This window comes from Esox lucius, chromosome 7 (assembly GCF_011004845.1).
Source record: "Esox lucius isolate fEsoLuc1 chromosome 7, fEsoLuc1.pri, whole genome shotgun sequence".
NCBI lineage: Eukaryota > Metazoa > Chordata > Actinopteri > Esociformes > Esocidae > Esox > Esox lucius.
In genome coordinates, this window is record NC_047575.1 from 10,313,936 (window position 1) to 10,547,945 (window position 234,010).

The window sequence follows — 234,010 nt, forward strand, 5'->3', positions numbered from 1 at the left end:
CTGTTGAGTGTTGGTGTAAACACATTTCAGACAGCTGGATGACATGTAACATGCCGGCCTGCCTCACTCGGGGTGCGCCAGCTATCTAGCATGTCTGTTAGTTCTCCTTCCTGTGTGTACAACGTTTTGTACTTCGCCATGTGATTCTGTCCATTCTTCTGTGTGGATGAATGAGCACTGGGCCCGGAACGTGGCACTCGGGTAGCGTTTGCTAGTGGCGGAAGATAAACTGCAGTGCAGTGCTGGGCGTCTTGTTGCCTCAATAACTAGGTCCGCCCATCCCAGAAAATACCACAGGATGCTGGTTACAGACATACTCAATCTGAAACGGCGTTGCTCATTTTTCAGTTGCTCCGTAATATGGGGGGGGGGGGGGGCGGGTAGGATTGAGGTTAGGTTCATGGGGACCGTTATCCGGGGGATATTCTCAGAGTTTAGGGGGTGCTGTAACAAGAGTATCAAGATAGGGCTCAGAGAATCCAGAGGGGTAGCTATTGAAATCCCACAAGTTACAGCCTTGCCTGTCAAGAGTTGCTTGTTTGCCCACTGTGTGTATGGCCTGGCTGGTATGTTGTGACCTGCCAGGGCTGTTCAGGGCTTGTCGTCGTGGTTCATCCTGGTGGAATGCAGCGCCGTTAACACAGGACAGTCTGGCAGAACCAGTTCCCTAGAAATCCTGTGTGGAGCGGTGCCTCCCCTTGTTTTCAACCCATACCTGCATGAAAAATGTTACTTTCCTTGACGAAGTCATTCATTTAAAGGAAAATACGTAAACAGACGCACACATATTTCAAAACAACAAGAATAGTTAAAGGATATTTTTAAGCAAGTAGGAGCTGTGGGAGTGTTTCTTCTGATATCTGTGGAGCTGTTTCTCACCAAGGAACATTGCTCAGGCTTAAAGGAGAATGTTGCTATTATAAAACACGTTAGATGGTTGCTTAACCTGATAGTAGTCTGTGGCCAAAGGGAAACTGTCATCCATAACTGACATTGACATTTTAATAATTGAATACACACTCATCCAGAGCCACTTACGGGTGTAATTAGGGTTAAGTGCCTTGCTCAAGGGCAGAACAATAGTTATTTCTTTACTGGTTTGCTCTGAGATTAGAACCAGTGACCTATTTGTTTCTGGTCCAACACTCTTGCCACCCCACTTTTCCACTGCTAGCTCAAAATCTAATTAAGTAATGGGGTATTTTTTTGTTGCCAAACCACGTTTATGGAACATCAAACCAAATATGCATTTATTTGTTTTCAGCTTGCGATGGCTAAAGTCAGCTAAGGTTTAATTGCTGTTTAACGAAGATGTAACCGTGGATTACAGTTTTTCTTGGCCCACAGATGACTTTCACAGTTCTAAAACCATGTGAACTAATATAATTGTGAAATTGTCCTTCAACCTAATGTAGTCACGTCATAGTAATTTACGATATAATGGCTTTTTCTCACTTTCTGTTCCACTCCCATCTACGTAAGGAGCCCATCACTGACTGTTGACAAAAACCTAGGTTTCACTGTTTGGAAGGAATGTCTGTCTCTCTGACTTCCAGTAATCAATTGCGCGTGTCCTGTAGGCACCAGTAAGAATGTCAGCTGGCTGCTGGGCAGGGATGGAGACGTGGCGGTCATGGTGATTGGAGAAGTGGACGAGCTGAAGACCTCCAAACTCATTTGCTCCGGGTCTGCGGAGAGGAAATCTCCAACGCTCCACGACAATGCAAGGTGCAGACACGTCCGTAAATACTGCCATTCAGACAGCCGAATGCTGTGGAGCTGTTGAGTTCAAGTCTTCCCTTTCGTTTTCGTTTCCATGTTTTATGTCACCCCTGTTTTGATTCCCCTCCCTGGTCCTTGTAGTCACCAGATAACCCCCCTGAAGAGCAACCTGGTTGATAGAGTTGGCTCAGAACCATTCAGAACTGGAAGAGAAAACCTGCCTACTAAAACACAGCCTTGGATACATCTCAATGTAAAGGTGTGTGTTTGTTTGTGTGTGTGTGTGTTTGGGGGTGGAGAGGTGACCTTCCCATTGTGGTCATTAATCTCGGACCTTGCCCAAGGCCGGTAAGACACACTTTCTCCAGGGAGAGTCATTGCTCAGTGGCCAAATAAATCACCTTTTTCTACTTCTCTCGCTCTCTGACTCTTCCCCTCGTTCCATTCCTCTCCTTCTCTCTTCTCCTTGTGCTCTTTATTAGAACCGTCACCTGGAAAGACTTCTCTCTCTTCATCTTCTCCTTCCAGCCTGTCCACATCCTCCTCTCTGTTCCTCTCTCCTCTTCTGTCCTGTCCGCTCTGTTGGGACTTTTCTTTGCTGCACCTACATCTCACTGGATGTCTGCAGCAGAGTGACAGGAGAGAGCAATCAGTGAAAATTATTTGAATTAAATTGACAAAAGGCAATCCCTATATGCTAACCGTATTGGTATTTGCTGCGTCACTGGGCCTGCCATCACCTCCACCTTCTATTGTCCCGTTCCTGCCACCCCTCTCCACCCAGTCTCGTTTCATGTTCCTCTACCAACCGGTCGTTGTCACTCAGCCTGAATAATCACGGTGACATAAATCTAGGCTTGTGTACTTACACTGTTAGCAGAAGCTCTTTTCAAGCATGAATACTATCCACTTGCTGCTACACACTCATAACAGGTTGCGGTCTGAGAAGGTGAAATCTGTTTTAATTGTGTCACCTGAAATCCACTTTCTCCTGTTCCAGCAGGAGAATGGTGAGGAATTGAGGACATTGCCCCCTCTAGAGGTATGTTTTTGTATTGAACATTTTACTACTTGGTCTGTTCTTGAGTCCCTGGCTACCCAGTAATGTCTGTTCAACCCACAGGTGTCACAGAAAGACAATGACCAACTTGCATTGGAAGAAGTAAGTGTTATGTGAAGGGATTTCAGTTTGGCTACTGTAAAGGCTTTTTCATACATTTATATTATTTATCCTGTAGTACTGTAGGGATGCATCAATGTACTAGTGTGGTTTATCTACACAGGTTTACCTGTTATGTTAACCTTATACCACCCAAAATAGTCCCATCAATTTAACACTGACTTGAGTTCATACCCAACCGCTGAATAAGAGGTTGGGTTATTCCCTGCTGCGAAGTCATTTGAGCATCAATTTGCCGTCCAACAATGATGTCATCTGTGTCATGTAAACAGAGACGGGGAAGCATAACGTTACTGTCTTATTCTTAGTACTCATGTCCAAATATGGGCTCAAGAAAGCAACACATTAGCCATCTTCTTTCTGGTTCTAGTGGAGTCGGGTTTCGGGTCCCACAGCCGTGACACAGCCATTGATGGTTTTTATTTGAAAACAACTCTCTCGAATATCCCGGCTAAGTACGGTTTACGAGTGCGAAACCCCCCCCCCCCCCCCCACGTTCCTCTCTCCGAAATAATGGCTTCAACATGTCTCCAATTCTTCCGGAGAGTGGCAACCACACCCCTTGTCTTTCTGTCTTTCCCTACCCCTTTCTCTCTCTCTCTCAACCCCCCCACCCATCTCTTCCTTGGATCCAGGGCGCGGAGGTTATGGCAGCTGTCCCCTCAATCTCAGCCTCTCTTCAGATCCTCTTTCCCCCAGCTGTTTCTCTCTGTCTCTCCCTCTGTCTGTCTCTCTGTTCCAGCCGTCCTTGGCCTCGCTCCCTTGCCCATCCACACCACCCTGGTCTGTCTCAGGGGGAGCAGCTGAACTATCGCGGCCTGTTCCAGTATGTCCAGCGCTCCACCAAAGGCAGGCCGGTGTGGGGGTGGGGAGTGGTTTCGTCTTGTCTTCCTTTGAGTGTGTGTGCGCGTGCATGAATGTGGCGGTCGGGGCGTGCGCGTGTGTAACACGAGCTGAATCACTTGGGCTCATTGGGTTTCTGGGCTCCCCTGGAGCAGATGGTTGATAAAGTTGATCAGGGAATTAAACCATTGGCCGTGAGTGTGATGCGTCAGTTCGCTGATGGATTGGACTGCGAGACCGTCTCCAGAGGGTTAGGGTACGGTCGCACGCCTTTCCTCTCTCCTCCTCTTTTGTCCCGATGCACGCAACCAAACCAGATAGCGAGAGAAATCGCTCCCCCTAGAACGCCCGAGCGTTCCCACCCGAAACTCCTCCCAAATATGCCGATGCACACCTCCGCCCACCAAATGTGCTGCCCTTTTGAAACTGGGTGGGTGAGAAGAATGAATGGAGCCCGACACCTTTAAAATAGTTAGGGTTAGGTCTTAGTACAATCGTACAATAGCTGTTGGCTGCTCTCATTCAACATTAGTTAGTGCAAGAACGACAGCAGGGAGGGCTCATCTGGTGGACACTAGAAGAGACAGCAACCCCCTCTGGAGGCCAAAAGAAGAATACATCTAGTAAATACATGATTAGATCATAATTAGAAACATGAGTATACAATATATATGACACGTGTGAATGTCCCCCTGCTCGTGACCACTCGATGATTACATCAGATTAGTCAGAGAGACAAAATCGACTTGTTAAAGGTTGGTTTGGTGGAATTCAGATTTTGAACACTAACTGAGCCAATGACTCATCCATCTGGCTGCGATGTTTGGCCGATCGTGGATGAGGAGGGAGGGGGCTGCTGACGTAGTTGTGCTTCAGGGGGGAGTTTGTGGATCAGAGACTGGGGGAGGACGGCAGAGGTCCTTGATTAGGAGGGCAGAGGATTAAAGAAAAGGTTGCCTTAAAGGGGACTGGCTCACAGCGCACATCTCTTCAATACGGAGCTGTAAAACCTTTCAGGTCCCTCCTGCCCCCCTGCCCCCCTCCCCCCTGCCCCCCTCCCCCCACCAAATCAAAGTGTGATGTTGCTTAACTCACTGTATATGGAAGCATTCCATCAACACTTGTGATAACCTAAATGGATTGGTTTAATTAATCACAAGATAAATGTTACTAAATATACAAATAATGAGGTACTACCAGGCAGTGAATCTTCTTTCCTGCTCCCCCAGCAGGTTGGGCTGAATAAGGAGTTGGAGGTAGAAGCTCCGGAGGAAACGCCAGTCCTGCTGTCCTACAGACCTCACCCCAAAGTTGGCCCTTCCACACTTTCCCTTATTCCCAAGACTGTTACGTCGCCCCCCGTCTCCAGCTCCTCACTGAGCCGCATCTCCAGCTCCTCTCCTCCACCCGTCTCCAGCTCCTCACCTCCACCCGTCTCCAGCTCCTCACCTCCACCCATCTCCAGCTCCTCACCTCCACCAGTCTCCAGCTCCTCCCAGACCCCTTTCTCCAGCTCCAAAAACCTCATCAGAGACACTCTAGAGAAGAGCTCTGCCAAAGCTTCAAAAAAGGCTATCACACCGACCCCTGTCGAGCCTCCACCCTCTGTCCCCAAAACAGTCCCAATGACCCCTGTCGACTCTCCACCCTCTGTCCCCAAAACAGTCCCAATGACCCCTGTCGACTCTCCACCCTCTGTCCCCAAAACAGTCCCAATGACCCCTGTCGAGCCTCCACCCTCTGTCCCCAAAACAGTCCCAATGACCCCTGTCGAGCCTCCACCCTCTGTCCCCAAAACAGTCCCAATGACCCCTGTCGAGCCTCCACCCTCTGTCCCCAAAACAGTCCCAATGACCCCTGTCGACTCTCCACCCTCTGTCCCCAAAACAGTCCCAATGACCCCTGTCGACTCTCCACCCTCTGTCCCCAAAACAGTCCCAATGACCCCTGTCGAGCCTCCACCCTCTGTCCCCAAAACAGTCCCAATGACCCCTGTCGAGCCTCCACCCTCTGTCCCTAAAACTTCCAAACCGTCCCCTCTTCCCAGCACCATCGCACTTTCCCCAACTCCAAGAACCACCTCCCCCATACTCAGTCGTGTCCAGACACCTCCGCCCCCGATTGCGACATCGTTCCAAACCCCCAGCTTCTCCCGCTCTCCGGTCCCTAGCATCTACACCCCAGCCCCTTTCCACAGGGCCATCGGGGCCTCATCTGTAGCTAGAGGCACAGCCATAAGGGAATCTCTAAAGAACACCGCCAAAACACACTCTCCAGAGAAGGTCGACGTTACACCGCTGTCCGGAACATCAAGACTCCACCCACAGGAGCCAGCCGAGGCCCAACCGCAGGAGACACCGAGCAGCCGAGGTAAGGGAGTATAGCATTCTGGGAAATTTATTCCATTCACGTTACAACAGGGTGTGTGCTCATACATGTAGTGAATGACAGTGGAGGGAGAAATGGTGTAGGTCACCAGAGTCCTTTTTATTTTACATTGTTACACAACAAAGCTGCACCTTATGGTTTGGCCCCAAACATCCAAAATATAGATATGATTTGTAATTCTGTGTGTACTGGGGCTATGTGAGAATGATTCTTGGATTTGCAAGAATTACTAGCTTGTGTGTTTCTAATGGAGAGTTACACGAGAGTTCCTTCAGACCCATAGCTTAGGTGAAGTTTTCTGGTGCGGTTTTGCGAAGGCGATTTATTTGCCCAGCCGAGTGTCCTAGCCAAACACTGCCTCAGCTCACTGGAATCTTTCTGGACTGGCAGACTGAAAACAGGCCGGCCGTAGTGGGAAAGCCCAGTCGACTGGGACTTTATCAGTCACACAGCCCGTATTTCTCAACTGATCGCTCTCAGGGAGCCGCTCCCCCATTAGTATCTCTCCCTGTTCTCCCTGTTCTCTGTCTCCCCTACCTCTGTCTCCCCTACCTCTGTCTCCCCTACCTCTGTCTCCCATTCCTATGCCTCCACTTCCTGTGTCTTCCATTCCTATGCCTCCACTTCCTGTGTCTTCCATTCCTATGCCTCCACTTCCTGTGTCTTCCATTCCTATATCTCTACTTCCTGTCTCTACCCTTCCTATGTCTCCACTTCCTGTCTCTCCCTCCTGTATCTCTCCTTTCTTGTATCGCCACTTCCTGTATCTCCTTTATTCACAATTGTGGTGCTTCACTCAATTTTTCCAATTGAATCCTCTGTTCAGGTACTTATTTAGACCTGGGGCACCGGGTGGTTGCAAATAATGATGAGGTAGAACAGAAAACCGTTGGGCAAGAGTCCAATGCCTCTGTTCTAAAACATTTAATAAAAAAATTATTTGGCCTTCCCTATTTCATAGAATTTCTCAGGAAATCTGGTTTTCCCTAATTGTGTAATATCTGTCGTGTAAGCAGTAATTGGACCACGTGTTCGTATGGGTGATCAGGACTGAGTGGTGGTTTTGATCAGCAGCACACCTCCCTGCCTGGCAGACAAGTGACCCAGTTCACAAACCAGACACAGAGACTGAGAGGAAGTGAGAACAGCACCACCCAGTGGATGACTCGGCACAGTGCAGTTGGCCTTAAACCAGCATTAGCAGGAACAAAACAGTCTGACTTGTCTAGATTCTCCCCCTGCTGGAAAAATACTTACCTTACAACGAGATCAACAATTGGGTTTCTTTGTTCTGGCTGAGGTTAATTCAATTCAAACAAAGTTAAATTGATCTGGTCTTCAATGGAACGTGTCGTCAAATAAAAATGTGACTCTTTCACACTTCCAACCCAACGCCTCCTAATTGTGTCGCTGTAATAGAACACACAGAAACATTTGAAAAAAACACAGAGAAGCCGTGTGACCACACGAGCAAGCATGTGTTTAATTGTTTTAATTGGAATAGGATCGTTCTCTTTAGCACGTTTTAGTCATGGAAATATAGCTGATCAGAGCTTGGCAGGAAGTGAGAGACAGAGACCGACAGAGATAGAAATGAGGCCTTCTGACAGGTTTTCCGTGGGGATTCAGTGTGTTCCTGTGCAGGTTTCTGTAGAAGATGTGAGTCTCTTGATGTATGTGTAAATTGACCTGCGTCCCTGCACGTCGATGCACGTCGATGTGATGCGTGTTTGAGCACCCCAATGGTGAGGGGGTTGAGGTAGTTAGTAGGGGAACGTGTGTGTGCGTGTATATCTGTCTACGTGTGTATCGGTCTCCTGCAGCTGCTGGCTCGGGTGTGTGTGTGCGTGCGTGTGTGTGTGTGCGTGAGAGTGTGCGTGTGCGCGCGTGCGTGCGTGTGTGTTTGTGCGTGCCTCCCTCCCTCGGCGTTCGTCTCCTCTCTTCACCTTCAGAGGGAAGGACACACATTCCAGCGCTGCTTCCCAACTCTGGCCCTGGGCAACGCTTGGCCGGAGCTGATAAGTGACAGGGCCCCCAGCCCCCCCCCCCCCCCCCACCCCCCTCCCCACCCTGACCCCCCCGCGGCCTGGCTCAGCGCACAGACGTGCCGCTCCAGAATTCTGCCCTCTGCCCCACTTCTGCCCCCCCCCCCCCATTTTGCAGGAGAGGAGGGGGGTACTTAAAGAGATAGGCCTGCTTTATTTCGGTGCCGCAGCCCCGCCTAACGGTGAAGGGCTAGGCTGGCCTAGGCTGGGCTTAGGGCTGGGCTTTGGCCGGGCTAGGTTCAGGCTGGGGTGTGAAGCGTGGTAGCCGCCTCAGAGGTCCGTTTGAAGGCACAGCGATCGTATTGCAGAGACTCGAAGCAGGAGGGTTGTGTTACTGTGCTCAGGTGTTGCTGCCAAGGTTTCATACAAATGGCTGCACAGTTAGTAAACCCGCCGAGCGGACAGCTTCTTTCCGCTCCGTTTGCGTTGACAAAGCTGGGATGTTTGGCTTTGGGTTTCAGGCAGAATGCTTGGCGTGGGTTTGGGTAGTTGTTGGTTTGTTAAGACAGGTTGGTCTGGCGTCTGGTTTCTCCCTCTAGAGAGGGATTAAGTTAACTTTGGTCACTTAGGACCAAATGAAAAAAACATTATTTTTCTTCTTAATAATATCACCTCACTGTATCCACATTCTCACACACACACACACACACACACACATATATATATACACAAATACACACAACACACACGTGCAGACTCCTTGCATTTAGCATTCCTATCGAAACCAACACCAAGACCCAGAGCGCAAAAACCCCCAATGCCTCCGACCACGCGTGTGTGATTCCGTGCTTGTGTGTGTGTGTGTGTGCGTGCATGAACGCGTTTGTGTGTGCGTGTGTGTCCGCCTCAATTGCTGGAGCCTATCCAGGGTTTCCGTGGCGACCACACAACACAGCGAGACAATCAGAGGCTGGCCCACGCAGTGCGGCGAGAGGACATTAACACAGGAACCGCGGGTCAGGGGGCAGAGAGGAAGGGAGGGATGGAGGCTGGGGGGGAGGGGGAGTGAGGAAAGTGGGGGGGGGGGGAGAAAGGTGAGAGAAAAAACAACAACAACAAACGAAAAGTAAAACCTTAAAAGCCAGCTTAGGCCTCCCTTTTATGCCTCACCGCCATCAAGTGTTTGCTTTTATAGCTTCTTTGACCACAAAACAGACTACCTCTCCTGGACCGCTCACAGACCCTCTATGCTCTGTGAGTGCCTCTGAGTTTTATGTGGTAGGGTTAGTCAGAGATAAATAAATATCTCTTTCTGTGGGTCCCCCATTTGTTTCAACACATCTCTCTCTGTCTCTCCCTCCATTTCCCCATCCGTTTCTTCCTCCATAGCTGTATATCAGACTTGGGTCTATCTCGGGCTCTCCTCCATTGCTTCATGTCACTCTTGGTTTCCTCCTGGTCTCCGTCTCCTTCCTCCCCGACACCTCTCCTCTCTCTCAGAGCAGGGGGCCAGAGGAGAGGTGGGAGTAGCCAGCTGTACGTGCTTCTTTCTCGGCTTCATTACTGCAAACGGAACATTTCTGTATGTGTGTTTGCGTACTTGTTTTCAGTGTTAGGGAGTGGTGAAATATTTATTGACAGTAATTGAATTCCAGTATTTTTTGCAGCAGCTTGGTACATATAAATCCAGGTAGTGATTTTGTTGCAACCTGGTCATCCATTGTTTTCTGGTACAGTGTCAGAAGTTGACCTAAATCAATTCTAACCACGCCCCTCCACTGTCTAAAGATCTGCACATCCTTTGCATTATTTAATCATACGTTATTGGTCCTTTCGCAATACAGCGCTCCATTCTAACGTCCCGTGATATTATTATTCCCAGCCATCACTGGACTCGACTCCAGAAGAGTCATTCATTTAAATACCACAACAGATCATCCAGGAATCCGTTTTTTTGTGGCAGAGTGTGGACAGTCCAAATATCACGGACCTGTTCCCAACTGAACATATTTCCACATGATGTGATGTTTGGAACGTATTTTAAAACTCTTCTCAGTTGTGTCGTTGTAAACTGTAAGTACAAATGACAAAATCCCACATTATAGATATGTCTGACAGAAAGCCCAGAGGACAGCTGTACCAAAGGAAGTTCTACGTTTCTGTTATGTAGTCAAAAGGATCGGAGGATTGAGCAGAAAAACATCGAACAAGGATCCAAAGTACAGTGGTGCTCAGAAGTTTGCATCCCCTGTGACATTTTGTCAGTGATTTTGAAAAATGCAAATTTTATTTAAGGATTGTGATCATTCAGTATATGAAGCCATTTATTATCACGTAGTTGTTTGGCTCCTTTTTCAATCATAACGATAACAGAAATCACCCAAACAGCCCTGATCAAAAGTCTACATATACTTGAATGTTTGGCCTTGTTACAGACACACAAGGTGACACACACAGGTGAAAATGGCAATTAAAGGGGAATTTCCCACACCTGTGTCTTTTTAAATTGTACTTAGTGTCTGTTTATAAATTGTCAATGAGTTTGTTAGCTCTCGCGTGGATGCACTGAGCAGGCTAGATACTGAGCCGGAAAGAACTGTCAAAAGACCTGAATGACAAGGTAATGGAACTTTATAAAGATGGAAAAGGATATAAAAAGATATCAAAAGCCTTGCAAATGCCAGACAGTACTGTTCAATCACTTCTTAAGAAGTGGATTATTCGGGGATCTCTTGATACCAACCCAAGGTCAGGTAGACCACAAACGTTTTCAGACAAAACTGCCAGAAGAATTGTTTGGGAAACAAAGAAAAACCAACAGGTAACTCCAGGAGAAGTACATGCAGCTCTGGAAAAGGACAGTGTTGTTTTATTTCAAGGAGCACAATACGATGATACTTGAACAAAAATGAGCTGCATGGTCGAGTTGCCAGAAAGAAGCCTTTACTGCACCAATGCCACAAAAAAGCCTGGTTACAATATGCCTGACAACACCTTGACACTCCTCACAGCTTCTGGCACACTGTCATTTGGAGTGACGAGACCAAAATAGAGCTTTATGGTCACAACCATTAGTGCTATGTTTGGAGAGGGGTCAACAAGGCCTGTAGTGAACAGAATACCATTCCCACTGTGAAGCATGGTGGTGGCGTACTGATGTTTTGGGGGTGTGTGAGCTCTAAAGACACAGGGAATCTTGTGAAAATTGATGGCCAAATGAATGCACCATGTTTTCAGAAAATACTGGCAGACAATTTTAATTCTTCCGCTTGAAAGCTGTGCATGGGACGCTCTTGGACTTTCCAGAATGACAATGACCCTAAGCACAAGGCCAAGTTGACCCTCCAGTGGTTACAGCAGAAAAAGGTGAAGGTTCTGGAGTGGCCATCACAGTCTCCTGACCTTAATATCATCGAGTCACTCTGGGGAGATCCCAAACGTGCGGTTCATGCAAGACGACCAAAGACTTTGCATGACCTGGACTCATTTTGCCAAGGCGAATGGGCAGCTATACCGCCTGCAAGAATGTGTGGCCTCATAGACAACTATTACAAAAGACTGCATGCTGTCATTGATGCTAAAGGGGGCAAACACAGTATTAAGAACTAAGGGTGTGCAGACTTTTGAACAGGGGTGGGTGAGTTAATTTAATTTTTTATTGCCATGTTTTGTTTTATGATTGTGCCATTCTTTTATGACCTACAGTTGAATATGAATCCCATAAGAAATAAAATACATCTTTTGCCTGCTCACTCATGTTTTCTTTACAAATTGTAAATACAGTGGATATAAAAGGTATACTCAACCCTGTGAAAATGTCAGGTTTTTGTGAAGTAAAAGAATGAGACAAAGATAAATCATTTCAGAACTTTTTTCCACTTTTAATGTGACCTATTATGTGAACAATTCAATTGAAAAACAAACCGAAATCTTCGAGGGGGAGACATGAAAAAAAAAACGTACAATAACCCTTAAACTTTGTTGAAGCACCTTTTGATTTTATTACAGCTCTCAGTCTTTTTGGGTAGGAATCTATTACGATGGCACATCTTGACTTGACAAAATTTGTCCACTGTTCTTTGCATAAGCGCATAAGCGCTCCAAATCTGTCAGACAGAAGATTATTTATCTTTGTCTCATTTTTTTACATTTTCACAGGGGTGTGTAGACTTTTTATATCCACTGTATATTATCAAATATCCAAGGGTATGCAAACTTTTGAGCACAACTGTAGGTCATAGCTTAGCCCAATTGTTGTTGCTTGTTTTGTGAACGATGTTACAGTTGATATGATACATCCTGTCAGAGGTTTCAGTGCAGGTGGATGAAAAACAGTGCAGCAATTAACACTGACTCTCTTCTCACCACGCTCACACTTCTCTTAGCAAAATCAAGGCTCCCAATATATCCCTGCCGCAATGAAAAACAAGATGTCCGCCTGAACAGCGTAGCTTTCACCTCTAACAACGGAAACAAGGGTTAAAAAGTGTGGGGGGGGTAGGAAAACAGAGGGAAGCAATCCCATTACTACATTATTGACGGAGTTAACCCTCAATTAGGAGCACCTGGGCCAAAGTATAAACAGCTATTAAAGGCGTTTGTCACATCTGTGACATAAGCAATCCATCATTTTGCCTGGATCTCACTTGAAACCGCTTAGTGTGTAATTGGTGTATCTATACATTCTTTGACATTTCATCCCTAAAGTGATCTTTCAATTTGTAATCAGTGACCCAACAGATTTACCGATGTGCATATGTTCCTTTCCAGTAGTTTGGGTGTACTGTAATAATTTTCTTAGTAACTTTAGTTCAGTTGAATGTCTTTCAGTGTGGAGTAATTGGTAGTTTGGTAAACTACCTCTTCAGAGTAGCTTCCTCAACACTGCGCTTTTGTATATGGGTGCACGCGTGCATTTGTGTGTTAGGGCGAATGTGGTGTGAGAGTCCAAGTGGCTGACAATTTAAATGTGTTGGAAAATGAGCTTGGTGTGGAAAGCGTGTGTGTACACGTGCCTCTGTACGTGTTTTTGGATGCGTGAGAGTGTGTGTGTGTGTGTGTGTGCGCGCTCACACATCTGTGTCCCCCGGGGACGGCACTAAAAATACTCAGCTCCTCAAACCTTCTGGTGTCTGAACAGCGTCTGTCTGCTCCTCATCGCTGTCCCCCTGGTCCTCCTTCCCTCTACTCCTCCACTCCCGTCCTTCAATTACGCCCCCCCTCCCAAACGCAGTGCCTCTCTCTTACACACAGTCGCCAGCACGCGAGTTTGCGCACGCGTCGACTACACCCAGCTGCGTCCCTGCTCCACTTCCTCTGAGGATGACCTCCGGTCCGGCAGACCACAGCCCAGGAAGGGAGTCACAGTGAGACATGGAGGGAGGGGGCGTGGGGGGGAGTGAAGAAATAGGTGAGAAGAGGAGATTGGCTCAGGGAGAATGTACCCTGCTGGCACTAGGCTGGCTCACACACCTCTCATTAGCATTCCCAGTCACAGGGATGCTGGGCAACACACCAAAACGCATGGTAATGTCTCACCCTGGAAGTCAGCTCAGTTACCTGACACAACGCACATTTAACGGATCGTCTCATGTCTTGTCTGTCCGTCTCTTCATATGAATCTCTCTATGTCTACATTAATGTCTATCATCATCGGTCTCCATTTCTTTCTCTTTATCTCTCTCTCTGTCTTTCTCAATTTCTCTCTCTCTGTCTATCTATTTCTATCTCTATCTTCTCACTATGTCTTATTTTACTTCCCTCTCTCCATCTCGGCGTCTCTCTCTGTTTCTCTCCTCCAGATATCCGTGTGACGGCGGCCTCTCGCAGGGCCATGTCGGAGGACGTGTTGTCTGAGGGGGGCGTGGACACCTTGACGGGGCGTGGCCGGGTGGCTCAGCTCATGAAGACCTTCAGCGTGAAGAGCCCCCCGACCCCAGTGCAGTCCCCTCCCCCCCGTGGCAACAAGCCCCCGATCCCTTCCAAGCCCTGCCACCTACGTCTGACTCCCAGCCCCTCACTTAGGTAATCCAAACTCGACCACGCCACCGACCGACCCCAAGCCACACCCCCCTGGCAGACCCCACTGCTGGACATCTAGAAGCAAAGAGGCCCTCGGGAACTCCCCCAAACCGTTGAGTCCAAAACCGATGCAATCGGAAAAAGAGCGTTTAACGTTTTTAACTTGTGCCATGTTCCTTTGTTTTAGTTAGGATTTTGAAATTGTACAGTACTGTAACTTTCACGGGGAAAAGAACCAAACGTGTTGATTGTAAACTTTGTATTCTGCCTTTTCATATTCACAAAGGTATCATTGACCGTATAATGCTATGCCATCTTTTTATATTGTTAATTTTTTTATGATATCATATACCACTTTATTTTCCAATTAACATAAAATAATTTCATAAAGCCTGTCTGTTGCTATCAAGGTTGTGAAACTGCACTTGAGGCGCAACAAATCGTGACAAACATCAACTTGAAGGACACATCTACCAATGTTTATTTGGTTGGTAAGAGCAGAATTGCTGGCAAATATCTATAGAGGAACTTGTTCAGTGTACAAATAATGACAAGGCCAAAGGGTTCCCGCATTGCTGTCGTGACCAAGTAGATGACTAGCATTAGGGTATGGATGGACGAAGAAGTAGTGTGAGATGACTAGCATTAGGGTATGGATGGACGAAGAAGTAGTGTGAGATGACTAGCGTTAGGGTATGGATGGACGAAGAAGTGTGAGATGACTAGCGTTAGGGTATGGATGGACAAAGAGGTAGTGTGAGATGACTAGCGTTAGGGTATGGATGGACGAAGAAGTGTGAGATGACTAGCGTTAGGGTATGGATGGACGAAGAAGTAGTGTGAGCCGGCTCCTCCATAATAAGGAGAAAAGTGTTTAGCTTCTTTACCCACACATCTCCCTGGATGACACCTGGCCAAAGCAGCACCTCCTGATGGACCCATGGTAGCGCCAGATATCTGAGCTGTGCACCGTTAACCCAAACACTGGCAAGCCACTCGGTCCAATTAGTAATTTTCAGACCTGGTTATCTATCTCTTACTGTTTTTCTTATTTCTCCTCGGTGGTGTATCTCACTTATGACCGGTTGCACTTGTTCTTGTTCATTATGTTTATGGTGGGAGCGTGGTGATCTATGTGGTGTCTGTGGTAACACAATGTGTGCGGGTGTGTGCGTGCGTGTGTGTGTGTGTGATGCTAGGCATGTGTGGCACCATCACGGTGGAACAATAAAATCATTTGACCTCTCCAAGTGTCGGTATGTTCATTTTCCAGGAGGCGGGTCAGTTTGGGTACGGCCTTTCCGAATGAAGCCGGGCAGAAACAAGCTTTCCAAGTTCCATGCGCAGTCTTCCAATCAGCATCCGTCGCATATTTCCAAATGGAAAATTGGAGTAAACTGTGGGTTTAAATGCAACTCAGCAGCCCACACAGTGATTTGTGCAGCTTATACCTGATTTGCAGTGGATGGTTCTCACAGGCTCCCAGGCCATCCTCAGGCACTTGCGGTGTCCCAATAATTGTCAAATAATTGTGGAATATATTTGGCATCATTTCGCCCGTTATCGCGCCATATGAACCATTCTCAGAGCAGACACGTACGATGTCACACAGTGTGCCAATCAGCTACTCAGTACTTTTAAAGTTCTCCAGTTCACAAGTTCGTCACGACAATGCCCCCAGAAAAAAAAGACGCCTGCATACTCGTCACGTCAGATTTAAACCTGTTCTCACCAGGGGCTCATGTTGTCCTCGTTTCTGTAGCCTGCTGTATGGAAGCTTAACGTGTAGATGCAACATTTTTATACACATCCGCATCTATTTACATAGCATACATATACATTGCATTTCCTTATTTCTGTTGCATGTGTTAATTGCAATCCATCCATTTTGAGGATTCGAAGGAGTCGCGTCAGCATTTGACCTAACACCTTTTACACAGTTTCATAAGAACAAAAACAAATTACACAAGTGGTATAAACAGGGACCCACTGCTGTCGTTTCAACAGATTTGCCTCATGATTTGTCAGCTCATGCACAATTAATCTGATCAACTGTAGCCTACTGATAATAACCACAGCTGCAGGTAGCCTTGTGAAGTCGCTGCCCCCGTGATCCCTTCTGGCAACGGCAAAGGAAGCACTAACATCATGTATTGACAGCCTAAGCCAGTGGTTCTGGGGTCTTTTGGGGTCTAGGGACTCCCTTCTTGTGATAGAAAATTCATCCGGGACCCCCTCATAATCAGAACTCGAGTGAGATAAAAATAGCATACACAGAGTTTAACTATTCCTTTCGGCAGTGCATGGCTGAATGAACTTTGGGCCCTTGGAAGGAATATTTAAAATGCACAAATCTTGGCAAGCTTATTACAAATATGTACATTCTTTCATGGGGTAGAGATAATTTTGGTCTTAAATGCTGCTATTCTACACATCTTGCCATTTGGCAGAAATACAAGTTACAAGATCCAGGTACTGGGGCTACCAATGTCTTCCAATAGACTACCTATCAATATCTCTTGTTGTATTAATAGTATCACATTGTATAATATTACACACAAAGTTATTAATAAGGTTATACTGTAATATTTCACCACAGAATATATCTGTTGATCTGGCCATGGAACCCTGGAACCCTATTGGAGAAGCACTTGCTGGTATTCTGCCTTCGGAAAGGATTCAGACACCTTAAAGTTTGGTAAATGTTGTCGTGTTATAGACTTGGACATCTAGACTCCACACCTTGATTCGGTCAGTTTCTCCCTTTCCTCCTTATACACCCTCTCAAGCTGTCCAATTGGATGGGCAGTGTCAGTGAAGTATGATATTCAGGTCTCCCCACAGATGTTAATTTGGGTTCAAGGACATTCACAAACTTATCCCGAAGCTAAACCAACATTGTCTTAGCTGTGTGCTTTGCGCTGTTCTCATGCTAAAAGGTCTCTGACACCCTGCTGCTGCAAAGGATCCCCATAGCATGATGCTCCCACCACTATGATTGACTATTGGGATTAGCCATGTGATTAGCAGTACTGTGTTTTGGGCAGACGTTTTGCTTGGCATTCAGGCTTAAAGGTTAGATTTTGGTCATATCAGATATGGGAATCTGTTTCCTCATGCTTTCAGAGTCCTTTAAGTGCGAGCTGGCAAACTCCAGACAGTGTAATATGTTTTTTACTCAGGAGTGGCTTCTGTCTAGCCACAACCATAAAGGCCTGATTGATGGAGTGCTGAAAAGATGGTTGTCATTCTGGCAGATTCTCTGATCTCTGCAGAGAAACCCTGAATCTATGTTAGAGTGGCCATTGGGTTCTTGGTCACCTCCCTGACCAAGGTCCTTCTTGCCCAGTTACTTAGTTTGGCCAGATGGCCAGCTCTAGGAAGAGTCCTAGCGGTTCCAAACTTCTTAAATTTCACAATAACGGAGCCCCCTGTGCCCTTGGGAACTTATAATGCTTTTGCATTTCTTTGTAACCATCCCCACATCTCTGCCTTGACACAATTTCAGGTCTACTGGAGTTCCTTGGACTTCATGGCTTGAGTTTTTTTCTGACATTCAGTGTGAAGTGTGGGACTTTATATACACAGGTGTGTGTCTTTGTAAATTATGTCTAATCAATTCAATTTGCAAGAAATTGACTCTAATTAAGATGATGAGAGACTGGGCCTCACTAGAAGAAATACCTGGATAGGTTATCTCACCAGATCCTAAAACTGGGGCTCACTAGAACAATCACCTGGATAGGTTATCTCACCAGATCCTAAAATTGGTCCTCACTAGAACAAACATCTGGATAGGTTATCCCACCAGATCCTGAAACTGGGCCTCACTAGAACAATCACCTGGATAGGTTATCTCACCAGATCCTAAAATTGGTCCTCACTAGAACAAACATCTGGATAGGTTATCCCACCAGATCCTGAAACTGGGCCTCACTAGAACAATCACCTGGATAGGTTATCTCACCAGATCCTAAAACTGGGGCTCACTAGAACAATTACTTTTCTTTATTAAATGTTGACTTCCAAATTATTGACATTTTCATTTACATATAGTAGATCAACATTTTGACAGGAAATCTATGTTCAAATAGTATTTGAGAATTTTCATGGTCTTAAAGTAAAAACACCTAGTGGCAGGAATAGGTTTCATTGTACACAAACCTGCTATTTAAATAAGGCCTGATTCTGGCCCAAATGATAATTGTCAGTGCTGTAAATGTGCATCAATGTATTCAATATCCAATTTACTAGTTCCCTAGAATGTGGCTTGACCGAGGTGTGAAATATACAAGGTCCTCTAATGTGTGCAGCCTGTATCATTTAGTGCATTTCACCACTATTGTTTTCTGCCTCAGAATATATATGCCCAGTAAAGTTTGCTCCCTTTTGGATTCCATGAGAGAAATTCAGAAGCAGAGGAGAGGAGAAACTCCCAATAGAGTTTCCCTCCCAGCTCCTTATTTGGGTAGTTAATATAAAACATCAATTCCCTCATTTAACCTCTCTTGGCTGCCCCCTGCTTGCCAGTCAATGCAAGGCATTATACCTTGAAGGAGGTGCAGTGCCTGCCAGAGAGGAATAGAGGAGCTTTATAGCAGAGGAGGAGTGGGAGAGAGAGAGAGATACGTAGAGAGAGAGGAATAAGACAGAAGGCAAACAAAAAAAATTGCCATCAATGTCCACACAATAACCTAAAATAACAAAAGGCGAAAGAGAGACAGCGAGAGAAAGAGTGAAGCAGTTTCCGATCTTCCGTAGTGACATGATCGACTATGGATACATTTGAAATTACACAACAGAAGGCCTTTTTATCACCCTGTTGATCACAACAGTACAGGCAATACAATTTCCCAAACCATAGAAACAATATCTGTGTGTTTGTGCGTGTCCGTGTGTGTGTTTATAACAAAGAATCACATCTGTGCATTACTTTTATAATGTACCGTAGTTTTGCCATAACATAAACCAATGATGGCCTATGTCTTCATGGTGGTAAACACTTCCTCTTTTGACACACTCACACGTCACCACTGTTTAATGAAAACCTCTCATCTCCAAGTATCACTGTTGATGACCATACCTCTGACTTTAAAAGTATGTCATCTAGTTTTATTAGCATGAGTGAGCTTAGGTACAGCATTGTAGAAATGGTATCCTTAAGCATTCAAGGGGGAAAACATTGTGTTTGCTATTAGCTTGGGCAACATGTTTAATTGTGCAGACAGTACTTCTTCCTGCAATACCTTATACAGGACTGGAATGTTGCCTGTGAAGAGGGCTGGTTAGCCAAAGACGGGTAAGATGCCACCTTTGAAACCCAGATAACCCAAGATAGGCACAGCCATGCATCTGGCCAATATCATATATGCACACAAAAGTATGCACACACACACACATACAGTGTGATGAAAAAAGAAGTGTGTTACTAGTTACAGTTCCTATAAAGTAACATGTTATGTAACTTAGTTACTTGCAGTAGAAAGTAAGGCGTTAATTTACTTAGTTACTTGAAGATCAGCCCTTTGATTCTATATTCACTTGTTGGTCACTTATGCCCAGAAGGTAGACATTTAATGGGGCATCGTATACTTACAACATTATCAGTCATACTTACAAGGATTATTAGGAACACCTGTTCAATTTCTCATTAATGCAATTATCTAATCAACCAATCACATGGCAGTTGCTTCAATGCATTTAGGGGTGTGGTCCTGGTCAAGACAATCTCCTGACCTCCAAACTGAATGTCAGAATGGGAAAGAAAGGTGATTTAAGCAATTTTGAGCGTGGCATGGTGGTTGGTGCCAGACGGGCCGGTCTGAGTATTTCACAATCTGCTCAGTTACTGGGATTTTCACGCACAACCATTTCTAGGGTTTACAAAGAATGGTGTGAAAAGGGAAAAACATCCAGAATGCGGCAGTCCTGTGGGCGAAAATGCCTTGTTGATGGTAGAGGTCAGAGGAGAATGGGCCGACTGAGTCAAGCTGATAGAAGAGCAACTTTGACTGAAATAACCACTCGTTACAACCGAGATATGCAGCAAAGCATTTGTGAAGCCACAACACGCACAACCTTGAGGCGGATTGGCTACAACAGCAGAAGACCCCACCGGGTACCACTCATTTCCACTATAAATAGGAAAAAGAGGCTACATTTGTACGAGCTCACCAAAATTGGACAGTTGAAGTCTGGAAGAATGTTGCCTGGTCTGATGAGTCTCGATTTCTGTTGAGACAGTCAGATGGTAGAGTCAGAATTAGGCGTAAACAGAATGAGAACATGGATCCATCATGCCTTGTTACCACTGTGCAGGCTGGTGGTGGTGGTGTAATGGTGTGGGGGATGTTTTCTTGGCACACTTTAGGCCCCTTAGTGCCAATTGGGCATCGTTTAAATGCCATGGCCTACCTGAGCATTGTTTCTGACAATGTCCATCCCTTTATGACCACCATGTACCCATCCTCTGATGGCTACTTCCAGCAGGATAATGCACCATATCACAAAGCTCGAATCATTTCAAATTGGTTTCTTGAACATGACAATGAGTTCACTGTACTGAAATGGCCCCCACAGTCACCAGATCTCAACCCAATAGAGCAGCTTCGTGCCCTGGATGTGCATCCCACAAATCTCCATCAACTGCAAGATGCTATCCTATCAATATGGGCCAACATTTCTAAAGAATGCTTTCAGCACCTTGTTGAATCAATGCCACGTAGAATTAAGGCAGTTCTGAAGGCGAAAGGGGGTCAAACACAGTATTAGTATGGTGTTCCTAATAATCCTTTAGGTGAGTGTATGTAGTCAGGTAGTGACAGTGTCATTCAACAGCATATAACATTATCAGTCATTATGCAACAAGAGTGACCAATCCTATTATCTTAAGTAATTATATATTATAATGACAAATAATATTTGCATTTAGTTCTTTAATCAAGAATCTCTTAAATCAATAAATTATTTTGTATTGCAAGTGCCTCCACATTTTCAGGCCGGGCTTATAATACAGCCTGTATGTACAGACTTCAATACTAGGTAGATCCATTGCAGTGAACAATGAAGAACAAAAATAACAGCTGTAGCTGTAACACTGATTAAAATACCTTCTCAAAAAGAAAACTGCAGACTAAAAAAGTAGTCTGACTACTGTAGCAGATTACCTAATAACGCATTACCCCCAACAGTGATAAAGAATAATATAAAATAAACATTTAATTCAGTTGTCTTGATCTTAGAACATTCAGAGTGCATTGTGGGCAATTTGGGAAAAAAATGGGAAAAAGTGATGAACACAGAAGTTTTCTTCATGATGTATTTGATTGACGTCTTACGTACAATGTTGAGGTAGTTCTGTTGTTTGGGAGCAGTTCCGTTCATGGCCTGATGACACGCTGGTGCGGCCCGGCGCCGTCACGCAGGGCTTTATCTCACGCTGTCAGAAGGCTTTCCAACTCCACCACACAACAGCGTTGCGGGGAATTCTCACACATTGCGCCACACACTCGCGAAACACAAATAGCACACGCACACACTCGCGCTAATGCCGACACTCATGAAGTAACACACACACACATCCACACACACAAGCACACGCATTGATGCGCACACACAAGTGAGACGGCGCCTAGCTAGATCCATCTCCCTGTGAGGCCAACAATGGCCGTGGCTGTTCTCTGACGCACAGAGACATCGCCCGGCAGTTTCCAGGGCTAGTGCAGGAGGCCCCTGGTACACCCCCCACCACCCCACACTCCTCCACCAAGAGAGCCCGGCCACCGCCGTCGGGGGCCCCTCCTGATGAGAGATAAAAAGGGTCCGTTGTTGTTGCGGCGCAGACGGACGCTTCTGTTTTTCCTCTCTCTATCCGCGCTGCCTATATCTCCTGACGCCCACAGAAAAGGGAAGTGGAAGAGAGAGAAGCCGAGCAGAGCCGGGGAAGAAAAGCAGCGCGTTCTGAGGCGTTCCGCTGCCCCCCCCCGCCACATATCCACCCACCCAGCGCCCCGCATCCCCTTTCTCCAGCCTGGAGAGAGTGGGGGGGGGGTGGTGGGGGGGGGGGGGGGGGGGGGGGGGGGGGGGGGGTTGGGTGGCGGGGGTGGAGGGGGGGGGGTTGGGTGGCGGGGGGTGGGGGGGGGGGGCGCGTGATACAGGAGAGCATGCGGGCACGGCTTCACCCCGAGGCGGAAGCGAACGGGGGGCCTGCTGTGTCTCTCCTGCATGATTAATCTGGCTGAGGGGCAGGAGGACTGCCACAGCCCTGCCCGCCTGGTTAACTCCCTGCTCGCCACGGCCTCCGACGCACAAACACACACGCACTATCTAGCACAGTATACGGACACACACAGACGCACACAAATACGCACACACACACACACTAGCACAGAGACGTACACCTAAGGCCCCCCCTTTGCGTACGACTGTAATATAGCTGGGAGGCAGAGAGACATGGCATCCAGCATCTCCGTGGCCACAGTATGCAGCTCGACTTCCAGCCTCTCCAAGTCCTCAGTGTGCAGCTCAAGTTTTCTTCGGCCGGAGTTTTAGACGCACAAGTCCACGAAAGACCCTTGCAGGGTGCTGTATGTCCTGACACTGATGTTGTTGTTTCTGCCCACATACAGGGTTCCCAGGCGTGACTTCAGACATGAGTGAAGAGGCTAAAGAAAGCTCCTCTTGTGGGAATGTCCACCGAACGGGACTGTGTACCATTAATAGGGCTGGATGAGGAACATCACAGGGATCATGTGATTGGCCCCCAGGTCCATGGCCATCGTGTCGTGTGACCGCGAGTCATGTGACCATCATCTCCTTTGTCTCCGAGGCAAATTGCGCTTGGTTTGGGAGGTTGGCGTTTCATCTCAACTCATACAGAGAAGGGATGTGTAGTACTTGTTATCTCGCAGAGACAAGGGTCACCAGTTACGTCCACGGTCGAATCCCTCTCACAGTCAGTCAGCACGCAACACACACCGCGTCGGCAAGTTTCGGACGTTCTCGTCGAGTTGTTGTGACATGTACAAGTACAAATAGAAACGTGTTCTCCCATACTTTGCGCTGCGTTTGGCCGGTGGTCGATTGGGTTGCTGTCCTGGCCCAGCGTTAAGGTGTGGAGCTGTGTCCAGGTCGGTGGAGGTGTCTGATGGGGAAGCCAGGCAGGGAGACATAGGGTTAACATCCTGCAGTCCGCTCCGCATTAACTGGAAAGGAATGAAGTGTCAAGCGTGTTCTCACCGCAGCGAGACGGTCGAAGCCCTGCCTCCCCCCTCCAGCCGTCCCTGCACTAACCCCCCCCCCCCACCACCACCACCACACCACCGCCCACCCGCCCCCAGCAACCTCCCACAGCCGTGACCAAATTATTTTCTAGCCTCCCGAGATTCGCCTGGCCAGACAAAAAATCTGCAGCGCAGCCCTGATTCAGTGCACAAACACGCAGCCTCCCTCGTCTCTCAACGCCTCTCTGCCGCCAACTTTGAAGAAAATAGGCCTCTTTTTTTAAACAGGGCCTCCACTAGGATGGCTCTGTCTGTTTACACTCGACAGATTTAAACGCTCCTGAAAAAGAAAACAGTGCCCGGAAAAACAACATGCCTCCCCCTTTCGCAAGGGTCCAGTCTCACTCTCACCTCTCTCTCTCTCTCTTCCTCTCCCTATCTCACTCTCTCAGACAATATTTGCATCGGCTTCTAAGGATACCACAATTTTAGAATTTGTGTCAAAAGAGCTGTAATGACACAACCCGCGTCTCAGTCTACACAAATGCCGCAGAGCGAAGCGCAAAAGGGTGAATGAGAGGACAGGAGTGCGACAGGAAGCAGAGACAGTGTGTCGATGGACAACCCCGTGATTGAGAGTAGAGAGAAGGGGCGAGAGAGTAGACCGAGAGAGAGAGGAGAGAGAAAAATAAGCCCCACCAGCGAGCAGGCCGCACAGCCCTGCCAAACTGCTTTGAAAAAAAAAAAGCCCTCTGTTTTATTTATGTGCGCTGTATCCATGGCAACCGGAGAGGTCAGGCAACTGGCCTGCGCTTCACCCTACTCTGGGGATTAGGATTCACAGAGGTGCTCAGATGTGCGGAAGGTGGGCTAGAGCGGCTCACTGCTCGACGACGCGGCAGCCCCGCTGCCTAGTGGGAAAGCTGGGCCCTCCAAAGGGGTGGGGGGGGGAGCAGCCAGGAGCCCAGGGAATTCTCTGGAATAGCGATTTGGTGGTGTGTGTTCGGGAGGGGGAGGGGAGGTCTGGGGGGGGTGTGGGGTGGCAGCTCACATGCATGGTGAGAGGTGTTTGGAGCCGCCTTTAATGAGCTAGACCCTGTTCCACTGGGTTTCGGCTTTGTTTTTCATTCATTTTCACCCAAATAACGAGGACAACAAAAGGTCATTCAGGGTCAGAGGAAACTTTGTCCTCTCTGAAACTCACCTCATGAATTATGAACACAAAATATAATTTACCCTGGAACAGTATCATATTGGCTCTCGGTCTAAAAATATGACTACACAAACAGCAGAAATTAAACAGAAGACAAAACAGTTTCCTTTTTTTTTTACCTATTTTATCTTTTTCACAAATCAAATCTTGTCTTTTTTTCGAGTTGATGTGATTGGTGAAAATACAGTTATTAAAAAAAAAAGATCAGAATTGATTTACCTGTCTAAACGCAGTCATAGTTTTCTAACTCTGATAAGACAGTTCTAACCTTTTGTTTTCCTATTAGTCTTTTGACCAATCAAATCAGCCCTGACAAAGATGTGAACAGATCTGATGTGATAAAGGTGTGACGACCCATTTGGGCGGGTATAAAAGATTTCGGTTGGACTGCCTGTGTAAAACGCGGACACGTAGCCGGAAACATCAAATGACCAAACTGCTGTGGTGACATTGTGATCCACAGCAGTCATCAGGGTGGGTCACTATTCAGGGATCCTGAGAGATCAACTGCATCGTTGTCGTTACTGCACGTCTGAGCCAGAGAGGGAGATTTTTGTGGCCTTGTTATTTTCATCCTGAGGACTGCGTGAGAGAGCCCATCCAAATCCTAGCGTGGGAGCCAGTTGGAGGACAGGGGGAGAGGGAGAAGCAGAGAGAATAAGAGGGAGGGAGAGAGGAAAAAAGAGAGAGACACTTTAGAGGAAGTGGGTGAGGCAGGGGGGGGGGGTTGAACTGCACCGATTGAGTACTGGTGTACAGACCGCTAGATTCCTCCTGGGGCAGGAGACGCAGTCAGTGTTGCTAGGAGACAGTCCGTAGGGACTGGGGTTGCTGTGTGTCTTGGTCTAACCTGCCACGCTGGAGCCATTGGGCGTTCCGACATAACTGCAGCCGTCAGCCATGGAGGGGAATGCTCCCTGTGAAATCGACGGAAGCTGCTACGTTGTGTCGCGTGTGACCGCCGCAATGACTAAGCCGAGTACGTGTTCACCGAGCACACATTCCCTCGGTACCTTCTGGTCTGCGAAGGTTAAGAAAAGAACGTGGATTTCGGTTGGGTTGAAGCGGGTGGAGCGTTACATTGACAGGACGCCGATGGCGGTGAGACACAAGCAACGCGAACGCGTGCACTGTCGCTGAGCCGGTTCAGGACCGTCAGACACTTTGACGTCAGATCTTTTTTCAGAGCTGACCTGATTGGTCTAAAGACCAATTAGTGATAATGATGAACCCGGGCTGCCCGGAGCCAAATTGACAGGAAAACCACAAGCCCAGGCATTGGGTCATGTCCTAATATCGGCGGGGCGTAATGACTCTCCGTTTCTCCAGGGGGCACTGTTGGCGCCGTCAACACCTGTGTCACATGGCCAGACCTCAGCCAACATGGCCCCGATGACCCCTGACCACTCTGCTAGCTGCAGTTGCCAGGACACTGGAGATGTTGCAAGCACATGATGACTGTTGCTGCCCAGAGGTCGGGAGTGGGGGGGGGGGTTGGCGTTCTGGGAGATGGCCAGAGTTTCACAGGGGGAACGGGAGTTGGGATCCACGTTGCTAGGAAATGGCCTCTTACTTGCTTCATGTTCGGTTGCGTTAGATTGAGCGCGGGCAAAGCTACAACGGTCAATCAGGTTCATTAAGTGCGTCCGCCCGGAACACAGATCTCTGGTCTGGGTCTTTCGACGATATCGGGTCAGATTACTGCGAGATTGAGAGAAAAGCTTGAGACTGAAGTGGGAAATATGTGAGGAACTCAGAGATGTGGGGGCTCTGACACATCCTCAAGCCAGGGGGAGAGATGTGGGGGCTCTTACACATCCCCAGGCCAAGGGGAGAAATGTGGGGGCTCTGATACATCCCCAGGCCAGGGGGAGAGGATGTAGCGCCAGCACAGACCATTCCAGTCTCTTTACGACAGGGGACACAGCAGGAAGACATTAAACTGAGTCCTGGGAACAAAGACCACACGTACCCAGATTACTTTCTCTGACACACACACACACACACACCCACACTGTTACAATACAAACATGCTTACACACATACACACACTCGTCAATCTGTTACAATATTGGGAAGGATATAGACAACTGCAAAAAAAAAAGAGATGCTGAAAATACAGTTGGGTTATTTAACTTTTAACTTCAAGAAACTTTGGGTCATCGTCTATAACATTGCGACCTGTCCCAGAGCTTTGCTTTGGTCTGGGCTTTTGTACATTAATCAGTTGTGTTCACATTATTGTTGTTTCTATTTGGGATTTGTTTCTGCTTGTCAAAGGAAAATTGACAAACCTACTACAAGAGCAAACCAGCTTTTGTATATAATAAATTAAATGGGGATGTAATGTAATTAATTCATAGAAATTTAAAATGGGCCTAATTTCCATTTTCATATTCCAAATATGTCTATTTTGTTTCAGGAATTATTTGATTTGTTTTGTTATAATTTTTGGTAGAAATTTGGTTTTAGAATTCTGAGCCTTTTGATTGTTGCAATTCCATTTACAGTTGTGCTCGAAAGTTTGCACACCCTTGGAGAATTGATAATATATGTACCATTTGTAAAAAGTGAGCAGGCATGTCTTTTATTTCTTATGGGATTCACATTCAACTGTAGGTCATAACAGAATTGCACAATCATAAAAAAAACATGGCAACTAAGAAAAAAATGACCCCTGTTCAAAAGTCTGCATACCCTTAGTTCTTAATACTGTGTATTGCCTCCTTTAGCATCAATGACAGCGTGCAGTATTTTGTAATAGTTGTATATGAGGCCCATTTGTCTTGGCAAAATGCCTCCAGGTCATGCAAAGTCTTTGTTTGTCTTGCATGAACCGCACATTGTAGATCACCCCAGAGTGACTTGATAATATTAAGGTCAGGAGACTGTGATGGACACTACAGGACCTTCACCTTTTTGCAATAAGAACTGGAAAGTCTACTTGGCCTTGTGCTTAGGGCCATTGTCATGCTGGAAAGTCCAAGAGCATCCCATGCGTAGCTTTCAAATGCAAATTGTCTGCCAGTATTTTCTGATAACATGCTGCATTCGTCATGCCATCAATTTTTACAAGATTCCCAGTGCCTTTAGAGCTCATTCACCCCCAAAGCCACCACCATGTGGGGATGGTATTCTATTCACTATAGGGCTTGTTGACCACCCTCCAAACATAGCGCTTATGGTTGTGACCATAAAGCTCTGTTTTGGTCTCGTCACTCCAATTACAGTGTGCCAAAAGCTGTGAGGCGTGTCAAGGTGTTGTCAAGCATATTGTAACCATCCTTTTTTGTGACATTGGTGCAGTAAAGGCTTCTTTCTGGCAACTCAACCATGCAGCTCATTTTTGTTCAAGTATCATCATATGTGCTCCTTGAAACAACACATCTTTTCCAGAGCAGCCTGTATTTCTCCTGAGGCTACATGTGGGTTTCTCTTTGTATCCTGAACAATTCATCTGGCAGTTTTGCCTCAAATCTTTCTTGGTCTACCTGACCTTGGCTTGGTATCTAGAGATCCCCGGATTTTCCACTTCGAATATGTGATTGAACAGTACTGACTGGCATTTGCAAAACATTTTATATCTTTTATATCCTTTTCCATCTTCATAAGGTTCCATAACCTTGTTACGCAGGTCTTTTGACAGTTATTTTCTGCTCCCCATGGCTCAGTATCTAGCCTGCTCAGTGCATCAATGTGAGAGCTAACAAACTCATTGATTATTTATACACAGACACTTAATTTAAAAAGCCACAGGTGTGGGAAATTAACCTTCAATTGCCATTTTAGCCTATGTGTTACCTTGTGTGTCTGTAACAAGCCCAAACATTCAAGGGTATGTAAACTTTTGATCAGGCCCATTTGGGTGATTTCTGTTATCATTCTGATTTTAAAAGGAGCCAAACAACTATGTGATAATAAATGGCTTCATATGATCACTATCCTTAAATAAAATACATTTACTTTGCATGATTAGTCATATTTTCCAAAACAATGCCAACATTTTACCATTTCTGCCAGGGTATGCAAACTTATGAGCACAACTGTATGATCATCATAATTAGTAACTGCCCAAAGAAATATGCTAACAATTAAACTATTGAAAATTCTAACAGACACTGTGTTTCGTCTGCTTGGCCTCGAAGGGGAATTGTATATTTGTTGAATGTTACAGTATCTCACAAAAGTGAATACACCCCCCACAGTTTTGTAAATATTTGATTATATCTTTTCATGTGACAACACTATAGAAATGACCCTTTGTCTAAATGTAAAGTAGGGACATACACTCACTACTTTACATTGTAGCAAAAGTGTCATTTCCTCAGTGTTCACACATGAAAAGATATAATCAAATATTTGCAAAATTGTGAGGGGTGTACTCACTTCTGTGAGATACTGTATATAGTCATTGAATAATGTATTTGTAATATTTTTGGTATATTGGTATAAGTGTTTGGTTATGATGATCAGGATTCTTAGGCAATGTTAGGGGCCTGAAGATATTGAGTCTGCTTGAAAGTGTTGGGTTAAACTGTCTGGCAGTGTTGGGTATCTGTCTGGCAGTGTTGTTGGAGTATCTGTCTGGTAGTGTTGGGGTATCTGTCTGGTACTGTTGGTTATCTTTCTGGTAGTGTTGGGTATCTGTCTGGTAGAGTTGGTTATCTTTCTGGTAGTGTTGGGGTATCTACCTGGTAGTGTTGGGGTCTCTGTCTGATGGTGTTGGGGTCTCTGTCTGATGGTGTTGGAGGGATATCTATATGGTAGTGTTGGGGTATCTACCTGGTAGTGCTGGGGTATCTGTCTGGTAGTGTTGGGGTATCTGTCTGGTAGTGTTAGGGTATCTGCTTGGTACTGTTGGGGAGGTTTCTACCTGGTAGTGTTGGGGTATCTCTCTGGTAGTGTTGGGGTATCTTTCTGGTAGTGTTGGGGTATCTGTCTGGTAGTGTTTGGGGTTTATATTTCTGGTAATGTTGGGTATCTGTCTGGTCGTGTTGGGGTCTCTGTCTAGTAGTGTTGGGGTTTCTGTCTGGTAGTGTTGGGGTATCTGTCTGGTCATGTTGGGGTCTCTGTCTGGTCGTTTTGGGGTCTCTACCTGGTAGTGTTGGTTATGTATTTGATAGAGTGTGTAACTGTCTGGTAGTGTCGGGGGTATATCTGTTTTGTAGTGCTGGGTAACTGTCTGGTAGTGTTGGGTATCTGTCTGGTAGTGTTGGAGGGTTATCTGTCTGGCAGTGTTGGGTAACTGTCTGGTAGTGTTGGGTATCTGTCTGGTAGTGTTGGAGGGGTATTTGTCTGGTAGTGTTGAGGGTTTATATGTCTGGTAGTGTTGGGGATTTATATGTCTGGTAGTGTTGGGGGTTTATAAGTCTGGTAGTGTTGGAGGGGCATTTGTCTGGTAGTGTTGGAGTGGCATTTGTCTGGTAGTGTTGGAGGGGGTATCTGTCTGGTAGTGTTGGAGGGGTATCTGTCTGGTAGTGTTGGGTATCTGTCTGATAGTGTTGGAGGGGGTATCTGTCTGGTCGTGTTGGAGGGGGTATCTGTCTGGTCGTGTTGAATGGGGGTATCTGTCTGGTGGTGTTGGGGCTTTATATGTCTGGTAGTGTTGGAGGGGGTATCTGTCTGGTCGTGTTGGAGGGGGTATCTGTCTGGTCGTGTTGAAGGGGGTATCTGTCTGGTAGTGTTGGGGCTTTATATGTCTGGTCGTGTTGAAGGGGGTATCTGTCTGGTAGTGTTGGGGCTTTATATGTCTGGTCGTGTTGAAGGGGGTATCTGTCCCTGGTATGTTGGGGTTTTATATGTCTGGTAGTGTTGGAGGGGGTATCTGTCTGGTAGTGTTGGGAGTTTATATTTCTGGTAGTGTTGGAGGTTGATCTGTTATGGTAATGTTGGTATAGTGTGGATCTTTTTGTGGTCTGTGTGGACTAAATTATGTGTCCAGCCTTGAGAAGTGGCAGCAGATACAACGCTTGAGGTTCCAGTTATCAGGAGGGACAGACACACAAAGGCCTCAGTGTGTTCCTCAGTAATTGGATCTGTGCCACCCTAGTGCCCCCCAAGACATAACCTCCCTGTACTCCTCCTATTTCATCTCTCCTGCTCCTCTTGCTTCTATTCCTGGTCAACTTCCTCCTCTTTCTCCTCCTTTTCCCACTCTTCCTCTCCATTCCACCTCCTCCTACTCTTACTCCAACCTGCTTCCTCCATACACACAGCACCTTTGTTCTGCCAGAACAGTTATCACACATCCATTAGATTCTGAGAGTCTATCATCATGAAGTCAGTGGAACGTCGTAAAGAGCCCAATGGACTCAACAAAAAACAATGGAACAGCCATGAAAAGATAGATGTGGGGAAATGTGCCAAAGCGATAAAATATCAGAATCTTCTCACTATCCCACAAAAAATGTGTCAACATTTTGGCTATGGTTAATTTGAATTTCATATGTTATAAACCAACTGGTTCCTCCTGGGTTCACTTGGTTAGGGCGAGACTCTTGCATTGGCAGTGTTGTGGCTTGGATTCATTACAGGGGCCAGAATGAAGAACGATGCACCCACTACTGTAAGTTGCTTTGGATAAGAGTCTCTGCTAAATGAATTGAATTTGAACAAAAATTGGGTTATGTCAACCCCGTATACCAAAGATTTGACAATATATTTATTTTACTGGTGTTGACAACCAGGTTTTAACAGCCATTTGGCCCCTCCAGGCTTGGTTTTGTGTGGCTAGTATATCAGGCAAACCCTGATGCTTTGTTTCTTAAGTATAATGCTTGTTTGAATGACAGCCGCAACATATTGAGTGTTCATGTCATTGCCACTGTGTCCCATCATCTGCATCACATTTAACAATGACCTTGATGTACCGCCATTGATTTCATATCCTAACAGCCCGTTTGAATGGGAGTTAGCCTTTAGAAGTCACTTCTAACCCTACAAAGGACAAACTTTAAAATGTTATTCAGTGAAAACAGCCAAATAGATTCTAATCAGACTTTGGAACCACGTTGTGAACCTCATTACAGATTCGATGAATATTCAAGGTGTTGGATCAGGTAGTTCAATGTGTGCCAATCAGCGTCAAAGCGTCCAGCTTTCCATTCATGTCTTACCCAGATGTATATCCATCCCACTAACTAACGCAAGGTGTCAGTGTTTTCCTTAATTGTTGTTGATCTGCATCATGATTTATTTTTTGTTAGAAATGCATTTGTGTCATGGTAATGCTTGACTATTGGTGTACTTTATTCAGGTACATTTCAAATGTTGAAATGCACCTTCATGGTTGAGATAGTATTTATAGGTCCTTATCATCCTACAGGTCGACTTTTAACCAGATTAAAGCTAGCCTTTCGAGTCAGAAAGTTCGCTTCCACAATCTTCACTGCTACAGCCTCCGTTGCCAACCAAAAAATTTCTCAATACTTTCTTGCGCTCCAACTAGTAAACTGAAAGAACACTTCAAGCTAAGATCCGGTTGTAAGCCACAGCCCGAAGCTTATCGACCCAACGTTTGGAAAACTCTTCAACCACAACATTCAACTAAAATCCTTATCATCTACCACTGCAGGGTTTTACAGTAAACAGAGACTAATGCATACCAGACCAGCATTGTTGGGAAAGAAATCTATCTGGTGCAGACCAATGTAGAGACCGGGTATTTTCGGACCAGTTTTGTCACAGGATTGGTCTCTCATCTTATTTCAGTGCACTGCCAGTGTTGTCCTGATACTTTATTTACCTATACATGATATATTTGACCTCTACCTGTCTTCTTTCTGCACTCCATGTTTTTCCAATTTGGACGCACATCATAATTCTGTTTTTGGAAAGCATGTTTTGAGGGGTGAGGCCACGAATAATTAAAGATGAAAGTCACATTTTTTTTACTTCAGAATTAGTTTCATTGCGCCATACTTTACAGCCACACATTAATTACTTCACTTGTTAACTCGAGGCAGAACGCGTCCTTCCAAAACCACGGCAGACATTTTCAACGAAAACGCGGCTTTGAGAACGCAGTGTCCCTTTCTCTGCCATAGCTTGGGCCCAGTCCCTCTCTGTTTTCCTCTCTCTCTCACTCTCTCGTTCGCTATTGTCCCAACGATTCTGTTGACGTCTCTCCTTTCTTTTTTTGCAATCGTTTCTCTTTTCCCCACCCAACACAATGAGCAGCACCAGAGTCCAACAGAATCACAGAGTGAAGTGGGGCGCCAGGCAGGCAGCCTCCGGCTTCGTGGGTCCAGGGAGACAGACTCCAGCCAGCGCTGTGAGAGAGAGTGGGGGCTGAACTTGGGTTCTGCTCCGGGTTCTGGTGGCTGGCCTCACCGGCAGGCCCCCGCAGCACGGGCCTCGCTCCAGGATGGGCGGCAGCAAGCGGACAAAAGAAGCTCAGTCTCTACAGGGGGTGTTTGGGGGGGGGGGGGGGGGGGGGGGGGGCAGCGCGAGGGTCTTATCCTCCCGGCTCAAACACACGCCACCAGCTGCTGCCCCCTTCCTGTGCTTTCATTAAAACAGACTCCCTCCCGCTCTGCAGAGTAATCCAGCGGGTTTACAGAAAATGGATTTGGTAAATATCTCTCCCTCCATTTCCCCATCCGTTTCTTCCTCCATAGCTGTATATCAGACTTGGGTCTATCTCGGGCTCTCCTCCATTGCTTCATGTCACTCTTGGTTTCCTCCTGGTCTCCGTCTCCTTCCTCCCCGACACCTCTCCTCTCTCTCAGAGCACAGGGCCAGAGGAGAGGAGAGGTGGGAGTAGCCAGCTGTATGCGTTTCTTTCTCGGCTTCATTACTGCGCACTGAAAATATCTGCGTGCGTGTGTGTGCTTGCGTGTGTGTGTGCCTCTGTTGCGCTGGTGGACGGCGGTTCATTCCGTTCCGTGGTGTGTGTCCACGGATCCTGTCAGAGCCTCAGTGTTTCCAAAGCCAGGCTGAAGCCAGGGACTCTGCCAGAGGGAGCGCCTGCAATGTAGGGCGCCCGGCAAGCTGGACGCAGGCTGAATATCAACACCGCCCGCACGGCAGCCACTCCTCCTCCCGGCAGCCCACCTGCCGACTCTCGCGCTCCAAACCGTAGGGGGGGGGGGGGGGGGGGGGGGGGGGGATGGCGGGGGGATAGGCTGCAGGAAATTGCCAGGTAGTTTCCAGACCCACTTCCCTGCGTCGCGCCCAATTAATCAGAGCTGCATCCGTGCTTGATGGACCCCTACCTCTAGAGGAGGGGTGTGTGTGTGTGTGTGTGAGGGTGTGAGAGAGGGTGTAAAAGAAGTGTGTAACGGAGTGGGAAAGGGGGTGCGAAGGGAAGAGTATGTTTTAGTGTGTTGTTTGTCCATCTATGTTTGAGATAGGAGGGAGAGAGAAAAGGGAGAAGTCCATCTGTAAAGGAGGTGAAGTTTATTTATCAGTCTTTGAAAGAGGTGGGGTTTATTTATCAGTCTTTGAAGGAGGTGGGGTTTATTTATCAGTCTGTGAAGGAGGTGGGGTTTATTTATCAGTCTTTGAAGGAGGTGGGGTTTATTTATCAGTCTGTGAAGGAGGTGGGGTTTATTTATCAGTCTTTGAAGGAGGTGGGGTTTATTTATCAGTCTGTGAAGGAGGTGGGGTTTATTTATCAGTCTGTGAAGCAGGTGGGGTTTATTTATCAGTCTGTGAAGGAAGTGGGAGTTATTTATCGATGATGGGTTGACTCCAGGCTCACAGTCAGAACTACAATAATGGGCCTCCTTCTTTGGCTCACAACTCTACCCTCTCTTCCAGGTCTCTGTGTTCCAAAATGGATCTCTCTCCCCTCCCTTTCTCTTTTCTCTCTCCCCTCGGTCTCTCTCCTGGGCCTCCCTCCCCAGGCAGAGGATCGGTTTTCAGCAGCACCTGCGTAGCTCAGAGCCCCCATGTTTACTCCCGTGGTTCCTAGCACACCTGGGCTCAGGCTACCCCACCCCTTTGATCTTCTTCTCCTGGCGTCTTCTTCCCTCCTCCTCTGTGGTCCCCTGTGGCTGTATGCTGGTCCTCCTGTTCCTCTGTGGTTCTCCTGTTCATTTCCCTGACCCATAAGGTGTTACCTGTGAGTGTAGATTGTATGTGAGTTGGGGGGGGTGGGGGCATTCAAATGTGTGTTTGTGGCACGCATGTCTGTCTCTCTATATCTGTGTGTGTCCGTGTGTGTTTCGGGCGTGTGCTTCTGGCATGCGTGCGGAATCCGTGTGTGTGTGCATGTGTGTGTGTCTGGCTCGCCCAACTGTATTTGTGTGTACGACGTGTGTGTGTGTGTGTGTGTGTGTGTGTGTGTGTGCGAGCAATGTGTGTGGCACACGGTCCTGCGTGGAGGCGCGGCGCGGCGCGGTGTGGTGTGGGGAGACAGCTGCCCTGACAGATGCCGGGAGGCAGGACCCCACCGGGGAGCAGGGGAGGGAGCTGGCACTCTCTCACCCCAACGGAAACACCACAGGCTGCAGAGGAAGTGGGCAGGGAGACAAACCAGGGGACCGAGAGAGAGAGACCGAGACAGAGAGACCAAGAGAGAGAGAGAGAGAGAGAGAGAGGATGTGTGTGTGTGTGTATGGGCGAGCGTTTGTTGAGAGGATCTGCACATACGTGCCTGAGTGCGTGTTCGCTTGGAGGAGTCGATCCATATCACTGGTATATTAACAATGACGTCTATTTTGATTTGTGGTTATAATGCTATTGCTAGTATCCAACATTATCACAGGTATATCTTGCAGGAACAGTGTAGGTAGTCATAGTACTCGCGGTCATGACAGTCTTAGCCCAGCCCAGGGTCTAAGTTTGTAAACCTCAGAAGAGACGTATACCATCTGCTGTATTGGTCATTATTAAATGCAATAGGACATCTGTAGGTTACAATCCTAAATTACTGGAAAGTATTGCCACCTTCCTATTTCCATCCCTAAGTCATCCAGTCTAAATCCATCAAAAAGCTCTTTATAAATGGCTCACACTTTTATTCATCTAATTTCATCATTTGATATCTGAACTAAAAACAAAGCTACCGATAAGCTGAACCACAAATCATCAGGCTTCTGGAAGCATACAGGATATGTTTTCAGACATACCTTGGTGAATTTAAATGAACTGTCCTCCTACAACTGCATATTTTCATTTTCATTTGGGATCAAAACATGTATACAGAGAGATCCACAGAACAGCTGCTGGCGATTGTGGACAGAGCGGACTTTGCACTTAAAAGGTCCGGAGATGTCCATAAAAAAGATAAAACCTGTTCATACATATGGTTTATGTGTATTCATTTCACAACTTTGTTTAAATTGTTAACATTAAAGGAACATTTCACTATTTTTCACAAATTGATTTTAGACGCTTCATCCAGATAGTTATACGTGTACAGACCAGGAGAATCTGTAATCCAAGCTTTTATAAATTTTACTTCAGAATCAGAAAGAGTTTTATTGCCAAGTTTCACAACAAACAAGGAATTTGTTCTATGACGTTGGTGCAACAATTTATACAAAAGGAATACCCTACTAAAAAAAAACTATTACTGAATGGTAGGGACATGTATGTAAAGTAGACAGTATGAATATAAATCTTAAATGTTATAAATGTAAGTGTTGTAGTGCCTATAAATGGATACATTAAAATGTGTTGATGTAGATTTAATGTACATAGAAAGTGACCAGAGCATAATTGTTCCTGTGATCAACAGATCAGTGTTGCTGGTTGAGGACCCTTATGGTCTTGGGGTAAAAACTGTTAGTGAGTCTATGTGAGATATCGTGTATGCCTCACATAGATGCCTTGCATAATAGGGAGATGGCAGCCGATGATGCGCTCCGTTAACTTCACCACCCTCTGGAGGGACTTGCGGTCAGCAGCGGAGCAGCAGCCGTACCAGGCAGTAATGCAGCCTGAGAGGACGCCCTCAATGGTGCACCTGTAAAAGTTGGTGAGAGTTTTTACAGACATGCCAAACTTCTTGAGTCTCCTCAGGAAGTATAGTTGTTTTTTTGGGCAGTTTTTACTGCTGAGTCTGCTTGTCTGGACCAGGTGAGGTCATCTTTGATGAACACACCAAGAAACCTGAAGTTGGAGACTCTCCACTTCAGCTCCATTGATGTGTAGGGGGCATGACCACCCCTCTGCCACTTCCTGAAGTCTTGCAGTCACCTCCTGAGTCTTGCAGTCATTGAGAGAGAGGTTGTTGTCCTGGAACCATGTTGCCAAGTCAGACCCAGGATGGGGTGTCATCCGCAAACCTGAGTATGATATTCGGGCTGCGTGTGGCCACACAGGTCATGCGTGAACAGAACTGATTCAGGGAGAGGTTGGATATAGAGGTCAAAACTTCTGCTAGCTGGTCGGCACATCCCCTGAGGACACGGCCTGGAATGCCATTTAAGATTCTACTAAGATGACAAACTGAACTGTTTTAAAGGAATATCTAGTTTTTTAGTATGTAAGACCTAATTTGTACTTCTAGCGTAGAACCATCATCTAGACAGTGTTTTGGTCGTACATGTGTGCCATGAACTTCAGACGAAACAGCAAAATAAATTATTCGAAAAGTCCCCACAATTAACTCTACAATCACTTCTTTGCCTTTGAGGTCCATAAAGGTATGTCAAACCTTATGCAAATTCACGTTGCTATTTCTACAATCATGATTAGAAATGGATCTCTGTGTTTACTAACTGGCTTGCCCTGGTCATGGAATTCATTTTTAAATCCATGCACTGCTATCAATCAACTGCATTTATTAAGTCCTTTTTTACATCAGCAGTTGTCACAAAGTGCTTTTACAAAACACCCAGCCTTAACCCCAAGGAGCAAACAACAGTAGTGTTTAATTTCAGTGGCTAGGAAAAACTTGCTAAGAAAGGACTGAAATTTAGGAAGAAAACCTTGAAAGGAAACCAGGCTCAAACAGGTGACCAGTCCTCTTCTGGATGTGCCGGGTGAACATATTAAGAGTACAAATTGTAATAATTAATAAATGCATGTGGGCTAGTCTCAAATAGCCACGTAAACCTCAAAAACTCCACAAAGCCTGGTTCTCAAGGCTGTTGCAGTCACCACTTCCTAGCATTTAATTTGTACTTCAGTATGTGTAGCCACGCAGACTGTTTAGACAAGCAAGAGATGACATGCCTACTCCATTTTAATCAGTGAGGGGGACAACAGTTAACATACCATGGCTGAAGTAGTTAGTTTTCTTGAAATACACAAATATATTTACAAAGAAAAAGATTATATCAAATTCTTCAGAAGTACCCCTGAATATTTTTTCTTCAGAATGTTATGTTTAGATGGATTGGAATACATTTTGAGGTGAACCACTACAGAATAGGGCTTGTGCAACAACACAGCCAAACACAATGGAACTTTGAATCAAACAACGGTCTGGATAATGCTTCAAACTAAAAGGAAGTGCAAAATACGGTTTAAAATGCTAAAAACTGAAATAACCCTTTAAAATTGTCATATATGGGTAATTACCAGTTTGAACTTTAGAAACTGTTTTTACTCTTGGATCATATATACTAATAAAACTGAACTGCTGTGACAGAACTGCTGTGCCACATAAAACAAATTCAAAAAGACAAGCATACATAAAAATATGATTACAAAATTGGTTTAAGTGTGTACAGCCTACAGTATATTTGAAAGAAGCCCAGGATATATTATTATTTAAAATGTTTTTGACAGATATTAGACCTTTTTACCTCAAGTATTTTTCGTACCTCAGTGTGTGTGTCAAAGACTAACTTGGTTTGTATAAGTTAGTAGCTAAAACTTTTCGGTTTCCAATCTTGAAAAGCCTATGAAAGTCACAGCCAAAAGCCTAATCTTTTTCTTAGACTCTGTTCCAACCAAAAATTGAACTTATTCATCTCTAGCATAAATTTGTCATCAAATACACCTAATTTCACTGGCCCTATTTATATGCAATTGACTTGTACCAATGCATTCATGAAAACCTGACGGATATACTGAAAAAATAATATGAGCACATAGAGAATTAATAGAAAACGATGACATGTCTCTCGGGTTAGACATGCGCACAAGAACCTATTCCATTGATGTTTAGCGAGGAGTGGCAATAGTTAGCAGGAGGCTGAAAAGGTAAACTTAACACAAGGTCTAGATGGGTTAAGGAAAGATGTGACAAATGGGTAAAGAGTAAAAAAAATCTCATGCAAAGAATCTTTATCACAGTTCATGCTCCTGCTATATTTGTTTTTATTCTAAACTGAGCGTGTCCTTCAACACACAGTCCTACTTCCCATTTTCTTATGTGCTCCTGTATGAGAATGGATTCACTTAGGAGATTCTTTGGAAAGGCCAGATAGAGTTCTAAACCATCTTACTCAAGCAAAGGTGCTGTTATTTTAATGAGATTTTACTCAAGTTGAAATAAGACTACTAAAAAAAAATCTTAAGTGAAAGTACATTTTAAAACTTCTCACAGTCAAAGTTATTTAGTTTAAAAATAAAAACACTGACTTTTAATAATTACATAATTTTGCTATTTCTATTCTTAGAAAGAAAGGATATTGAAATTGGGAAAGTTTTTACCCAAAAACAAGGTTGCCTATCCCTTACCTAGAATTCTAAATAAGCCTCTTCATTTGAGATTTTGCAAGAAATTGTCAGCAAAATTTATTATTTGATTTTGTAACAAAAATATATTAAACCAATTGAAATTTATCAACAGTTTTTCTTTCAAACTTGGAGAAAATATATTTTTTGACCACTTCCACCAGAAGTTATAGGAGGACATTTTTCACTCGCTCCAATAACCCAGACCGTTACATCTTTACCTCTCTCTGAACTGTTCAGTTTCAACAGGAGCTGACTTTCAAAGTTAATTGAGTCTATCCTGACTTGCCTTGCAGTAAAAAGCAGTCCAGTACAGATAAAAAGATGCTTGTAAGTGGCCAACCTGTGTTAAGTTTGAACGACAGCGTCTTTTTGTATGAAAAGGAGAGAAGCAATTCTATCTTGTCTGATTCATAGGCAAGGCACCCATTCAGCTTGGCTGTACTTCGTGACTTCTTTGACTTCAGTGATGAGAAGAAATCATCTTCATTAGATTCATTTTATGTCTGTGGCTCTCCCACGTTGTCTGTCGTGTCATGATGATGCTTCAGGTAGAATAACCTGGTACGGTGAAAATTCTGCTTTAGCAACATACCGCACAATGTTACTAACATTGCTTTAGACCAAACAGACTTTCCATACATTTTCTTGGATAATGACACTAAATTGACTTGCTTTTCATTTGGTGTAGTGTACACAGATAACACAGGCATTTGTAGGATGCAACAATTTGCCGTGCAGAGTTCTCTGGCTTACATTGATATCCGTTCTAAATATATAATTTGGCTTTTAAAAGTGCTTTATACATCTATCCTTCAGGCGAACACCATTAGCAATAAAGGTTTCCTAACAAACTATACTATACACTTCCAGAGGGTGTGTCCAGGGTGTAGGATAACTGCAACACTTCCAGAGGGTGTGTCCAGGGTGTAGGAAACTGCAACACTTCAGAGGGTGTGTCCAGGGTGTAGGAGACTGCAACACTTCCAGAGGGTGTGTCCAGGTGTAGGAGAGAGTAAAACTTCCAGAGGGTGTGTCCAGGGTGTAGGAGACTGGGTCTAGTTGGACCACCTTCACATCTCTAGTATTCTGCATACTTGCTGTTGGTTAAATAAAACACTGTCATAGCTCCTACCTGAAAAAAGGATTCTCTTGAAAACCACAAACCTCAAGGGTTTTATACAAACGGCCACACCCACTTATTAGCACATACAACTGGCACAGGCCAAGGAGTCAAAACCTGATTTAATAACCAGGAAGTCTGAGGTTGTAGGTCAACCAGTTACTTTTATGGGCAAATTATCTGTCAATGTACAACACTGTTTTAAAGGTTTTATATGTATTTACAATTTTCCATTTTGAAAGTAAAGCTATCTGTGTACAGCTGCAGTCTTCCATGGAGTTTCTGAGGAGCGCTGCAAAATGTTTTGTTTTTATCCAGATGCTATTCACACAGGCGGTTAAAGAAAGTATTCTGGTATAACTTTTTTAATTATTTTAATGTTAGTTTTCATAGGCAATACATATACAGTATCCTAAGGACTGTAAAATTTTGTTAGTCCATTAACCCTATATAGATTCAATGGTTGACCATTAAATAAATAGAAAAACACGTAATTTTCTGATTGCTCTTTCTACAATCTACATTCTTGTCTTTTATTAGGTATTACAAGCAAATATGTGTTGAACACATAGGCTATTGCAAATAGGGAATAAGCATTTAACATTTGAAGCAAAAACATTTGATGATCAGTGAAAAAGGTTTAAAAGTAGAAATATCCCTCCTTTTTCTTTCCAGACGGTCTAGAAACTTTGGCAGAGAGAAAGCAATAGCAGTAGGAACATCTTCCGAAATGCTTCTAGTCTTTATAGTTTACATGTAGCTGGAAGACCACAAGCAGCATCCACATATCATCCACCTAGCATCCACCTACTATCCACCTAGCATTCACCTATATCCACCTAGCATTCACTATTATCCACCTAGCATTCACCTATTATCCACCTAGCATCCACCTATTATCCACCTAGCATCCACCTATTATCCACCTAGCATCCACCTATTATCCACCTAGCATCCACCTACTATCCACCTAGCATCCACCTACTATCCAGCTACTATCCACCTAGCATCCACCTATTATCTACCTAGCATTCACCTATTATCCACCTAGCATTCACCTATTATCCACCTAGCATTCACCTATTATCCACCTAGCATCCACCTACTATCCACCTAGCATCCACCTACTATCCAGCTACTATCCACCTAGCATCCACCTACTATCCAGCTACTATCCACCTAGCATCCACCTACCATCCACTTAGCATCCACCTACCACCCACCTAGCATCCACTTATCAGTCACCTACCACCCACCTAGCATCCACCTACCACCCACCTAGCACCCACCTACCACCCACCTAGCACCCACCTACCACCCACCTAGCACCCACCTACCACCCACCTAGCATCCACCTATCAGTCACCTACCACCCACCTAGCATCCACCTTCCACCCACCTACCACCCACCTAGCACTCACCTACCACCCACCTAGCACCCACCTAGCACCCACCTACCACCCACCTAGCATCCACCTTCCACCCACCTACCACCCACCTAGCACTCACCAAGCATCCACCTACCACCAACCTAGCATCCACCTATCAGCCACTTACCACCCACCTACCACCCACCTATCAGCCACCTAGCACTCACCTACCATCCACCTAGCATCCACCTAGCAGCCACATACCATCCACCAAGCAGCCTGTCCAAGGGCTTCATTGTGGCACAGTAAGCATTTAAGAAGGGAATTTCTGCAGAGCTCGACCCGTAGGATGTAACCACACTTAAATATCTGTTAGAATAGTCATAATTCATGGACAATAAATAGTACTGTAATTGGAGTACCTTCCAAACATTAAGCTACACTCACCTAAAGGATTATTAGGAACACCTGTTCAATTTCTTATTTATGCAATTATCTAATCAACCAATCACATGGCAGTTGCTTCAATGCATTTAGGGGTGTGGTCCTGGTCAAGACAATCTCCTGAACTCCAAACTGAATGTCAGAATGGGAAGGAAAGGTGATTTTAAGCAATTTTGAGCGTTGGCATGGTTGTTGGTTGCCAGACGGGCCGGTCTGAGTATTTCACAATCTGCTCAGTTACTGGGATTTTCACGCACAACCATTCTCTGGGTTTACAAAGATCTGGTCTGAAAAGGAGAAAAACATCCAGTATGCGGCAGTCCCTGTGGGTGAAAATGCCTTGTTGATGCTAGAGGTCAGAGGAGATTCAAGCTGATAGAAGAGCAACTTTGACTGAAATAACCACTTGTTACAACCGAGGTATGCAGCAAAGCATTTGTGAAGCCACAACACGCACAACATTGAGGCAGATGGGCTACAACAGCAGAAGACCCCACCGGGTACCACTCATCTCCACTATAAATAGGAAAAAGAGGCTACAATTTGCACATGCTCACCAAAATTGGACAGTTGAAGACTGGAAGAATGTTGCCTGGTCTGATGAGTCTCGATTTCTGTTGAGACATTCAGATGGTAGAGTCAGAATTAGACGTAAACAGAATGAGAACATGGATCCATCATGCCTTGTTACCACTGTGCAGGCTGGTGGTGGTGGTGTAATGGTGTGGGGGATGTTTTCTTGGCACAATTTAGGCCCCTTAGTGCCAATTGGGCATCGTTTAAATGCCACGGCCCTTTATGACCACCATGTACCCATTCTCTGATGGCTACTTCCAACAGGATAATGCACCATGTCACAAAGCTCGAATCATTTCAAATTGGTTTCTTGAACATGACAATGAGTTCACTGCACTGAAATGGCCCCCACAGTCACCAGATCTCAACCCAAAAGAGCATCTTTGGGATGTGGTGGAACGGGAGCTTCGTGCCCTGGATGTGCATCCCACAAATCTCCATCAACTGCAAGATGCTATCCTATCAATATGGGCCAACATTTCTAAAGAATGCTTTCAGCACCTTGTTGAATCAATGCCACATAGAATTAAGGCAGTTCTGAAGGCGAAAGGGGGTCAAACACAATATTAGTATGGTGTTCCTAATAATCCTTTAGGTGAGTGTATATGCAATGTTATTCACATTTTCACCTGAATTTCTTTCCCACACATTTCTTATGTCATCCCCATATTCCTGTAAGATACATGTGATCCTCTCCACAGCCAGGTAAGTCGAGTTACAATGTGTTAGATTTGGCTGGATCAACTGAAGGTTGCACTCATCCTCTACAACTTCAGCAGCTATGGTTGATCGCCCAGTTTCATTCCACACGGCTTGGCATTTGGCAAAGGCTGAGCGGGACCACCTTTCATAGCTGTCACTGTCCCTTCTGCCACGGCACAATCATTCATCGCAATAAGGTTTAGCAGGTGACACAGAGGCCATTAATGCTGAGGGAGTTGATACTATAGGCCACTGTCTTCTTCCGCTTCCATGATGGAAAATATTTTAGGCCCTTGTACTCTACCTGTTCTCTTGTCACCAGGCTCTTCTAATCTGGGTCTGCTGCTTCCGCTACATTGGCCTTTCTCTGCTCAATGAAAACATTGAATGTTTCGATGTAGTTTGACCCACTATCAGTTGTGGTTCATAATACATTCCCAGTAATCCGATCAAACAATGGAGGTCATCAAGGGCACCTGCAACGATTAACCCAGGACAAGCCATCATATCAGATATCTTTGCTTGCTTAATTGCTGTTGGTTTTGATTGCTGTTTGATTGTTCTTTGGTTCAAATTGTTTTTTGCTTGGCGAGGTGTGGTTATTGTAGACCGTCATTTTTGATGGATGTTTTCTCTGTGAACAAAATTATTCCATCAATATATGCAAAATGAATGTCACCTGACCTCCTGCTGAAACAAACAGAATTTAAACCAAGCCATCTATTGTTCTCTCTAACCACTCGCCAACTCACCACAACCGTACTAGAAACACACAATGAAATGAGAATGATTTAAAGACCTTAATAGTGTCAAAGCAGTCTATTTAATAAAATGTATTGTAAAATTAAAATGTAACACTACTACATCACTGTATGTTCATTAAATATGACTAGAAGTATATGTTTAGTAATTTCATTCCTTGAGTTTACTATGACCTTGTAATGCTCAATCTGATTGTGGGCGATTTGAAGATATTTACATACACTGATCTGATTGGCTTATAGGATGCCCTAGAGAGCACCCTTTTGACCAGATGTATTGTGATAAGCATTTCTTTCCATCCAATCAGCCTTGTGGCATCATCCAGTTGGACAAATGTACCATCCTACCTTAACAGGCAAAAAGTAGTCTAGCTGTAAAATCAGAAAACTCTGTATTAGCGCAACATAGCTGTATACAGTAGAAACTGGAGATTGGGGGCATTGTTGTGGGCATATTTTTCTAGAACACATCCATCCATCTACATAGTCATGACAAAGCAAATATTTTGTTAAAATGAATCTCAAAGTACACACTGATTAAAATGCTGCACTTTCTTCCTCCATCTAACATTAAGCAAAGAAGTATGCTCCACTGTCTCCTTGTTTTCATGTCCAATATACTTCTGCAAAATACGGCTACTTTTTCAGTTATTTGGGGTTAGAACATGGCAACCCAACCTGCTACCAGAATTGGTTGTCCATTGGCACAGCTACCTGATAAGCACAGAAGCGCTGTCTTCCAAACTGCCTCTGGAAGCAACATCGGCACAAGAACTGTGTGTTGGGAGCTTCACAAAATGGGTTTCCATTGCGCATGTTGATGTATGTAAGACTCACATCAACATCCGCAATGCCTAGCATCAGCTGGAGTGGTGTAAAGCATGTCACCACTGGACTCTGGAGCAGTGGAAACGTTCTCTGGAGCGATGAATTACGCTTCACTGTCTGGCAGTCTGATGGACGATTCTGGGTGTGGCGGATGTCAGGAGAACATAACCTACCAGAATGCATAGTGCCTAATGTAAAGTTTTGTGAAGAAGGGATAATGGTCTGGGGCTGTGTTTCAGGGTTTGGGCTAATCCCCTTAGTTCCAGAGAAGGGTAATCTTAATGCTACAGGATACAAAGACATTTTAGACAATTGGGGGCTTCCATTTGTGGCAACAGTTTGGGGAAGGCCCTTTCCTGTTCCAGCATGACTGTGCACAAAGCGGGATCCATAAAGACATGGTTTGACAGGTTGGTGTGGAGGAAACTCGAGTGGCCTCCTCAGAGTCCTGACCTCAACCCCACTGAACACCTTTGGGATGAACTGGAATGGCAATTGCAAGGCCAGGCCTTCTCGTTCAACATCAGTGCCTGACCTCACAAACTTTTTAGAGAGAGTTTAAAAAAATGCAAATGTTGCTTGCTATCTTATTATAAGTAAAAATGAATATTATAATACAATATTATTTAATAATACTTTAAATTATTATTTTTATTGTTCAACAATGTACTGTAAATAATATAAATGTGTTCATTAAGTGGAATACCCCTTCAAGAAGCAACTCACAACTCTAGTATTAAGCAATAAGAAACATGGCTGTGTATGGCCAATATATCTTGGCTATGTGCTGCTGATTGTGGACTGGCTGAATACAGCACTCAGCCATGGTATATATGCAACATACAACAAAAAAATAAATAAAATAAAAAAAATAAAAATAAATACCACAAATGGCCATTATAAACCAGCTAGATTGAATCTTAAAGGCTGATTGGATGAAAGTTGTGTTATTTGTAATCAACAAGGCACAAGGGGGTTTGGTATATGGCTAATATAACACAGCTAAGAGCAATTATTCAGCACAACCCATTACAAAGTGCCTCGACACAGTGCTTAGCCGTGGTTTATGGGAAATATATCATAAACACCCAAGAAGCCTTATTAACTTATTAATTATTATTAACTTATTACTGACACAATTAGAGCAGTTAAAAATGATGTGATGTAATACCCAAGGTATACCAGTGGAGCCATCAGGGCCCTCTACGCCCTCAATAATCTAACTGGGTTCATTAGAAGGCACCAGCCAACGTCATTGATATTGACTTCAATTAGACCAGCATTTTTGAGTGACAGTAGAGTCAACCAATCACAAATTATCTTGTAATGATGGGACAATTATGATGGGATACTGTGGGACAATTATATGATGTCTCAAGGCCTTCTAGAGGGCCTAAGTATAAGTCACTAATTCAGAGCCAATAGTGAGCCTTATCTTGTTCTCTCACGCTTGAGCCTAGCTAGCTGGCTAGCTTCTTGCAGTGAGTGTAGTAACTATGGCGAAGGCCCGGCTGTCAGGCCTGGCTTTGATATTTACCAAAAAAGAACTTATTTCAGATTTTTAAACAAAAGACAAGTCATATGAACATGCCATAAGTTATTTAAAAAAAAAAAAAGGACAGGAGAAATGAGAATAATATTGGTAAGTGGATTTTTCATCTTCATCTACAGCTTGCTTTTTGTTGCTATCTCGTTCATATACTTTTGAATACAATGTTTACAATATTATTTAAACTTTAGATCACTGGTGGTGTGGTCAAAACAAAGGTTATGATGTTGCAATTGGAAGTACTGGGTACATGACATTTCGTGTTGTAGCACATTTTTTTATTGTTGCATGCCAGAGATACAACATTGAATAAAGCACAACTTTTTTCACCTCTGACAGCATATACTGTCCGTGGTCTGGAAATAATATGAGTAGCTGTGTGGTTGAAATTATTCCACCACTATTTGAGTGACTGTTTGTTTAGGCGAATGTTTATTTGAAACAAGCAACCTATTTTCTTCTAACGTGGTTCCTGCTATCGATATTTACAACCATTGTATAGTCTACATTTGTTACATAAGACCTACATAAGTCTGCAAAACAAAGGTCTCAAATCATGCTCTGTATACACAATACAGGCATCCGAATTCTCTATAAGTATAACATCAGATCGCTTTCCGCAACTGAGGGCCTAGCTCCAATATTCATGGTTCACCACTGTGGCATACATCTTATATACCACAGCTATCAGCCAAACAGGACTGAGGATTCAATCTACCCTGGTTTATAAGAGACCAGAAATCATGGTTATGAAGTCACATAACTAGTTACAGTTCTAATATAATTGGGAAGTGATTTAATTTAGAAGGATGAAGTACATAAATATCTATCTAAAAATGTCATGACCAAGCAAGCTAATATTAGCTAACCGGTGTTGGCCGAAAACATACTCCCTCCCCGAGTGAACGCGCACCCTCTTGATTCTCATTGATGCGACTTGTTTGCTTGTTGAGAGGACAGTTTAGCCTACATATTTCAGTTATTTTCGTAACAAAAAGCTTTAATGTAAGGCAGCAATCGATTACCACGTTAGGCTGCGTTTCATTAGATTTTTTAAGGCACATTAATATATAGAGTGAACAATATAGGACCCAAGATTGAACCTTGTGGAACACTTTTATGGAATACAAGAAATGCAGATTTAAGACCATTATCAATTACAATAGACTCTGTTCTGTCAGTAAAGAATTTTTTTAAAGCAGAGGCAAGTGTCCTTGGCTAGGCCCAATAAAGACAGCTTTTTCAATAAGATTGAGTGGTCTATGGTATCGAACACTTTCGACAGGTCAACAAACTGAGCAACACAGTTTAAGTTCTCATCTAAGGTGTGGACAATTTCATTTACAGTGTAGTTACTGTGATAATACTATGCCCAGGTCTAAAATCAGATTGAAATCTGTTCAAAATGCAATTTTCTGATAAAAAGGTAATAAACACGTAACTGTTTATTTACCAATGCCTCCAGGATTTTAGCAAGGATGACAATTTGGAGATAGGGCGATAGTTATCAAGCATACTGGTGTCCCAACCCTGGAAGCACATCAGTGGTTTTCCAGAATTTAGGAATAACATACAAAATGTATGTTATATTAAATATATGGTTTAAGCTCCAGAGATAATTGGAGCAGTACAAACCAATAAGCCTTGATGTAGCATCTCTGCCTGTAACTTAGTGCCTGTAACTAGCCATGAATCAAGGACTTCTTTTTCAGTGAGCAGAAATGACTTGATTTTCATGTGTTCCTCTTTCATTTATTCCTCTTTTTAACACCTGCTGCAGTAAAGTTGCAATTAATGACATCAGCAATTGCATTTTGATCATTAATAGCTACAGATTCCAACACTATCAGTAGCAGGGTGGTGGCAGCATTGTTCTTCAGGGTTTTTACAGTTTTCCAGAATTTGTGAGGACATCCACTACAAGTGAGTACAATATTTACAGAGTACAGTAGTCTGCTTTTGTAATATGTTATGCACACAGGTTTCTCAATATCTTAAGTCTGCCAGTCCAAGCTAGAGGTTGTTTTTTCTAGCATTTGCCCACACCACATTTATTTTATGAACAGCATCAAATATTTCAGAATCAAACCAGGGATTAGATCTGTTCTTGACTCTTATCCTGATATAAGGGGCATGCTTATCTGCTGTTAAGAAAAAACCACTAGGGAAATACTATAGTGCTAGTTCGGCTTGTTCACTAACATTTCAAATGTCTTTTAGTGATAAAACGTGTCTTGGCCTTTGGAATTTAGACATCTCTAATGCATAAAATCGAGCAATGGTTGCTGATGTCTAGCAGAAATACACTGCTTGACATATTTTAATCAATATATTATATAATTAATCATTGTAGACATAGGCGGCTTTAAATTTGGCCAAGTTGACTTGACTAGTTGCTGGGTTAAGGTTAGGCCAACACAGAACTCCTTAATATTATTTGTTTCCTTGTGATTCCCAATCTAGGTTAAAATCACCAATGATACTAACTTTATTTTATATTAATGTGGCCAATTGGTCCATTAGGTGACTTAGCATACCTTTCTTGGCAGATGGTGGGCAATATTACAATTAATTCCTAATTTAGTACTTAAAGCTAGCAATACAAGCATCTAAGAATCTATACATTGCTAAACACACCCATTGTGAAATTGTGGATCATTCAAAGTTAGCTGGTACTGTAGTTATCTTACCTCTACATGTCTCCTTGAGGAAGTGTTTTTTTTGCCTTAAAGTGAGCGTAGCATATTTTTTGCAAAGCCAGAAATGCATATAATAATAATTAAGCGTATTCTAAAGCCTTTTTATAATTATCAACTTAAAGGTTTTTATGATAAAATTAAGAGAACTTTTTCTTTCCTTTTCAACTTTTTCTCTTAATTTTATCATAAAAATCTTTAAGTTGATAATGAGGAACTGTGAGGAACTGAAGCGTCCAATTTGCAGTGGTCTCTCAATTTTTTCCAGAGCTGTATTATTGAAGCAGCCCTGACTTCCTATAAGCCTGTATTTCAAAGACAATTAATATCCAATTTGCCTTCTCACCTTGAGTTGTCCTCACTTCCTTTGTTTAGTTAGGTAGCTAATGTTTTGCTTTATTTGCTTTATTTAAGTATTTGAGGAGTAGACCCAATAACACACAATATTGTGTGTCTGTGTTTCTGGAAGCTAACTCTGGAGCAGCTTACAAGGTTTGCTACAATTCATTACACAACACTAAGACATATTTTTCATGGTATTTTGTTGATTATCTTACTCTCACTGCTAATTCAAGGCATATTTTAGCTGTGGTAGTAATACTATACAAGCCTAGATATAAGAAATGAATGTGCCTTGAGAATACCACTAATTAACTTAGCTAACAATATGTATTGTTAACTCACACTGCCCAGGTCATGCCCAGCTTACTGGCTTTTTAAAAAATAAAATTATGTAAAGCTAACAATTACAATGTTTTTATGTGCTACCATTGTTTTAATTATATCAAGTGTATGTTTCGATTACCATTTTCAACTCGCTAAGTTAAAGAGTTGGCAATAATTTGAGCAGATTTTTATTTTTACTTTTTCACAGTAGTTAAAAAATTAGTCATTTGATCCTAGGATCTGTGATGTCATAGCTGTTTTCCATACTACAAGAACAATCTTTTCGGTAATCTTCATGGTTTTTCTAAGCAGGGAGCATAATTTGTGCAGTTCTAAACAAAATATTTTTCTAGTAAAGTATGCAAGTTTATATATATAGCACAATTCATACGTAGAAGCTATTCTACTTTACAATGTGCTTTACAATGAAAATAAAAATAAAATAGTGCAATAGAATCAGATTGTTACTTTTACACAGAAGTTATTACTCTGAAAGCACCAGAAGTTGCATTACAGAAATGTTTTTGGTAAAACTGAAAAATAGAGTAACAATGAAATAAAAATTAAACATTGAATCAAAGAGAGAGAAATATAAAAATACATCATAATAACAAAACATTGAATAAAAAAATAGAAATATTCCACAAGGAAGCTATAAAAGCTGTAAGGCTAAACAGTGTTGTTAAGTTTAAGCGCTCTGTCATAGGCGCGTGAAAAGAGCAGTGTTTTTAACCAGGATTAAAAAATTTATATGTTTAGGGCATGTCTAAAATCTGGTAGTTTATTCCAGTTTTGAGCAGCATAGCTGCTAAACGCAGCATCGCCATGTTTATTTTGGACTCTGGGCTCTACTAGCTGACCTGAGTTCATAGATCTAAGAGCCCTGCTTGGTTTGTAATCTTCAAAAATATCAGAAATGTATTTGGGCCCTAAAACATTCAGTGATTTATAAAATAAAAACACTACTTTAAAATCTATTCTGTAACTGACTGGTAGCCAGTGCAAAGATTTAAGAACTGGAGTGATGTGCTCTGTTTTCTTGGTCCTGGTTAACATTCTAACAGCAGAATTCTGAATGAGCTGCAGCAGTTTTACAGTCTTTTTGGGGAGTCCATTTCAGAGGCCGTTACAGTAGTCAACCCTACTAGATATAAAAGCGAGGATTAGCTTCTCTTGATCTTTTTGGGACACCTTGCCCTTGATTCTGGCTATGTTTTTAAGATGATAGAATGCTGTTTTGGTGACCACTTTGATATTACTGTTAAATCTGTGGTTTATCAGAACACCAAGATTATGTACTTTGTCCTTGGTTTTAAGGGCCAGAGTATCCAGCTCTTTACTAATAGTAGTTATTTTACCTTGGTTGACAAACACAGTCATCTCTGTTTTATCTTGGTTTAATTGTAGACAATTATGGTTCACCAAGGTATTTATGTGCTCTATATAGTGACACAGTAAGTCTATTGAGCTGTTGTCATACGGTTCGAGAGACATATATATATTTGAGCATCATCTGCATAACTATGGTAGTTAATGTTGTTGTTTTGTAGAATTTTGCCTAGAGGTAACATATAGATTGAACAGAAGCGATCCGAGAACTGATCCCTGGGGAACTCTGCATTTCATAGTCACTCTATCAGATTCATGATTACCAATGGTGACAAAGTAACTCCAGCCATCTAAATAAGACCTGAATTAAGAACTGTCCCAGAGAGTCCTACCTAATTTTCCAGCCTGTCTAGAGGTGTTCTATGATCTGCAGTGTCAAATGCAGCACTGAGATCTAATAAAACAAAAACTGTTATTTTATCCAAATCAGTATTCAGCCATATAACATTTAAAACTTTATTAGATCAGTGCTGTGGTGACGTCAGAAGCCTGACTAAAATTTTTCTAAGAGATCGCTTGAGTTCACAATATTGCTGAGATTGAAAACAACCTTGATCTTGGCAAAAAAAGGGAGATTTGATACAGGCCTTTATATGTTCAATATACACTCACTTAAAGGATTATTAGGAACACCATACTAATACTGTGTTTGACCCCCTTTCGCCTTCAGAACTGCCTTAATTCTACGTGGCATTGATTCAACAAGGTGCTGAAAGCATTCTTTAGAAATGTTGGCCCATATTGATAGGATAGCATCTTGCAGTTGATGGATATTTGTGGGATGCACATCCAGGGCACAAAGTTCCCGCTCCACCACATCCCAAAGATGCTCTATTGGGTTGAGATCTGGTGACTGTGGGGGCCATTTCAGTACAGTGAACTCATTGTCATGTTCAAGAAACCAATTTGAAATGATTCGAGCTTTGTGACATGGTGCATTATCCTGCTGGAAGTAGCCATCAGAGGATGGGTACATGGTGGTCAAACAAGGGATGGACATGGTCAGAAACAATGCTCAGGTAGGCCATGGCATTTAAACGATGCCCAATTGGCACTAAGGGGCCTAAAGTGTGCCAAGAAAACATTCCCCACACCATTACACCACCACCACCAGCATGCACAGTGGTAACAAGGCATGATGGATCCATGTTCTCATTCTGTTTACGCCAAATTCTGACTCTACCATCTGAATGTCTCAACAGAAATCAAGAGTCATCAGAACAGGCAACATTCTTCCAGTCTTCAACTGCAATTCCAGTCTTCAACTGCAATTGATTCCTTCTATTTCTAATTCTGACTCTACCATCTGAATGTCTCAACAGAAATCGAGATTCATCAGACCAGGCAACATTCTTCCAGTCTTCAACTGTCCAATTTTGGTGAGCTTGTGCAAATTGTAGCCTCTTTTTCCTATTTGTAGTGGAGATGAGTGGGACCCGGTGGGGTCTTCTGCTGTTGTAGTTCATCCGCCTCAAGGTTGTGCGCGTTGTGGCTTCACAAATGCTTTGCTGCATACCTCGGTTGTAATGAGTGGTTATTTCAGTCAAAGTTGCTCTTCTATCAGCTTGAATCAGTCGGCCCATTCTCCTCTGACCTCTAGCATCAACAAGGCATTTTCGCCCGCAGGACTGCCGCATACTGGATGTTTTTCCCTTTTCACACCATTCTTTGTAAACCCTAGAAATGCTTGTGCGTGAAAATCCCAGTAACTGAGCAGATTGTGAAATACTCAGACCGGCCCGTCTGGCACCAACAACCATGCCACGCTCAAAATTGCTTAAATCACCTTTCTTTCCCATTCTGACATTCAGTTTGGAGTTTAGGAGATTGTCTTGACCAGGACCACACCCCTAAATGCATTGAAGCAACTGCCAAGTGATTGGTTGATTAGATAATTGCATTAATGAGAAATTGAAAAGGTGTTCCTAATAATCTTTAGGTGAGTGTAGATGCATCCAGTGTTCTCTTTTGTAAAAGAAACTTAATGGCAGCTGTTTTTTTAGAGACATTGGGAAAATGCCTGATTGCAAAGAGCCATTAACTATTTGCTTTAGATCCACTGTTATAGAGTTAAAAATAGTTGTGTGTTGAGACAACATGTTGAAGCTTTATGATGTCAAACTGTTTCTTCTAGAGATTTTTGATCAGTTGTATTAAATTGTGACATAATAAACAAGTTATGTATTGGTGGTCGTAGTGACGGTACAGTGTAATTGTTAGACTGTGTAGTTCTGGTGGTCCATCTAATACTGTAAATTTGTTCACTAAAGAAACCCACAAATTCATTCAATTTCACAGTGGACATGAGTTATGATACTATCTGCTTTAGAGAGTTTGTAAGCTTGTCGACCATGGCAAATAGAGTGTGGGTATTGTTAATATTCTTGTTGATCATTGTTGATATTCTTGTTGATCCATGATATTCAATATTTTGGTGTTAAAATTATCCAGGAGTACATAAACTGACTCAGCACTTATTGTTGGAGAGGTAGCTATGGCCTCCATAAACTGAGCATTGGTACTCTCATTAATGTAACTTTTCTTAAAAGAAACAGAGATTAATTGAACATCTGTGGTGATCAGTGTTAAAAAAAGACAGAAATGATCAGACAGGGCCAAATCTTTAACCATGACAGAGGACATATCGAGACCTTTCGATAATCAGATCTAGTGTTGAGTGAAATCAAGTGTCAAGTAGTGCAAAAGATTATTTGGCATTATTGTCCATATTATTATCTATATGGATGTTAAAATCAACAAGTTATAATCCATGGATATAGCAGAGAGTAGTTTAGCAAAATCATCAATACAATTTACAGAATAGTGTGGAGGTCTGTAAATGGTTAAAAACAACATTTTGGGAGAACCCTTCAATGTAAAACCGAGGTATTCAAAAGAATTACCAAGTGTATTTTTTTTGCACTGGAATGTATCTTTGAATAGGGCAGCCACTCCTCCTCCTTTCCTACCATTTTGACGCATATTCATATAACCACATTTTTCAGGCGCTGTCTCGTTAACAACAGTAGCACTACAATCTTATGTTAGCCACGTTTCAGTGAGAAACATAAAATCTAGAGATAATAGGGGTTACTGCACTAGTAGGTTGATGTGTTACAGATAACAGATTAGACAGGTTAACTTCCATTTGCATGCAATTGATTCCTTCTATTTCTAATCAGCACAGGAATAGAGATACTGGTTCTTGTTCTCAAGACAGTCGGCATTGCTATATTTACAATAGCAGGGATCCGAAACACATCACCAAGTATATTCTGTGCTCTGTGGAGATAAAGTAAAAACATTTATATTAGTTAACATACTGCACTAACTACAAAAATACATGAGAGTCCATTATTTGCTACCTGGACTTTATAGAAGAACTGTTCCCTGAAATCCCCATCACCACCACCAACACACACACACACACAAACCATCAAAACTTTGATTTAAAAAAATACTATTCCACACTTTCACGACAGGTCTCGAACTAAATATATTCTGACCGTCATCATTCAGATTGCGTGCACAGTTTCATTTAGTTGGCCTGTTTTGATTCAGTGTGTTACATTTTATTTGATTGGTCAAGACTAAATGATTAACCGTTTCTTCTATGGTATTTTTTCTATATAATTACAACTTTTATGGATAGTCTACAAAAGTACACTCTGTTTTGGATGTAAAATAAAGTACTAATGCTTGTCCTAATGACGAGAAACACAAAATAAATGCAAGTACTCTGAAAAGCTCTCCAATTAGTAACGCAAGTATTTTGAATCATTATTTCCACCTTTGTTAATGTTAGTTCTGCCTCATTAAAAACTTACAGCACATTCCCGGAGTTTGCAAGTTAAGTGTCTGTTTTTACATTTACACAGGCATTGCGTGTGTGTGTTTGTGTGTGTGTGTGTGTGTGTGTGTAGTTTGCATGCAGTGCGCAGGCGGCTGATACAGCTGCAGGGCCTGCGCAGTGGGAAGTGTTGCCATGGTGAGGCAGCCTTTCAGGACCACAGAGACCGTCCGGCCAGGCCCGCTGAACGGTCACAGCAGCTGTCCCTGCAAAGTGTGTCATCACCACGAGCCTGTGAGTGTCACTGAGTGCCCCATGCGTCAGTGTGTTCTGTAACACGACTCTTTCATGTCGGCTACTTTACCTGCCGTTATATCGGTTGACCGTCATGAGCATGTGTTTATCAAGAGGAAAGAAAGCCCTCCTTACTACATCCTTAAATCCCAGATGCAATATGACCATACTGTAGTTGTGTTTTAATATGAAAGCCGTTGCATACTAGATAACATCATGGCTGAGGTTTTTCAACCCTGACCCTAGCTTTCGGTCTATAACCTCAGAACCTTTCCAGAAATGTTACCAAACATCAGCTACACACAACTGAATCCAATGAATAGCCAATACTAACGGTTTAAATTAAGTTGATGAGGACTCCCACACATTTTTTACTGTAGACGGTAACTGTCTCTATAGTACACAATAATATAGCCCGCCCTCCATGCTCATTAGCCCAGCCTGTGATTCTAGCCCAGCTGTCCTAAGGGATGTGTCACTGTCCTGTCCTTCAACCCACCATACTGCCAATCGATCTCCTGTGGCCAGCCACTTAGGGGACTGGAGGGGGACTTTAGGACAAGCTCGCCCCTGCAACCCCAGACTTCCTGTCCCAGCAGTGGGAGGGGAGGATGGGCCTCTCTGCTCTTAGCAGGAAGAGGTGACTGTGGGTGTCCTTTACTTTGCCTGTGACAAAAGGCCCCTGGCTGCCCAATGACAGAAAGAGAATATATGGTGGAGAGCAAACAGTGTGTGTTTGAAAAGGCCACTACCCGATCCCACAAAAAAAGGAGACATTGCTGTCTACCAACACCATGTCAATGGAGACCACGCCCATAGCGACCATGTCCAAGAACAACGTGTCTATTATGGTCTGCCATGTGTGACGGGCTGTGGATGGTAAAGGGCGTACAGGATACTGTGTACTGAGAAGCTGTAACATAAAGATCTTATTAAATAACACCAGATTAATTCAACTGGGGGGATACCATAGGCCTTACATAGTCTTGGAGATGCGTTTATACATGTATACTTCAGGAGAAATTATAGAATAATCCTATCCTGTATTTTATTGCATTCCATTGACTACAATCTTTCAGCTGTCCAGTCCCCTGTTACCTAACATTCCATACCACCTCCCTTCAGACAAGCCTCGCTTTTACAAACCCGTCGTTTTACACTAGTTTGGGGCGGAGAGCTTGACATGCACGTTTCCCACTTCCAGGCAAATGATAATTCAGCAGCCGATGATCAGTGCCACCTGAAGCCAGCAACGTGACAGAGCCGTTGGCGGCGCGGCACTGGAGGACGGCATTGACAGTGTCGGAGGGACGCAGTGCTCCCCCCCCCACCCCCCTCCTCCTCCTGGGGGAGGATCCTTTCACTGCCAAACACGCTCTACAGCCTGAGGGGCAGAGTGACCGCTCAGGCAGCGCCTGCCACAGGAAATATGCAGACACGCACACGCACACACACAAAACACACACACAGGCTTTTGCGTGTGAACACAGACACACGTCCAGGTAGGATATTCAACAGAACACCTACTCCATTGATTTTAGATTCCGTCCCGTTTTTTGTCTTGTTAATGATTAGCAACAAGCACGGTGAGTCAGACCTTTCGGGTTGAACAAAAGGGAATTTTGTCGAATTGATTTACTGTATTGTGTCAAACCAAATTTAACTCAGCTCAATTGTACCCTATTAGCCACAGGGGGTCGGAGGATTGAAACAATGTCATTGTTCGCACAGTCACCTTCGTTCTTGCATTGTTTTCTCGACAAAACGGAGGTTAGGTGTGCCAAAGAAAGCGGTCCGAAAAAATATAGTGTTATATATTCTGCCGTTCTGTCACATGAATCTACCAAAGGACGGTGTTCGTTGGTTGCAATCGTTGCTGTAACATGCCAAAACGACGTACCGGTTTTACTACCAAGGATTCTAGCGTGTATTTATTTTGATATAAATATCTGTCATACACATTTATTTTGTGTATAACAGCTGCTGTTATTGCTGTGTATTTAGAGACTTTATCCTTTTTTCTCATTCTGACCATTTCAGAATTCAGTCAAAATAGACATTGCATTTGTTTATATTGCGTTGGTGTGTTTGTATGTGAATCTCTTGGTTTGTGCGTTGCAGACTGGCTGGAACCTTGGTAGAGCAGCGGAGGCCCACTTCCCTGCACCTTTAATGAACAGATCTACACCTGGGACGCAACACCTGAGCCTCACTCTGACTAGCACTGCCTCCCCTCACTCACCCCCTCTCCTTTTCGCTCATTGCCTCTGGACACTCCGCCTCCGCCCTCCCCCCTCTCCCTTCAGCCTCTCTCTCTCTCTCTCTCTTTCTCTCTCTCTCTCTATCTCTCTCATGGGGCCTTGTGCCTGACACTGTTGTCACCCTCCCCAAACCCCCCCTCCCCCGACATGCTCCACTTCATTTTACGAGCAGCACACGGCACCTCGCCGTGAAAAAAAAGAAGAAAAACTCCACAGAAAAGAGAGTCAGGCGTCAGGCTAGGCTATTTGGGCGGGGGGGGCGGGGGCGGGGGGGGGGGGGGGGGGTTGTCTGTGGGTGTGTGTGTGTGTGTGTTTGTGGTGGGGAAAAAGCATATAGGAGAAAAAGTGTTTCCCGTGGAGAGAGAGTGGATGGTAAATTAAAGAAAGAGGTAGAGAGTGAGGAAGAGAGAGGACAGGGAGAGAGTTTACGCATTTAGTCAGAGTTTGTTAATAATTAATGTGTCACAGGTTTGCAGGATTGCCTGGCACTCTGCTTCGTCCCTCCCTCACTCTGTCTCTCTCTTTATCTCCCTCCTTCTCCCCATCTCTCCCCCCTCTACAGAATATATAGTCAGCCCAGCTCCCAGGTGTAAAGGAGAGGAGAGCAGAAGCATGGAGGAAAAATGCACTTGGAGAGAGACCTGACGGACAACAAGCTCTCTCTTTTATCACATCCAAGATGGCTGCCCTGACTCTAAAGCCCTACTAGACCAGAGCAACCAGAGGGAGGACAGAACAGTGTTATGGACTTAACAGTACCCAGTCTATAGGAATGCCAGAACAGCTTTCGTTCAGTATGACAAAAGCCACAGGGACCTTTATCAGTTTATGGGTAGATTTTATTTTTAATCGAACTGAAAACAAAAGGGAATGACGTGCCGGTTTAGCAAAGAATTTATTCGACAGCTGGTTGACTGCTAGTCGTGTTCCCCACACTTGACCAACCCCAACCCTGCTCTTGTTTTTTGACCTGTCGCATGTCAAGTGCCTCCTCACTTTACTGAAATACACATGTTTAATACACACCCATGCAGGGATGGTGCTTCTCTGAATAACCAATCAGATTTAGCGTTTAAGTGTCCCGACACGTGCGGTGACCGAGAAGTTTGCAGTCTCATTTTGTTACAGCCTTCTCTCTCTCCCTCTCTCTCTTTATCTCTGTCTCCATCTCTCTGTTTTGCTCCATCTCTGTCTCCATCTCTCTGTTTCGCTCCATCTCTGTCTCCATCTCTCTGTTTTGCTCCATCTCTGTCTCCATCTCTCTGTTTTGCTCCATCTCTGTCTCCATCTCTCTGTTTCGCTCCATCTCTGTCTCCATCTTTCTGTTTTGCTCCATCTCTGTCTCCATCTCTCTGTTTCGCTCCATCTCTGTCTCCATCTCTCTCTTCCTCTCCCGCCGCAGTGCCCGTCACTATGCCAGCCGGTTGGCGCTTCAGGGTGCTGGACTGCGCGGGAGGCAGGTGACACGGATTTCAATAAAAGGGATTAAAGATGTGGGGACTGCAGAGAGGAATAAAATGCACGCACACACACGCACACACGCACACACACACAGACACACACACAGAGACACACACACACACACAGACACACACACAGAGACACACACACACACGCACACACACACACACACACACACAGACACACACACAGAGACACACACACACACACACACAGAGACGCAGACACTTGGTATCACTCACCGATTTAATTTTATTTTAACTTTATATAAATGGTACATTTGTACACAAAGAGCAGCTTTGTAGAGAAAAAGAATTTTGAAGAATCATTACAGACAATTAGTCTCAGTGCCCATAAGGTGGCTTCATCAATATATCAGCTACGGCATCTAATTGCCTCTGAACCAAACCTCAGCTAAGACTCATCCCATTGGTCAGTTCCTGGCCCGTGAACCTCCCCCGTCCACCCACGGGTGTGTTAACAGTGACGTCACGGACGTCCAATCGCCTTTACACAGTTTAAAAGGCTGCGTGTCAGGGTATCAATGAGGCGACGGAGGGGCGCGGCGCGATGGGCGAGGACGGCCAGGCCTCCTCTGACGTGACGAGGACGGTAAACAAGCATCCACGCCATGCTGTCGGACGGTACTTTTCTCGTTGTCATGAGTTTGGAACTTGAATATTTCAAGCATGTTCTAATCGTTCCGAGCCTTCCAAGGTTCCCTTCCTTTCTATCATTGAGCCATTGATATGTACCACACGGCCCACTGACATCAAACGAAGACATCATGAACATGTTGACGCTCCCACTTATGTTAGTGACTGGGTCGAACCAAGGAATGTTATCCTGGAGAAAATGCCTCTGTCCAAGACAATGACAGCAGACACAGGACATGTCGCAGCAGACACAGGACATGTCACAGCAGACAGAGGACATGTCACAGCATCTCACAGGACATGTCACAGCAGACACAGGACATGTCACAGCATCTCACAGGACAAGTCGCAGCAGACACAGGACATGTCAGCAGACACAGGAGGTGTCACAGCATCTCACAGGACATGTCATAGCATCTCACAGCACATGTCACAGCAGACACAGGACATGTCACAGCAGACACAGGAGGTGTCACAGCATCTCACAGGACATGTCATAGCATCTCACAGCACATGTCACAGCAGACACAGGACATGTCACAGCAGACACAGGAGGTGTCACAGCATCTCACAGGACATGTCATAGCATCTCACAGCACATGTCACAGCAGACACAGGACATGTCACAGCAGACACAGGAGGTGTCACAGCATCTCACAGGACATGTCATAGCATCTCACAGGACATGTCACAGCAGACACAGGACATGTCACAGCAGACACAGGACATGTCACAGCAGACACAGGACATGTCACAGCAGACACAGGACATGTCACAGCAGACACAGGACCAAATTTCATAGAACTCTCACTTTGTTTTGTTTTGTGTTTTTTTATGTCTTCCATAGATCAATGGTCTATGGTCTTTTGTCTAGTGGGTTCTGTTGTTTCTTTGTTTATATATGGTGTCTATTTACGTTGTAAGAGGATAGCTGTTATTTTTTCCATTAGTTGGAGGTTGTTGATTATATTCATCCAATACAGTACAGATGGTATTTTTGGTTATTGCCGGGTTATTATGGCTTTGAGATATGTTGTTATAAATGTCCCTTTTAAAAATGAAATTTGAATTCAGCTGTTTTGACTCTCCAGAGCTGTTGTATTTTTTAGCAAATCTTGGCATCTGTCCCCTGTTCCTCCAGCATGTGTTTTAGTGGAATATTTGGTCTCGAGTTTGGGAGTTTCAGAGAGCCCTTTCAATCATGTTCAAAAGAAACCTACGAAGCAAAGCTCAAAATGTCCTCTCTCTCCTTTCCTTCGCTGTCAAAGATTATTGTGGAGGAATAGAAAAGCAGATAGAGGATGGAGGATGGGACAGAGAGAGTGAGAGAGTGAAAGCTGGAGGAGAAAAGCTTGGGGCAGTCTCAGGGGGATTCGTGTCTTCTGCAGAAGGAAGGCGTGTCGACGAAAAACTGTGGCGCCCAGCTTGAGGTCACCTCCCTGTGGCATCTCTGTCAGAGCCAAACACCCCCACCCGCGACCGCCTACACACATTTACACACTCACACAGGCACAGGCACATACCCACACAGACACATAGACAGACTGTGTATTTGGATGCACCAGGAGTAACAGGGGACGATCCTGTGACTAAAAACCTTATTTTCAACCAGTAACGTCCAAGTCACTTGCCCTTGTATCATGCTGGATGGAAAAAACCCCAAACAGAACTGAACCTCAGATCTTCTCAAATACCTGTTCGAAGATTGGTTTCCGCCAGCGTAGCAAGCAGGCGAGGATAATGACACGAGGCAGACGGAAACGGATCGTGTCTCATAAACGCCAATGACAAATTCCAAGCACAGGAAGCCCCTCACACTAGAGGACATCTAGAAGTCATGCCCATGCCTGTGAATGTCCCTTCCAAATCTCACGCCTTGTCCCCAAAGGGACTAAAGGTCAGCCAAACAAGGGGACAAGCAAGGCAGAGACAGAGAGAGGGAGAGTGCTATAGAGGGTGGGGGGGGGGGCACAGGCACTCAGCCAGAACAGCCATGGGGCACCAGCGTTAGGCCGCAGTCACAGCCGCCACCGCAAAGATCAGCCCACGTAAGGGGCTTTTTTCCCCTTCACACAGAAACCAGGGGATTGGCAGAGATGAGATCAGGTTCTCCCGTTGGACAGGAGCCCGGGAGAGTGAGGCAGAGGGAGAGACGAGAAGACGAGAAGACGGGGAAGGAAAAAAAGAGGGCGGCAGAGAAGCCCGGAGAGGGACAGAAAATGGGAAGGAGAGAAAGACAGAGCGAGTGAGAGAATGAGAGTGAGCGGGGGGGGGGGGGAGAGGCGTCTCGGCCGGGCATAATTGGCAGTCTTTGTCGAAAGGGGCCCTTGATTTAATAGGCCCGGCTGGTGACTGAACCACTGGAGTGCGAACAGCGCGGAAATGTGCAGGAGCCAGGAGCCCTCCGGCCGGCCGGCCCCCCACCCACCCCCCCCTCAGTCTCCGAGGACAACTGACTCACCGCCTGACTGCCTGCCCCGGAGCCACACCGCATACCTCACACCGCACCGCCCTGGACACACAGCTAGGAGAACCACACTCTGGCACACAAAGAGCACGCTAGACAGTCTGCCTACGCCCACTGTGGAAGTCAACGCTGCACGAGTCGCGCACGCGCACGCGCATGTACCACGCAACGCCCCGGACACACTGGCGAACCTCGCGACATTTACGCGCAGAGAACACACTCAGACAACCCGACACGCACAGTCAAACCGCATACCTCACTCCTGCCTTGAGGCGCCCGGCACACAGTAATTCAACACACAGAACCATACAGAACTGTGTCGCCATTAACACATAGTACATATAGCCCTATAGCCCGTGTGGTATAGCACGTGTAGTACATATAGCCCTATAACACCTATATAGTACACCTAGCCCTGTAACACTATTCTCCTGTGTACTGTGTGTTAGAGATGTGTAACACACAGTAAACCGTCTTTCACATACTAGGTGAAAAGTGAATGACAATGTGTGTGTTGTCCGTGTGCGTGTGTTTTGTGTGCGTGCACGGGTGTGTATGTGTAAATAAGGTGCAGGGTTGTGACGGGGGCGGCGGGGGGGTTGGGGTGGGGGGGGGGGGGGGGGGGTCGGGTGATGCGGCGGGCGGCTGGGCTGTGTCGTGGCGACGGCCGTGATTAGCACGGGCCGGGCTGCGCTCTTATTGATTGGCACAGTCGAGACACTGGGCTGCCTTCCACCGCACTCTAATGAGAAGCCCTGACCTCCTCCAGTCAGCAAGGTCGCCAAAAGCCTACTGTAATTGCACTCTCTCTAATGGCGTCAGTCACGCACGCACTCCAGCCCCGGTAATGACAATTACCATAATGTCACCGGGCACCACGGGGGTCGCTCAATCACGTGTCACTTTGGGAAAGGGGGGACATTTGTCAGGCGCCGCGCCGGGGGCGCGGAGCTACGCCGCAGCTTTCTGCTCAGGTCTTTGTGAGTTCGGGATTTGGACGAGTGCTGTCATTGGCTACTCGGATGCAACAGCACAGGTATGGAAATGTGAGGTAAACCAAGGCCTTCTCCGCTCACTGAAAGCCTGTCCGTAACAGTGGCCCACAGAGCGGAAAAAATGAAATACACTCCTTTAAAAAAACAATTGGGTCTTTAGTATGGAGCCTCCTCCTTCTCTAGACAATTTTTTTAACCAAGTGTGTCCAAACACCGCAACAAGTCCCGACAACCCCTCCGCTCCCTAACGCCGTTACCTAATCCACTAACACGCTAGTGTGTCTTCAGTCATCCAAACACAGATCGTTCTTCTAACCTGGATCAAACGTGTCCACACACCCCCAATGGCAACAGTCCTGACACCCGACACAAACACCTCTGGCCTCGTTCTCTCACAAAACAGGAGAACAATCAACCGTAACCCTCCGGAAAGCGTTACGAGACTTGGAGGAAATTATAGGAAGAAGTCATTTTGAGACTCTTTGAGTCTCTTTAGTGTGTTCGCAACACGTTCTATGGCCACCCACACACCCTCCCTCTGTCTGTCAGGGAGTGGATGAATATATCTCTATCTATTTTAAATTCATCACATTTGGCTGCAGGATGCAACAGTTGTCTGCAATTCCGCAATGAAAGCTGACAAACAACTAGGAGAATATCTCGCATACGGCTAAGCAGATCTACAGCCTGGACTTTGGCCCTTAACACAGCCCCGCCTACAGGTCATTTTGTCACTGTCTCTGTTATCATAGCAGGAAATTACCAGAACATCACTGGATCCATGTGGCCTGTCATTGATTCATGTACAATTGGGATTGATGGTTTCTTCCAGGTTAAACTGAGATTTTTTTGCCAATACTGATGTTTGAGAAGCATGGCGTAATAATGGACGTCACACTCATTCAGGCATTGCGTTGACGCTGTATGTCAGTGTGCGTCTACTTGCTTTTTGGTTCCTGCTTACGGAGAGGCGTATGTGTGTGTGTGTGTGTGTGTGTGGGGGGGGGGGGGGGTCATATCAGCAGAGACAGCGGAATTATGGCCGTGTTCCTCCTGATGAGGGGCTAGGTTTATGGTGTTGGACGAAAAGTGCGTACACACCCCGCGTCCCAGATTTACTACTGCGTCTCTAATTTCAACGGAGCAACGCATTTAAGTGCACAGGTCATAAAAAAGAGAAGGGGAAGAAAAGCGAAAAAAAGCAGAGCGGGGTTGGAGGTAGCTAAATCAGTGGGAGCACAAAGAGGCAGGCGTCTGAGAGGTATTGACCCCGCATTGATCGTCAGAAGCTGCGTGCTCGTATTGACCAGATAGGGGAGAGATCTGGGGAGGCGGGCAACACACTGCGCCCAGCCACCCCACAGAGAGACAGGGAGAAGAGAAACACCAAGAGAACAACAACATATAGCCAGGCTGTTGCCTACTCTGACCTTGCAGCCAGTCACTGTCCTACAAGCGTTTTCTGTGTGCGTGTGTGTGTGTGTGTGTGTGTGTGTGTGAACGTGAGTCCTAGAGAAAACAAGTAACCGAGGGCACATCCCATCATGCACTAGTGTGATGCTTTTTGCCCTGTCTCTAACAAAAGACATTGTACACACCTCTGATGACATTATTGAAACTATTATTATAGTGCATGTACTTTGACAGTAAAATACACATTTGCATTTAAGTAAAAGGATTTGAAAAATGTAACTGCATAAAAAAGATTATGCTTTAATTTAATGCAAGAATATTTCCCCGGGACTGTCCCGGTTTCAAGCTGGGTATCTCGGGTCCCGACAAATATCTGTAACACTAAAATGTCCCGGTTTCCGACATTCACTACCAAATTGTCCCGGTTTTCACCACAATAATAATAATACTGTAGTGTTTCCACATACAAGTCGGAGCCAAACAAACAACTGCATAGAACTGCGGAGCAAAGCAACAATTCTCATCAAAGCTCAAAGCGCCACAAAATGCTAAGCCCAACATTATTTTTTCTAAAAAAAGAAAAATCACATTTATTGTCACATTAAAAGATGGCAGCTTGTGTAAAACAGGGATAACTGGGCCCATGAAGAACTATACAAACAATTTCCGGATAACGTCAAGCTGAGAAAGCAACAATGTCAACAGAGCCAGGAGCTGCACGGGAACACCAACTTTATTAGCTTACATGAAAAGTGCTGAAACATTGCAACCTGTGACTAAAAAGAGCAGAAAAATAGCAACCTGTGAATAAAAAGAGTCGAAACATAACCTGGGATTATAAACAGCTGAAATATAGCAACCTGTGTTTAAAAAGTGTATATACATAGCAACCTGTGTTTAAAAACATTATTGACAGAGATTATTTTGTACATTTCTAAAAAGAAAATGATCCCAAACGCTAAACCACTATGAGACTAAATTTAAACTGGTTGATTGCTATGAAAATCAATACAGCAACATAGAAGGTTAATATAGTTCTCAAAGAGTGAAGAAAGATAATCTTGGTATGCTGAAAGATGAAGCAAGTAAGGACCGATTGTTAAGATTATGGGCTCATCTGCTTCTATCCAATGAGGCACAGTGTGATTTGCTCCACAGCACATTGAACAACCATACCATAGAAGAAAAATCCTACTGGTCATAACTGACAACAATTCAAATAGTCAAGGGTATCAAGCTATTGCAGAACAGGCAAGAGAATCCTTGTAATAAAAATATATAAACATTGATAGTATTTTAAAAGGCACATCAGAAATGTTTGAATCTCAATCAGACCCTGATGATGAGGAACCAAACTAGAAACTAAAACATCCATTGTCATTTCATAGCCATAACTAGCTAGCTAGCTTGGGATCCTTTTCATATTAGTGGAAAGATGTTTAATGTTAATAAATTAATGTTTAATGACATAATCTACCTAAGCCACGTAAGAGAGCTAGCTACATCTAAATTTTACTTCATCAATCAATCAAATGTATTTATAAAGCCCTTTTTACAAAAGCAGTTGTCACAAAGTGCTTTTACAGAAACACCCGGCCTTAAACCCCAAGGAGCAAACAACAGTAGTGTTGAATTTCAGTGGCTAGGAAAAACTCCCTAAGAAGGCTGAAATTTAGGAAGTAACCTAGAGAGGACCCAGTCCTCTTCTGGCTGTGCCGGGTGAGATATTAAGAGTCCAACAGGACCTCATGTCCTCCTGAAGTTTAAAACGGAAGGAGACTGGGAAAATTCAGAAAATGCATTAATATCTACAACGATTGATAGTGGAGAAGGAGAATTTAGTGGGGAAGGAGAATTGACCCAATCCCTCAGCCCAATAGTATAGCAAACTTCATGAGTTAAAGGCACCATTTGATTGTAAGATTTCTACTGTACTACTACCATAAATACAAGAATAAATTACCAGAAGACATCTGCAATTAATGTTTCAAATTACTTTTTCAAATACATTTTTGATGTAGTGTTTTTGATGTAGAGTGCCTGAGGTATTACCCATTTATATTTTACATACTGACTCCTCATACTGACTTTAAAAACTTGCAGTACAATCTCCCCCACCTAAACCACCCTGGAATTGTTAATACCAATCCAGTCTCATTTGGTAAGGGAAGAGGAGGAGGACATAAGTTGTGTTTTTGTAGATGTTTGAGGCAGGATTTCACACAGTTCCTCCTTAAATGTAATTTTCCCATCAAAGAATTACTCAAAAAAGAGTAATTCATAATGAATTAGTGGGGGGTGTGGCATGAATGACTGTATATTTATTTGTGTGTGTCTTAAAAATATCTGAATTCAATTTTGTTCTGTGTTCTTTATTATTCCAAAAAATGTCTGATTCAAGACTGGGATGTATTAAAATTCCAAATAATGCTGGCCAACGTGGCTATAACCAGGGGGAATATACCCGCTGTCTGGAAATTGTGGCCAAAAGTGTGGCCAAACCCTCAATTGAGGTTGTACCAAACGTTGGAACATATTTGATAAGATTGAGACAAAGCCTCACCCGGAAGAAGTCTTTGAGGAAAAGGACTTGCTAACCAGTGACTTAGCTAAGCTGTAACAGCATGTGAAGTTGCTGGAATGGTTCTTAGTCCATACCAACCAATTTCAAACTGACAGCCAGTCACTTTCTGATGTGGTGCCGTGTCTTCTCAACCTTGAGGCAAGCTCACAGTCAACTACTGTTGCAAAAGAGTTGGCACAGGTTCCCCCAAAGTCCCTGCGCAATGTCCTTTGCATGCATACTGAATCCTTTGGCAGCCATCTTTGATCAAACCCCTACAGCAGCATGCCTGATGGACCCAAGAGTGTCTCTGGCACTTTACTCAACAGAGATGGAGCTACTGACGAGGGAAGCAGAGTCTTCTGTCCTTCTGCGAATCAGAGTGTACAGTCGTGGAGCAGCACGACCCAAAGAAGACGCCAGCATGGCCAGCAAGCGTCTGGGTCAGTGCTAAAATATGACTTCCTTCCAAAGAAAATTGTGTCTGAGAACTGTTCTGTCAGACGGTCAACCTGGCAGGGTATTAAATACCTGGTAAAAAGGTGAAAGGGGCCATGTTTACAGCGTCCCCTCTCCTGTCCTGGCAGGCAGAGATGGCTGTTTATCAAAAACAGTGTCCTGTTGAACTGGATCTGGTTTCTGCCTCTGCGTCCATAGAGAGAATATTCCCTGTCTGTGGACAACTGCCTTAAGACTTGACAAACTGAACAACCACCTCTCTGGAATGCAGTCTTCCTGTCGACAAACCAGAAAATCTTCTTCTGTGTAACAGAAGCACACACATACACTCAATGGCTGTGAGCTGATAGATTTGGGATGATGTTTTGTATTGATTGTTTTTGCTCTTGTATAGCAGCTATTTTCAGTAACCCTATTCGAAGAGGTTAGTCAGTGATACATGTTCACTTCTACTGACTGAACACTTTATGTTTACAATTTTATCATTTACATGCGGCAGTCCAAGGGTTCATTGGAGCCAATAAAATGTTTTTGGTGGACTGTTTACATTCCAATTTTTTTTTAACTGGTATTATACAAAAATAAAAAGTTTTTTGTTACATTTTAGGATTCATAAAAAAATATATTTATATATTGTATTATATTATATTTCACCTAAATGTATTTTATAATATTTTGTGTTTTCAGTTTCAAAACTCAACAATATTACACAAACATAAATGTCAAATATGCCATGATATTATTTTTACTTACTCTGTAAGAGCAATACAGGTATTATTTATTGTGCCACTCATTCTTTTATATTATGTCCCAATAAGTCCCAGTAAGATCAATGTGTAATTTTAACCAAATCCATGACCTGACTCATCACCTGTATTACCCAAGCTACATTTAGGAGATTGGAATTACATAAACTCTCAGTCATACCCTGACTTTGATAAAGGGATTTTGTGACAATTAACTAAGCAACTCATTGAATGTCAAATTAATCTTGTTTCGTCAACAGTCTGCTAGGCTTATACTTTCCACCATTCATTATGAATTCAGTCAACAAATGTTTTAACACATCTGTTAAATCTTTACACCTGAGTCATAAATACAGACAATGCAAGCAGTGGAGTCACACTGAAAAAAATACCAAAGAAAATAAGAAATTATTCATTTAATTGAATAGTTTTTATAGTTTGGGCCCATAGAGAGCGCAGGCCCTGCAAAATTGTGTTGAGTGGAAAACCGGGCCTAGTTTGCTACTTCAGAAAAGCACCTGTAATCAAAGATGAACTGAAATTAATCTTAAGGTGGTACCATTTGCTTAATATGGCCTTGAAAAGGCAAAACTTTCTCTTTCATGGTTTTACCTGGGTAAAATAGCTACTAGCAATCTACAACACAATTATATGCTTACTATATATACACATAAAAACTATAAAAACTATTCAATTAAATTAATAATTTCTTATTTTCTTTGGTATTTTTTTCATATACAGGTATGCAATGATGATTGCTGGGTAATATGCATGTTGCTGTCCAATGTCAAGTCCAGAGGATGGTTGTCAGGGCCAACAAGGCCTTCTCTTCTGGCCTAGTGATGTCACAATCAAAAAAGTATATATTTTCCTATATTTTCATTACTGCTATATGTATTCTACAAAGTTTGTTCCCATCACTCTATTAACCTAATTTCATTGTTATTCTCTCCCTCTGTTGCACTTCTTGCAGTGCTAAGAGCTACAAATCATAGCTTTTATCAGAATTTTCACCTGTGCTGTCTTCAGAATTTTGAGTGAATCCCCTCTGCTGTTGAAGAAAATGGGGCCGATTTTGTTGATTGTCATATTCTTTAATCAATCGGTTTTTGAGTTTGCCATGTTAGGCGTATTCTTTGACACAGCAGAGCCTTCTAGCTCGCCTAGCTTTTTTCGTGTTGTGTACTCGGAGGGCCAGTGAACTAACTGAATGAAAACTAGCTAGCACATAATATAGCAACGTCTGAAGTTTATTTAAACATTCTTTTGTGACATTTAGATATTTAGATGTAGTGCTTTAGATTTTTTCTGTTGTTTTTTTAACAATGGCTGAAGGAGGAGGGTAAATGGATTTGGTGCCAGATTTACTTGCAAATCCTTTTTCGAGAAGGACCTTTCAATAAAATGTGGATATTGTGAGGAAGGGTCGACCAACCACCTAGCTAGAAGCCCTGTCCCAGTCAGGGAAAGGATTTGTGTGGCACTTTCAATCCAGCATCAAAGGAACATTGTTGTTCTGAGTTTGTTGTTGTTTCTTTGGTAATGACATTGATTTGGGCAATGCAATGTCTATTTGTGATGCAGCATTTTGTCATACTGCGTAAAATTGGTACATCCATGATGGTTTCAGTCGCCATGTATTCATGTTTCTCTTTGACCTCTCTACTTTCCCAATAAAATAGCCTAAGTAACTCATTCAACTGTAAAATCCAACAATTTTTTTTGTAAAATATATACAACAAAAAATTAAGACCACTGCACCTTTTTCTTTCCTTTCCAAAAAAGTTGAATGGGAAGTTGAGTCTCTTAATTTTAACCCTTCTGTTCCTCACTCAAAACCTCCCTTTTCAACTTTTTTGGAAAGGAAAGAAAAGGGTGCAGTGGTCTCTTCATTTTTTCCGGACCTGTGTATGCCTAATTGTGTGTGTGTGTGTGTGTTTGTAAGCTTCATAACTAGTAACTAGCATACACTCGGGCCCGTCATAATAGTGTGCACTAGGGCCTGTCATAACTACCTTACGCCAACGCTTTACACACTTTTCCCACCTAATTCTTCTATATCCAATTGTGTCTACGACTCTGTTTCATTGCAACAAGGGTTCAAGATCTCAAACAAGCCTTTCTCGAAGACATCTGTGTGGAGGTGAGGGCATGCTTACTAACTTGACAAATTCAGTTAGCTTGGCAGGCATCCGTGCTGCCTGAAGGAGTCACCAGAGTGTGATGAGACTGGTCAATTCCTGCTGACGATGCCTCCCTGGCCAATTGGCATCACCAATGGGAATTACCAGCCACCCATCAGCACGGCAAGACTTCCGCCTAGACAGAAGTGGTCAGCTTGGTGCAACAAGTGTGCCACCTGGGAGACCTATCTCCTAATTTCAAAGTATTTCTGATATTACTGCCCCCAAGTGGCAGTTTGTGACACCCCAAAAAAATATGACAGCCCTACAAAAGAGAAGTGGATCCTAGCGTCACACACAGAGACTGCTTTCTGTTCCAATAAATAAAATGAAATACGAACAAAATATGTTTTTAGAACGTTAAAACTGGTCAGTTAAATGGGATTTCAAATACATATCTAAAAATAATGACAGATAATCAGAGAAATGCAGACAGCTAGACTTTCAGCACTACTTTCAGAGCGGGCTTGCATGCTGTCTCAACAGGTCCCTGTACCCACCAGGACAAGACACAAAACTAATTACTAAAAGTATCATGACCGCCCATACAGGTCTGAGACTGTGTTCACCAAAGACAGCATATCAAAACATGCCTCATCTTTCCACCTCACTGCTTAGCGTGAACATTAAGGGAGTGCGAGGAGACACCACTGCACTTCCTGTCTGCCTGCTCAGTCTGATCCTGGGTCTGCTAGTGCAGGTGACAGGAGACCTGGCATGGACCAGGCAAACACACAGGCCAGATGGTTCCAGACCCTCACACTGTCAAGGTGGGCCAGCTCAACCCCTCTCTCTCTCTCTCTTTCTATCTCTCCCCTTTGCTATTCATCATTAAACCCCCTGGAAAATGAATGAAGCTGGTAGTCCCTTAGTTATCCTTTCCAGAGGGGAAAAAATTAGGAATAAAAAAGGAACAAACCATTACAGAAGTATTTTTATTAGTTTATATAGTGTTGACAAATACCTCCTGACCCATTTCGGTGCACATGCATCACTGTATGTAATATGTCACTGTAACAGGTTTTAGTTCAGAGATCCTTCAGCAAACCTTGACAACAGGTGCAGCAGAAGCCATGTTCCCCCAGGGAGACGCCAGGTCTACCGCTGATAATTGGCGAGCGGGGCGTTGCATGAAACTGCGGCAGAGAGTCGTAACACCGATGGTTGGGTATGTGTGTGTGTGTGTGTGTGTATGTGTGCGAGGGGGGAGTGGCGGTGGCAGTCCCTGAAGACAATGGACACATGAGCTCCAAGCATAGGAGGTGGAGGGGGGGTGGGGGGGGGTCATTAAACTGGAAACCAGGAACCATATGGGAAAGAGAATTTGAAATGATTCCCCATAGCAAGACTCGCCCAGCAGTACAACTAAACCTATCTCACTTTCTCTCCATCTCTCTCTCTTTCTCTCCATCCATCTCTCTATTTCCCTCTCCCTCGCTCCCTCTCTCCCTCTAGGAGATGCAATTAATTCGGATCGAGTCTGCCAAGAGTGCGGAGATAGAGGGATGTGGGGTGCACCCTCACATTGGGTGGGGAGTACGGTCTCACAGTCACAGAACCAGAACCAGACTCCTCGTCTCCTCCGGTCCGCGACATCACAAAACGCCTCCCTTTCTCTCCTCCCTCCCCCTCTATCTCATTCCAGGCCCTGCATCTCCCCCGGTCTCACAGTGTCTGAGGAGCAGAGCAAAGCAGAGAAGGCTCAATACATCTGATCTACACACAGAAGCCCTGGGAGACATGCAGCTCTGCACAGTAAACACACACTCACACAAAACACACACACACACACACACACAGGAACGTACATCAGCCACACTAGATCAACACCACTTAAATGCATCCAAAGCCATATCAGGGGACAAAACAGTTGTACCAAGAACATCAAAGTATATTCGAAAACATGTACAGAGTAGCTAGAAGCAGCTAAGCTAGGCTAGTCCAAATCTCCCTGAATGTTTACAGTGATGGAAGTGCCCCCTGTCAGCCGGTGAGTCATCCGTGTTCCTCCACATTGTTCTCCCCAGGCCAGAAGGTGCTATAGGGGGATGAACCGCAGGTGAGGAGAGCCGAGGGCTGCCCGGGTGAGGAGGGGATCGGTGGCGCTGCACGGTGTGGGAAACGTGTCATGGTAAACAAAGCACGTACCATGCAAAACGTAGGAGGGAGCGTAGCTGAGGGCCAGCGAGGCCGTCGATACCAGGGAAATTGATTGTAATCAAGCGAGCTGCAGCGAGTGAGCAGAGAGCACAGTCGTCGACTCTCTCCTCCTCTCCTCCACCTTCAACCAGCCTCTCCATATGTGTGCTCCTCTTGATTTTTGTTTTCAAAGGCAGTAAAAACAAGGGAGAAACCTGTGGAAAGCTGTGCATTCTTCAAGCTGTCACTTGTGTGTGTCCATTACAACAAATGATAAATGCCACAGTTTCAACGACAATTACTTTTCACTTTTACCTTTTAAAATTAGTAAAACTGAGCCACGTGTGCCTCGTATCTGTCATCTTTTCAACTAGACCTAAGCCTTTCCCCTTTTGTTGTTTCTACATCTCATGTCGTCAAAAGAATCATCCGGATGTACGCATAACCTATGTAAGTGGACCTAACAAATTACCTAAGAACCGGAAGGAAGGTGAAGGTCCACGGCTTTTTCCTCCCCTCGCTCGCTGCACCATAATTTCTCATTTGAAGACGCTGGCGTACCTGGCTGTTCGGCTGTGCTGTTAAAAGCGCTGGCCCAATTATAGCATAACACCTAGCCTTACGGTTACCATGGCTGCACAATGCATCTGTCCCGCGGGACGCACCGTGGAGGAACGAGCGTCTTATCAACCATCACCCTGGTAATAGCACTCCCCCGAGTCTCAGCCGCTGCGTCAGGCCTTAACGAGAACCCTGGGTGAAATCTCTCTCCCATTCGAGCCACAGCCATTGATTTGGGCTTAATCTGTTTCTGTGTGTCCCCGTATCCCTGCGTGTATGTATGTGTGTGTGTGTGTGTGTGTGTGTGTGTGTGTGTGTGTGTGTGTGTGTGTGTGTGGCTTATGCGCAAGTCAAGCTCGGATGAGCTTGGATTTGTATGTATTTTAGTGGGTGGGTAAATCTTAAATCATCTCTTTCCCTCTGTCTGTCTGTCTGTCAGTCTCTGTCTTTCTCTCTTCCTATATCTTTTTCTCTGTATGTTTGTGTACAGTGGTATAAATTGTTCTTTGTTTTTACAGGTGTGTACATCACACTTCGTTCCCGTTCTGCAGACCAACACTGTTATTTCTGTTTAAGAAATGAAGCTCCCACACTGTGCTCAGTATGTGCTATTCGGAATACAGTCCTTTTGTCTGGTTAGGTTGGTGTTGTTTAATGTTAATGTAGTTGAATTTGCTAAACATTAATATGAATTTTTAGTTTCCGATAGCCTGAATATATGAATGTTTGAATAGTGTCTCTAGCTTGACTGGTTCAAGAGTTGTCACTGCTGCTTAGCTGTTCTATACAAATTGAAAGTGTTTATGATTTATAACTAACCTATAAGTTACTTAAAGACCCATTTACTTGGCTCCTAGATTTTTTCTATGTTAATGATATCTGATCCCTGTCACCACATGCCTTAGCCCAGTTCCCAAGTCACCAACAGCAACATACTGTAAATCCAGCAATTTCCTGCAAACCCCAACCCTGTTATTTGCATATCTTAGTCATATGACCTTTGACCTGTATACACTAATAATGCTTCAGACAAAAGTAGTCTGCTCTAGTCCCATTATCTTTTTTTCTTTCAACGGACGTGTTTCCAGAAAGGATAGGAACAAACAATAGACTTCCATCCTGACCTGTTACCTGCATGAACCTTGGGAATCATTGCAAGCCATCCTCATGGAAAATAGGTTTACCTCAGTGCCCAAGCCTCAACATTCATATAAACCACATCTGTACTTCTGTACATCAGACCTAACATTATGACAGACAGGGTGCACACCTGCATTGCTAAACCAATGCTAGAGAAAATAAAACAGGTCTTCTGCTACATGCTAGCCCCAGTTCACATAAAAATAGGTGTTCTTCTGCATTTGTGCCCCAGTACTACAACAAACCATGTCTACACCTGAACCTAAAATATGTGCCAGAGGCTGAATACACCTGTAAAATATCCACAAGAAAAAGGTTTACATCCGTGGTCATGTCCCAATACTCTGATTAACTAGGTAACCTTGTTACTATTGAGCAAAACTCAAGTAAACCATTGTTTAAGAGACAGTAAGCAAACTTATTGACGTAATATTTGTTAAATTACACATGGGCAGTGCCTCCTTACATAGCCACATATGTTTAACATTTCACCGATTTAAACAAATGCAAAGACTAATGCATAATAGTCAAATGCTATGTGAGATCATCTTATAGCAGTGTTCCTCATACCAGGTCTTCATATTGTGGCCGGTCGGTGGAGGAATGCTTGCCGGTCTATGGAAAATACCTCATGAAAAAGTCCCATTGATTGCACACGTTGCGCACATATAAACTGCGTTGACCATTATTTAGCGGTTGGCACATACAGAGTGCTTTGAATTTTACTCATAAAAATTTTACTCTAGGTTTTCGAACTGTTGGAGTTTCAGCTATTAGTCATAGCTTTAAGACTATGATGAGTCTTCAAGGTTTGATTCCCAGGAATATACGTGTTGTCCGTTTCTCTATGATGAGTCTTCAAGCTTTAAGGGACTGGGGCAAATCCACAATTGAAAGCAATGCATGTCTTCTTTTCTTCAATCAATGATTACTTGATGATCTTTCAAAATGTTCTATTGAACATCCCAAAACCATTTTAATTTTCAATATCATTGACTACAAACTATAAACCAAACAGAATAAAACAATTCTGTTTGGTTTACATATCTTACAAAATATTTTGCGTATTTTGGTGTGTTGAATATAAAACCTAGGTTTCGACCCTACTAAGGAGGTTTTCCTAGGCACTGAGTATCAGTATCTTGTTGCTTGCTTATAGGGATTTCAAGCTGGTAATCTGTACTTTGTGACAACTACTGATGTAAATATTATGGGATTAGCCTAAAGCCCAAATACACTTTTGTTTAATCACGTAATTGTTTCCAATATCCCCAGTATGTCCTAAAATAGCAAATGAAATTATTTGACGGACCATGTTATGACTAAGTTAAAACAATTCTCTGTGTATCATAGATAAATAAAATAATAAAAAACTGTCTTTAATAAAAAAGCGATGGACAATATTTTTCTAAAGCAATCAGTCCGCAGGCCATGCTTAGCTCTGTGGCAGAATTTTTTTTGAGAAACTGCTGTATATTATATTTAACTACATTTAATTGAAAATAGTACATTAACATCAAATGTTGAAACTGAGACACTATATGGTTTATGGAAAAATACATTACCATTTTTTATTCTATGTTGATTCTATGTCTATGTTATTCTATCTTGCTGTAGTTTGGAAAAAAATTTTTTTATTATTCTTACTTCAATTAGGATTTCAGCTTTCAGGGTCTCTTCTGTCGTATTTATCGTTTCATAATGCGCCAAATGTTTTCAATGGGTGACAGGTCTGGACTGCTGGCAGGCCAGTTTAGCATCCCGACTCTTTTACTACAGAGCTGTAATATGTGTAGAATGTGGTTTGGCATTGTCTTGCTGAAATAAGCAAGGCCTTCCCTGAAAAAGACTGCTTGCATTTTCTGGATGGCAGCATATGTTGCTCCAAAACCTGTATATATTGTTCAGCATTAATGGGGCCTTCACAGATGTGCAAGTCACCCATTCCATGTGCACTAATGCACCCCCATACCATCACAGATGCTGGCTTTTGAACTGTGTGCTGATAAGAATCCAGATGGTCCCTCTCATCTTTAGTCCGGAGGACATGGCGTCAAATTTTGATCTGTCAGACCACAGAACAGTTTTCCACTTCACCTAAGTCCATCTTAAATGAGCTTGGGCCCAGATAAGGTGGCAGCGTTTCTGGATCTTGTTTATATATGGTTTCGTCTTTGCATGGTAGAGTTTCAACTTGCATTTGTAGATGCAGCGACATACTGTGTTCACAGAAAATGGTTTTCGGAAGTGTTCTTGAGCCACTACAGAATTGTGTCTGTTTTTAATGCAGTGCTGTCTGAAGGCCTGAAGATCATGGCCATCCAAAATTGGTTTTCGGCCTTGTAACCTGCGTACAGAGATTTTTACGGATTCTCTGTATCTTCTAATGATATTATGTACCATATATGATGAACTCCTCTAACTCTTTGCAATTTTACATTGAGAAGCATTATTCTTAAATTGTTGCACTATTAGCCTGTGCAGTCTTTCACAGAGTGGTGAACCCCTCCTTATCTTTATTTCTGAAAGACTCATCCTCTCTGGGATGCTCTTTTTATACCCAATCATGTTATTGGCCTGTTGCCAATTTACAGAATAAGTTGTGAGATGTTGAACCAGTTATTTTTCATAGCATTACACAACTTTTCCACTCTTTTGTTGCCCCTGTCCCAATTTTTTTGAAACGTGTTGCTGGCATCAAATTCAATGTGGGCATATATTTTTCAAGAAACAATAACATTTCTCAGTTTCAACATTTGATATGTTGTCTTTGTACTATTTTCTATTGAATGTAGGGTTTAACTGATTTGCACATAATTGTATTCTGTTTTTCTTTACATTTTACATAGCGTCCCAACTTTTTGGAAACAGGGTTGTACATTTCAATCAACTGAAGTAATAAGTAATCTGCGGTTATTAAAATACACATAATAAATTACAGCCATAGTGTTATCTCATTGTTCACAAATGTGATTTTAAGATATGTATGTCCATTTACTACAAGCATCAGGGATTCAATGTATTTCTAATGAAGGCACATATGTAAACTAGTCCCTAACATGTCAAAGAACATATTATACTAGCCTGGCCAATACACAAAAGGACATATAGAGCTGGCGTCAGACAAACTAGTTGATTACAGACTTGTGGTACCAAATGTCTCTTTATAAGTATACCTTGGAGATTCAGGCTCATGGTCCTGTGACCATGTTCATGCTGGATATGTTAATGTATTTGTTGATTAGTACAACTGTCACTTCTAAAGACCTTGTAAGTCCTCTTAAAACTGATTGACAAGACCCTGTAACATCCTTCAAAACGATTGACAAGACCCAGTAAGGTCCTCATAAAACCGATTGACAAGATCTTTTAACATCTTTCTAAAACAATTGACAAGATACAGTAAAGTCCTTTTAAACCGACTGAGAGGACCCTGTAAAGTTCTCTTAAAACTGATTGACAAGACCCTGTAAAGTTCTCTTAAAACTGATTGACAAGACCCTGTAAAGTTCTCTTAAAACTGATTGACAAGACCCTGTAGTTTCCTTCTAAACCGATTGACAAGACCCTGTAACGTGTTTCTAAAATGATTGACAAGTCCCTGTTAAGTCTTGGTTACACTTTACTTTGAGAGTCCCAATATCCAACTTTAGATGTTCTATAGATAGTAATACTGTCAACAAATTTTAAACAAACTATTGGTTGATAAACAATTGCTTGCTAAAGTTAAGGTTAGGTTTAGAATAAGGTTTTGGGTAAGGGATACGGTTAGAGTTAGAGATAGAATGACGGTTAGGATATAGATAATGGTTAGGGTTAGTAGATAGTTAAGAATCTGTAGAGCATCTAGAGACTTACTTTTGGAACTCTCAAAATAAACAGTCACCAAAGTATTTTTGACCAGACTGACAAGACCCTGTAAAGGTCTCTTAAAACTGATTGACAAGACTCAGTAGTTTCCTTCTACACCAATTGACAAGACCCTGTAAAGTCCTCTTACAACCGATTGACAACATCCTGTAACATCCTTCTAAACCGATTTAAAAGACCCTGTGATGTCCTCTTAAAACTGATTGCCAATATCCTGAAAGTCCTCTTAAAGCTGATTGTCCCTATTGTGATTGGTGGTATTAAATGGGATGGGTAGGATCAAGATAGTTAAATGGCCAAGCAGTCAACCATTTTACATAGAAACCACTATTTTCATGAGGTTCACGTTTAAACATGTAAAATGCTTTTTATTCAAAAAGCACTTAAGCACCAAAACTAATTTGGCAACAAATCTAAGTTTGGTCAGTTTGAACAGCTCAACTTGTTGTTTTTGAGTTGAAGGGGTTTCCAACCAAACAAGTCCATGTTTTAGTAGCTTGCCAAACAATTCTGGATGTAAATGCTATTTTCACATTTCACCGCAAACTGTCACAGAAAATCTAACAAGTATCAAATACTGCAAGCGCCCAGCAACTATCTAATCAATGCAACACTGACTACACCCCACTTCTGTTAGCCATTATTGGCTTAAAAACACAATATCTGCCAATTAATTTCCAGCAATGTTGCCCCTGTGTGTGTTACACACGTCTGTCACTCTGTGTGTAACCATTTGCTAATGATATTAGTCCTGTGGGTGACACAATACTTGAACCTTTTCCCCCAAACCATTTCAAGACTAACAAAAAACGCTTGCTGACAGAAGTATATAATGGGTAAGTATCTATTTGGTATTATTGGAAACTTTGCCATGAAATGAGCAGCAGCAGCAGAACAGAAATATCAAGACATGCACAATCCTCTTTGCATGAGGCCAGTTAAAGTGCTGGATACGGCAATTACACACAATTATGTAAATGTGTTTGTTTTCTTTTAAAACTGAGGGACGGTTTTGTGAACAAAGATTTAGCCTAGTCCTGGACTATATCAAGCTCAATGGAGATTGATTTTTTTAGTCCAGGATTAGGCTTAATCTGTCATAGACTAATTCAGTCAAATAAAAAACATAACTTGTGGAAAAAAATATTAACTATATTAAGATATTTGGTAGTGTAAGAGCAGTGGCAAATCCAAATCCTTTACATTAAAGCTTTATTGAGTTGTTTAAAAATTCAAAAAGCATAAAATATATATTTCTTTAAAGTCTAACAAGCAAGATGGGGTGTTATACATTGTTCATCAACATTGGTTTGGTGTTGAGAGCTTAACAGTTTAAGTGGAAATGCATACCACTGAGAAAAAAATCCTGATGTGTATATATAAGGCACTTTAACTGCTATTGGAATGCATTGGGAGCTCATTTAGATATAGTTGCCACTCAAAAAGTATAAATGCTATCACAATTATTGGGTAAAGTTGGGTCCGTCTGACAATTAGGTTTTGTGATAAATAATTAAAGCGTTCAAGCGAATGAAATAAATCAAACAATAATCCCCAAGTACATTTGACGTACTTGCTCGTCTGCTTTAAAGTATTTATGAAATGCAGTGAGGTTTTGTAATGGTAGTGACTGACATTGCAAAGGTATTGACCGGTTATAGTTTAAGAAGCAGGTAATGTCATGTGATGTCTGAGGGATTTCTACAGACACCCCGGTTTATTTTCTGTTCATTTACATGGTCCTTGGCCTGTATGCAAGTCATACAACCAGAAAGATGAATGAAGAAACTCTTTGTTTCTTCTCTTACAAAAAGGAAATGATTAAAACCTGCAAATGATGTGACAAAGTATTGTATGATTCCTGGCCCATCGATGTCCTCCTGTTACAGTCGGACGTCGATATGATCTTAGCTGTGGTATGGCTAACAGGAAACAGGAATAGCTTGCCGGTGTCACAAAGGCAATGTCTTTGTAGCACCATCCTAGCAGCCTGCCATAGCTCACACACATAAACACAGGACTGAACCCCTGGGCGGTGGGAAGAAAGGTGTGCATAACATCGCTGCCTGAGATGAGGCAGACCTCCTGGTGCCCAGACCCACACACAGCGTGTATAATTGGGGGACTGCGGTCAGCTGCTGGATGCTAGTCAGCGTAACACATTCTGAGGCTGGAGTTTGACACTTCTTGTCCTCATAGGAGATACTGGCAAGGCCTGTTGGTAAGTAGCATGTACCTGAATTCCCCCCAAAAATTCAGGTACATTGTTTCTCCACTGTCACCTAATGGCAGCGTCGGTCAACTTTCAACGTTTACGCGTATTAGCTAAACAGTCTGCAATATTCATGGTGGTTAGTCGTCTCACCCCACCAAATGGTCATTTTCAATCCCTAAGCACTGTATCAGTGTGTGCTGGAAGAATGCATCTTCCTCTTTGTTTTTACGTGCAACGTTTAAGTCATTTCCTTTACATGGTAATAATAGCATTGCATCAGCTCCAACTATCTTCCCTGTGCAAGGAAGGAGTCGAGTGGAGCGGAGAGAGACGGGGTCTGTCGGCGCAGGGGCATTTGGATGGGGGAGGGTTCGTCTGCCGGCCAAGAGTGTGAGCGAATCAGTGCCGCTCAGTGTCTGCGAAGCGGTGATAAGATTCCGGGATTCTCCCACTGTGACAGGCCTGCTCATCCACCCTAGCACCACCCTTCTGTAGTGTAGAGAAACACCCACCCCACCCCCGCTCCCGACGGACCGGCAACTACACCGACCTCATTCAACTCGCCCCGCCAAGGGATCCTGGACACGGTTTGTATGGGGGGGGCGGAGGTTCATATCACACCAAAAGAATAGATTTGAATGAAGTTGATTCCATGTTGTACACCTGTAGGGCGAGTTGCTCTTGGGCCGCGTGGTCATCGTCCCCACCTAAAATCAGACCTATGGAAAAGTTGTCCTGCGCTCAGCAGCAGGCCGTCAAATGGGAGAACAACAATTAAACGGTGAGTCCACTGTCTTCCGACCTCCTACACACACACATAATCGGGCTCTCTCTGCTGTCTTCCTTTATTCCCCCCCCCCCCCCCCCGATGGCAGGTTGGGCAGTGAGCTGTGCGGCGCGGGCGGCGAGGAGCAGAGGAGGCGAGGACGGCGACTCGGCGCACATTAATAATGCAGCCCCCCCCCCAGCGCCACGGCAATGGCACCAGCCCAGCGCTGTCACCAGGGGGGAGCTGGGAATACGCACTCTCCAACCCTCGCACCGCCAAGCTGCTCACCAGCTCACACAGGCAGGCAGGCACAAACAAACACACACACACGAGCTAGCCCACCAGTCTGGGCCTCCACCATGGATACTCACTAATTAGAAAAACTCAGAAAACCTGTATCTACGTCCACACTGCTAACGGTAGCCAGGCTTCGGAGCTATCGGATATTTTCGTATTTGTAGTAATAGGAAATTCACCTTCATGCTGCCTGGACCTGACAAGGGTGGAGAAGAAAAAGAAGAGAAAAATACACATTTAGCCCACTGATAAATTCTCTGCAAGGCTGCAATGTTTTCCATTATAATGACATTGTCAAGTTGAGAAGCTGACTCCTGACATCCAAAATGTCCTTTTGCTTTTAAGAAGTCCTCTGTTTCGGCTTTGAGGATGAAGCTCCCCATCAGCGTTATTGAGTAAATATTAATTATTCATAGCTTTCTAATTGTGTATTTTTTTTAACCTGTATACTGTATGTCATGTGGTGTCAAGGGACCAGGAGAGGACATCTGAGAGGGGCGGAGAAGGTGACTCATAGGTTTAAAGGACATTCATTCCAGACAGAATCCTCTGTTTTTCATTTAGATTTAAGGTTGGTTTCACCTCAACATTACAACGCTACCTCAGTCTACCTAATGCAACAGTCTACATCGAAGCTTCTGGCATAAAGCTCTTGTCTGACTAATGGGTGCCTTTATAAGGGAATCGGGGGTTCTTTTCTCTCAGGGTGTTTGTCCCAATGTTAATTACTCCCAGTCCAAATACAGCTGTATAGTATTTTTTAAGTTCAAAATGTTGACTGTCTGTGAAACAACCCGGCCTATTCATGTCATAACTCTGAGGTGAAGGGATGACATTTTTTTCATAGCAAAAAAAATCTAGATTTTTTTAAATGTTTCATTATGGGAGTATCCATAAACAATTCTGTTTGTTCAAAGTTCATTGTCTCTATCAACTGTCGCTAACAACTCTTCAAAGAAAACCCTTCCTTGCCTCTCTCTTATGGGCACCTTTTATTCTGTCAAACACGTGCACACACCCAGACACACACAAAGGTTCTCAAAATGTTCTGTGTTATATACACTAGGAACGTCCCAGCCCCTGAGATCTTTCTTTCATAGAGTAGGATTGAACCTTGCCTCCTCCAATTCATGAAAATGTGACAATGTAAGACATCCATCCAGCGGCCGGTTTATTAAGGACAGTGTCACAGAGTATGTTTCGTGCAGATCACTTGAGTGAACCGCGCAGTCCCGAGGCCTCAACCTAAAAGAGCGTATTTGGGATGAGACGGAACGCTCTGTTGGGAGCAGATATGTACAGATACTGAGTGACGCCAGCATGGAAGAACACCCCTGTGGGTGTATTCAAATGTTTTCATGGCGAAATCACTTAACATAAGCTGGTTTACAACAATGTTGACCGCCACAAAGAACCACAAGGTTGTTTCCACTGTTTTCATAAGAACTACACAAATGAACTGCAACTCCCACTCTATGCTCATCTTTGGACAGCTAGCCTGTCAACAAAATAACGTTTTGTTTTGGATTTTCGGAAAGGAATTGCTGAAAATGTTCAGGAAAACTGATTATAACAAAGACGTTTTTCACATCGTTCAAGTGTTTAAACTACAACTGTTGCAGTCTTGATAGCATGCTCAAACGTGCCTGCTCCATTTAAATTAGACTTTCTCAAGTTCTGTTGTTTGTCTTAGACAGTACATATTTTCTTTCATAGAGATAGAATGTATTGTATTGGACTATAACAAGGCAAAAATAGAAGTACAATATATATATTAATCTTAAATTAACTTTTTTGAGAATGTGATTACTTAATCTTCTAGTCTAGTGAAGAGATTGTGGGACGGGATCCAGTAATATTTACCAGGAATTTGTCAGTTTGAAAGGTTATTTTCAGAGTCTAAAATTCTGAAATGTTTATACCATTCAACTAAAGAACCGATTGGATATTTCTCACCCACGCGGGCAATCTTTCTGACTTATCAATCCATGTCAGAATATGAAATTAGGATCCAGGTTTTTGGAATATAAATTCCAATCCAATGTCTTGGGATTTTTCCTAATGTTCAAAAGACTTACAGATAATTGGTGCTGGGAAATCCAGACAAGAGTAAAACCTTTTACAACCCTGTTCTCCCCTACTGTCTGAACTGTCCCTAATTTGGGCCCCATGGGAAAAACAGACCAAACTGACCTTTGGTTCCTTTCCTGTCATGCTATCATTGTGGTTTGTACTAGTTATCTATGAAGACAAAAGGGGCAAACATCTGAATGAAACCAAGGACTCATGGTGAAACACACCACTTCCTGATTCTGCTTTAATGTGTTGTCTCATCCCATCACTTTTTTATTATTATTATTGTTATTATATCCAATGATATGAAAAGGGAACAAATTTGAAAGATTTCCGGACATATTCATACTTTAGAATTTTTTCAAGTCAGCGGTTGTTTTAGAAAAAAAAAACATGCAAAGACAAGTAGACAAACATCAGAACTGTAAATTTTGACACAAATACATGCATTCGTTTTTATTCACAAAACCAGTCCAATTTTTCTAAATGAATACAAACACATCGCTGTTGTTTTTAAAAGATGTAACTATCAGCAACATGGATGGAAAAAAACATTAAAAAAAATCTTGTTTCAGTGCGTTCAAATGGGTAGACTCAGAGCAAGTGGGTTCAAATGGGTAGACTCAGAGCAAGTGGGTTCAAATGGGTAGACTCAGAGCAAGTGCTGTCTCCTAGTGTTGTTGCCCTCTGTGATGTCACACTCATGACACACTTGTTTGGGCCACAGGAACGTAAGGCTGTCAGTTTCACAAAATAAAATGCTCGAAAATACAGGCGTGAAAAACACGGTTATTGGTTGGTTCGGGCAATTGGGGAGATTCCAGTGAATTCTCTGGTAGATAGCGTCATCGGGCAAAAAAAAAAAGTAACTCGGACCTCTGCTGAATGGGATGAGAGTAGTTTTTTCATTTCAATAAGAAATCAGTATTTTTTTTACATTTTGAAACAATTCCATTTTCTTTTAAAAGACAACCAATGATCCGTTTCAAAATGATATTCTTAAAACAATATAAATCATAAAATAGACAAGGGTTTAAGTAAGAACAATGGTGCTAAATTACAATAGTGCTTGCCATTAGCCACTAGTTTTAAAATATAGCCGTAAATTTACATTCTCTACACAAGTACTGTATCTTTCCACACGTGAACAACATTAACACCAAACACAGAAATTAGTTGATTGTCCACACTCAGTCCGTCATTTCTGTTTGGCAATGAACAGTTCCATGTCGAAGCGACAGAAAAAACCTGCTGGAAAAAGGACAAAAGGTACCAAAATGGAAACATAGAAAAGGGAATGAAAGTTGCCATAGATTTTTTTCTTTATGTTTAATTTTTGGTTCAAGGAATAAGTAGGTGCATCCATTAATCGATTGATTATTTTTGCTTAATTTTTCATTTTTTTTCTTTTGCTGTCTGTTTGTTTGTTTGCTTGTCAGCCAGTGTCCGTGCCCGAGACAATCCAAGCGAGAGTTGGCATTGCACTTGATCGCAGAGCTTTGGGTTTGGGTGGGATGGGGTTAGGGTTGGAGGAGGGTCACAGTCCTACTGGAACCATCGGAAAGCCGCTCCTGTAGGAAGCATCACCTTCTTAGAGAAACAGAAGATGAAAGGGACAAGAAAGAAGCACAGCGTTAGTGGACACAGCGCGTAGAAGACAGCACATCCCCAGCCCCGCTCTGAACATTTGCACTCTCTATTTTGTCTCTCAGTGTTTCTCCGTTTATATTTTTCTCCCCCAGACTAATGACTGAAAAGATTCAGACAACAACACACTCGTCAAATCCCCTCATCAAAACACATTCACAGCCACCGTCGCCCTCTACCCGCCCTCGCTGCCCGCTCCTCCTTCACTTGTCTCCGTCTCCCCCCTTCTCTCTCTCCTTGTTCTCTTATCTCTCCCTCCTCCCCTCTCCCTTTCTCTCACCGGAGAGTAAAATCACTGCGTCTCCTGCCCTCCTGTACCCTCCTACACCCCCCCCCCCCACCCCCCCCATCAACCCTGGCTCCACGCGAAACTCGATACAGCACATTTATTATTTAGTCACCACGCAGTCACGTCCCTCTCCTACCACACCATTCTCATGGTGGTTGACACTGCTCTCTCTGTTACTCACTCATACCGGAATCTCCGGTTCTGATGGCATGGAAGTAGGGCAGGCACCAACGCATGCCGCTGTGGGGTGTGAGCGGTCGCTCACGGTCACAACGGAGGAGGACCGAGGGGGCTCAGACCCTGGGGCGTTCTGAAAAAGCCCGACTCTACTGCAGCATCAGAATCTCGCACGTTAGTGAGCAACTGCCACGAGCGGGAGGAGCAGCTCGGCAAACACTCACGCACCCACACACATGCATTCGCGCACGCAAAGAAACACACGCACGTGTTGATATTAGTTCATACACCTACAGCAACACGGGCCCCATAACTGACAATCCCTCCATGCACACTCTCACCCCTAATCATACCGGAGAAGAAAATCATCACCCAGAGACATGAAAGCACAGACAACACAAGACCCAGATTCAAACACAATCTTAATGACATGCCCATTATACAGACAGTGTTGCAATTGCTTGCCTGGCTGTCAAACAAAGACAGCGTAGCGCGCACACACACACAGATACACACACACACACACAGAAACATACAAAATGTGTGACACACCAAGAAACCACAAGGCTACAGCAATAACACCAAAGAAAATAAAAAACATATAACGCAATGAGGGGCATGATCCTCTTCTCGCTTCTATGATTATCATTTTGACGGTAACCTTTAAGGCCTTTTTTTTGACGGACCTCACCTACGACTTAAGAGTAACACAATGTACCCTACTTCTCACAGAAAAACATGCATTCAAGTGAAAAGTTGTGGGAGGCGGGATTTATCCAAAAATATACAATTTGGGAGGGACTCAAAATGGATGCTGCATTCAGTGTTGCCAATTAAATTATACTAGAGCTCAATCTGGCAAAATGTTTTGGTAAAGGAGACTAGAAACAAATTCAGTGACATTTCAAGCCTGCACCATTGGTTTTTTATTCTGTGTTTGTGTGTGATGTCAGGTCTGCTACATTTGCATGCTAACAGGACTGGGCCCCTCCTTTGCCCTCCCTTGCCTGCACAGACCGGACGCGCAACATGACCATTAGCGTCGTTTAGTGCAGACAGCGCTTCACATTCTTTAACAAAAGGGGGACGCGTTCTGGCAGCTGAAATAAGCCTGCATTTTCCCATTCACATTATAAAGTAAATGTGGCTGGTCCTAATCTTGTCATTGTGGCCTTAAAGTAAACAATATTTCATGACCCTCATCACTATCTAGCCAGCAATGGTGGGATATTTGCAAACAGTCCATAGGTGTTTTTGCAATCAGAAAATGCACCAAAGTTCATCAGTGGCTAACGTGAAAAATGTAACTAGAATATAACTAACTTAGCTTAACACAGACCAAGTAACTTGGCAGCCAATGTAACTCTCCAACTACCACACGCAAATGTCTGTGCTGTCACCTGCTTCAGCATCTCTATTGGTTACCACCAAGCACACCTTCAATGGAAATGAGAACACATCCCACAATTAGAATGGAAAATCCTTGCAAGGTGCCTCGGTGTCACAAATTTCATTGCAAGTTGAAAAATAAATAACTATATTTTCCTACTAAAATACCAATATCTTGCAACAAACTTTCAAAAGGAAGAATGCAGTGTGCTGTAACGAAGCCTCAAACACCAAGCTTTCCCTGAATAAAGGGATGTGTTTACTGATAGATACTCCTGAAAAAGGAGCAGAATCTCTGAGCCAACACCTGTGACCTCCACTCTGAACGAACGCACTTGTTTGCCACAATCGGGGGAGGGGGCTCCCAAGGTCACCATCCTCTCCAGGTGTCCATTTCAATGTCCGGCCTCCAAATCTCTGTTTATTGATTTTACTATGAATGTTACTGCTACTTTCCTCAATGGAGACTGCATGTAGCCTACACTTCCCCCACACAGCGGCCTGCTGGCCTTTCCCCAAGCAGTCCTGAAATCCTTCAGTGTTTTACTCTGAAATGGCTACAGTGTTCATTCGTTATCTTATTTGTTCTGATACTGTTTGACTTTGGTAGGGACTATTCAGAATCATATAAAGAGGGTTCAGCCAAACCTTCTGAGCGTTTTGAGAGTGCTGCTTTCTCCCTCGTAGCCTTTGGTAAGGGATCATTCGTGCCCCCAGGTTGAATATTTCTGATTGCCAATTTCTTAACAGGAATGGGGCTAAAAGACTAGAACACATGTCCTCCTGCATGCTAATAAAAAAAGTCTGTTCATTTAGGTGCTCCGTTTTGCTTGCTCACAGCGAGTCATTTCATCTGAAGCACTCTTGTTTCGTTACGTCACCAAAATGTTGAGGCACTAACATGGCGGCCTTTCTAAAACCTGGCCAGACTCTATTAATACATCTCGGACAACTGATCCTAGATCAGTCCATAGAGCTTTAGGCTACAAATTCCCTTAGATCACTTCCCACTAGACAGTCCCAGGTCAACTTGTCACCAGAACCCTTACAACATGAACCCCTGACGCCCCTAGTCCTCAGATGGTTTTAGACGGTGATGTCATCTCCCTCTCCCGGCGCTGGGCTAAGGGAGTTAACACTTCCCTGCTGCATGTGCCATTCGTTGTCGGTCAGCAAGTATGTCAATATGGCCTGTCTGTTTGTCGGCCTGTAAGTATGTCAATATGGCCTGTCTGTCTGTCGGCCTGTAAGTATGTCAATATGGCCTGTCTGTCTGTCGGCCTGTAAGTATGTCAATATGGCCTGTCTGTCTGTCGGCCTGTAAGTATGTCAATATGGCCTGTCTGTCTGTCTGTCTGTAAGTATGTTAATGTGGCCTGTCTGTCTCAACCTGTCTGTCTCTACCCATCTGTCTACATGCCTGCTTGTCTGTCTTTACCTGTCTGTCTGTCGGCCTGTAAGTATGTCAATATGGCCTGTCTGTCTGTTGGCCTGTAAGAATGTCAATATGGCCTGTCTGTCTCAACTGGTCTGTCTCTACCCATCTGTCTACATGCCTGCTTGTCTGTCTTTACCTGTCTGTCTGTCGGCCTGTAAGTATGTCAATATGGCCTGTCTGTCTGTTGGCCTGTAAGAATGTCAATATGGCCTGTCTGTCTCAACTGGTCTGTCTCTACCCATCTGTCTACATGCCTGCCTGTCTGTCTTTACCTGTCTGTCTGTCGGCCTGTAAGTATGTCAATATGGCCTGTCTGTCTGTTGGCCTGTAAGAATGTCAATATGGCCTTTCTGTCTGTCGGCCTGTAAGTATGTCAATATGGCCTGTCTGTCTGTCTCTGTCTGCTGGCCTGTAAGAATGTCAATATGGACTGTCTTTGTATGTCTACTTGTAAGTATGTCAATATGGCCTGTCTGTCTGTCTCTGTCTGCCTGGGTGTCTCTGTAAAAGCACTTTGTGCTGTTGTAAAAAGGGCTATATGAATACATTTGATTGATTGATTGAAGTATGTTAATATGGCCTGTCTGTCTCTACCTGTCTGTTTTGTGTATTTTTTTCCATTCTCACGTCTGTCCGTTTCTGTGCCTGTCTGGCAACATGCCTACTGGTATATGTCAATATCAGTCTGCATGCCTAGTCTGTCTCTGTTTCAGTCTGCCAGTCTCAGTTTCAGTCTGCCAATCTCAGTTTCAGTCTTCCGGTCTCTGTTTCAGTCTGCCGGTCTCTGTTTCAGTCTGCCGGTCTGTCGGACTGTTGTTTGGTTTCCATGGAGGGTGAACACTCTGTGGCTCTGTGTCTGCTGGCCCTTAAACATAACATGCTGTGTCACCATACATCTAATACCTGTGGTAGATCTGCCGGATCGGTAAAACACACCAACACAGACACACACAGTTAGCGGTCAAAGCGCAGACAAAACAGCATTCTCAACAAACTACGAGAAATACACTCAAACAAACAAACGTTCATAAAAACCAAAACCATTCCCCAAGGACCCAGGTTACCCTGACAAACAAACCCCAGACATCAGACCAGAATGCAGAAACACTGGCAATAAAAGACACACGTAACCGAAAATACAGGAACATACATTGTGACATAAAGGCCTCCTTTTGCTCTCTGAAAACGCACACGGCAGACAGGGTGTGTGAGACCGAGGCTGCCGGTGAAAACGTGCAGCAGAAAGGCACCATTTCTCCTGGGCTCCATTTATTTCCGTTCAAGCGTAGCGTTCCCAAAATAAATCCAGACATCTCCAGCCATCGAGGTGTGAGGTGGCAAAAGGCCTCAGCACGTTACCTCTACCTCCCTCGCTCATTTTGTTTCGGCCCCTTCTTCGGCTTGCCATGAGGTTTCAATGGAAACCTTCAAGACGCCTCACAACACAGAGCCATCAGCCTCCACTTCCTACTGTCACGTACGCACACGGCACATCCAACTGAACATAACCCCCTACGAATGAATGCGCTTGCAGGAACAGGCAAACCAACAAATGAACACACACAAACCGACAATTAAAACTTGTAACAAAGTCAATAGGAAATCTGAAATGATCTAACTGCTGAAGTCTCGGAGAAAAATGACACAAAACACGAAAGGTAACCTGTTTTTCTACCCACAAGGTCGAAACAAACCGACGCCAATGTACATTTTTACACAGACCCATGCAACAACATGAGCGCATACACACACGAAGGCGCACGCAGACACACACGCACGCGCGCGCGCACACACACAAACACATTATAAGCACTATGGCTAACGGGTCTATGCCACCTCGCTAAGTGAACCACATCCATTAGCATCCCTGTTAGACCGTGGCCATGTTAGAAGTGACACTCAGGGCCAGTTTCCAGCTAAAGCTAGAACAGCATGTGACTGTCTGCTGAATGCTGCTTACGGAGGCGGACGGGCCGACTGTGACCATCCGTTTTTGCCCCCGATGTCCCTGAAAACGTCCTAACCTCAGTGACCGGGAGCACTGAGGGGCCAGAGAAAAATGCCTAACCATTCCCCGATGCCCCAGTTTAACTGAAAAGCAGAGTCAATCTTTACTACCGTTTCCCAGTGTTACTCGACTGGGAAACGGGGATTAATAGTTTTACCAGTGTGATCTAATGATCTAATGTGAAGCCGCCTTGATCAGCCTCCACTGGCAATATGAACGGCAATCTTCTCTGACAAGCCCTGGCAAATGGTAAACACACAAACCCGGGTGATGTAGGAAGAAATACTGGGGCCAAAAATGTGTGTCTGTATGTGTGTTTTTGTTCCTGGGGTGTTGATACAGAGACTGCAGGATTTTGTAGACACCACACCAGACCAACTGAGCTAACAGATCAGATCAGTGATTGACTAAATTCAACACACCTGGTCTTCCGAGTCAGTTAAACTAAAACCATAAAGCGCCTGCTACCTCGGTTGTAGAAAATATGTCTTGTGTCACTATTCTCTGCCAGGGACTGTTTCATGACAGCACTCTGACAGGCTGACTCATTTTGGTTTGTTATTTTACCGGATAAGTTGACTGTGACACATTTTTATTTACAGGAACAGCCCAGAGAGCTATTGCGGTTAACTGCCTTGCTCAGGGACAGAACAAAAGCTTCTTTTTTTTTCTTCTTTTTTTTACCTTGGAGGCTCCTGGTTTCAATCTGGCAACCTTTCCATTACTGGTCAGATGCAGTAACCACTAAGCTTCCTGCATAGATCCAGGATACGGTCTCATTCATGACCGATAGAGGAACTAACCCAATCTGAAGGAGAGGTCAACAGGTCATTTTAAGCCAAGCTATTCCAAATGTAAATGTTGTTGTCCCGTTCCTATCTTATGGTTGCTGATGCACTGTGTTCAGAATATATTACAATGACAAAACAACCAGATTACATTAGGAGCACAAACTTCGAAACTATTTGACATCAGGGGAAACTGAGGTTCACTTATGTGAATCGATCTTTTGGTTTAGGGGAACCAATGCAAAAACAGAGCTGGTAGTGAATGCTGCAGTCATGAATATTCTATCATTTGCTGTTGATCTGATGCTGTGAATGATTGGTGGTCACCGCTACCATCTGAACACTGATAACTATCAATAAACTGATGGCAACTCCTATTAACATCAAACATTTTCAAGCTTCTGATACAATTAAATTACATATACAGTAAGGTAGGACCAACCCCACCATCAAACTTGGCCTTGGTTAAGCCAATATAGAAAGATTATGAGAAACTCCCAGCGCACAGGCATTGGCTTAATCCCTCTAAACTACCAACCAATTATCTACATTCCCCCTAAACCTCAAATCAAATGTTATTTGTCACATGCATCATAAACAACAGGTGTAGACCAATAGCGAAAGGCTTACTTATATTTTACAACCACACAGAGTTAAAAAGTAAAAGAAAAACAGGAAAATATAAAAAAATATTAATAAATACAAAATAAAACAATAAATTGAAGTGGGAGGGATGTCGTCCGATGAGTGTGGCTTCACAGTCACAAGCTTTGCTCAAATGAAATGACAACAAAAACTTTCCTCAGTAAGGTCACTCCCACAGAATGATATGGTCACTCCCACTACTAACTTGCTAACAAAAGGTACAATAAGCGAACATGCGGGTCAAGACCTTATTAATCTTCCTTGCGTGTCAAGTTGGAGCATGGCTCGGAACAATGGGAAATACCCACGATGACCACCAGAGTTGTCATGTTGCAGTGTCCGTAGTGAAAAGGAGCAGCTCAGATACCGGCGCTCTGCAGATTGCGGGTAATGAAGAAAGAATTTAAAACGCTTGAGAAGAAATCACTTGTGAGGAGGCACTCTGTTTTAATGAACGCACATCTTATGACCAGGGCAGCGTTGTTTACTGACGTGGCTTCTGTGTGTGAGAGATAGTGAGCAGGACGCAAAGACAAGAAGAAGTGTTCTCCAGAAAAGAAGAAACTAAACACATTCTATTAACCTTAAATGAACCCTATGCATTTTAGTGCAACGCTGGCTTTCTTCTGTATATTCGACGGAGGTCAATAGAGGAAATGACATATTGCATAACGTCACTACATTGTTGACAGTTGAGGGGAGGGGTCATATGAATCCACTGTTACAGTCTATTACACCTGTATATGAATATGTAGCCTTTTTATGTCATCTGTCATAGCAACGATGACATCATGAATAATATCGTCAAGTTATGTGCCCTAGAAACAGAATTTTATGTGTCGCATAACTTTCGTAAAGGTCACAAAAGAGCAACGCTGATTTGAGTTTGAGCCCACTGCCACTGAGGTGACCCAGGCGAGTCTGAAAGCAATTTAGCCAAACGGGCGTGCCACAGGAGACAGAAAGAGAGCGGCCGTGAGGGGGGCGTCTGGGCCGTACTAACACCTGGTGCTCCAGATGACAGCCCCGTGGCCAGATGGACCATGTCACTCTCACACACACACACACACACAACAATCATAAAACCACACATATGTTCCGCCACACACATACTAGCGTACATACACACGATCACACAATTTACCACAATAACGCACACATGCTCTCTGACATACACACACACACAAACACGCATCTACTATATGCAAACTGTCACAATAAAAAAAAAGGCCAACCCAATCTCCTCGTTCTTACTCACACGCATGCCTACAAAGCCATAGTCTCAAACACACCCAGCCACACATAGACTACTGTGCCTGCAATGGTCCCCAAATAGCCAAGTACTTTCTACCTGTGCTGTGTAGTGTTGTGTTGGGGGGGGGGGGGCATTCTGGTGGTTGCGGATTGTTCCGTGCGTGCGGAGAACAGATTAGACCCCATGGAGCATGTCTACACCCCCGCACCCCCACCCCCTCCTCGCCACCTGTCATTCCCCTGCCCTGCTCAAAGCCTTCCCCTCCAAAGTCCCCCCCCCCCCTCCACCATGGTACTCCGTCACTTCTGCGTAGAAACCACAACAGACTGTGTACACCCAGCTCAGTTCGGTTGTGTGGTTAGTGTCACTTCCAAACACTCTTCTCGTCCCATCCCGCGTGACCCTGCTGACCTTCGGGGTGACCCTCTGTGAACTTCTATGACCCTTCATGACACCCTATGCCTTTCTATGACCTGCTTTGACCTTCTACGAACCTCTGTGACATCCTTGGACTAACCTATGACCCACCATGTCATCTCGGGCACCGACTCTTACCTCCAGGGCGGCAGACGGCTTCTTTTTCAGCTCCTCGCATTTGCGGAACTTGCAGATCTGGTGGCCCGTTTTGCGATTCCGGCAGCTGCTGCACGTCTCGCAGTTAATCCGCCGGCGGCAGGGCGGACACATGCCGCAACGTTTACGCTTCTTTTTGCCGGAGTTGATGGCGGAGGCCAGCTCGCTCTGCACCGGGTACTCGGCCAGGCCAGCCATGTGCAGCGCGCTGTCCGCTAGGAACACACCGGCCGGCGTCATGATGAACAGTCCCGGGTTGAACGGGAAGCCGCCGCCAACACCGTACGGGAAGTCGGCAACGCCGCCGATGGAGTCCACGGCGGACGCCCCCTCCAGGTCGCTGGCGCCCGAGCCCGAATCGCTACCCCCCATCCCCATTCCCATGCCCGCGGGCAACAGCATGTGTTCCATCCCGGCCCGTTTTAAAAGTGCCGCCGCCTGGGCGAAGTGCAGCAGGCCGTTCTGTCCCTCCAGGACCTGCTCCAGGGTCCGATCCAGCTTTGCCGCCGCCAGCGCCGAGACTGTGGGCTGGGGCTGAGGGGGCGGCGGGGGCTTGGCCGTGTGGCTCTTAGCCTCGCCACTTCCGTGGTGCGTGTGTCCATTGGCGCCGGCGGGGGGGCAGGCGGCCGTGTACTGGGAGAGGGTACGGGACCTCTTAAGGCTCTTGCTCAGGGGCTCGCTGATGATGCCACTGCGGTTCCTGCGCTCCACGACGGGGACGTCCTCCCTGCAGCTGTTCCGCTCTGGCGCCTCGGCTATCCGCTCTCGGCTTCCCTCCGACCGTCCGCTAGACATGGTCCGGTAGGTGAGGTCCCGGGCTGGGGGTCGGGGGCGGGAGGGGGGGGGAGCCGAGAGGTGCTCGCAGTCTGCTCTGAGCCCGGGTGGGGCGGCGCCTCCCCACGGAGGACGAGTCGTCCAGCCAACCGCAGGCAGGCCCTAGAGCCCTGTCGCTCGCTCTAAACCTCAGCCTTCATCCACATCCTGCCAACCTACAAACTGACACAGAGAGGGGGAGCGAGAGAGAGAGAGAGAGAGAGAAAGGTCCTTCAAAAACAGGCTTAGCTATCGTACCTAGACAGCGAACTTAGTAAACAACCCAATGCGCTGATGTGAATATCACGGCTACGCTGTTGTTCCGTAACGTGACCTGTTTATTAGATTACGACACAGCAGAAAGGGCTCCATGGGAGGGCTCCTTGGGACTCGGTGTCATGGCCAGGGAAGATCGGTCCACTTACTCAGCTGAAGGTTCATCACAGGAACATTCACCCACACCCCAAAACATGAAAGTACTAAAGAACAGTGGACTTCCATGCGTCCTCCCGACCCGGCTGATTGAGCTCATTCCCACCGTTTAGGGTTAGGTCGAATCAAGCACTCGTTTTTCCCACGAGAAAACCAAGAGCTGGAGGCTCACTCTTTCCATCAAAGGGATTTGTAAAAATAATTCCCACCCGCAACATGCAGACCAAATTGAAATCCATTTCACATGAATTGAGACTTCAGACCATGAAAAATCCCCCATTTGCCATCACCCGCTCCTACTCATAGAAACTTTGACTTAGTTTCAGTGGTGGTTCCACTGCTGATGAAAGAAGGTTTTGAAGGATATCCTGGCATTTGATAACCTAGAACCTTTGTTTATTTTATTGACTACAGCAATGATGCTAACATAGTTTACATTTGTTGTGTTAATGGCAATGCATTAAGTCTTTGGAGGACTAACTGAAATGTAATGGCCCTTGGGAATAAAAAAAAAGGACCATATACAAACAGCCGTTTAGAAAAAACAAACACAGGTCGACCACTAACGACACCAGCATGTTGCATGCCATACCTCATGACATCAACAACCCTCTAACCAAACAACATGAGCAGAAGATGAAGGTGCTGCTGCTGTAATCTGAACACATCATCAGGATGTGTAAATGCCCCACATTTCTGTCCAATTAGCTGCATTGCCACAGAGTGGTGTCATAGCCTCGGACAGGAGGATTCAGCGCTTACCCTACGAGGTCCGGAGGTATATTTTAAAAAGGAATTGGGGAATGTTCCCAGACAGTGAAGGAGGGTGCCATTGCAGGTATATTACTGGTGGATATTTAATATTTTTGTTGTATCAACTAATATGGAACTATGTTCACACATCCTATATCAGAGTGGTATTCAAATCTAGAACTCAACGCCAGTTCCTCTCCATTTTTTCATTGCAACCCTATAATCAGAGACTTATTTATACCTGAGATACCAGGTGGGTGCAATTAATCATGAGGTAAAACAGAAAAGCAGAAGGCTCCGGACCTTGTAAGGTAAGATTTGAATACTCCTGCAGTATATCATTTAACACTTTACAACGTTCACAACTGCTATATCACATAACAATAAACTATTTCCAGGTCTCCAACATAACACCAGACTATACTGACGTCTACTATATCATATAATACGTGAGACAATGTTCATTACTCCGACAAAGAATATTTATTAAACTATATTCAAATCTTCAATATCATATAACACGGAACAATGTTCACGTCTCCTATATCGTATGTCACTGGACTATGTTCACATCTCTTACATAACACTAAACTATCTTCACGTCTCCTATATCACATAACAATAGACTATGTTCACATCAACTACCGTCTTTGTCACCCTAATCTGTTCTAGACTCTCCACATTATCAAAGCTCCTGAGGGTAGGTTAACCAAACAGAATTGATAATGTCCATCAATTAGCGTTGGTAACATTGTTTTTTTTTTTACATTTTGCCTGACAGTCCGTCCGGAGAAAATATCTAACAATTCACTATTAAATGACATTTCCACAATCCAAGAATTGAAAAATATCAAATATAAGTGTGTTTTTTATTTTGAATTCATTCATTAATCGAAATGGACAGAATAATTTGGACTCCTACACCTTATCCAGAACATGTAGTGGACATCATCCAGACTTTACAATTGACAAATCCCAATCCAATGAGGAGACACTATGCCCCTGACCTGTCCCCACGCACAAACAAGCACAGCACCTCCCAGAGAAAAGCTGAGGAAATGGCCGGGCATGTCCTTATAAGGGAAACAAAGGGAAGGGGAGGGAGAGAGGATGGGGGGGTGTAGTCTGCGCAGTGTGTGGAAATTGGAAGGCCAGAATTAGTGGGAGGTAAAGCTTCAAAGGCAGGACCGCAGCCCCCGCATTCTCACCAGCTCAGGGGTCCGTGGCGCCGGCGGACCGGAGCCAGCCCCTCAACTCCTCTCTTGTGCTCTGAGTCTGACCATGGCTGTGCTCTCTCTCTCACACTGCTGCTGCCTCTACTGCTCACATTTAGGCCTGTGGGTGGGTGTCTCGCTCTTCCCAGTGTCCCGGTCTCACTCCGTTTCTCTGTCTGACCGCATATCATTCACACTCACTCCATCTCTATCAAAACGGAACATGTCAATCTTTCCCAACCTTAAGAGTCCCTCTTCCTAGACCAACCATTCCTCTCCTAGAAGTCACGGCCACAATTCCCTATCGGTCGAGGTCCCTCCTCCATATCTTTTAGGGTCTCTGCCTGCCCCTTGACCTCATCCAGTCATGTTTCCTAATATCACTCAGGCTGTATTCTTCTACCATGTCATTCACACGCTCCCTGACCTGTGCATTGGAATGATATCTCTGCCATAGACTTAACTGAAATGAAAGGCTACTCTCCTCCAAAGTCTATGGTCACCCAGTGTGTTGGAACCAGTGTAAAATCATTGCATCTTTGGCTTCTTCTGACATTATTATCATGGTAATTAGAAGAGCACGGTTGAAAGCATGAGGAACAGGTTCCGATAATGACAGTAGATCTTTGGGTGGGAAATTATGTTTGTTTTTACACATACATATATATACATGCATTCTGTTTTATATTTAATTTTAAAGTGACATTGGTTTTATGTTGGAAAATATAACAAACATTTTAACAGAAATACAGTATGTTGCTTGCATAAGTATCCAACCCCCAAACATTAATATTTGGTAGAAAACCCTTCACAGCGATAACAGCTTGATGTCTTTTTAGGTACATATGTACCAGCTTCGCACACAGTATCAGAGTGATTTTGGACTACTCTTTTTGGCAGATTTTCACCAGGTTCGTTGGCCAACTCTTGTGGACTGTACTTTTCAAATATTGCCACAGATACTAGGATAGTAGAATTGAGATCAGGACCTTAACAGGGCAACTGTAAGACATTCAACATTTTGTACTTGAGCCACTCCAATGTTGATTTGGCTTTGTGCATGGGATAATTCTCATGCTCAAATGTGGATTTCCTCCTACGTTTCAGATTGAAATAGGTTATTTTGCAGTATTTCCCTGTATTTTATTCCCTCCATATTTCCTTCAATTTGAACAAGATGCCATGTTGGTGCAGTTGGAAAGCATCCCCACAGCATGATGCTGCTACCACCATACTTTGTAGGGATGGTGTGTCTTGAGGCATGAGATGTGTGGGGTGTGCACCACACATAGCACTTTGGGTTTTGGCAAAAAAGCTCTATATCTCATCTGACCTGCATCCGCTCCTAAGTGTTCTAGCAAACTCCAGTCCTGCTTTCATATGGTACTTTTTGCCACCCTCCAATTCAGGCTAGTGTTACTTAGACCTGTTGATATGGCTGATCGGAGGCCCATTACTCCACTCCCAGTCACGGAACTCTGCAGCTCTTTCAAAGTGATGGTTGGCCTCTCTGTGGCTTCTCTCACAAGTCGCCTTTTTGTTTGAATGCTGATTTTTCAAAGATAGCCTTTTCTTGGAAGTGCCTGGGCGGAGTGATGCTGCCTCCACTTCCTGATTATTGATCCAACTGCAATCAATGGGATACCCAAATACTCAGATATTAGTTTGTTCCCTTTTTGCAATCAATGCATTTGTATTACTTTATCTCTAACTATTTTTCTTTAAATTCACAGCCTTACCAATTGTTTTTCAACTGTTTTTTTTTTTATCCAGAAAATGATTAAATAGTTACACAAGCAAGATATTACAGATTATTTTCCTACAAATATTTCACAACATAAAACCAATGTCACCTTACAGTAATTGATTTAGAGTTTCAGTATTTTAAAATAAAATATGAAACCGATTGAAATGCCAACGTACCATTTGTAATGACTTTTTATGACAGCATTGGTCAGGGGTTTGAATACTTTGTAGTCAATGTTATTGTTTACGTCGTAATCACTGGCGTCATTAACCATAAAGTCTATGGTAACCAGAAGATCTGTACCGGCTGTATTTTTATAGTAATGACTTCTACCATAGCTTCTTTCACTTGTCCAGCTACTAGTAGTAGTAGCACACTAGGGCAACCACTAGTAGGCTAGAAATCATAATACCTTACTATACTGACTATGCTTTCCTCATATACTGATTAAGTAGGGGGAGCTGCTGGAGACATGGTTCATGCTTCCTCCAAGGAGGTCAGCGCTCGGCTGTAATTGGCCTCTCTGCTGAATAAACCATCCCAAATAGACTGACCATACACACTCCCCAAGGCCAACGAGAAGGGGAACTGAATGGAATCTATAAGCAAAATGAAATAACCCAATATGACAACCAAAACATCTTGGGAATCATCAAGCTGAAAAACTCTACCTAAAGTTTGTATGACAGGCCTGATAACTAATTTCTGATTGCAAATTATTATTATTATTTGTATTAATAAAATGTTGAGGATGGCTATGTAAATACAAAAATAAATACAGTTACAATGTATATATCATAATTCTTACCTAGTAAACTAACATATTAGCAGATAAACTAACACATATTCAGGTCATCTATTTCTATAATTTCAAAAATTGAGCTGAATAATAGGCTATTGTCAAAATAGCATAATGTATTACAAGGTGTTTATAGCAATGGTTTTCGGTCAATACTTGACTATAGTAAATAAAACAGTAACAATGTGATTAAAAAATAAGGCTATTCACAAAGAAGGCTTGTCATCAATCGTAAATCTGACAACCAGCCATGCCAAAAAGTTGCCTGTATCTTAGGGAAGCTGCATGGTAGCTCGGCTACAGGCTACAATGAGTTCAGGTAATGCAGAGCCAAATGCAACACTTTCCTCCAGTCAGACGCGCGGTCACGCAGACACACACCTATCTACACTCTTCTAACCCCCCCCCCCCCGCCCCCCGGCACACACACACACAGACACACACACACACACGAGAACTCACCCACTCACCCGCGCGCGCGCACAAACACAGTCGTCACATTTGTGCACTAGACCCATGGAAGTTAAATATCCCAAAACCTGCTGCGCCTGTCTGTTTCTTTTCCATTCCTGATCCTGAGTTAAAATAGACAACATTCCAACCATGCGATGGTGTGTTAAATCGTGACTAATTATTTGCAAAAACATGCAGCCCTACGAGCGCCACTACCGGTGGTGGATTGCGGCAGTACCAGGGGGTTGCCGTACTTATAAATCCCGGCTTGCAGCGGCGATAGCATGGGGACATCGCGCGCAAGAGATTGGCTGATCGTCGCATGCGGAACAATGAAGATCAAACACGTTGCCTCTACAATAAAATCACTATTCGAACAACTGGCATACTGTTCTTAGGATTTCTATAAGCTACGCAGAAGTTACATCTCAAACAAAAACAATGTTGCTCGTTTTTAATATATTATGCATGTTAACAAAAGCACCCGTTCATGGGAATTCTGCAAAAAATAAAAGTTCATTTTCAACGTATCGATATGTAATGAGATGCCTTATCCCCACCTGTCATAAAAAGCCTTAAAAACAACATCAAGATCCAAGGCAACGTACCACCATTTCAATCGCAAATGTTTACGGAGAGCGTCAAGTTTCTTGGAGCGCATACATATTAACAGATGATTCACACTTTCAAATTTAACCACAAAAAATATTGGAATGAAGGAATAGCTGTCCACAATTTATACAAACCTCTATACTCCATCGACAAAAATGATCCGAGAAAAAACCAAACAAATGAAGACGGAATGTAACAGCAGAATTCTCATTAGGGGTATTCTAAAACAACAAGCAAATAAAGGTGCGTGCAGTATTTCACATGCGTCGGAAAGCCGCGAATCCTAATTTTGTCTAACATTAAAGCAGCACAAAAAATACCTTTTGTCTAGACTCAATGATCTGAAACCACGGTCTCTGCGGTGCCAGCGTATGGTCTGCACCAGCACGATTGAGGCTATAAGAACCATTTTTCCAGTCTCTCAGTTAACTTGATCGTTAGGAAGATGACATCCCAACTTTCAGCAGACTTCAACAAAGTATGATCCCCCCTCCCTCCTATGTATCTGCATATTTGCAAACACGGGCCCTTTTTATTCGCACCTACCAAAGCAGATCCGAAAGGAGGGGAGGGCTCCCACTGTCCAAGCGGTCCGTCTCCAAGCCTACCGTAGAGATTGATGTAAAAAAAGAAAGGAGAAAAACCTCACACTAAACCAACTGAATTAATATAGTCCTCGCCTGCATAGAACAAGAGGGAAATAAAACGTACTTTCTCGGAAGCTGAGCGTGTGGGCTCTCCAACCTTTCGATTCTCGCAATCCCACCTCTACATCCCCGCTCGCGGAGAAGAACATGCAAACACATTTCATAGATTTTTTGAGCTTCGCGGAAAAACCGAACTGGACTTTCGGCAGCGTAAAACAAAAATAATATATCGCCCAAAACCTTGTACTCTATATATATGTAACCTCGCATTTAACTTCTACAGCGCTTTAAGGTCCTGGACTTTTTATAGCTAAGGCTCGTGTGATGAACAATATATTTGTAATAACAGCTTTACATGTCTATGCCTCCGAGATGCATTTTACTGCTCGATGTTGCTCCTATCAGTCTTGGCTGTATGCACGGTATTATCTTTCCCCGTATGAGCGCAAGTTGATATATGTCGTCATACCTCTTTAAGACTGAACTTTCCTTCAACACATCATTGGTTACAAATAACTTTAACAGCGCTATTCAAAAATATGGGAAGATATGAAATGCTTGTCTAATAATTAATACTAACAATTATAATAAAAGAGAAATAAACTTCATTAAAAAAAAATGTCCATGTGGAAGACTTAAAGATTGGTTTAAGACAATTAGAATAAAAACATCCATGATAAAATAAAAATGTAAACATGTAATGGCCTGTGTGGTTAAAAAAAGGTATCTTATTTAAGTAAATTATTAAGCCCAAACTATCTTTTTTAAACTAATTAGTGACACAAAGTACGGCAAGATGTGCTAAGGCAAGGAAACTGATTTGCACAACAACATAAAACACATGCATAGTATCATGAAGGCAGAACTTTATTAGGTCTATTATAAATGTACATATTGTCCTTCATTAACATTTTAAAGTTCTGATTTAGGTTGATAACACGTTCAGTTTGACATGGGACATAGTACTAATGGGTTTCATGATCATTTTACAGTAGCTGATGGTGGGTAATAAGGCGATGAGATGTGTTTGGTCTACTCGCTAATTGTCGCTCCTGACCGGTGCGCTTTGCTCCTCTTCTTTTTCAAACCAAGAGTCCACTCCACCTCTTTCGAATGTCCTGTCTGCTGGCAGGCGGCCAACCGAAGTGTGTGGAAATGACACCGCCAGGGCGGCAGAGATTTTCCTTCATTTCTCTCCTTCCCGATCGCAGACGGGCTGACATTGGCTAGAAAGTGGAGCAGCTCGTCAGGGACAATCAATGCGAATCGATCGAGCTGTGCGGTTGAGGCTCCGAGCTGGAAAATAACGCAGCAGCTCGAGAGAGAGAGAGAGAGAGAGAGAGAGAGAGAGAGAGAGAGAGAGAAGGGGGGTGTTCTACAAACACTGGTAGTAGCCAGCCAACTTCCCTCCTGCACACAAAAACACTATCTAACTTGCACGCACACACACAGACCCACAGTGGGAGAGATACACAAACACACAACGTAGACACTGTGAACAGTAAACCTTTATCTGTCACTCGCGCTCACTATTACGCAAAGTGACTTCATGCGTAATGAGTATTGCATTATTGTGTAATTGTGTTCATACACTCAAAAATAAATAAAGAGTAGATAATGTAATTGGTGAACACTAATTTAAATTGACATGAACTAATCAAACAATAACTTTATCATCAGTGTTGAGGCATTGCATAATGTGAGTTATTAACAGCAGTGCATTGAATCACCAAACACTGACCTAATGAATGTGTTTGAAATCAAAGTTGAATTGAATTGATAGGGATTTGGTATCATGTAACTTGCTCACACCCTAAATGAAGAGCATACGGCAGAGAAACACGTGGGTGAAAACATGCCAGTTGTTGTAACTCAGTCTATGTCTTCTGCTTCTGTTACCTGTAGGACAAACACTTGAAATTATTAATTGATTGATCATAAATGCAGTGCCGAGGTTCAGCATAACATTCAACTGTAAGAGTAATGTTCACTTTTGAGCTGGTGGGACCATTTAATGAATGTGATTATGATTATTATATTGCTTTTTTTCGGATGGTAACGTGCATGTCTTATCATGACTCGTTTGTTTTCAAGAGCATTTTTGGTTTTGTTTAGCATTTTAGGCTTTTGTGTTTACTGAGTGGCTTGTGGGTAAGTGTGTTCAATGTAAGTGCACACTGGTCTCATCCATTCCACAACGACGCACTGCCGTGCATAAATTGGACACGCATTGCTCCATAATCCCCGGGGTGTCTAGCATGGCTCTGGCAATATGCCTGGTCTCACCCTATCTCATATTAAGCAGACGTCAATGCCCTCGTCATCCATTGCTCTTTTGGAAATCACTTTCTTCCCGACCACCACTGGCCATACAGACTCCAAGCTCTGAGGCATGTCCCTCATTTTGATTTGATATCTTATTAACTATAGTGGACAGGCAGGCCTGGGCGTCGTTTTCCTTTTACAATGCCCAGACTGACCACATTCTTCTGGTCCGATCACATTCCTGCTCTTGACCCTCAAGACCCTCTTTCTCACTCACATTCAGGCACTCGAACGCACGCGCGCACACAAACAAAGGGTACAGGTTAGGTAGTGGCGAGTCGAAGAGAGAGCAGGGAATTTAGAGAGTGAACGAGTGAGAGTGTGCGAGAGAGAGTGAGAGACCGTTTGTAGGAGGGAGCAGCAAGCTGTGACACAGGAGACGTTCTGGTGCGCGCGCTGAGCCCCGGGGCTGCAGCCACACTCAGTTCTTTGTTGTTTTCTCTCTGTGCGAAGGGAGGCCGAGTATACTTTCCTGAGCCGGTCGGGGATTAGTGTTACACGGCCTCCTTCTCCAGCTGCACACATGACCAGCGCCACAGGAGAGCCCCAAAAAACAGTCCGAAAAGAGGAGTGAGGGGGTGAGAGGGAGTGACGGAAAGGGGAGACAGAGATGAACGTCCGGTTTCACAGACATAGGAATGTTGCAAGCCACGCAAGCTCTCCAAACAAAAGTGGAGCTCCTTTTTCTCAACCACAACACACACACATAACACAGACACACACACACGCTCGCTCCCTCCCTCTCGCTCGCTCTCTCTCTCACTCTCTCAGGGAGAAGACAGTCTCCCCTCCTTGGCCTTCCTCAACCCACCTTACTCACCTCTCTGTTCTGTTGTCCAGGGGCTCATTCTATTCATCTGGCTGGCCTCCCCCTCTCTGGCTGATTCATGCCTCCCTCCGCTATACTCATCTCCTCCTCCTGGCTCATCAGTAATGCCAAATTCAAGGACACACAGAAAGAAGGGTACTGGGCCCGGCCTGTCGCACCTGTGGTGAATGAATGAACCAGTTTTGTTGCTGATATTGGTTCTCGTGTGGGTACATTTCCTCACCACAAGGTATATAACACGTCGTAACACGTCGTTCCAAGCTGCAGTGGGCTGTTAGCGGTCCACACTGGCGGGACGTCAAAAACGTGCCGTTTAGACAGTAACTGATTGCATGTTGATTCACTCACATGTTCATTCTCTGGATATGCTAGGCCGCAAACTTCTCATTGGATAAATACCAAATCGCCCAAGAGGTTGTATTATATTACTATTTATGTAGGCATATAATGGTATTTAATTAAATAAGACATGTCCTCCACGTATTCATGGGATCCACAAATCCACTATCTGGTGAAATGAGTATCCGATTGTGGCCATTAAATTATTGGCACAAGCTGTTAGGCAGCCTGCATAATTAAGTCAACTGAATGACAAAAGCAGTGAGAGGGCTCCATCTAGTGGAGTAACTAAATAATTAGTACATTCTCACTTCTACCAGGAAATAAGTTAAAACGTAACTTTCTTCAACACAAATTTGATAAATTACGCTTTATTACTATGGACTTTTTAGGCTTGGGGTGCGACAGCTGAATTGGTATGACCACCTCGGCCCATCTGGCGTTGTCATTACATTCAGGACGGTGTGGTGCAGTTGTTTCTAACATATCCAAAGACATGACATCGATGCTATGAACCTGTCGGTTCTGTAAACACACCTAAAACAATGTTACAACTGAGAACAGCAGATTAATATAAATTATGTATGAGTATATTATGTATGTATTTAACCCTCACAACAAAACCAACATTAATAATAAATACATGACTAAGACTGTATGCTATTATATATTTTTTAATGAAAATGCCTTGAGATAAATTGCAAAAGCAATGCTATTTCTGAAACAATTCCAAATAAAGCAGTGATAACACCCAACTTTAATAATCATGTTTATTACACAGTTTAATCAACACACAAGCTCCATGAGCTCTCAGGTAATTAAATATACAGAAGTTTGCCCGTTTGGAACAAGTCCTTGAGTCCAGGGTTCTGAAATCCAGACAATGAGTCATCAGAGCTTAAGTTAACAATGACAGCTCAAATATACAAAGAGTGATTAAAGAATAATGAGAGTTCACATCTATTTTGTTTTTAATGAAAATATACATCAGATTGTTTTCCTTCAACTTGGCCCACTTAAGGAAACATATTTAAATGGATATTTCACTCTCTACCAAGTGTTAACTATGAACAAGCTTAATCTTTAAACAGCCATTATAAACTTTATCCAACTTTAAAACCCCACTAACTAAAAATCGATTGAAGTAATGGTAAATATGTGGTTGATTTCCAGTGATTGAGATTATTTTGTATATGCTCTGACACACACAAGACAATTCTTAGCTAGGGGTGATATTGCTGACTTTTTTTAATGGCAGTTTAAAGACAACCGAAACCTGAATTAGTTTCTCTTGACCCATAGACTTATGGACATAGAAACCAAGTAACAAGTTGGAAAAAAGTAAAACTCCTTTAACGGTCTAATGCTACTGTTGCTTTAAAACATTTTAGAGCTCATCCTATATTGTTGCCTTCAAACATTATTCTCTTTAATTATTAATGACAAATCGGTCCTCTCAGGTTGGACTTGAAACAAAAGAGAAAGCAAGTAGTTAAAATGGGCGTTCAAGCTGGACCATCAGCATTTCAGTCAAATGACAACCCAACAGAACTGCCCAATGTAGATAAAAACGAATATTGTTTCCAATTCCAACACACACCAAAAGACAAACATGTCTCCAAAGAGAGATAACTGTTGCTAGCAACAATACCTTGAAGGCTCAAAGGGCCATTTGTCCCCCTCTTCAGCAAAGACTTCCGTTTGACTACGATGAGGGCCAGCAGTCTTTAGGATGCAATTTTCAGATACTTTATCAATAGACCTCTCATTACTCCATTTTCCCCCATCATAGTGTGGAGGGGTCAGGGGCACTCAACGACCAACTTAATGACAGGGTTTAATATGGAGGTGGGCTGTGAGACAGGACCTGTCTCCTAATGCCAAAACAGAGGAAGTCCTCTAGAGGTTTCCATAACCACAGACAGACTGAAAGCTATATCTTATCATAGCCAAATAGAAAACAAAAAAAAACATCCAGGCCCCATCTCTTCCTGGCCTTGCCGCCCGCTCACAGGACAGCTGGAAGCACAGAGGAAGGAAAGACAACGAGGGAACTGAAACAGATGGAAATTCCCTCAATCTTGGGAAAGCAAACCCCAGGTTGGTCAAAATGAGTAGCAATGCTTCTTGAGTGCCGGTGGAAATGGTGTCAGAAACAGAAGTCAGGGAGCGGGACAGACAACCTTCAGTCTGGAATATGTACAACATGGCAGCCGGACAGGTTCTGACAGGGACGTGGTGGGAGGAATGAAGTGCGTAGGGCTGGGGAGGGTGTGCCTCAAAGACATCACTCCAATGGAAACCGACAATACTTTTTTTTTTCTTCCTCTTTTTGTTCAAAGCTCCCGGTAAGCCTTCGAATGTAAAGGCAGATTCCTCACGGTTATACCTTAAGACTACATGGCATATTTCTGTGTCCATTCCCGGGCTATTCTGTTGTATCTGGAATGAGAAGAGGATAGAAAATCAGTCACATCGCTTGTAGCTGACAGGTTACTCAGAAAAGTGACAAATGTTGAAAACGGGCAAGACCTACTTTTCCCTGTCTGTCTTATAGATGCGTGCGATCTCAGGCACTAGCGGGTCATCTGGGTTCGGGTCGCAGAGCAGTGAGCAGATGGACAAGAGGACTGCGGGATGACCAACAAGATTCAACAGACGACAATCGGTTAAATCAATCAAAAATACTTTTTTCATCAGCAGTTGTCACTAAGCGCTTTTACAGATACCCAGGCTGAAACCCCCAAGAACAAGAAAGCAGAGCAGGAGTACCATTCTGGGCTTACCTTTAGAGATGGTTAGTGCTGGTGACCACTGCGACCTCAAGATGTCCAAGCAGATGCTTCCATTGCTGTTGATGTTCGGGTGGTAGATTCGTGTGGTAAATGCAACCTTTCACAGAGGAAATGTCTTTAACCGTTTTTCCCCCCCACAGAAGCATTGCGTTCACACGGCCCAGACAGAATCGTTTGCCATCTAAATCTTACATTCCAAAATAAACTCTGAATTATGGCACTTCAACGCTCAATGTAGGCGTTATTCACAGTAGAACTTGAAGCCTGTCCAACAGACATTCTAAGTCATGGCCGGATTCCAGGAGACATCCTTACCTTTGGCGGTTTGAAAGGGTAGTCAGTGGGGAAGTGGATGGTCAGGAAGAACACGCCGCCCTGGTAGGGACTGTCATTCTGCAGAAAGGAAAACACAAGGTCACAAGTACGTGACAGAGTACAGGATGTGAACCCCCGCATTTCAAAGACCAACACAGGAGGATATACTTACAGGTCCCATTATTGTAGCCTGCCAGTGAAACACTAGAGAGGAGGAGGAAATAGCTTTAATACACCCGGCAAACCATTACAAGCACATATTGTTTTCATTGACATTTCCGTGTCAGGATCCAAATGAGAACTAGTGGCATTGCTGAACAACTGAAATCATCATCGGTATGCATGTAAAAGCTACATGAGCGGTATTTGTTCATTCACTTGAAGGCAGCGAAATCCTGTATTTAAGTGAATAAACCATACAGAGAAACAACTGGAAGGAGCGACGTCAGAGGTGGACTCTGGCCAGTGAATGTAATCTGTGGATGGTGCGGTGGTGTGATAGAGGCGGAGGTGGCTTACTGTCATCCCCCACCGGTCCCGCGGAGCACTGAGCAGGAGGGTCCCGAGCCAAGTCATTTAACTCCTGGAAACAATGAAATGAATACCTTTACAAACAACTCCCATCACATCCCCTTAGCAGGTAGCTAGACGCCCTCTTCCTGTCACTCCTCTTCTCTACCTAATCCCTCCTCTCCATCTCTTCTCTACCTAATCCCTCCTCTCCATCTCTTCTCTACCTAATCCCTCCTCTCCATCTCTTCTCTACCTAATCCCTCCTCTCCATCTCTTCTCTACCTAATCCCTCCTCTCCATCTCTTCTCTACCTAATCCCTCCTCTACCTAATCCCTCCTCTCCATCTCTTCTCTACCTAATCCCTCCTCTACCTAATCCCTCCTCTCCATCTCTTCTCTACCTAATCCCTCCTCTACCTAATCCCTCCTCGCCATCTCTTCTCTACCTAATCCCTCCTCTACCTAATCCCTCCTCTCCATCTCTTCTCTACCTAATCCCTCCTCTACCTAATCCCTCCTCTCCATCTCTTCTCTACCTAATCCCTCCTCTACCTAATCCCTCCTCTCCATCTCTTCTCTACCTAATCCCTCCTCTACCTAATCCCTCCTCTCCATCTCTTCTCTACCTAATCCCTCCTCTACCTAATCCCTCCTCTCCATCTCTTCTCTACCTAATCCCTCCTCTCCATCTCTTCTCTACCTAATCCCTCCTCTACCTAATCCCTCCTCTCCATCTCTTCTCTACCTAATCCCTCCTCTACCTAATCCCTCCTCTCCATCTCTTCTCTACCTAATCCCTCCTCTACCTAATCCCTCCTCTCCATCTCTTCTCTACCTAATCCCTCCTCTACCTAATCCCTCCTCTCCATCTCTTCTCTACCTAATCCCTCCTCTACCTAATCCCTCCTCTCCATCTCTTCTCTACCTAATCCCTCCTCTACCTAATCCCTCCTCTCCATCTCTTCTCTACCTAATCCCTCCTCTCCATCTCTTCTCTTCCTAATCCCTCCTCCCCATCTATTCTCTTCCTAATCCCTCCTCCCCATCTATTCTCTTCCTAATCCCTCCTCTCCATCTCTTTACTCCCATTTCATCTTTATTCTCCTCTATTCCTCTTCCATTAGCTCCATGTTTTTCCCTCTCATCTTTCTTCTCTGTACCATTCTGCCCAGTAGAGTAACGCATTCACTTCTTATATAAAAAATAATAATAAAAAAGAGCATAATCTTTAAAAGATGGTACTAATCAATAAGGTTATTTAGGTTCAAGTAAACATTTAAATCAGACTTTCATCCGACCAGGTAAAGTTACCAGACACTATAGTCCATGCTCCCCCTTTCTCTTTTGCTGCAACAGATACAAATATTTCAACAAACAACTTAACAAAAATCAATTAACATTGCACATAACTTTGGATGAACAACTAGCTAGCATGGCAAAAAAAGTACCGTTGGCTAGCTTGCTTTGCCTAACGTCTTTGTTTCTCAGTATATTGATCATCTAAACGAGGTGAGAATAATTTGTGCTTTAACTGAAAAGTTAGCTAATTAATGTGGTCAAGCAAACAAACGTCTTGTACCTTCAACATGCGTTTCTCTGCTGATCTCTCTAACACATTTCTTTGAAGGTGGTAAAGATTTCTGCTGTTTGTAGAGCTTGTCTGCATGGAGCGTATATTGGGGGCTCCGATTACTATGACAGCATGATCTGTGTTTCTCAAATTGCACACAGAAAACAGCCCAATGAGCGAATTACCCATCAGGAAAAAATATTTGGACAGACTATGCCATGGCACAACTCCACGGTAAAATGAATGCAACAGAATCACTGCTATGTACTACGCCCTTCACAGCACAAACTGAGTAACCAGAATAGAAAGAGGAGTGGAAGGCCCCGGTGCACAACTGAACAAGCAGACACATTTGAGAAACAGACACCTCACAGGTGAAGGAACCGACAAATGTCAATTCTGTCTATTTACACATTTATTACAGACATGTATACCTATGTACTTAATTTCAATTCTAGTAGGCTGTAATTGGAATGTTGGTGGTTAACAGTTGTTTCTGTAAGGGCCGAATGCAGAGACAAAAGGGTTGCTTTTAACTGCCTAGCTGGCATGATCCTTGCGATAACACCAGTGTCATTAGAAGAGCCCCAGTGATTGATAAGGGGTCTATTCTACAGGACTGTTTTTTGTTTTCCTTAGGTCAGTTAACCAACCCCCACTACTTGAGTTTTAGGATATAACCAGAGCGAGGGCTTGAGGAAGCTCTCTTGAATTTACCTTTCCTGTTGCCTGTATCTTTGCTCTTGCAAACATATTTTGGTATCTCTGGAGAACCTGTATCATGGATACTTGTAATGAAATGTTAAGACTTTATATATTAAATTCATTGGTTACATTTATTCATTTTCTATTTGGAATTAATCTAAAACAGGTCAAATTCCAGTTCCACCACAGGTCCTCAACTGGAAGCTTCATTAAATAGTACCAACAAAACACCCATCTCAACGTCAACAGTGAAGAGGCAACACCGGGATGCCGGCCTTCTTGGTAAAGTTGCAAAGAAAAATCCACATCTCAGACGGGTCCATAAAAAGAAAAGATTAAGATGGGCAAATGAACAGACACTGGACAGAGTAAGACTAGAAAAAAAAGATATGGACAGAAATCAAAGTTTTAGGTGTTCAGATCAAAGACCAAATGAAAAGAAGCTGGAACACTGCTTGACGCCATCTGGAGGAAATGGTGGAGGTAATGTGATGGTCTGGGGGTGCTTTAGCGGTGGTAAAGTGAGAGATTTGTACAGGGTGAAAGAGATCTTAAAGAACGCTATCACCCCATTTTGCAACACCATGCCAAACCCTATGGACAGTGCTTGATTGGAGCCAATTATCCTACTACAACAGGACAAGGACCTAAAGCACATCCAAACTATGCAAGAACTATTTAGGGAAGAACCAGTCAGCTGATATTCTCTCTATAATGGAGTGGCCAGCACAGTCACCGGATCACAACTCTATTGAGCTGTTGTGGAAACAGCTTGACCGTATGGTACATTAGAAGTGCCCATCAAGCCAATTCAACTTCAGGGAGGTGCTTCAGGAAGCATGGGGGAAAATCTCTTCAGATTACCTCAACAAATTTACAACTAGAATGCCAAAGGTCTGCAAGGCTGTAATTGCTGCAAATTGAAGATTTGATAGAAGGACAACTACTATTTGAATTACAAATCATTACTTCTAACCTTGTCAATGACTACATTTTCTATTAATTTTGCTTTGTTTCCTATTCAAACTCATTTCCTCTGTTTTCATGGAAAATAAGTGCATTTCGAAGCGACCCCAAACTTTTGCACAGTAGTGTAATTTCTAGTAACCTGTCAACCGTTTTCACGGACCATTACAATTGTTCAACCGACGACAGAGGATGGGAGCGCAGTATAACTTAATTTAGAAAATTAAGAATGGTTTAGAATTAAGAATTTCACGTTGTTGAACACCATACAGCTGACCTACGCCATGGTACTAGCTAACGATGTTAACTACAATACAATAGCAAGCTAAGCCCATTCACGTTTACGCTCTAGCTAGTTATTTATACCGAATATTTGTTGGCCTAACACTCAAGTAAAGGGTGCCAGTTGACGTTTTACACTTTATTATTATGAAGTCACGTTAATACGATATAGCTTACTAAATAAACTAGCTAGCTGGCAAAGAAAAGCAATGTTTTAAAAAGGAAATAAAAATGACGGATAAGCTAGCTTATTAACATTGCCGGCGGGGAAAATATCTTGTTACCTAGCTATGTAAAGGTAGCGAACAACCTTCATGTTTTGCAACTACCTAGTAAGTTTGCCTATCCAACAACCTAACTACGGTAGCTAGTTAATATTAGAAGAGTAAGCTAAAACGTTAGCTAGATAAGTATATCGCCCTGTTATCGATGTCATCTCATCTGAATGCCGATGGGAAGCGAACGTCAGTTAACTAGCAAGTTAGCTAGCTAACGTTGGTTTTCAATGCAATGTAACAATTTTGTGATCAGACTAGCGAGCTAAAATACAAAACGTATATAGCATTAGCCCGTCAGTAATTAATCAAGCGGTAATGGGAGAAGGTTGTGTTATCACACAGGCTGGTTAGTTAAAACCATTTTGAGCTAACAAATTATTTGACTGTAGCCTAGCTAGTACGCGTGCCTAAAAAGTGAAGGCCAAACGCGGCGTTTGGCTAGCTAGCCTGTTAGCAAGCTAACGTTACTTCCTTTACCTACCTTATGAATTCTTTTCAGGGCCATTGTTGAGTTTGTGCAGCTGTCTATCAACGTCGGCTACCTTATGTGAAATTAGTAGTATTGCCCTTCCACACAGATATAACCCCTGAGTTAAAATTATGTCGCTACGCTAACTAAATTATTAAATTCTTATCCTAGATCCAACGCTACGCTACGCTACGACCGATGAGTCGTCTAGCGCGAAACTGAAATACAGTGCGCTTCACCGGGTTCCTTCCTCGTAACTAGCAGCTGTGGGCACCGCATCACTTCTCGGTAACTGTGACGCAATCGTCCGCTACATCCGCTTGGAACCGTGAGACAGCTGGGAGCTATGCAACAATTTCTAAGGCTAACAATTCGATTTAAACCCTATGCTTAATTAATTGCCTATAACCGCGACATCTACATACGATTCCATTGTCAAAACCTCATATTCAGATACAATAACTGTGAATCCATAATGTGGATTTACAATTATTGTATCCAGATCCACTGTAATATTACATGAATATGTGATAGCGGTCAAAATGTAATATGAAGAATGTTTCAGTCTTTTCAGAACTTTTAATCCTACTCAAAACTCTTTATAACAGACAATTTACCCAACCAGAAACATTAAAAAAATATATAGTAGCCTATTAAGATCACAAATGAAGAGAAGACCCATCAATCAGTGCTGTAATCTGAATTTTTGCAGGGAATGAGGAAGGCATCAAAGTTTTTCATGCTAAGACATTATAATGCTTTGCAATTAATTGATTCTTATAAGTTACAAATGTTATGAAATAGCTAAACAAAAGGAAAATGTAACAGCAGGGCCAGTTATAGGCATAGGTGACATCAGCGGTTGCTTAGGGCCCCCAAACGGTAGGGGCCCCAACCACTAGGGAGCCCACAACCCCTAGGGGAGAAGGGGCCCAAAATCTAATTTTGCTTAGGGCCCCCAGAAAGCTAGAGCGGGCACTGTGTGACAGCCAATGTGACAGTAATTACCAACTATAGCGTGTCACAAGATTGCATCATGGCCATCATAGCTAAAAAGATTGGTAGGAAATTAACCTTCCAATGCATGTGAAGCCACGTTCCGTAGTGTTGTCAAGTTAACAAAAGTCGCTTTTCAGCATGTTGTAGAATTCAAAGTATCCCATGTACATTTTCGTGCGTGTCTTCAATAGTGCTATGACAAAACTGAATGACTGGTGGCTTCAAGGCCGTAGGTTTGTGTTGAATATTCAGTGGGTCAGGATCAATGGATCACAGGATTTTCACTCTTTTCCAGGGGGGGTCACTCTTTCCCCCCCACAAAAAAAACACCTACACCCCTGGGTGGCTTTAAGAACCACGGACACTGAACAGTGTCCTGCTCTGGAAGCTCATACAGAGGCGGTTCTAGTGATTTGGGGGCCCTGCGCAGAGACTGGTTGAGGCCCCTAAATAATGTATTTCTTTACCTTCTGAGCCATACCAACAACAATTTGAACATTCCTAACATGCTGCTTCCTAACACACTTGCATTGCTGCCCCTTTCTGAAGAGAGTAAATCAACTAGTTGAAAAATAATTTAATTAAGGATATATGCTGCAATATCAGCAATGGCTACAGTAGGTCATGTTGTTTAACTACAGTGAAGCACCTAGTCATGTTGTTTAACAACAGTGAAGCACCTAGTCATGTTGTTTAACAACAGTGAAGCACCTAGTCATGTTGTTTAACAACAGTGAAGCACCTAGTCATGTTGTTTAACAACAGTGAAGCACCTAGTCATGTTGTTTAACAAAAGTGAAGCACCTAGACTTTTTCATGCCGTTGTTCTGGTTCTGTTCATTTTCTCTCCCCCTCTTTAATGTTCTGGTTCTGTTATTTTTCTGTCCCCCTCTTTAATGCTCTGGTTCTGATCATTTACTCTCCCCCTCTTTAATGTCCTGGTTCTGTTTTTCTCTCTCCCTCTTTAATGTCTTTTCTCTGGTTGTTTATTTCTCTCTCTCCCCCTTTAATGTCTTGTCTCTGGTTGTTTATTTCTCTCTCTCCCCCTTTAATGTATTATCTCTGGTGATGTCCGTTCGTGTTGATGGTCTATAGTGCTTTCTTCATGGCCTGTCATTGTCAAATCGTCTTCAGGAATAGCTGCAGCCCATAAGCTATTCACATAAGTAGTACTAGCCGCAGCTGCTGAACTAATACTATTGCTAACATTGTTGGCAGAAGAAAGCAAAGTGGTCACCTTTGGGAGGGTGGCAATAAAAGTTTTGTTTTCCTCCTTCTTCTGTCTTTTTGCTGCACCGCTAACATATAATTGTTTCATAAGTTCCCAAGTTTCCTACCAGTCTCTCTTACTGTAGGCTAACTGATTAAGCTACCTAACGTATTTCGCTCTGCTGGGCTGAGAAACAATGTGGGACAAACCATTTGAGTAAGATAGGGGGGGTTCATGTTCGTCTCACACATGAATAATGTAATGGAAGGCAGAATATAATTTGTTTGCATGTTTGGGAGAAACATAAATATGCAAAATAACATACTGTACTATATTTAATATTTTTCTAAATTTTATTTATAATTTTCACCGGACCCCCAGGCATTCTGGGGCCCTAGATGGCTGCCTACTTTGCCTAATGGTAGCGCCGCCTCTGCGCTCATATAATGAGATGATTGATTACTGTTCTGTGAATGTGGCTGCAGTAGTGAAGTGTTCTGTTGGGCTGTCATTTTGGCTATTTTTCCCATTAGCTTTTCCTCTGCTGACAGTTTAATTGTTTTCCAGACAACGTTTGAGAAGCAGAAGAGTTCGCACATCCAAGTACCAATAACGTTTAAACACTCACGGGCAATTTGCGGTTAGTTGACCCCCCAGTTTGCCATCCCAAGCAGACACACACACACATACCCACGTTTGGCTTATCAGCTGGTTTATTCATGCCACGTTTTTACCCGAAAATCTTCACGGATATAACCGATATCAATACAGTATACAACCCGACCCCATCAGCAAGCGCATAGAATACAAAAACATGGCGCGCGCGTGTTATTGGGAAATCCCTACTCTGCCTCCACCTGATGGCAGCATCAGGCAACCCCGTGAAACATTTGCGTGGGAGTTCCCCTCGTCGCCATGTCGGGGTGGTGCAGCGCGCAATGAGGATCTCCTCTCTCTCTTTCTCTCTCCCCACCTCACTCGGTCTTTGCCGCTCCCTCCCACTTCGCTCTCTCCATCCTCCCCCACATGACAGCTAAGCCGCGCAGCAGCCTCCTCAGCAGCATCCACCCTAACTGGGTAGCAGTAGGCTAGTTACCCCCAGCGCAGGAACAGAAACACTGAGGGGCGCATCCAAGTGATGCCACTGCACCAACAGCATCTCGCAACCGCGAAAACACACAGAGAATAAACAGTCACTTCTGCAAAGAGGAATAAAACGCGTTTGCCTCGAGACCGCAACTGCCCATGAAGATGTCTAACGCTGACATGGTCTTAAACGCTACCGATCGAGTAGTAAAAAGTAAGTACATTTTCCTTCGGTGGTGAAATTATTGTATAATTTATTATATTATGAGATAAGATATTCGTTGTGTGCTGTATATCTCGTTTAGGGATGGGTATGGCTATTGTCTGATGTGCTAAATTATATAAATAATTGTATTTTTCTCTGGACCTGTGATGTTGATAAACAGCAAAAGGCAGTGCCTGTAAAGATAACAATCCAAGTCTGCATGGGGGTTGGGAGGCTCTTATCATATTTGGTCCAGGCAAAATATTTTTCGCTGTCCCAACTTGATTGAATTTAGGCACTGACCGGCATGAGAGAAAAGACCAGAGGCAGCGTTGCCGTGGAGGTCTTTGCGGTAGAGGCAGTGATGCAGCAGGATTTCGCTGGCACGGTGATAGAGGGCGCTTGGTGAATACGTGGATCTTCTCACTTGGGGGAGGGGTTGGGTTGCAATCTATATTAGCATTTTATGTGGCAATTTTCGCTGTCGATGAGTGAACCATAGACTATATTGATTGGATGTTGAGTTTGAAACTACGCACTCATTTCGATTAGGCCTATATTCACGATTGTTTGGCACGCGTGCCAATTAAGTCCAAGTCGATAGGCTTTTAATAGGGATTTTTTTTTTAAATCGAATAGTGGGCCTTTCATGATATTGTCTCCGTACGTTATGTAATTTCCTTTAATCAAAAGTGCTGCTGTTGTAGGTAATGAAGTAAAATATTGCCACAAGTAAATGTGTCGCCTGAGCTTTAAGAATAAGTCACTGACTTTGCAGTCTCATTCGTGTTAAATTACCTTTCTTGATAAATGTGTCATCCTGTGGAATTGATGAGTTTTATACATTTTTCGGTTCTTCCTCTTCTGAGTCTCTATCTATCCAGTGCACCCTCTTGGAGTTGCCGCTTTCCTATTTTGGATCTTTCTTAATTTTCTGACGCATTTTATTTACTATAAACCCCTAGTGCATTTAATGTAAATCCAAGTTCAGCGTTACATCTATCCAGACCCGGAGCGTAGCACTGTCTGGCATATGTTAACGGTGCATTGTGGAAGAAAAAAAACGTAACATCTGATTTAATATATATATATGCTACGTTTTTTTTCTTCCACAATATATATAACCGTATACCTAGGCCTATATCTATAGCTAGTCCGGTGGTTAACAACCTTTTTCAGTTACTGTACCAGCAACATAATTTTGCTCAACGTGGACTACCACTGAAGTACCCATCATGCGTTTTACCAGTGTGCCTATGGTCCGTGGAGTCTTGTTAAGTACCCACTGCTGATAGCCCAAGTACACCCAGGGGTCTTAGTGCCCCTTGTTGGGAGCCGCTGGTCTAGTCCATGTGACAGGGTTTATCATAATATGAAACGAACCTTATATTTGGTCCATGATTCCTACCGGACTGATTAGTGATGAAAGTGAAATGTATCAAATCAAGATCACCGCCACAAGCCACTGACAACTGTCACATATAAACTGATAATATATATAAACTGATAATATAAAAAACACAACCCTGAGCACTAACCCTGAAATGCTTTACTGCTACTAAAAACGTGTTACCAATGCAATTAGTGCTGAAATAAGTGTTGTGTTGTCATACCTGTGGTATACGGTCTCACAGCAATCAGCATTCAGATTTCAAAGTTTGTGATATGTCTTAACAAATAGGCTCAAGATTGGGCTGCAGGATTGTTAGGCATATTGAGGGATGGCTGCAGGCATGTGAGATATCAGCAGTTGCTTATGGGCCTTGGCCCTTAGGTGGTATCCTAGCCCCAACATTTTACAATACATTTGTATTGTTTCCATTTTGCTGAATTCTTTGTGAAATTTCTGTTGAAAAATTTGGTTGTGCATAAGTATCTTCTGTTGTTATGTAGGTCACTCCATCAGCTGGCCATTAGCCATGTCAATTTTTGTTATTTGTAGTTTGTCTTGCCAGCTTCTAAACATACTGCAAAGCCAAGCAACCCCCTACCTAAATTGGGGCCCTATTGATTTTGTTATTCATTCTCACACAAGTATCATGCTAACATCATGGCAATTGTGATGCAATTGTGTTAAAAGAAATTGTGAAATTGCATGAAATGTGTTATAAAATGGCAACATGGTAAACTGTGAAAAAATGCAGGAAATAAACTACACTGCAAAACAAAATGCAAATCAAAAGAAATTCTACAAAAGTAGTAGTCTATAATTTCCTGCATTTGTTAAAATAAAATGTGGAAACATTTATATATTTCTAAGGAATGTCTTTTTTAAAACTACAATAATTTATCTAGGCCCCATGGCAAAATGTGTTGAATTGTATGAAACTTTCTTTAAAGCTTCCATTTTCCCCTCAGGCACCAAGGGAGCCATCCATATCGGTAGTAATTTTTTGGGGGCCCCTCCCTTAAAGGATTAGGGCACCCAAAAGACTTGGAGCCGGCCCTGGGTGGATCCCTTGGTGCTCAGTTCTATGTTCTTAGGACACAGCTCCATATTCTTGCAAAGAGATCTGTTTCTAACAGGTAACAGTACAGAGGAAGCTTTACATGTGTGTTTTCTGTGTTGCATCTCAAAGAGCAAGCGTTTGTGCAGAGTGGATGAGGAGTTGACAGGGGAATGGGTTCACTCAAAGTTGACGGCAGTAATCAGTAATACAGAACACGATTCTCTCAAAGGAACATCCCAGTTTCCGTTGGTCAGGGAGGAGGGAGATGATGGATGTGCTTTTGGAATGTGAAGGGATTTCCATGTAGAGAATCTAATTATGGCCTCAGCCGGATCAATGTGTAGAGGCACGTTGGCCATCCCTGTTTGGCCTGGGAAACACATCAATCTCATAGCACTAGAAATGGATTTACAAATCAATCAGATGCACAAACATTCATGCTGTCCACATAAACATCTCTTTAGAGATAACTCAAGATTAATACATGACTTACAACTAGCTTAATGATCTCAATTCCCTAAAACACAGCTGCGGCAGTTCTGTTATGGGGGCCGTCCCGTGTGCTCATCTCTACATATTCCCCTGACGAAGTAGAGTTGCTGTTATTATACTTAATCTCGTTATAATGTAGACAGGACCTTTGAGAGTGATGTGACGGGCCTGTGCTCCCACTTCTCATTGGTTGTGGCTGTGACATCGGTATTGACCAGCATGTGCTCCCACTTCTCATTGGTTGTGGCTGTGGCATCGGTAGTGACACGCATGTGCTCCTGCTTCTCACTGGTTGTGGCTGTGACATCGGGAGTGACCGGCATGTGCTCCCATTTCTCATTGGTTGTGGCTATGACATTGGGAGTGACCGACATGTGCTCCCTCTTCTCATTGGTTGTGGCTGTGACATCAGGATGCCTGGCGCAGCAGTAGGGAACAGCTGGACCAGCAGGGGCGGCAGAGTGGCGTGCTCCATCCAACCAGTTTACCTCAGCTGCCAAACTTCTCTCATTTCTGTGGAGAAATGGCCCACAAATAAGTTAGGACCCCTCCCAGTTGATGTATAATTGAATAATTGAATTGTGTGCAAAGGCACATCAGTGACTAAATAGTTATATATTAAATCCCAGTGATGTCACTGGGGGATGTTGCATTACCACATGGTCACAGTACAGCAATTTAACTGTTTTGCTGAATATAGCTACTAGAGACCGGCCTGTAAATGACCCCTCCCCTCTCCCGTTTAAAGCCTTTGTTTAACCTGTTTGGTGGTTATTTACACATATCCATCAGAGGTTATTAGCGTCAACATGCTCACCTCTTCACAGATGTTGTCACACGATTGTCTGCTAGATATACCTTCTGGTACTCGGTATCCACTTTCAACATCCTCCCACATCACAGGACCGGGTCACATTGACTTGTACCACAATCACAGTGGCATGAGTCATTTTGGATTGGTTTTCCAGCACAGACCTCTTTTCACCAGAGTTTCGGAAATGTAGTACGCATTGACCTCACTCTTCAGCTCACTGATATTTCACATGATTGGGCCGCACAGGAAATGGAGCGATAGGGAAGATGGTTCATTGGAATAGCTGTACCTCCCTGTCAGACAGCTGGGCTACAGTACCAGGGTGATTTGATTTGTATTAGGGTTGTTGGGTTGAGGACTGGTTAGTGGCGGAGAGGAGACTGTGTCTGCCACTCAACCAGGTCTCATGGCCGGATCTCTCTGAATGGGAACAAGCTGGCCTCTGTTAGTGTTAGTTCTGGTGGAGCTAGGTGAATCACTGTGGATCACAGAGGCTCAATGCCTTTTGTCTGAACGAGGGGACCATCACAATACTAGATTTATTTTCAGAACAAAACCGAGACAATCATGGAAAGGGCAGACCAATCAGAGAAGGCACCCCTGGATTTAGACAGCCAGCACAGAGTGAATCTCTCTTTAAAAATATTATTCTGATTATTTGTCCAAAGCTTAGGCTGGAGAGAACTCATTCTGGAATGGTAAACATCCTATTCTATATAATGGGTAGGATAACTTTTTGGCTTAAGGGCGATGTTTTGGGATTTTAAAACGGGCCACACGTTGTCTTTCCCAGCTTAAATTTGTGGGCCAGAAAAGGGTGTTTTTAGGAAATGTGTAGGTCCATTGTATTGCCCACAAACATTTTTATCCAATTTTAACATTCAAAAGTGATCTGGAGTGTTTGCTTTTTTGTGAAACCGAGCAGGATTGAAACAGCTTGCTGGCCTGAGCCATGCGGGGTCGTAGCTTGCCCACACCTGCTCTACACCCATAATTACATTTCTGACATTTCCTGTACAATGCACAGCCACTTGTTGTTTGTACTCCCACTGGGAAAGTAGTGCGATATTAGGATGAGTTCCCATTGCAAGGATGTTGTCTGTGGAATAAGAATGCAGTGATCTTTCAGCATCCTTATCTTCCAGTGGTTAATGCGTTTGACTGTTCAGATGTAGCATTACTTCTAGGACTCTAATAGTTGTCTGTTTCTTTTGTAATGTGTCACTCTTTATTTTAGTTTTCCTGTGGAGTTCTCAGTGTGTTTGTTGACCAACTTGTTTTCGTAAGTGTTGGCGTGTTTGTTATGAAGACGGCCGCTACGTTAGAAAGGTTCACGGATATGTTTGAGTCTGTGTGTGTGTTTGTTGTTCAAAAACTATATCTGCGACACGGCAGATCTGAAGCCCTCTCCTTGGAGTTATGGGGGCGGTGTGGATCTTGATGGGGTGATAGCTTTCAGAGGGGGCGAGCTGGGCGTGGGGTATCTACATGCATGATATGCACTCGCAAGCTTTATTTAGCTGTGTGAGTGAATTATTTAAGCATTGGTTTGCAGCAGTGTTTTACTGCACACAGGCCTCTTACATAATGAATCTTCCCTGATGTCTAGTCATGAGAGGGTGTAAGGGGGGGAGGTGGCGAGAGGAAGCGACTGAGTGACTGGAGGGAGGGAGGGATGGATGGAGGGATGGGAGATGGACGGGAGGAAAAGATTAACAATTTGGATGAGTACTGAAATAGCAAAGGTGGGAGACCGAAGAAAGGAGACAGAATGGAAAGGGAGCGATAATAGGAAAAGAAGGGATGTATTGTGGGTGCATGAAAAGAACCGAGAGAGAGGCAGAAGGGGGAGAAATGAGAGCTAGGTAAGAGTGACAGTTAAAAAGAACAGATAAGGGTGCAGAGAGGGAGGATGCATTAAGAGGAGGAGTGACAGAAAAGAGAGAGAGAGAGCAAAAGAGAGAGAACTCATTGGACATCCATGACAGCTCTTAAAGTTATCAGCCTCAGGTTGAGTCCCTCAACTGGTCAGAACTGGGCTGCACCTTAGACCTTAGGCTGGACCACCCAAGGCCACGGCTACATTGTTTAACAGCAGTCAAAAGGAGGAATGAAAGCCAGGACACAGCGGAAAACACCGTATCTAGAACCATCGCGGGGCGGGGACAGAAAGACACACGTGGAGCAGAAAGACTTCTGTTGTTTGACCATACACTCACCAAAAGGATTATTAGGAATACCTGTTCAATTTCTCATTAATGCAATTATCAAATCAACCAATCACATGGCAGTTGCGTCAATGCATTTAGGGGTGTGGTCCTGGTCAAGACAATCTCCTGAACTCCAAACTAAATGTCAGAATGGGAAAGAAAGGTGATTTAAGCAATTTTGAGCGTGTCATGGTTGTTGGTGCCAGACGGGCCGGTCTGAGTATTTCACAATCTGCTCAGTTACTGAGATTTTCCCACACAACCATTTCTAGGGTTTACAAAGAATGGTGTGAAAAGGGAAAAACATCCAGTATGCGGCAGTCTTGAGGGCGAAAATGCCTTGTTGATGCTAGAGGTCAGAGGAGAATGGGCCGACTGATTCAAGCTGATAGAAGAGCAACTTTGACTGAAATAACCACTCGTTACAACCGAGGTATGCAGCAAAGCATTTGTGAAGCCACAACACACACAACCTTGAGGCGGATGGGCTACAACAGCAGAAGACCCCACCGGGGTCACTCATCTCCACTACAAATAGGAAAAAGGGGCTACAATTTGCACGAGTTCACCAAAATTGGACAGTTGAAGACTGGAAGAATGTTGCCTCGTCTGATGAGTCTCGATTTCTGTTGAGACATTCTGATGGTAGAGTCAGAATTTGGCGTAAACAGAATGGGAACATGGATCCATCATGCCTTGTTACCACTGTGCAGGCTGGTGGTGGTGGTGTAATGGTGTGGGGGATGTTTTCTTGGCACACTTTTGGCCCCTTAGTGCCAACTGGGCATCGTTTAAATGCCACGGCCTACCTGAGCATTGTTTCTGACCATGTCCATCCCTTTATGACCACCATGTACCCATCCTCTGATGGCTACTTCCAGCAGGATAATGCACCATGTCACAAAGCTCGAATCCTTTCAAATTGGTTTCTTGAACATGACAATGAGTTCACTGTACTGAAATGGCCCCCACAGTCACCAGATCTCAACCCAAAAGAGCATCTTTGGGATGTGGTGGAACGGGAGCTTCGTGCCCTGGATGTGCATCCCACAAATCTCCATCAACTGCAAGATGCTATCCTATCAATATGGGCCAACATTTCTAAAGAATGCTTTCAGCACCTTGTTGAATCAATGCCACGTAGAATTAAGGCAGTTCAGAAGGCGAAAGGGGGTCAAACACAGTATTAGTATGGTGTTCCTAATAATCCTTTAGGTGAGTGTATATTTGAATGTAAGCCCTACCCGCGGTTGAAGAGCCACATGAAGCTCTGACGCAACTGGGATTACTAATCGTCGTTGGATGGCATCCTTCAGGACTTCCTACTGTGTGCCCTGGCCGTACTGCTCATATCCCCGCTATCATGGCTTCCTCCTTGGCTCCTTCTCCTCTTAGTCTTTAGCATATTGGGTTTTCACGCATGGGCTGATCCGAGGGCCGCGAGCTGCCATACGGCCGGGCAGACTCCGTGCTAGCAGGCAGGATGCACTCGCTCTGCACATTCAAGGCTTCGCACAGGAAAGAAACAGGGTCAAGCATAGGTCCAATCAGTGAGCGCACTCGTTTAGACATTTAAGACATTCGCTTCTCAGGCTGTTGAGTGCTCTGAACACTTCAGTCTTCCTAACAGCTAAATAATCCTAATTAAATGGTGTCACCTGTTAATATCAACAGTAATAAACCACACTGGTATCAACCAGACTCTTAAAGGTCAGCACACTAGAGAGGGAACCTCAGCAAAACATATTGTCAGCAGAATGATTATGCAACATTGCTTGCCAAGTTCTTTGTAATATCTCTGTGTCTGTAGTCATTTCTGTTCAGTGACATAAAAGCCTGCCAGCTACGATGGCATCTGTAGCAGTAGAAGTAGAACCAGAGCACCATCCATCACTGCTGGCTTGCCTTGGAAGGCAAGCATGGTCTGTCTTGGTCAGTTCCTGGATGGGAGACCAGATGCTGCTGGAAGTGTTTTGGATTGGGACTTGAAATTGTGCCCTGATTCTCTATGGAGACTGAAGAGTCACTGGTACTTTGCACCCCATAGGAGTAGTAAGTCTGGTGTGCTAGCTGCATTTACAGGCCTTATACCGACATAGCTACGTTATCATCCTCGGCTTACAGCTGGTTCATTATAACCCCCCTCCTCCCCCTTATAACAAAAATAAATGAAGTACCCTGTGGGACTAAATACATGCAATCCATAATGTATGGATGTGGCTCCGAATAAGAGCATCGGCTAAATAACTAAAATGTATCATATGAATACAGCAGCTTGTATTATTAGACATATAGCACATTCCCACAATCTCCATTATTAATGTACAGTATTACCACAGTCGTATGCAAAGTGCATTGAGATTTTCAACTCTACTATGGCATTTGTGGGAGGTCTGCAACAAAGCTAGGATCACGAGAGCTGTGCCTCCCTGACACATATTGCTAATGCGAAGGCGGTCACAAGGCCAGACGGGGGAGGGCAGCAGGTTCGCTGGAAGCAGCACTGAGACAAGTGACAGGTGCACCCAGCCCGCACCAGCCTGGGCCAGAGACGTGATAGACAGACGGACAACCGGGAGCACATGGATCCAAAACGACAGCCGCTCCTCAGCTAGAGAGAGGGGGTTGTAATGTGCTGTGTGTGTGTGGACAGATTGACAGGGTGCCAGGGTTGGGCGGAGAGAATATATCACTGTCACTGTCGCTATATGTTGTATTAGTTAGGTTTGGGGGGGGGAATAGAAATCCGCAAGCATTATTCAGCCGACAGTCCCCTCAGTCTCTCTGCTAGATGTCTCTCTGTCAATCAGAAGGATCCAGCCTGGTAAAGTCTCCTGGGGGGGGGGGGGATATTAAATGACTGTGAGGAAGGCAAAAAGCAGTACGACTTTGCCACTCACTTTTTAATGAAGGGGGGAGACCGGGAAACACCTTCCTGCTTTTGCTTATTATGAAAGAATTGTTTGAATTAGATTAGTAATCATTTTACATCGACAACATGCTAGATAGCTACCATAACAGACCTTAACTATTGGCACATTACCACTACATGGTACCGGCTCGACTCTACCTGCTTTGGGAGCTTTTCCGCTGCATGTTACCAGCTTGACTCGACTCGCCTTTTTTGCTTTTCCACTGGCCAAAAGTTGGGAAAGTACCTGGTACCAGATTTCTGATTGGACAAGTGTGACTCAAAGCAAGGCCGTAGCCATGGAGTCAGCATTGGAGGAGACAAAATCAAGGGGTCTGGAGGTCCCCCAAGAAAAACATTCAAAAATGTTTTAAATATTTATAAGACTCTTATCCATCAATATTCACACAATCTGATATCACTGTGTTGGTGTTGTTCCTAAAACATAATTAATATTGCTCCAGGACCATCATTGCAACTGCCCTGTAGTTAGTAGGTTACCCCAGTCCAAAGACAGAACATTCCCCTGCTCCCCAGCCTTTGACCTAACCCTAACCTGAGACACCTGTGCCTAAACCTAACCTTAGTGGTACCTGTGCCTAAACCTAACCTTAGTGGTACCTGTGCCTAAACCTAACCTCAGTGGTACCTGTGGCAACATTAATTATCATTTTGTCGGAACAACACCAACATGGCAATATCAGATCGGTCATCAATATTTGCTCCTTTTCTCACTCACCTCCATGTCACCTGCTCTCCCTGCCCTGTTGGCATCCTCATACCCTCTCTCTCCCTCTCTTTCTTTACTCTGAACGCACCAGAGTGAACATGAAAGAAATATCAGTAAACAAGTTTCTTGCCATGATGTTCAGGAATGGACTACTAACCATTTCTGATCTAAATGGCAATGATTATTACAGTGCCTTACAAAAGTATTCACCCCCCTTGGCTTTTTATCTATTTTGTTACATTATAGTCTTTAGTTCAATGTTTTTTTAATCTGAATTGTATGTGATTTCATGTGACAGAAAGACATTAGTCTAAGTTGGTGAAGTGAAATGAGAAAAATATATAAAGGGAGTGAATACATATGCATGTGCGTATGTATTCACCCCCTTTGTTATGAAGCCCATCAAAAGCTCTGGTGCAACCAATTACCTTCAGAAGTCACATAATTAGTGAAATGATGTCCACCTGTGTGCAATCTAAGTGTCACATGATCTGTCATTACATATACACACCTTTTCTGAAAGGCCCCAGAGGCTGCAACACCTATGCAAGAAGCACCACTAACCAAACACTGCCATGAAGACCAAGTAACTCTCCAAACAAGTAAGGGACATTGTTGTTGAGAAGTGCAAGTTATGGTTAGGTTATAAAAAAATATCCAAATCTTTGATGATCCCCAGGAGCACCATCAAATCTATCATAACCAAATGGAAAGAACATGGCACAAAAGCAAACCTGCCAAGAGACAGCCTCCCACCAAAAGGACGACAATTAGCCATACGCTCCATAGAGTTGGGCTTTATGGCAGAGTGGCCAGAAGAAAGCCAAAATGGCAAACTCAACACATCATATCACCCAAAGAACACCATCCCCACAGTGAAACATGGCGGTGGCAGCATCATGCTGTGGGGATGTTTTTCAGCAGCCGGGACTGGGAAACTGGTCAGAGTTGGATGGTGCTAAATACAGGGATATTCTTGAGCAAAACCTGTACCACTCTGTGCGTGATTTGAGGCTAGGACGGAGGTTCACCTTCCAGCAGGACAATGACCCCAAACACACTGCTAAAGCAACACTTGACTGGTTTAAGGGGAATCATGTAAATGTGTTGGAATGGCCTAGTCATAGCCCAGACCTCAATCCAATAGAAAATCTGTGGTCAGACTTAAAGATTGCTGTTCACAAGCGCAAACCATCCAACTTGAAGGAGCAGTTTTGCAAGGAGGAATGGGCAAAAATCCCAGTGGTAAGATGTGGCAAGCTCATAGAGACTTATCCAAAGCGACTTGGAGCTGTGATTGCCGCAAAAGGTGGCTCTACAAAGTATTGACTTTAGGGGGGTGAATAGGTATGCACATTGACTTTTTCTGTTATTTTATCCTATTTGTTGTTTGCTTCACAATAAAAAATATTTTTTAAAAAGACATCTTCAAAGTTGTGGGCATGTTCTTGTAAATTAGATGATGCAAATCCTCAAACAATCCATGTTAATTCCAGGTTGTGAGGCAACAAAACACAAAAAATGCCAAGGGGGGTGAATACTTGTGCAAGGCACTATATAAATAAACATTGACTCACCTCTTGTCCTACTGCATACTTCTATCATTTAAATCGTTTAAATGTTTGTTTTAAATGTCTGTTGAATGTCTGTTGAATGTCTGTTGAATGTCTGTTGAATGTCTGTTGAATGTCTGAATATAAAACAAACTTTTCCTCGGTCAAGCGCTGTTTTTGTAACCTACAAAAATACCTCGTCTTTTTCCTCCTCTGGGTTTTTCTATAGGCTAACTGGCATACACTGCCCTGGTCAAAATAGTAATTTCAAGCCAAAGAGAAGCAGCCTACCAGGCTTTCAAACCATTTTTGCAGTCTGCAATGTATTAAGACCAAAGTTTCTGCTCATGGGTGTTTCCTCTCTACCAGTATAAACGCTGCCTTGTGTAGCCTACAGCCCAACAAACACGTTACGTAACCACGACCAACCGTGACGTAGTGGATTGGTCATGTCGTGATATTACCTTCTTACAACGTTGTGGCAACGTTGTCCGAAGGTAATTGCATGACCACATCTTCCTCTCCTGCTCAGGACGTAGCAAAAACTTAATTAAATGACGTACTGACAATGTTAAAACATACGTACCGGTTTGGTTACAATCTTACGTAAGTAGAACTGGAAAAGTTAAACTCCTATTTTCGTTGCTACAGCGTACTTTGCTTACAATGTCACAAATTAACTAGTCGGCTCTAAGAGCTGGGAGCCGGCTCGAATATCAGAAGAACCGAATCTATTAACATACATTCGTTCTGTCTGCTCACACTACCGTAATTCCACGTATATAGCCACACCATGTATAAACCGCACCAATGCGCAACGTAAGAGAGAGCCGTGAAAACACCTTTCATCGTATATATTTTGACGCATGTTTTAGCATCACGGACAGAGATCGGAGGTTTAATTCTCATTAGTCATTTGTTTAAATCTCACAGAAAATAAAGAAATGCATCGAATTACATGCTAATATCTAGTAGGTAATTAAGGAATGTTCAAACAGAAAAGTGACATTTGGCACAAAATAAGCAGTTGTTGTAGTTTAAAAGTACTAAGGCCCGACCACATAGGCTGATATTAGTCTTCAATAACGGTTGAATTAATTTGTTACCATAATTAACGCCTATAATCACCGACATCAATTGTACAAGCTGTTGGACACTTATCTAAAGCAACTGGGCAAAATGCTTCCATAACCAATTACACACCATCGAAAATCATGGAATAAAGAGCAAGTTCACTCACCTACACTCATTTTCACTGATGGGTTTGTTATGAATCAGCGGTCTAGTTTATTCTTATAGATAAATAGGCCTGAATGAGTGCATGTTGTGCATACAGTAGAATGTAATAAAATATTCATAAAATGACCATACGGTGCAAAACTTTCAATTTCAATAAGTGCTCCCTAAAGTCCAAGTTCTATGGGTCACCCGGTCACACAATTCTCAGGTCCAAAAGCATTCGAATTATGCTGTTCAGATTTTATTTGTTTTGAAGGGTTAGATTTATATGCACTTGTTTATATACATACAAATATATACTTTAAATGCAAATGTTTAATAGCATTATTTTTCATAACAAACCAATGCATTTTAAATACTTTGTGGTTTAGGTAGTTTATGATTTCATCTAATAATTTAATTAGAATGGTTTTAACACCAATCATAATCAAACTATCGCAAACTGTTTGACTTGAAAAAATGCAAAACATTTTGGCTCTTTTCAGTGAGCAGGCTCGTTTAGCTCAGCTCACCAAAACAGAGCCGTCCCTTTTGGAGATTTGGGAGCCAAAAGGGACGGCCCTGTTTTGGTGAGCTGAGCTAAACGAGCCTGCTCACTGAAAAGAGCCAAAATGCCCATCACTAATATGTACTCCTAAATAGTCGTGAGAAGTTTACCTCAGCAATTACATTATCGTGGTGGCTGTATACGTCTGATGTGTTAAACAATATCTATGTTTTTTACTCCAGTTTAAGATAATTCTGGTTTAGTCGTGTCTGAATTTTTACAAGTACTCTTCTACACTGGTTAGTCCAATAGCTACTATAGTGCTTAAAGAGCAACTTGCAGGTTGGACACCCCTATACAGCATAGTGTGTATTAATGATAAAAAACTAGATTTTCAAAAACTGGAGGAATATATAACCGCCATAAACAATATTTTGAGATAAAATTGTGATAAAATAACTTCCGCATCTATCTATCACTGACGTAACGCGAGGGAGTCCGGTCAAGTTCATGCTCAAATTACAAAGGACGTGGATGAAGAAACCGAGCTCTCCAACTTCGACAAGCATGCCTATGATGGCCCACAGGCCTATAATTATGAGCCTCCTAGGTGAGATAGAGGTCAGGGGGAGGAACAATGGGCAGAGGAGAGAAGTAGTGTTGTGGTGTCAACAAAACCAGTGGCGAATAGGGCAAGTGACTTGGTGAAATGAGCGCCACAAACGACCGAGTGTGTGGTGACAGACGCGGCAGTGAAGTCTGCTCTCTTCACCTGCACAAAACGCACCCAAAAACGAATGCCCTTGCTTTTCCTAGAAGGAAAATTATGTACACGATTTCCAGACAGGTTGGAATTTGTGCAACCAGCACAAACACAATCATTTACCATTATGACTTGACTTCTCTAAAACTTTCTCTATATCTCGCTCTCTGTATTGTAAGAAGCGGAGCGGGAGCACAACCTATTGTTTGCTTCTGCCTACGTCATATGACGCGTTGCTAGCGGGAAAGGCGTATTTCAGAGCCTAGCTTAAAATGGGCACTCTCATCAATATTTCTGCTTTAGGGTTTGTGTAACATAGTAATTTCTACTTATGTGTTTTTAAAAGACCTCTTCAGACAACATTAAGTATTAATTAAATTATGAATTCAACCTGCACGTTGCCCTTTAACATTCATTAGCTCGTTAGGCCGACATAATTTCTGGAGCGCCATGTCATCATTTCTGGACAAGGAATCTCAGGTAAGCTTATTTAACTTCTTTACAAAGCAGATAGCTATCTTATCTGACAAATTAGCTAAAATCACTTTGGTAGTTCATCAAATAACATTAACTCTGTAGAGCAAGCCAACTAGCGTTAGCAAGCTACCGTACTGTAAGTCAACTACTGTAGCTAGCTTGATTGGTTGTTTCTCCCCCAGCCAGGCTGAGCTCAGTGGAAGTAGAGTTTGAGTATTCAAGGTGTGACTAAGCACGCGGTAATCATCATGTTTTCAAAGTATTTCCGTTGAGTACTTTATTGCAGTAACGTGCATTAGTCTACAGAGTGGAACATTAAAATATTAATCTCCAGCGCAAGATAATTTTGACACGGAAAATCGAGGAAGTACACAATTTTGTAGTCATATTTTACGGAGTTCATGAGAACAAGGTCAAGCAACAGACATTGGGGACAACAAATCTACGGACTGGCAGAGGGCGAAAACGACTGTCCACTGACTTAGATGACCGTCAACTCATTCGAATGTCACTCAACAACCGTAGGATGACATCAAGTGACCTACATAAAGAATGGCAAACAGCAGCTGGGGTGAAGTGCATAGCAAAGTCTGTAGATTTGTTGTCCCCAGTGTCTGTTGCTTGACCTTGTTCTTATGAACTACTGTCTTTGAAATGTTCAGGATGGAAACAACCTGAAGCTCATTGTATCCCGCTGCCAGTAAAGCCATATGGAAACCTTTTCCTCACTCAAAGCTTTTCTTTTCAGCTCTTTTGTCATGCTGAATAGTATTTGTTTTTTTTTAATTACCTTTGAGGTACTACTTGCACTGTTTTTGCCATCCAGCTGGTTCTATTGCAAGAGGATAGTGATGACCACAGCAGTGGTTTTTATACTTTTTAGATTAGATTTGGTTTAGGTAATCACCTAATCAGTACCTCATTAAGTAAAATGAGGTGTGCCTGTGTTGGAATTTAACAGACTGGAATGGCTGCCATAAATGTAGAGGTGCTGATTTAAGAAAAGTTAGGAGTGGTCTCTTAATTTTTTCCAGAGCTGTTTAACCATTGAGTCATCTCATAAGTACTCAAATGTAAAGATATTTACTGAGTTCACACAAAGCATGAGTCAACAAGACATTTGATAATAATGTAAAAGTGATATAATAAAATTGTTATGAAATAACTGAATCAGATTGTGGACACTTATACTCTTTTTAAACGTGTTTTTATTGTCCATGATCAGGTGTGGTTCTGGATCCCAACAACAAAGGAAGGTGAAGATAGACGACCACTCAGACTCATTTCTGACAACGAGGAAGAGTAAAGCTTCCATTTTTGCTTGTGTTATTGTATTTTGATGGTTGGATAATATTTCTCCTTGTTTGATTAGTTTATAGTAAAAAAAACTCATGAGAAGAACCCAATGAAAAGTAAGGCACTAATATTGGCTTATGTCCTTATATTTTCATTATTTGTAAAGATGGCCAGTTTGATTATCTCTTATGTGATCAGTTGATAGTTGGACTTCAATTTCAGTGATTCGAGAAGGATATAACTCTATTAGTGGAAAAAATAATTGTTTAGACTGGTTATTGCCATTGAAGACCTGCAATTTAATTGTAGTGAACTAGATGGGATTTCCTACTTTATCCTTCCTGTTTGTTTTGAAGGCCCACACAGTTCTGATTTTAATTTCTGTACTGTTGACCAACTTGGGAGAGTGTGAGGTCGGTGATCAATAAAATTATTTTTTAATTACATACATTTTCTTGATTGGTTGTAAATGTTATATTCTTTTTGACTACATTTCATATGGGGCTGTTCTATATTATGTCATGTACTTTGTTAGGAGAAAATACCTGGACTGATGATTTAACAGCATTGACATACTTATATCTGGAAAGATGTTGACAGAATAAATGTATACATAATACCTCACATGCTCACTGTAAAACTAAAGTCTGTTTAGAGCCCTGCTGAATTGTGTTGTGCACCTTTAAGAGGGCATGGGACAGTTGGAGTGGATAAACACAAAAATAATTCCATTCCAAATACTGCAAACCCGCCAATGGTCAGCAAATGACGAATAGGCAACCTTAATTACATAACATTGTCACGACGTACAGGTGGCGAAATGACCTGTAACAAAAATAGGAACTTCACTTTCCGGTTGCTGCAACGTCAGATAATTACGTAACCGGTACGAAATCGGACTGTTTCTCTACGTCGTGACAACGTAATATTGTTAGCTGGGAGGGTACTATCTTCAGTGGAAAACCAACCGAGGCGAGCCGTGTAGAGCCGAGTCGAGCTGGTACAATGCAATGGAAAAGCTCCCCAAGCGGATAAAGGTGAGGCGAGTTTAGTCGAGTCGGTACCATGCAGTGGAAAAGCGCCATAAGTTTCTAGGACATACCAGTTGTTTACAGTTCAACTGATAGTATTGTTAGTGAAATATGACTATAATTCCCACAGGCAGGTTTTATTGTAGCAATGTTTTTATTGGGAGATGAGGGGTTGTTAAAAACATTTGTGATTGAAAGTGTTATTTAGAAAAAATACGCTAAATGAAAAATAACCATATATTTTTCCATCTTTTAGAATATTGACAGAAAGTGGAGAGTCTCAAATAAAAATTTATTTTATAATATTTATTGTATTATTCTTTTAGCATTTAGCTTACTGTTTAATGATATTAACTTTGTTGTACAGCCAAACCTAATGTAAATAATTTATTTAAAATTATTTGAATATGTCAGAGTAGGAAAGTAGCAACAAAAACACATCAATATTTTTGTAATCACGGGTCAATGACTTTAAAAGAGAGGCAACTAAATTCTTAGCTGTATAAGCTTTCTGAGTAGTTTATAATTAGAGTTGTTTAGTTATTATTCTGTCTTAGATGTTCATCAAGAAGTCCCTACACAGTCATGAGAAGATTTTTGAATAGAAAAATAGATGAAAAGCTTTGCGTTAGCCAAGTTTCGTAAACACCATTTTGGAGGTATGGCAACTCCAGACTCGTCTTTGTTACCCTAAGTCCTTGGGCTCTGTGTCCATATATATTAAGCAGGAAATGGGATTTATAATTCTGTCTGATGTCCCAATATGTCAGCCATCTTACCTGGGACCAGTTGCAAAATGTCTAGCCACTTAACACCATGTTTTGCTGACACTTTATTTGTGCAGAAGAAACTTGCAAACAATACCAAATATACGTGACATACTTTAGATTTTCTCCTCTATTGTTACATTTCTCACATGGGCTACCATATTAAAAACTTAGTTATGCATTTGCTGCAAGCTGTTGTATTTTCTACTTTACCTTTGCCATATTAATACAAATGATCAGAGTACAAATGTGCCTAGTTGGCTTTGTTTCATAACCTTACATGCTCTTACAAAAAGCACTGGTGGCAGTACAAAAATATGCTGCTCATTTAATGAGAATTCGTAGAATATGATTATGCTAAAAAAAACGTGATACCTGCACATAAAGAAATGAGCAAATATCATTGACTGTACATCTGTGAGTTATGTGGAAATATCCCTGTAGAGCTACATCTATGTGATTCTCCAATGCTAATCACGGACACTGGCTGTACTCCAATAGTCAGCTGCTGTTGCCCGGCAACATGCACTACAGTTCAACTAAGCCTGAGCGCTCTCCAAAAGGATCCGGCTGCAAACAGGCACTCTTGGGCACGGGCACTTTGAGGCCTGGGGCACCATGGAGCTTGTGGGCTGGACTTATATCTTCCGTTGACTGTCACACCGCTAGTGATTTCATTGACTAATTCACTGTTTTGCAAGGTTATGAGTTTATTAGCTACCAACACAGAAAAGTTAAAGTCACTACATGGTTGCGATCTCCAAAGAGCTCTTCATTTGTTATAAGTGTTTTGAGTGAAATGATTAATAAAATCACCTCATATCAATCTAAACTCTCCCTTTTCCGTAAGGATTTTGATATGTGTTCCTTTCTTTAAGCTATGTCATTACAGGATTGCGATCTTCAGAGGAAGAATGGACATCCATTTGATTTGTGTTTATTAACCAGTAAACTATCTTAATAAATCTGTTCTTCTGTCTGGGATGGCAGACCTGCAATGACTATTACTTTGATTTATTAATAATATCTAACTCTTCCTCTCTATAATGATTCTCTTAATTAATTTAATGTGTGTTTATCGGAATACGTAACTTCATTACAGGATCACAATTCCTGATGGAGGAAGAATCTATATACATTTAATTTATAGTTAATTTTACTAACCATATATATACACACATTTGATTCATAGATTAACTATAAATAAAATGTTAATGTGTAGGTAATAAAATATTTATTGTAATCGGAGATTATAAAACTATGAAATTGCTAAGTTCAATTAACACGAAACCATTAACCCACTATATTCATATAATGTGATTTTAGTGATTATTCCAACACTTAGTGAATTAAGCCAATGGAGGCAGAACGTATGGGTATTAAGCCAATCCATATTGTGGTTAATAAACACAAACCGTATTTAGGCCTACATCCTTCTGTTTGATATTACAAGCATGTAGATCTCTGTGTTGGCTGCTGATTAACTCATAACGTAACAGTGAAGAAGTCAATGAAATCGCTAGCAAACGGTGTGAGTCAACAGCAATTATAAGTCCCGCCCCCGACCTCCACAGTGCCCATGCCTGAGAGTGCCCGTCTGCAGCAAACTGTTTCCCATCTCCCCCACTTACTCTCTACCTCTCCCTCTCTCTCTCCCCCTCTTATGCCTGGTGTTCACTCCCTCATTACAGCCTTTTATCTTTCTCCCTATAAATCCTACATTTTCTTCTCTTCCAAAGTTTTTTCATCTCTTGCTCTCATCTACTTCTGACCCCTGCGCCTCTCTCTCCCTCTGTCTCTCTCATGTCTACCTGTATCTCCCTGACTTCAGTCATTTTGAGAGTAACAGAGGAGCAGGGTCTGTTGTGTTGATACATTCACAGAGTCCATTAGGCACAACCACAGACATATCTACAAAAAGAGAGACATATGTACAACCAGAGACATATCAACGACAACAGGGAGACATATCTACGACCAGGGACATATCTACTACAGCAGAGCCATATCTATGACCAGAGACATATCTACAACAACAGAGGCATATTTACAAACGGAGACAAATCTTTAAACACAGAGACATATCTAATACTACAGAGACATATCTATAACTATAGATGCATATTTACAACCACAAAGACATATTTACAACCATAGAGGCATATCTACAACCACAGAGAAATAGCTACAACCACAAAAATATATATCTACAAGAACAGAGGCATATTTACAAACACAGACATCTACAACCAAAGAGACATATCTACAACCACAGAGACATAGCTACAACCACAATGACATGTCTACAACCACAGATGCATATCTACAACAAAAGAGACATATCTACAAATACAGAGACATATTTACAACCACAGTGACATATCTACAACAACTGAGTCATATTTACAAACACAGACATCTACAACCACAGAGACATATCTACAACCACAAAGACATATCTACAACCACAAAGACATATCTACAACCACAGAGACATATCTACAACCACAAAGACATATCTACAACCACAGAGACATATCTACAACCACAAAAACATGTCTACAACCACAGATGCATATCTACAAACACAGAGACATCAAATCAATAGATGCTAAATTGGGATGAATGGATGGTTGCCACTCGTGCCTAAGCAAACATAGTTAAGCAGCAATAATAATACAGTAAATAAAACATTCATTTTCCCCTGGTGCTTGCAAAAACATAGCTGCCACAGCAAGAAAAACAGTAAATTCCTGAAATTAACTTTTTATCAGACACATGAATTGCCTTTTCTTGGTATACAGATAATCTATCGCGTTACAACACTGTTCTTACGGTTATTGAGCTCCTGGTGATGTTGTATTTATGTGCGACTTGAGACAGCACAGTGTCGTCGTAGTCTGAGGCAGCCAATGAATCCAGCACACTCAATGCATGTTATGTGTCGTACCATCTCTATGGCCAGGCAATGGTCACTGACTCTGTACATTGTTAGTAACTTCCTTCCTTTTCCTTAATCTATTTTATTTTGGCAATAATTAGTTAATGTGTTTTGGATAGACATGTTGGTTTATTTGAGTTTTGTTACTGATGGTCTACTTGTTGAATGTAGCTGGTGTTTCTATAGGGTCACTGTCTGGCTTACTGTGTTTGCACACTCTGCTCAAGAATATTTTGTATCACAGTGTGTTAAGTGAGTCCAAAATGAAGCGTCTCTCTTCATGACATTGAGTGCTTTGTGGAATCTCACGACTTCTGCTCTACAGACTAGGTTAGAAGCATTTCAGGTGTAATATTTCCTTAGGGCTTTTGTCCCAAGATGTAGATTTTCATATTGTATTCAGGACCCCACATTTCACGGCCCTACAAAAGGATTGGAGAGATGACATCAAATAATGTAAGCCAAATTCTAATTAGGGACTTTATACAGTGCCTTTTGAATTGCAAAATATATCTACAAACACGGAACCATGCCTACAAATACAGACAGAGCATGCTGTGTATCTCTGGTGTCTGTGGTACAGTAACTACCATTGCACTTCCACCATCAGGGTTCGTTATGTGGAATGGAGTTGTTGTTCAGTGACGTCTGTTAGGCTGAATCACAACGGTGACCAGGCTGCCTTCTGAGAGTGTGACATGCTGTCTCCAACACACAGCTCTGCACAGTCCAAGTTTTAGGGAACACTCTTTTCTAGCTTTGAGGGGAACAGCAGGAGCCTCAGAATGCACTACAATGTGCAGTGTGTCCTTTAACATGAAGAAACAGCTCCAAGTAGTTACACAAACACACTTGTATATCTGGAAACACAGTACAGTCTGATATGCCAAGAAAATAAAAATGTTTGTGGATTGTTGAGGCCAGGTCATCTGTTGCAGCACCATCATTCTCCTTTTTGGTCAAATAACCCTTACACAGCCTGGAGGTGTGTTTTGTCCTATTGAAACAAAAATGATATTCCCACTGAGTGCAAACCAGTTGGGATGCTGTGGTAGCCATGCTGGTTGAGTGTGCCTTGAATTCTAAATAATTCACAGTGTGTCACCAGCAAAGCACCCCCACACCACCACACCCCCTCCTCCATGCTTCATGTTGGGAACCACACGTGTAGATGACTCGTTCACCCACTATGCGTCTCACTAAGACACGGCAGTGGGAACCCAGAATCTTAAATCTGGACTCATTAGACCAAAGGACAGATTTCCACTGGTTTAATGTCAATTTATCATATATGTTGGCCCAAGCAAGTCTCTTATGCTTATTGGTGTCCTTCAGTACTGATTTCTGTGAAACAATTCAACCATAAATGCCTGTTTCACCTAGTCTTCTCTGAACAGTTGATTTCGAGATGTGACTGTTACTATTACTATATGAAACATTTATTTGGGTTGCAATCTGAGGTGCAGTTAATGATTTCTGAGGCTGGGAACTATAATGAATGCTTCAGGAAAACAAAACTCTTTTTTTTCTTCCTGTGGTGGTCGTCATGAGAGCCAGTTTCATTATAGCGCTTGATAATTTTTGTGACTGAACTTGAAGAAACTTTAGAAGTTCTTGAAATGTTACATACTGACTGACCTTCTTGTCTTAAAGTAATGTATCATTTCGATTAGCTTATTTGAGCTGTTCTTGACATAATATGGACTACTACAATACAGACATAAAATGGTATCTTCTGTATACCAACCCTTCCTTATCACAACACAACTGATTGGTGCAAATGCGTTAAAATTCCACAAATAAACTTAACAAGACACACCTGATAATTGAAATGCTTTCCAGATGACTACCTGATGAAGCTGGTTGATAGAATGCAACAAGTGTGCATAGAAGTCATCAGTGCAAAGGGTGGCTACTTTGAAGCATCTACAATATGAAATGTATTTTGATTCCAAACTTTTGATGGGTACTTTACTTATTTCCAGTTCAGGCAAACACACACGCCCAAAACACATACAGACATAAGGGAAGGTGGTTATCTCACACAAACACACAGACAAATGCACAGACACCCAAGCATGGAGGTGTACACACTGTTGAATGGAATGTCTTTACCCCAGTTAAAATTCCATGCCAGGCCTGAACTCATTATCCCAGCAGAAGGAACAGGAGATGTATGTCTTTCCCCCTCTAGTCAGGCATCCATTATTTAGCAGCATGTTGATCAGATTGGGCTCCCAGATCTGCTGGTTCTCCTTCAATCCCCCCGCTCTCAGCTCACCAGCGTCACGTGCTCACAGCAACACGAATCTCTAGTGGACAAACTGGGCCATATTGCTGTGTTGGTTTGTGTGCTTGTGTGTGTGTGCTTGTGTGTGTGTGGAGTGATCCTGGTCTATTTGTACATATTGTAACCAAAAGATTGAACATCCTGAAAAATATTTTTGGGAGTTAGATTTAGAGTAAAACTTTAAATTGGGCATAATTTCTTATGCTTATATGTTACACAATTTTGGTGTAACATTGCAGACAGGAGGCAGGACAGAGGACCTTTAGTGAAAGAACTAAGAAGAAACAAAAACTGACATTACACACGAGAACAGAAACAACGTTGCAATGGAACGAGATCCAAATAATGACAAGAAGCCCCAGGAAAGGAGGAACACAAACAGGGACAGTGATCAGGAATGCAGGTGATGGTAATAATAACAAAAAGGGTGTCCATGTTCAAAACGAGGGAGAGAGGGCGTTGGATTAATAATATTAAGATTATGTGGCAAGGATTCCTGTTAGGTTTAGGCATTAAGGGTTAGGTTTAGGCATTAAGGGTTAGGTTTAGGCATTAAGGGTTAGGTTCAGGCATTAAGGGTTTGGTTTAGGCATTAAGGGTTAGGCATTAAGGGTTAGTCATTAAGGGTTAGTAATTAAGGGTTAGTAATTAAGGGTTAGGTTTAGGCATTAAGGGTTAGGCATTAAGGGTTAGGCATTAAGGGTTTGGTTTAGGCATTAAGGGTTAGGTTTAGGCATTAAGGGTTAGGTTTAGGCATTAAGGGTTAGGTTTAGGCATTAAGGGATAGGCATTAAGGGATAGGCATTAAGGTTTAGGTTTAGGCATTAAGGGTTAGACATTAAGGTTTAGGTTTAGGCATTAAGGGTTGGGTCTAGGCATTAAGGGTTGGGTCTAGGCATTAAGGTTTATACATTAAGGGTTATGTTTAGGCATTCAGGGTTAGACATTAAGGGTTAGGTTTAGACATTAAGGTTTAGACATTAAGGGTTAGGTTTAGGCATTCAGGGTTGGACATTAAGGGTTAGGTTTAGACATTAGGGCTTATTTACATTAAGAAATACAGATTTGGTTATTGAGGTCAAGGAACATGGATTTCTGTTTTTCCAGTCCCCACAAGAATAGAAAGCAAATATGTGTGTGTGTGTGTGTGTGTGTGGGAGGGAGGCAAAGCACCCCTCTGCTTCATAAGCATGGAAGGTCATGGTTTCAGCTGGTTGCTGTTATTACCTTTCGGTAATAAAAATATTTTCAGAGCTGAGCCACTTGTAATTGGGAATTGTTATCCAATCATATTCTTTACTAGGTTTATACCATAGTGTTATTGGCTGATAAAAACCATCAGGCTCTCAGGGTTATATAGTGTCTGTGGTTGGAGGTTCAGAGCTACGTTGTGATCTACAGTAGGTTAAAGGACCTGCCTGATGTGTTCTATCAGGGCCCAAACATATAAGAACATGTTCATGTCAGACTCAGTTTAGTTTTCAATCTGAAAATATAATTGTGTTTGATTTAGTTTAGTTTTCAATCTGAATTGAACATAATTATGTCAAATTTAGTTTAATTTAGAATCAAACAATTTTTCATGATCAGTTGAACGGAATACAAATCTCCTTTTATACTAAGTCTGCAGGTCTAGCAAGAACAAAGACTGTGGCTACATTGACAAAGGGTACAGGGACTACAGGGACTAACAGGATTACAGGCACTAAGGGCACAGGGACTAACAGGATTAAAGGGACTAAGGGTACAGGGACTATAGGGACTAACAGGATTACAGGGACTAAGGGTACAGGGACTACAAGGACTAACAGGAATACAGGGACTAACGGGATTACAAGCACTAAGGGTACAGGGACTAACAGGATTAAAGGGACTAAGGGTACAGGGACTATAGGGACTAACAGAATTACAGGGACTAACAGGATTACAGGGACTACAAGGACTAACAGGAATACAGGGACTAACGGGAATACAAGCACTAAGGGTACAGGGACTAACAGGATTACAAGGACTTAGGGTACAGGGACTTCATGGACTACAGGAACAACTCCTTCAAATAAAGCCATGTTTACTATCTGTCTAAAATTCAAACTGTTAACAAACTGCCCGTCAACATATGCATTTCTTTTACACTCACAAAACATACGTTGTTTTATCTGGGAAGATACTGACTGACATTTTACTTCCATCCCTAATGTATACACTGTCATTTAGCAGCAATAAATAATCAGTAGGCAGATTTGTGTGGTTTGTTTCAGACTGACTTCAGCAAGTGCTCGGCATACAGTCATGCACTGACAGAACCGCTCGATTCTGCATAAAGAAACTGAAGTTGTACTGTCCTCTTGGTCTCTTTAAGGGCGGCGTTAGATAGCTAGATGCTTTATGCACTATAATTGTAAAATGGGATGAGCTGCTTTAAACAGTCGGAGGAGACTGTTACAAGGTCATGCTTGTATAGGCATCGTTTGTACGTTGGTTGAACCGGACATTGGTATTATTTGCATGTAAGTAACTCCCCCCAAAACACCCTGGAAGAGTGGGGTCAGTGTTGGTCTTTACCAACAGCGACCCTGGAGCAACAAGTGCTTTGCTCAATGTTGTTGTCCTTGAGGTTTCAACTAGAGACTCATCTGTTAGCTGGTCTGGTGTTCCAACTGATTTTAGCGATCTTGGTCAGAACAAGTCTCACTCTCTTAAAACAACCTGTATACAGTACATAAAAAAGAAAAGTAGTGCTTGGCTACCTGCTGCCAAAATGGAATAGAATGATTGATTAAACCTCTGTAATAGCGACCTACTTGAGAGTTAATGTAGCTAATTTTCCCCCCATGTCTCTGTACAGGTGATTACAATATACAGGTGATTCCAACCTATTTTCCTGTTTCATCTGGGTCTCTTCCTTACCACTAGTCTCTGTTGCTGTCCCACTGGGCATGTTGTCTCACTGGGTTATCTCTGTTGTCTCCACAGCCGTGCCCTTCCCCCTGAGTCATCGCCTCACTTTGAAGGAGGTCTTTGACTGTGAGGGGAAGCCCAGGGTGGACCTGCTCAAAGCCCACCTCACCAAGGAAGGCCGCGTGGAGGAGGCCGTGGCGCTACGCATCATTAACGAGGGCGCCGCCATACTGCGCCAGGAGAAAACCATGCTGGACATTGAAGCACCAGTCACAGGTGAGGAACAGAGTCCTACATTATCTTATGTTAAAATTCACGTTAACTGAGGTACACTGTGATAAAACATGTTGAATTATAGACATTGCCTATTCACTGTGATGAAACATGTTGAATGATTGACATTACCTTTACACTGTGGTGAAACTTGTTGAATGATTGACATCACCTTAAAACTGTGATGAAACATGTTGAATGAAAGTGATCACTTTAACACTGTGATGAAACATGTTGAATGATTGACATCACCTTTATACCTCGATAGAACATGTTGAATAATAAATAACCTTACATTGTGATGAAAAATCTTGACTGACAAGGATCATCTTTACACTGTGATGAAACATGTTGAATGATAGAGATCACATTTACATTGTGATGAAACATTTTGTATAATAGAAATCACCTTTACACTGTGATGAAACATATTGAATGATTGACATCACATTTAAACTGCGATAGAACATGTTGAATAATAGAGATAACTTTACATTGTGATGAAACATCTCGACTGACAGTTACAAGTCCAACAGGCAGCAAAAGAGTAATATGGCCGAGGTTAGGACAGGGCTGTAATAATGGAGATGATTTATATTGGTTATCAACCCTATTGGTGAGTTAGAAAAATAATAAGGTTTCTGTGAGAGTGCGCTTATGGAGCTTAAAGGTCGACTTTGAGCTTGATAAATGGTCAAACATCTTCTATATCCATCCAGTTAGTTAACAGATTGACTAATGTTATTATAAAGTCTATTGGTAGTAGCTAAAAAAAAAAGCACCGTAAGTCATTCCAATGCTCTTGTATCTGGGCGGAGAAAGAAACATGAAACTCTGATCCAGTACTGCCTTTTTGCGTCTGATACTAACTCCAGTATTCGTTTTTTACTGTTTCACATTCGAAGCTGTAGAGATAAGAATAATATATTTGTTTTTAAACATAACATGATGGTGCATTGATCTAATATACACTTTAAGCCATATGTTTATTTTTCTGCCCAAAATCAACTTTAAAGAGCTTCAAAATTAGGGATTTTTAGGAACAGGTTAGTGTGTGAGTGACTCTGAGATCTGGAGTAAACGTCCACTTTAGAGAAATTGGTATTTTGGCTGAGAGGCTGTGCTTTTGTTTTAAATATGAATGTATGTCTGAGTAAATGAAAGTGCACGACCATACTGTTATTATCAACTTGCAGGCAAGCAAAGACGTCTCAGAAAAGACTACCGTAAAGAAACTGTGAGGAAGCTTGCACATTTATGACCTGAAATTCTAAAATAAACTCCAAAGAACCTGACTTGGAGTTGAAATGAAGATGAAAAGTAGAGACAGCATTGCAGGACTCACTACATGCTGGCTCCCGTAGCAGCTAGCTGTCACTTTCAAGGATCATCAGTATTTTTACATTAGCACTTCAAGCTTTCGGTTTCTCTCTTTAGATCTCTTTTCAAGTATCAGAGCATCCACGTTGAGTATTGTTCTGAAGAAACCTCTCAGACAGACAGGGACGGACGGGCACTTACACAATTGGAGGACCACAGTGTATTAAGGCATGTTAAACCAATCACACGGCGGTTTATCCTGTGCCGCTGTGGGTTGCAGTCACCTACATTTACATTTACATTTGAGTCCTTTAGCATACGCTCCCATCCAGAGCCACTTCCAGTTAGCGCATTCATCTTAATACAAATAGGTGGGACCAACACGTAACCCGCTGGTAGTAAGTACACCTTACACAAGGAAGTAGCTGGCCGTGGTAGTCAGTAGTAGAAATACGCTACACCTCATCTCTATTATGGCAAGCAGCTGTCTCACAGCATCTCTATTATGGCTCACAGCTGTCTCTCAGCCTCTCTATTATGGCTCACAGCTGTCTCACAGCCTCACTGTCATGGCTCACAGCTGTCTCACAGCCTCTCTATTATGGCAAGCACTTGTCTCACAGCCTCTCTATTATGGCTCACAGCTGTCTCACAGCCTCTCTGTTATGGCTCACAGCTGTCTCACAGCCTCTCTGTTATGGCTCACAGCTGTCTCACAGCCTCTCTGTTATGGCTCACAGCTGTCTCACAGCCTCTCTATTATGGCAAGCAGATGTATCCAGGATATCAACTGTGCAGGAGCCAGGGTGAGCTGAGCTCCTGCACATACTATGTTTGAAATGAAACCCGGGGGAGCAAAGCTCCCTTACTTCTACTGGCCAGCAGTGTAGCATTTTAGATCCGGTGAGTAGAAAAATCCCAATTTAACCCCTGGCTGTATCCACTTTGGCATTCATATCCCAGTCCAGCACGTTGTCTGTGTTAAACTGTACGGCTGGTCAGGCGTACTGCAGGGTTGTTAGCAAACATTTGTACTTTTATATTTTCAATGAAATATTGCTGGAGATAAATCGTCCTGTCTTTTCCTATACACCCGAAGGAAAAACAGTTTTTTCCATCAGAATGCAAATAGCCTTTGACTTGCCTGTTTCACTCGGTCCACCAGTGGTAGTCAGCACGTTATTACTGACAGGAAAATACTCTGGGGCCCCAACCTCCAGGGGCCCCAAATACAATTATTATTATTTCTGATGGCGGGTGGAGAGTGCCCCAACCAAAACTCCCCAGGGGCTAAAATAGGCTTGAAGATGGCCTAAGCCGTGACAAAATGTGTAGAATAGCAGAATCACCACTGAAAGTAATAGCATCACTCGAAAACTGCCTGCAGCTCTCGGGAAATTAAGTGACAGCTCGCAAAAATTATATATCCATTTGTAGCAGCTCCTTGCATAGCGGCTCATAATATTTAGGGGTCCTTGACACGTTTCCAACCCTCGGTGCCGTTCTCGTGTACACTGACTGGCACAGGAGGGCATCAGCCCCTCGTGAACCTAAACTAACCCCCGTCCCCCACACCCCACCGTTGTGACTCCTCATTCACCGCACCGGGTATGTGCACACCCCAACCATGTCTGGAGCACCCAGATGGTTCAAATAAAGTGAGAAACCCTTTAGGAAACGGCATTCGCCTTTGGGTTGGTTTAAATGGGACAAGCGATTAGAAGCGATTGCGAGAGAGGTAGAGAGTTCATGTGTGTGTAGGTATGTGTGTGGGAATGTGTGTATTTATGTACATGCTTGTGTGGCACAGAGAAAAGTAGTTTTGTTTGAAGTTGTTTTTCTGCTTGTAAGTTAGACAGTAGCAGATCCTTCTCGGTTCAGTGATTCTGAAAGAGAGAGTGTGTCTGTTGTGAAAGATGTGATAAAGCTCCGCTGCATTCTAATGCTACGGGGAAACAATAGCATGACAAAGGGAATTTACAATCATATCCAATCACAGAGCAGGTAAATCTATATACCAGAACATTTACTAAGTATGCACAAAGCTTCCTGCATATTTGATACAGTATTTACATTAATAATAGATGATTTCCGGGAATTAACTTAATTTGCCCTAATTTCGGCTAATCAAGCCATTATGAACAGAGTATCTAGCAACACATGCTCACAAACAGCCTTTACCCAAAGGCCCTCACACTCTACTGTTAAACACACACAAAAAACCCTGACAACATGCAAACTGAGCAGGAAAGGCACGGCCGGCCATTAGACATTGCTGGTATGATACAATACACCTCCTTGTTGGTTTGGTTATTTATCTTTCCTCTGTCCTTCAAGTCCAGTAGTCCAGTAGTCAAAGGGAGAGAGAAGGAGGGAGATAAAGAGGGGGTAGAGAAAGGTAGAGAGGGGAGGAAAGTAGGAAGAGGAAGCAAGAGAGGGAGAGAGATGAAGAATGATACAAGGAGGAGAAGGGAGAGAGAAGTGATGGGGATAGGAAGGGAGAGGGTGGGGAGTGGCCATCTGGGATAACAGGGACTTACCCTCCCCATCAAGGGAAGGTGTTATTCCCCTCTTATTCCAGGGCAATGAGGGAGATATCAGTCCCCTTATAATCCAGGGCTATGGGGGAGGGATCAGTCCCCTCTTATTCCGGGGCTATGGGGGAGATAGCAGTCCCCTCTTATTCTAGGGCAATGAGGGAGATATCAGTCCCCTTCTATTCCAGGGCTATGGGGGAGGTATCAGTCCCCTCTTCTTCCAGGGCAATGAGGGAGATATCAGTCCCCTTCTATTACAGGGCTATGAGGGAGGGATCAGTCCCCTCTTATTCCAGGGCAATAAGGGAGATATCAGTCCCCTTTTATTCCAAGGGTATGGGGGAGATGTCAGTCCCCTTCTATTCCAGGGCTATGGGGGCGGTCTCAGTCCCCTCTCATTCCAGGGCAATGGGGGAGGGAACAGTCCCCTCTTATTCCAGGGGTATGGGGGAGATGTCAGTCCCTTTCTATTCCAGGGCTATGGGGGCGGTATCAGTCCCCTCTCATTCCAGGGCTATGGGGGAGGTATCCGTCCCCTCTCATTCCAGGGCAATGGGGGAGGGAACAGTAGGCCTGGTTGCTGTTCAGCACCAACAACACTGGGCTGCCATGTGAGACCCAACCGATTGGCTTTGTCAGATAACTGCCCATTCAGCCTGTGTTTGAACAGGTGATCCCTTTGAGATTAGAAACCTTTTTGTCCGGGGGGCGTGGCTGGTCTGTGCTTTTCCGGGGGGCGGGCCTCATTCCTTCTACAGTTCGGTTGCAGACAGACACACTGTGTTGCTGACATGCCGGGGGCGCAAAATGTATCTGTTGACGTATTCTGTTTTATTGACTCAGTATCATTACCCGTTCTCATGTTTATTCCGGCAAAAAAAAAAAAGAGCTTCGGTCGCCATTGAGGAGTTGTAAACATACGGCTCCACAATTCATGGGTCGTCAGTGACCCTGACTGATTGGTTTTTGAAAGAGGAGGTGAATGGAGATGGTGGACCTTGTTTACTCTCCGACGGTAGTAGTCTGGTGAAGTGGCGCCACAAAGAAAAGAGGGTGGAGGCCGACATGGTTTATTCATCGACCATGAAATATGGATGCCGACGATATGTGTGTCAGGGCATGGGGCTCTACTTAACAGAAGATGACCCTGTCCTCGCTGGCGCTGCGTAGGAATGCACGTGCGTGAATGGGCCTGGCGCCGTTTTCCGTTCAGCACTAATATCTCGCCAGGCGCATTGATTGCTCCCGCCCCCACATTGCCCTGATCATTGAGGGGGTGTAGGGCCACGGTGGATCTGATGGGGTGGGGTGGGGGGCGAGTGGGGGAGGAACAGAGGGATGATGAAACAGCCGGTGGAGAGAGGGTGAGAGAATGGAAAGCGGGTCAGCGTGGTGAAGTCACGGCGTCAAGCTCCAGAGGTCCATTTGTTATTGGATCTGCCGGTCCCAGAGTCCCAGGGGTCCCCAAGGTGTCCCAAGCCCCACCGCCACCTGCTCCCTACTGGGGCTGGAGAGAGCGAGCCATGGACCCTCTGGGGCCAAACATCCAGGCAGCATCTCCATGACAACACGGCGCGAGGGCGAGAGAAGGGAGATCTCGGACTTATTTAATTATTTACTCTCATAAAATAAAATCGTGTCTCCATGGCAACAGGAGTTTGCAACTTCTGTCGCGCTCTCCGTCTCACGCTTTCTCTCTCCATCCTCTCCCTCCTCTCCCCGTCTCTCTCTCCCTCCTCTCCCCGTCTCTCTCTCCCTCCTCTCCCCGTCTCTCTCTCCCTCCTCTCCCCGTCTCTCTCTCCCTCCTCTCCCTGTCTCTCTCTCCCTCCTCTCTCCATCTCTCTCTCCCATCCTCACCCCAACTTTCCCCTCCTCTCCCGTCTCTCTCTCCCTCCTCTCCCCGTCTCTCTCCCTCCTCTCCCCATATCTCTCTCCCCGTCTCTCTCTCCCTCCTCTCCCCGTCTCTCTCTCCCTCCTCTCCCCATCTCTCTCTCCCCGTCTCTCTCTCCCATCCTCTCCCCAACTTTCCCCTCCTTTCTCCATCTCTCTCTCTCTCTTTCCGAGCGAATCACTGAACTGAGAAGCTGTATGTATCGTCTACTCTCTAACTTGTACCCGGAAAGCAAGTATCACACACACATACACACATACACACACACTCACACACTCACACTTTCACTATTTCTCTGTAGTACACGCACAGACTTACAAGAATGCTGGCACTTACACACGCGTCGTGTTTAAATTGTCTACATAATGTCACCCCCTCAGATACACAGACACACAATCTAACAAACACAGACACACAATCTAACAAACACAGACACAATCTAACAAAAACAGACACAATCTAACAAACACAGACACACAATCTAACAAACACAGACACAATCTGAAACACATTATTGTTGGTTACATTTTACATTTGTGGGGCTGTTCTGGTCTATGAATGTAGCAGAGTTTTGTTATTTGTTATTTTTGTATTTACCATGAACCCCAGGAAGAGTAGATGTTTAGTTTGCCACAGAATAAATGTTATGTTCACGTGGCCCTCCTGGACTGTGGTGTTAACACACTCAGTGAAGACGTGTTGAATGCGATGTGTTCCAGTGTGTGGAGACATCCATGGGCAGTTCTTTGACCTCATGAAGCTGTTCGAGGTGGGTGGCTCGCCAGCCACGACGCGTTACCTCTTCTTGGGAGACTACGTGGACCGGGGATACTTCAGTATCGAGGTGAGAGACACCAACCAAACACTCTACTCCCTTCGCTCTGCTCTCCCAACCATCTGGACCTTTCCCTGTACTTGTAGCCTCATTTAATCCAACAGAGAGAAACAGAGAAACACAGGGAGACAGAGAGAGAGACCAAACACTCCCAGGTCCAACTGGAGAGCTGGGTATGATGACTCCTTCCCTGGGTTACCAATATAATCTCTCAGCTTGAATTGTTTTGACTGGAGGGATTTCCTAATAGCAGCCATTAGGGCCTCATCGTCTTTCACGTCTCTGTCATTAAACTTGCTGCTGTTTCCGCTGGGAATGAGATGGATCTTCGGCCCGCTGTCGCACCACAACATTTTCAGTGCTGCTGCCCTGGCTTTTCCCAAAGCGGAGGAGCTATCGTGGTATGAGGCGCCCGGAGAAACCCCAGCACTCAGATCGCAGTTACGTGGCAGGCGTCCCTCCCTGAATGCGCCGCAAGGCGGAAAGTGGGAACAATCCAATCACATACAGTGCAATCGATTCCGGCACGTCTCATTTGCATAACGAACGGTTCTCCCCAAAGCCCCCACCAATTCTCAGGATTAGATGATCTTTATCACCTGTCAGGAAATCAATGGCCGGGGTCCCTCATCTGAAATCATCCATACTCATCTGTAATGTAAATTAAGTCTTGTTAGAGTTCAAATTCTTTTTTTGGGGGGTTCGAGCCCAAGGCCTTTGTAGCTTATTGTACAGTCCCATGTGACATCTCCCATGTGACATGTCCCCCCCATCATGTTACATGTTGACTTTGTTTTGTTAAGCCTCAGCCGAGTGCAGGTCTTTTTGTCTTGTATCCTGTACTATGTATTGTATAGTTTTGCGTGAGCTGATAACCGTTTATCCTCTCTTCTGACAGTGTGTTTTGTACCTCTGGTCGCTGAAGATCCTCTACCCAAAGACGTTATTTTTACTGCGAGGAAACCATGAATGTAGACATTTGACAGAGTACTTCACCTTCAAACAAGAATGTGAGTAACCCCCCCCCCCAGCCCATGCTGTTAAATTTAGGGAATTAAGAGTTAATAAAAATAACCTACATGGCACACACACAGAGACAAAAACACACACACGCAAAGATGAAACAGCAAACCTCGGGAGCAGTGTGAGAAGATGCGTAACGGTCACCAAAGACCTGCGGGAAACAACTGAGATTGCTGAGAGCCTCTTCCCACATCTCCACGGAGAAGTCCACGACTCTGCTCGGTCGCGTCACTCGAATCAGCACATCAGATGTGTCTGTTAAAAGAGGATGGGTTAGATGTTCTAGGCCGAGACGTGTTTGCACACTAATGGGAGTGTCAGTTCCAGGCTAAAATCTCTCCTACCCGTGAATCTTGAATTAATGTCAACGGACAGCTTCTGTGAATAGTTATTAGCCTGTATATCCCACATCCAGATTCTTCCTTGACTGACGATGATCACGGTCCTTTGTTCTACCCTGGGACAATTGTACTGATCCGGCTGTCTGTCTGTCCCTCATGATTAGGTAAAATCAAGTACTCGGAGCAGGTGTATGATTCATGTATGGATGCATTCGACTGCCTTCCCCTGGCTGCCCTCATGAACCAGCAGTTCCTGTGTGTCCACGGAGGACTGTCCCCGGAAATACACACCTTAGATGACATAAAGAAGGTACTAACGGACCACAGCCCCCTCTTGAAGAGGGGCAGCCCATTGACTTTTCTTTTGATTGTCGTCTGCTAGTCCTCGTATTTGAATCATTGCGTTTTTTCATGGTGTCTGAATTGAGTATCTCCCTGCTGTAGATAGACCGCTTCAAGGAGCCTCCGGCGTTTGGGCCCATGTGCGATCTACTGTGGTCAGATCCTCTGGAGGACTTTGGTAACGAGAAAACCCAGGAGTACTTCAGCCACAACACAGTCCGAGGATGCTCCTACTTCTACAGGTCAGACACATCTCTCTGTCCCTCTTTTTCTCTCTTCTCTGTCTTGCTCTCTCTCTCTCTGTCTCTCACGCTGTCTGTCTCTCATTCTTCTCTGTGTTTCTCTCATGTTCATTCTCTCTCTCTGCCTCAACACTTTCTTTCCTGACTGTTCGTCATGTTTATGTCCACTATCACTATCTGGATCTGTGAACCAAACCTAAATCAAACAGCATGTCTCCTATCTGAAACACACAGGGATGTAAAGCACATACATAGACATCTCACACTCTTATCTGAAGCGACTTACATACATTATAGATTGCATGCATTTAGTACTGTACAAATTCGTTTTGAGCCAGTTGAAAAGCGGTAGTGATGAGGTGGCCGTCATGATTCCAGGAACCGATTAGAAATGTAGCCAGGACACCGGGGTTGACACCCCTACTCACGGCTGCTGGTTCTTCAGTGACCGTAGAGGGTCAACACACTGGTGTGACATCCCCCCGTAAGATGGCACTTGACTCGGGGGAATGTCCCCATCGCAGTCCTGGAGCAAAAGGCTCCTCAGGTGCACAGAGCACAGAGGTTATTCAGTTGTGTTTCTTTCTGGCCTAAACCTTCTAACCCTTAAATATTTCAGTCACCTGATGAAACTTTGATGGGGCTGTGGACGACAGAGGCCATGGGGAGGGGTGTGGTGGGGGTTAGACGGGAGATGTTGCTACAGCATGCGGCTCCCGGATGTTAACTCATCCTAATTGGAGGCATTTGCGCACAGAAACAATTGCACAGCTTACGTCAGATGGGGCTAATCCTTGGTGACAGTGGTTGGTATGGCTAGACCTCAGCTGGCCTGTGTTCATGTTGAGACACAAAGACATGAAAAGGCTTTGTGTCTTTGCGTGGGCAGTATTGTTCTGCCTGACCACAGCATTAAATTAAAGGCCTAGAGCACATAAAACGAATTTCCCCTGTTTTCTTGATGATATTCCCACACTGAAAGGTTGAAATCGCATAATGAAAATGTGACAATTATGCTAATGCATTTTCTGTCCGTGTGAAAAATGCTGTATGCCTAGAATTTCAGGGTGTTCCAGTGGGATGTAACTTTTGTCCTATGTTGTGATATCACAGAGGTTCTGAGTTTAGTTGACCATTGACTCTTCGTCTGAGTAAGGAGGTGGGCTCCAGACCGCCCTATGAGCCAGTCAGGGCTGTATACAGTTCCTAACACCCACACGATCAGACTGAGCATTTCAAAGAGGCTCATGGAAATAAATTATAAAAAAAATTGAGTGGGTTCATATTCGTCTTATCTCTGACCTGACATAGAGAGTATGTTTTTCTATCGCTAAAGGTCCAGAAGCTTCTGCACATGTATTGATTCTCTATATACTTTTGAGCTAGCTGCTTTTACATAACTTTACTTACGTAGGATGTATGCTGCTGAGCCTCCACTTTAACGTTTCTTTCTCTGCTCGTGATTTAATCAAGGTGATGTAGCCCACGTCGCCGCCTCATTCTGAAGAGCAGAAATAGAAACCCTGCGGCTATTTGTAGGCTATAACATTCTCGGTCTGTTTTAACTTGGGACATTGTAGTAGCAGAAGGACTCAGTCTACACACATTTCATTTAGGCAGAACAACAAGTTGCGTAAAAAACGTTGGGAGAAATGAGCTTTCCGCTAGCCTAGTGAATCGAGAATAAACGCAATGCTCAGAACGTCATCTGCGCACGTACGCAGGATCTTTAGTTCGAGAAAGATATTGGCCAGGTTCGAGATGATCAAGATGATGACTTACTTGTCGATCCGTGGGTCAGTCACAGTTTAGTCAGAACAAATCGTGCTCAGGGTTAGCCTTGGTTTTCTGTGGAGGGCGTTGGAATTGGCCAGCACCATCTAGGTGTGTGGTTAGTCACATAAAATATACTGTAAGCTGGCTGTGCTCCTGTAGGCTCAATCACACCTGTTTCAGGCTAATGTGTTCCTCATGCCGCACGTGATTCCCTTGTTCACTTACAGGTCGCACTAGCGGCTGAGGTGTGACAAAAAGCAGAACGACACAGGACATCTTTCGTAGGATACCTCTCAACCTTGACTCTCTGCAGTCCGCAGTCAGTTTCTGCAATAAAGCAGGGCCTTTATCATGAACTCGGCACCCCGAAACTTGGGATGGAAATTGCTTTAAGGGGAGCAATAGGATAGCCACATAACACTGTCTTTAGTCCCACTCTGCTTCCTCGTTTTTAGTCAGTGGATTGAACTTGTTTTGATGTGATGAGGTGAACGGCCTATGGCCTGGATGGTCAATGAAGGGTTACAGTGGTCTCTGGGGAACCAGTAATCGGTCACCCTGTGACCTTAAGGCTTGACTAGCTGAAAGTTTCACCGCTACAGTGGCCCAGTGAAATTCTTCAGCCTGAATATGAGAGAACCCACTTCTAATCAACTTAGCCGCAGATTAAAAAAAAATAAAGCAGTGTAATCAATTTGTGGGTTTGAGTCATTCGAATGCGCATAATAATGTTTAACCGCTGTCAAAGTAATCTCCTGTTATTGAATTTTTTGGGGACCATTTACCACAGCAACTGGCATGTTTTATTCATGGGATCAGTCTTTTTTTATTTTTTTTCATAATATCACTAAATAGATTTTACACACACTAGCACTTTAGAACTGTAGGAATTGAGGCTCATGTATGTGGTAATGTATTGGGTGGGGCCATCAATCAGACATTCAGGAATCCGTCCGAATTCCCTCCCATTGTCTGGATCAGTAGACGGATCACACGTCATATACCTGCTGGTGAGGGTGTTGAGGTTAAAGGAGAGTGATGTAGAGGATCCTGTTGGTGGAGCTTGTCAAGACTAAAGGACGCTGATGTAGCGGAGACAGGAGGGGGTGTTGACAGGCGCACAGGGATCTCCTGCTCTGAACCAGGCGGTCACAATCCACCGCGGGGGAGCCGAGCGTGGTATCAAACGAGGGCCCAGGCAGAGGCCAGTCGGAGCTCAACACCGCCATCTATCTCCCAATCCCCTCATGGGCTCTTGCAACGAGCTGTTGCCATGACAACCTACTCCTCCAGCCCAAACCGGAGCGACTGATAGTGAGACGGAGAGATGCAAGGGAAGGACTGACGCTCGCAGTGGGAAGAGAGCGAGGCGAAGGAAGAGCGCTGTCAGGCAGGCCATCTCGTTACCGGTTTTTGTTAAAAGGAAGGGGAAAACGTACTAGTCTTTACACATCCCCTGTCAAGGGTTACTGAACCTACAGCCAGTTATGAAAGGAGAGCTGAGATGCCGGTCGGGTTGTTTTCCTGAGCCCAGTGATTCGTTAAATGTTGTTTTGTGTGAACTGTGAGCCGTGCGCTGGGACGGGTTGTTCCGTCTACATCATGTCGAGTGCTGCTCCGATAAAAACACTCCCTTTTGCCTGATGCTTGGCATTGTTTTGTTGTGTTGCGGCACAATAGCAACGTGGAGGTCTGTGTCTGGACTGGAGGTGTCCTAACGTCGAGCTCTGTTTGTTCATTGTAGTGTGGTCAAATCATGCTCCCGCACCGTGTATTCAGTTCAACCGAATGGCTCTGCTGGATTACATAACCCTCCTGCGTTAGGTCGGCGACGGCCGTGTTGCTCTGGGATACATGTATCTCAAACGGCGTAAATGTATATTTTACAATCCCTGACCCCCCCCCTCACTCTCTCTCTCTTTTTCTCCCTCTCTTCGGCCTTGCAGTTACCCAGCTGTATGTGAGTTCCTACAGAACAATAACTTATTATCAGTCATACGAGCACATGAAGCTCAAGATGCCGGGTAGGTACCCCGACACACCCCTCACTCACTCAGTCACTCTCTCCCCCTCTCACTCCCTTTCTCCACTATTTTTCTTTCCCTGTCTCTCTCTTCCCTTTCTTTCTCGCCCTCTCTCACCCCCTCTATCTCTAAAACCCTTTTCAGTAGCTTTCACACACTTCATGATTCATCACGATTTTAACCTGACAACACCTCCCACTCTCAATCTGTGGGTGTCCTACAGCTACCGGATGTACCGGAAGAGCCAGACCACCGGCTTCCCCTCCCTCATCACCATCTTCTCAGCGCCAAATTACCTTGATGTTTACAACAACAAAGGTCAGTCTACCAGCTCTGGGTATTTGTGGTGCTAATATTAGCATTAGTATTAAGCAAAGGTCTGTGGGCACCAGTAGGCTTGCGGTGATTGTGTATTGGATCCTGTGTGTTCGGGTGGGCGGTGTTTCATGTGTGCTTGGTGGAGATGGATGGTGGGACATGGGGAGAGCGTGGGAGGGACTGTCGGCATGTGGCTTCATATCTCCTGACGGAACGGTGTCAGCACTTCTGGAGCTCAAGAGGGGCACCTAGTGGTTGATCATCTCCTGTCCGTCTCGAATCTTTGTGTCTCATTTGTCTCATATATCCGCATCATATCTCTCCTTCTCTGTCTTATCGCTCATTGTATCTCTCTCTTTCTCATCTCTTTATTTCAGTCTTTTCCTTTTGGTGTAATATCACTTTCTGTCTCTCTGTCTCATATCTCTTTGTGCCTTATTTCTGTCTCTTCCTCTTTTTATCTATATCTCATATGTCTCATGCTTCTCTATCTTACCTCTTATCTATCTCTCATTTCATCTGTCTCTGTCTAATAAAACATCATCTCTGTCTCTCTTTCCTGTCTCTGTCTGTTTTTATTCTTTTTCTGTCTTTACCTCTGTCTCTTTGTATTTCTCTTGTTCTGCCTCAACCTGTCTTTTTCTCTCTCTGCTTGTTTTCCCTTGTTTTGTCTCCTCTGGTCTCTATGTCTCTTTCACACTCCCACACAAACACATATGAAGATGTGCACCCCCATATCTGAGACAGATTGTTTTGCCTCCTGCCTACTATCTCCTTACCACTCTGAAGACCCAGTGTGTGTGCAGTGCTCTTCTCTTGGCATGATGTCTTTATGCTGTATGATTTTGATAGACGTGTAGATGTGTTTTACACAGTTATTTAAAGACATTGTGTTTTTTTATTTGATTCTGTCACATCTTTGGGTTAAAAGGCTCTTTCCTGTTGCCTATGGCATCCGTTTGTCAGGAGAGGAAACTCATAGATCATGTCTGTACTGTATATACTGGTCTTGCCATATTTATCCTAGAGCTAACTAGAATCAACTTCTGAAGTTTCAAAGACGTGCTTTTTTCCCCCAAATTGGTTTCAAAAGCACTTGCTTTGGTCCTTTCAAACCCTACGAATATGCCTGCAGAAACTGCACATCATGCGCTCCTTCTTCAGTCTGCAACTGGAGACATGAAATGCTGGTGTGAGAGGGAAAAAACAACGATGTCTTGGGAAATGACAGGATTTCAAACTTATTTTCATACATATGCTTGCAGCAAAACAACGCATATTGCACCAGGGATATAGGAGTGGGCCCAAATGTAATATTGAAGAGTTTGATGGAAGACGGAGGCTGCCGGGTGACGAATGCAGGACTAAATGCGCTGCTCATGTTTTTTTACCCTCTTGTCTCTGTTACGTTTCGTTCATCTAAGTAGATGCAGACATTGTTTTTGTTCACCCAAGCTTCTTTGTTGTCCTCCGTCCATAGCTGCTGTGCTGAAGTACGAGAACAACGTGATGAACATCCGGCAGTTCAACTGCTCCCCTCACCCCTACTGGCTGCCCAACTTCATGGACGTATTTACCTGGTCTCTGCCTTTCGTGGGAGAGAAAGGTACCGTCTATTCTGATGCATTAGTGGACAGTATCTTTGTGGAGAGGATAGTCACAGTGTTGCCAGGTGCGGTGGTTTCCAGAACAATTGGGCTATTTTTAATGACACTGTGCAGGCAAAAATGGGCTTGGGTGGGTTGTATAGAAAAGATTGCGTTTGGGTGTTTTTATGTGCGGAGTCCGCATGTGATTGAGCGGTGTACTGTCCATGAGATCTGGCAACCCTGCCCCCTGGCGTAGCCGCCAAAGTCACATTGTTGTCTCTACAGACTGTCTAATGACAACATTGCTACAGTCAGCAGACACTCTTATCCAGAGCAACTTCTTATTTTTTTCAGACTGCCCCTTTAGGAATCAAACCCACAATCCTGGCATTTCAAGGGTCGTGTTCTACTGGGTTCTGAGGGATTAATGTTCTGTTCTGTTGGTGTTTAATACTGAATACACTGGTTTCCCAAAAGCCTTTATGCACGTGATCCCTGTTGAGACTAGAAAATGCAGGGTATCCAATAATAAAAAAAAAGATATTCTGTAGTTAAAAGAGAAATGTGTATGGTTACCCTTCTAGTGTCTGGAGACATGATGCTAAAATAATGTATTTACAATTAGAGAGAGCCAAACTGTTAGCTAGGTAACAACCTACATAGCTAACCTTATGCAACGTGAGGTTCAGAAATATGACCAACAGCTACTTTTTCAGGTCTATATCAGCCTGTGTATTCTTACATTGTTTTAAACATTACCACTGTTAAAAAAATAAATTCATTCTGAAGACACTGAATCTACTGAGCATGAATATGCCAACATTTACTAACATTTACACAATACTCTTTATAATAGTTTACTTTATTTTGTATTGTAGAAATCCTACAATTGGCTCCTTAAAAGCTATCTATCAATTCTACACAACTGTCAGTGTTGCAGGCCATCCCAATGCATGATAGTGATATGAAAGCGCATTGCAATTCCCCGCTGACATTAGGGTTGTGTTCTATGTCCGTGTTCCTGATTTATTTGTTAAGATGTTATTTCCTCAGGGGGGCCCCATTCAGATTTCAGGGCTCTACTGCTGAGAAAACCCTCTTCAGAGACCACTGTACCTTTTTCTTTCTTTTCCAAAAAAGTCAAAAAGGAACGTTTTGAGTGAGGAACAGAAGGGTTAAAATTAAGAGACCACGGCAAATTGCACACTTCTGTTCCTCATTCAAAACTTTCCTATTGGACTTTTTTGGAAAGGAAAGAAAAAGGGTCAGTGGTCTCTTAATTTTTTTCCGGAGCTGTATGTACAAATGTTCAGCATGGCACTTGCAGGTTGTCAGACTGATATGCAAAGCAGTGACTGTGTCCTGTATTTACTCACGTGCATTTTATCACAAACAAACATGTACAGCAGCACTCTCACCCGAGAACCTCTGACCCCTCTCCAGTCACGGAGATGCTGGTGAACGTGTTGAGCATCTGCTCCGACGACGAGCTCATGAATGATGGAGATGACCAGGAGATCTTCGATGGTGAGTCATCCCTATAGAAAACCCAGTTAAGGGTCCTCCGTGAATGTGACTGCTGTTTACAGGTAGCTGTGTGAAGAGCAACCCTGTGTCTTTCATACTACCGTACCCCTGTTGTATTCCGAGTATGATATCAGAGTAGACACTGTGTGATGACACACGGTTCAACAGTTCAAACTTAATTGTAATAATGCTACCGAATTAATGGGAATAAAAAAGAATACATGTTTTTGGCAGCGAGGTAAGGTATTTACACATTGAATAAAATCAATGCATACTTGGGGTTTGTCATCACTAGTACTTTTACAGGCTTTAACAAAAATGCCCAAACTGGCATCGACCCACAGGGTAAAGGCTTAAGGGCATTGCAGACTGCTGGAAACCCCACTGATCGTTCCTGAATACTTGTATTCATTAACTCCTTAAACTCATACTGTAGATAAAATAGGCAGAGGTACCATTGACATAGCTCCCAGGTTTTTGGTGCTCTAAAGCATTCTGTAGGATGGATTTAAAGTACCACTGTAAATATATCAACTTCCCACAATGCATCATGATTCACTGTATGTTGCAGTAAAACATTCAAGTGTTTAACTTTTGTTAATACCCAAACTAACTGTATAAATTAAAAAAATGTGCCACTGTGAATAGCCCACTAATGCTGTAGTGTGTCACATTCCCCTACCAGGCAGAGATCCTGATAAACAAATAAAAACATATATTATAATGGTATTCATAGAACAGAGTCCTCTGGGAGTTTGTTTATTGCAAAGGCCTCCTTGAATTACCTGCATAGAATATCAGTGGATGATAGACTCCAGCTTGACATCTGAAAATGAGTGTCGTCTCTTTCCAGCCAACGCGGCTGCAGCTCGTAAGGAAGTGATCAGGAACAAGATCCGTGCCATTGGGAAAATGGCTACTATGTTCAAAGTGCTTCGGTGAGAACCTTCATCAACACATTTCCCAGGAGCATTATACTGTTGCTGTTTCCAAATACAGAATGTAAATATATACTATTATAGAGTGGATATCCTGGAGCTGGAGTACTCTGACACCGAATATAGATATGTACTATTATAGAGTGGATATCCTGGAGCTGGAGTACTCTGACACCGAATATAGATATGTACTATTATAGAGTGGATATCCTGGAGCTGGAGTACTCTGACACCGACGATAGATATGTACTATAAATGAGTGAATGTAATGTTGTATTCCTACTCTGAATACAGATGTATGCTATTATAGAGGGGATATAATGTAGCTGTTGGAGTCAGACTCTGAATGCAGATATACAATGTTATAGAGAGGCTGTATCTTAGCTTTTGTACTCTGACAGTGACTGCAGACATTTAAGTGAATATACAGCTGAAGCCTACGTGAGTGACCTTGCGGGATGCCATCTGACCTGCGCCTGGCGCTTTGTGTCCTGCAGGGAGGAAAGTGAGAACGTGTTGACGCTGAAGGGCCTGACGCCTACTGGGATGCTTCCCAGCGGGGTTCTCTCCGGAGGCAAACAGACCCTACAGAGCGGTGAGGACCAGGCCCACGACAGGCCAGGGCTTCCCTCCCTCCCTCCCCGCCTGTCCGTTCCTCTTTCCATTACTCAGACTCTCTGTCTCTCTCTCACTCTCTGTCCCAGTGTCCATCGTTCTCCGTGGGTCTCTGTCTCCGGTCTCTTTGTTTCTAAGCCAGGTTTGTGACTCTGGAGGACCAGCTGTACGGCACCATTCCAGACAGAAGGTCACCTCGCCTGTCTTCACTGCCCGCCGAGTTGACCTTTTCGAAAAGCCGATTGACGTGTCTCTTTCTCTGGTGCCGTGGCCCCGCGGGGTCCTCCAGGGTTACCGTAGCCCGACCCCATTCCCCCCCCCCCCCCCCGGTTCGCGGGCCCCGGCGCCCTGTTTTGGGCCGCTGGCCACTCCTCTGATCTGGCCTGCCAGCTTGTGTTGCGTGTGTCTCTCGCTGGTCTTCTCGCTAGCTGCCTACCTCCCGCCGGGGGCTGCCTTTTGCATTTGCATGGCTTTGTCGGAAGTAACCCGCTCCCCTCCTCTCCCCCCCCAGCCACCACCGAGGCCATCGAAGCCATCGACACAGAATCTGAGGACGGAGAAGGTAAAACTGCGTCCCCCCCACCCCTCTCAGCAGGCTGGCCTGCAGGACATGCACCGGGTCAGCTACCCGTCAGTGATGATAGTAGCAGTTCGTGTTCAGCCTGCATCGAACAGTGTCTCCGTGAGGGAGCCGGAGTGAGGAAGGGTAGCACGGAACTTTGCAGTATCTTGATTACAACAGATGTCGACCTGAATATCTAACCCACACACATCGCACATGATGTTAGGGTCACAACATACAATTCACGAGAATGCCCGCGGTGAGCTCACGACAAACCACAGCTTTTGAAATGGTTCAAAGTTGAACACGTCATGTAGAATTAGGAACACACATATTTGAACATATGTACATATAAACACAGGTATTTGAACGTATGTACATATAAACACAATGGTGTGTTATTCTATTGTAAGTAATTTAAGCCATGCAAAGTTAGGTGCTACCAAGAGATGCATGGGTTTTCAGATATCTTTTTATGCTGAGGCATGATTTCTTCTTTTATTTTCCGGGATTTGGTTTATCTTCCGCCCCCTTCTGGTTCAAAGATGCATCGCATGCAGGGAGAACAGGACACAAGCGACAGAGTGCTAAGGTGAAATTCAGTATGCATCATGAAGTCAACCAAATGGTATTATGAGCACGATACGACATTGTTTGAACCATCGAGTCTCTGGACACAGACTGACCTTACATTAACATGACTGTTTCCTGATCGTCCTGACAGGGTGAATGGGCGTCTACAAACACTATCAAGACTGTTTTGACAGACCTGGGCGATCTGTAGATTAACTCTGTTTTGTAGAAAGTAACTTTGGAAGTGAAATAAAATGTCTTCTCTTTCTTTCGAGATGACTACAACTAAAAACAACTATGTGAAAACGCATCTCTGACAGCGACTATGTAAAATGATTTTCCCAAGTCACTACTTTTTATAAAATGATTGGATCATCTGTCTTCAACTAATGACAGTGCTGTATCTGCACTGCATGTTTAACACACAAATATCATTCATAGAACATCAACTATCCATTCTATTTGATAGTTTGATCCACATAATATATTTATATCTTAACTGTGTAATTGTCTATTCTCCTTCATGTTGATTGCCTCAGCTGGTAATAATCAAGTTAAATTAACATAAGCATATATTTTGTACAGATAAGCATACATTTCTTCTTGTGTTACTCCACTAAAATGTGACTCAACATGGTCTTTGAGGACTTTGAAAGCTACAATTAATTGTTTGATACTTTAAAATACTATACAGAAATTAAAAGTTATTTTCAAATCAAATAAAGATGGAAGCCTAGCAAAAACAACGTTGAAACTTATTTTCCATCTGAGGGGAAGTGTTTTGGTTGCAGACACAATACAATACAATATCTTAATGGAGATAGTTTGATATTTTACTGAAAATATCAAAGCAACACAATTTTACAACTTGCTTTAGGTGATTAAGAAGACAGCTTTTTTATATTTTGCCATATTTTGCCAATCTCAGTAACACAACATTAAACTGTGCCTGTGTAATGTTGTGTAATGTTGGGTAATTGCATTTTAATGTCATAGCAATGAGCTGAGAGATTCTGTAACTTCTATAGACAAGAGGGTAATGACTGCCTTGTTACACTCCATTATTATTCAATTATAAAGTAATTCACAGTGTCTTATGTAACAATTCTGCTATTTTAATAAACAAAACATTTAGTATAACTGTAAACTTAAATGTACATCAACCATAATGAAAAAATATTTGTTAGTCATTTGGAAGCTGCCAAGGTGGTCTGCTCTAATGTTGAGGTAATACAGTCCCTCGTGATTCAGTTTTAGTATACTAGGAAATGAATATTACTTCTAATCCGTTTGCTAATGATCCAGCAGTATATTTACATTAAATCAACTAACTGTTGATAGTTGCCTTTTAGTTGAAAACTACATTTGACAACCATGAGTATTCTAAAGGTTGGTATCAAATAAACTATAAAATATAATTATTTCCCTGCTTGGGTCAGATGCGGCATGCAATTATTTTAGCTGATACTGTATTGAAATGTTCACTTCATGATGCATAATTATAACAATATTTAAAAAGGGTGCCATCCTAATAAACAATGATGGCATTTTAGAAACCAAGGGTGTAACTTTAGTATAGGAGGTTGTCATTGTAGGTGATGAGAGTGTGATTCTGGTAAAGGTGTAGATAATGGGTGTGATTCTGGTAAAGGTGTAGATAATGGGTGTGATTCTGGTAAAGGTGTAGATAATGGGTGTGATTCTAGTTGCTACTGTAGAAAACAAGGGGATAATTTTAGTACAAGACCTTAGGGTATTACTCTAGCAGTGGTTGTTGTTTCTCTGTGAGTTGCTGGGTGAGAGTTGTTGACTTAATATATGAGACGTTTCCTTCAGATGGGCCTGTGAATACCCCAAGGCTTCTAATAATCACTTTGTCCACAATCAGATCTATTCTAATAATCTTTTCTAAGCTGTTTTCAGATGTTCTCTTTCTAGACTTGAGTCAAATGATCTCTTTTGAGTTCACAGTGCTAACTCTTACAGTTATAACATAACATTTGTAAAAAATAGAATGTTACATTATAGTGACTGAAATATTTGATTGCATTCAGGGCACTACTTGATGTGTAAAGCATTCTGTATGTTTAACACATTTTGAAATGAAAGCGCAAGGATATAAAATCCACAACCCATACTGATCCCCTGTATGTTCCCTCTGTCCTCCCACTGCCCCTCCCCACAGCCATCCGTGGGTTCTCTCCCCAACATAAGATCGCCAGCTTCGAGGAGGCCAAGGGCCTGGACCGCATCAATGAGCGTATGCCCCCCCGCAGGGTCGGGGTCAACCACGTGGGACAGTCCATGGGCAAGATGAACATGTCCGAGGCCAACGGCACAGACGACAATGACAACAGCAACATCCAGTGATGCTGCGCCACGCCCCAGAGCCCGTGCCACTGCTGCCCCGTGCGGCAAGACATCGCCAAACCGTGATTTAAGGCCTCCGAATATAGGACACAACTAAACACACCCACAGACACAACATGCCATCCGCATCTGCTGCTCCTACATCCAATTAGAGAAACAAATCAAATGTTTAATCTCTTGTACTAATGGGTAAGGTGGTTTATTTTTTGATGCCAGGTGACCACAAAAGGGGTCCGTGACCGAAGGGTCTGTGGATTGGGAGGGGGTGGTGGGGTCAGAGGTCAGGGCAGTGACAGGGAGCAGATAAGGAGAGGCCAGCGGGGCAGGATGCAGGGAAACTTCTTGGGAGGAGGGCCAGAGTGTGATACTGTGGGTGTGTCTGCTGTTCCCTCTCAGTCCAATCACAGACAGAGTGGGCGGGGTTTAGAGTCCAGAGCGCTCTCCGATGTCTGCTGGATCCTCATAAGGTTCTGACACGAGACACTCAAGTACAGAACCCATACCACACACATATTTTACTATTTTGATTAAGAGTTTCACTCATGAACTCATCTCATACAGAAATAATCTCGCTACTTAAAATGTTTTGCTACTAGTATTCATGAATACAAATTTTAAAAAAGAATCTTGTTTGTAAGAAAGGACATTTGAAAAGAAAAAACAATGTAGATTTTACTACTTGCAATGCAATCTTACCTAAGAACTTTTCTTTCTTGATTTATTTCCTGGTAAGACGCCATGAGCCTGCAGGGGAAAGGGGTGTAGGGGTGGCCCATGGGCTTGACTGTGGCCTCTTCACCAACCAAAGCCACGGTCTGTCATGATTAGGTGCTGCAGTCCCAGCTCGTGGTTTACATTCAGTCACCGCCTACCTGATTGTTTCTCACCTGCTTGTTACTAACGAGAGAGAATGCACATAGTATGTTAAATCTGCTTTTGCAGTAAAAAACAAAAAAAACTAATATATATATATATATAATGAATTATAAAGATGGACAATAACAAAGACAATGATTTTTAACAGCATCTACAGTACGGAACGCATCAATGCATGCAATTAAGTTCCATATTGATATGTGAAATTATAATTGTGATGTGTTTCAATATAGTAGACTTGAATTATTTCCCTCTTCAAATTATATTTGTAAAGTTCTATTTAGTTTTTTTATATATTGTTTTTTATTCTTGCTTCCTTGATTTCTTTTTGTCCATTTTCTTCATCAATATTATTTAAAATAAATTATTACTGTTGATTTTTTATTTTTCTATTATTTTGCTGTACAGGCACAAATGCTCTTTTTAAGGTGTGAAGCCTTGTTTTTTTTGTTCTGTTGGTGTACAGACGTTGTTCAATAGTGTGAATGAACATATTACTCAGTGAAAAGCAACATTCGGGCTGCCAAAGCATGATCGCATGGTTTGTTCAAATGTAAACAAATTGGACACAATAAAAATCCTGTGTCTCACTTTTAAAGTAAAAAAATATATTCTCATTATTATTCTTGATGATATTATTATTATTATTATTACAACAATTAAGCTGACCGTTATTTTTCTTTCCGCTGTTTTCTGATCCTTGTTTGGTCTAGACGTTGTTGATTTCAACAAAGAAATTTCATGAATTTTAACTTGTGACATTTTTTTCTTGTACTTTTCTCTGAAACTAAGTTTTGGCATTTGACTTCCTAAACGATACACACATTGTAAGCATGCCCTATGGGACAAATCACTTTTTTTACTCTTGAATAAAATATGCATGAACCAAAAGTGTGGCTTCCTGTTTCTCATCGATAGATAAGAAATATACTCTCAGGTTATGACAGCAAAAGGACTCTGAAAACAAAATGTTCAACAGGATGAATTGAGTGTGTAGGTGGGTGGACCCACACAGTTCCTTGTGGCTCCGCCTACATGCACACAAATATGTCAAGTGGGCAGCTACACTGTTTTTTAAGAGCAAACCTGGATCCCAATGGACACCCGCTCTTCTCTCCTATTTCCATGAGGGCATTCCATCTGCTTCCTCCTATTCTTCCACAGGAAATTCTGGGAACAGGCCATGGCAATCACTCCCACCATACACTGAACCCACAGTACGTGGGCAAGTCAATTCTTAACACCCCTCCGCGAAACAAGACGGCAACTTCTTGTTAACGGGACCTCAACGAAACTCTGTCATTAACACACACAAATACACAGGCTCAAGTTCAGCCAGCCACACAGACATCTTTCATTTACACTTATGACAGTGGGTCATTTTGCCCCTGTGTGATACTCGCACACACATTCATTTCACACACTCATACACACAGACACTCACTCATACAGACACACAGACACTCACTCATACAGACACACAGACACTCACTCATCCAGACACACAGACAGTGGGAATTTGAGAAGCTCCAGTCAGACTGAGGAATGCTGCTGGACATGGATTGCTCTCCATTCACCAGACTCACAGTGTTTCTCCTCCTCCTTCCAGCAGGTAGGTACAGATAAAAGCAACGTGTCCTGATCACAGGTACTTATCTGACAGTAGATACTGCTTCAACAATCTTAATTGTCTGTTTGTTCGCTTAATACACACGTATATATCTCATCAGAGTTACATGTTAAATTAAGCCTGAATGATCTTTGTATATTCATCTTAATCGCTTACATGTACACATTCTGTGCTAACTTTAGAAAGTCAGGGGATAACTAGAGAATGAAGCACGTAAACTGAAATTATATCAGTATTGTTTTATTAGCTGGACTAAAATACAACAGTATTTTAATAAAAATGATACAGTGGAAATCAGACATTACTAAATCTGTTTTTCTTTTTCAGTTCCAGCCATTAATCCGACTAACCAGACAGAGGTTATGGGTGGACCTTTACAAACCACCACGCCTGTAGCCATTTCCGAGGGTGAGTATCGGACTGGCTAGGTGTCAAAGTTTTCACTCACATTCATTGTACAACTGGTCTTATCCTATAACAAATTAAAAGAGCAATAGGGTACCACACCTTGTTTAAGGGCACAATTATGGACTTGGGTTTATTTCCCTTTACAAGTCAGGGATTCAAACGGGCAACATTTCATTCACTGAAACCATTTCTATAAATCCGGAGATTGGAAGTCTAGTTTCACATTTCAGTAGGTCAGACATCTTAAATAGGACCAGTTCTGAAACGTCAGAGTCACACCTGAGAGTGCAAGTGAAACTCTATACAGGTGCCAATTGCAAAAGAAAGACCATATGTATGAGGGACACTGCTGAGAAGCGTTAAGAAATAGGTATTTATTTTATCTAGACTACTTTAAACAAATGACCAAGAAAGTTAGCCGCTATCGCTGGATAAGGGATCTGTCTCCGCTAACATATAGTGAGGGGAAAAATTGTTTATCCCCTGCTGATTTTGTACGTTTGCCCACTGACAAAGAAATGATCAGTCTTTAATTTTAATGGCAGGTTTATTTGAACAGTGAGAAACAGAATAACAACAAAAAAATCCAGAAAAACGCATGTCAAAAAGTTTATAAATTGATTTGCATTTTAATGAGTGAAATATGAAGTATTTGATCCCCTCTCAATCAGAAAGATTTCTGGCTCCCATGTGTATTTTGTTCAGGTAACGAGCTGAGATTAGGAGCACACTCTTAAAGGGAGTGCTCCTAATCTCAGCTTGTTACCTGTATAAAAGACACCTGTCCACAGAAGCAATCAATCAATCAGATTCCAAACTCTCGAACATGGCCAAGACCAAAGAGCTGTCCAAGGATGTCAAGGATGTCAAGGACAAGATTGTAGACCTACACAAGGCTGGAATGGGCTACAAGACCATCGCCAAGCAACTTGGTGAGAAGGTGACAACAGTTGGTGCGATTATTCGCAAATGGAAGAAACACAAAAGAACTGTCAATCTCCCTCGGTCTGGGGCTCCATGCAAGATCTCACCTTGTGGAGTTGCAATGATCATGAGAACGGTGAGGAATCATCCCAGAACTACACAGGAGGATATTTTCAATGATCTCAAGGCAGCTAGGACCATAGTTACCAAGAAAACAATTGGTAACACTACGCCGTGAAGGACTGAAATCCTGCAGCGCCTGCAAGGTCCCCCTGCTCAAGAAAGCACATGTACAGGCCCGTCTGACGTTTGCCAATGAACATCTGAATGATTCAGAGGAGAACTGGGTGAAAGTACTGTGGTCAGTCAAGCTCTTTGGCATCAACTCAACTCGCTGTGTTTGGAGGAGGAGGTATACTACCTATGAATACTACCCCACTGTCAAACATGGAGGTGGAAACATTATGCTTTGGGTATTTTTCTGCTAAGGGGACAGGACAACTTCACCGCATCAAAGGGACGATGGACGGGGCCATGTACCATCAAATCTTGGGTGAGAACCTCCTTCCCTCAGCCAGGGCATTGAAAATGGGTTGTGGATGGGTATTCCAGGATGACAATGACACAAAACTCACGGCCAAGGCAACAAAAGAGTGGATCAAGAAGAAGCACATTAAGGTCCTGGAATGGCCTAACCAGTCTCCAGACCTTAATCCCATAGAAAATCTGAGGAGGGAGCTGAAGGTTTGAGTTGCCAAACATTAGCCTGGAAACCTTAATGACTTGGAGAAGATCTGCAAAGAGGAGTGGGACAAAATGTGTGCTAACCTGATGACCAACTACAAGAAACGTCTGACCTCTGTGATTGCCAATAAGGGTTTTGCCACCAAGTACTAAGTCATGTTTTGCAGAGAGGTCGAATACTTATTTCACTCATTAAAATGCAAATCAATTCATAAACATTTTTATATGCGTTTTTCTGGATTTTTTTGTTGTTATTCTGTCTCTCATAAACCTACCATTAAAATTATTCATAATTTCTTTGTCAGTGGGCAAATGTACAAAATCAGCAGGGGATCAAATATTTTTTTCCCTCACTGTAGCTAGCTAAAAATGTAAGGTGTGCACAATCATGTTTGTGTATGAAATAAAGTTAATGTGCATAATTTCACCTGCCTGACAAGTTATTTGTTAGTGATGCATGCTAGCTAGCTAGTCCTTTAATACCTGCAATGTAAAGGGCAACCTTGTTCAAACCCAAGTGGCTAAATCACCCCAGACTACTTTCTTTTAAATACATTCCATGCATAAAGGCAGTCATCATCAGACAGATGCTCAGCAGAACATCCTATTTTAGTGAGAGCCCAAAGTATTGTGGCTTTATAAAGTTTGACATTTTTACATTAGATGCCTGATCACTTTTTCTAAGTAATCAGAAATGTTATTATTAATAGAAAAGTATTTCAATGGAATATGTGTCTATTTTTTACACATTACAATACACACCTGTATTAATGTAACATAAAGGAAAAAAACATGCTACTTCTGCCATGACATTCGTATTTTTACTGGTTTAGAACAGAGCCCAGCTAAGACGGGTGACACTAGAGATTAACATCCATGGGCTCAGCATTCTAAACACTAGACTGCTGCCTAAGAATTTGTGAATTATTATCATGAAGTTGTTTGACTGTCGAACTGACGGGTCAGCGACGTACATGACATTTAGGAATCACCTGACTTTGATGGAGATGTTCCAACCCACAGTGACCTCAGTACCAACACCACGATCCAACACCACCACTGTGGCGGTTGTTGATACAAGCCCAGAACAAGCCCATCCACAGACTGATGTCACACCATCCCTAGCATACTCAACGCCAGGTAAGCCCTGCCTTACAGGATCCTGCGTCTCGCTGCTCATGTCAGAGTAGAACTGAGAGGAAATAAGGCCTTGATTGTGTTTTTCCAGGGAGCAACACTCTTGTGACAAACCCCAGTGTCGGGCAGTTAAATCGAACAATGAGCTCACCCGGTAATTCTCGGCCTCTTTATCGTTCTATACCAGCATCCAGCAGAGGTCTACAATGACAGAACAAAGGGTTTTGTTGATGTTGTGGACATGTTTCAGGAAACGACAGCAGTGACAATGAGGCGCCCACGTCCTCATCCCAACCATTGTCTCCTACCGCCACAGGCATGACTCAGGCACAAAGATCTGCTACCACCTCACAAGACACTTCCAAAGAACCTGGTAATGTTCTATAAAACTTTATTTCTCAAACAAGACAAATGTCTGTGAATGACACAAGATGAATAGTAGATGTGTCTATTGTCAGAAGGGTGGGTTGGCTACATCCTGTTATTGAATTGGGAATTGGTATTAGGAAATTGTAAGCCAGGAAATTGGAAATGTGTTAGCTATGCTTAACAGACGTGAAATGTTTTGAGGAAATCATGTCTCATTTACCAGTCTAGAAAACCTGACCATCAACAACAGTAACTAGGGTTTGGTTTCAGTGACAAACTTTGGTATTTATCCTGTAATGTTTGTGGTAAATCTACTGGCCTGCGTGCTGTCTGGGTTGGGACTCAGGATCGACAGCTGCCACAACAGCCCCCTCTACGACCCCGTTGACCTCCCCTGAGGGACCTACAGAGACACACACAGACATCTCTCCCACTCAGCCCCCGGGAAAAAGCCTCACCATGCTTGCCTTTGGTATTCATAAAGATATATAATGACGATGATAATTCAACCGTCGTTCAGACGTATCAGAGCAACAACAACATCATTTACGCTGGTAGAGCATAACTAAATCTCCATCCGGGATGTTCTTCTACAGGTGTCATGAGCTTCATCCTCATCCTCATCATTATCATGGTGGTCTTGGTAACCGTGGTCAACCTGAGAGACCGCTGCAGCCACTCAACAGAGGAAGGTGAATGGGAATGATCTGTTTGAAATGACTGGAAATGTGAGAGGAACAGTGTGTACATGTATGTTGTGAATCCTTGTTCACACCTGTAAAGGTCTTCATAATGACAGCTTGAAAACAGAGTAGGAATTAAAGATGTAGGAGCAATAAGGTCCATCACAGAGTACAGTGAAAATTGGTCCAACTGGGCTGAAAAAGGGTAGAATAAAAACTCAAAAAAACAATAACCGTCTAACATACAAAGAGAATCACCAAGGTTTCTGTTTGGCAGGTAAAAAGAGCAGCGATTCTGTGGTATCAGAAAGGTATGTACACCATTTTAGACAATTTACACTAGCATAGCTTTAAATAGATACAACAAACTGCATACAGTTCATAATGAATCTATTTTACTGTCATAGCAATTTCACATACAATGGTGAAAAAGAGAGCATCACTTTGGTCTCCATGAAGACCATTCACTCAGAAACTGGTAAGAACCGTTCCTTCAGTATACAACGGAACCCCAAAACACTAATGAGGGATTGCTTATAATAGCTCATTTCTAATTATTATTAAAATGAAACAGACTTTGTGTTTAGAGTAATGCGAGATATATAAGACCCTAAGTTTGAGCCTAAAACATCTCCCTTTTATTCATAGACACAGATTCGCCCCAGGTCTCCTCCATTCACAGTACAACACTGGACTACGATGAGCATGAACTGAGTAGGGACCTGATGGACACTAAGGTGGGCTAACAAAGAACTCTTTAAACTGTAATCGATACATCCACTAATTGGAAAGAATAATCAAAAGCTAACTGCACCGGATTTAAGCTAATTTTGTACATTCTGTCATTTATTTACAGCTGGTGTGAAAATAAAGACCTTAGATGTGACCAAAACAGAAATGACCAAACTACTCTTACAAAATTGACCGATACATCTGAGTCCACACAGCATATCAAATCACTGCTGTGGCGATAATATGTGCTGGCTACCACTGGGCATAGTAAGTGTCTGTTGTATCTACTGTCCCATCCATAAAAACTGACAGTAAAGTCAAAATTGCTATTTATGCTATACACTCAACGAATATGAAAATAAGATTAAAAGATTATTCGAAAGTACAGAATGTCACCTTTTGTTCCTGCCGGTTCGACACTTATATATGCTTAATCGACTAAGAATAACAGCACTGTAAGAGTTCAATCGCCCATTTTATGTGAGCAGAAGTATTGGGACACAGGACAAATTGATGAGGTGTTTTCTTTGGCATTGAGTGTCAACACATAGAAGAACGATGAATGTGCAGTCCAGGTCCATCGTTTGCTTTTATATTTGTTGTCTGCATTCGGTCAGTAGGAATGACCAGAGCTGTGAAAAACAACCGAAAAATAAGGGTCAGTGAAATCACCAACAAGGCAGCAAAATTACAAAGCTACACTGCAAGATGCAAACCTCTGATCAGCACCAAAAACAGAAAGGCCAGATATTTGCTAAAAAGTAGAGATCAGATCAGTAGAGATACAGTTGTGGAATAGGTTTTTAATGCTGAGATGAGACAAAGGTAAACCTTTATCAAAATGATGGGAAGGCAAAAGTGTGGAGAAAATAATAAAACTATAGATTATCTAAACCACACCATCCCATCTGTGAAGTACAGTGGAGGTAGTGTCATGGCATGGGCATGCATGAACGTTTGCTTCTGGAACAGGCTCACTCATCTTTATTGATGATGTAACAAATGATGTCAGCTGCAGAATGTAATCAGAAGTGTAAAGAAGCATCATGACTACCCATGCACAAGAAAACGCCACCTGACTCATTGGGTGGCGTTTCACAATGCAACGGGACAATTGCCCAAAAACACACGGCTATTGCAACCAAGTTCATGGGGAACCCGTTTTAGACTGGCCACGTCAAGGTCTTGATTTAAATTCGATTGAACATGCATTTCACTTGCTGAGGACGAGACTGAAGTCAGAAACTCCACGAAAAAAGCAACAGCTCATGGCTGCAGTAAAGGCTTGGCAAAACATTTCAAAGGATACTAATTGTTTGGCGATGTCAGTGGGTTGAAGATTCACTGCTGTTATTGCATGCGAGGGATTTGTGGTTATATACTAGCTTTCATACTTCCTACATTTTCTTTAAATTGAATTGTCTCAAAACTTATGCTCGCATTAAATGGGAGGATGTAATTCTGAAAGTGATGTTATTCAGTTGGTAAAACAATGTGTTCAAACAGACTAATTCATATAATCGTATTTCACCATGCCTTGAGTGAACAGCAGAAAAATTTGGATTGGCATTCAGTATTGCATTAGAATTTTTTGTTGTACTCTCAAATTAGCCCATGTCAGCTATTTTTCGCTGAGTCAATTGCTCAAGCTTTAGAAGCCAGCGATCTAAACTTAAATTACTCATGCTCACAGATATCATCTTACAAGCTGGTGGATATCCCTGATCTAAATGGATGAAATGTTTGTATACTCTAATGTAAATAATACATTGAATATGTCTTATTGTTACATCAAAATGGTTTTATGAAAATTGTGTTCTTGCAATTGTACTTTTTACTTTTATAAATGGTTTCCATTTCTGGACCACAGTTGTCAATAAAACAAAATATACCGACACAGTTCACAAAATATTGTCGCATGTTTGCTATATTTTATTACAACGTAGCTACCCGATGTCTATTATAAATGTAAGCCTAACAACAATTACAACACAGATTGTTCAATATCAAATGTTTTTTCAGTTTATGTTACATCAATTGCAGATAAGTTCCCAATTGGTTGACTGCTGACAGGTTTTTGATTCTGCCTGTTTCCGCTTCCTGTTGGCTATGGAAGTGGTTTTCTACTGAACGGGAATGATTTATGTGTCGGTATTACATTTCTCCCCTTCATGCACGGATTTTAACAAATTCATTTTTCTCTATGATTTGATTAGGCGCTCTTGCACATGTGTTTGTGTCTGACTTTTAAAGTGAGAGTCGTCATCGCTATGATACCTGATAGTTACGGCAAATATCGTAGCTAGTTAACCGATTGCTAGCTTAGTGCTAGCTTTTTAAACTGGATGTAAACAAAGTTAGCCAGCTACGGTTGATATCAGTTGACACCTTTACAACGGCCAGGTACTCCAAAACAAAAGATAGCTAGCTTAACTAAAGATTTAAGGTAGTGGACCGTATTTGTTTAGCAAGTGTAACGTTAACTAGATAGTAGGGTTGCAGGCCTTGGTGACATTAACGAACGTTAGCAATCGAAAAGCTGCCAAATGGATAAAGAGGAGGCGGATCGGTTGATAGAGAAGGCGAAGCTGTGCCTGCGGTCAGCACGGAAAGAAAAAGCCCTACAGCTGTTGTACGAAGCCCAGAAAATATACCCCAGTACTCGGGCCAGAGGTAAATGTGCCGTAAATGGCCGTCTTATTTGCCATGCTTGCCAACTTGAATGTTAAAATAGAAATTGCAACGTCTGTAACATCTTGTCAATTGCATAATGCCTGTTCACTCGAATCTACAAATGTGTTAATGCATATCATATGAATGACATTTACAAAATGTTTGGAATTCTACATAATAGCAGTAGTGTGGTTGTCGCTTGTAAACTTGATATTACTATTTTATTAACTTGGCCGTGTAATCGCCCAGCCTGTTTCGGGTGCAGTTGTTAAACAGCCAAACTGGTGATTGTTATCATTTTGTATATAACTTAAAACCCAGGATGTAAGTACATTATTTTACTTACTTTACTTACCAAAACTGTCTGCTACTTCTATCGATATATTGGCCCTTTACTTGGCTTCTCCGTCTTCCCTTAGTGTTGATTGATGCTATAGTGCGGAATGGGAGCTCTGCCGCTCCAGAGGATTCCCCCATACCCGCACCGCGTGGCTTTCGATCCAATGAAGTGGACGGGAATCGAGAGGAATTCCGCAGAGGAGCAGGTGAGGAGAAGAAGACCTACACTGAGGATCAGCGCCAGGGGGTTTTAAGGTACTTGCACCTACCATTAAGTCATTGACTTACCCTTTGATATGCCTACATATTTTTAACTGGGCACTCTGGGCTACAGTGATTCTGTGACTGCAGAATTTGGTAGAAAAACCATTCCCTAATCTTTATGCCAGGGGTGCATGTGACCAATAACTGCACAATTAGGACTGAAAATTATTATCAGACCACACGCCAAGAAACGGTTTCCTTTGTCAGCACATTTAATAAATTAGCAAATTGTTGGTTATTGCCATACGAAATGTAATATTTGCAGCAGCAAGCTGGCAGATATAAAAAAAAACAAAAAAACTAGTAAATTGCACATGCACATTGTTCTTTTGTGCTGTCCAGTGTCATACAATTCCTTCTGTTGTTGGATCCAATGCAGAATAAAGAAATGCAAGGACTTCTACGAGATCCTTGGCGTTCCTAAAGACGCTAGCGATGAAGATCTGAAGAAAGCATACAGGAAGCTGGCGCTGAAGTTCCACCCTGACAAGAATTGTGCCCCCGGAGCCACAGATGCATTTAAAGGTAAAGGAAACGTCCCTCTTACTGCTTCATCCCTGTCCTGATCCAGGACCCTTCCAAATCACATCCTCCACAAGTCAAAGGATCGGACCTGTAGGAACATTCCTCATCTGCCTTGAATAATTAGGTCCACTGTATTTAGCAGAGCTGCCAGTGTGGACTATCAGCTGTAATTGACATGCTATGTAGGCCTGTTCTGAGTCAGACATCACCCCGGCTTATTAGTTATTGGCCCAATTGCTAAGTCTTCTGTATTTGCAGCCATAGGCAACGCATATGCAGTGCTGAGCAACGCCGAGAAGCGGCATCAGTACGACCAGTACGGAGAGCAGGCTCCGTCAGAGAGCGCCGCCCAGCCCTCGGCACACGCTCGGCACTACCGCAACTTTAACAGGGACTTTGAGGCAGACATCTCCCCCGAAGAACTCTTTAATATCTTCTTCGGAGGAAGGTTTCCCACAGGTAATGTGTGTGAAATTGTGTCCCCCCCCCCAAAGAGCGGATGCACCTTTATCACTCATGCTCCTTTAATGTAGGATTAGTGTCATATTTGTTGCTTAGTAATTATTGAAGAGTCTCCTTTTCATTCAGGCAACATCCATGTCTACACCAACCGAGGGGCCACCTACTCCAACTTCTACCAGCCCCGGCGGCGGCGCGCGTACGAGAGGCGTGAGGAGGAGGTGGACGAGAACCGCACTCAGGTCAGTCCCTGCCCACATGAGAACGTTCCTGGCAAACTCCCACCATGTTCTCATCTGTGTTCTGGAGTCGTGTGGTAAATGGACAGCTCAGGCACAATTAACGATGAAGCCTTACATGTGAATAATGTTGAATCGAAATAAGAATAAACAGGCAGCACTTTGGATGTAAATTAATGGGTGGACACCATCATTGACTTCAGCTACTGGCTACCTTCTTCTGAACAAACATTCTCTGTTACCGGGGAAGTTACCGGTTCGCCATACCAGGCAGAGTTCATACCATTAGTTCAGTCCATGGTTATATATATTTTTAATATCCTGTTTGTGTCATTAGGTATTGTTTCCCCTCTATTGAATGTTGCAATTGGCAATTCAAAGGAGAACCCTCTGCTGCCCCTAGACGGTCAGTTATACTGGGGGTTAAAGGTTGACCAATGAAAGACCAGCTGTAAAATTGAGATGACGCTTTCACTAGAATATATGTATATTTTCGTTCGCAATAAGCAAAAGAGTAACAGGAGCAGTGACAGATTAGATTCAGGCCATCTATCCAGGCAGTAGTACATGCTATGTTTTCAACACTATGCTGTAGAGTTCTTCTGGGTTTTGTCCTTCCTCAGCAGAATACGTTCACAGCTTTCCTACAGCTTCTCCCGGTCCTGGTTCTGATCCTCATATCTGTGGTGACCCAGCTGATGGCCACCAACCCCCCCTACAGCCTGTTCTATAAACCGTGAGTCTCTGACCTGCAGACCGCATTCACCCACCCTGATGGAGGGCCGGGTGTGATGTCATTTACCCTCCTCCAGTCTTCCTGTGGTTTGACTGACAGACTGACTGACTGTCCTCCAGGGCCATGGGGTTGGTGGTGTCCCGGGAGACCCAGAACATGGGCGTGCCCTACTATGTGGACAAGGGCTTCCAGAAGGAGTACCGCGGGGAGTCCCTGGACGAGCTGGAGAAGACCATAGAGAGTGACTACATCGAACACCTGCAGAGCAGCTGCTGGAAGGAGAAACAGCAGAGTGAGTGGAGCCGCGGTCAGATTCCTGGCTGCAGGCTCGTTGACCAAGACAACCACAAAGTTCATTCACGTTTCAGAGCATGAATTCCTCCCCATGAGCTGACGGGTTCTTCTCTCGATCCCTCGTCCACAGAGTCGGACCTGGCGAACCTCGCGCAGCTGTACCGCGACGACAGGCTCAAGGCGAAAGCGGAATCACTGAAGCTGGACAACTGCGACAAGCTGTACCGCTTCATGGGCCGTCAGAGAGGAGAGTGACGGGTTTCAGAAAGGAGGAGAGGGAGTTGTCCCGTTTCAGCCGGGAATACTACACTTTTACTAATTTCTGTTGTATTTATTTAATTTATTCAAATCAGGTCACCTATTTGGTAGAGTTGTCTGACTTGTCTCGGAGCAGAGCACAGTGGCAGCCAAAGCCGTCTTCAACTACAAAACATTGTGCCTTCTCTCCTCTGGGGGGGAGGGTAAAGGTGGATGTGCATGTACTGTAAGCTGCCATCCCCTGGCCGGTGTAGATGACAGCATTAAGGTCAGCGGGCTCCGGCCCTGTCATGTCCATGTACAGAAGCCTCGTTTTTAACTTCCTTACATTAAGGAACACGGCCATGTTTACACCATTAGAGACTGTGGTTGTGGGTTCACGCGTACACTCTGTAAGACACCCGTTTAAAAAGAAGTTTAGCGATGATGGCCGGTTACTCCTTTCCATGGTTGTTTCCGTAGTGCGAGTGTGTGGAGGACGTCTTGGGAAAGGGCGTTTAGTTGTAAAGAAAAACGTCACGGACCCAAAAGCCACTGTCGGACTCCTAGAAAAGGTGTGAAGACAGAGGTGAACAATGGGAGAGCTGGTGTTTGGAAAGGCAAAAAGAAATAGATTTGTTGTGCCTGCTCATTAGATAAAGGCAAGAGCTATCTCTCTAGTACATTAGAGACACGTTTTAACCGCTGATCTGTTTTGTGAGGACTGAAAAACATTTGGTCCCCCCCCCCCCCCCATTTGCTGTGCATCAAGCCCTTGCCAAACAGTGTTGCTTTAGTTGTATTTATTGACTTGGTTGTTCTGGTTGGTTCTGAAGCACTTTTCGATGCTGTTCTATTGGGAACCTGCCGTCCTAAGTTCCTGTTCCCTGATGCATGCGGCCCAGTACTAGGTTCTGTGTTGTGGCCTCCTTCTCCACCAGCTCCGTGAAACCTCTGGAGCTCAGCGGTTACAACGCAGCTTTCTGTAAAGGACAATTTAGAGCAATCCGCACATCCTGCCCATTCACGTAATGCACTGTTACTTTGCTGAAGAGCCTACCCACACTACCATTTCTCCAAATTAATTTGTTACATGGTCGTTTCCTCTCCTAATGCTTCCCAATCCCAACTCCGGCAGATGGAGGGTTAAGCGGCCACACTGAATGGGTCTTGGAGCTGGGAATGGCCACGGTGCAGACTGGACACCTCTCGGTTCAAGTCTGGTGTTCGCTTGATTTTTGCTGCCAGAGCAGGTTTAATAAAAAGTTGAACAATCCATTGGTGTCTGTAGGGAGCGTCTTTTTTTGTTCCACAGGATTTTACAGACACCCATGGCATTTCTCCGGTCCATTTCCTCCACCACCGTTACACCCGAGCTAATGCAGGATTTAGTGTGATCGCAGTCTGTTGACAAAGCACCGTTTTGAAGGTCATTTTCTGTTTCGCCGACATGTAGTGTTGACCTTGAGTGTGGTCTACCGGTTAAACGCGTCCGCCAGGGATTTTCTTTTTTCTTCTATCATTGAATAGCCGTACTCTGTGTACACTAAGTTAACATGCTAAAGGGTAGACAATATTTAAGACAACTGCTATCTTCGAGAAGGAGTAGGGAATTCAAACCTTTGGTCTGATTGGAATCTGTGATGTCATGGGCCTCTCCCCTTACTTGGGGAACAACAGGAGTAACTCAGGATAAACCCCCCCCATGTACTGTCATACCTGGACCACTTATTGAGCTCCGCGAGGTGAAATGTAGGTTGAGATGGATGTTAAAATGCTGCATTACCAACAACCCACAGTCCCAGTCAGGATTAATCCAACCCATAATCTGTTTTCTTTGTTTCCTTAAAGCAAAATCACACACTAGTTTGTTTGAGTAGAGGGACATCAATCTTGCAACAACTATTTATTGTTTCTTGAACATTCATTATTGCCTTTAGAAAAGGCACCATATGTACACAAAAGGACATGCCTGTACAAATACTTTACAGAGGAAACACATGACAAAACACACATACAAGTCTATAGTTCTGTGTTGACAGGCACGTGCAGAACACCCTAGTCATCCCATTTAACGACTCCTTACTTAACAATGAGTTTATCTACGTCTCAAAGCTTGTTAAGAAGGGGGACACGATTCAGCCTTTGGAGTATAGGCCCCTCTCCTGTGTTGGCCAATGTTGCTGCGCATGGTGGGATGTTCTCATAGACCGCCAGCAATGAATGGCCTCACCTGCATATCGCTTATGAGTGCATTTCACTCTACTTTTGGATTATAATTAGATTTAAGGCTCGCGTGAATGTCCTGCTTAATATGTTCGTCATCGCAAATTAACAGCATTATATATAAAAGAAAAAACACCTCAACCAGTAAAATTGCTCTTTGGCTAGCTTTGCTCACAGCATATGTAAATGAGCTGTAATATTCTAGCTAACAACTGCTGCTTTGAAAAGTTTTACAGAGATCACTACCAAGTATAATCTTCGCTGTTCAGACAGTAATCGAAACACTTAATATTTTTTATGGTTCATAAGTAATAACTGCACAGTTCTAAGCTATGTTTAACAGACGCATGACATCCATATGGTGGGACGGGGTTTCTGCATCCCAAATGCTCATGCATCCCTGCCTGACATCAGTGTGTCCTGTACTGAAAAAGGGCCTACAAGTGCTTCTCAGTGCTGGGGTTGCGTGTACTCCAAACTGCAATTCAGCAATCACCCCACCTTCTCGGCGAGACCCGCCACATCCAATTGAAGTGACAGGACATGAGGACGTTGGGCTTCGTCGGTGGCGTCCTTCATTACCTTAATCAACTGGGACATGACCATGGAGGTTACCAATCAGACGTTCTCCCTGCGGCTTACTTCTTCATCTTCAGGTCAGCTTCTATTGCACAGCGACGCCCCCTGGTGCCGCCATCCTGTAGTGGCACATTGAGGAGATGAGTTCATTCTGACGCATCGAAAGCTGTAAAAAGTAGACCACCCCAAAACAAAAAAAACAGACTGACTTGCCCTCAATGTTCTTTGGCTCGACATTTACAATCAGTTTCAAACGTGTGGGTCAACTACGTCTGTGCACATGGAATGTGTGTTTCTGTGCAACATGGATGCATGTGTGCAAGAGAGAAAGAGGAAGTGCAAGAGAGAAAGAGCTGTATAGTAGAGATATTCCATGTGACCTGAGGCCAGTGCAGGAATACTCCACTAGTCTGGCAGGTCCTATACTGCAGACTGGGTACTTACAAAGAGAGACAGAAGGAAGGCAGGAGAGGCCATGGGGACACTGTCCTGTGAGAGGACAAAGGACACAGTCAGAGAGAGAGCACACACACCTTCATACACTCCCAAAAGATCCAGAGGACAAGCGCAAAATAGGACGCCCTGAATCTGGACACAATCCATTAGCCAGCTGGTGAGATCACTAAGGCCAGCTACGTCTCTGGTTTGTTTTAGTTGGAAAATGTGTGATAGCATTGCAATAATAGAAGCACTGTGTGTATATCACTTTTTTAATCTGCCCCATTATATGGAATTCTATGGCTAAGCACTGGAGATTCTAGTATCAATGCAACAATTTGCATAATGTTTAAACAAATTTAAAGCTGGTGCTTCCCATGTTTATAATATCTTTACCTTTCAAAAGAGACAAAACTGCCAAACAAAGTTTCCTTTTTAATGTACTGTCTACAGGAATTACATATTTCATGTAGGGATCAAAGGTAAAAAAACCTTGAATGTGTCAGATTAATAGGTGTGAATCTAAGCCTTCCAATTCTATACATGATTAATTGATATACGTGAGCAATACCTTGTTCTGTACTGACAAGGGTAAAATTCCTGTGTGGAAGGATTACTGGATGGAGGAAAGGAAAGTGATGAAACCAATTTTTAATTGCTGGTCGGCTATCACACTTTCCTATTTGAAGGACAAACCTTAAAAACTAAAATCATTTAGACATAATTTGCCCTGAGACTTAGCGTTTGTCTCTGTCATGACCTAACTCCAGCAATCATCTCACAGAACCAACCCCACTCTACCCATGAACTATGTAGAAGCATCTCAAATCAAAACCTGTGATACAAAATCCAATATGTACCATGTTGCCATTAGATCAAAATGATGTGACCTTATGAAGCATTGTGTAAAAAAAAGGGGGAGGAAATATAGATTAGATAACAAATTGTATCCTTCCCACTGAATCTAAAACTGCTCATTCCAAACAAAGTGTCAACAGCTAGGTTTGACCTCAAACCAATTTTAATTTAGCTAATATTCTGTAGCCCCAAATATAAATAACATCACCACTAAAGGACTAAACTATACATTGCTCAATTAAATTGGTTGAAATAAATTAAAGGACAAAGGAAAGCAATATGCTCATAACTTAGAAAAAATATACTTGTTAATGGAATGGAACAAAGTATGGCTGTGTGGCTGCCTACTTCAGGAATACTTTTCAAAGCTAAGCTAACAATTTGCAAAGCTGTTAATCAAAGCCAGCATAGCATACAGCTAAACAGGGCTGGAAACATGAAACAAATTGACTAGTTCAACTTTTGAGCAAGCAGTTAGGTGAGAAGAACCCAAGGAATTGCAGAACCAGGACTATTTTGTATTTTGTTCTTAATGCAAGGGAATAGCTAACTCAAATTATTATCTTTTGAGTTTTACGGCTTGTTCTAAAAGATCTAGTGATATTATCTGTCAACCCGCCATGGTTGGTTCTCTCTTTGCAGTCGATATTCCATGGTTGACATACGTCTGTCATTGGATTGTGTGCCAGGTCCCGTGCTTGTGACTGGCCAGTATTATTTCTAGCTCTGCATATTAACAGAGCAAAAGAGGAGTTGCTATACATTTTATTTAAGCAATAATTGATTGCTTCAAGGGACTGCAATACATGTCTGTTGATATTCAAATGCTCTCACCATTTGGGACCACACTCACTACACAGACATTTAGCCTCCACTGCCTATATTAAATTAGGAATTTATTTCCGTCTTCATGTGTGGGGAAAATAAGTAATACATACATTTTGAACGTCCAAATGATATCAAAACCATTAGCTTGCTAGCGAAAATGTACCTCAACAAATATCAAAATAATTAATTTTCTTTTGAGAAGGATCAGGAAAAAGTACATTTTGTTATGAAGACTGCTTATTTGAGCATTACATGTGGGATGCTTGGGTCAGATATTATTTTTTACCCAGATAGTTGGTCAAACCAAAACAACAAATCGCCTGTGAGCCGGGTCGCCTGTAGCCAAACCCTGTTCTATTCACTGACCCACCTCTACCAAAGCATCTAACAAGATGCGGGAGGGAAACCAACACCTATGATTTTAACACACACAGATACAATGAGGTAGCGCACACACACAGACGGTAACAAAAACACACCCAAGACAGAGGTTTGTGAAGTGTTAAGGATGGGAAAGGTGTATGGTGGTGTATCAGATTACCATTTGAAAGAATATATCTGACTGGATATAGCCTTACCTTAGCAGTAACCAATGCCTCTGACATTGATTGATACATGTTTTTTAGTTTTATCCCACCTTTGCTTATGGGTTTTTCACCAACTCATGCCATCAAACCCATCGACTGTATAAAGTCTGGATCATTGTGAAATGTCAGCGAGAATAAGGATGAATATAGAAGGGAACCTATAGATCCCATACACACGCACTCATATAACACACACAACAATGAGTTAACCTACTCTTGCCAAGGTATCATTCCTCTGTAGCTCAACACCTCCCTAATCGGTCTCCACACGTCCCAAAACCCACCTCTTCATTTCCTCCCCTGGGGACGCTTTCTCAAAAAATTACCTGCCTGTCTTTCACCTATTGGGTAGAATGAAATGGAACAAATAGAACAGGCATCCTCACTTAAGTCAATGACTCGTCTGTTCTAGTCGTTCTATTTCTGTGATGGTTCTATTACCCCCCCCCCACACACACACACACACACACACACACACACACACACACACACACACTCCTGTCTCCAGGCCCTGAGAGCTGCACCTTGTCCAGGGGGTCCTGTTTGCGGGTGCTGTCCCGGCCCCTCAGACTCTTGGCGCTGATGCCAGACTCGGATGTCTGCATGATGAGCTGGGTGGCCAGGAACTGCTGGATCTGCTCCAGAACATCCCTCTGCATCTCCAGGGCCATGTGGAAGACGTCGTGGTCAGAGCTGTTGTACATCACCGCGTTCTGGAACATCAGCATGATGTCCCGCTGGAACTCCGCCGTGGTCCGGATCAGGCCCGTCTCGATGTTCTTCTTGATGGTGGACAGGTCCATGGGCCTGGTGGGGGGGAAGGTTGTTCGACGTGTCATCAGATGGGTCAAGCCGGCGGAGAGGAGCGCGGTTTCCCGCGGTCAGTGCTTACCTGTGCACGATGCCGTGATACCCCGGGGCGATGTCATCTGTCACGGGCTGCAAGAACACATTAGCATACCTGCACCAAGAGAAAAGACATCCCGTCCGTAAAAAAAAAAACGACTAAACGAATGGCATGTGTTATGCAGGCTGCCCATAAAAAACTATAGTAATAAAACACTTATATACCGTGTTATTGACTGCAGTGTGTTTGCATACATAACATTGTTGATTTAAGATCTTTGGGCCACTGTTGAGTTGGTGGGAAAACCCCAATTCGTGTTTGTGAGTAGGACTGTGATATGAATTCTTAAGTTCTGCACTTCTGCTCTTTTCTATGACTTGTAGGTAGCAAATATGGCCTATATTTGGCATGTGTTTTTCAGTGACTCCTGGCAAAATGGGATGCAGGGTAGGGGCATGAGTGGGGCATGTTAAAGGCATTTTATGCAAAATAATACAAGAATGTGGTGAAAGATAGAGGACAGGGTTTTTGCTAAAAGAGCAGGCTGGACTCGAACCCACGCTATAGCAGTGCAGGCACACCGGAGGCAGCGGATCAGACCACTGGACAACCCTACATCACGTAGTATTCTCCAGGATAATACACACTTCCATTTGATATAATACTACTTCAAAGGCAGGTACTACACCTCTAGTCACTCTGATCCTCAAGGGCCCAAACACTTCAATTTATTGCAGAATTCCCCAGTAAGTACTATGCTCGACTGCCCTACAGTAAAAGTCCCATTTCAATCTCTTTACCTGTGATTGGCAGCTGCTCTCCAGACCAGCATGATGGCTTTCTTCCAGATCTTCTGAGCCTGGATGGCCTCCTGGTCCTCACTGGACATGGAACTACAGAGAGAGAGACGTACAAAAACATATTTAGACAAGGTGTAGACATGCTGTGTGTGTGTGTGTGTGTGTGTGTGTGTGTGTGTCTGACTCACAACTGTGATGAGGCAGGGCTGCTGGGGATGGAGTCGGCGGTGGTGTGGAGCTGCAGGGAGGAGGAGGCCGTGTGCAGGCTGTAGCCGTCCTCGCTCTCGCTGGCCGGGGGCTCGGTCTCGCCGTCCACCTCCGACATGTAGGCCTCCGCCCCATCTGCCCCGTCCCCCTCCTCCTCCTCCCCGCCGTCGCCCTCTTTGGTCTCGGAGGCGCTCCCCTCCTCCCCGTCGCTTGGCCCCTCGTCCTCCTCCTCCTTCACATCCTGCGGGGAGGGAGAGAGGGGGAGTTCAGGCCCTGACAATGACATCAGCAGTGGCAGTCGGCCGTCCCCTCATTGGGACGCTTACCTTAGAGTGTCTTCTGGTCACGGGGTCGTCGTCGCAGTCTGAGGGAGAGAGAGGGAAAAGGGAGGGAGAAAAGATAGAAAAGGGAGAGAACGGGGGAGAGACAAAGAAAAGGGTAATGAAACAAAAGAGAGAGACGAGAGAGAGAGTGAGGTTGTCATGCTAAAACTATTTTCCATACTTGTTGAGAGTTGTCGTTGTCTGCAGCTGCCAGTTTGATCTGCTATAAGTGTCTCTTCGTACCTGGGCGTGGTAATTCATTTCTCTGCTGCGTTGTCCACTCTTCCCTCTCACACTTGATGGTGGCCCGAGGAGAGACTGGGCTTCCCTCCTCCCCATGGGCCGCGCCCATCGCCACGGGCTGCAGGCGAGCCCCGGCAGCCTGGCTGTGCTCCAGCATCATGGAGGAGAAAGAGGAGGGAGGGAGGCTGCTGAGGCCCATGGGATGTTGAAACCCAGAGGGCCGGTTGTCCTGGCTGTCGCACGCGGGAGTCCCACCTAGGAGCTTCCCCTCCAGGCCCCTGTGGAGGGAGGAGGAATGGGAGGTCCCGGTCAGGTTGTTCTCAGGGGGCTTGAAGGGCCCGGGCTCCCAGGGGCTGGACAGGGCGTGGCCGGTCTCCTCACAGAGCGACAGGGCGTGGCCGGTCTCCTCACAGAGCGACAGGGCAGCCTCTACTGCAGCCGCATCTAGAGCCTCAGAATTCTCATCAACCTGGATGACAACAGGGCACAGCATAAGACAACTGGAAACGCTTCAGAGTGGCCAGAATACAATCCAGGATTCTGGCCATTCTTCTTTGTGTGTGTTTATATAACAAAATTATAAATGCAACACTTTTGTTTTTGCCCCCATTTACCATGAGCTGAACTCAAATATCTAAGACTTTCTCCATGTACACGAATGGCCTATTTCTCTCAAATATTGTTCACAAATCTGTCTAAATCTGTATTAGTGAGCGCTTCTCCTTTGCCGAGGTAATCCATCCACCTCACAGGTGTGGCACATCAAGATGCTGATTAGACAGCATGATTATTGCACAGGTGTGCCTTAGGCTGGCCACAATAAAAGGCCACTCTATAATGTGTCTTCCTTAGTTAAAACATTAGTATTTTGTTGCCTTAAGAGGCAAACAAAACCACGTCTTTCTGAAACAGGTCGGGAGGCGAACCTTGTCCTCGATGATGGCGATGATGTCCCCCACCGTCTCCAAGTCCAGCTCATCTCCCATGTAGGACACTGTCACAAGGTCGTCTTCGGCGCCGTGCCCTGGGCCAGTCCGGGAGGCCCCCGCCTCGCCCCCCCCTAGGAAAACAAACACATACCAATACTTAAGTTTTACCGTGTTACCAGTCAGACCTCTCCAACACAGACCGCAGGTGGGAGCATGTGACCGTGGCGACGGCCTTCACGGCGAGGGGGAGATGGAGCGGGGCAGCGGTCAACCGGGAACACACTTCTGACACAGAGATGTTGGGGTAGGGGTGACTGTCTAGGATGGGCGACGGACAGGTGAGGGAGGAGACCTTTGTGTAGCGAGGCGGGGGAATCCATAGCGGCGGGCGCAGCGGCAGTGAGCAGGGCGCCGGAGGAGTCGGTGTTACTGGCGAAGGAGCCCAGCGGAGAAGAGAACTGAGGCCCCGCCTCCAGCAAACGAGAAAGTGTAGGGGCACCTAGCGCACACGGACATGCGCACGTGCGCGCGCACACACACACACACACACACACAAACCAAGCATACAGAGAGAGCAGGTGGAGCCTTAATCTAGTCACAAATGCATCGCTGAGCAATACTACATTCCACCCGTTACACGACCCAGGTCTAGAAGACACCGGCGTGGACGGATCTACAAATGGACATTCTAGAAGCAAGCTTTCTGCTCCGGGGCGGGGCCAAAGGAAGGACAAGGGTACCTGTCGCTAGGCAGCCGGGGAGAACGGAGCCAGTGAGCTGTAGGTCATGTGCTACTGTCATATTACCCGGCAGGTCACCGTCGCCAATCTACGAGACAAACACAGCACTCTGGAGCCGCTAAAGGATTCGTCGGACCAATGCGTCTGAAACTTTCAAACGCTAACGGCTAAAGCGCCACAATCATACGGAAGCGAACAATCCCCACCGGGACGTTTCCTCTCAGACGTACCAGCCTGGGGCTCGTGGGTAGGAGGCTGCCTTTTTTCAGCAGCTCGGAGAGCAGAGGGGACAGCGGTGGCGTCGCTTTCTGGCCCAAGAGCTTCTTTTGCGGGGAGTCATCCAGAAGAGTGCCCAGGCCAGCCTCTGGACCGCCCAGCCCACAGGCCTCAGTCAGGGGCATGAACCCTACTGCTCCTGGCGCCTATGGAGAGGAGGGGAGAAAATGAAACATGGACAAGAAAACAGGGGTGGGGTTGCGGGGGGGGGTTTAACATGCAAGGGAGAGAGGCAGGCTGGCTGAGGATAAGGCCATTTTATGAAGCATCTGCCGGCACGTCAAATTGACTATATGGTTGCTGTTTTTTGTGTGTCTTTTTTTTTTGGGTACTGAACTCCAAATCGTCTCTCTACCTGCCCCTGTCCCTGTAAACGACAGGGACTCACGCTCACCGAGGTGCCAGGGTCCTCGGCTGTGCTCGGGGGGGTGTCCCCGTGGCAGAACTCGAGGCTTGGCGAACCGCACCCCGGGGGCGAGCACACGGTCACACTGGGCACCCGTTTAGGGGTGTTCTTCAGCGCCTGTCTGGCTGGAAGGGGAGCGGGGGTGGGGGTGGGGGTGGGGCAGCGGAGTGAGACTGTTCTTAGTTCGACCAATCACACTACAGTCGATCTACTGTTGACTTTGAACCCCCTTCCTCCGTGGCGGCAGCGCACCGATCCAACTCGGCCTCAGACATACTTTCTGATAGAGCTCCTCGTCTGAAACCTCAACGTGTGGGTTCACCGAGTCTCTTGAGAAACACACGGTAATCCCAGCCTTATGAAACCTGGTACACGCGGTGTTTTACACACTACGGAATGAAGCAGATACAACGGGCTGCCGAAGGAGCAATAGCAGAAAATACTGTTGTATTAACAGAGTGCATGAAGAAAGGCTCCAGGCAGAAGCAGCTCGGGGGGCTTGTGAAGCGGGTTATCTTTTACCTAGATAGGCTGTGTCTGTGGCCTTCCTCTTCACGTCTGCCTCTTCCTCTTCCCGTTTCTTCTTTCTGGCCAGCCACAGAAAGAAACAAGTCTCAGAAAACGATCAATATATGGTTGAGAAAGTAACAGTAAGACAGACGTTTAAAAGTCTCTCACTCCACAATCTGTCCCCATAGCTCTTCTAGTTTCGGGTCCAGATGCCCGGCTTGGATCAGCTCTGCCTCTTTCTTCAGTTTCCTGCGAATGCAGAATATCTGCAACTGATACCTAAGTTGGGTCTGTTAAGCGGCTGTGAAGACCTAAAGGCTAGGACAGTCTCAGGTATAGATATAAAGACCCTCCTCTCCCTACCGGTGTTTCTCCTGTGTGTCTTTGATGAGCCTCTTGAGCTCTTCAATCCTTTCCGCTGTCAGCCTTCGGACAATGACATCCTCCACCGTCTCCACCACCTCACCTTTCTCGCCACGCTTCCGCCTGGGGCAAAATACCAGGACGTAAATACAACCCGTGGGGACAGGATGGTGTCATCCCACAAACCAAAGCATAAACCAATGTCATCCCACAAACCAAAGAATAAACCAATGTCATCCCACAAACCAAAGCATAAACCAATGTCATCCCACAAACCAAAGCATAAACCAATGCACCTTTAATGCAGACTAACACTCAATGCAGCTCCCCCCCCACCCCCATGATCACAGGAAATACACCAGGAGGAGAACCACAGACCCTGCTACAGATAGAAAACGACATAACAGAAATCACTCGGCTGTGCTCACTTTGGGGTCTCTGTGGTCTCCAGGAGCTCTGAGTACTGGGAGGCACAGTGCTGTGAGAGAGAGAGAGAGAGAATAAGCCCCAAACATTTGTTTCAGGAGGCTGCAAATATTGACTGTTTTATTTTAGCACACACTATCACCCTCAAACACAAAAAAAAAAAAACACCACACACACAATTTGTTGACAACCTGCCACCCCCCTCCTCAGCCAATATGCTTCACTGCAGTACAAATCCCAGCCACACATATACCGGTGGTAGGTTCAAAGCATTGATTTTCATGCTTTTTTTGTACAGGTCCCTGTGGCATCTACCCTCTGGGCCACACACCGCCATCGGGGCGGTGGGGAGAAAACACTGCTTTAAAACGAACAGGGCTAGGAAACGTTAAAGCACCCATATGCCTAAATCAAACCCTTCGGTCAAAGTCCATAAGCCCAGTGCATCAAGGACGCCAAATACAAATACATTTTTATCATCAAGTTATTGTTCACCTATGTTGTTTAGTTATTGGAACGTATCCTACCTTCTGTGAAAACCAGTCAGGAGGTCGTCCTGGCTCTGCAAACGGTTTGATGGCTCGGCTGACTGACACCCTGTGGTTGTGGAAATCACATTATTGCTTTTAATATTGAACCAACAACTATATTCTAAAATCTTTTCTTACTCGGTTGTGTGACAATTAGCTTAATTGCTTGTTTCCATTACTGGAACTCTTGGTCAGTTAAAGTTGTTGACCGGCTAAGATTGAAGTGGTCTATCCCAAGAAATCATAGGTAACATGATTTAGGACTTATAGTGTGAAGCATTACCAGTTCTGGTCTCCACTTTTCATGACAGAGGTTGCCAAGCACAGCTTCTCCCTCACCGACCAGGGCTCTGTTGGCCCCATCGAGAGCAACTTGTGTTCTGTAAATAGGAGAGCGGGGTACCGCCGTGGCAACGCCCACTTACTAATCAATACAGGGCAGGTAATATCAGAAGACTCAATTTGTGGTAATCACATCATATTTCGTAGGTAATTATGTCCCAAGAACCTGGGAAAAAACATTTCGTGTCAACTAGAACTACTATCCGTAAAACTCTCATGTAAGTAGGTAGTGAGATTAAGCCACATGGAATATCATCGTGCTACCCCATGCACGGAGAAGGGGTGAAAATAATGTTACGCTAGCTAGAGCTACAGTACACTACCTACCATCTTGAGTGGTGTTACGACATGCCCTACGAATGTTTCGAAAGTCGCGAAGGGCTCATCGGAAGACCTTTCTAAGCAGACATTGCTATGAATGCCACACAAGTTCGCAAAAGCAGGTATTAACAGTGTTTTGATGGTAACTTGGTACAGCTAGTGAGCTTCTGCTAACTAACTGGTCAGCTAACGTTGGCTAGCGAGAAGAGTGAGCCATTCATTCCAAGCTCGTGTCTCTAAGCATGGGTTGACTAGTAAGAATTCACCGATTTGTAATGGCGTTTGACATTGTAAACATCAATCACATGAGCCTACAGTGCAAACGGCATATGAACATTTGATTGTCATTCACTAAAAAACATGTTACATTATACCAGGCTCATTTACTTACTTCCAACCCCGCTCGCCATCTTCTTGTCATACAGTAATTACTCCACCCACTCGGTCGGTCTGAGTCAGTCTACTGTACAGTAAGCCAAGTTAGCTAACGTTGCGCAGCTAGGTGGTTCGATCATTTAATTCAAAAAGGCGAGGGCAAGATTAATGCCGTCGCTGTTTAGAGCTAAATATGTACACAATCTGGGGTCTTCTTCAATTAACTGGCAATGCACATTGGTAATGCACATTGTTATAGCTAACCAATGATCGTGTATTAAAAACTGTAGCTAATGGAATTTACGGCGCCATAGAGGACACATTGAAGAATTACATGTTAGAATTCGGAAGTCGCCCCATCGGGGGATTAGCTCAAATGGTAGAGCGCTCGCTTAGCATGCGAGAGGTAGCGGGATCGATGCCCGCATCCTCCAACTATTTTAGCGAATTTACATGCTCACCATGTAATTATAAGTTGTTGTTTTTTTTGCTATTTGAATATACACTCACCTAAAGGATTATTAGGAACACCTGTTCAATTTCTCATTAATGCAATTATCTAATCAACATGGCAGTTGCTTCAATGCATTTAGGGGTGTGGTCCTGGTCAAGACAATCTCCTGAACTCCAAACTGAATGTCAGAATGGGAAAGAAAGGTGATTTAAGCAATTTTGAGCGTGGCATGGATGTTGGTGCCAGATGGGCCAGTCTGAGTATTTCACAATCTGCTCAGTTACTGGGATTTTCACGCACAACCATTTTTAGGGTTTACAAAGAATGGTGTGAAAAGGGAAAAACATCCAGTATGCGGCAGTCCTGTGGGCAAAAATGCCTTGTTGATGCTAGAGGTCAGAGGAGAATGGGCCGACTGATTCAAGCTGATAGAAGAGCAACTTTGACTGAAATAACCACTTGTTACAACCGAGGTATGCAGCAAAGCATTTGTGAAGTCACAACACGCACAACCTTGAGGCGGATGGGCTACAACAGCAGAAGACCCCATCGGGTACCACTCATCTCCACTACAAATAGGAAAAAGAGGCTACAATTTGCACAAGCTCACCAAAATTGGACAGTTGAAGACTGGAAGAATGTTGCCTGGTCTGATGAGTCTTGATTTATGTTGAGACATTCAGATGGTAGAGTCAGAATTTGGCATAAACATAATGAGAACATGGATCCATCATGCCTTGTTACCATTGTGTAGGCTGCTGGTGGTGGTGTAATGGTGTGGGGGATGTTTTCTTAGCACACTTTAGGCCCCTTAGTGCCAATTGGGCATCGTTTAAATGCCACGGCCTACCTGAGCATTGTTTCTGACCATGTCCATCCCTTTATGACCACCATGTACCAATCCTTTGATGGCTACTTCCAGCAGGATAATGCACCATGTCACAAAGCTCGAATCATTTCAAATTGGTTTCTTGAACATGACAATGAGTTCACTGTACTGAAATGGCCCCCACAGTCACCAGATCTCAATCCAATAGAGCAGCTTTGTGCCCTGGATGTGCATCCCACAAATCTCCATCAACTGCAAGATGCTATCCTATCCTATTCTGAAGGCGAAAGGGGGTCAAACACAGTATTAGTATGGTGTTCCTAATAATCCTTTAGGTGAGTGTAAATGGAATGCTTTAAGGGTTCAAGCTATTAGCGCAAAGCTGACTTGCTACTCTGTTGACAGAATTGCAACTACACAATAAATTGGTTAGACTCTGTATGAGCTAATGTTCACGAAATATTTCCTTTTTTGTACGACCCCGCTGGACTACAAATCATATTATTGTGTATTTTTTTGTAATATGACTAGTGTCTATATAATTTAACCTACAACACTGATAAAAACATTCAAATACTATTTTTGTATTCGAATTAATGAGTCATTTCAGTTAACCAATAGAAAACCCTGTCTGTAGGCTGGAGAATTCTATTGGTTAACGTGTGCGAAACCTTTCTCCTGTAATTGGTTGTGTACGTGAAGCGCGTTGTTTGAATTGGTTGAAGGAATTTCAGTGCGGACGTCAGGTCTTCGGTGGTTCAGTGTACTTCCAAGGTGTAATTCCATGGTTAGAGCAGGTTGATTTGGTTTAAATATTTAGCTAGATTTTGGCATTTACGAGGATAATAACAGAAGCCGCTCAAAACATTAGAACATCTTCGACTGACGAGGTAATTTCATTAGTTGTAAAATATGAATATTAAGCATTAACTTGCGATCATGCGAAATGAAATACTAGTTAGGTAGCGTCAGTAATAACTAGCTACCATTAACTAGTACAGTACTTCTAGGCTAGCTTGTTTTTTTGCTGATCTTAGCTAGGTACTGTAGATCAAATATAAATCTAGCTTTCTATGTAGTTCAACTGAATGATGTAATTCATTAAGATACATGCCATACTTCGCTTGCTAGTTTAATTATTATTAAGAACTGTTAGCTAACCAGTTCAAATTTGTAGTAACCGCACTCTCTCTGCTTGCATGGACTTTAAAATCAGCAAGCAAGTAAATGCAATAGATTGCGTTAACTATGTCAGTAATGTCTGTTGACCATGTTTTCAACTCCGCTGCAAGATAAATCGAAACATTAAACGCGACGAGACTGGACACATTCTGACCATACGCTTTCTGTAAACACGCCACCAGGTTTGGTCAGTGTTGTGTAACATGGCTCGAAAGACGTTCCGCACACACGGATTACTCCATATCACTACTAAAGTACTCAAATGTTCCCATACTTAATCAGTACTTTACATTTGTTTTTATTAAACTTACTTTATTTATCGTACTTTTAAGTAACTAGGCCACAGCTGCCATTTTGGGATGCACCACTCCAGTTAAGAAAGATATATTTTTTTAAAGTAATAACGCTATCTCTCTCTTGTTTGTATTAACTTTCCATCATTGTCGAGCAGGGGCCGGCAAGTCAGTATTAGTTTTTTTTGCCTGTGACCAATACAAATCTGAAACTTCATTGTTAGCCCCTACTTGTTCAACGAGATTTTTCCCAAAATGGCTACCTAGACAATTGAAGCTCTTTGTCCGAACAAATGTCAGCCTGTCCTAATCACAATGATGGTACTCTACTAACAGTGAGAAAACTGAGTTTTTATTGTTGCTAGTTAGCAAGTCGGACATTAAGGCACTTTTGAGGTGTGAAAACAGACAATAGCAACCTGCTACAATACATGCCACTCTAATACAAACACAAATTATCTTTTGGCCCTTCATTCATACAAGGTTCAGTTTAAGTCTAAGCCTTGTGTATATGGAAGCTCACCCTTTCCCACACAACTAGCTAAACCTGAAAAGCCTGTTCACTTTTTTTTTTTTCACCTTGACAGCACTGTGATCCCAGAATCATCTAAACTCAGTCACCCAAAAGGTTGTGGCGTTGCCTATAATGGCATCTCCATGTGGTGTCCTGTCTGACGAGGAGGAGGTTATGGCTGTGTTTGAATCCACGGCAGCTGACATTGGTGGCCTGGCGGGACCACGACTCAACGGGGTAACGCTGCCAGAGGTCTCCATGATCTCGCCGGGGCTAGACCCTCGACCGTCCATCCGAGAGGTGAGTGGACTTTGCTCTGGAATTAGAAAATTCTAGAATTCTAATGTTCTTTTATTACAGGCCTGCCTGTACCTGTTTATTTGTTGTTCTTCACAAGGTACTGTAATATGAGACTCAACACTCACAGGGAATGTTCTAGAACAGTTCATTGAGCGGTTGGACATCAGTTTTCCCACGCTTTTCTGTTTTTTGCACTGGGCCTTGGGTAAGACACTAGATGCTTATTAATTCAGTGTGACTTCCCTCTAGCCCTTTTGTAGACAACAAGGAGACAGGCCTTGTTAACAAGGAGAGCTTTATTACAAACACCCTCCGGTCAGACATTACATAGACTGTTTGCTTAGTCACCCCTATCTTGGAAACACTCAAGGCCATACCGACAGCTTCCCTTTGTCCAATGTCTTATTTATTAAAATTATTATTCCTGAAAGTGTTGCGCCTCAAACACATTGACGTGAATCAGGGATATGCCACTTGTCTCAATGTTCAACAATGTATACGAAACCCAGCGGTCATCTCTGACCTATATAACCATGCCTACTCTGTGTGATATTCAGAAAGCCTTGGGGAAGCCTGGAGTGGCCAGACAAGGCAGCAGCGATGAGGGCAGCATGGACAAAGTCAAGGTGTTTTTGCGCATCCGTCCTTTGACCGTGGAAGAACGGGGGAGAGGAGAGGAGCAGGTCAGAGCCTCTCAGTCATGTGACCCTGTTCCGTTATCGTTCTGTCCTCCTTGCCCGCTCTGAAACACTCCACGGTCATTTTCTCTTCTCGGTTCCAGGGCTGTGTGTGCGTGCAGAATGAAGAGAGCCTGATGCTCAAAGCCCCCAAAGACTCACAAAATATGAAGAATGCGGAGAGGGGGGTCACCCAAAGCATTCACAAGTTCAGCTTCTCCAAGGTGACCAGTCCACCTTTGTAACCTGCCGGAGAGATGAAGGACCATAACACTGGCAGTTCTGCATTACAACAGTATTCACACAATTGGCAAAGCTCACAGGAATCTTTTAACCCCACAGATCTTTGGCCCAGACACTACACAGCAGGCCTTTTTCGAAAGCACCATGAAGGACATGGTAAAAGACGTCCTGAGGGGAGAAAGTCGTCTCCTCTACACGTACGGCGTCACCAATTCCGGGAAGACGTACACCGTTCAGGGTGAGGTTACTCCACTGTGAAACGTTAATACTGGCTATGCAGTCATTAACAGTCGGGACGCAACAGAGTTCTAATGTGACCTTTTGCCCTCATAGGAGTGGGCCATGAGGCAGGCCTCCTGCCCAGAGCCCTGGTGTCCGTGTTCCAGAAACTGCAGGGCCGGCTTTACGAGGCGGTCAACCTAAAGCCTGTCCTCTACCAGGAGGTACGCCAGCTGGATGCCGACGAGGTCCGGGCTGAGGAGATCCGCAGAGACTCTCTGCTCAAAGAGGTGAGTTGGGACTGGAGCACGGGCAGCTCTGGCTGGCTAGCGGAGCACTGCGTCAACATGCTCTTCTCATGCTGTAACAGGAGGAAGGCACATCTCGAATGCGAGGGGGCACCAGCACCTGGGACAGTGGTGTCGGAGGCCTCTCTGTCACCAGCCACATCGCCACCCAGCTTGAGGGTAAGTCAATTACAACTGTCCTCAGCTGTCTAATGGCGGAACTCCCAGTGTTAACCTAGCGGTATTATAGGCATTGTGTGTGGGTGATTTTCTGTTGTGTAACATTGGAGGTTGTGGGCCCCCTCTTTCTCTGTGCAGACTCGGACAACGTGTGCCTGGAGCCGGAAAGCCTGTCCCACAGTAGAGGGGAGGAGCTGGAGGAGGGGGTGCAGTTCTCTGTGTGGGTGTCCTTCTTTGAGATCTACAACGAGTTCCTGTATGACCTGCTGGAGGCGCCACCCTCCCTGCAGCCAAGAAAGAGGGCCACTCTGCGCCTCAGTGACGACAAGCAGGGGAACCCCTACGTGAAAGGTGACACGCTTATTCACAAGTGACTTTCTAACTGCGATTCGGTCTCAATCTTCTTATTTTTCTTAGTGTCATTAAATTATGGACATACTCTAAGAGAGCTTTCATTTATGTTTTTTTCAATTGTGACGTAATCCTTAAACCTTGAGTCTCTAGTTTTCCGGTCTTTGTATTCGAGTCACAAATCCCTTGATAAGGCCAAAAGTTGCTGACCATTTTTGAATGCTAATATCATTAGTGTTGCACATTTTCTGAGTCTGAATCGATGATCCAGCCATTTTCTATTGTGGCGCGTACCGCCTTGAATTATGCATGAGGTAAATCTCACAAGTGGTCGAGTCATCAGAATCGTGACTCGAGTCTGTGTCCCGAAATTCCGGTGCCACAAAGCGGTGGGGCACGGCTGACTTTTGCTGCTCTGTGTGTATTGTGTAGATCTCACATGGGTGCAGGTCCGCACTGCGGATGAGGCTTGGCAGGTGCTCAAGGCCGGTCGAAAGAACCAGAGTTTCGCCAACACTCACCTCAACCACAACTCCAGCCGCAGCCACAGCATCTTCTCCATGCGCCTCCTGCACGTCCACCAGGAGACGGGCGGAGGACAGGCCACACACATCAGCGAGTAAGTCCCACCTCTCCCCGGTTAAGCTCTGGCCTCGTCAGTGTGCTGGTGACCTGCGTTAGTGTTGCTAATAGTGATTCTTGGGTTCTAGGTTGTCAGTGTGTGACTTAGCCGGCTCGGAGCGCTGTAAGGACCAGCGCAACGGGGAGCGGATGAAGGAGGCCAACAATATCAACACGTCCCTGCACACTCTGGGCCGCTGTATCTCCGCTCTGAGACACAACCAGAACAACAAGTATGACACTTAACGGATCTAATCAGCCACACTTAACCGCGGGTCAACTAAATGCACCCCCTGACGAGCCTGTTCTCCAATCCCTGAAGGTCGCGACCCCCTCAGGTGGTACCGTTCAGGGACAGTAAACTGACGCGGGTGCTGCAGGGCTTCTTCTGCGGCCGCGGGCGCTCCAGCATGGTGGTGAACATCAACCCCTGCGCCTCGACCTACGACGAGACCCTCCAGGCCCTCAAGTTCTCTGCTATCGCCACTCAGGTACGGCAGCACCTCGTCCCCTGGCCTGCCTCTCTGCATTAACACCGGTCTGGGTTGATGGGTGGCTAGTTGTGACATCTCCGATGTGTCCTTTCAGCTGGTTCACGGGCCGTCCTCCAAGACCAGGGTGGCCTACATCCTGTCCCTGCTACGGGAGCCCCAGCCCCACCCTGACGACAGCATTCTGACGGAGGAAGACAAGGACAGTGAGGACGAAGAGGGCGACGTCACCATGTTTGATTCAGATGTATGTTCTCCACTTGGGGAAACGCTTTAACTGGTTGGCATGTGCTCTCCATTAGCTGAACGGTCTGTTTTGTGGCTGGATTCATGTTTTATGAATGGGTTCTGCTGTACTGCATTTAGGCTTTGCTGCGGGCCATCGAGGTGCTGAAGAGAGAAGTTCAGCGCCAGAGGGAGGAGAAGGAGGCACTGGAGGCCTCCGTCAGGGAGCAGGTGTTCTCCGAGATGATGGAGGTGATCTCTGGCATGCAGGAGGACTTCAGCCAGACCCTGGACACGGAGAGGGCTCTGATTGAGGAGAGGTTTGAAAACAAGATCAACAACTTGCAGAAAAACCTCAAGAAATACTACAACCAGGAAATTGAGGTGAGGGGCACAGGACTGGCTTTAGGCGAACCGCTTTTCCACTCATCTGGACGGTTAAGAGTGTATGAGTTATGTTCTGTAGTAAACAAGCTATACTTAATTCCACCTGTATCGTTCTTAGCATGTTCTGCCTGTGGTCCAAACACACTGGTGTATTTGCTTTTTTACAGCCATGTAGATTATTTGTTTGTAGTTTAGTGGTTTCTTGATGCCTGGTTTTAGTTTTGTTGGAACTGTTGTATCTGATGTCTCTTCTGTCTTTTTATTTTGAGAATGTGAATGTGTATGACTTAAAGCATGGTCCTGTCCCCTTCTTCTATCCTACCAGGAGCGAGATGAAGAGATTGAGGCTCTGACCGCAGCCCTGGAGAAGAAGCAACCAGGATCCCTGGCAGAGCCAGCACCCCTCCCTCTCTTTCCGCCCCTGGAGCTGGGCGTGTCCAATGGGCCTGCGCCTCGCCGCTCCCAGCGGCTGGCCTCCACAAGCGCGGGAGAGTTGAGCAGAGTAAGGGCCGAGCTGGACCAGTGCCGCGCCGAGCTGCAGGAGAAAACGCAAGGTTTGATGCGAAGGAGCCTGGGAACCAGAATGGAGTCCAAAGCCGGAACGACCCGGGTCTAACGATGACTCTTCTTCCTCCCCCAGAGCTGTGGCGTCTCCAGGGGCAGCTGGCAGTACCCGAGCCGTCCGACACCTTGACCAATGCGGCCAACCGCAAACTGGTGGAGGGCCAGAGGGTGGGTTCCATCGCGCCACCCGCATAGAACCGTAGAACCACTGCGTGGTCACTATTTCAATGCACCCCTTTCCCCCGTAGAACCTGCGTCAGCTGCGGCTGGACCTGCAGAGGCTGGGCGTGAACCTGCAGTCGGGAGAGAGGGCGTGCTGCCGCAACACGGGCGGGGAGAGGCTGCGGCATGCACTCGCGGCAGCGGACGAAACGCTGGCCAAACAGGTGCGCGTCCCTCGCTTTCCTACAGCAGCCCAGCGTTTCTGATTCACCAGCGTGTTGAGCTGTTACCTGTCAATGCTGCTCCAGTAGACCAACACCGTTTCTTCATTTCTCCACCCCTTTCCCCTCTCACTGCCTGTTACTGAACCCACGTCAGGTGTAACACTAAAGGGAACTAACGCCACTGAACCAGGTGGCCCCCGCTTTACCTTGGTTCTCCTTCCGCTCTAGCGCTTCCACCCGCTACCTTCACCCCCCCACTCCCCCGTCCCCTCTAACCCTCTCCCTCCCTCAGGACCAGACCCTGGTGGAGCTCCAGAACGGCCTGATGCTGGTCAAGGCTGACCTGAGGAGGAAAGGCGAGAGCCTAGCCCAGATGCAAATGGGTCACATGTCTCCCCGGGGCGGGGCCTCCGTCCCATCTGGCTCCTGTAACAAGAGGGGCTGCGGGGCGGCCAACGGTGAGAACCAGCCGCCAGGGAAACGACCGTTCTTCCGTACCATCTTCACGCCGAAAAACCAAAAGGAATGCCCTCGCAACGACCAAGCCACACCCTACTCACGAATCCTGCGCTCTCGCCAACAGTCTCCTCCGCCAAGCCCCGCCCCAGTCGGCCGGTATCGGGTTACTAAGTGCTGACTTTAAAAAAAGAAAAATCTGGATGCTGTATTTATCCTCTGTAATATGCAAACCAAACTGTAAATTTGTTGTGTTCCACAGTGTTGTCAGGGTTTAAAACTCTCTTTCGAGTGTAGTGTATATATATATACACGGCATGCAAGACATTTCTCCTATCTTTCCAGTATTGAACAATGTGTTTTGTTTCAGATGTGAGAATGTGTCAGAACACAGGCTAACATGATTGTAGGTTGTTGTATGGATGACTGAAACATACTGGTGTCTTGCTTTTTGCACATATTCCCTCCTGCTTTAAGAGTTTGTTATATACATCTGTCCTTTTGTCTATTTGTTCTAATACATCCTTAAATATTATCAAAGAACAGTTCATTTAAATTACAATAAGGCACTGGTATGTGGTCTTCGGATGCCATTAAACAGGAATCCATTCTTTAGTTTTGCCAGGCACGCTTTTCCAAATGCATTTGTAACAAATCCCATTGGTTTCCAGAGACTGGTTAGCATTTCTTTGCACTTTTGGATGACTTGGAATTTAACAGATGCATTGAAAATTGCCTATGAAACCCACAATGACTGCTGCCCTAGTGAGGCCACTGCGTTTAGATTGACACTGTGCCTTCTTTGTAATTTGTCTGAACTAGCCCTTACAGTTCACCTCAGAAAATGTAAGTGGTACAACAGCAATATTGTAACTACATTGTGCCTCATTAAAATCTTGGAAAAATGCATTTATTTTCCTTGAAGAAATTCACTTAACCAGCCTCAACATTGTGTCATACTCAAAGGCACATCATGCACCAGCGACTACATGTAAACATACACAGAAAATATTTACATATTTATAATAGGTTGACATTTACATTCTCTCAGCCGAAAAGTCAGAAACGCTGCAGGCCCATCGTGAAATCGAAGAGGCCTCCTTGACAGCCGGAGAGGTAGAAGGCGTGTTAGGGGGTGAAGGAGGACAAGTCCAGGGGCGACACTCTCCTGACTGGGGTGTTGTTGGAAGAGAGCGGCCCAAACAGGTCTGTGGAGGAGGTCTCCGTCTGGTCTCTGACCTGGGAGATCTGCCTCAGCAGAGCCTTGCCTTCCTCACGGGCCTATTAGAGGGACACCAGTCAGTCAGAAAAAAAGCCCAGATTTTCACCTCACACACCAGACGGACACCACATTCAGAACAGATGCTATGGAAACAGGCTACCTCTACCCATGCAACCTGAATTCAGAATTTTTCTAATTAGATCTTTTAACATGACCACCTTCAGCGGTATCGGAAGAAACTGAAAGCACCCGTTTTTCAGGGAGACAATATATTCAACCTAGCCTCCTCTACCCTATGAAACCTGGCACGGAGACCCTGCTCCGGCTTTAACGCCTGACGCTTTTGGTTACTTCAGGTTGTTTTCAAAGCTGATCTTATTGGTCAGAAGACTAAAGGGTAAAACCACAGTAAACTCGGAGTATGTTGTTGGGGAGTCACGTTGCTTACGTCGTTGTAGTCGCAGCAGCGCTGTGCGCAGAGGGATGCCTCGTCATAGTGCTTGTTCTTGAAGTAGTACTGACCCAGGTACCGAAGGGCCGTGCTCACCTCCGCGTGCTCCAATTGCTCCTGTAAGCAAAGACACCACATGTTTTCACACAGACTCCTGCAGGATGGGTTTTGCTGCTGATACTAGTGGCCTTAAAGTGTGCTGACAGACACCGTGGCCAGTTCAGGACTCACCCCACAAGAGAAGATGTCTTGGATGTAAATGATGTAACACTGGGCCGCATCGTCCGATTCATTAAGCTGTTCGTGAAGTCTGTCAACCGACAACAAGTGTGTTAAAGAATGCAAAGCTACGAACCAAACTCTGGTTTCAAATCAAACTTGAAAGCACACATTCAGGTCTTGTGGACAAAAGGCATTGAGTGCCAGTGATTTAAATCTAAAAACAAAAAATATCTAAAAAAAAGTGCTTTCTAAAAAAACAACATGGTCAACATGACAGAACATTTATTTGTTAAAGTGCCATCTATTAAGGCTCCCTTTATGACCTTGATTTTAACGAGTTCCAATATATTGCAGTGTTACCAGTATATGGTAGCAGTTGACCCTGATGACGAGGTTTAAAAAATAAAATAAATAATTCACTTGACAGTTAAAAGTATGTTTCAATCCAGTCAACATGCAGCATTCACAAAGCATCATCACATGGCTGCCCAGTGAAAACATGCAGTCAAAACAAAGCGAGACACAATCAGGCATTAGGTGGACATTAGGTGGTCCATGTCTTACTTTGCCAGTTTCAGTAGAGCCATCCTCTCCACATCCCCCACAGAGTACGCCCTCCAATAACACTGGACAAAAAAAAGAAGATCATCACTGGCAATTCACAGGAGATTTGTACAGCATCTCCGGAAAAAACATGACAATGACCACATACACGTCAAGGAAAACTGGTCAGCAGAGAAAGTGATGCCGTTTCCTAACCTTCTTGGCCTCGACTTGCTGCGAGAGCTTTTCATAGCTTTCCCCCAGCGCAACCAGCATACGCGAGTCATTGGGTCTGAGGAGGGATAGGAAAACCATTCACACACTCGTATGGAACAAAACAATAATTGGTAATGGGCTTTATAACATAAGAGACCCATCTGGTTATTTTCCCTCCCACACACCTGAGCTGGTGTGCCTTCCGGTAATAGTAGAGGCAATAGAAGGGCATCTTGAGGATCTCGTATGTCTGCCCCAGGCCATACCAGGCTCTGTAGTCCCGCTTGTTCACTTCTATAGCGTGCCTGATCCGTAAAGAAAACACGCAAAGATTCGTCAAACCACGGAGATGACCACCCCCCCAGCGCATCTGGGATCACCCCCCCCAGAGCTGCCGGTCTCACCTGTAGGCCTGGATGGCGGCAGATGTGTTCTTCATCTCCATGTACTCGTGGCCCATCAGAGTCCAGGCGCCCAGGCAGCGAGGGTTCAGCTTCAGAGCCCTCTGGAAGTAAAGCGCCGCCTTTTCATGCTGCGACCGAAGGCTGTAGTAGTTGCCTATACGGAGGACAGACGAGGCACTTGCTAGTGAGACAGCGTTTTTGTTTTTTTGGACTCACCGGTTTCATTGTCCGGTGTCAACTTAGCGGGTGTTGATATGGGCGTGTCTGAAGGCCTCCTCACCGATGACGCAGCAGGTCTCGACCCTGTACTTGTCTATCTCCACCAGGTTGTGGGCTAGGTAGCTCAGCTCTGGCTTCATGCTCTGTGGAGACCGACCACACACACACACACACACACACACACACACACACACACACACACACACACGTTTGTATGGCTATCCTCCTGGGGACCAGAAAATAGAAATTGCATACTCTCTTGCCCTAAACTTAACCCTAAACCTTACCATAATCTAACCCTAACCTCAATAAAGTAACATTTATGCCTAAACTCTACCTAGATGTAATGCCTTACCTTAACCAACAACGCCTGGACCATAAAGAAACCCCAATTCTAACTCTAAAATTAATTGTAAGTTTGAGCCTAAACCGGAAATTGACTTTTGCCTCATGGGGTTTTTCTGGTTTTACTATACTCATGGGGACACTTGGTCCCCATGAGTATAGTTAGACCTAACACACACACACACACACACACACACACACACACACACACACACACACACACACACACACACACACACACACACACACACACACACACACAGTAAGGTCGAATCCCATAAAATAAAAAAAAGCTGCCCTTGGATGAGGCAATTAACCCTAACAGTTCCTTTAAGTCACTCTGGATAAGAGTGTCTGCTAAATGACAAAACTTTCTGTAATTTATATTATTTTTATTCAGCAGGGCAGACTCACCCGAACATAGAGCAGGTTAGAGAATGTGTCCATGTTCTCAATGCGAAAGGGATCCTGCTCTCGTAACTCGTTGAACAGAGCCAGGGCCTGGTCAATATCTAAAACAAAGTACTGGCGTGAACAGGCGATGGGTGGTATAGCAGGGTTTCTGCATACTGCTTATTGGATTAACAGACCATAAACATACCTCGGATGTTGTGGTAGGCTACAGCGATCTGTGAGATTATGTAAGTGCTCTTTGAGAAGCCGGCCTCAATCAAGCTCTGGTATTTCTGCAGGGCCTCTTTGATCATTTGCAGCTCTGTGTACATGTGTGCCATGAAGAAGTCTTTGATCCAGCAGTCTGGCAGAGAAAGGGCCTTCAGCTGACCATAGGGAGAGGAGCCACAGGTGAGTCACTGAAATATTGAATAGAAGCTTCTGGATGCGTTACGCAATCCAGTAGATCAGGGGACTTCAGAAGGGAAAGTGGAGTTAGTCGTGAGTGCGCCCGTGTGTGTATTACCATTTCGATGTTGGTGATGAGGTTACAGAGCTCCAGCCAGGCTCCCCAGTGGAGTGGCAGGGCATGGGTGGCCTCTACAAACACATCTACGGCCTCCTTCAGAAGATCCAGCTTCCGAAGCACAACCCCATACCTGCGTGCACACACCAACGTCAAATGTTTTTTCAGTTCAACATGTGGGTCATGGCCAAGTCTGCTGAGTGACAGGCGCTTACAGGTACAGGGCAAATCCGTCCAACTCTCCAGCACTGTGCTTCTTGCTCAACTCCACCCTCAGCTCCCTTAGAGCCTCATTCCGCACCTGACCTTTCTCCAGTGGCCCTGCCGTCAGCAACAGACCAAAACAACCCATCAAGACATTGAACTCTGTAAAACACCATTTCATTCAGGTGGCCTAGAAAGCTTAGATTCTCACCCAGGCTGTCCACTGTCTCGTCATCCTTCTTCTTTTCTCCAGACTGGAAACAAAGACCAACAAAGAACAGTCAGAATTAAACATCTACCTAAGATGGCCACCATGGAGGAGTTCATAAAGGACTGCTCAGCTCAAAAGTTTGTAGTAAAAACATCATTTTCGGGGCCTGGTTCAGATGGTATATACTGAATAACGGAAAAACCCACATGTTCCTTTAACATTTTAATATCCGTTAATCTAGCGGCAGTAGTCACAAAAATGATGCATTCTGCGATAGCCGTCTTTCAAACTATGGAATGATGTCACAGGAAAAAAGGGTTTTATTTTTCATTTATTCGGTATACACCATGCACGGGTTCTATTCCCTTTCTAGAAACTGTATCTCTAAAAGTGATGACGTTGATATGAATCACCGCCTCACCAGATAGCGGGAGTACATGTATAAGAAGTAAGCTTTTTGGCTGCGGCAGCCCCGTAAGAAGTAAGCAGCACGGTCATATTCTTTCAGGTCGAAGTAGGACTTCGCCAAGCCAAAAGCATCTAAGTCCTGACAATCCTCCTACAAACAGGAAGACAGATTAGACAACATATTTAAATTGCATCCAATACATGTATGTATTTATATAGAATACGTATTATTGTAAACTAGCCAGTTAACTGGAGACAAACCTCAGTAAAAATTGCCGGTGGAGGTAGTTCATTCTTGGGCAAGGGGTCCAGGGCAAATGCCAATTCTGATGCCCTAAAATGTCACCCAAAAATCATGGACGTAGTTAATGCCATGCGTGATCTACTTCAATAGAAACCTTTATTAACTATTAGGAAATAAGGTTTCATATCTGAACAAAACACATTTGTGCCGACATGCACAAATATCGTTAAGCTAGCTAGTTAGCATTTAGCAAGCTACTTAACCAACAAATATGAGAAATTAGCTATTCTTTACTTAAAGGATTTATGGCCATAACATCAAGAAGATACCTTCTTACCATTTCACGCTATGTACAAGTCCTCTTTCCTTACAAAGCGATATAACAGATATCAGCTGTTTTTTTATTTGAACTAAATCACCAAACTCACTACACAAGGCCGCCATTTTTCATACCATCATATGTACGTCATGAAAATAAATAGCTCTGATTGGACAGCATTCAGCCCGTTTTTATTATTCTGACCAATCCACTTTCTTCACCACCCTTGGCTGGAGTGAATGTTATTCTTATTTATTTTTTAAACATGAATAGCTTTTTATTAACAGGATGCGTAAAAATATATAATACATGTTAATTTTATGTATATAGACATAGAAATGTCATGCTTTATTAATAAAGCAAGTGTTGAAAGATGGCCAAGGTTTTGTTGACAGGATTAGAACCAATGTATACTGTACATGTATACCAGTCAGACCACTGGACAACCCAAAGACAAAATATATGTAAGTATGAAATCAAATCAAATCCTAAAACTGCAGTGCAGTTAAGAATGTATCCAGAGGGTGGCAGGGTGGTAGCATGAACAGAACACAGTGACTAGCACTTTCAAGACAGACTGAACCTGTAAAATAAAATTAGAGAAGGAACACTAACAAAACCCCAGTATACTCCCACTAATCCTAATGGCCCAGTCAAGGTTGTTCACAGTGCATCCTGCATCAGACAGGCACTTACCTGCAATCAATGTCCCAGTGTAGTAGCAAGAATCTGGCTCGTTGATTGGCCCCTGCATTGTTGACAGTGTCAAAGCCAATCAAGGCAGACATGGGATATGACATTTTGTACATTGTATGACAATTTATATATTACATATTGTCAGAATCAAGTACACTTTTCCACAAAATATTATACTTTTACTTAAAATGGGTGAGTTGAGTTCATATTGAACGCACCTCAGTTCATCCTCCTCATGGTGTGCACTTTCAGTTTTACTTTTAAATTAGCCCTTTTGTATGTCTCTCTGGTTTTGACACAGATCAAGTAAAGCATTCTAGGTTTTAACATGACACAAAACATCCTTTGGTAATTATTTTCCGAACAGAATGTTGTGCGGCCTGATATAGCGGTTTAACCTTTTGTCTACTGCATATATAGGCGTTGCTCCTCCAGAGTGCCCTTCTACACAGCAATGTTGTAAAGAGGGTTTCTTGGAAGCTTTGTGGCCTTTCTGACGTCTTGAACGAGTCTGGCTATTCTCCGCTGACTGTTCTCATTAACTAGGTGTTTTCATCCACAGAACATCCCCTCACTGTATGGTTTTGTTCATCCCACCATTGTCTGTAAACTCCAAAGTACAGTCCCTGACAAAAGTCTTGTCGCTTATCTATTTTGTAGAAACACCTGCTATTAACCTGACTTTTAATTAATCAATTGGTGTTAGAAATAGCTCATATGAAAAGCTAAAACCCTCCCAAATGATGTTTAATGCACTGAAATAAATTAGTTTCACTGAAAAAATATTTATCATTTAATCAAGACAGAAAGGTCCAATTTTGGCAAGACAAACGTTTTGTCGCCTATACAGAAATTGAACAAATTTATTGCAAATACAAAAATATGTCAGCAAATTAAGTAGTGGTGCTGTGAGATCCAAATTTAATATCTTGTATGACTTCCATGAGCTTGAAGGACTGCATCCATGCGGTTTGGCAAGGATTCATACAATTTATTGATGAAGTCATCAGGAATAGCAAAGAAAGCAGTCTTGCATTCCTCCCAGAGTTCATCAATATTCTTTGGTTTCGTCTTCCATGCTTCCTCTTTCATCCTACCCCACATATGCTCAATGATGTTCATGTCTGGTGACTGGGCTGGCCAATCCTGGAGCATCTTGATCTTCTTCGCCTTGAGGAACTTTGATGTGGAGATGGAAGTATGTGATGGAGCACCATCCTGCTGCAGAATTTGGCCTCTTTTATGGTTGGGAATATAAGAAGTAGCTAAGATTTCTTGGTATTTTAGACTATTGATGTTGCCTTCCACCCTGCAGATCTCTCGCACACCCCCATACTGGATGTAACCCCAGACCATGATTTTTCCGCCACCAAACTTCACTGTTTTCTGGGTGAATCTCGGATCCATGCGGGCTCCAGTAGGTCTCCTGCAATATTTGCGGCGACTGTGGTGTAATTCAACATAAGATTCATCTGAAAAATCCACCTTCTTCCACTTTTTCAGCATCCATCCTTTTAGCAGGCTGTGGGCCTTGGCAAATGCCACACGGTTTTTCAATTGTCTTTTGTTTAGTGCTGGCTTCTGGGCACTGATTCGACCATGGAGGCCATTTCGAGACAGAATCCGACAAACTGTTCTGGTTGACACAGGGACTTCAGGTGACCAGGTCTCGTGGAGCTCTGCTGCAGTGGAAAAAGGGCTGGCCTTGGATTTTCGAGCCAACCAACGGTCCTCTCGAGCAGTTGTCTTGCGGGGTCTGCCTGACCTGGGCTTGTCAAAAAGTCTCCAGTGTCTTCAAATGTTTTTTTTTATCCTCTGTACCTGACGCTGAGACACATTGAAGGTGTCTGCCACATCAGCAGTGGATCTGATCTTCAGCCTCTTGATGATCAAAACTTTGGTATCAGGGTGAATCTTAGGCATGTTTGCAGAGGTCTAGTTGCAGTTGATGTGAAGGTCTAGTGTACTGGGGTTGTTTTTATACACACCTGAGACCTAATTGATCCATTATTAGTCACAGGTGAAGCTCATATGACAAGGCGACAACACTTATGTCTTTGCAAAAATTGACTCAATGGGCTTTACCAAGCTGTGAATATTAGAATACTTTTAGAATTTCATTTTGCACTGAAACATTATTACCAAAGCTGTTGGGATTAAAATTTCTTGTAAAAACATCTTGATTAGAAATATATTTCAGCGGCACTTCAGGTCAATTTGGACACAAGCGACAAGACTTTAGTCAGGGACTGTACATGTGTGAAAATCCCAGCAGGTTTCTGAGATGCTGGAACCACCACGTCTGTCACAAACAAATCACACCATGGTGAAGTCGCACAGATCACGTACCTTCCCAATGTTTGGTCAGACAACAACTAAACAACAACTAAATATCTGCACGCTTTAGGTTATAATAAGTTGCAGTCACATGATTCTCTGTTTAGCTAATTTCATTAATGAGAAGGTAATTAAGTGGCCACTGAGTGTAGATAGATAAAATAATCTGACATTGCCTTGATAATAACGTCAGAGTGGGTTTTACCCACTGTATCTGATGTTGTTAATCTGTAGTTTGCTGAGAGGAGCACAAAACCTGGGATTGTGAAATGCGGCCAAGCATAGTTTTCTCTGGAGCCTCCTCTGGGAGGGCTGTGGAGGACGGACAACAGCTGGGACTGTACAACCCTGGACAGGCATGGTGAAAGAAACGCAGAAAGAAACAAAGAGCCGCAGACTTGTTTGATAAAACTATTTAAATTTGCTTGTGCTGACTTACCTATGTGACCGCATTTTCTGAGCTATCGAAGACATTTTTTATGGGATATTTTATAGACAGACAGATAAAAACATCAGATAGAAGAGCAGCCCATCTATTTCCTCTGTTTGGATTTATTACCAGTCCACAATTTCCACGGTTGCTCTCCTCTCTCTCTCTCCTCCGGTGCAAAAAACCGCTTTAATAGACTGACAAGGTAATCAAGTATTGCCGGAGAGTTTACAAGTGCAACCACATGGCTCACTGAGCGGCTTGAGAGAGACACAATGAGACAGGTTATATGCTCCTCCTCCCCATCCTCCTCCTCTAACTCAACTAGATATCTCACAGTTTCAAACGCGCACACACACAGACACGCACACGTACACACACGCACGCACGCACACACACACACACACACAGCTTGTAGGTATAGCAGTGAACTGCGTTAGGGAGTTTCTAAGAGACTTAGGAACTGCCATGTAATTAGACAGGACAATATGCACTGATGTGCCTGGTTATCCTCTGTGTTCTCCACAGCCCTGCAACAAGCCACCCAAAGCCCTGTTTACACAGAGACAGCCTCCCTTGTCACCTTCACCTCCTTCAGTCACGGCACATCTCTCAGTCTCAACCGCGTTCATTACACCTCCCCAATGTCATTCATTTCAGGTCCAATTCTGTTTGTGTCCTTATTGAATTCAGCTCTGTATGCTCACTTCCTCTCCTCGCCTGGTAGCGCATGTTGCGAAAGGGCATGCAATGTACCTACATTTTATGCGGCCACATCTCTGAGCACTGTGGATGCGTTCGTTTGTGGTAGAGTTCCTACTGTATTGGCACAGCCGGCGTCAGGCAGGCCGGTGAGGCCCGGGTGCAGAACGGTGTGACAAGGCTGGGATGATGTCGTCACGTCAGATTGTGGACAGCAGCCAGCAGCCTGGCCTCATTAGAGCAGGCAGGCTCCACCTGAGCCCCCTGGCTGCACCGCGGCAGAGCCCCCTGAAGGACAGATTGGCTGACTCACTGGCTGATTGGCTGGCTGACCGGCTGGCTGACCGGCTGATTGGCTGGCTGACTGGCTGATTGGCTGGCTGACCGGCTGATTGGCTGGCTGACTGGCTGATTGGCTGGCTGACTGGCTGATTGGCCGGCTGACCTGGTCACTGACTGAGACACCGACTGAATGGCTGATTTATGGACAGAGTGACTGAAAAACTTTGGCTCATATAGATTGTTCTGCCATGCACAGAACTCATGTTTCTACTAGAAAAAAGCAATGTTGTCTCCGCTACTGTATGGTTTTGACTTAGTTAATTAATTAATTAGTTACAGTTTACGTAAGGGGTCATGAAAGTGGTTTTCCCTTAAAAGAAAACTGCTTTAACTAACTCTAACCTATCCCTGATGCCTAATTTAGCCCTGATGCCTAACCCTAATTCTAACCCTAATTTAGCCCTGATGCCTAACCCTAATTCTAACCCTAATTTAGCCCTGATGCCTAACCCTAATTCTAACCCTAATTTAGCCCTTATGCCTAATCTTAATTCTCACCCTAACCTAGCCCTGATGCCTAACCCTAATTCTAACCATAACCTAGCCCTTATGCTTAACCCTAATTCTATCCCTTACCCCAGTTGTAACTTTTGCCAGGAACAATGTCCCTATTGGTCACCTTTTCCTGATATAACCACTGTTTGGGGACATTTTTGTCTCTACTTTATTGTTGTCAGAAACACACACACTATTGGAGTGAGGTGTCTGAACCATCCTGCATGACTAGGTGCTGTGTGATGTCTTCCAGACTGTGGATAACAACTGAGACAGATCAGGCCTAGGCTCCAAACCGGCCTGGGAGGGAAGGGGGGGCATATTTAGGGCATGTCATTAATGTGGTGGGGGTGGGGCTAGGTGAGGTATAGTTAGAGAAGTGTGTTTGAGTAACTTCTCGAGTTAACAGTGGAAAACAGTTTACCATACAAAAATGGATTTGGTTTGGGTGTTAATGGATTGATATTACTCAAATTCCTGTAAAGAAGTAGCAGAACATTTATTAAAATGGCCAAGGAATGCCTCTGATTCCCATCTCATGGAGTAGCTCAGTCAACACCCTGTTTTACCCCGAGGTTATTATTTCCTGTAACATGATCCAGCCCTTGTTTGCATCCCTTTCTGAGGACTGTGGGTCTGGGGTATGTAGCAGGGTCATGCTTCTCCCAGAAGGCCAGGCAGCTTAGAGGTTGTCTGGGGGGGGGGGGGGGGGGGGGGGGGGGGGGTAGAGACTCAAGAAATGTATTCTGGCTATACATTTCACTAAATCAGTCAGCTGGCCACAATTCAAGTAAAAGAAGGTCAACTTTTCCCCTTCAGTTAAATGAAACCCAGTCACTGGTCATCTCATACTGTATGTAACTCACAGCTCTGGTGTGTCAGTCGAACTAACAGATGTCTCCGATCAGGTGCACCGGGGAGCCCAAGGCCACGGATCTGCACAGAGAGAGCAGGAGGAGATAGAGGGAGGAGAGAAAGACAGAGAGAGGAGAGAGGAAATGGAGAGAAAAAAGAGAAAAAGCAGGTAAGTGAAAAAATGAAGCACGAGAGCAGAGAAAGGTGAGTAAAAGGTTGTGAGAGGAGTCTTCATCTTTGAACTTCGGTCCCCTGCCCTGATCCTCTAGTCCTGTGTCAGCTTGGGGGAGGACGGAAATTACTGGAAGGTCGTTTTGGAAGTTCACTTGCAGCTGGGGGGTGGCACATATGTAGTTCTTACATTACTGACGCCCAAAGATGGTTGTCTCATCTAGAAGTGCAAAGATTGTGTACACTTTCATAATGTAAATGAATAGTTATCTGAAGCAGCCTTGGGATTTCTCCTCATTTAATGAACCCTGACCTGGCATTAGTCATCAGCAGGGACACGTTTTCACTGCTCAGCAGAGGTTTTCCTCATTCTGATGGAATTCACCTCTTCCACTAGAGTTAAGCCAGTGCTCTCGCACAACAATACATTTTGCAAGCAGAGTAAATTCAATGTCTCTGAGTAAAATGTAATATATATTTCCACTTTTCCATCTACTGCTCCTTCTCTAAAAATGTGATTTCCCCTTCTATGTTATGCTTCAAACTAACAAAACAACAGCAATTTTTCCTCATCTTCAAGTGGTGTGAACTCATGTGGACATTTCAGTTTTTAATGGAGTAAATCTCAATAACATAAGTAAAAACAGAAATGTAGTTAGAAAAGCATGTGAAAAAACTTTTAGACTGTTCACACAATCGTCTGACAGCTTTGAGGTTTTGTTTAGCAAGTAAACATTCATTATTCATTTCAAATTCCAGCTGTGTTTTAAAAAGAATATTGTCTCCAAAAAGAGAAAAACAAATAATGACACATTTACTGTGGCCTCATACAACATCATTGCTACAGAAACACTTTATATGACTGAGTATAATGGGAGCTGATTGCAAATTCATAAAGAAGCAAATTAATTTTCCAGGTCGTATAACTGCAAACACATTTGCGGAGACAATGGTAAACCCTGGCAGTTGTTGTCAATGAGAGATGCTGGAAGAACTGAGCTCAGTTGATGTGAATTGGTTGACTGAAAGTCAAGAGAAATGCTTTTCAATTTAACATTAGAGTGTTAACACGACACTGGATCCAAACCAAAAGCTCTTCAGTCGTGGGTTTGATTGAGACTAGGATGTTCTGGTGCCAGGTCATGAGACCAGGCCGCGGACGTCTCTATTTAAACTGATCTGAGGAATATCAGCGGAGAGTTGGAGATTGAACCGATGGAATCCCTGCAGACCATCTGACATGACGGATGAAACCACGAGACTCCTGACCTGACAAATGAATCGGGTGAGATATTTCAAAATGCCCCAGTTAACCCGTCCTTTGTATTTAGCTCCCTTCGGCAGCCCTAGCTAAATTAAAGAGTCGGACCTTTAAATAGACCCACGGGGTCATTTCTCATCCTCACAAATATTTCGGAGTTTACCAAATGCATTTTCCTTGTTTAACCACTCTCCATCCAACTGAAATAACTCTCTCCCTCCATGGGATCCCTCCCTCTCCCTCCGCAGAGTGAATTAGTCAAAGGAGCGGCCGAATAACAGTGCGTCCAGGCGGAGCTGGCTGATTAAATTAGCGTAGATAGGACTGTCCCCTGGCTAATCTGGAACGCTATCTATCGGCCAGTGCATTAGGAGCATTAGCTGTAGCCCACTGGAGTGTGGCTTCGGCTGCTACCTGCCTGTCGGTCTGTCCCTTCTTGAAATCTGTCCACCTCCCCCCCAGGACCAGCTGATACGATCCATTACTGTCAGCCTCGTCTCCTCCTAATTGCTGTAGATAGAAGCTTGCTGCTACTCGGGGGGGGGGGAGACAACAAAACCCTGAAGCCTCCAGCCCCCTCCATTTATTTTAGCACGGGCCATAATTGGAAGGCTAAAAACAGATCCTAGCCACAGCCACTCGGCTGCCCCACGCCTGAAACAACATGGCCGCATTACGCTGAACCAGAACGGACCGCACGCGGATCTTTCTTAATAATCTATGCTATCGTGTTCAATTTCAGTGTGGAGATGACAAATGATAAATTGGGATGAAAAGTCTTGTATCCAGGGGAAACAACGCGTGCCTCGTAGTACAGGGTTGACAGGGTTGTGTGTGTGTGTGTGTGTGTAGAAGGGAGATTGAAGCAGTGGGCCAGAGTGAAAGACAGAACTTGTGTCGATTCATCCGGGTCGTAAATGTTGCACGAATCAGTACAATAAGACTTAAATGAGAAGGGAAGCAGAGGTCAAAGAGATGCAGGCTTTAGGTCATTGAACGAGAAGACCTCCGGAACACGTTATCTATTTCTTCTTCCTTCACCCAGACCCACGACCCAGCCTCCCTGTCCTCCTACGTGGGTCAGCGTACCGCGCTTTAGTGGGCGTCTGAAGAGTGCAGAGGATGAAGACAGCAGGGCACGGTATCTTACAGAGCCATAGCAACACAAGACCTGGTCACCGACCCAACCAATCTGCATGACCCAATTCTCACACACACAGACACACGCAAACACACATAGAGTGGATATAAAAAGTCTACACACCCCTGTGAAAATGCCAGGTTTTTGTGATGTAATAGAATGAGACAAAAATAAATCGTGTCAGAACTTTTTCCACTTTTAACCCTTTGGCGCGTACGATCACACCAGTGTGATCAATCTAGAGTGGTCCCTGGAGCGTACGATCACACCGGTGTGATTAGAACGTCATGTTTAGAACGCACCATTAGCATACCTAGCTACAAGTAACGTAACAATGGCTGGTAAAACCGCGCTATTATTTACTCACATTTAGCTCAAACAGTGTTTATAACTATATTTCCTGATTGTAATTGTTTCAAGACCATACTATGATATTAACCAGGTAGAAAGCATTCAAATCGGGACAAGAAGTGTTAGTTACGTACCAACAGACAGCCAACACTAATGCACAAAAACGAATTATATTAGCGACTACTACCGATCAAAACCATTGCAAAAACTTTCTAGAAGTTACGTTCCCCGTTGTATGCATTTTATATAGTTTATTCATTTTCACTGCATTGAATAACTGGTCACGATTTGTTAGCTAGCAGGCAGCTGACGTTTGCTAGCGGTTAGCTGACGTTTTCTAGCTAGCTACAGTAATAAATCAACCAACTTTTGTAGCTCTTAGAATTCGAGTCAACGAGAGAAGCTTGCAATGCAATGCATGTAGTGTTCCTTACCTAGCAAGGTGACTGTTCAAAGGCTGGCGTGAGTTCAAATGCTGCAGAGTACCGAAGTCACGTGCAAAAAAACTCACGCTGGGGGGTCGGTAAGGAATATTTGAAACTCACGCGTGAAAAGGTTAATGTGACCTATAAAAAATAATGAAATCTTTGAGGGGGAAAAATGAAAAATAAAAACCTTACAATAACCTGGTTGCATAAGTGTGCACACATTCTTACAACTGGGGATGAAGCTGTGTTCAGAATTAACCAATCACATTCAAACTCATGTTAAATAGAAGTAATTACAGACCTGCCTTAAGTTAAAGAGACTCTGATTAATCACAAATACATTTCAGCTGTTCTTGTAGGATTTTCCAAAAATGTACTTAGTTGCATCTCAGAGCAAAAGCCATGGTCCGCAGAGCTTCCAAACCATCAGAGGGATCTCATTGTTGAAAGATATCAGTCAGGAGAAGGGTACAAAATAATTTCTAAAGCATTTGATATACCATGGAACACAGTGAAGACAGACATCATCAATTGGAGAAAATATGGCACAACAGAGACATTACCAAGAACTTAACGTCCCTCCAAAATTTATGAAAAGATGAGAAGATAACTGGTCAGGGAGGCTTCCAAGAGGCCTACAGCAACATTAAAGGAACTGCAGGAATTTCTGGCAAGTACTGGCTGTGTGCTACATGTGACAACAATCTCCTGTATTCTTCATATGAATGGGCTGTGGAGTTGGGTTGCAAGAAGGAAGCCATTTCTTACGAAGAAAAACATCCAAGCCTGGCTAAAGTTTGCAAAAACAAACATCCCCCAAAAACACATGGGAAAATGCGTTATGGTCTGATGAAACCAAGTTTGAACTTTTTGGCCATAATTCCAAAAGGTATGTTTGGCGCAGAAACAACACTGCACATCACCCAAAGAACACCATACCCACAGTGAAGCATGGTGGTGGTAGCATCATGCTTTGGGGCTGTTTTTATTCAGCTGGAACCAGGGCCTTAGTCAGGGTGGAGGGAATTATGAACAGTTCCAAATACCAGGCAGTTTTGACACAAAACCTTCAGGCGTCCATTAGAAAGCTGAAGATGAAGTTCACATTTCAGTAGGACAACGACACAAAGAACACATCTAAATCCACAAAAGCATGGCTTCACCAGAAAAAGATTAATGTTTTGGAATGGCCCAGCCAGAGCCCAGACCTGAATCCAATTGAACATCTGTGGGATGATCTCAAGTGGGCTGTGCACAGGAGATGTCGTCGCAGTCTGAAAGATTTGGAGCGCTTTTGCAAAGAAGAGTGGGCGTCAAGATGTGCCATGCTGATAGACTCCTATCCAAAAAGACTGAGTGCTGTAGTAAAATCAAAAGGTGCTTCAACAGTATGTTTATGGGTGTACACACTCATGCAACCAGGTTATTGTGAGTTTTTTATTTTTCCCCCCTCAAAGATTTCAGTTTGTTTTTCAATTTAATTGTTCACGTTATAGGTCACATTAAAGGTGGAAAATGTTCTGACATGATTTATCTTTGTCTCATTCTTTTACATCATAAGAACTTGGCATTTTAACAGTGGTGTGTAGACTTTTTATATCCACTGTTCACACACCCCTTGAACTGTATGACCTGACTTTCACAACCCCCCTAACCACACGGCAAACAACCCCACCCCCCACCGGACAAAAGCCACAATATCCTAATTTCTCGACACAAAGCCATTGTAAACTTACGCCCTGCGGCATGTGTTCTGACGCCATTCCCCTTGCTCTTAGTCTTATTTATGCCCAAGTACCAGGATTTATTTATTCACAGTAGCGGTGTAAGTGAGCAGGGTGTCCGTGGCGGCACGCGGTGACAAGCGGTGCTGCCAGTGATATCCAGCCTATTAACTTGTTGACACTTTGGGGTCAGGCTGACGCTGGGCTAATGTCGAGTGTGACAGAGCGGAACCTCTTCATTATCCCAGTGTAATGTTCTCATCGCTGTGGGGTTGCTGACTGGCTCTCCTCTCTCACCCCTCCATCTCTCTCTCTCGGCATGTCCCCCTCTCTCTTTGTCTGTCTGTCTGTCTGTCAATTCTTGTCTTCTTGCTCCAGAATGTCTGGTAGGGGCCAAGAGTGAGGGTCAGCCAACTCTTTATGCAATTTTTTTCCGAAGTCGCTAACACACCAAATTGGCTCTATGAACAATTTTCGCTTAAATAATTTTGCTCAACTCCAGATGGAAAAACATTTGCCTCAACCTTAAGTACACTTCACCTTTATTCACACAAATCTCTGTTCTATTTATACCTTCTTTCCCCAAAAATCTACACAAAACTTTCTTTATAAAGTACAGTTAGCATAGTGTTTTCATATAGAAAACACTGCCATTCAACAATTAAACCCAAATTATCGCTTTTCTGAAACTCAACAATGATTTGTCATGGTTTAAACATTAATAAGCATAATTAGTCAATAAGCAATCAGAATGTGGGTATGAATAATAAAGGCCACAGGTAAGCTCACCTGTGTTTTGGAACATGGAGGACAGCATCCAAGAGGGAGGTAGTGGAAGAATGAGAGGAGGTGGATGAGGAGGAAGAACAATGATCTCTAATGAGATTTGTGACATTGCACTTGACCATGTTCTTGTGCATGGTGTGACAATGAGGGAAAATGGGGTGAGAGTACAAACAAATCTGAGCCATTTCACTGTTGAAGCATTAATTCTCTGGACTGTCAGCAATGAAATTAAGTTACATACTGTAAACTTAACTGACTGCTACACTGACCACTCTGTTTTCTGGAGTCTGAATCCACATGGATTAGCACATTCAGGACAGTACAGGAAAATTACATGAACCTGAGACTTGTATTCACATTCTATAAATACACTATCTTCTTTATGTAGAACCGAGGTACCAGTTGATTATGGTAGACAATGCATGATTTCTGAGGCCCAAGAACTAGACATTGTGAACATGGTTGTTAAAATGTTTGATGAAATCCAGTCAAGAAACCAAGAGAGTCAGAAAATACAGCCTGAGATGTAAGTTAACATTTCAGGTCCAGGTCAGACAGAGGATACTGAAGCTAATACAGAATAAATATTTATTTTTGGGATTATACCCCTTAACTGTTTAACCACACTTTTTTCCCTCTGTCTATTTGGGGTAAATTTCGAGTTTTGGTGAATTACAGTGCAAAACTCCTTATAAAGTGATAACTGATGGTATTTGTGTATTTTCTGTATACTGTACCCTCTAGACATAATTTACAGTCTATAATATCATGCAAAGTGCAAGATTCATAGGGGGAATTCTGGAAAACATTATGTTAATTGATTAATTAATACCTTTTTAGTATTGTGTTTTTCATTTCTCTCACCAGTTTGCACCAGTTTTTTTTAAGGACAATGTTTCATTTAAATGCTAAATAATATGGTTTTGAGTATAATGTCTTTATGAGAAGTCTGGGGTTCGGGCAATATGGTATGAGTTTTGAGAAGTGTGTTTATAATTTTGCTAAAATCTAGTACAGAGTCAGAAAATGTGTGTTAGGGTTGTGAAAAACTGTATCACAATCTTTTCCTCATTTCCGTCCTCCACATCATTTTCACTCTCTCTATCCCTCCAGGATTCCCTCGATAATTTCAGTCCCTTATTTTCATCATCGCTCACTCGTCTACATGTCCTCGTTTTTCTTCTTCTCATTTTTGTTCTGCTTCGGGTTTGTCCCATCAGTCTGCGATCTGGCACTTCCCCCTTCTGTTGTTCCTACATCTTTTTACCATCTCTCCTCCTGTCCCAAAACTCTCGCTCCCTCTCTCTCTCTGTCCGCAATTTTCTCTCAATTTCTCTTTCTCTCTTTCTCCATCTCTTGGTGTCACCCAGAGGTCTGATAACAAACCCCCTAACCCAAAGCCTCCGTCAAAAGTCTGTCTGAAAGCGTTAATGTAGCAAACTTGGCCTGCTGCTTTTGAAACTGTGGAGAGAGTAAACAACGGCAGAGTCATTATCCATTACAAGCACAATGAGTAATACTGAACAGCCAAGAGAAATCTCTCTTTTTCTCTGTCCCTCCTTCTATCTCCACTCTCCCTCCTCGTTACAGGTTGTCTTCCTATATCCCCTGAGATGCAGGCATGCATAAAATGTACACTTTATGAATTCTCTACTTCTTTGCATGCATAGCATTCATGTGGTTTTTCTTATTAAGTTATAGAAGTTATGGCAATAGAGGGATAGAGATAAAGAGAGAGAGACAAAAAGGGAGATCAAGAGGGAGAGATAAAGACAGGGCGAGAGACAGAAAGAGATTGAGCGAGTGAGAGAGAAAGGGGATAGAGAAACTGAGTAGGGAAGAGGGGGTGTGAGAGAGACTCACTGGAAAAAAGTCAACCACTGACACAGATAATTGGAATACTACTGTAAGAGCCACAATATAATATTGGAAATAGTTACTCTAGACTGCCCCTTGTGGTTACCTGTTACTACCTGAAACAGGACATGGAGCCAGTTTAATGACAGTGGCATAGTTGATGCATCATTTGTAGGCCTAATTAATTGCACACACTCATTAATTCTCACAAAACAACCCGCTGGAACATCATAGCAATCAACTCAAACTATAATGAGAAACCGTTAGTAAAGTTTATGGTGCAAAAATAATTGAAACGCGCAGCAAATGTTTGTGTGACTGGCGTCTCTATGGCTTAAATGCAGTTGGACAAAGAAAGCTATAACCACTACCTTTCTCAAAACAGAGAGTAGAAATTGGCAATTCTGCCCGTGTAACAGACCTGGAATAAGAAAAACCATGTCCTTGTTAATGAAATAGGTTGCCATATTTAGAATTTATATTTAGTATTTTATGTTTAAAGCATATGTGTTATATATTAGTTATGTTTTTGCCAATTTTGGCAATTTAAACAAATGTGATTGAGAGAGAGCAGAGAGACAGATAGGAGAAAGACAGAGAGGGAGTGAGAAAAAAGAAGTGAAAAGGCTGAGATTAATATTTGTGCTACCTCACTTTAGGAAGGGGCCAGCTAGAAGGTTGATGGAAATATTATGTATGAGTTTTATTGTTTTTGAGTCTCATAAATGTTAGTGATTAAATAACTATCTTTGAATGTTATTCTTTATATAAATCATGTATGAGTGTTATTGTTCAAATGTATTCCCTCATTGGAATATGAGTCTGTTCTGATTTCTCTTTAGAAGAAAGGATAACACTGTGGCAACATACCTTTGATGAAAGGGCGGTTTATAGAAACCCAAACATGGACATGAGAAAAGTACAGCTTTGGGTTGTGTGTGTATTCGAACAGCAGCCCTGCTGTATTATGTAATGTATATGTAAGTGCAACTCATTAAATGTTAGAACTCAGTGGCTCAGGGATCATTATTAAGTACTTTGGCCAGTCGTGTGTGTGCGCGCGTGTGTCACCATGCCAGTTTGTGACTGCACTCTCCGTTTTCTGATTGCATTTGCATTGATCCTGGTGCACATCAAAGACTCCTCTTTGCCTGATTAGCTGACACAGAGACACATTCCAAATGTGGCATCCTAATTGGCCCGGAGGTTAAAGAGCATTAGAGTCCACTGGCAGGAATCAGTTAACCGTCAGCCAGTTGGGTCTACACATGGATCTGGGAGTCGTAGACCCAGGGGTTTTCCATCCCAACTGTCTGTTATAGGAAGACCCATCTCCTGTTTGGCTTTTCCCAGCTGTAAACACTCCACACCCAGTCAACCTTGACCTTAGTGCCCTTTGTGTTGACCTCAGCTCCCCCTACGTGGCACTGGTCCCGATATATCCGCCCTTGACACCAGTGTGCCAAAGCCCGACTCCAGCCCGGTCCACTAAGATGCCGCCCTGGCCTCAGTCCCCCACCCGATACTGGCCCGATGTAAGAACGAGGGCACGCGAGCCGTACTCTTAGCTGGTCTGGGTCCGGCGCTGGGGCGGATGGGTTATTCATTAGCGTAATGAATGAGGTGTCAGGGCTGTTCAGCGTCGCCGTCAGCCCGAATGATTTCTCCCCGCCTGCCCCCCCCCTGGCCACACGCCGCTCCTATTGATTACGATGAGGCCTTCATCTCTGCCGTTATTAAAATATCGATCCCAGGCCATGCCTGAAGACATGCTCGGGTGGAGATGGAGGAAGTTCTGGAGGAGGGGGAGGAGGACCCGGACCTACTGTGGGGGGGGGGGGTCTGGGTGGAAATCACAGCCAAAAGACGGTGGGGTATGAAGATAATTAGTCGGCGTGGGGGGCTGGGTTGGTGCTGAATGTGACCGGGGAACAAAACTAAGCGTGGTTGCCGCTCTCTGTTTCCCTCCAGGTCGCCTGTAATCACATTCCGCAGCGTGTGCCCGGCAAGTCCTCCGTCTTCACCCCCTCCATTCATACGAGCTGCCGCTCGCCCTCTGCCGAGCTCAGCGCATCAGAGAGCCCGGCTCCATCCAAACCAAGCCTCCCCTGGAGTGCAACCTCAATTACAGAGGCAGGCAGATTAGGGGCCTGAATTAATACCAATCTTAATCTGTAGACACCCCTTCCCTCACCCCCCTCCCTCTCCCAGCTCCCTGTGTCTCCCCCTCCTCCTTCTCCACGTAATTGCGAGCGTGTCGATCCAACGCGAGTCACACGCAGTAGACGGGAGACAGGATGACCGCGTTGTGCACTCGTCCCCCTCCGCCCCTCCCCTCATCCCTCCCTCATCCTATACCAGGTCTCTTATACCACTCATCTCGTCTGCCGTTTTAGATTTCCCATCCGAAACTGTTTCTCAACTCCTCACCACACCTGAGAAAAACGGTCCTATCTTCCGCACGCTCCGCTCCCTCCCCCCAACCTCGCCCTCTCCCTCTCTCGCTCAGCAAATCTTCCTCATGTTGGGATTCAGTGAACACTCTGAGAAAATGGAGATTAAGTTATACATTTATACACAAACACACACACACACATTCTAAGACATAATACAGTATTCATTTTTTTTCTTTCTTTCATTCTTCTCACACACTCTATGGCTCACAAACCTGTGCAGACGAAGGCCTGTGCTCGGAATACATGAATCCATCTACACACATACCAACACACACTCACATAAACTTTGTCCCTGGCTTTCCCTCTGACACGGACCAGTGTCTTGTGCCTTTGGCAACGATGCAGCGTGAGAATTGAGAGTAGTGGAGAGCTATTAAAAACATGACACCATCCATCAGAGACGTGCACTACAGATGCATTCTGTGTTCCCGACTTATCTCCCTGCTTTCATCTCTCTCAGCAAACCGCGTCATCATAAAACAACAACAGCACTGGCGACCGTGAATAAAGAAGAGAAATGTCACCGCTACGGGGGAATTCATATCAGAAAAAAAAGAAAAAGAAAACACAGTCACGCTCAAGCCCTGAGAACCGAGAGAAAAGGATGGTAACAGAAAGGGGCAAATAGGTGTGGAATATAAAACGACACCGGAAAGCGAAGACGCCAAGGGATGTTCTGAAAGAAACAAAAATGTGGAAATATTTTTATGTGCCTCTGTCTTCACAGGAGAGTAATTGCTTTTGATACCCCCCCCGTCCCCCAGTCCACACACACAAATACACACACACCAGCACTCACCCAAGAACTAGCCACCAGACGGCTGCCCCCCCCATTACCCTGGGCAGTAATAAAAAGGAGGAGCCCAGTGGGAGAGGAGGTTGGGAGGTAGGGGACGATGGAGAGAGGAGCAGTGCTCTTAGTCAAATTGTTATTCCAGATGAATGTGGAATAAATAAACTGTTGCTCCCCGGGCCCCCCTTTCGTCTTCCATTTCTCTCTCCTTCTACCCTGCTCCTTTGCCCCCCCCAGCCCTAACCCCCATCGCCTCTCCCCATCTCATAGCGACTCCCCTTTTTTCTCTTCAAATGAGTAGCATCAATCTGTCCTTTTACTAATTGAATAACCTCTTATCCACTTATCATATGCCGTTCCGAGGCTTTCAGGGCCAACCCAAATAATATTACAGACGGGGACGTTTATGTGCGGAACCACAAACCAGAGGTCAGGGGTGAAGAGACAGTGCTGGGGATGATGTCATCTCCCCCGGAGTAGGGAACGGGCATGCGTGTTCACCCCATGGGCTGACTTATTGCGTGTGTTGGGGGATAACTTGTGTTAATGGGATACAATACACTGGAGTGGACCCCAGCCCCAATGGTTATTAGGCCAATTAGTCTGGATAGAAGCTTGTGGCCTACCGTTGTATTCTGAGGATCAAACAACAGTTCTTCATCAAACCTACCAGTCGTCCTCCAAGTACTTTACATGTAACTGTACAGTTGAAAAATAAAGATGAACAAGTAAAAAACACAAACAAGTCAGTACAAATACTGAGCTTTATTATAAGTTCAGATGAATTCATACCAGTTGCTCAGGGAAAGATATCTTGTAATTTCTCTGAGTACTACAAATGGTCTTTGAATTCTACATTATAATTTAACATGTGTAACACAGATAGAACTCAGAGACACATAGCAGATGTATCTGAAGTGTCAGGTCGTTATTTCCATAACCCAAGGGAATATGATGCCTAGGGGCAAGGTAGCCTCAGGAGCAAGACAGAAATCAGCCAATATTCTGCACATTTCATCATCGAGGAAACATCAGATCTCAGTACATTTTTTTGTTCCCCAAAGTAGAATATATTAAGAACGAAGTGGACCAAGTCTTTCTGACTTTACCCTCAGCCAAAGTTTTGAACGTGGCTTTATTTACAATGAGTGCACGGCAAATTGAGTTACTGCACATGTTCGTTTAACAAAGTAGACATTCCCTACCAGAACATTTTGATCTTGGGTTAACTTCAAACAGGCCCGGTTCTGGGCTTAAGCAACATAAGCGGTCGCTTAGGGCCCCGGACTGCTAGGGGGCCTCCGACTGCTAGGAAGCCACCTACCGATAGGGGAGACGGGGCCCCAAATCAAATTTTTATTAGGGCCCCAAAAAAAACTAGAGCTGGCAATGGATAAAAAAGCTACTGTTTAATCCTAGTATGAGATGTTGGATAAAAAAATGGACAATGACCATGATCTGTATTAACAATGAACTACTATGATTCCCGTCACATTGACTATACATGCTCACCTCCATCAACATCCGTAACTTTAAGACTGTATGACGCAAATAACAGGTGATGTGGTTGCAAACTCTGTTCTCATTGGGTCACCAGGTCATGAACCTATGCCTGGCTAGCCTTTGGCCCCTGGCCCAATCACCAGCAGCTCCCCTGTAGGACCTCCCCCTGGATGTGGTTCAAACCACGCACAGCACGTATGGATAATAATTGGACGTATGGAGATGAATTCAAGTCTCTCCCTCTGCCTTCATTATTTTTCGCCATGCTGTTTATGTCAGAGCTATAGGAGATGAAAGGTAATGAAGAGCGTCTGCTTTTCAGTGTTATCACTGTTTAATGTTGAGTTCATTCACTTCACACAGAATGACATTAGAAGACGTCCTGTGGTGTGTTTTATATTTAATAAAGTTGCATTCGAGAGTGAGAGTCTGTGTTTGCATACGCATGGGTTTGTGTATGCCTGAGTGCGTACGTGCGTGCGTGTGTGTGTGCGCTGTCTGAGTAACGGAGTGACCAAGCAGGCCGAACCGGGGCTGGGATCAAATTATTTCGGTCTGGTATCTGTCATATGGTCCAGCCACACAATGACGAGGACAGGAGAGGATCTCATCTCTGCCTCAGGTGGTCCCATCCCTTTGTCTCAGTTCAGAGATACGAAACACAACTCATCATGTCACTGACGTTGTCAGGTCAACCATCTTCGTCCACAGGAAGTTACAACAGATGTGTGTGTGTGTCGTTTGCTTGTTTTCCTACCTTTCACCCGAATGTCCTGACGCAACATGAAAATACAAAACATAGTGAGCAGTCAGGATTGACGTTATATGGAAACATGAAGCAGTAAAAAGTCATGACTTATTGCATGCAATGACTTTCAAAATGCCTCTGTAGGCTTATATTTATACGGGTTATATTTAGGGTTATGAAAATGTATCTGTGTTTTTTCTCTAACTATCAGCAGTATTGTATATAGTGTATGCACACAAATTTAACTCAATGATTTTGTCTTCAGCCATTATCATAAGGTACTTTTGCTGTGTGTGTGTGTGTGTATGTGAGTGTATGTGAATATCTGGCTTTGTAGTGCTTGAATCCTATTTGAATGTAAATGTGATTTGTGGATTCAAATACAACAGGTGAAGTGTGTGTGTGATTGTGTTTGTATGTGTGTGTATATATATATATATATATATATATATATATATATATATATATATGAGAGAGAGAGAGAGAGAGAGAGAGAGAGAGAGAGAGAGAATATAACACTTGAAAAAGACAGCATATGACAGAAAGTGCTTCTACAAAGATAAGAGTATTGGATAAAGGAGAGAGTGAGAGACAGATAGAGAAGGAAGACAGCGACAAGAATCCAAATTGAATGTGAGCTAAAAACAAATACCAGATTTAAGAATCCCCCTCCGGAATCAATAGTTTGTACCAGCAAGCCAGCACAGAGTAAATTAGATTTCCATTGAAGAGGCATCGTTATTTGCTGCATGTTCATTTATATGGTTTTAACTTCATTACCACGGGTCTATCACAAGAATAAAAGAGGCATCGATTCCAGCTATGTCCGTGAGAGGCACATTGTTCCTGAACATCTACCCACTCTGTGCCTGTGGTCAGCGTTTGGGCAACACAGCATCGCCGACCTGAGTCATTACTAGGACAGTGTTCTGGTAACACCTTGCTGTTGTGGAACGTTGTAACGCATCTGTCTCTAACGCCAACCGCTGATCGCACTTTATGAAAGCCATTAGTCATTTAAAAGGCCTATGTGTATGTATGAACGACACGATGGCTACCGCTTGAGTGTGATGAATTTATGGCTTGGGGACAGCCGGGATTTACCCTGTGGCATCTGGCTAATCTAATGTGTAACATTGATCTGGGCGCCCTATAGTTTTCGTTGTTTTATTCATTTAGTCCATTTCGGTCACGAATCAGTAGTGAATTAGCGAAGATGTTCAGTAGGCAGGTTAGTCTGGGTGAACCTGGATCACCTGGCCATATCAAGAGTAGCCATGGAGACAAGGATCTCTGTGGGCTGCAATATGGTCACCAGCTCTCTGGCCCGAAGTCCTGCCCGAAGTCCTGCACTGCTGGTCTGCTGGGCTCTTTGTTCAGGAAAGCATACTGCGCCCTTTTGACTTCAGCTTGAAGAGACATTTTCTGCTTCTCCTGTTCCTTTTGGGCTCCTCCATGCATGTGTGTTGGGTGCTTATGGCCATGCTAGCAGGGTAAAATGTGACTATGTGACTGCGTGTGTGTGTGTGTGTGTGTGTGTAACAGAGAAAGAGAGAAACAGACCAACAGACAGACAGGTTTCTCGGCAGGAAACAGGCAGGATTATGTCTCTAAAGTCGCTGGCTCCATCTTTCCCCTGGAGATACCCCGTCTCCCCTCCTCCTTCCTCTCTCCCTCTCTCTCTCTCCCTCTCTCTCTCTCTCTCTGTCTCTCTCTTTCTTAAATCCCTTCATCCCCCTGCAACCCTCCATAATCCCCAACAATGCGATGCATTCTCTACATCTCAACAGAGAAGAACAGAGGAGCATCCATTAGGTTGCATAATTTACCCGCAAATATAAGTCGGAAAAAAGGGCCACTTCCGTTGAGTGCAATTCACTTCTGAAGATGTGCCCTACTCGGCCAGCTAGGCTGAAGGCTTAAATGTACAGCTCTAAGACCGGACCTCAGACATGACAGATAAATCCCCATCCTCATGCCTGTACACTGACCCCGTCGTCACACACAGATTCAATAACTTATGGTTTGCATCTCGCACAAAAGGACACTAAGTAGTCAACATAACCTCGGAGCAGTTTAACAAGAGTCCTTGTGTTTGTATGTCCTTTACTGCTATTCATGTGAGGATTTCAAAAAAACACAGGAGAGCGAAATGTAGAAAAATTATTTTAGTATGGACGTTTTGCCAGTGCCAATGAGGAAAAACTGTTATTTTCCACTTAGGGGATAAATTCAGGTTAGGACTTTAGAACAGGGGCTATTGTTACAATTTAGGGTTAAGGTGAGGATTTGGAGGTTAGGGTTAAGATAGGGTTACGGTTTTTAAGGAGAATTAATTTTAATGACCTTACGTGTTTCTGTGTTTGTGTGTGTGTGTGTGTGTGTGCGTGAGTGTGTGTGTCTGTGCATGTGTGTGAGTGTGTGAACTCCGGTATAGCAGCTTGAGATCTTTGGGGACAAAATGGAGCTGTCATGCCTGTGAAACATATTCCAACAAAACCAAGTGGCATAACCATCACAGTCCCATCTGCTATCCACGTGTGAGTGGTGTGTGGTGTGTGACCATGTGTGTGTTTATGTGTCGTGTGTGGCGTCTGTGCATGTATTCCCATTTTAGTAAACTGGTGATGACCACAGACAGTAAAACAAAGTTAGGGTTTTTGGGAGTTTAAGGTTAGAGTTTAAATTGAGGTTTGGCTTCCCGGACAGGGTAGATTATATTTTGAATGGGAATAACTTTTTGTGTCCCTAAAAGTATAGAGATCCATAAAATGGTTGTGTGTATATATGTGTGTACGATTAAGAAAGAGTGCAGAGAAGAAAACACCTTTGAAACGTAATGGTACTGAAGAACAATTAAACAGAGAAAATGTGTATTGATTAGGGAAAGTATAAGTAGCTAGGTGGTAGTGAAAAACAAAGAATGTGACAGGCTGGAGTATTGACCCCTGCACCAAATTATTCCGGATGATATGTTCACAGAAGATTCTTGTTTATGAAATTAAATACTACACCATTTTCAAAACAGGTTGAGACATGGCAAGATCACAAATATTCTAAACGATTTCAAATTATCTGGAAAATGGAGTAATGCAGGTTGAACAGCAATCTTAAGCTGATTGTTGAGTATTTCGTGACTAATTCAACAGCATCATTACATTTAGTCATCGTCCTCAACCTGAAGTCTATAATTACCAAGGCCAAGGTCAAAGTTAAAACGAATAAAAGTAAATAGACTTTTCTATTAGGCATAGTCCCAGCTGAAGAGGTCAATAACTTTGGGTAACGCCCTGTCTTCAACACCAGTCTGTGGGGGGACAGGGTTGGAAGGCCTAGACATAAAAACCTGCAACCTGAGTCAGACCACGCAGAGAAGGAGAGGAGGAAAAATGATGGAGGGGGAAAGAGAGAATTCCCCCAGACTCAGTGGAAGCAATCACAAGACAGACAGAGCTGGAAGAAAACAAGGCCCTTTCTTTACTGTTTCCCTTGACACACACTCATCGTCAGAGAAACAGAAACGGTGAATGGGAAAAGGATTGGAAGTAATAAGTGGTTGAATGGTAACGATAACCAGGAACATTGCCACAACCCAAGCGGGTAGAAAGATGTTTCCACTATTGCATCATTACAAATTCTAATTTACAATCATCGGTCGCATCATTTCCATGGTCACTAACATTCAATAGACCCTGGCTAAACTGACGATAACTTTAAAGGGGCTGATTACAGTTTGACAATAGGAGCTTCGAAATACAACAACATTGCTAAACTTGCAATATTTAGATGAAGAAACATGGCAGTCAGTATAATATTATCAAACATACTTTACTAGCAAATACTGTACTGTCAATATAGCCATACCGACCAATGTTTGCTGGCAAACATTCTGTGGACTCGCCTCAATATTTACTAGCTAGTTAACATTATACTGCATCTAAAATCAATTTGATTACATCAAAATGATGATAAAAGGTTTAGCTTCAAATTGTTTGCTTTCGTAGAGGTGGTATCATGTTTTCAAGCCCTGGTAAGGCGCTTTAGACTAAATCTTCATCTGCTCCCAATGAGGAAGCATTGAGTGGGTTTCTCAGTTGGTCGTCAACCCCAAAAGGAACATTTACAACAGTATTGTGACGTAAGGCGTGATGTATGAACTGCCGGTCGAGCACATACAGTGTACAGTCCAGCGAAGTCACAACGGCGTGAAGAGACAGTGAGACTGGCTAGACAGAGAAGGAGGTGATGAGAGGAGTGAGAGACAGGAGGTGGCAGATGGAGCGGAAAGAGCCAGAGGGCTGACATGGAGCTGACCCTCCAGAGAGAGAGAAAGAGTGAGTAAACATGGGAGTAAACATGACAGAATAAAAAATAGAACCATAAAGTTTCCTTCGTGAAACAACACTTGCAATTTGTATTATTATTAGTTAGTCCTTAATCAGTCTGTTTGCGCTGACTTGATAGATCTGATAGATACATCACTGAGGATTATTCACTCACTGCTTTTGAGTTGTGCGGTTGTCCCACCAAAATTCCTTAAAATGAATAAGAATCTTTTGATGAGAGCATTGGCTTAATGATTCAAATGTCAAATGTGAAATTAAAACAAGCTAGACATTGTAAGTAAACAGATCATGATGGTAGATTCAGACTTATGGAGACAGAGCGGGTGGCTGAGTCGAGGAGAACAAGGGACTGAATGACGGTATTAATCGTTTGAGCAGACTTGTTGCACTGTAACAAACGCAACAGAAATGGGACAGTTGAAGGTAGGTCTCAAAGACAATATTTGTTTTTGAGGCAGAGTTATAAACAAACACTAAAAACATGAATAAACCCTACAATCCAGAAAGTGTATAAAAAAAAGCTCTGCCCCTATAGGTGGGTTTTAAAGACGGGGAACAAGCACATGGCTCTTCCAAGCACATCAGCAAATGAAACTTCAGCCATCTCCTTTTACCTTTTGAACATTTACTCTTGAGCAGGTAGATGAGTCTTACCTAAACCTTGCAATGTAGTTGAATTAAGTTTAATGTCAACACTGTGATGATATCACAATATCATAGGTTGCGACTTGTATTATCAAACAGTTGTATCGTAACATATGTGAGGCAATGCGTGGTATCCAGAAGTACAGTATATCTAGATTCATATAAGGTAGCCACTAGGTTTAGCAAGTGACAGGAAGCAATCCTGTCCTTCTGCTGCTCATTTAATCAGGAGATAGCAAAAAAATGCAGAAAGCACAATTTGGTAAAGGCTGCATGAGCAGATCCTGGCGTAACGATGATGGTGTCCTCAGCAGAGAGAACTCAGACCTGGACACCGACATGAGGTCATCACCTTTTAATGGAGAAGGAAAATAAGATATTCTAACCCAAGTCTTCTTCTCGGGGGGGATTCATATCTTATCCAGCCAAGACGCCAATCTGAATGTGCGGAACATAGTTCTCTCCAGTTCACTGGGACTCAAATGTTTTATCTCCTAAGTTGAGTTTACGCTACTCCAAAATAAGAATCAATACGGAACCTGGGAAAGAACTGACTCAGACGAATAGTCCATTCTGAGTAGCCAGAATAGAAGGAAATATTTGCTTTTCATGATTGTAGCCAGACATGAAATGTGTTTCCTTGCCAGTGGAGACTTTATTAAGTAACTGGTTATTTTTAAGCCACATTCGTATCAGGCATCCAATCCGTTAAGCAGTGGCAGAATAAACTTGTCACATCTGGACATTAAATGTGTCACATCTGGACATTAAATGTGTCACATCTGGACATTAAATGTGTCACATCTGGACATTAAACTTGTCACATCTGGACATTAAATGTGTCACATCTGGACATTAAATGTGTCACATCTGGACATTAAACTTGTCACATCTGGACATTAAATGTGTCACATCTGGACATTAAATGTGTCACATCTGGACATTAAATGTGTCACATCTGGACATTAAATAGTCTAGGATTTAAGTGATAGAAGAACGTTCTAAAATGATGCGAAACAAGCAGCGATTACAGCTCATCAAAAAGTGTTTTTCTCCGTTTAGATGCCAAACCCAGTTTATTGTGTTTAATCCAGTGTTGTGTAGCCCAGCATAGGACCCACTCAGGTACTATCAACCAGCACTTATTGGGTTACAGCTCATCCTCCATATCTCCTTCTCCAGGCCCCAGGGGGCCCTCAGAACTCCCTCCTTCCCCAGCCCCCCTCTCTGAAGTAAGCTGGCCTCGGCCATACTTTTAGACATTAATTCAGTCGTTTATATTTTTCTGCTTGCTCCAGCAGGTGCATTTAATTTTGCGAAATGTTATCAATTTTGTTTTCTTCTGAGAGGTTGTAAAGGTTTCACTTGGGGACTGCGGGGAGAGATAACTCTCGAACCCTTTTCCTTACACACACACAAGGACGCACACACACACACACACACACACGCACACACAAATGTCACACACAAACACAAACTGGCACAGTCCCCCTGACTAGCACCGTGGAACGTCATTTCAGGGGGTCAGTCTCACTCCCCTGTTGTTTTACAAACCCATGTACCTTTATAAAAACAGCACATGACACATGTTACAACTAAGTGGAAGCAATGTTGCTTGCATGTCTCAGGCCTGTCAGCCCTCAACACCAAGGGCAACCATGACACTACTCACCTCATGTGACTCTGTAGTTGGTTTCTCATGGTTCCACACATGCTGTTAGAAAATCCTGAATTATATGGAATGAAAAGGACGCTTATGAGCGTTCATTCCAAGGGATTTCCGTCCATCTAATGAATGTGGTTTGCTGGAAGGTATGAATAGACAGATTGAAATAGGAAAGGAATGGATTGTTTTCCTGCGTCCAAATTCCCATTTGCTCTTCCAGAGAGCGCATGTGATGCAGGTGATTTTTATGTGTTTTCCAAAATCTACCAGTTAATCAGTCCAACTCCCACTCCAGATGTGCTGCCAGGAGCGTGTGTGTCCGATTATCTTCCACACACCTGGCTGGCTAGCAGTGTTCCCACAGCTCCCCCATTCCTGGGACGTACCCCCCCTTAGGCTGATAGTAGTGTCTTAGTCCAGAAACACATACTGTCACAATACATCAATATCAGTGAGTTCACCCTCACAGACATCTGAATTTCCCTAATATCCCACTTTTTGGTTCTGTGTTTCTTGTTCAGACTACTGTGGTCCCCATCACAAGACAGGTTCATATGCTATAGACCACACTTCTATTCTCAACCTAGCAGGATTATGTTAGAAACGTAAAATGTTGTGCTAAGTCGTGCTAAGACATTTGACATTACTTGGGAAGTCATTTTTAAAGTGATGATATAATTTGTGATTGTTGGTACAAAAAAATTCCATATGGAAAAAGTATTTAATTCCTCCCGTTACAGTTCACTTTGAGAGTCTTAATTTCCATCTCTAGATGTTTTATTGATACTTCTATCAACAAAATGCAAACAAACTTTCAACAAACTAGGGTAAGGTGTAAGGTTAGGATTAACGTTAAAGTTAGGGTAAGGTGTAAGGTTAGGATTAAGGTTAAGGTTAGGGTAAGGTGTAAGGTTAGGATTAAGGTTAGGGTAAGGTGTAAGGTTAGGATTAAGGTTAAGGTTAGGGTAAGGTGTAAGGTTAGGATTAAGGTTAAGGTTAGGGTAAGGTGTAAGGTTAGGATTAAGGTTAAGGTTAGGGTAAGGTGTAAGGTTAGGATTAACGTTAAGGTTAGGGTAAGGTGTAAGTTAGGATTAAGGTTAAGGTTAGGGTAAGGTGTAAAGTTAGGATTAAGGTTAAGGTTAGGTGTAAATTAGGATTAAGGTTAAGGTTAGGGTAAGGTGTAAGGTTAGGATTAAGGTTAAGGTTAGGGTAAGGTGTAAGTTTAGGGTAAGGTTAAGGTTAGGGTAAGGTTAAGGTTAGGGTAAGGTTAGGGTAAGGTTAAGGTTAGGGTAAGGTTAAGGTTAGGGTAAGGTTAAGGTTAGGGTAAAGGTAGTAGGTAGTTAAAATGTTACTGATAGTCAGTAGTTTATCTGTGCAGCATCTATAGACACTTTTGGATCTCTCAAAAGACAGTGTTACCTTCCTTTCTTTAGAAAATCTGCTGCATTCATCTTAAAACGTGTTGGCTGATTTAGAAAAGGTGTAGGCTAATTTGAAGCCTAGAGAATTTAATATGCTCTCATTAACATCAATACAAAATATGGGCCTCTAGGCCTATTTTAAGCATGTTGCTTTTAGACCTTGTCCAATAATTCTGGCGATGTTACAGAGAGCTCTGATAGAATGGCGCCCATTACACAAAGCCATTAACGGATTAAAAGCTTTCCCATGGTCTTTCGGTTGCTACACCTACCTCATCCTTGGAGCAGTCAAAGGAGAAGATGGACTCCCCTGAGAGTTTAGCAAAAAGGGAATCAGAAGATATTTCACTGGGTTTACAGCAGAGACTGGTGACGGCAGGAGTGAAAAAGCCCAGAAAGGGAGGGAGAGATCCCAGGTGAGGACGCTCCTCCATCTAGCAGATTACCATGGTAAGTACTTATCAAGCACTTTCGCATGGGTAAATCATTGTGGCCCGCCACAGCGGCAATGTGGACGCGAGAGGATAAGCATACTGAGTAGCTGAATTAAACACAGCTCCTCTGCGTTCTCAGGCAGGTATGCAAAATGTGTTTGACTGGCTAAGTTCTGCAATTCGAAGTCCACACAAGTTAAGTGGGCTGAGGCTCTGACTACATCTAGAGGCTTTCAATAAATTGCAGTTTTTTTTAAAGAAGTGCTCACTGTGTACCTATGTTGGTCCAGTGGAACGTCGGACATTTTTTGTTTGCTTTAACGCATACTTAATAAAATAAAATCCAAATAGAACGCACCAATTTTTCTTCATATACTTCAATTCACAAGACAGAGTCATTCTTGAGCTTGGAAGCTGCCATGGATACACTGCGTCAGGGGCAGTGTACTGCTGTACTGCGCAGTAACAGTTAATGTGTAAAATGGAAAGTATGGTGAAGTGGATTTTTGGTCAGGGTCGGGGATGGTGGACGGGTGGAAATGTTCCAACCTTCACTCCAATGGTCACCAGTTTGAATCCAACCAGAGGCGATTTTTATTCTAACCATAATACAACATAACCCTAAGCATATTTATAACATATTCTTCATTTTGGTTGCGCATTGTAATGTAAGCTACCAAAACGTCATAAATCATATGAAATTGGTTATCACAGTTTTACATATTATATGTTACGTATTCACATTGCACTACCACAGACCACATTGGTAGTGTAGCAGGATCGTATGATGAGAACAGTGGTATAGTACAGTAGTAGCCTATATGGTATCAGAGTTGAGGAATTTAGCTTCGTTTCGATTATCTCAGGGTTTTAAAAATCTCTCCTTAAGGTTTTAACCCTAAACTGGTAAGTCCAATTACATGTTTTATTATTTGTTATAAATTAATCTAGTGTTAAGTGTTTGGTTAAAAACGATGTCAATATCCCGGGTCCTGAGAAGATGCTGGGGAAACACTAGAAAACACAAAGTTGGGTTCATCATGTCCTTGTTTGTTTTCTACTGTACGTGGTTTCACAAATGTTCTGTTTTCTAGGATATTGTCAGTGCTCCACCTGTTATTAGACAACTGACCAAAATAGGATATAGAACAATTGGCCAACCAAGACCGCTAGCCAACTTAGTTGCAATCTGGTTGAATGAATGTTAAACTGGTTGAATGAACGTTATACTGGTTGAATGAACATTATACTGGTTGAATGAATGTTAAACCGGTTGAATGAATGTTAAACCGGTTGAATGAACGTTAAACTGGTTGAATCATCCTCATCACATCCATTCTACCAAAACCAAGTATTGGATGACAAAGTCAATAAGTGAGGGAATTTCTTTCTTTCTTGCCCACACCTTCACCTAATACCAATTTCACAGTGTATTTGCTTGAAATTACTAAACCTTAATTAATACACACATCTGGGCTGATATCCTCGTGATTTCTTCTCAGTGCTTTTCAAAATATCACTCCTATATCCATTTTTACAGATTAGGGTCTTAAGGGTCCTTGTTAGATTAGTCTACACCATGTACCTGCATTAAAACTGTCTCACCAGTCACCAAACCTACTTTCACCTGCTCATATGAAACTGCAGATTAGGGTTGACCAAAGCTCTAGAGAAACAGGTTAACATTGGTGAAAACAGGAACTCCCAGCAAGAAAGGACACAGAAAAAAATCATTTTAGAATGTGTATTATTGTACAAAGTCTTCTTTTCCACAGAGCTTTTTAAATTCTCACAATTGACAGAGAAGCATACAGAACTCGCACCCAATAGTGAACTCACACTGCCTGGCATGAACAGGGCACGGCCATGCGTTGCACAGGTATGGCAGAAGACGGGCACTGTATAGAAGCCACTGTGAGTGCTGAGACGTTTTGACATTTTCACTTCAGTGAACTCTCTGAATTTCTAGAAACCTCATTATCAAAGTAAGGATACATGTCTCCCTTAATCCAGTGGCTGGTTCTTGTTCAACTCAAGCCACAGTGTTCATCGTTCCTCACACCAACTAGAGTCTACACAGGGCTTGTTCAGTACAATACGTTTAGTAACTTGTATTGTTTCAAAGTCTTTCTCTGGCCTCATCCATGAACAACAGGGGTCCATTTTTTCTATATGGCAGCCATTTTTATACTAATGGACAGAGCCCAAAACAGTTTTAGAAGGTTGGCATAGAGGCCGAAAACAGCTCAAGTCGAATGTATTAACCAGCTTGCCAACTGAGGATCACTTTCAAGAAGTGGCCTTACACCATATCCACAGTGTTCATTCAACCACTCTCAGAAGTGGTGTGATTCAGAGGGCTAATCCTATTTCACGCGAAGGAGTGAGGCGTGGTGGCATCGGCTGTGTAAAAGAGCAGTTCCATTGGAATGTGGAACATGGCGATCGTTATATGACTTATTAAAAATGACCATCCACATATTGAGCTGTAACAGGCCATTTTGTTTTATATCCGTGCCAACGTCAGCAACACAAGCAAGACACTGTGGAGCAACAGTGTTACAAACAGACAGAGGCACCGACAGATGCTTGACAATAACCTGTACATATTTACACATAGAAGAGGCATACAGAAGATCCAATATGTACTTTAACAGGGCAGACCAAGCCCTAAATGGCACACTTTTCAGTGATAATTACAATAACAAGAAGAAAAAAATATATATATACACATTGTCTATTGAAACGATACCTTAAAAAAATTGACATGTATTTCATGGTACAGTACTCATTT

The 234,010-nt window shown here is 43.7% G+C and overlaps 9 protein-coding genes and 1 long non-coding RNA gene across 31 annotated transcripts in view; 5 read left to right on the top strand and 5 right to left on the bottom strand.

The window, feature by feature from the left end:
* Positions 1-15,385, top strand: part of zgc:100829 (uncharacterized protein LOC445149 homolog) — an 18,925-nt gene extending 3,540 nt beyond the window's left edge. For 2 of the 8 annotated variants that reach the window (XM_029120931.2, XM_029120932.2), the window contains exons 3-8: positions 1,581-1,728; positions 1,864-1,981; positions 2,723-2,764; positions 2,846-2,884; positions 4,975-6,115; positions 13,920-15,385. In XM_029120931.2, coding sequence (XP_028976764.2) covers positions 1,581-1,728; positions 1,864-1,981; positions 2,723-2,764; positions 2,846-2,884; positions 4,975-6,115; positions 13,920-14,146 — 1,715 coding nt within the window. In that variant the 3' untranslated portion in view covers positions 14,147-15,385. The remainder of the gene's footprint in view (positions 1-1,580; positions 1,729-1,863; positions 1,982-2,722; positions 2,765-2,845; positions 2,885-4,974; positions 6,116-13,919) is intronic. The other 6 variants (XM_029120934.2, XM_029120933.2, XM_029120937.2 and 3 more) reach the window with 6 other exon arrangements.
* Positions 15,386-84,032: 68,647 nt separating this feature from the next.
* Positions 84,033-101,652, bottom strand: cxxc5a (CXXC finger protein 5a). 7 transcript variants are annotated; one of them, XM_020048590.3, is made up of 4 exons: positions 101,353-101,650; positions 101,188-101,245; positions 93,801-94,814; positions 84,033-85,199 (listed from the first exon to the last, which is right to left on the bottom strand). In XM_020048590.3, the coding sequence occupies exons 3-4, from the start codon at positions 94,611-94,613 to the stop codon at positions 85,155-85,157; spliced, it is 858 nt and encodes a 285-aa protein (XP_019904149.1). In that variant the 5' UTR covers positions 94,614-94,814; positions 101,188-101,245; positions 101,353-101,650; the 3' UTR covers positions 84,033-85,154. The 7 variants fall into 7 exon arrangements, with proteins under 7 accessions (XP_019904149.1, XP_019904152.1, XP_019904151.1 ...); XM_020048593.3 differs by having other exon boundaries at positions 84,033-85,196; positions 101,188-101,652; XM_020048592.3 differs by lacking the exon at positions 101,188-101,245.
* A 5,466-nt stretch (positions 101,653-107,118) lies between these two features.
* LOC105010898 (ubiquitin-conjugating enzyme E2 D2) lies at positions 107,119-112,942 on the bottom strand. Its single transcript, NM_001311014.1, is given in 7 exon segments — positions 107,119-107,223; positions 107,318-107,411; positions 107,568-107,673; positions 107,892-107,969; positions 108,064-108,095; positions 108,411-108,474; positions 112,687-112,942. Coding segments are annotated over 7 exon segments (444 nt in total). The 5' UTR covers positions 112,711-112,942; the 3' UTR covers positions 107,119-107,177.
* A 2,941-nt stretch (positions 112,943-115,883) lies between these two features.
* Positions 115,884-164,380, top strand: ppp3ca (protein phosphatase 3, catalytic subunit, alpha isozyme). Of its 3 annotated transcripts, XM_020047725.3 has the most exons (15): positions 115,884-116,183; positions 141,599-141,799; positions 148,264-148,388; positions 149,278-149,389; positions 149,908-150,053; positions 150,188-150,327; positions 154,050-154,127; positions 154,351-154,445; positions 155,926-156,051; positions 157,478-157,561; positions 158,415-158,499; positions 158,997-159,094; positions 159,626-159,676; positions 160,222-160,268; positions 162,435-164,380. In XM_020047725.3, the coding sequence occupies exons 1-15, from the start codon at positions 116,129-116,131 to the stop codon at positions 162,564-162,566; spliced, it is 1,575 nt and encodes a 524-aa protein (XP_019903284.2). In that variant the 5' UTR covers positions 115,884-116,128; the 3' UTR covers positions 162,567-164,380. The 3 variants fall into 3 exon arrangements, with proteins under 3 accessions (XP_019903284.2, XP_010868865.2, XP_010868864.2); XM_010870562.5 differs by lacking the exon at positions 160,222-160,268 and having other exon boundaries at positions 115,886-116,183; XM_010870563.4 differs by lacking the exons at positions 159,626-159,676; positions 160,222-160,268 and having other exon boundaries at positions 115,885-116,183.
* On the bottom strand, positions 148,411-152,459 carry LOC105010895. The gene is made up of 3 exons (XR_828043.3): positions 151,738-152,459; positions 149,512-149,657; positions 148,411-149,030 (listed from the first exon to the last, which is right to left on the bottom strand). It is a non-coding gene; the product is annotated as an uncharacterized LOC105010895 (long non-coding RNA).
* Positions 164,381-164,661: 281 nt separating the features above from the next.
* Positions 164,662-172,013, top strand: ecscr (endothelial cell surface expressed chemotaxis and apoptosis regulator). Its single transcript, XM_010870561.4, has 11 exons — positions 164,662-165,107; positions 165,453-165,533; positions 168,225-168,341; positions 168,430-168,492; positions 168,589-168,711; positions 169,054-169,179; positions 169,304-169,399; positions 169,668-169,701; positions 169,798-169,868; positions 170,039-170,127; positions 170,247-172,013. The coding sequence occupies exons 1-11, from the start codon at positions 165,041-165,043 to the stop codon at positions 170,253-170,255; spliced, it is 876 nt and encodes a 291-aa protein (XP_010868863.2). The 5' UTR covers positions 164,662-165,040; the 3' UTR covers positions 170,256-172,013.
* A 173-nt stretch (positions 172,014-172,186) lies between these two features.
* dnajc18 (DnaJ (Hsp40) homolog, subfamily C, member 18) lies at positions 172,187-177,166 on the top strand. Of its 2 annotated transcripts, none has more exons than XM_010870554.5 (8): positions 172,187-172,795; positions 173,215-173,389; positions 173,778-173,923; positions 174,182-174,382; positions 174,512-174,624; positions 175,245-175,357; positions 175,477-175,649; positions 175,782-177,166. In XM_010870554.5, the coding sequence occupies exons 1-8, from the start codon at positions 172,669-172,671 to the stop codon at positions 175,904-175,906; spliced, it is 1,173 nt and encodes a 390-aa protein (XP_010868856.2). In that variant the 5' UTR covers positions 172,187-172,668; the 3' UTR covers positions 175,907-177,166. The 2 variants fall into 2 exon arrangements, with proteins under 2 accessions (XP_010868856.2, XP_010868857.2); XM_010870555.5 differs by having other exon boundaries at positions 175,248-175,357.
* Positions 177,167-177,775: 609 nt separating this feature from the next.
* On the bottom strand, positions 177,776-189,440 carry LOC105010893 (bromodomain containing 8). Of its 4 annotated transcripts, none has more exons than XM_010870558.5 (20): positions 189,059-189,440; positions 188,288-188,384; positions 188,002-188,071; positions 187,477-187,526; positions 187,049-187,171; positions 186,854-186,934; positions 186,698-186,762; positions 186,164-186,300; positions 185,724-185,915; positions 185,494-185,581; positions 185,106-185,252; positions 184,751-184,884; positions 183,825-184,293; positions 183,585-183,622; positions 183,240-183,499; positions 183,052-183,144; positions 182,297-182,365; positions 181,929-182,211; positions 179,138-179,182; positions 177,776-178,812 (listed from the first exon to the last, which is right to left on the bottom strand). In XM_010870558.5, the coding sequence occupies exons 1-20, from the start codon at positions 189,075-189,077 to the stop codon at positions 178,753-178,755; spliced, it is 2,520 nt and encodes an 839-aa protein (XP_010868860.2). In that variant the 5' UTR covers positions 189,078-189,440; the 3' UTR covers positions 177,776-178,752. The 4 variants fall into 4 exon arrangements, with proteins under 4 accessions (XP_010868860.2, XP_010868859.2, XP_010868862.2 ...); XM_010870557.5 differs by having other exon boundaries at positions 186,158-186,300; XM_010870560.5 differs by lacking the exon at positions 185,106-185,252 and having other exon boundaries at positions 186,158-186,300.
* A 1,614-nt stretch (positions 189,441-191,054) lies between these two features.
* Positions 191,055-198,610, top strand: kif20a (kinesin family member 20A). Of its 2 annotated transcripts, none has more exons than XM_010870552.5 (17): positions 191,055-191,215; positions 192,388-192,614; positions 193,172-193,297; positions 193,396-193,515; positions 193,634-193,772; positions 193,868-194,043; positions 194,124-194,220; positions 194,359-194,571; positions 195,004-195,190; positions 195,282-195,425; positions 195,515-195,683; positions 195,781-195,930; positions 196,050-196,292; positions 196,621-196,849; positions 196,936-197,027; positions 197,108-197,245; positions 197,538-198,610. In XM_010870552.5, the coding sequence occupies exons 2-17, from the start codon at positions 192,447-192,449 to the stop codon at positions 197,880-197,882; spliced, it is 2,736 nt and encodes a 911-aa protein (XP_010868854.2). In that variant the 5' UTR covers positions 191,055-191,215; positions 192,388-192,446; the 3' UTR covers positions 197,883-198,610. The 2 variants fall into 2 exon arrangements, with proteins under 2 accessions (XP_010868854.2, XP_010868855.2); XM_010870553.2 differs by lacking the exon at positions 197,538-198,610 and adding an exon at positions 197,400-197,527.
* Positions 198,590-204,431, bottom strand: cdc23 (CDC23 (cell division cycle 23, yeast, homolog)). Of its 2 annotated transcripts, none has more exons than XM_020048583.2 (16): positions 204,325-204,431; positions 203,327-203,399; positions 203,079-203,216; positions 202,658-202,700; positions 202,458-202,563; positions 202,243-202,375; positions 201,925-202,102; positions 201,738-201,835; positions 201,040-201,121; positions 200,760-200,913; positions 200,541-200,660; positions 200,356-200,431; positions 200,161-200,222; positions 199,606-199,684; positions 199,372-199,491; positions 198,590-198,982 (listed from the first exon to the last, which is right to left on the bottom strand). In XM_020048583.2, exons 1-16 carry the CDS (start codon positions 204,426-204,428, stop codon positions 198,830-198,832), a joined length of 1,719 nt encoding a protein of 572 aa, XP_019904142.1. In that variant the 5' UTR covers positions 204,429-204,431; the 3' UTR covers positions 198,590-198,829. The 2 variants fall into 2 exon arrangements, with proteins under 2 accessions (XP_019904142.1, XP_010868853.1); XM_010870551.4 differs by lacking the exon at positions 204,325-204,431 and adding an exon at positions 203,647-203,877.
* Positions 204,432-234,010: the final 29,579 nt, after the last annotated feature.

Excerpts from the sequence above, each read along its gene's own strand:
- cxxc5a (XM_020048592.3), bottom strand. The coding sequence starts at position 94,613 with ATGTCTAGCGGACGGTCGGAGGGAAGCCGAGAGCGGATAGCCGAGGCG. Across the intron at positions 85,200-93,800 it reads AGCCGTCTGCCGCCCTGGAG|AAGGTGATGCTTCCTACAGG; the intron begins GTAAGAGTCGGT and ends TGTTTCTCTAAG.
- ppp3ca (XM_010870562.5), top strand. The coding sequence starts at position 116,129 with ATGAAGATGTCTAACGCTGACATGGTCTTAAACGCTACCGATCGAGTA. Across the intron at positions 154,128-154,350 it reads CATGAAGCTCAAGATGCCGG|CTACCGGATGTACCGGAAGA; the intron begins GTAGGTACCCCG and ends GGTGTCCTACAG. Across the intron at positions 156,052-157,477 it reads GCCTTTCGTGGGAGAGAAAG|TCACGGAGATGCTGGTGAAC; the intron begins GTACCGTCTATT and ends ACCCCTCTCCAG.
- ecscr (XM_010870561.4), top strand. The coding sequence starts at position 165,041 with ATGCTGCTGGACATGGATTGCTCTCCATTCACCAGACTCACAGTGTTT. Across the intron at positions 168,342-168,429 it reads CCTAGCATACTCAACGCCAG|GGAGCAACACTCTTGTGACA; the intron begins GTAAGCCCTGCC and ends GTGTTTTTCCAG. Across the intron at positions 169,180-169,303 it reads CCTCACCATGCTTGCCTTTG|GTGTCATGAGCTTCATCCTC; the intron begins GTATTCATAAAG and ends GTTCTTCTACAG.
- dnajc18 (XM_010870554.5), top strand. The coding sequence starts at position 172,669 with ATGGATAAAGAGGAGGCGGATCGGTTGATAGAGAAGGCGAAGCTGTGC. Across the intron at positions 172,796-173,214 it reads CCCCAGTACTCGGGCCAGAG|TGTTGATTGATGCTATAGTG; the intron begins GTAAATGTGCCG and ends GTCTTCCCTTAG. Across the intron at positions 175,358-175,476 it reads TACAGCCTGTTCTATAAACC|GGCCATGGGGTTGGTGGTGT; the intron begins GTGAGTCTCTGA and ends ACTGTCCTCCAG.
- LOC105010893 (XM_010870557.5), bottom strand. Across the intron at positions 185,916-186,157 it reads ACCCTGGCACCTCGGTGAGC|GCGCCAGGAGCAGTAGGGTT; the intron begins GTGAGTCCCTGT and ends TCCTCTCCATAG. Across the intron at positions 183,623-183,824 it reads AAATGAATTACCACGCCCAG|ACTGCGACGACGACCCCGTG; the intron begins GTACGAAGAGAC and ends TCTCTCCCTCAG.
- kif20a (XM_010870552.5), top strand. The coding sequence starts at position 192,447 with ATGGCATCTCCATGTGGTGTCCTGTCTGACGAGGAGGAGGTTATGGCT. Across the intron at positions 194,044-194,123 it reads GAGACTCTCTGCTCAAAGAG|GAGGAAGGCACATCTCGAAT; the intron begins GTGAGTTGGGAC and ends ATGCTGTAACAG. Across the intron at positions 195,426-195,514 it reads AGACACAACCAGAACAACAA|GTCGCGACCCCCTCAGGTGG; the intron begins GTATGACACTTA and ends CAATCCCTGAAG.
- cdc23 (XM_010870551.4), bottom strand. The coding sequence starts at position 203,753 with ATGGCGGCCTTGTGTAGTGAGTTTGGTGATTTAGTTCAAATAAAAAAA. Across the intron at positions 203,400-203,646 it reads CTTGTACATAGCGTGAAATG|GGCATCAGAATTGGCATTTG; the intron begins GTAAGAAGGTAT and ends GTGACATTTTAG. Across the intron at positions 200,223-200,355 it reads AGCAAGTCGAGGCCAAGAAG|TGTTATTGGAGGGCGTACTC; the intron begins GTTAGGAAACGG and ends TTTTTTGTCCAG.